The sequence below is a fragment of the Pseudophryne corroboree genome, chromosome 11 (assembly GCF_028390025.1).
Source record: "Pseudophryne corroboree isolate aPseCor3 chromosome 11, aPseCor3.hap2, whole genome shotgun sequence".
NCBI lineage: Eukaryota > Metazoa > Chordata > Amphibia > Anura > Myobatrachidae > Pseudophryne > Pseudophryne corroboree.
The window spans coordinates 173,586,459-173,874,816 of record NC_086454.1 but is presented as its reverse complement, the minus strand read 5'-3'; the positions used below and the strand labels follow the sequence as shown (position 1 = coordinate 173,874,816).

The following is a 288,358-nucleotide window of genomic DNA, read 5'->3' as shown; positions in this document are numbered from 1 at the left end:
TACGGAGTCCCCAGCATCCACTACGGACTACGAGAAATAGATTTATCGGTGAGTAAAATCTTATTTTTTTTCATGGTCTGTACCGATTTTTGGCTCTCCAGCTTTCATTGAATTTGTACCGATTCTTCCCCCACACCTCCTCCGAAAAAACACTTGTCCCTCCACCCAGTGGCGGAACTAGCGAGCTGTGGGCCCAGGTGCGGCAAAATGCTTTGGGCCCCTCCCCCATCCAAGTCCACCCCCTCACCCCTGGAGAGGATCTGGTGAGGGGGACCTGCTCAGGGCCAGAGAAATGGATACCTAGCAACAGTGCCGTAACTAGACATTTTAGCACTGTGTGCAAGAAACGGCATTGGAGCCCCACCCCTGCATGCAAAACAGGAGAAAAGTGCGCGCCGTAGGCGCGCGCAAAAATACACAGTGGCGTGGCTTCGTGGGGAAGGGGTGTGGCCACAAAATAATACCAATTCATAAAACGGTGCACAGTAGTCTCCATTATTCAAATTACGCGCACAGTAGCACCACTACAACAGGTAGAGACCCTTTTACACCTTACAGCGGACAGATTCCTCTTTGTACACATTATGGCAGACAGCGTCCCCTTTTTACACATTACGGCAGACAGCGTCCCCCTTTTTACACATTACGGCAGACAGCGTGCCTTTGTTACACATAGTGGCAGACAGCGTACACTTTTTACACAACGGCATACAGCGTGCCCTTGTTAAACATAGCGGCAGACTGCGTCCCCTTTTTACACATTACGGCAGACAGCGTCCCCTTTTTACACATTACGGCAGACGGCGTCCCCTTGTTACACATTACGGCAGACAGCGTCCCCTTTTTACACATTACGGCAGACAGCGTCCCTTGTTACACATTACGGCAGACAGCGTCCCCTTGTTACACATTACGGCAGACAGCGTCCCCTTGTTACACATTACGGCAGACAGCGTCCCCCTTGTTACACATAACGGCAGACAGCGTCCCCCTTGTTACACATAACGGCAGACAGCGTCCCCCTTGGTACACATAACGGCAGACAGCGTCCCCCTTGGTACACATAACGGCAGACAGCGTCCCCCCTTGGTACACATAACGGCAGACAGCGTCCCCCTTGGTACACATAACGGCAGACAGCGTCCCCCTTGTTACACATAACGGCAGACAGCGTCCCCCTTGTTACACATAACGGCAGACAGCGTCCCCCTTGTTACACATAGCGGCAGACAGCGTCCCCCTTGTTACACATAGCGGCAGACAGCGTCCCCGCTTGTTACACATAACGGCAGACAGCGTCCCCCTTGTTACACATAACGGCAGACAGCGTCCCCCTTGTTACACATAACGGCAGACAGCGTCCCCTTGTTACACATAACGGCAGACAGCGTCCCCCTTGTTACACATAACGGCAGACAGCGTCCCCCTTGTTACACATAACGGCAGACAGCGTCCCCCTTGTTACACATAACGGCAGACAGCGTCCCCCTTGTTACACATAACGGCAGACAGCGTCCCCCTTGTTACACATAACGGCAGACAGCGTCCCCCTTGTTACACATAACGGCAGACAGCGTCCCCCTTGTTACACATAACGGCAGACAGCGTCCCCCTTGTTACACATAACGCAGACAGCGTCCCCCTTGTTACACATAACGGCAGACAGCGTCCCCCTTGTTACACATAACGGCAGACAGCGTCCCCCTTGTTACACATAACGGCAGACAGCGTCCCCCTTGTTACACATAACGGCAGACAGCGTCCCCCTTGTTACACATAACGGCAGACAGCGTCCCCCCTTGTTACACATAACGGCAGACAGCGTCCCCTTGTTACACATAACGGCAGACAGCGTCCCCCTTGTTACACATAACGGCAGACAGCGTCCCCCTTGTTACACATAGCGGCAGGCAGCGTCCCCCTTGTTACACATAGCGGCAGGCAGCGTCCCCCTTGTTACACATAGCGGCAGGGACAGCGTCCCCCTTGTTACACATAGCGGCAGGCAGCGTCCCCCTTGTTACACATAGCGGCAGGCAGCGTCCCCCCTTGTTACACATAGCGGCAGGCAGCGTCCCCCTTGTTACACATAGCGGCAGGCAGCGTCCCCCTTGTTACACATAGCGGCAGGCAGCGTCCCCCTTGTTACACATAGCGGCAGGCAGCGTCCCCCTTGTTACACATAGCGGCAGGCAGCGTCCCCCCTTGTTACACATAGCGGCAGGCAGCGTCCCCCTTGTTACACATAGCGGCAGCAGCGTCCCCTTGTTACACATAGCGGCAGCAGCGTCCCCCTTGTTACACATAGCGGCAGGCAGCGTCCCCCTTGTTACACATAGCGGCAGGCAGCGTCCCCCTTGTTACACATAGCGGCAGGCAGCGTCCCCCTTGTTACACATAGCGGCAGGCAGCGTCCCCCTTGTTACACATAGCGGCAGGCAGCGGTCCCCCTTGTTACACATAGCGGCAGGCAGCGTCCCCCTTGTTACACATAGCGGCAGGCAGCGTCCCCCTTGTTACACATAGCGGCAGGCAGCGTCCCCCTTGTTACACATAGCGGCAGGCAGCGTCCCCCTTGTTACACATAGCGGCAGGCAGCGTCCCCCCTTGTTACACATAGCGGCAGGCAGCGTCCCCCTTGTTACACATAGCGGCAGGCAGCGTCCCCCTTGTTACACATAGCGGCAGGCAGCGTCCCCTTGTTACACATAGCGGCAGGCAGCGTCCCCCTTGTTACACATAGCGGCAGGCAGCGTCCCCCTTGTTACACATAGCGGCAGGCAGCGTCCCCCTTGTTACACATAGCGGCAGGCAGCGTCCCCCTTGTTACACATAGCGGCAGGCAGCGTCCCCCTTGTTACACATAGCGGCAGGCAGCGTCCCCCTTGTTACACATAGCGGCAGGCAGCGTCCCCCTTGTTACACATAGCGGCAGGCAGCGTCCCCCTTGTTACACATAGCGGCAGGCAGCGTCCCCCTTGTTACACATAGCGGCAGGCAGCGTCCCCCCTTGTTACACATAGCGGCAGGCAGCGTCCCCCTTGTTACACATAGCGGCAGGCAGCGTCCCCCTTGTTACACATAGCGGCAGGCAGCGTCCCCCCTTGTTACACATAGCGGCAGGCAGCGTCCCCCTTGTTACACATAGCGGCAGGCAGCGGTCCCCCTTGTTACACATAGCGGCAGGCAGCGTCCCCCTTGTTACACATAGCGGCAGGCAGCGTCCCCCTTGTTACACATAGCGGCAGGCAGCGTCCCCCTTGTTACACATAGCGGCAGGCAGCGTCCCCCTTGTTACACATAGCGGCAGGCAGCGTCCCCCTTGTTACACATAGCGGCAGGCAGCGTCCCCCTTGTTACACATAGCGGCAGGCAGCGTCCCCCTTGTTACACATAGCGGCAGGCAGCGTCCCCCTTGTTACACATAGCGGCAGGCAGCGTCCCCCTTGTTACACATAGCGGCAGGCAGCGTCCCCCTTGTTACACATAGCGGCAGGCAGCGTCCCCCTTGTTACACATAGCGGCAGGCAGCGTCCCCCTTGTTACACATAGCGGCAGGCAGCGTCCCCCCTTGTTACACATAGCGGCAGGCAGCGTCCCCCTTGTTACACATAGCGGCAGGCAGCGTCCCCCTTGTTACACATAGCGGCAGGCAGCGTCCCCCTTGTTACACATAGCGGCAGGCAGCGTCCCCCTTGTTACACATAGCGGCAGGCAGCGTCCCCCTTGTTACACATAGCGGCAGGCAGCGTCCCCCCTTGTTACACATAGCGGCAGGCAGCGTCCCCCTTGTTACACATAGGCGGCAGGCAGCGTCCCCCTTGTTACACATAGCGGCAGGCAGCGTCCCCCTTGTTACACATAGCGGCAGCAGCGTCCCCCTTGTTACACATAGCGGCAGGCAGCGTCCCCCTTGTTACACATAGCGGCAGGCAGCGTCCCCCTTGTTACACATAGCGGCAGGCAGCGTCCCCCTTGTTACACATAGCGGCAGGCAGCGTCCCCCTTGTTACACATAGCGGCAGGCAGCGTCCCCCTTGTTACACATAGCGGCAGGCAGCGTCCCCCTTGTTACACATAGCGGCAGGCAGCGTCCCCCTTGTTACACATAGCGGCAGGCAGCGTCCCCCTTGTTACACATAGCGGCAGGCAGCGTCCCCCTTGTTACACATAGCGGCAGGCAGCGTCCCCCTTGTTACACATAGCGGCAGGCAGCGTCCCCCTTGTTACACATAGCGGCAGGCAGCGTCCCCCTTGTTACACATAGCGGCAGGCAGCGTCCACCCTTGTTACACATAGCGGCAGGCAGCGTCCCCCTTGTTACACATAGCGGCAGGCAGCGTCCCCCTTGTTACACATAGCGGCAGGCAGCGTCCCCCTTGTTACACATAGCGGCAGGCAGCGTCCCCCTTGTTTACACATAGCGGCAGGCAGCGTCCCCCCTTGTTACACATAGCGGCAGGCAGCGTCCCCCCTTGTTACACATAGCGGCAGGCAGCGTCCCCCTTGTTACACATAGCGGCAGGCAGCGTCCCCCCTTGTTACACATAGCGGCAGGCAGCGTCCCCCTTGTTACACATAGCGGCAGGCAGCGTCCCCCTTGTTACACATAGCGGCAGGGCAGCGTCCCCCTTGTTACACATAGCGGCAGGCAGCGTCCCCCTTGTTACACATAGCGGCAGGCAGCGTCCCCCTTGTTACACATAGCGGCAGGCAGCGTCCCCCCTTGTTACACATAGCGGCAGGCAGCGTCCCCCTTGTTACACATAGCGGCAGGCAGCGTCCCCCTTGTTACACATAGCGGCAGGCAGCGTCCCCCTTGTTACACATAGCGGCAGGCAGCGTCCCCCTTGTTACACATAGCGGCAGGCAGCGTCCCCCTTGTTACACATAGCGGCAGGCAGCGTCCCCCTTGTTACACATAGCGGCAGGCAGCGTCCCCCTTGTTACACATAGCGGCAGGCAGCGTCCCCCTTGTTACACATAGCGGCAGGCAGCGTCCCCCTTGTTACACATAGCGGCAGGCAGCGTCCCCCTTGTTACACATAGCGGCAGGCAGCGTCCCCCTTGTTACACATAGCGGCAGGCAGCGTCCCCCTTGTTACACATAGCGGCAGGCAGCGTCCCCCTTGTTACACATAGCGGCAGGCAGCGTCCCCCTTGTTACACATAGCGGCAGGCAGCGTCCCCCTTGTTACACATAGCGGCAGGCAGCGTCCCCCTTGTTACACATAGCGGCAGGCAGCGTCCCCCTTGTTACACATAGCGGCAGGCAGCGTCCCCCTTGTTACACATAGCGGCAGGCAGCGTCCCCCTTGTTACACATAGCGGCAGGCAGCGTCCCCCCTTGTTACACATAGCGGCAGGCAGCGTCCCCCTTGTTACACATAGCGGCAGGCAGCGTCCCCCTTGTTACACATAGCGGCAGGCAGCGTCCCCCTTGTTACACATAGCGGCAGGCAGCGTCCCCCTTGTTACACATAGCGGCAGGCAGCGTCCCCCTTGTTACACATAGCGGCAGGCAAGCGTCCCCCTTGTTACACATAGCGGCAGGCAGCGTCCCCCTTGTTACACATAGCGGCAGGCAGCGTCCCCCTTGTTACACATAGGCGGCAAGGCAGCGTCCCCCTTGTTACACATAGCGGCAGGCAGCGTCCCCCTTGTTACACATAGCGGCAGGCAGCGTCCCCCTTGTTACACATAGCGGCAGGCAGCGTCCCCTTGTTACACATAGCGGCAGGCAGCGTCCCCCCTTGTTACACATAGCGGCAGGCAGCGTCCCCTTGTTACACATAGCGGCAGGCAGCGTCCCCCTTGTTACACATAGCGGCAGGCAGCGTCCCCCTTGTTACACATAGCGGCAGGCAGCGTCCCCCTTGTTACACATAGCGGCAGGCAGCGTCCCCCTTGTTACACATAGCGGCAGGCAGCGTCCCCCTTGTTACACATAGCGGCAGGCAGCGTCCCCCTTGTTACACATAGCGGCAGGCAGCGTCCCCCTTGTTACACATAGCGGCAGGCAGCGTCCCCCTTGTTACACATAGCGGCAGGCAGCGTCCCCCTTGTTACACATAGCGGCAGGCAGCGTCCCCCTTGTTACACATAGCGGCAGGCAGCGTCCCCCTTGTTACACATAGCGGCAGGCAGCGTCCCCCCTTGTTACACATAGCGGCAGGCAGCGTCCCCCTTGTTACACATAGCGGCAGGCAGCGTCCCCCTTGTTACACATAGCGGCAGGCAGCGTCCCCCTTGTTACACATAGCGGCAGGCAGCGTCCCCCTTGTTACACATAGCGGCAGGCAGCGTCCCCCTTGTTACACATAGCGGCAGGCAGCGTCCCCCTTGTTACACATAGCGGCAGGCAGCGTCCCCCTTGTTACACATAGCGGCAGGCAGCGTCCCCCTTGTTACACATAGCGGCAGGCAGCGTCCCCCTTGTTACACATAGCGGCAGGCAGCGTCCCCCTTGTTACACATAGCGGCAGGCAGCGTCCCCCTTGTTACACATAGCGGCAGGCAGCGTCCCCCTTGTTACACATAGCGGCAGGCAGCGTCCCCCTTGTTACACATAGCGGCAGGCAGCGTCCCCCTTGTTACACATAGCGGCAGGCAGCGTCCCCCTTGTTACACATAGCGGCAGGCAGCGTCCCCCTTGTTACACATAGCGGCAGGCAGCGTCCCCCTTGTTACACATAGCGGCAGGCAGCGTCCCCCTTGTTACACATAGCGGCAGGCAGCGTCCCCCTTGTTACACATAGCGGCAGGCAGCGTCCCCCTTGTTACACATAGCGGCAGGCAGCGTCCCCCTTGTTACACATAGCGGCAGGCAGCGTCCCCCTTGTTACACATAGCGGCAGGCAGCGTCCCCCTTGTTACACATAGCGGCAGGCAGCGTCCCCCTTGTTACACATAGCGGCAGGCAGCGTCCCCCTTGTTACACATAGCGGCAGGCAGCGTCCCCCTTGTTACACATAGCGGCAGGCAGCGTCCCCCTTGTTACACATAGCGGCAGGCAGCGTCCCCCTTGTTACACATAGCGGCAGGCAGCGTCCCCCTTGTTACACATAGCGGCAGGCAGCGTCCCCCTTGTTACACATAGCGGCAGGCAGCGTCCCCCTTGTTACACATAGCGGCAGGCAGCGTCCCCCTTGTTACACATAGCGGCAGGCAGCGTCCCCCTTGTTACACATAGCGGCAGGCAGCGTCCCCCTTGTTACACATAGCGGCAGGCAGCGTCCCCCTTGTTACACATAGCGGCAGGCAGCGTCCCCCTTGTTACACATAGCGGCAGGCAGCGTCCCCCTTGTTACACATAGCGGCAGGCAGCGTCCCCCTTGTTACACATAGCGGCAGGCAGCGTCCCCCTTGTTACACATAGCGGCAGGCAGCGTCCCCCTTGTTACACATAGCGGCAGGCAGCGTCCCCCTTGTTACACATAGCGGCAGGCAGCGTCCCCCTTGTTACACATAGCGGCAGGCAGCGTCCCCCTTGTTACACATAGCGGCAGGCAGCGTCCCCCTTGTTACACATAGCGGCAGGCAGCGTCCCCCTTGTTACACATAGCGGCAGGCAGCGTCCCCCTTGTTACACATAGCGGCAGGCAGCGTCCCCCTTGTTACACATAGCGGCAGGCAGCGTCCCCCTTGTTACACATAGCGGCAGGCAGCGTCCCCCTTGTTACACATAGCGGCAGGCAGCGTCCCCCTTGTTACACATAGCGGCAGGCAGCGTCCCCCTTGTTACACATAGCGGCAGGCAGCGTCCCCCTTGTTACACATAGCGGCAGGCAGCGTCCCCCTTGTTACACATAGCGGCAGGCAGCGTCCCCCTTGTTACACATAGCGGCAGGCAGCGTCCCCCTTGTTACACATAGCGGCAGGCAGCGTCCCCCTTGTTACACATAGCGGCAGGCAGCGTCCCCCTTGTTACACATAGCGGCAGGCAGCGTCCCCCTTGTTACACATAGCGGCAGGCAGCGTCCCCCTTGTTACACATAGCGGCAGGCAGCGTCCCCCTTGTTACACATAGCGGCAGGCAGCGTCCCCCTTGTTACACATAGCGGCAGGCAGCGTCCCCCTTGTTACACATAGCGGCAGGCAGCGTCCCCCTTGTTACACATAGCGGCAGGCAGCGTCCCCCTTGTTACACATAGCGGCAGGCAGCGTCCCCCTTGTTACACATAGCGGCAGGCAGCGTCCCCCTTGTTACACATAGCGGCAGGCAGCGTCCCCCTTGTTACACATAGCGGCAGGCAGCGTCCCCCTTGTTACACATAGCGGCAGGCAGCGTCCCCCTTGTTACACATAGCGGCAGGCAGCGTCCCCCTTGTTACACATAGCGGCAGGCAGCGTCCCCCTTGTTACACATAGCGGCAGGCAGCGTCCCCCTTGTTACACATAGCGGCAGGCAGCGTCCCCCTTGTTACACATAGCGGCAGGCAGCGTCCCCCTTGTTACACATAGCGGCAGGCAGCGTCCCCCTTGTTACACATAGCGGCAGGCAGCGTCCCCCTTGTTACACATAGCGGCAGGCAGCGTCCCCCTTGTTACACATAGCGGCAGGCAGCGTCCCCCTTGTTACACATAGCGGCAGGCAGCGTCCCCCTTGTTACACATAGCGGCAGGCAGCGTCCCCCTTGTTACACATAGCGGCAGGCAGCGTCCCCCTTGTTACACATAGCGGCAGGCAGCGTCCCCCTTGTTACACATAGCGGCAGGCAGCGTCCCCCTTGTTACACATAGCGGCAGGCAGCGTCCCCCTTGTTACACATAGCGGCAGGCAGCGTCCCCCTTGTTACACATAGCGGCAGGCAGCGTCCCCCTTGTTACACATTGCGTCAGGCAGATTCCCCCTTTTCTCTAACGTCCTAGTGGATGCTGGGGACTCCGTCAGGACCATGGGGATTAGCGGCTCCGCAGGAGACAGGGCACAAAAATAAAGCTTTAGGATCAGGTGGTGTGCACTGGCTCCTCCCCCTATGACCCTCCTCCAAGCCTCAGTTAGGTTTTTGTGCCCGTCCGAGCAGTGTGCAATCTAGGTGGCTCTCCTAAAGAGCTGCTTAGAAAAAGTTTTTAGGTTTTTTATTTTCAGTGAGTCCTGCTGGCAACAGGCTCACTGCATCGAGGGACTTAGGGGAGAGAAGTCAACTCACCTGCGTGCAGGATGGATTGGCTTCTTAGGCTACTGGACACCATTAGCTCCAGAGGGATCGAACACAGGCCCAGCCATGGAGTCCGGTCCCGGAGCCGCGCCGCCGACCCCCCTTGCAGATGCCGAAGATGGAAGAGGTCCAGAAGCAGGCGGCAGAAGACTTTTCAGTCTTCCTGAGGTAGCGCACAGCACTGCAGCTGTGCGCCATTGTTGTCAGCACACTTCACACAGCGGTCACGTAGGGTGCAGGGCGCTGGGGGGGCGCCCTGGGCAGCAATGTATAATACCTTTTTATGGCTAAAAAATACATCACATATAGCCCTTGAGGCTATATGGATGTATTTAACCCCTGCCAGATCTCACAAACTCCGGAGAAGAGCCCGCCGAAATAGGGGGCGGGGCTTATTCTCCTCAGCACACAGCGCCATTTTCCTGCTCAGCTCCGCTGTGAGGAAGGCTCCCAGGACTCTCCCCCTGCACTTGCACTACAGAAACAGGGTAAAACAGAGAGGGGGGGGCACTTTTTTTGGCGATATTACTATATTTAAGCTGCTATAAGGATACAACACTTATATAGGGTTGTTCCCATATATATTATAGCGCTTGGGTGTGTGCTGGCAAACTCTCCCTCTGTCTCCCCAAAGGGCTAGTGGGGTCCTGTCTTCAATAGAGCATTCCCTGTGTGTCTGCTGTGTGTCGGTACGTGTGCGTCGACATGTATGAGGATGATGTTGGATGTGGAGGCAGAGCAATTGCCGGTAATGGTGATGTCACCCCCCAGGGAGTCGACACCGGAATGGATGGCTTTGTTTATGGAATTACGTGATAATGTCAGCACATTACAAAAAATCAGTTGACGACATGAGACGGCCGGAAAAACCAGTTAGTACCTGCCCAGGCGTCTCAGACACCGTCAGGGGCTGTAAAACGCCCTTTACCTCAGTCGGTCGACACAGACCCAGACACGGACACTGAATCTAGTGTCGACGGTGAAGAAACAAACGTATTTTCCAGTAGGGCCACACGTTATATGATCACGGCAATGAAGGAGGCTTTGCATATGTCTGATACTACAAGTACCACAAAAAGGGGTATTATGTGGGGGGTGAAAAAACTACCTGTAGTTTTTCCTGAATCAGAGGAATTGAATGATGTATGTGATGAAGCGTGGGTTAACCCAGATAGACTAATTTCAAAAAAGTTATTGGCATTATACCCTTTCCCGCCAGAGGTTAGGGCGCGCTGGGAAACACCCCCTAAGGTGGATAAGGCGCTCACACGCTTATCAAAACAAGTGGCGTTACCGTCTCCTGATACGGCCGCCCTCAAGGATCCAGCTGATAGGAGGCTGGAAACTACCCTAAAAAGTATATACACACATACTGGTGTTATACTGCGACCAGCCATCGCCTCAGCCTGGATGTGCAGTGCTGGGGTGGTCTGGTCGGATTCCCTGACTGAAAATATTGATACCCTGGATAGGGACAGTATTTTACAGACTTTAGAGCAATTAAAGGATGCTTTTCTTTATATGCGAGATGCTCAGAGGGATATTTGCACTCTGGCATCGAGAGTAAGTGCGATGTCCATATCTGCCAGAAGAAGTTTATGGACACGACAGTGGTCAGGTGATGCGGATTCCAAACGGCATATGGAAGTATTGCCGTATAAAGGGGAGGAATTATTTGGCGTCGGTCTATCGGATTTGGTGGCCACGGCAACTGCCGGGAAATCCACCTTTTTACCTCAGACCCCCTCCCAACAGAAAAAGACACCGTCTTTTCAGCCACAGTCCTTTCGGTCCTATAAGAAGCGGGCAAAAGGACAGTCATATCTGCCCCGAGGCAGAGGAAAGGGTAAGAGAGGGCAGCAAGCAGCTCCTTCCCAGGAACAGAAGCCCTCCGCGGGTTCTGCAAAGCCCTCAGCATGACGCTGGGGCTTTACAAGCGGACTCAGGAACGGTGGGGGGTCGACTCAAGAATTTCAGCGCGCAGTGGGCTTGCTCACAGGTGGACCCCTGGATCCTGCAGGTAGTATCTCAGGGTTACAGGTTGGAATTCGAGAAGTCTCCCCCTCGCCGGTTCCTAAAGTCTGCTTTGCCAACGTCTCCCTCAGACAGGGCGACGGTATTGGAAGCCATTCACAAGCTGTTTTCTCAGCAGGTGATAGTCAAGGTACCCCTCCTACAACAGGAAAAGGGGTATTACTCCACGCTATTTGTGGTACCGAAGCCGGACGGCTCGGTAAGACCTATTTTAAATCTGAAATCTTTGAACCTGTACATACAAAAATTCAAGTTCAAGATGGAATCACTCAGAGCAGTGATAGCGAATCTGGAAGAAGGGGACTTTATGGTGTCCCTGGACATAAAAGATGCTTACCTGCATGTCCCAATTTGCCCTTCACATCAAGGGTACCTCAGGTTCGTGGTGCAAAACTGTCATTATCAGTTTCAGACGCTGCCGTTTGGATTGTCCACGGCACCTCGGGTCTTTACCAAGGTAATGGCCGAAATGATGATTCTTCTGCGAAGAAGAGGCGTATTAATTATCCCTTACTTGGACGATCTCCTGATAAGGGCAAGGTCCAGAGAACAGCTGGAGGACGGAGTAGCACTAACCCAAGTAGTGCTGCAACAACACGGGTGGATTCTGAATTTTCCAAAATCTCAGTTGACCCCGACAACACGTCTGCTGTTCCTGGGAATGATTCTGGACACGGTTCAGAAAAAGGTGTTTCTTCCGGAGGAGAAAGCCAAGGAGTTATCCGAACTTGTCAGGAACCTCCTAAAACCAGGAAAAGTGTCTGTGCATCAATGCACAAGAGTCCTGGGAAAGATGGTGGCTTCTTACGAAGCAATCCCATTCGGCAGATTCCACGCACGAACTTTTCAGTGGGATCTGCTGGACAAATGGTCCGGATCGCATCTGCAGATGCATCAGCGGATAACCTTATCGCCACGGACAAGGGTGTCTCTTCTGTGGTGGTTGCAGAGTGCTCATCTGTTAGAAGGCCGCAGATTCGGCATACAGGACTGGGTCCTGGTGACCACGGATGCCAGTCTGAGAGGCTGGGGAGCGGTCACACAGGGAAGAAACTTCCAGGGAGTATGGTCAAGCCTGGAGATGTCTCTTCACATAAATATACTGGAGCTAAGAGCGATTTACAATGCTCTAAGCCTGGCAAAACCCCTGCTTCAGGGTCAGCCGGTGTTGATCCAGTCGGACAACATCACGGCAGTCGCCCACGTAAACAGACAGGGCGGCACAAGAAGCAGGAGAGCAATGGCAGAAGCTGCAAGGATTCTTCGCTGGGCGGAAGATCATGTGATAGCACTGTCAGCAGTGTTCATTCCGGGAGTGGACAACTGGGAAGCAGACTTCCTCAGCAGACACGATCTACACCCGGGAGAGTGGGGACTTCATCCAGAAGTCTTCCACATGATTGTGAACCGTTGGGAAAAACCAAAGGTGGATATGATGGCGTCTCGCCTCAACAAAAAACGGGACAGGTATTGCGCCAGGTCAAGAGACCCTCAGGCAATAGCTGTGGACGCTCTGGTAACACCGTGGGTGTTCCAGTCAGTGTATGTGTTTCCTCCTCTGCCTCTCATACCCAAAGTACTGAGAATTATACGGCAAAGGGGAGTAAGAACGATACTCGTGGCTCCGGATTGGCCAAGAAGAACTTGGTACCCGGAACTTCAGAAGATGCTCACGGAAAATCCGTGGCCTCTACCTCTAAGACGGGACCTGATTCAGCAGGGACGTGTCTATTCCAAGACTTACCGCGGCTGCGTTTGACGGCGTGGCGGTTGAACGCCGAATTCTAAGGGAAAAAGGCATTCCAGAAGAGGTCATTCCTACACTGGTTAAAGCCAGGAAGGAGGTGACTGCACAACATTATCACCGCATTTGGAGAAAATATGTTGCGTGGTGTGAGGCCAGGAAGGCCCCCACGGAGTAATTTCAATTGGGTCGATTCCTACATTTCCTGCAAACAGGATTGTCTATGGGCCTCAAGTTGGGGTCCATTAAGGTTCAAATTTCGGCCCTGTCGATTTTCTTCCAGAAAGAATTGGCTTCAGTTCCTGAAGTCCAGACTTTTGTAAAAGGAGTACTACATATACAGCCCCCGGTTGTGCCCCCAGTGGCTCCGTGGGACCTTAATGTAGTTTTGGATTTTCTCAAATCCCATTGGTTTGAGCCACTCAAATCGGCGGATTTGAAATATCTTACATGGAAAGTAACCATGCTACTGGCCCTGGCTTCAGCCAGGAGAGTGTCAGAATTGGCGGCTTTATCGTATAAAAGCCCATATCTGATTTTCCATTCGGACAGGGCAGAACTGCGGACGCGTCCTCATTTTCTGCCTAAGGTGGTGTCAGCGTTTCACCTGAACCAGCCTATTGTGGTGCCTGCGGCTACTAGCGATATGGAGGATTCCAAGTTGCTGGACGTTGTCAGGGCATTGAAAATATATATTTCAAGGACGTCTGGAGTCAGAAAATCTGACTCGCTGTTTATACTGTATGCACCCAACAAGCTGGGTGCTCCTGCTTCTAAGCAGACGATTGCTCGTTGGATTTGTAGCACAATTCAACTTGCACATTCTGTGGCAGGACTGCCACAGCCTAAATCTGTCAAGGCCCATTCCACAAGGAAGGTGGGCTCATCCTGGGCGGCTGCCCGAGGGGTCTCGGCATTACAACTCTGCCGAGCAGCTACGTGGTCGGGGGAGAACACGTTTGTAAAATTCTACAAATTTGATACCCTGGCTAAAGAGGACCTGGAGTTCTCTCATTCGGTGCTGCAGAGTCATCCGCACTCTCCCGCCCGTTTGGGAGCTTTGGTCCTGACGGAGTCCCCAGCATCCACTAGGACGTTAGAGAAAATAAGATTTTACTTACCGATAATTCTATTTCTCGTAGTCCGTAGTGGATGCTGGGCGCCCATCCCAAGTGCGGATTGTCTGCAATACTTGTACATAGTTATTGTTACAAAAAAATCGGGTTGTTCTTGTTGTGAGCCGTCTGTTCAGAGGCTCCTACGTTGTCATACTGTTAACTGGGTTCAGATCACAAGTTGTACGGTGTGATTGGTGTGGCTGGTATGAGTCTTACCCGGGATTCAAAATCCTTCCTTATTGTGCACGCTCGTCCGGGCACAGTATCCTAACTGAGGCTTGGAGGAGGGTCATAGGGGGAGGAGCCAGTGCACACCACCTGATTCTAAAGCTTTATTTTTGTGCCCTGTCTCCTGCGGAGCCTCTAATCCCCATGGTCCTGACGGAGTCCCCAGCATCCACTACGGACTACGAGAAATAGATTTATCGGTAAGTAAAATCTTATTTTTTACACATTGCGTCAGGCAGATTCCCCCTTTTTACACATTGCGTCAGGCAGATTCCCCCTTTTTACACATTGCGTCAGGCAGATTCCCCCTTTTTACACATAGGGGTCGATTCTATTCGGCAACTAATGAATAGCGCCGGGAATTAGCTCCCGACGCTATTCAATTCAGCAACTAATTACCTGCAATTGTCGGGAATTCTTCTCTCATCCCCGGGGGATGAGAAGAGAAACCCGACAAAAGTGCTGCCTCGCGGCCGGCGCGAGGCTGATTCTGTCGGGAATCAGCCTCGCGCCGGGGAGTGAAGTCGGAGAATGCCCGTTCTCCCGACAATTCAACCTGTTTTGTCGGCGAGAACGGGCCATCGCCGACGTAACTAGTTGCTGAATTGAATAGCGTCGGGAGCTAATTCCCGGCGCTATTCATTAGTTGCCGAATAGAATCGACCCCATAGCGGCAGGCAGATTCCCCCTTTTTACACATAGCGGCAGGCAGATTCCCCCTTTTTACACATAGCGGCAGGCAGATTCCCCCTTTTTACACATAGCGGCAGGCAGATTCCCCCTTTTTACACATAGCGGCAGGCAGATTCCCCCTTTTTACACATAGCGGCAGGCAGATTCCCCCTTTTTACACATAGCGGCAGGCAGATTCCCCCTTTTTACACATTGCGGCAGGCAGATTCCCCCTTTTTACACATTGCGGCAGGCAGATTCCCCCTTTTTACACATTGCGGCAGGCAGATTCCCCCTTTTTACACATTGCGGCAGGCAGATTCCCCCTTTTTACACATTGCGGCAGGCAGATTCCCCCTTTTTACACATTGCGGCAGGCAGATTCCCCCTTTTTACACATAGCGGCAGGCAGTCCCAACAAAGACAGAAAGAAAGACAGAAAGAAAGACAGAAAGAAAGAAGAATTATACTTACCCTCTCCGCTGGCTCAGGCTCCTTGGTGCAGCTTGACGATTCCCGGGCAGTAGAGGAGGAGGAGGAGGGAGGTGGACGAGGGAGCCGCAGCAGCGCTGTGTTATTGGTGGAGGCGCTGCTGCTGCTGCTGCCGCCCCTCTACTTCACTATAGGCTGCTCTCAGAAGACAGCCTATAGTGAAGCAGAAGGGCAGCAGCAGCAGCGCCTCCACCAGTAACAAAGCGCTGCTGCGGCTCCCTCCTCCACCTCCCTCCTCCTCCTTCCCGCGTACCGCTGTTCCTCTCCTCTCCGGGCGGCTGTGCGCTGCGGGCAGCGGTTGCCCGCAGCGCACAGCGGCATGTAATGAGTCAGTTTGACTCATTACATGCTTTGGGCCCCTGGACAGAGGTGGGCCCCAGTGCAACGCACTGGTTGCACTGGCGGTAGTACCGCCTCTGCCTCCACCGTCACAGCTCAGTAATAATGGCAGCAGTGCCGTAACTAGACATTTCTCTGACGTCCTAGTGGATGCTGGGGACTCCGAAAGGACCATGGGGAATAGCGGCTCCGCAGGAGACTGGGCACAAAAGTAAAAGCTTTAAGACTACCTGGTGTGCACTGGCTCCTCCCCCTATGACCCTCCTCCAAGCCTCAGTTAGATTTTTGTGCCCGAACGAGATAAAAGTTTAAAGTAGGTTTTTTATTTTCAGTGAGACCTGCTGGCAACAGGCTCACTGCACCGAGGGACTAAGGGGAGAAGAAGCGAACTCACCTGCGTGCAGAGTGGATTGGGCTTCTTAGGCTACTGGACATTAGCTCCAGAGGGACGATCACAGGCCCAGCCATGGATGGGTCCCAGAGCCGCGCCGCCGGCCCCCTTACAGAGCCAGAAGACTGAAGAGGTCCGGAAAATCGGCGGCAGAAGACGTCCTGTCTTCAATAAGGTAGCGCACAGCACCGCAGCTGTGCGCCATTGCTCTCAGCACACTTCACACTCCGGTCACTGAGGGTGCAGGGCGCTGGGGGGGGCGCCCTGAGACGCAATAAAAACACCTTATATGGCAAAAAATACATCACATATAGCTCCTGGGCTATATGGATGCATTTAACCCCTGCCAATTTTTCCTTAAAAAAGCGGGAGAAAGGCCGCCGAGAAGGGGGCGGAGCCTATCTCCTCAGCACACTGGCGCCATTTTTTCCTCACAGCTCCGTTGGAGGGAAGCTCCCTGACTCTCCCCTGCAGTCCTGCACTACAGAAACAGGGTAAAACAAGAGAGGGGGGGCACTAATTTGGCAGATAAATCTATACAGCAGCTATATAAGGGAAAAACACTTATATAAGGTTATCCCTGTATATATATAGCGCTCTGGTGTGTGCTGGCAAACTCTCCCTCTGTCTCCCCAAAGGGCTAGTGGGGTCCTGTCCTCTATCAGAGCATTCCCTGTGTGTGTGCTGTGTGTCGGTACGTTGTGTCGACATGTATGAGGAGGAAAATGGTATGGAGGCGGAGCAATTGCCTGTATTAGTGATGTCACCCCCTAGGGAGTCGACACCTGACTGGATGGTCTTATGGAAGGAATTACGTGATAGTGTCAGCACTTTACAAAAGACTGTTGACGACATGAGACAGCCGGCAAATCAGTTAATACCTGTACAGGCGTCTCAAACACCGTCAGGGGCTCTAAAGCGCCCGTTACCTCAGGTGGTCGACACAGACCCAGACACGGACACTGACTCCAGTGTCGACGGTGAGGAAACAAACGTATTTTCCAGTAGGGCCACACGTTACATGATCACGGCAATGAAGGAGGTTTTGAACATTTCTGATACTACAAGTACCACAAAAAAGGGTATTATGTGGGGTGTGAAAAAACTACCCGTAGTTTTTCCTGAATCAGATGAATTAAATGAGGTGTGTGATGAAGCGTGGGTTTCCCCCGATAAAAAACTGCTAATTTCTAAAAAATTATTGGCATTATACCCTTTCCCGCCAGAGGTTAGGGCGCGTTGGGAAACACCCCCTAGGGTAGATAAGGCGCTCACACGCTTATCAAAACAAGTGGCGTTACCGTCTCCTGATACGGCAGCCCTCAAGGAACCAGCTGATAGGAAGCTGGAAAATATCCTAAAAAGTATATACACACATACTGGTATTATACTGCGACCAGCAATCGCCTCAGCCTGGATGTGCAGTGCTGGGGTGGCTTGGTCGGATTCCCTGACTGAAAATATTGATACCCTGGACAGGGACAATATATTATTGACTATAGAGCATTTAAAGGATGCATTTCTATATATGAGAGATGCACAGAGGGATATTTGCACTCTGGCATCAAGAGTAAGTGCGCTGTCCATTTCTGCCAGAAGAGGGTTATGGACGCGACAGTGGTCAGGAGATGCGGATTCCAAACGGCATATGGAAGTATTGCCGTATAAAGGGGAGGGGTTATTTGGGGTCGGTCTATCGGACCTGGTGGCCACGGCAACGGCTGGGAAATTCACCTTTTTACCCCAGGTCACCTCTCAGCAGAAAAAGACACCGTCTTTTCAGGCTCAGTCCTTTCGTCCCCATGCCCCGGGGCAGAGGAAGGGGAAAAAGACTGCAGCAGACAGCCTCTTCCCAGGAACAGAAGCCCTCCCCCGCTTCTGCCAAGTCCTCAGCATGACGCTGGGGCCTTACAAGCGTACTCAGGCACGGTGGGGGCCCGTGTCAAGAATTTCAGCGCGCAGTGGGCTCACTCGCAAGTGGACCCCTGGATCCTGCAGGTAGTATCTCAGGGGTACAAATTGGAATTCGAGACGTCTCCCCCTCGCCGGTTCCTGAAGTCTGCCTTACCAACGTCTCCCCCCGACAGGGAGGCGGTATTGGAAGCCATTCACAAGCTGTATTCCCAGCAGGTGATAATCAAGGTACCCCTCCTACAACAGGGAAAGGGGTATTATTCCACGCTGTTTGTGGTACCGAAGCCGGACGGCTCGGTGAGACCTATTTTAAATCTGAAATCCTTGAACACTTACATACAAAGGTTCAAATTCAAGATTGAATCACTCAGAGCAGTGATAGCGAACCTGGAAGAAGGGGACTATATGGTGTCTCTGGACATCAAGGATGCTTACCTCCATGTCCAAATTTGCCCTTCTCACCAAGGGTACCTCAGGTTTGTGGTACAGAACTGTCACTATCAGTTTCAGACGCTGCCGTTTGGATTGTCCACGGCACCCCGGGTCTTTACCAAGGTAATGGCCGAAATGATGATTCTTCTTCGAAGAAAAGGCGTCTTAATTATCCCTTACTTGGACGATCTCCTGATAAGGGCAAGGTCCATAGAACAGTTAGAGGTCGGAGTAGCACTATCTCAAGTAGTACTACGACAGCACGGATGGATTCTAAATATTCCAAAATCGCAGCTGATTCCGACGACACGTCTGCTGTTCCTAGGGATGATTCTGGACACAGTACAGAAAAAGGTGTTTCTCCCGGAGGAGAAAGCCAGGGAGTTATCCGACCTAGTCAGGAACCTCCTAAAACCAGGCCAAGTGTCAGTGCATCAATGCACAAGGGTCCTGGGAAAAATGGTGGCTTCTTACGAAGCGATTCCATTCGGCAGATTCCACGCAAGAACTTTTCAGTGGGATCTGCTGGACAAATGGTCCGGATCGCATCTTCAAATGCATCAGCGGATAACCCTGTCTCCAAGGACAAGGGTGTCTCTCCTGTGGTGGTTGCAGAGTGCTCATCTTCTAGAGGGCCGCAGATTCGGCATTCAGGACTGGGTCCTGGTGACCACGGATGCCAGCCTGAGAGGCTGGGGAGCAGTCACACAGGGAAGAAATTTCCAGGGCTTGTGGTCAAGCATGGAAACGTCACTTCACATAAATATCCTGGAACTAAGGGCCATTTACAATGCCCTAAGTCAGGCAAGGCCTCTGCTTCAGGGTCAGCCGGTGCTGATCCAGTCGGACAACATCACGGCAGTCGCCCACGTAAACAGACAGGGCGGCACAAGAAGCAGGAGGGCAATGACGGAAGTTGCAAGGATTCTTCGCTGGGCGGAAAATCATGTGATAGCACTGTCAGCAGTGTTCATTCCGGGAGTGGACAACTGGGAAACAGACTTCCTCAGCAGACACGATCTCCACCCGGGGGAGTGGGGACTTCACCCAGAAGTCTTCCACATGATTGTGAACCGTTGGGAAAAACCAAAGGTGGACATGATGGCGTCCCGCCTCAACAAAAAACTGGACAGATATTGCGCCAGGTCAAGGGACCCTCAGGCAATAGCTGTGGACGCTCTGGTAACACCGTGGGTGTACCAGTCAGTGTATGTGTTCCCTCCTCTGCCTCTCATACCCAAGGTACTGAGAATCATAAGAAGGAGAGGAGTAAGGACTATACTCGTGGCTCCGGATTGGCCAAGAAGGACTTGGTACCCGGAACTTCAAGAGATGCTCACGGAAGACCCGTGGCCTCTACCTCTAAGAAAGGACCTGCTCCAGCAGGGACCATGTCTGTTCCAAGACTTACCGCGGCTGCGTTTGACGGCATGGCGGTTGAACGCCGGATCCTGAAGGAAAAAGGCATTCCGGATGAAGTCATCCCTACCCTGATCAAAGCCAGGAAGGATGTAACTGTGCAACATTATCACCGTATTTGGCGTAAATATGTTGCGTGGTGTGAGGCCAGGAAGGCCCCTACAGAGGAATTTCAACTGGGTCGTTTCCTGCATTTCCTGCAAACAGGACTGTCTATGGGCCTAAAATTAGGGTCCATTAAGGTTCAAATTTCGGCCCTGTCAATATTCTTCCAAAAAGAACTAGCTTCAGTTCCTGAAGTTCAGACGTTTGTCAAGGGGGTACTGCATACACAGCCTCCTTTTGTGCCTCCAGTGGCACCTTGGGATCTCAATGTAGTTTTGGGTTCCTAAAATCACATTAGTTTGAACCACTCACCACTGTGGACTTAAAATATCTCACATGGAAAGTGGTAATGCGGTTAGCCCTGGCCTCAGCCAGGCGTGTCTCAGAATTGGCGGCTTTATCCTATAAAAGCCCTTACCTAATTTTTCATACGGACAGGGCAGAATTGAGGACTCGTCCTCAATTTCTCCCTAAGGTGGTTTCAGCATTTCACTTAAACCAGCCTATTGTGGTGCCTGCGGCTACTAGGGACTTGGAGGATTCCAAGTTGCTGGACGTAGTCAGGGCCCTGAAAATATAGGTTTCCAGGACGGCTGGAGTCAGAAAATCTGACTCGCTGTTTATCCTGTATGCACCCAACAAGCTGGGTGCTCCTGCTTCTAAGCAGACTATTGCTCGTTGGATTTGTAGTACAATTCAGCTTGCACATTCTGTGGCAGGCCTGCCACAGCCAAAATCTATAAAAGCCCATTCCACACGGAAAGTGGGCTCATCTTGGGCGGCTGCCCGAGGGGTCTCGGCTTTACAACTTTGCCGAGCAGCTACTTGGTCAGGGGCAAACACGTTTGCTAAATTCTACAAATTTGATACCCTGGCTGAGGAGGACCTGGAGTTCTCTCATTCGGTGCTGCAGAGTCATCCGCACTCTCCCGCCCGTTTGGGAGCTTTGGTATAATCCCCATGGTCCTTTCGGAGTCCCCAGCATCCACTAGGACGTCAGAGAAAATAAGAATTTACTTACCGATAATTCTATTTCTCATAGTCCGTAGTGGATGCTGGGCGCCCATCCCAAGTGCGGATTGTCTGCAATACTTGTACATAGTTATTGTTACAAAAAATCGGGTTATTGTTGTGAGCCATCTTTTCAGAGGCTCCTCTGTTATGCTGTTAACTGGGTTCAGATCACAAGTTGTACGGTGTGATTGGTGTGGCTGGTATGAGTCTTACCCGGGATTCAAAATCCTTCCTTATTGTGTACGCTCGTCCGGGCACAGTATCCTAACTGAGGCTTGGAGGAGGGTCATAGGGGGAGGAGCCAGTGCACACCAGGTAGTCTTAAAGCTTTTACTTTTGTGCCCAGTCTCCTGCGGAGCCGCTATTCCCCATGGTCCTTTCGGAGTCCCCAGCATCCACTACGGACTATGAGAAATAGAATTATCGGTAAGTAAATTCTTATTTTTAGCGCTGTGTCCAAGAAACAGCATCTGTTGCTCTCCCCCCAATATACAAATCGGGACCAGTGTGCAAAAATATAGGGGTGTGGCTTAGGGCTGATGCTGGGAATGCCTGTCATAGACCACTCACATCTATTAGTATTGCACTTAATTTCTGTTAGTTTCCATTATGACCTAGGAAAAGAAGTTTCCTTCAGAGGTAGAACACTTAGAGGACAGGAAGTCTCTGTTCCTGACGGATATATGGGGGTCGTTTTGAGGGAAGATAATAAACCCTGCTCTGAGGAAGAGGTAATCGCATATTCACTTATGGTTTCTAGTGTAAACTGTTGTATTGGGATTCATTTTTCTTTTCTTTTTCTCTAAAATGTCTTAACATTTTGGCATAATTTATATTTTGATATACCGTAGCTGTAAGTTCTTTCATATACATTTCTCTATCGTCCTAGTGGATGCTGGGGTTCCTGAAAGGACCATGGGGGGATAGCGGCTCCGCAGGAGACAGGGCACAAAAAGTAAAGCTTTAGGATCAGGTGGTGTGCACTGGCTCCTCCCCCTATGACCCTCCTCCAAGCCTCAGTTAGGTTTTTGTGCCCGGCCGAGAAGGGTGCAATCTAGGTGGCTCTCCTAAAGAGCTGCTTAGAAAAGTTTAGCTTAGGTTTTTTATTTTACAGTGAGTCCTGCTGGCAACAGGATCACTGCATCGAGGGACTTAGGGGAGAAGAAGTGAACTCACCTGCGTGCAGGATGGATTGGCTTCTTTGGCTACTGGACATTAGCTCCAGAGGGACGATCACAGGTACAGCCTGGATGGTCACCGGAGCCTCGCCGCCGGCCCCCTTGCAGATGCTGAAAAGAGAAGAAGGTCCAGAATCGGCGGCAGAAGACTCCTCAGTCTTCTTAAGGTAGCGCACAGCACTGCAGCTGTGCGCCATTGCTCTCAGCACACTTCACACGGCAGTCACTGAGGGTGCAGGGCGCTGGGGGGGGGCGCCCTGGGAAGCAATGTAAACCTATTTTTTGGCATAAAATACCTCACATATAGCCTCCGGGGGCTATATGGAGATATTTAACCCCTGCCAGAATCCGTTAAAGAGCGGGAGACGAGCCCGCCGAAAAAGGGGCGGGGCCTATCTCCTCAGCACACAGCGCCATTTCCTCACACAGTTCCGCTGGTCAGGAAGGCTCCCAGGCTCTCCCCTGCACTGCACTACAGAAACAGGGTTAAATCAAGAGAGGGGGGGGCAAAATTTGGCGAAATTGTGATTTTATAAAAGCAGCTATAAGGGAGCACTTATTATAAGGCTATCCCTGTAAAATATAGCGCTTTGGTGTGTGCTGGCAAACTCTCCCTCTGTCTCCCCAAGGGGCTAGTGGGGTCCTGTCCTCTATCAGAGCATTCCCTGTGTGTGTGTGCTATATGTCGGTACGTGTGTGTCGACATGTATGAGGACGATGTTGGTGAGGAGGCGGAGCAAATTGCCTGTAATGGTGATGTCACTCTCTAGGGAGTCGACACCGGAATGGATGGCTTATTTATGGAATTACGTGATAATGTCAACACGCTGCAAGGTCGGTTGGCGACATGAGACGGCTGGCAAACAAATTAGTACCTGTCCAGGCGTCTCAAACACCGTCAGGGGCGTTAAAACGTCCTTTTACCTCAGTCGGTCGACAGACACAGACACGGACACTGATTTCAGTGTCGACGGTGAAGAAACAAACGTATTTCCCTTTAGGGCCACACGTTACATGTTAAGGGCAATGAAGGAGGTGTTACATATTTCTGATACTACAAGTACCACAAAAGAGGGTATTATGTAGGATGTGAAAAAACTACCTGTAGTTTTTCCTGAATCAGATAAATTAAAGGAAGTGTGTGATGATGCGTGGGTTCCCCCCGATAGAAAATTATTGGCGGTATACCCTTTCCCGCCAGAAGTTAGGGCGCGTTGGGAAACACCCCTTAGGGTGGATAAGGCGCTCACACGCTTATCAAAACAAGTGGCGGTACCGTCTATAGATAGGGCCGTCCTCAAGGAGCCAGCTGACAGGAGGCTGGAAAATATCATAAAAAGTATATACACACATACTGGTGTTATACTGCGACCAGCGATCGCCTCAGCCTGGATGTGCAGAGCTGGGGTGGCTTGGTCGGATTCCCTGACTAAAAATATTGATACCCTTGACAGGGACAGTATTTTATTGACTATAGAGCATTTAAAGGATGCATTTCTATATATACGAGATGCACAGAGGGATATTTGCACTCTGGCATCAAGAGTAAGTGCGATGTCCATATCTGCCACAAGATGTTTATGGACACGACAGTGGTCAGGTGATGCAGATTCCAAACGGCACAAAGGTGTATTGCCGTATAAAGGAAGAGGAGTTATTTGGGGTCGGTCCATCGGACCTGGTGGCCACGGCAACTGCTGGAAAATCCACCGTTTTTACCCTAAGTCACATCTCTGCAGAAAAAGACACCGTCTTTTCAGCCTCAGTCCTTTCGTCCCTATAAGAGTCATATCTGCCCAGGGATAGAGGAAAGGGAAGAAGACTGCAGCAGGCAGCCCATTCCCAGGAACAGAAGCCTTCCACCGCTTCTGCCAAGCTCTCAGCATGACGCTGGGACCGTACAGGACCCCTGGATCCTACAAGTAGTATCCCAGGGGTACAGATTGGAATGTCGAGACGTTTCCCCCTCGCAGGCTCCTGAAGTCTGCTTTACCAAGGTCTCCCTCCGACAAGGAGGCAGTATGGGAAACAATTCACAAGCTGTATTCCCAGCAGGTGATAATCAAATTACCCCTCCTACAACAAGGAAAGGGGTATTATTCCACACTATATTGTGGTACTGAAGCCAGAAGGCTAGGTGAGACCTATTCTAAATCTAAAAAATTTGAACACTTACAAAGGTTCAAATCAAGATGGAGTCACTCAGAGCAGTGATAACGAACCAGGAAGAAGGGGACTATATAGTGTCCCGGGACATCAGGGATGCTTACCTCCATGTCCCAAATTTGCCCTTCTCACTAAGGGTACTTCAGGTTCGTGGTACAGAACTGTCACTATCAGTTTCAGACGCTGCCGTTTGGATTGTCCACGGCACCCCGGGTCTTTACCAAGGTAATGGCCGAAATGATGATTCTTCTTCAAAGAAAAGGCGTCTTAATTATCCCTTACTTGGACGATCTCCTGATAAGGGCAAAGTCCAGGGAACAGTTGGAGGTCGGAGTAGCACTATCTCGGATACTGCTACAACAGCACGGGTGGATTCTAAATATTCCAAAATCGCAGCTGTTCCCGACGACACGTCTGCTGTGCCTAGGGATGATTCTGGACACAGTCCAGAAAAAGGTGTTTCTCCCGGAAGAGAAAGCCAGGGAGTTATCCGAGCTAGTCAGGAACCTCCTAAAACCAGGAAAAGAGGCTTCCTACGAAGCAATTCCATTCGGCAGATTTCACGCAAGAACTTTTCAGTGGGATCTGCTGGACAAATGGTCCGGATCGCATCTTCAGATGCATCAGCGGATAACCCTATATCCAAGGACAAGGGTGTCTCTCCTGTGGTGGTTACAGAGTGCTCATCTTCTAGAGGGCCGCAGATTTGGCATTCAGGATTGGATGCTGGTGACCACGGAGGCCAGCCCGAGAGGCTGGGGAGCAGTCACACAAGGAAAAAATTTCCAGGGAGTGTGATCAATTCTGGAGATTTTTCTCCACATAAATATACTGGAGCTAAGGGTAATTTTATAATGCTCTAAGCTTAGCAAGACCTCTGCTTCAAGGTCAGCCGGTATTTATCCAGTGGGAAAAACATCACGGCAGTCGCCCACGTAAACAGACAGGGCGGCACAAGAAGCAGGAGGGCAATGGCAAAAACTGCAAGGACTTTTCGCTGGGCGGAAAATCATGTGATAGCACTGTCAGCAGTGTTTCATTCCGGGAATGGAAACTGGGAAGCAGACTTCCTCAGCAGGCACGACCTCCACCCGGGAGAGTGGAAACTTCATCGGGAAGTTTTTCCACATGATTGTGAACCGTTGGGAAATACCAAAGGTGGACATGATGGCGTCCCGTCTGAACAAAAAACGGGACAGGTATTGCGCCAGGTCAAGAGACCCTCAGGCAATAGCTGTGGACGTTCTGGTAACACCGTGGGTGTACCAGTCGGTGTATGTGTTCCCTCCTCTGCTTCTCATACCTAAGGTACTGAGAATTATAAGACGTAGAGGAGTAAGAACTATACTCATGGCTCCGGATTGGCCAAGAAGGACTTGGTACCCGGAACTTCAAGAGATGCTCACAGAGGACTTATGGCCTCTGCCGCTAAGAAGGGACTTGCTTCAGCAAGTACCATGTCTGTTCCAAGATTTACCGCAGCTGCGTTTGACGGCATGGCGGTGGAACGCCGGATCCTAAGGGAAAAAGGCATTCCGGAAGAGGTCATTCCTACCCTGGTCAAAGCCAGGAAGGAGGTGACCGCACAGCATTATCGCCACATGGGGCGAAAATATGTTGCGTGGTGTGAGGCCAGGAAGGCCCCACGAGGAAATTTCAACTCGGTCGATTCCTGCATTTCCTGCAAACAGGAGTGTCTATGGGCCTCAAATTGGGGTCCATTAAGGTTCAAATTTCGGCCCTGTCGATTTTCTTCCAGAAAGAATTGGCTTCAGTTCCTGAAGTCCAGAAGTTTGTCAAGGGAGTATTGCATATACAACCCCCTTTTGTGCCTCCAGTGGCACTGTGGGATCTCAACGTAGTTCTGGGATTCCTCAGATCACATTGGTTTACAACCAGTCAAATCTGTGGATTTGAAGCATCTCACATGAAAAGTGACCATGCTCTTGGCCCTGGCCTGGGCCAGGCGAGTGTCAAATTGGTGGTTTTTCTCTCAAAAAAGCCCATATCTGTTTGTCCATTCGGACAGGGCAGAGCTGCGGACTCGTCCCCAGTTCTCTCCCTAAGGTGGTGTCAGTGTTTCACCTGAACCAGCTTATTGTGGTGCCTTGCGCCTACTAAGGACTTGGAGGACTCCAAGTTGCTAGATGTTGTCAGGGCCCTGAAAATATAGGTTCCAGGACGGCTGGAGTCAGGAAAACTGACTTGCTGTTATCCTGTATGCACCCAACAAACTGGGTGCTCTTGCTTCTAAGCAGACTATTGCTAGTTGGATGTGTAATACAATTCAGCTTGCACATTCTGTGGCAGGCCTGCCACAGCCAAAATATGTAAATGCCCATTCCACAAGGAAGGTGGGCTCATCTTGGGCGGCTGCCCGAGGGGTCTCGGCTTTACAACTTTGCCGAGCGGCTACTTAGTCAGGGGCAAACACGTTTGTAAAATCCTACAAATTTGATACCCTGGCTAAGGAGGACCTGGAGTTCTCTCATTCGGTGCTGCAGAGTCATCCGCACTCTCCCGCCCGTTTGGGAGCTTTGGTATAATCCCCATGGTCCTTTCAGGAACCCCAGCATCCACTAGGACGATAGAGAAAATAAGAATTTACTTACCGATAATTCTATTTCTCGGAGTCCGTAGTGGATGCTGGGCGCCCATCCCAAGTGCGGATTATCTGCATTACTTGTACATAGTTACAAAAATCGGGTTATTATTGTTGTGAGCCATCTTTTCAGAGGCTCCGCTGTTATCATACTGTTAACTGGGTTCAGATCACAGGTTGTACAGTGTGATTGGTGTGGCTGGTATGAGTCTTACCCGGGATTCAAAATCCTTCCTTATTGTGTACGCTCGTCCGGGCACAGTATCCTAACTGAGGCTTGGAGGAGGGTCATAGGGGGAGGAGCCAGTGCACACCACCTGATCCTAAAGCTTTACTTTTTGTGCCCCGTCTCCTGCGGAGCCGCTATCCCCCCATGGTCCTTTCAGGAACCCCAGCATCCACTACGGACTCCGAGAAATAGAATTATCGGTAAGTAAATTCTTATTTTAATTGTAAAATGCTGATGTTTGTCGCACTGCCATTTACACATTTCTACTGTTCATTCTCCTGGTTTCAGGATCGTACTCTGACTGTCAGATCCACTTTTCAATCATTTACACAGTGGAACCTGGAGACCATACCATCCGCAGATGATGTTTTGGTAATGTCACTGGCATGGCCGAAAATAGCATCTATGGTAAGAACCTCTAAACCTAGAACCAGCTTCTATTTAATCCTCGTGTGTTTCCACAAATATATGTACTCTAGGAATGCACTGCCCAAATCCTGCTTAAAACATTGACAATTGCCGCAAACCAGCTATGTCTTTCCTCTAATTACATCACATAATTGCTAGGCCTAATTTGGGATCCCAGCATTCAGAACAAGATGGTTATACAGGTGAAACTCAGAAAATTAGAATTTGTGCAGTCGGGTACACTGGTATTCCACAGGGAATAACATCGGGGTGTAGACTTGGATGTTGATCCGAGGCACCAACAGGCTAAAGCTTTGACTGTTCCCAGGATGCCTTGCACCGCCTCCTCTATATCCCCGCCTCCAGGCACTGGAGCTCAGTTTGTAAGTTGGTGCCTGCAGTGCAGGCAGCTAACAGGGAGAGCTTTTCTGAAGAAAAAAAGACTTCAAGGGCCGCAGCACATGCACTTAAAAGTGCTATATGTCAGTCTGACATATTGTGCTGCGGCTCCCTCACCTCCCCCAGCGGCGCTGTATACTCCCGCGCCCTGGTTGCCGGTTACTTACAGCGGAGGTGCTCCGGTTCCTTCAAGCACACATACCGCCGCCGCTCTCCTGGATCGTGTGGCTGCATCATCGGGAGGAGGTAAGAGGGTCCCCCAAGTGGGACCCGCCGAAATCGCTATCCGGCGCAGTCTCCGGAGACGGACCGCACCATTGGCAGGGACCCCACTATATCCACCAGGGCAAGGGACACAGGTCGGATTTACTAAAATCCGTTTAGTATAGGCCCTGCAGTTCCTGGTGGGGAAGTCCAGCAGAGTGGATAAGGCTCTGACCTGTAGCCCCTCCCCCAGGCGCCATCTACAGCAGACGTACCCACCCTGGAGCTGCATCTCTCTCACCCCCTCACTCCCTGTCAGCGTTTTGGCGCCATTACACAGAGCTGCGCTGATTCTGGGACTGCTGGGTACTGTCTCTTCTGTAAAGCCGCCTGCCTCATCAGTGCTATGCATTTACAGGATACTCAAGTATTATACATGTTGTTTAGGCAGTGTTAGTTAAGAACAAGTGCATAACTGCAGGGACATTTAGTACAAGTATCCGGTGATATACATCCAGTATTTCTCCGGCAGGGTCCACAGGTTATCCACAGGATAACAATGGGATATGATGAAGCGACAGCGGATTGGTACCAAACGATCAAAAGCTTTCTGGCCTCCCAGGATGCAATGGGCCCGTCCATATAACCCGCCCACTAGCTCAGGCAAATCAGTTTTCTCTGACGTCCTAATGGATGCTGGGAACTCCGTAAGGACCATGGGGAATAGCGGCTCCGCAGGAGACTGGGCACAACTAAAGAAAGCTTTAGGACTACCTGGTGTGCACTGGCTCCTCCCACCATGACCCTCCTCCAGACCCCAGTTAGAATCCTGTGCCCGGCTGAGCTGGATGCACACTAGGGGCTCTCCTGAGCTCCTAGAAAGAAAGTATATTTAGGTTTTTTATTTTACAGTGAGATCTGCTGGCAACAGACTCACTGCAGCGAGGGACTAAGGGGAGAAGAAGCGAACCTACCTAACTGGTGGTAGCTTGGGCTTCGAAGGCTACTGGACACCATTAGCTCCAGAGGGATCGACCTCAGGAACCGGCCTTGATGTTCGGTCCCGGAGCCGCGCCGCCGGCCCCCTTACAGAGCCAGAAGCAATAAGTGTTCCGGAAAATCGGCGGCAGAAGACTTCAGTCTTCACCAAGGTAGCGCACAGCACTGCAGCTGTGCGCCATTGCTCCTCATGCACACCTCACACTCCGGTCACTGATGGGTGCAGGGCGCTGGGGGAAGGGGGCGCACTGAGCAGCAATATTAAGACCTTGGCTGGCAAAATAATCACAATATATAGTCCCAGAGGCTATATATGTGATAAATACCCCTGCCAGAATCCATAAAAAAGCGGGAGAAAAGTCCGCCGAAAAAGGGGCGGGGCTATCTCCCTCAGCACACTGGCGCCATTTTCTCTTCACAGTGCAGCTGGAAGACAGCTCCCCAGGCTCTCCCCTGTAGTTTTCAGGCTCAAAGGGTTAAAAAGAGAGGGGGGGCACTAAATTTAGGCGCAATATTGTTTATACAAGCAGCTATTGGGGAAAATTCACTCAGTTATAGTGTTAATCCCTACATTATATAGCGCTCTGTTGTGTGCTGGCATACTCTCTCTCTGTCTCCCCAAAGGGCTTTGTGGGGTCCTGTCCTCAGTAAGAGCATTCCCTGTGTGTGTGCGGTGTGTTGGTACGGCTGTGTCGACATGTTTGATGAGGAGGCTTATGTGGAGGTGGAGCAGATGCCGATAAATGTGATGTCGCCCCTGTGGGGCCGACACCAGAGTGGATGGATAGGTGGAAGGTATTAACAGACAGTGTTAACTCCTTACATAAAAGGCTGGATGACGTAACAGCTGTGGGACAGCCGGCTTCTCAGCCCGCGCCTGCCCAGGCGTCTCAAAGGCCATCAGGGGCTCAAAAAAACGCCCGTTACCTCAGATGGCAGACACAGATGTCGACACGGAGTCTGACTCCAGTATCGACGAGGTTGAGACATATACACAATCCACTAGGAACATCCGTTGCATGATCCCGGCAATAAAAAATTTTACACATTTCTGACATTAACCCAAGTACCACTATAAGAGGGTTTTATGTTTGGGGAGGAAAAGCAGGCAGTGTTTTGTTCCCCCATCAGATGAGTGAATGAAGTGTGTGAAAAAGCGTGGGTTCCCCCGATAAGAAACTGGTAATTTCTAAAAAGTTACTGATGGCGTACCCTTTCCCGCCAGAGGATAGGTTACGCTGGGAGATATCCCCTAGGGTGGATAAGGCGCTCACACGTTGTCAAAAAAGGTGGCACTGCCGTCTTAGGATACGGCCACTTTGAAGGTACCTGTTGATAAAAAGCAGGAGGCTATCCTGAAGTCTGTATTTACACACTCAGGTACTAGACTGAGACCTGCAATTGCCTCAGCATGGATAGTGCTGCTGCAGCGTAGTCTGTGACCCTGTCAGACAGGGATACTATTTTACTAACATAAGAGCATATTAAAGACGTCGTCTTATATATGAGGGATGCACAGAGGGATATTTTGCCGGCTGGCATCCTAAAATTAATGCAATGTCCATTCTGCCAGGAAGGTATTAGAGACTTGGCAATGGACAGGTGATGCTGACTTTAAAAGGCACATAGAGATTCTGCCTTATAAGAGTGAGGAATTGTTTGGGGATGGTCTCTGGGACCTCATATCCACAGCAACAGCTGGGAAGAAAAACTTTTTTACCTCAGGTTTTCCTCACAGCCTAAGAAAGCACTATATTATCAGGTACAGTCCTTTCAGCTTCAGAAAAGCAAGCGGGTCAAAGGCGCTTCCTTTCTGCACAGAGACAAGGGAAGAGGGAAAAAGCTGCACCAATCAGCCAGTTCCCAGGATCAAAATTCTTCCCCCGCTTCCTCTGAGTCCACCGCATGACGCGGGGGCTCCACAGGTGTAGCCAGGTGCGGTGGGGGGCGCGTCTCGAGAACTTCAGCGTCCAGTGGGCTCGCTCACAGGTGGATCCCTGGGTTCTGCATGTAGTATCACAGTGATACAAGCTGGAGTTCGAGGCGACTCCCTCTCGCCGTTACCTCAAATCAGCAAGCTGTACTTCCAGCAGGTGAAAATCAAGGTACCCCTCCGTCAACAAGGCCGGGGTTACTATTCCACAATGTTGTGGTACCGAAACCAGACGGTTCGGTGAAACCCATTCTAAAATTGAAATCCTTGAACACTTATATACGAAGGTTCAAGTTAAAAATGAAATCGCTCAGGGCGGTTATTGCAAGCCTGGACGAGGGAGATTACATGGTATCTCTGGACATCAAGGATGCTTACCTGTATGTCCCCATTTACCATCCTCACCAGGAGTACCTCAGTTTTGTGGTACAGGTTTGTCGTTACCAATTCCAGACGTTGCCGTTCGGTCTGTCCACGGCACCGAGAGTATTTACCAAGGTAATGGCCGAAATGATGATACTCCTTCAAAATAAGGGAGTTTTTAATTATCCCGTACTTGGACGATCTCCTGATAAAGGCGAGGTCCAAGGAGCAGTTATTGGTCGGGGTAGCACTATCTCGGGAAGTGCTACAACAGCACAGCTGGTTCCTACGACACGTCTACTGTTCCTGGGGATGGTTCTGGACACAGACCAGAAAAAAGGGTTTCTCCCGGAGGAGAATGCCGAGGAGCTGTCATCTCTAGTCAGAGGCCTCCTGAAACCAAAACAGGTGTCGGTGCATCACTGCACGCGAGTCCTGGGAAAAATGGTAGCTTTCTACGAAGCAATGCCATTCGGCAGGTTCCATGCAAGAGCTTTTCAGTGGGACCCTGTTGGACAAGTGGTCCGGATCGCATCTTCAGATGCATCGGCTGATAACCCTGTCCAAGGACCAGGGTATCTCTGCCGTGGTGACTGCAGGGTGCTCATCTTCGAGAGGGCCGCAATTCGGCATACAGGACTGGGTTCTGATGACCACGGATGCCAGCCTTCGAGGCTGGGGGGCAGTCACACAGGGAAAAAACTTCCAGGGACTATGGTCGAATCAGGAGATTTCCCTACACATAAACATTCTGGAACTGAGGGCCATTTACAATGCCCTAAGTCAAGCAAGACCCCTGCTTCAAAACCAGCCGGTACTGATTCAGTCAGACAACATCACGGCGGTCGCCCATGTAAACCAACAGGGCGGCACAAGAAGCAGGATGGCGATGGCAGAAGCCACAAGTATTCTCCGATGGGCGGAAAATCATGTGTTAGCACTGTCAGCAGTGTTCATTCCCGGAGTGGACAACTGGGAAGCAGATTTTCTCAGCAGACACGACCTCCACCCGGTAGAGTGGGGACTTCATCCGGAAGTCTTCCAAATGATTGTACACCATTGGGAAAGGCCACAGGTGGACATGATGGCGTCCCGCCTCAACAAAAAGCTAAAAAGAGATTGCGCCAGGTCAAGGGACCCACAGGCGATAGCTGGGGACGCTCTGGTGACACCGTGGGTGTACCAGTCGGTGTATGTGTTCCGTCCTCTGCCTCTCATACCTAAGGTACTGAGAATAATAAGGAGAGGAGTAAGAACTATACTCGTGGTTCCGGATTGGCCAAGAAGAGCTTGGTACCCAGAACTTCAAGAAATGATCTCAGAGGACCCATGGTCTCTGCCGTTCAGACAGGACCTGCTGCATCAGGGGCCTTGTCTGTTCCAAGACTTACCGCGGCTGCGTTTGGCGGCATGGCGGTTGAACACCGGATCCTAAAGGAAAAAGGCATTCCGGAGGAAGTCATTCCTACGCTGATTGGGGCTAGGAAAGATGTGACCGCACAACATTATTACCGCATATGGTGAAAATATGTTGCTTGGTGTGAGGCCAGGAAGGCCCCAACAGAAGAATTTCAACTGGGTCGATTTCTGCACTTCCTACAGTCAGGAGTGACTATGGGCCTAAAATTGGCTTCCATTAAGGTCCAGATTTCGTCTCTGTACATTTTCTTCCAAAAAGAACTGGCTTCACTTTTGTTAAGGGAGTGCTGCATACTCAGCCTCTTTTTGTGTCTCCGGTGGCACCTTGGGATCTCACCGTGGTGTTGAGTTTCCTAAAGTCACATTGGTTTGAGCCACTGAAAACCGTGGATTTAAAATATCTCACGTGGAAAGTGGTCATGTTGTTGACCTTGGCTTCGGCCAGGCGTGTATCAGAATTGGCGGCTTTGTCATGTAAAAGCCCTTATCTGATTTTCCATATGGATAGGGCAGTATTGAGGACTCGTCCCCAGTTTCTCCCTAGGTTGGTTCAAGTGAAACGCTGATACCACCTTATCGTAGTGCCTGCGGCTACTAGGGACTTGGAGGATTCCAAGTTACTGGACGTAGTCAGGGCCTTGAAAATTTAAGGTTTCCAGGACGGCTGGAGTCAGGAAAACTGACTCGCTATTTATCCTGTATGCACCCAACAAGCTGGGTGCTCCTGCTTCGAAGCAGACGATTGCTCGCTGGATTTGTAGCACAATTCAGCTTGCGCATTCTGCGGCTGGACTGCCGCATCCTAAATCAGTGAAAGCCCATTCCACGAGGAAGGTGGGCTCTTCTTGGGCGGCTGCCCGAGGGGTCTCGGCTTTACAACTTTGCCGAGCTGCTACTTGGTCAGGGTCAAACACGTTTGCAAAATTCTACAAATTTGATACCCTGGCTGAGGAGGACCTGGAGTTCTCTCATTCGGTGCTGCAGAGTCATCCGCACTCTCCCGCCCGTTTGGGAGCTTTGGTATAATCCCCATTTTCTTACGGAGTTCCCAGCATCCACTAGGACGTCAGAGAAAATAAGATTTTACTCACCGGTAAATCTATTTCTCGTAGTCCGTAGTGGATGCTGGGCGCCTGTCCCAAGTGCGGACTGTCTGCAATACTTGTATATAGTTATTGCCTATCTAAAGGGTTATTGTTATGAGCCATCTGTTAGTGAGGCTCAGTTATATTTCATACTGTTAACTGGGTATAATATCACGAGTTATACGGTGTGATTGGTGTGGCTGGTATGAGTCTTACCCGGGATTCAAAATCCTTCCTTATTGTGTCAGCTCTTCCGGGCACAGTATCCTAACTGAGGTCTGGAGGAGGGTCATGGTGGGAGGAGCCAGTGCACACCAGGTAGTCCTAAAGCTTTCTTTAGTTGTGCCCAGTCTCCTGCGGAGCCGCTATTCCCCATGGTCCTTACGGAGTTCCCAGCATCCACTACGGACTACGAGAAATAGATTTACCGGTGAGTAAAATCTTATTTTTTGTTTGGTGCGGCAGGAGCCGGACCATGGTCAGAGGGCTGCTGTTTCCTTAGCTGCCCCAAGCTTTCTTATTTTATTTTTATAGTCTTACTATTTTTTGAGTGATCTTTCTAAACAGCGTATTATACGCATATTGGAAAGAGACGCTCCAACAACTCTCTGCCGGGTCGCAACAACGCTTACCCACGGGTACAGTGCTGTTTCGGCGGGCGTCTGTGTCGGATATAATAGGTCCATCAGACGTTACCAGGCTGTGGCCGGAGCACGGAGAGAAGGTAAGGCATCGGTTCCGCTTAGTAGATGGAATACGGACACAGCCACACTGTTTTGGGAGGGGACTACCAAACAGTAGCCGACGCGCCGCCACCACGGGTGCTCCAGCGCTAGGCCTTAGGGATTATAGGCGCCAGGAATAGCATGAAGCTGCGATACCTAGGGTTGATGTCAGCGATGGGGAGTCAGACGCTCTCCTGATCGCCCCTCCCCCCCGGTTCATGACCAGTTTTTGCCGAGTCTCCCGCCATGAACTGATTCCTCGCTTCCGTTTCAGATGCTACCAGAGGGGACTCTGTCGCAGCATAGTCCGCTGCGTCTGTGTTCACTAAGCGCTACCACGAGAGATCCGGTCGCAGCATAGGCAGCTGTGTGACCACTGCGTCTGTGTTCACTGAACATTACCATGAGACCGGTGCGTCTGTGTTCACTGAGCATCTGTGCCCGCTATAGGTTCCTGGAGTGGCAGTGTACACTAGTAGCGTCTGGATCCACTCAGAGTTCGCTAACGTATTGATCGATCACTGGAAGCGAGGTGAGTCTCCCTGTATCCCACTCTACTGAGTACAGGCTATACAGCACTACATTTCTATCTACTTTGTCAAGTGCGAATAGTTAAGTGCCTATTGCATATGAGTCTCTGTACATTTACTGTGGTTTTCTTCGCATTGTGTATGAATACGTTAGATCTGTTTATACAGGATTCAGTAAATGTTCGCCTACATACTTTAAAAAGTGTTTGTAATTGATGATGTGCTCATATGACTAATATATAATATGTGACTGACTGCTAGTGTGATTGCTGACTTTAATGTTTGTCAGTTGTTTCTTCTGATCCTCAATGCTGGTGCATGGGTAGGGTCAGATTGATATCACTTTAAGAAGGTAAAGTGATTACAGTCACAAATTGTGTAGTACACTGTGAAACTGCTGATTATTTATCATGTCTAAGAGCGGCAAAGGTGACGAAGATGCACTTACAACAACACTCATAGCATGTTTGTTTTGCAAAACTGTATTATCCTCTCACAATCTGGTTCAGGATGGCTTATGTGTAAATTGTTTTGCTTTTCAGCAGAACACAAGGCAGATCCTTGTACAACATCAGGTACAGATGGATCCACCTTGGGCTATGCTTGCACAGACTTTGTCCAGTATAGCTGAACGGATAATTCCTACAGCTTTGTTACCATGTATAGGGTACCCATACATGCAGCTCCCAACCTGCGGTATATCAATTCCCCCAGCAGCTTCTCAAATGAAACAAGCTGATAAACCGATGTTAAGTAAATCTTCACCTTCATAGGCTACACATGACGATTCATCGGAAGATGAAAGCTCAGTTTACTCTACCTTAACCTATAAAGAGGAGGAAGAAGGTCTCAGATCAGTAGATATAGCTGTATTAATGAAGGCCATTCTGTCCTTAGAAGATTCAGCAGAGCCTGTGTTAAAAACCAAGGCACCTGTGTTTAAACGTCCCAAAACAGTTAAGACTGAGTTTCCAGGGTCAGACCAGCTGACGGAAATCATGGAAGAGGCTTGGGTAACACCCAGCAAAAAAAGTATAGAATTCCCCAAAAATGGGATTCAAATTATCCTTTTCCAGCTGGGGACTGTTCAAAAAGGGAGGTGGCTCCTAAAGTAGATACGCATGTGATTCGATTAGTGCGAAAATCTATATTGCCTTTGCCGTCAACATCTTTAAATGATGTTAAGGATAGGAGAGTGGATGGTTTTCTAAAAACCATATTTTCCCTGTCTGGAGCAGTCATAAGGCCGGCCATGGCGTCAGTTTGGATAGCAAAGGCAGTGGCTGCCTGGGCTGATACATTGGAAGGTGATTTGTCATCAGCTTCTAGAGAGCAAAAATCCTATATAGCCCATATTAAACGGGCTGCAGTATTCTTGGAAGAAGGGGCATTAGATATGGGTACTATTGCTTCTAGGGCATCAGCCTCAACAATAGCTGCTCGCAGAGCAGTTTGGTTGCGTACGTGGAAAGCCGATTCAGTATCTAAGAAGGTTTTGAAATCTTTACCTTTTTCTGGAAATATTTTGTTTGGTTAGGAATTGACAGATTCTGGAGGTAGAAGCAGACTCCAAAAAGGTCAAGTTTCCTTCCACATATAACACCAAATCTAGGGGTCCAGTTTTCCGGCCCTTTCAGTCTCAAGGAAAACCAAAGGGAAAAATTGATCGTAAACAGCCCCAATACAATAAGTTTGGTAAGTCAAAAAAGCATTGGGTTGCCAGAGGACCAGCTTCCAAACCAGAAGATAAGCCATCAGCCTGATGGTGCGGGCCTCCTCCTGGGGGACCCCAGGGTAGGGGGCCGACTTCACTTTGCACAGATCTGGCGGCAGTCTACAACAGATGCCTGGGTGCAAGAAGCGGTATTTCTAGGTTATGTGTTTCCCTTCAAGAAGCATCCTCCTCGAAGGTTCTTCTGCACCAGTCCGTCTCAGGTAGCGACGAAGGCCAGGGCTTTGCAAGAAGCAGTACAGAAATTGCTTCAGTCAGGAGTAATCATTCCAGTACCCCCTGCACAGTGGGGACGGGGTTTTTACTCCAACCTATTTTTGGTTCAGAAGCCAAATGGGTCATTTCGGCCCATTCTCAATCTCAAAATGTGAAACAAATATATTTGGGTACCAAGGTTCCACATGGAGACGTTACGCTCCATAGCTTTGGCCATGGAGCCAGGGGATTATATGGTATCCCTGGATATTCGGGATGCTTACCTACATGTTCCTATAGCACTGTCCCATCAGTGTTATCTCAGATTCGCTATCCTCCAGCATTTCCAGTTTCAGGCCCAACCTTTTGGGTAAGCCACAGCCCCCAGAGTATTTACCAAGATTATGGTGGTTATGGCAGCTTATCTCCGCAAGCAGGGGATAAGAATTTTTCCATACCTCGACGACCTTTTAATCCTGGCACAATCACAGGAATTGCTCCTGTGACATCTACAACAGACAATAACGTGTCTGCAGAGGCACAGGTGGCTCATAAATTGGGCAAAATCATCTCTGGTGCCGTCACAACGGATGACTCACTTGGGGGCTGTACTGGATTCAGGTCTGCAGAGAGTATTCTTACCTCTGAACAAGATATCCAAGGTACAGTCAAAGATTCAGGACTTGTTACACAGTCAGAGGATATCCATTCACGCAGCTATGCGAGTGATGGGGTTGATGGTGTAAACATTCGACATAGTGGAGTATGCACAATTCCACTCGAGGCCTCTGCAGCGTCTGATTCTAGCCAGATGGAATGGAGTACATCAGACCATAAAGAAACAGACGATGGTACTTCCAGTAAAGGTAAGGAAGTCATTAGCCTGGTGGCTACAGACATCCCATCTAGACAAAGGGAGTCCCTTTTGGATATCAGATTGGGAAATCCTGACAATAGATGCCAGTCTTCAGGGCTGGGGAGCAGTGTCCGGAAAATTATGGTTCCAGGGACAATGGACCAGAGAAGAAAGTTGTCTGCCGATAAACCTGTTACAACTTCGGGCCATATACATGGCACTGATTCAGGCAAAAAGGACATTCTTCAAGAAAAAACAGTCCAGAGCCGCTTAAACAATGCGACGGCAGTAGCGTACCTCAACCATCAGGGAGGAACTCGCAGCCAAAAAGCAATGAAGGATGTAAGTCACATACTAAAGTGGGCATAACTCCATCTTCCAGCCTTGTCCGCAGTGTTCGTTCCGGGAGTCCTAAATTGGGAAGCGGACTTTCTCAGTCGACACACCATTCAAGCAAGAGAATGGGCCCTACACCCAGAGGTCTTTCAGACTCTAGTAGACAAATGGGGGTTGCCAGAGATAGATCTCATGGCATCCTGTCTGAACAACAAAGTGCCCGTATACGGGTCAAGAACAAAGGATCCCGGAGCGATCTTTGTGGACGCCTTCTCGGTGAAATAAGACTTTTAGCTGGCTTATCTGTTTGCTCCGATCACCCCGTTACACAGGGTGGTGAGAAAAATAAAGCAAGCAAAGGGGGCCGTGATTCTAATAGCTCCAGCTTGGCCCAGAAGGCATTGGTACACAGATCTGCAGAGAATGTCGACGGACGCTCGACTTCTGCTTCCTCAACGTCCAGATCTACTGATGCAGGGTCCTGTTATCACAGACAACTGGATCGACTGTCTTTGACGGCGTGGCTCTTGAAACCTCTATCCTAAAGTCAAGCGGATTCTCTAAACAAGTAATTCAAACAATGCTCAGAGCAAGGAAACCCTCCTCAGCTCGTATTTATCACTGAATATGGCAGGCCTATATTCATTGGTGCAGTGAAGGAGGTATGGACCCGAAATCGTTTAGAGTTTCCAGGGTCCTCGCATTCCTTCAGGCAGGAATGGATAAGGATTTGAAGGTGGCTTGCTTGAGTGCAGGTATCGGCATTGACTGTATGGTTCCAAAAGAAATTTGCCAATATACAGCATGTGTGTACTTTTTTTTTCCAGGGAATGCTACGCATTCAACCTCCCTTTGTTCCACCTACAGTACCGTGGGACTTATGTTTAGTCCTGAAAGCCCTTCAAGTTGCCCCATTTGAACCACTTAACAAGGTGGATCTTAAATGGTTGACAGCAAAAGTACTCTTTCTACTGACTATGGCATCAGCTGGAAGAGTATCAGATTTAGGAGCGCTGTCATGTTGTTCCCCATTTCTGATTTTTTTTTTATCCAGATAAAGCAGTTCTCAGAACTAGGTCTGGGTATCTTCCAAAGGTGGTGTCTAAATTCCACCTTAATGAAGAAATTGTAGTCCCGGCTTTTCAGGTATCGTGACTTTTTGCGGGCGATGCGTCGCTGGACGTAGTCCGGGCATTAAGGATCTATGTGGATCGTATCAGTGACATCAGAAAGACAGATTCTCTCCGTTCTCTACGGATTTCACAAGAGGATGGCCTGCTACTAAACAGACGCTGGCAAGATGGCTTCGAATTACTATTTCAGAAGCATATTCTCGAGCTGATCTCCCTGTTTCGGCTAATGTCTCTGCTCCCTCTACTCGTAAGGTAGGTCCTTCTTGGGTAGCAAAACATGGTGCTTCAGCAGAACAGATATGTAAGGCAGCCACATGGTCTTCCATTAACACATTCATTAGACATTGGATACTTTTGCCTCTCATGACGCTGAATTCGGGCGTAAGGTTCTCCTGTCCAATCAGGAGCGTCCCCACCACTAAATTGCTTTGGGAAATCCCATTGTTATCCTGTGGACCCTGCCGGAGAAATATACATTATGGTAAGAATTTACCGTTGTTAAAGGTATTTCTTTTTCATCCACTAGGGGTCACTGGAGTACTCTTGGGATATGGACGGCTTCCACAGGAACAAGGCACTGAATAATTACATTTAAAACTCTCCTCCCCTCCATATCCCAGAGTACCTCAGTGTTTTTTTTCTGTGCTCCTAGTAGCAACAAGGATTTGTGTGGAGCTATCCACACTACTTTTGAATATTTTTATTTTTTATTTTGGATTTTTTCTTTTTACAAACATTTTCCACATCCCTTCCCCCCTTCCAATAGGCGTGGGTCCGGGATAGTGGAAGCTGCTACAAGCAGCTGTGGCGTGTCGGTCCTCTCTAAAAGAGCTCCCTCACAGCCACGTGCAGGGCTACCTGCAGGAAAGGCTGGACGGAGCTTACAGATGAAGCCCCGTTATAGCCCCTCACCACAGGCGTCCAGGTATGTGGGGATGGGGCGGTCAGCTCACGCTGCCGCCCCGCTGTGTGGGGACACGGTACTGTGAAGCGCCACCCGCCGCTATGTGAGCCGCCCGCCACTGCTTCCAGGACACTGCCGCTCACCGCCGCTATGTGCTGTCTCCCGCCGCCCACAGAGCCGCGCCGGCCGCATTCACCGTGCATAGCCGCCGCTCCACGGCTCCATGCAGCGCGCTCCCGCTGCCGCTCCCCGGCTCCCTCTACCTCAAGCAAGCCTCGGCTCCGTGTAATAGACAGCGGTACACGGAGCACGGGGGGGGGGGGGGGGGGGGAAGCACACACAAGGGGGGGAGAAGTGTGTCTGTGTCTAAACTTACAAAGAAATTAACCATACCAGTACCAACTGCTACTACGCTTAAAGACCCTTCGGACCGTAAAATAGAAGCTATGCTAAAGTCCATGTATATAGCAGCAGGCGTGTTGCTTAGACCTGGGTTGGTTGGCATTTGGGTAACTAAGGCGCTAATGGTATGGATATCAGAACTCAAGTCTGCCCTACGTGACGATCACCTTATACTTCTCGCTGATCAAATCTGGGAAGCTGCTGATTATCTATGTACAGCTTCTACTGACGTCTGTCAGCACACTTCTCGCCTTTCATCGTCGCTAGTTACAGCACGACGAGCACACTGGCTGCGTTCTTGGCAAGCGGAAGCGAAGGTCAAAAGAGGTATAGAAGCGTTACCTTATGGTGGAGAGAAGTTGTTTGGTCCTGAATTGGACAAATGGATTTTTGAAGCCACGGGAGGAAAATCTGTTTTCTTACCATTGCCTCCAACAGTACCTAGACGGGGATACTCTGGACCTGCGTTCAAATCCTTTAGACCTCAGTCCTTTCGCGGGCGTGGCAGAGGAACAGCCACGCCTGGTAGACGAGGTCGAGGACGTGGTTTCCAACAAACCAACACCAGTCGTCGGGACGCTAAGGTCACCGACAAGCCAGTGGCATGACGGGCTCCCAGCCCATCTTGGATCTCCAATTGTGGTAGCACGCCTTCAGACGTTCCAGTTGGCGTGGCTCCAGACGTCCACAGATGGGTGGATCTGCAATTTAGTGTTAAAAGGTTACAAAATAAAGTTTGACTGTCTCCCGCCAATGCGGTTTTTCAAGACAGGACTGCCTGTGTCGGACGACAAGAAGGCGGTTCTGCAAATTGCCATTCAGTCTCTGCTGGATGCAGCAGTTTTGATTCCGGTCCCTGTACACCAACAAGGTCAGGGTTATTATTCCAGTCTGTTTGTGGTACCAAAGCCGGATGGCTCGGTCAGGCCAATATTGAACTTAAAGGGTCTCAATCAGTACGTCACTTACTACAGATTCAAGATGGAATCTCTGCTGTCAGTAATTGCAGGTTTAGAGCCACAGGAATTCATGATTGCACTGGATCTCAAGGATACGTACTTACACATTCCGATTTGGCCACCTCATTAGAGGTTCTTGCGGTTTGCAATACGGCAGAACCATTACCAGTTTCAGGCTCTACCGTTTGGCCTCTCGTCAGCACCTCGGGTATTCACCAAGGTGATGTCTGTGATGATAGCTCATCTCAGATCCCTGGGAGTGATAATGGTTCCGTACTTGGACGATTTGCTCATCAAAGCTCCGTCTCAACAGATGCTCCTCCAACATGCGTTGCTAACGTACAATGTACTGGTTCAGCACGGTTGGATTGTCAACTTCAAGAAATCACATCTGATTCCGTCTCAAAGACTTCAATTCCTAGGTATGATTCTCGATACGGTAAATCAAAGAATTTACCTACCAGAACAGAAAGTACAGGTCATTCGTCATCTGGTACAATTAGTGCTCAAGCCACGCACAGTCTTGGTACATTTGTGCATTCGCCTCTTAGGCACAATGGTGGCGGCTTTCGAAGCGCTTCAGTTCGGGAGATTTCACTCACGTCCTTTTCAACTGGATGTGCTCGCACATCTGCATATTCACCACAGGGTGAGGTTGTCGCCACGGGCCAGAGTGTCTCTACTCTGGTGGCTCAAAGTACACAATCTAACCGCAGGGAAACGGTTCGGCGCCTGGAATTGGTTAATTCTAACGACGGACGCGAGTCTCAGAGGTTGGGGAGCTGTAGTTCAAAATTGTCAGCTCCAGGGTCTCTGGGCAGATCACGAAAGATTGCTGTCTATAAATGTCCTGGAACTCCGGGCAATTTACAATGCGCTACGACAAGCAGTGCACATGCTTCGGTCTCCGACTGTTCAGGTGCAGTCAGACAATGCGACGGCGGTCGCATACATCAACAAACAAGGAGGAACGAGAAGTCGCATGGCAATGCGGGAAGTAGCTCGAATCCTCAATTGGGCCGAGCATCACCAAGTGATATTGTCGGCAGTGTTCATTCCGGGAGTGGACAACTGGGAGGCGGATTATCTCAGCCGTCGGGATTTTCATCCAGGAGAATGGGCATTAAATCCAGAAGTGTTTCACATGTTGGTCCAGAGGTGGGGGTATCCTCAGGTGGACCTGATGGCATCTCGCCACAATCACCAAACGCCCCAGTATGTGTTCAGAACGCGAGATCCAAAGGCAGGGGCGGTGGATGCTCTCACCATCGCGTGGCTGTTCAGCCTCGTGTATCTGTTTCCACCGTTTCCGCTGCTCCCTCTATTGCTAAAACGGATCAAAAGAGAGTCCGTCACAGTCATACTAGTGGCGCCTCATTGGCCTCGGAGAGCTTGGTTCTCGGATCTCCGCGGACTACTCGCAGACGATCCTTGGCCGCTCCCACTACGTACGGACCTGTTACAACAGGGTCCGTTCCTTTACCCCGATTTAGCGCGGCTGCGTTTGATGGGGTGGCTGTTGAGACCGCCCTCTTAAGAAGAGAGGGCATTCCAGAATCTGTTATACCAACCATGTTAGGAGCTAGGAAGCCGGCTACAGCAGCTCATTATTACAGAATTTGGCGTGCCTATATAGCTTGGTGTGAAGATCGGAAGTTTCCGACATCATCTTTCAAGTTATCCCGTCTTTTGTTATTTCTACAGACGGGGTTAGAAGGAGGAATGCGTTTATCTACACTAAAGGTGCAGGTATCTGCGTTGTCAATTTACTTTCAAAGACGATTGGCTCTATTGCCGTCGGTACACACTTTTCTGCAAGGTGTCCTCAGAGTACAGCATCCATTCATTCCACCTACAGCGCCATGGGACTTGAATCTGGTTTTAGATTTCTTACAGTCTTCATATTTTGAACCCTTACAACAAGTGGATATTAAGTTTCTCACTTGGAAAACAATTTTTCTACAAGCCTTAGCTTCGGCAAGGCGTGTTTCAGATTTGGGTGCCTTGTCATGCAAGCCACCGTATTTGGTGTTTCATGATGACAGAGCGGAACTTCGGACGAATCCCGCTTTCTTACCAAAGGTAGTGTCATCTTTTCACATCAATCAACCAATAGTAGTTCCCGTGTTGACAGGAAAGGCTGGAACCTTGGATGTGGTACGCGCATTACGCGTTTATGTATCCCGAACGTCTACAGTTCGTAAGACGGATACGTTATTTGTTCTCCATGGTGCTGCCAAGATGGGTTGGCCAGCTTCTAAGCAGACCTTATCCAGATGGATTAAAATGACCATATGTCAGGCTTACCTTCATGCTAGGTTACAGCCGCCTACATCAGTAACAGCTCATTCCACACGTTCTGTGTGAACTTCATGGGCAGCTGGTCGTGGGGCTTCTACGACGCAGCTTTGCAGTGCGGCTACATGGTCATCAGTGCACACGTTTGTGCGCTTTTACAAGTTTGATACGTTTGCGGCATCAGCATCTAGCTTTGGCCGCCTAGTGTTACAGGTGCCAAACAGCTCTCCCGCCCACGGGGGAAGCTTTGGTACGTCCCAAGAGTACTCCAGGGACCCCTAGTGGATGAAAAAGAAAATAGGATTTTGGTACTTACCAGGTAAATCCTTTTCTTTGAATCCATAGGGGGCACTGGACGCCCACCCAGAGCAGTTTTACCTGGTTTGTGGTAAGTTCAGGGGATCTTATGGTAACACATTTTCTCTGACGTCCTAGTGGATGCTGGGGACTCCGTCAGGACCATGGGGATTAGCGGCTCCGCAGGAGACAGGGCACAAAAATAAAGCTTTAGGATCAGGTGGTGTGCACTGGCTCCTCCCCCTATGACCCTCCTCCAAGCCTCAGTTAGGTTTTTGTGCCCGTCCGAGCAGGGTGCAATCTAGGTGGCTCTCCTAAAGAGCTGCTTAGAAAAAGTTTTTAGGTTTTTTATTTTACAGTGAGTCCTGCTGGCAACAGGCTCACTGCAACGAGGGACTTAGGGGAGAAGAAGTGAACTCACCTGCGTGCAGGATGGATTGGCTTCTTAGGCTACTGGACACCATTAGCTCCAGAGGGATCGAACACAGGCCCAGCCATGGAGTCCAGTCCCGGAGCCGCGCTGCCGACCCCCTTGCAGATGCCGAAAAGTGAAGAGGTCCAGAAACCGGCGGCAGAAGACTTTTCAGTCTTCATGAGGTAGCGCACAGCACTGCAGCTGTGCGCCATTGTTGTGTCACACTTCACACCAACGGTCACGGAGGGTGCAGGGCGCTGCAGGGGGCGCCCTGGGCAGCAATGAGAATACCTTGTTCTGGCTAAAAAATACATCACATATAGCCCCTGGGGCTATATGGATGTATTTAACCCCTGCCAGGTCTCACAAACTCCGGAGAAGAGCCCGCCGAAATAGGGGGCGGGGCCTATCTCCTCAGCACACAGCGCCATTTTCCTGCTCAGCTCCGCTGCGAGGAAGGCTCCCAGGACTCTCCCCTGCACTGCACTACAGAAACAGGGTAAAACAGAGAGGGGGGGGCACTTTTTTGGCGTTTTTTGATATATATTAAGCTGCTATAAGGGAGACAACACTTCTATAGGGTTGTTGCTATATATTTATAGCGCTTGGGTGTGTGCTGGCAAACTCTCCCTTTGTCTCCCCAAAGGGCTAGTGGGGTCCTGTCTTCGATAAGAGCATTCCCTGTGTGTCTGCTGTGTGTCGGTACGTGTGTGTCGACATGTATGAGGACGATGTTGGTGTGGAGGCGGAGCAATTGCCGGTAATGGTGATGTCACCCCCTAGGGAGTCGACACCGGAATGGATGGCTTTGTTTATGGAATTACGTGATAATGTCAGCACATTACAAAAATCAGTTGACGACATGAGACGGCCGGCAAACCAGTTAGTACCTGTACAGGCGTCTCAGACACCGTCAGGGGCTGTAAAACGCCCTTTACCTCAGTCGGTCGACACAGACCCAGACACGGACACCGAATCTAGTGTCGACGGTGAAGAAACAAACGTATTTTCCAGTAGGGCCACACGTTATATGATCACGGCAATGAAGGAGGCTTTGCATATCTCTGATACTGCATGTACCACAAAAAGGGGTATTATGTGGGGTCTGAAAAAACTACCTGTAGTTTTTCCTGAATCAGACGAATTGAATGAAGTGTGTGATGGAGCGTGGGTTAACCCCGATAGAAAACTGCTAATTTCAAAGAAGTTATTGGCATTATATCCTTTCCCGCCAGAGGTTAGGGCGCGCTGGGAAACACCCCCTAGGGTGGATAAGGCGCTCACACGCTTATCTAAACAAGTGGCGTTACCGTCTCCTGAAACGGCCGCCCTCAAGGATCCAGCGGATAGGAGGCTGGAAACTACCCTGAAAAGTATATACACTCATACTGGTGTTATACTGCGACCAGCCATCGCCTCTGCATGGATGTGCAGTGCTGGGGTGGTTTGGTCGGATTCCCTGACTGAAAATATTGATACCCTAGATAGGGACAGTATTTTATTGACTTTAGAGCAATTAAAGGATGCTTTTCTTTATATGCGAGATGCTCAGAGGGATATTTGCACTCTGGCATCGAGAGTAAGTGCGATGTCCATATCTGCCAGAAGAAGTTTATGGACGCGACAATGGTCAGGTGATGCGGATTCCAAACGGCATATGGAATCCCCTCCCAACAGAAAAAGACAGTCTTTTCAGCCGCAGTCCTTTCGTTCCTATAGGAACAAGCGGGCGAAAGGACAGTCATATTTGCCCCGAGGCAAAGGAAAGGGTAAGAGAGTGCACCAAGCAGCTTCTTCCCAGGAGCAGAAGCCCCCCCCGGCTTCTGCAAAGCCCTCAGCATGACGTTGGGGCTTTACAAGCGGACTCAGGGGCGGTGGGGGGTCGACTCAAGAATTTCAGTGCACAGTGGGCTCACTCACAGGTGGACCCCTGGATCCTGCAGATAGTATCTCAGGGTTACAGGTTAGAATTCGAGAAGTCTCCCCCTCGCCGGTTCCTAAAGTCTGCTCTGCCAACGTCTCCCTCAGACAGGGCGACGGTATTGGAAGCCATTCACAAGCTGTATTCTCAGCAGGTGATAGTCAAGGTACCCCTCCTACAACAGGGAAAGGGGTATTATTCCACACTAATTGTGGTACCAAAGCCGGACGGCTCGGTAAGACCTATTCTAAATCTGAAATCTTTGAACCTGTACATACAAAAATTCAAGTTCAAGATGGAGTCACTCAGAGCAGTGATAGCGAATCTGGAAGAAGGGGACTTTATGGTGTCCCTGGACATCAAGGATGCTTACCTGCATGTCCCAATTTGCCCTTCACATCAAGGGTACCTCAGGTTCGTGGTGCAAAACTGTCATTATCAGTTTCAGACGCTGCCGTTTGGATTGTCCACGGCACCTCGGGTCTTTACCAAGGTAATGGCCGAAATGATGTTTCTTCTGCGAAGAAAAGGCGTATTAATTATCCCTTACTTGGACGATCTCCTGATAAGGGCAAGGTCCAGGGAACAGCTGGGGGACGTAGTAGCACTAACCCAAGTAGTGCTGCAACAGCACGGGTGGATTCTGAATTTTCCAAAATCTCAATTGACCCCGACGACACGTCTGCTGTTCCTGGGAATGATTCTGGACACGGTTCAGAAAAAGGTGTTTCTTCCGGAGGAGAAAGCCAGGGAGTTATCCGAACTTGTCAGGAACCTCCTAAAACCAGGAAAAGTGTCTGTGCATCAATGCACAAGAGTCCTGGGAAAGATGGTGGCTTCTTACGAAGCGATTCCATTCGGCAGATTCCACGCAAGAACTTTTCAGTGGGATCTGCTGGACAAATGGTCCGGATCACATCTGCAGATGCATCAGCGGATAACCTTATCGCCACGGACAAGAGTGTCTCTTCTGTGGTGGTTGCAAAGTGCTCATCTGTTAGAGGGCCGCAGATTCGGCATACAGGACTGGGTCCTGGTGACCACGGATGCCAGTCTGAGAGGCTGGGGAGCGGTCACACAGGGAAGAAACTTCCAGGGAGTATGGTCAAGCCTGGAGATGTCTCTTCACATAAATATATTGGAGCTAAGAGCGATTTACAATGCTCTAAGCCTGGCAAAACCCCTGCTTCAGGGTCAGCCGGTGTTGATCCAGTCGGACAACATCACGGCAGTCGCCCACGTAAACAGACAGGGCGGCACAAGAAGCAGGAGAGCAATGGCAGAAGCTGCAAGGATTCTTCGCTGGGCGGAAGATCATGTGATAGCACTGTCAGCAGTGTTCATTCCGGGAGTGGACAACTGGGAAGCAGACTTCCTCAGCAGACACGATCTACACCCGGGAGAGTGGGGACTTCATCCAGAAGTTTTCCACATGATTGTGAACCGTTGGGAAAAACCAAAGGTGGACATGATGGCGTCTCGCCTCAACAAAAAACTGGACAGGTATTGCGCCAGGTCAAGAGACCCTCAGGCAATAGCTGTGGACGCTCTGGTAACACCGTGGGTGTTCCAGTCAGTGTATGTGTTTCCTCCTCTGCCTCTCATACCAAAAGTACTGAGAATTATACGGCAAAGGGGAGTAAGAACGATACTCGTGGCTCCGGATTGGCCAAGAAGAACTTGGTACCCGGAACTTCAGGAGATGCTCACGGAAGATCCGTGGCCTCTACCTCTAAGACGGGACCTGCTTCAGCAGGGACCGTGTCTATTCCAAGACTTACCACGGCTGCGTTTGACGGCATGGCGGTTGAACGCCGAATTCTAAAGGAAAAAGGCATTCCGGAAGAGGTCATTCCTACACTGGTAAAAGCCAGGAAGGAGGTGACTGCACAACATTATCACCGCATTTGGAGAAAATATGTTGCGTGGTGTGAGGCCAGGAAGGCCCCCATGGAGGAATTTCAATTGGGTCGATTCCTACATTTCCTGCAAACAGGATTGTCTATGGGCCTCAAATTGGGGTCCATTAAGGTTCAAATTTCGGCCCTGTCAATTTTCTTCCAGAAAGAATTGGTTTCAGTTCCTGAAGTCCAGACTTTTGTAAAAGGAGTACTACATATACAGCCCCCGGTTGTGCCCCCAGTGGCTCTGTGGGACCTTAATGTAGTTTTGGATTTTCTCAAATCCCATTGGTTTGAGCCACTCAAATCGGTGGATTTGAAATATCTTACATGGAAAGTAACCATGCTACTGGCCCTGGCTTCAGCCAGGAGAGTGTCAGAATTGGCGGCTTTATCGTATAAAAGCCCATATCTGATTTTCCATTCGGACAGGGCAGAACTGCGGACGCGTCCTCATTTTCTGCCTAAGGTGGTGTCAGCGTTTCACCTGAACCAGCCTATTGTGGTGCCTGCGGCTACTAGCGATTTGGAGGATTCCAAGTTGCTGGACGTTGTCAGGGCATTGAAAATATATATTTCAAGGACGGCTGGAGTCAGAAAATCTGACTCGCTGTTTATACTGTATGCACCCAACAAGCTGGGTGCTCCTGCTTCTAAGCAGACGATTGCTCGTTGGATTTGTAGCACAATTCAACTTGCACATTCTGTGGCAGGCCTGCCACAGCCTAAATCTATCAAGGCCCATTCCACAAGGAAGGTGGGCTCATCCTGGGCGGCTACCCGAGGGGTCTCGGCATTACAACTCTGCCGAGCAGCTACGTGGTCGGGGGAGAACACGTTTGTAAAATTCTACAAATTTGATACCCTGACTAAAGAGGACCTGGAGTTCTCTCATTCGGTGCTGCAGAGTCATCCGCACTCTCCCGCCCGTTTGGGAGCTTTGGTATAATCCCCATGGTCCTGACGGAGTCCCCAGCATCCACTAGGACGTCAGAGAAAATAAGATTTTACTTACCGATAAATCTATTTCTCGTAGTCCGTAGTGGATGCTGGGCGCCCATCCCAAGTGCGGATTGTCTGCAATACTTGTACATAGTTATTGTTACAAAAAAATCGGGTTGTTATTGTTGTGAGCCGTCTGTTCAGAGGCTCCTACGTTTGTCATACTGTTAACTGGGTTCAGATCACAAGTTGTACGGTGTGATTGGTGTGGCTGGTTTGAGTCTTACCCGGGATTCAAAATCCTTCCTTATTGTGTACGCTCGTCCGGGCACAGTATCCTAACTGAGGCTTGGAGGAGGGTCATAGGGGGAGGAGCCAGTGCACACCACCTGATCCTAAAGCTTTATTTTTGTGCCCTGTCTCCTGCGGAGCCGCTAATTCCCATGGTCCTGACGGAGTCCCCAGCATCCACTACGGACTACGAGAAATAGATTTATCGGTAAGTAAAATCTTATTTTCACCGACTGGTTCAAAGTTTCAAGTTCTAGCGGTTATAGTGCCAACTGTTTAGTTGTCAGTCACGTTATGTGTCAACTTTATTGTTGTCCGTTATGTTATATGTAATTCTCCATTGTCAACCTCTCTATCGCTCCTGTTCGGCTCAGTAAAAAACACTGAGGTACTCTGGGATATGGAGGGGAGGAGAGTTCTAAATTTAATTATTCAGTGCCTTGTTCCTGTGGAAGCCGTCCATATCTCAAGAGTACTCCAGTGCCCCCTATGGATTCAAAGAAAAGGATTTACCTGGTAAGTACCAAAATCCTATTTTCTCCTAAGTCCAGAGGTTCCACAGGGATCCCACCCTGACGCACCTGATTTGAGGATCTTTCTACTCGCTAACCTCTTCCTTCTTGTATGCTCTACATGATGCTTCTGCCTAGTGCTTTGGAATACAACTGATTTGCCTAAGCCAGTGGGTGGGATATATGGATGGGCCTGTTGCATCATGGGAGGCCAGAAAGCTTTTGATCGTTTGGTGCCAATCCGCTGTCGCTCCATCATATCCCATTGTTATCCTGTGGAACCTGTGGACTTACGAGAAATACCGTTATCAACGGTAAGTTCTTAACATAACGTATATTTACTGTGCATTGTTATATCTGTATACACACATAGCTTTACTTAGTATTGCTAGTCCAGTGCAGTTTTATTGTTTGTAATAATTTCTGCATTGTACATGTGACCGTGTCGGCCAATAGCTGCTGTGTGGTTCCTATTCCGTGTGTCTCACACATACTGCTATCCCTATATTCTTTACCCTGACGGGGGCATATCTGGGAGATATATATTATATTATATATATTATATTATATATATTATATATAGTATCCACAGGCAGCCGGCACTCAAATAATTTAACAAACTGGGCTCAGGTGCTCCATCCAGAAAATAATAAACAGTTCCCAGAAAGCAGACGGCACTCAGAGGCTTGAAGAAATAAGTATAACAGGCTGTATTTGAGATCAACGTTTCGGGGTGCAATCCCCTTTCTCAAGATTCCATCACAGCATAACAGACATAACAATGTTATGTCTGTTATGCTGTGATGGAATCTTGAGAAAGGGGATTGCACCCCGAAATGTCGATCTCAAATACAGCCTGTTATACTTATTTCTTCAAGCCTCTGAGTGCCGTCTGCTTTCTGGGAAAAAAAAATATATATATATTTCCCAAAATGTCGGTTTTGGATTTGATGTGAAATATACTATTATTTATCTACAAATCCCATGAGTGCCACTGCTGTTTGAATTTAGACGACTACACCATTTGTTCCAGAGGGCACCGGGGTATAGTTGTTACATGAGGGGCAGAGTGCCGGTCCACCCAGCATATATATATATATATATATATATATATCTATATTTCTCTAACGTCCTTGAGGATGCTGGGACTCCGTAAGGACCATGGGGAATAGACGGGCTCCGCAGGAGATAGGGCACTTTAAGAAAGCTTTGGATTCTGGGTGTGCACTGGCTCCTCCCTCTATGCCCCTCCTCCAGACCTCGGTTTTACACTGTGCCCAGAGCAAGATGGGTGCACTGCAGAGAGCTCTCCAGAGTTCTCTGCCTGAAAGCATTTTTGTTTGGATTTTTCTTTCTACTTTTTACTACTTTTTCACAGGGAGCACTGCTGGCAACAGGCTCCCTGCATCGAGGGACTGAGGAGAGAGGAGCAGACCTTCTTGTCAAAAATAGGCTCTGCTTCCTCGGCTACTGGACACCATTAGCTCCAGAGGGGGTGAACACAGGTTCTTACTGGGCGTCCACCCCCGGAGCCGCGCCGCCGTTCTCCTCACAGAGCCAGAAGTACAGAAGTCAGAAGACGTCTCAGGCGGCAGTAGCCATCAGCTTCACTGAGGTAACGCACAGCACTGCAGCTGTGCGTCATTGCTCCCATATACCTCACACACTCCGGTCACTGTAAGGGTGCAGGGCGCAGGGTGGGGCGCCCTGGGCAGCAATATAAACTTCTGCATGGCAAAAAGACTATATACATGTACAGGTGGGCTCTGTACATGTATATAAAAGAGCCCCCGCCATATTTTACTAAGTTTGAGCGGGACAGAAGCCCGCCGCCGAGGGGGCGGGGCTTCTCCCTCAGCACTCACCAGCGCCATTTTCTCTCCACAGCACTGCTGAGAGGAAGCTCCCCGGACTCTCCCCTGCTTACACACGGTGAAAGGGTGCTTAAAAGAGAGGGGGGCACAATTGGCGGTTTACATATTACACAGCGCTGCTGGGGGAAAAACATTTTGTGTTGGTCTCCAGGGTTATTGCGCTGGGGTGTGTGCTGGCATTCTCTCTCTGTCTCTCCAAAGGGCCTTGACAGGGATACTGTCTTCAGAAAAGGGGTTCCCTGTGTGTGTGAAGTGTCGGTACGCGTGTGTCGACATGTTTGACGAGGAAGGCTCGCTTACTGTGGAGGGGGAGTGTTTGAATGTCAGGTCGCCGTCGGCAACGCCGACACCGGAATGGATGGATATGCTGAATGTCTTGAATGCAAATGTCAATCTATTGCATAAAAGGTTAGACAAGGCAGAAGCTAGGGATCAGTCAGGTACCCAATCCATGCCTGTCCCTGTGGCGCCAGGCCCGTCGGGGTCTCAGAAGCGCACCATATCCCAGATCGATGACACAGATACCGACACAGATTCTGACTCTAGTGTCGACTATGAAGATGCAAAATTACAGCCGAAGGTGGCAAAAGGTATTCGGTACATGATTATGGCCATTAAAGAGGTTTTGCATATTACTGAGGAACCCCCTGTCCCTGAAACGAGGGTAGACATGTATAAAGAGAAAAAGCCTGAAGTCACTTTTCCATCCTCATTTGAATTAAGTGAATTGTGCGAAAAGGCTTGGGACTCTCCAGATAGGAGACCACAAGTTCCCAAAAGGATTCTTTTTTTTTTTTTTAAATTCAATACTTTTTTTTATTGATTTTCAGATTTTCACTAAAACACAAATACAAGAAAAACAAAAAGCAAACATAAACAAAACCCCGACCCAGGGAATACGCAGATTCCCAGTTCAATTAGGGTTCAGTTAACACAGTAAAACAAGTGCAGGCTGAAATTCCGAGACATAGATTATAAATTAGAATTAATATCGCACGATAGCATGGATCTTACAGAGCAATGTATATTGTACATAGTCGTCTATGGCAACACCAACATAATCAATAAGCAGATCACACAGCAGCAACACTGGCAAAGGAATGGCCGACCGCGGGCGCCAGGGGACTACATAGACAAAGAGAGGCAGCTCACCAGATGTAGATCTAGAACCACACACCCAGTCTAACCCCCCCGTTGCATGTCTCATTTCCCACTCAGCCAGACACGGAGCCCTCAGTAGCGGGTGCTCAGACACTCTGGATCCCAGAGCGCGGAGACTCAAGCCATCTACCCCACAGGTCCTGATATTTTCCCCCCGCTTTTCTAGCTAAGTATACATATTTCTCATGAGAGGCCATATCATTTACAAGTGAGACCCAGGATCGCATTGTGGGCGCATCTTTGGCTAGCCAAAGCCTGGCAATACACACCTTGGCCAGGCCGCACAGATTGATTACATATCTTTTGGCAGGGGGGTCCAGGGCATCCTCCTCCACAGCAGATAACACACATGTCGTCGGGGAGCATATCGACGAGGGAATACCCGTTGACACCAGGGCGTCAATAACACCCGACCAGAATACGGCTACCTTGGGGCATAGCCAGATAATGTGCCAAAAGTCTGCATCCAGGCTATCGCACTTAGGACATCTGGAGGAGTGGGTACCCCCCATATGTCGCAAGCGCACTGGTGTCATGTAAACTCTGTGTATGATAAACAGTTGGATTTGTTGATATCTAGTGGTGGTAGTGGATAATCGTGGAGAACATAAAGCACCCTCCCAGATCTCATCAGAGATGGCACCCAAGTCAGATTCCCACTTGTTCCTGAGAAGGGACAACGGGTCAGAATAGTGAGATCGAAGCATGCTTGTATAAATGTTGGACACCAGATGTCCACTTCCCAGGGACTGCAGGAGAAACTTGACCGCGGAGTCAGCAATCATTGGAGGAGTTTCGGGAAATTGTGCATTAAGTGCATGTCTCAGCTGCAGGTATCGGTAAAAATGAGAAGAGGGTACACTATACTCCTGTTGCAGCAGCAAGAAGGATTTAAGTATACCATCGTTATACAGGTGGCCCAGGGATGTCACCCCCCCCACCTCCCCCACACCGCCCCAACCTGCAGCAAAGCCAATTCTGGGAAGCCAAAGGCATTGTCCAGAGGAGTATCCGGGTCAATACCTCGGCCTAATAGGATAACATGTACCTGTTTCCATATAAGGACAGCCTGTTTTATTATAGGGATCTTGGACAAGTTAGGGTTCCCACAGAGAAGCAACTGTAATGGAGTGCCGTCAGGGTAGACCTGTAAAAGCATTTGGGAGTGTATAGTGAGACCATCTGGGGCATTCACCCACTCCCATATATGTGCCAACTGCGCGGCATAATAGTAAAATCGAAATATAGGGAGAGCTAAGCCTCCCAACACTTTTGGCCTGGACAGAACGTCAAGTCTCAACCGCGCTCTCCTGCTGGCCCATATTAAAGAAGAGAGCAAACCGTCAATCTGTCTAAATGTCTTCAAGTTAATATATATAGGGGATTGCTGGAGGACATATAGGAGTTTAGGTAAGTATACCATTTTGACCAAATTGACCCTACCAGTAACAGTCAGGGGCAGAGTCCCCCAAATCTTGACCTTCGAACGAAGATACACCATCTGCGGCAAGACATTAAGGGAAACATAGGTACAAGGGTCATTTGATACCCATATACCCAGGTACTTAAAATAATCTACCCATTTAAGGGGGGTGTGAATCACTGGGGCCACCTGAGGCTGGGCCTCTAAGGGGAGTAATGGTGGATTTATCCCAGTTAATTTTGAGCCAGGAGAAGCGACCGTAGTCGGTTATTAAGTCAAGGAGTTTAGGTAAGGAGGAAATGTAATCATCCACAAAGAGCAATAGGTCATCAGCGTATAGCGCTATCCTGTCCTCTCTTGCGCCCACCCTAATACCCACAATATCTTGAGTTGCTCTAATCAAACATGCCAGTGGCTCAATAGCAATGGCAAACAAAGTCGGGGACAGAGGGCAGCCCTGCCTCGTTCCCCTGGATAGGGGGAAGGAGTCCGAAACAAACCCATTCACTGAGACTCTGGCCATGGGCAGAAAATACAATAATTTAACATAACTGATAAAGTTGGGGCCCACGCCAAACCTACCCATAGCCTCCCAGAGGAAGGCCCACTCCACCGAATCAAAGGCCTTTGCGGCATCTAAGGAGGCTATAACGGCAGAGCAGTCCTCCCCCCGAGAAACCTGGAAATGAGTAAACGGGCGCCTCAAATTCACAGCAGTGGATTTGCCAGGCATGAAGCCCGTTTGGTCAGGGTGAATAATTTGGGAAATAACCCGGCTAAGTCTGGAAGACAGAACCTTGGCTAAAATTTTAATATCCGTGGGCAACAGGGAAATAGGACGGTAGGATTCAACCCTCCTGGGGTCTTTATCTGGCTTGGGAATCACTATAATCAAAGCCTCCGCCATAGACGGGGGAAGCGCACCCTGGGCAAAAATTTCATTGAATAACTTAAGCAATTGAGGGGCAAAAAATTTTGTGTGCTGCTTATACAGTTCTGGTGGGATGCCATCAAGGCCAGGGGCCTTACCATCGGGGAGGCAGAGATCTCAATCTCCTCCAACGACAAAGGAGCATCGAGGAGAGCACTGGCATCACTGGAGATACGGGGCAAGTCGACTCTATCCAAGTAGTCACACAGTTCTAGTGAGGAACAGGTCAATTTGGAACTATAGAGTGCCTGATAGAATGAGACAAATTCCGCCACGATCTCAGGGGTACGGTCCAATACAGACCCAGCCGAGTCCAAAATCTCCTCCACAGTATGAGAGGAGCGGTCACCCCTTGCAAGAGTGGCCAAATAAGAACCTGGTCTATCCCCAGTAGCATATTGGACATGCGAGGAGAAGAGAAGTCTGTGCTGGGTTTTCCCCCACAGGTATTCCCTCCATTCACCCTGTGCATGGAGCCACACCAACCTAGAGACGTCCAAGCCATCGCGCACATACGTCGCCTCTGAAGCAGCCACCCGGGCCTCCAATTCAGATTCACGTTTTCTAAAGGAGGATTTAAGACTCCCTACCCGTTTAATCAATGTTCCTCTCAGAAAAGCCTTGAAAGTGTCCCACAGCAGAGACACATCCGAGGTTTCATCATGCATAACAAAGAATTCTAACCAGCTTGCCTCCAAGTCTGATCCCTCACCCATATGCGTCAGCCAAAAGGGATTAAATTTCCACACTGCTTGGCCTCGCTGACAGTTCAAATCAATATGTAACGATATAGGGGAGTGATCCGAAATACCTCTAGTCTCATATCTGACATTTTGAACCTTGGGCAAAAGCTCCCGGGACAAAAGAGCCAAATCTATCCTAGAGAAGGAAGAGTGAGAGCTTGAAAAACAGGAGTACTGCCTCAAATCGGGATACTTCAATCTCCAGGGGTCAACCAGACCCAACTCCGAAACAGTGTCTGCAAATGGGGAACGCTTGGGCTGTGGGTTGGAGGATGCCGTAGACAACCTATCCAACTCGTGGTTCAAAACGTTGTTGAAGTCCCCCATACAGATAACCGCTACCCCAGGGGATACAGCCATAAAGGCAGATGCCTTTTTAAGGACTTCATGCGAGTATGGAGGAGGCACATACATAGCCAGCAATAGTAGGGGGACGGAGTTAATTTTGCACTTGAGAAATACATATCTACCCCATTTATCCGTTGGCACAGAATCAAGCGCAAAGGGAACAGACTTCCTAATGAGGATCGACACTCCCCGGGACGCTGCAGTATGCATGGAATGGTAAGCCCAGCCCACCCATGGTTTTTTGAGGGACATAATCTTAGTACCCAGTAAGTGGGTTTCCATCAGGCAAATAATATCCAAGGCATAAAGCTTGATCTGTCGAAGCACTAAGGAGCGCTTAATTTTGTCATTGATTCCTCGCACATTCCATGACAGAAACTTAACCAAAGCCATGGCAAAGCATTACTGTAATATTGCAGAGTACCCGCGGCCAGCCACCCCCAGTGAATACCAAAAAAGATACGCCCGCAGTTAGTTGCGACATAGACATAGCGGAAATAAGCACATTGCACAGCAAAAAGTAAAGACACAGCAATAGTAACAGTCTAAAACAACCCCCACCCCGTATACCACCTAAATCTAGCAGCATACCCGGTTCCCTAACAACAAAATACCCTAAATACTAACAGTAACAGCTAAGGCAGAGAACACCTTAACATACCCCGCCAGTACCAAATAAGGCCAAATTCCTATATCCAATAGGGGGGCCAAGAATATAATGACCTTGAGACAGGAGAATCTCCCAGCTAAACTCAAATCAAATCCCCCCCCTAAACCACTACACCCACCCCAATTAAATAACCGTTTACCCCTTAAAGACTTTATGGCAAAACGAACACTGAGAGTATAAGGCCTAAGAACAGTGTATAATTAACGTCTAACAGTCTCCCGTCTCCACAGAGCTACCCATTCCCAGTGAAGGCCTATAAGAGCCACAGAGAGCCCCTACGTGAGCACATAGCAAATAACTATACAACCCTTCCGAGACAGTACAACAATAACATAACAGGCATAAAAGAAACCGTATACTTGCAAGTATAGAAATCAAATGTATAAGTTCAATCAGCGACTAACGCCCGCCGTGCCGGAAAGCGTCTGTCCAACCACACTGATGCTTCACGAGGAGTCATAAAGAATTTCGTTTCTCCATCTGAAACTACCCGCAGTTTAGACTGAAAGAGCATGGCATAGGGGATATTCAGTTCACACAGCCTGCGTTTCACAGGGACAAACTGAGCTCTTTCCTTTTGGACGTCGACTGCAAAATCCGGAAAAACTGAAACTGGGGAACCGTTCCACTTAAGAGGACCCTTAGTGCGGGCCAGTTTTAGAATCCCATCTCTATCCCGATAATGAAGGAGTTTGGCAATAAACGTACGGGGAGGTGCCCCTGGAGGTAATGGACGTATCGGGACCCTATGGGCGCGCTCCACTGCAAAGTGTGAGGTGAACTCCTCCACTCAGAATGCAGCCAACGTTCAAGAAATTTTTCAGGGGAAGCACCCTCCTCTTTCTCCGGAAGTCCGACGAAACGGACATTATTTTGTCGCAATCTCCCCTCCATATCCGTCATCTTTTTATGTACCTCCGTCATCTGAGACTCCAGAGCAGAAGTGCGTCTGTCGAGAGGCGTAACCGTATCTTCCAGCGACCCTCTCCCGCACCCACTGGAGGTCGTGGTGTATAATGGATAAGTCCGCCTGGACCTGACCGATCCTGTCGGCCAAGCGGGCTTCACTGGCCGTGACCGCATCCAGCACCTTTTGCAAAGCAGTATCGGTGGCCTCCACAGATGAGGAGCTTGCCGACGGAGAAGGCGGTGCCGAGGTCGACTGTACCTCACCCCCCTGTTGGGACCGTGTTGGAGGATTTCTGGCTAACTTCGCCGCAGCAGACTGATGCGGTTTGACTATTATAGCCGAGCGGACGGCAGATGGCAAGAAAGTATAGTAAAAAGTATATCACAAACTGTCCAGGGGCGGCCAAAGAATAATGTAGTGCAGTATATCAGAATTGCCCAGTCGCTGCCTGCGGGTAAGTGTAGTATATCAAAACTGTCCAGTGAGCATATAGCGTATCAGAATAATCAGCCTCTGCTAGCCCAGAATGATAAATCACAACAGGATATTCCTCAGCATGAGGGACACATGCAGTGTGGATTTTGGCCAGATATGCCTTGTGGGATGCTGAGACAAAGCAACAAGTAGGCCCTCCAGGGGTTAATACTGCACCTCTCCCAATCCCTATGCGGAGCAGAGCAGGGCAGGGCAGCACTTATATTTCTCTGACGTCCTAGTGGATGCTGGGTACTCCGTAAGGACCATGGGGAATAGATGGGCTCCGCAGGAGACTGGGCACTCTAAAAGAAAGATTAGGTACTATCTGGTGTGCACTGGCTCCTCCCTCTATGCCCCTCCTCCAGACCTCAGTTAGAATCTGTGCCCGGCCCGAGCTGGTTGCACACTAGGGGCTCTCCTGAGCTTCTAGAATAGAAAGTATTTGTTAGGTTTTTTATTTTCAGTGAGATCTGCTGGCAACAGACTCACTGCTACGTGGGACTTAGGGGAGAGAAGCAAACCTACCTGCTTGCAGCTAGCTTGTGCTTCTAGGCTACTGGACACCATTAGCTCCAGAGGGATTGAACACAGGGCCCGACCTCGATCGTCCGTTCCTGGAGCCGCGCCGCCGTCCCCCTTGCAGAGCCAGAAGACGGAAGAAACCGGAGGAAATCGGCGGCTGAAGACTTCGGTCTTCATTAAGGTAGCGCACAGCACTGCAGCTGTGCGCCATTGCTCCCTATGCACACCACACACTCCGGTCACTGATGGGTGCAGGGCGCTGGGGGGGGGAGCGCCCTGGGCAGCAATTAGAGTACCTTACATGGCAAAAAGCACATAATACAGTCTAATAAACTGTATATGTGCATAATCCCCCGCCATAAAAGTATATAAAAAAAGTGGGAGAAGTCCGCCGAGAAGGGGGCGGGGCTATCTCCCTCAGCACACCGGCGCCATTTTCTCTATACAGCTCCGCTGGAAGACAGCTCCCCAGGCTCTCCCCTGCAGTTTCCAGGCTCAAAGGGTAAAAAAGAGAGGGGGGGGCACTAAATTTAGGCGCAAACGGAGTATATTAAGCAGCTATAGGGAAAATTCACTTTTGTTAGTGTAAATCCCTGTTTATATAGCGCTGTGGTATGTGCTGGCATACTCTCTCTCTGTCTCCCCAAAGGACTTTGTGGGGTCCTGTCCTCAGTCAGAGCATTCCCTGTGTGTGTGTGCGGTGTGTCGGTACGGCTGTGTCGACATGTTTGATGAGGACGCTTACGTGGAGGCGGAGCAGGTGCCGATAAGTGTGATGTCGCCCCCTGCGGGGCTGACACCTGAGTGGATGGATATGTGGAAGGTATTAGCCGACAGTGTCAACTCCTTACATAAAAGGTTCGATGACGCAGCTTTGGGACAGCCGGCATCTCAGCCCGCGCCTGCCCAGGCATCTCAGAGGCCGTCAGGGGCTCAAAAACGCCCGCCTTTTCAGATGGCAGACACAGATGTCGACACGGAGTCTGACTCCAGTGTCGACGAGGATGTGACAAATATACAATCCACTAGGGCCATCCGATGCATGATTACGGCAATGAAAAATGTGTTGCACATTTCTGACATTAACCCGGTTACCAAAAAAAAGGGTATTATGTTTGGGGAGAAAAAGCAGCCAGTGACTTTTCCCCCATCTGATGAGTTAAACGAATTGTGTGAAGAAGCGTGGGGTTCACCAGATAAGAAACTAGTAATTTCTAAACGGTTACTACTGGCGTACCCTTTCCCACCAACGGATAGGTTACGCTGGGAGACATCCCCTAAGGTGGACAAGGCGCTCACACGCTTATCAAAAAAGGTGGCACTGCCGTCTCAGGATACGGCCGCCTTAAAGGAGCCTGCAGATAGAAAGCAGGAGGCTATCCTGAAGTCTGTGTATACACACTCAGGTACTATACTGAGACCTGCTATTGCTTCAGCATGGATGTGCAGCAGCGTGGTCTGATTCCCTGTCTGATAACATTGATTCCCTTGACAGGGACACTATATTGCTAACCATAGAGCATATTAAAGACGTAGTCTTATATATGAGAGATGCACAGAGGGACATTTGCCGGCTGGCATCTAGAATTAATGCGATGTCCATTTCTGCCAGGAGAGTATTATGGACTCGGCAGTGGACGGGTGATGCTGATTCTAAAAGGCACATGGAAATTTTGCCTTACAAGGGTGAGGAATTGTTTGGGGACGGTCTTTCGGACCTCGTATCCACAGCAACAGCTGGGAAGTCGACTTTTTTGCCTCAGGTACCCTCACAGCCTAAGAAAGCACCGTATTATCAAGTACAGTCCTTTCGGCCTCAGAAAGGCAAGCGGGTTAGAGGCGCGTCCTTTCTGCCCAGAAGCAGGGGTAGAGGAAAGAAGCTGCACCATACAGCCAGTTCCCAAGAACAAAAATCCTCCCCTGCTTCCACTAAGTCCACCGCATGACGCTGGGGCTCCACATGTGGAGCCAGGTGCGGTGGGGGCCCGTCTCCGGAACTTCAGCGACCAGTGGGTTCGCTCACAGGTGGATCTCTGGGTTCTACAAGTAGTATCTCAGGGATACAAGCTGGAGTTCGAGACGTCTCGCCGTTACCTCGAATCAGCCTTGCCAGCTACTCCCCAGGACAGGGAGGTAGTACTGGCGGCAATTCACAAGCTGTACCTCCAGCAAGTGATAATAAAAGTTCCCCTCCTTCAACAGGGACGGGGTTACTATTCCACAATGTTTGTGGTACCGAAACCAGACGGTTCGGTGAGACCCATTCTAAATTTGAAATCCTTGAACGCTTATATAAGGAAGTTCAAGTTCAAAATGGAATCGCTCAGGGCGATTATTGCAAGCCTGGAAGAAGGGGATTACATGGTATCACTGGACCTCAAGGATGCTTACCTACATGTCCCCATTTACCTACCTCACCAGGAGTACCTCAAGGTTGTGGTACAGAACTGCCATTACCAATTCCAGACGTTGCCGTTTGGTCTGTCCACGGCACCGAGGGTGTGTTCCAAGGTAATGGCCAAAATGATGATACTCCTTCGAAAGAAGGGAGTTATAATTATCCCGTACTTGGACGATCTCCTTATAAAGGTGAGGTTCAAGGAGCAGTCGTTGATCGGAGTAGCACTATCTCAGGAAGTGCTACAACAGCACGGCTGGATTCTGAATATCCCAAAGTCGCAGCTGGTTCCTACGACGCGTCTGCTGATGTTGGGCATGTTCTGGACACAGAACAGAAGAAGGTGTTTCTCCCGGAGGAGAAGGCCAAGGAGTTGTCATCTCTGGTCAGAGACCTCCTGAAACCAATACAGGTGTCGGTGCATCATTGCACGCGAGTCCTGGAAAAGATGGTAACTTCTTACGAAGCAATTCCCTTCGCCAGGTTCCATGCAAGGAATTTTCAGTTGGACCTGTTAGACAAGTGAGGATCGCATCTTCAGATGCATCGGCTGATCACCCTGTCCCCGAGGGCCAGGGTGTCTCTGCTGTGGTGGCTGCAGAGTGCTCATCTTCTCAAGGGCCGCAGATTCGGCATTCAGGACTGGGTCCTGGTGACCACGGATGCAAGCCTCCGAGGTTGGGGAGCAGTCACTCAGGGAAGATACTTCCAAGGACAATGGTCGGGTCAGGAGACTTCCCTACACATAAATATTCTGGGCCTAAGGGCCATTTACAATGCCCTAAGGCAAGCAGAACCCCTGCTTCAAAACCAGCCGGTGCTGATTCAGTCAGACAACATCACGGCTGTCGCCCATGTAAACCGACAAGGCGGCACAAGAAGCAGGATGGCGTTGGCAGAAGCCACAAGGATTCTCCGATGGGCGGAGTATCACGTGCTAACACTGTCAGCAGTGTTCATTCCAGGTGTGGAAAACTAGGAAGCAGACTTCCTCAGCAGGCACGACCTCCACCCGGGAGAGTGGGGACTTCATCCAGAAGTCTTCACGCAGATTGTGAACCGTTGGGAGCAGCCACAGGTGGACATGATGGCGTCCCGCCTCAACAAAAAGCTAAAAAAGTATTGCGCCAGGTCAAGAGACCCTCAGGCGATAGCTGTGGACGCACTAGTGACACCGTGGGTGTACCAGTTTGTTTATGTGTTCCCTCCTCTTCCTCTCATACCCAAGGTACTGAGGATAGTAAGTAAGAGAGGAGTAAGAACTATACTCGTAGTTCCGGATTGGCCAAGAAGAACTTGGTACCCAGAACTACAAGAAATGATCTCGGAGGACCCATGGCCTCTGTCTCTCAGACAGGACCTGTTACTGCAGGGGCCCTGTCTGTTCCAAGACTTACCGCGGCTGCGTTTGATGGCTTGGGGGTTGAACGCCGGATCCTAACGGAAAAGGGCGTTCCAGATGAAGTGATTCCTACGCTGTTAAAGGCTAGGAAAGACGCTACCTGAAGTTCAGACGTTGTTAAGGGAGTGCTGCATATTCAGCCCCTTTTTGTGCCTCCAGTGGCACCTTGGGATCTCAACGTAGTGTTGGATTTCCTAAAATCACATTGTTTTGAGCCACTTCAGAACGTGGAGTTGAAGTATCTCACGTGGAAAGTGGTCATATATATTTGGCCTTGGCTTCGGCTAGGCGTGTGTCAGAATTGGCGGCTTTGTCATGTAAAAGCCCTTATCTGATCTTCCATAGGGACAGGGCAGAATTGAGGATTCGTCCCCAATTTCTCCCTAAGGTGGTATCAGCGTTTCATTTGAACCAACCTATTGTGGTGCCTGCGGCTACTCGGGACTTGGAGGCCTCCAAGTTGCTGGATGTAGTCCGGGCCCTGAAAATCTATGTTTCCAGGACGGCTTGAGTCAGAAATACTGACTCGCTGTTTATCCTGCATGCACCCAACAAGCTGGGTGCTCCTGCTTCTAAGCAGACTATTGCTCGCTGGATCTGTAGCACGATTCAACTTGCACATTCTGTGGCTGGACGGACGCATCCTAAATCAGTAAAAGCCCATTCCACGAGGAAGGGGGCTCTTCTTGGGCGGCTGCCCAAGGGGTCTCGGCATTACAATTTTGCCGAGCTGCTACCTGGTCGGGGTCAAACACGTTTGAAAAATTCTACAAGTTTGATACCATGGCTGAGGAGGACCTTGAGTTTGCTCATGCGGTGCTGCAGAGTCATCCGCACTCTCCCGCCCGTTTGGGAGCTTTGGTATAATCCCCATGGTCCTTACGGAGTACCCAGCATCCACTAGGACGTCAGAGAAAATAAAAATTTACTCACCGGTAATTCTATTTCTCGTAGTCCGTAGTGGATGCTGGGAGCCCGTCCCAAGTGCGGATTTTCTGCAATACTTGTATATAGTTATTGCTTAACTAAAGGGTTATTGTTATGAGCCATCTGTTCAGTGAGGCTCAGTTGTTATTCATACTGTTAACTGGGTATAGTTATCACGAGTTGTACGGTGTGATTGGTGTGGCTGGTATGAGTCTTACCCTGGATTCCAAATCCTTTCCTTGCTCTTCCGGGCACAGTTTCCCTAACTGAGGTCTGGAGGAGGGGCATAGAGGGAGGAGCCAGTGCACACCAGATAGTACCTAATCTTTCTTTTAGAGTGCCCAGTCTCCAGCGGAGCCCGTCTATTCCCCATGGTCCTTACGGAGTACCCAGCATCCACTACGGACTACGAGAAATAGAATTACCGGTGAGTAAATTCTTATTTGTTCCCTGTCCCTATATAAAACAGAACAGGGTAGGGCAGGGCAGGACAGCTACTATATTGTGGGGAGGGCACAGGCACTTATAACACACAGCTGTCCCGTGTACCTCTTCCTCCAGCAGCAGAGTTCAGGAGGCAGTGCGGGAGAGCTCAGGCTGGCTGGGGCTGCCGGAGCGAGCGGGGAGAGCGGCAGCGGGTCACGTGGCAGCGCCGCGGCCGGGACCGCTCGGAGACGCTCCCAGCACAGGCAAGAGCAAGGAAGGAGAAGCGATCTCCCCGGCAACGGCAGAGGGGAAGCCGCGGACCTCGGCGCAGGCAGCGCTCAGATGGGAGCCGGGTGCAGGAGCTCAGCGCGGGGAAGGCGGTGCCTCACGTGGTCCAGCAGGCCCCGGACCCCCGCACACTGGAGTCGCTCTGCCACAGCGGATGGAGTACAGACGGGTCCCAGAGCAGCACAGGGGCACCTCCACACTGTCCTGCAGGTATTGGGGCGGTTTGCAGGCCCAGGGGGGGACACAGGATGGGATACCAGGATATTGTAGCTGGAGAGACACACAGCCTGTGTGCTACTCCATGTCCACCAAAGCCACGCCACGCCCCCCCCCCCCCCCCTCCAAAAAGGATTCTTATGGCGTATCCTTTTCCACAAACTGATAGGATACGCTGGGAATCTTCACCAAAAGTGGACAAGGCGCTGACACGCTTGTCCAAAAAGGTGGCACTGCCTTCTCAGGATACGGCTTTCCTCAAGGCTGATCGCAGGCAGGAAATTACCTTGAAGCACATTTACACTCACTCCGGTACTATTGCTAGACCGGCTATGGCGTCGGCCTGGGTTTGTAGTGCGGTTGTGGCATGGGCAGATTCCTTATCTGCGGAGATTGACACCTTAGATAGGGATGCCATTCAAATGACCATAGAGCATATCAGAGATGCTGCCTTGTATATGAGAGATGCTCAGAGAGACATTTGTTTATTAAGCTCCAGAATAAATGCTATGTCTATTTCTGCTAGGCGACTCCTGTGGACCCGGCAGTGGACGGGAGATGCCGATTCTAAGCGGCACATGGAGTCCTTGCCGTACAAGGGAGAGGAGTTGTTTGGAGACGGCCTCTCGGACCTTGTCTCTACGGCTACGGCTGGTAAGTCGAATTTCTTACCTTATGTCCCCCCGCAGCATACTAAGAAGGCACCTCATTATCAAATGCAGTCCTTTCGTTCCAATAAAAACAAGAAGGTGCGGGGATCGTCCTTTGATACCAGAGGAAAAGGCAGGGGAAAGAAGCTGCACACAGCTAGTTCCCAAGAGCAGAAGTCCTCCCCTGTGTCTGCAAAGTCCACCGCATGACGCTGGGGCTTCCCGGGGGGAGGCAGATCTGGTGGGGGCTCGTCTTCGGTTTTTCAGCCACGTCTGGGTCAATCGCAGGTGGATCCCTGGGCAGTAGAGATTGTTGCTCAGGGATACAGGCTAGAATTCGAAGACTTGCCTCCTCGCCGGTTTTTCAAATCGGCTCTGCCGACTTCCCCGTCAGAGAGGGAGTCAGTGTTGACAGCAATCCAAAAATTGTATGTTCAACAGGTGATTGTCACAGTTCCTCATCTCCAGCAGGGAGAGGGATATTGGTGGTCATTCCGAGTTGTTCGCTCGTTTATTTTTTTTCCGCAATGGAGCGATTAGTCGCTATTGCGCATGTGCAATGTTCGCAGTGCGACTGCGCCAAGTAAATTTGCTATTAAGTTAGGTATTTTACTCACGGCATTACGAGGTTTTTTCTTCGTTCTGGTGATCGTAATGTGATTGACAGGAAGTGGGTGTTTCTGGGCGGAAACTGGCCGTTTTATGGGTGTGTGCGAAAAAACGCTGCCGTTTCTGGGAAAAACGCGGGAGTGTCTGAAGAAACGGGGGAGTGTCTGGGTGAACGCTGGGTGTGTTTGTGACGTCAAACCAGGAACGAACTGACTGAACTGATCGCAGTGGCAGAGTAAGTCTCGAGCTACTCAGAAACTGCTAAGAACTGTCTATTCGCAATTTTGAGAATCTTTCGTTTGCTATTTTGCTAAGCTAAGATTCACTCCCAGTAGGCGGCGGCTTAGCGTGTGCAATGCTGCTAAAAGCAGCTTGCGAGCGAACAACTCGGAATGAGGGCCATTATTCAACCCTGTTTGTGGTCCCGAAACCGGACTGTTCGGTCAGGCCCATTTTAAACCTGAAATCTCTGAACTTGTACTTGAAAAGGTTCAAGTTCAAAATGGAATCACTCCGGGCGGTCATCGCCAGCCTGGAGGGGGGGGATTGGATGGTGTCCCTGGACATAAAGGATGCATACCTTCATGTTCCAATATTCCCCTCCCCCCCCCCCCTCCCCCCCATCAGGCGTTTCTGAGATTTGCAGTGCAGGGCTGTCACTACCAATTTCAGACGTTGCCGTTTGAGCTTTCCACGGCCTGAGGGTTTTCACCAAGGTAATGGCGGAAATGATGGTGCTCCTGCGCAGGCAGGAGGTCACAATTATCCCATACTTGGACGATCTCCTAATAAAGGCGAGATCTCAGGAGAAGTTGCTGGACAGCGTGTCTCTGTCCATGAAGACGTTGTAGCTACACGGCTGGATTCTCAATATACCGAAGTCCCAGCTAGTTCCTACAACGCGTCTGACCTTTCTGGGCCTGATCCTAGACACAGACCAGAAAAAGGTTTTTCTTCCGATCGAAAAGGTTCAGGAACTCATGACCATGGTCAGGAACCTATTGAAACCAAAGAAGGTTTCAGTGCATCAGTGCACGCGGGTCCTGGGGAAGATGGTGGCTACATACGAGGCCATTCCTTTCGGCAGATTCCATGCGAGGACTTTTCAATGGGACCTCTTGGACAAGTGGTCCGGGTCCCATTTACAAATGCATCAAAGGATCACCCTGTCTCCCAGGACCAGGGTATCTCTCCTGTGGTGGCTGAACAGTGCTCACCTTCTAGAGGGTCGAAGGTTCGGCATTCAGGACTGGGTCCTGGTGACCACGGACGCAAGCCTCCGAGGCTGGGGAGCAGTGGCACTGGGAAGAAATTTCCAAGGTCTCTGGTCAAGCCTGGAGACTTGTCTACACATCAACGCCCTGGAGTTGAGGGCCATATACAACGCCCTGCGTCAAGCGGAGAACTTACTTCGGAGAAGACAGGTTCTGATTGTCAGACAATGTCACGGCAGTGGCTCATATAAACCGCCAAGGCGGAACAAGGAGCAGAGTGGCCATGGCAGAAGCGACCAGGATTCTACGCTGGGCGGAAGGCCATGTAAGCGCGCTGTCAGCGGTGTTCATCCCGGGGGTGGACAACTGGGAGGTGGCACGACCTGCATCCGGGGGAGTTGGGACTTCATCAAGAAGTCTTTGCACAGATCGCGGATCGTTGGGGCCTGCCTCAAATAGACATGATGGCGTCCCGTCTCAACAAAAAGCTAAAACGGTATTGCGCCAGGTCAAGGGACCCTCAGGCGGTAGCGGTAGACGCTCTGGTGACACCTTGGGTGTTCAGATCGGTCTATGTGTTTCCTCCTCTTCCTCTCATACCCAAGGTGTTGAGAATTGTAAGAATAAGCAATCGTCATTGTTCCAGATTGGCCACGGAGGACTTGGTATCCGGAACTGCAAGAGTTGCTCACAGAAGATCCGTGGCCTCTTCCTCTAAGGCAGGACCTGCTGCAGCAGGGGCCCTGTCTGTTCCAAGACTTACCGCGGCTGCGTTTGACGGCATGGCGGTTGAACGCCGGATCCTAGCGGAAAAAGGAATTCCGGAGGAAGTCATTCCTACCCTGATCAAAGCTAGGAAAGACGTGACGTTGAAACATTATCACCGTATATGGCGGAAATATGTTTCTTGGTGTGAGGCCAGAGCTGCTCCTACGGAGGAGTTCCATTTGGGCCGTCTACTTCACTTCCTTCAAACAGGAGTGACCTTGGGCCTAAAACTAGGGTCCATAAAGGTCCAGATTTCGGCCTTATCTATTTTCTTTCAAAGAGAATTAGCCTCTCTTCCTGAGGTACAGACTTTTGTGAAGGGGGTGCTGCATATTCAGCCTCCCTTTGTGCCTCCGGTGGCGCCTTGGGATCTTAACGTGGTGTTACGTTTCCTCAAGTCACCTTGGTTTGAACCACTTAAAACTTTGGAGTTGAAATACCTCACGTGGAAAGTGGTCATGTTGTTGGCGTTAGCTTCGGCGAGACGTGTTTCAGAATTGGCGGCTTATCGCATAAAAGCCCATACTTGGTTTTTCACTTGTATAGGGCAGAGTTGAGGACTCGTCCTCACTTTCTGCCAAAAGTGGTCTCATCTTTTCATGTGAACCAACCTATTGTCGTGCCTGTGGCTACAAGGGACTTGGAGTATTCCGAGTCCCTGGATGTAGTCAGGGCTTTGAAGATTTATGTGACCAGAACGGCTCGGATCAGGAAGACTGAAGCTTTGTTTGTTCTGTATGCGGCCAACAAGGTTGGCGCCCCTGCTTCAAAGCAGACTATTGCTCGCTGGATCTGTAACACGATTCAGCAGGCGCATTCTACGGCAGGATTGCCGTTACCGAAATCGGTTAATGCCCACTCCACTAGGAAAGTGGGCTCTTCTTGGGCGGCTGCCCGAGGGGTCTCGGCATTACAGTTGTGCCGAGCAGCTACTTGGTTGGGGACAAACACCGTTGCAAAGTTCTATAGGTTTGATACCCTGGCTGAGGAGGACCTCCTGTTTGCTCAATCGATGCTGCAGAGTCATCCGCACTCTCCCGCCCGTTTGGGAGCTTTGGTATAATCCCCATGGTCCTTACGGAGTCCCAGCATCCTCAAGGACGTTAGAGAAAATAAGATTTTACTTACTGGTAAATCTATTTCTCGTAGTCCGTAGAGGATGCTGGGCGCCCGTCCCAAGTGCGGACTTCTTCTGCATGACTTGTATATAGTTATTGCTTACATAAGGGTTATGTTATAGTTTTTAGTGATACCGTGGCTATGTTGTTGTTGTTCATACTGTTAACTGGGTAAGTTTATCTTAAGTTATACGGTGTGATTGGTGTGGCTGGTATGAATCTCGCACTTAGATTTACAAAAATCCTTCCTCGTACTGTCCATCTCCTCTGGGCACAGTTTCCCTAACTGAGGTCTGGAGGAGGGGCATACAGGGAGGAGCCAGTGCACACCCAGAATCCAAAGCTTTCTTTAAGTGCCCTATCTCCTGCGGAGCCCGTCTATTCCCCATGGTCCTTACGGAGTCCCAGCATCCTCTACGGACTACGAGAAATAGATTTACCGGTAAGTAAAATCTTATTATCAGGATATACTGTCTGGTATTTTTCTGTGTATTTCAGTCACCATATGCCAGTTAAATCCTCTGTTTGTGATCTACATTGCAATCACACTCCATAGGGGTTTTTGTCTGGTACTGTGTCTGGCTATATTGTACTGTTATGCCCTAGAGCTACATTCTCCTATAATGTCTGCGTCACAGGGTGGGAGATCCATGGCTGATCCTGTATCATGCAGTGCTGACGCCGCGGATTTATCTGAGGAAAATATTCCAGCTGAGGGTCCTGGTATTGGGGGTTCTGTACCCCTCAGTCAGCCGGTGGCACACCAAGACCCACCTTGGGCTGCTTTTTCTAGTTTACTGACTACGCTAGTAACGAGGCTTGCACTCCCTGTGGGACCTCCTGTGCCTGTACAATCGCATATTGTCCCTGTTGTAAATACACCATGGGTGGATTCTTTATCGACCCAGTTACAGCAGTTAAATCAGTCTTTGGTTAAACAAAAGCCTGACCCTTGTCCCCCTAGGACCAAAGGGTCATCTGGGAGGGCCATTTCTTCCTCGCAATCCACGCATGTTTCGGATACTTCATCCGACGAAGATGGTGTATATACTGACCCCTCAGACAATGATGCAGATGCTTCTGATAGGGATTCTATTACACAGGTGAATGTTCCTGACCTCCTTGGAGGCTATCAAACTGATTCTTCAGATCTATGATGAAACCGAACCTCCAGAAACCTGATGAGTTCAAACGTCAGAATGTCACTAAATTAGTTTTGCCCCATTCTGACCATTTAGTTGACATAAGTCAAGAATCCTGGGAGTCTCCAAGAAAAAAATTCTCCCTGTCTAAAAAGTTGCTAGCTCGTTATCCCCTCACTGCAGAGTTAAGTAAGAATTGAGAAACATTACCTCCGGTGGACTCGCATGTCGTGCGTCTGGTGGTGTCATCTACTCTGCCTGTCACTACCGTCACCTCTATGAAGGAACCGACAGATAAGCGTGTGGAGGGTTGCTTGAAGTCTATTTACGCTCTTGCGGGTGCTGTGCATAGACCAACTATAGTGGCTTCTTGGGCTGCAAAAGCTATTGAAGCCTGGGTTCAAGAAGTTGAAGCAGAGCTACCTTCTACTTTTTCTGATAATGCCAGACAGTGTCTTTCATGTATTACCACAGCCTACATTACATTTAGGAGGTGGCCTCTGATGCTGGTGTCCTGGCGGCCAAAGCCTCTATGTTCATTCTGGATCGCTGGATTCTGTGGTTGCGGTCCTGGTCTGTGGATCTGGACTCTAAAAAGACCTTGGAGGTGATCCCTTTTAAGGGAAACATCCTTTTTGGGGAAGATCTGAACAAGATTATTGCTGACTTAAAAACTGTATGTCTGCCGAGTACTAATCCTTTAGCTCCAAAGGCTAAAAGTTCCACCTTTCGTTCCTTTCGAGCTCCAAGTAAAGCAAAGGGTCAGGCGTACCCGAAATAGGTTCGCACTTCCAATACCTCTAAGCTTAAACCTAAATGTTCCTGGGCTACCTGTCAGTCTGCTTCCAAACCAGACAAGCCTGCTGCATGACAAGGTGGGCCTCCCCCTGGGGGACCCCAGGGTAGGAGGCCAACTTCTACGGTTCGCCCAGATGTGGTTACAGACCACTTCAGACGCCTGGGTGAGGGAAGTCGTCACTCACGGATACGCCATCTCTTTCAAGAAACGTCCTCCTCGACAAATATCCCTTCGGATCAGTTAAAAGCAAAACCTCTCCATATGGTGGTCCAATCCCTCCTGGACACAGGAGTGATGGTGCCGGTGCCTCTGTCTCAGAGAGGCAGGGTGTACTATTAAACGTTGTTCCTAGTTCCGAAACCAAATGGTTCCTCCCGGCCCATTCTCAACCTCAAGTCTTTGAACAAATTTGTGAAGGTATCCAAGTTCCGTATGGAAACTCTTCGCTCTATTGTTCTGGCCTTTGAGCCCAAGGACTATATGGTATCCCTGGACATACATGATGCTTACCTACATATACCTTTTGCCATGTCGCTTCAGCAATATCTGCGGTTTGCTATTGGCAACCTACATTACCAATTCCAGGCCTTGCCTTTTGGACTGACCACGGCTCCGCAAATCTTCACCAAGGTCATGGCGGCCCTGTTCCGCCGTCAGGGTATCAGGATCCTGCCGTATCTGGACGGCTTGTTAATCCTGGCAAACTCCCCAGAGGTTCTCCTCCGTCATCTGGAACTGACAGTCCAATTCCTGCAAGCCCACGGGTGGCTCATCAACTGGAAGAAACCCTTTCTGGTCCCTGCTCAGAGAATGGTGCACCTGGGAGCGCTATTGGACACCCACAACTAACAGTGTTCTTGTCTCCGGAGAGGGTCCTGAAACTTCAGAAAAAGATAAGATGCTTTCTATCTCGCCCACGTGTGTCGATACACTCGGCGATGCAAGTACTAGGCCTCATGGTGTCTGCTTTCGACATGATAGAGTACGGTCAATTTCATTCCCGCCCTCTGCAGAGGTTAATCCTTTCCAAGTGGGACGGCCTGCCTCACCGGTTCAGGTCTCGCATGATCTCCTTGACTGTGGAGGTTCACCTGTCACTTATCTGGTGGCTACAGGACCGATTGAGCAGGGGTTGTCCCTTCTGGATCTCCTGATGACGGATGCCAGTCTGCGGGGTTGGGGAGCGGTGTTGGAGCAACACTTTCTTCAGGGTCTGTGGACCAGGGAGGAATCTCTCCTTCCGATAAACATTCTGGAGTTGCGGGCAGTGTTCAGTGCTCTGAAAGTGGCTCTGCCTCTAGTATAGAACAGGCTTGTTCAAGTACGGTCAGACAACGCCACCACGGTGGCATACATCAACCATCAAGGCGTCACTCGAAGCCACATGGCAATGTTGGAAGTGTCAAAAATCCTTCAATGGACAGAACGCCATCTGCCAGCAATATAGGCAGTGTTCATTCCGGGGGTTCTAGACTGGGAAGCGGACTTCCTCAGTCACCAGGACGTACGCGCTGGAGAGTGGAGTCTTCATCCGGAAGTCTTTCATCTCCTAGTGTACACGTGGGGCCTACCAGATGTAGACCTGATGGTGTCTCGACACAATCATAAGTTCCAATCTTCGGATCAAGGATCCTCAAGCAGCTTTCGTGGCGCACTAGCCACTCCATGGAACTTTCGGCTGCCTTACGTCTTCCCTCCAGTGTCACTCCTGCCCAGGGTTCTGCGGAAGTTCAAGCAAGAAGGAGGAATACTACTTCTAGTCACTCCGGCGTGGCCCAGACTGCATTGGTTCTCAGACCTGCATGGTCTATTGACGGAGAGTCCTCTTCTACTTCAACGACCAGACCTCCTCATAGAGGGCCCTTGTCTCTATCCAGACTTGGCCAGACTGGCTTTGACGGCGTGGCTCTTGAAGCATCACTCCTGAGAGCCAAAGGATTCTCTGAGACGGTCATTCAAACTATGTAGAAAGCCCGTAAGCGGACGTCTGCTTGGATCTATTATAGAGTCTGGAATTCTTACTTCACCTGGTGTGCTGATAACTATGTTGCGTACAGATTCAAAACATCCAGAATCCTGGCTTTCCTGCAACAAGGCCTGGACTTAGGCCTTCGTCTGGCCTCCCTCAAGGTTCACATATCTGCCTTATCGGTGTGGTTTCAGAGAAATTTTTTGTCTATACCTGACATTCATACATGCACTCAGGGTGTGTTACGGATTCAGCCTCCCGATGTCCCTCCTGTGGCTCCATGGGATTTGTCTGTTGTCCTGAATGCCCTGCAAGAGTGTCCATTTGAACCTCTTGAGTCAGTGGACCTTAAATGGCTCACAGCCAAAGTCCTGTTTCTGCTGGCTATTGCCTCAGCTAGAAGGGTGTCGGACTTAGGCGCTTTGTCCTGTCGTCCACCCTTTCTGATACTCCATCGTGACCGGGCAGTTCTGAGAACTCGCCCAGGTTACTTACCTAAAGTGGTGTCACAAGAGATTGTGGTTCCGGCCTTTATCTCTTCAGACTTGACCCCCAAAGAGCAGTCTTTGGATGTGGTAAGGGCTCTCCTTAAATATGTGAAGAGAACTGCCTCTATCAGTAGGTCAGATACCCTGTTTGTACTTTTGGGTTTCCACAAACGTGGCTGGCCTGCGAATAAGCAAACCTTGGCCAGATGGATAGAATGGTGATTGCACAAGCTTATGCGCAGGCTGGACTTCCAGCTCTTGCTGCTATTAAAGCCCATTCTACTCGGTCTGTTGGACCTTCTTGGGCGGGCCGCCGTGGCGCGTCCACAGAACAGTTGTGCAAGGTGGCTACCTGGTGCTCTGTGAACATGTTCATCCGGTTCTGTGCCTTTGATACTTCCGCCTCCCAGGATGCTTCCTTTGGATGCCGGGTTCTTATACCTGCTAAGGCGCGTCCCCTTTCTTGAGGAACTGCTTTAGGACATCACCTGATGTTTCCCCTGTGGAACACAGTGTACCCTGCTGCAGAAAAGGAGAGTTATGGTAGACTTACCATTGTTAACTCTTTCTGCGATGTACTCTGGGTTCCACCCTGACATACCTAGCTTCTATGGGTTTGTATGGCATTAGCCGCTGGTCCCTTCTCCTGTCGTGAGAATGTGGTTCTCTGTGACGAACATCTACCTTCTCTCTTTACCTGCTCCTACATTGGAATGGTTAACGAAACTGAGCTTGCAGTGCCTGGAGGCGGGGTTATAGAGGATGCCCCACAATGCTTCCTGGGACAGCCTAAAGCTTTAGCCTGTTGGTGCCTCTCTGGATCAAGATCCACTCTATACCCGATGTTTTCCTGTGGAACCCAGTGTACCTCGCAGAAAGAGAGTTAACAATGGTAAGTCTACCATAACTATCCTTATTTCAGCAATTCAACTTAAAAGGTGAAACTAATGTATTATATAGATTCATAACATGCGAAGTGAGATATTTCAAGCCTTTATTTGTTATAATTTTGAAGATTGTTGCTTACAGCTTAAGCAAACTCCAAATCCAAAATCTCAGAAAATTAGAATTTCTCTAACGTCCTAGTGGATGCTGGGGACTCCGTAAGGACCATGGGGAATAGACGGGCTCCGCAGTAGACATGGGCACTTTAAGAAAGAATTTAGATTCTGGTGTGCTCTGGCTCCTCCCTCTATGTCCCTCCTCCAGACCTCAGTTTGAATCTGTGCCCGGACGAGCTGGGTGCTGTTTAGTGAGCTCTCCTGAGCTTGCTATAAGAAAGTATTTTGTTAGGTTTTTTTATTTTCAGGGAGCTCTGCTGGCAACAGACTCCCTGCATCGTGGGACTGAGGGGAGAGAAGCAGCCCTACTCTCTGCAGATAGGTCCTGCTTCTTAGGCTACTGGACACCATAAGCTCCAGAGGGATCGTACACAGGATCTCACCCTTTGTCGTCCGATCCCGGAGCCGTGCCGCCGTCCCCCTCGCAAAGCCGGAAGACAGAAGCCGGGTGAAAGAAGCAAGAAGACTTCGAAATCGGCGGCAGAAGACTCCAGTCTTCACTGAGGTAGCGCACAGCACTGCAGCTGTGCGCCATTGCTCCCACACTACACCCACATACTCCGGTCACTGTAAGGGTGCAGGGGGGGGGGGGGGGGGCGCGCCCTGGGCAGCAATTAGAGACTTCTTTGGCAAAAGTTTGCGTATATACAGTTGGGCACTGTATATATGTATGAGCCCCTGCCAAATATTGTACATGAAGGCGGGACAGAAGCCCGCCGTCGAGGGGGCGGGGCTTCTTCCTCAGCACTCACCAGCGCCATGTTTTCTCTAACGTCCTAGTGGATGCTGGGGACTACGTAAGGACCATGGGGAATAGACGGGCTCCGCAGGAGACTGGGCACTCTAAAGAAAGATTAGGTACTATCTGGTGTGCACTGGCTCCTCCCTCTATGCCCCTCCTCCAGACCTCAGTTAGAATCTGTGCCCGGCCAGAGCTGGGTGCTCCTAGTGGGCTCTCCTGAGCTTGCTAGAAAAGAAAGTATTTTGTCAGGTTTTTTATTTTCAGAGAGCTTCTGCTGGCAACAGACTCTCTGCTACGTGGGACTGAGGGGAGAGAAGCAAACCTACTCACTGCAGCTAAGTTGCGCTTCTTAGGCTACTGGACACCATTAGCTCCAGAGGGATCGAACACAGGTAACTAACCTTGATCGTCCGTTCCCGGAGCCGCGCCGCCGTCCCCCTCGCAGAGCCAGAAGTACAGAAGCAGCAGAAGCAAGAAGACATCGAAATCGGCGGCAGAAGACTCCTGTCTTCACTTAAGGTAGCGCACAGCACTGCAGCTGTGCGCCATTACTCCTGCAGCACACCCACACACTCCGGTCACTGTAGGGTGCAGGGCGCAGGGGGGGCGCCCTGGGCAGCAATTAAGATACCTGATGGCAAAAGTATACATATATACAGTCAGGCACTGTCTGTGCGAGCCCCCGCCATTTTTACACATGAGAAGCGGGACAGAAGCCCGCCGCTGAGGGGGCGGGGCCTTCTTCCTCAGCACACCAGCGCCATTTTCTCTTCACAGCTCTGCTGGAAGGACGCTCCCCAGGTTCTCCCCTGCAGTATACAGGTGCAATAGAGGGTAAAAAGAGAGGGGGGGCACATAAATTCAGGCGCAGATATATATATATATATATATATATATATATATATATATATATATATATCCAATAAATACGGCACTCAGAGAAAATATGATGAAAAACTGGATATATTCATTAACGTTTCGTGTTCATTCTGAGGACGGGGCTTGCTGCCCCGAAACGTTAATGAATATATCCAGTTTTTCATCATATTTTCTCTGAGTGCCGTATTTATTGGATGCATATCTTTTTACTTGTTCTGGCACCGGAGACAGCTGCTTTTTGATTTAGAGTGCCGGCTGATTTTGGAAGTGTGTGTGTATGTATATATATATATATATATATATATATATATATATATATATATATATATATATATATATATATATATATATATATATATATATATATATATATATATATCCATATGACCGGCACTCGGCTATAGCAAAGACATCCACCCCGGTGCCATCCGTGGTTGTGAACCGCAAATATGTAGGTTGATCGGCGGCACTCCTGGGGAATTTTCGTAAGGATAAATAATGACAGAGACTGCGCCCTGAATCACCAGTGATTCAGGGCGCAGTCTCTGTCATTATTTATCCTTACGAAAATTCCCCAGGAGTGCCGCCGATCAACCTACATATATATATATATATATATATATATATATATATATATATATATATATATATATATACAGCAGCTACTGGGTAAACACTAAGGTACAGTGTAATCCCTGGGTTATATAGCGCTGGGGTGTGTGCTGGCATACTCTCTCTCTGTCTCCCCAAAAGCCTTTGTGGGGTCCTGTCCTCAGTCAGAGCGTTCCCTGTATGTGTGCGGTGTGTCTGTACGCCTGTGTCGACATGTTTGATGAGGAAGGATACGTGGAGGCAGAACAAGTGCAAACAGATGTGGTGTCGCCCCCGACGGTGCCGACACCTGATTGGATGGATATGTGGAAGGTGTTAAATGATAATGTAAGCTCCTTACATAACAGATTGGATAAAGCTGTAGCCTTGGGACAGTCGGGGTCTCAACCCATGCCTGCTCCCACAGCGCAGAGGCCGTCAGGGTCTCAAAAACGCCCAATATCCCAGTTAGTTGACACAGACGTCGACACGGAATCTGATTCCAGTGTCGATGACGATGATGCAAAGTTGCAGCCTAAAATGACTAAAGCCATCCGCTACATGATTGTGGCAATGAAGGATATATTGCACATATCAGAGGAAAACCCTGTCCCTGACAAGAGGATTTATATGTATGGGGAGAAAAAGCAAGAAGTGGCTTTTCCCCCGTCACATGAATTGAATGAATTATGTGAAAAAGCATGGGATTACCCTGATAGGAAGGTAGTAATTTCCAAGAGATTGCTGATGGCGTATCCTTTCCCGCCAACGGACAGGTTACGCTGGGAATCCTCCCCCAGGGTAGACAAGGCGTTGACACTCTTATCTAAGAAGGTGGCCCTGCCGTCTCAGGATACGGCCGCCCTAAAGGATCCTGCGGATAGAAAGCAGGAAGCTATCCTGAAGTCTGTTTACACACATTCTGGTACGCTGCTGAGGCCAGCAATTGCTTCGGCCTGGATGTGTAGTGCGGTAGCAGCATGGACGGATACTCTGTCTGAGGAGTTAGATACCCTGGACAGGGACTCTGTTCTAATGACCCTGGCACATATCAAGGACGCGGTCCTATATATGCGGGATGCCCAGAGGGACATTTGCCTGCTGGGCTCTAGAGTAAACGCAATGTCCATTTCTGCCAGAAGGGTCTTATGGACTCGGCAATGGACAGGGGATACCGACTCTAAAAAACACATGGAGGTTTTACCCTATAAGGGTGAGGAATTGTTTGGGGACGGTCTCTCAGACCTAGTTTCCACAGCTACGGCTGGGAAGTCAAATTTCTTGCCTTATGTCCCTCCACAGCCTAAGAAAGCACCGTATTACCAAATGCAGTCCTTTCGTTCGCAAAAGAGCAAGAAAGTCAGAGGTGCATCCTTTCTTGCCAGAGGCAGGGGTAGAGGAAAGAGGCTGCACCACGCAGCTAGTTCCCAGGAACAAAAGTCCTCCCGGCTTCCACTAAATCCACCGCATGACGCTGGGGCTCCACAGGCGGAGCCAGGAGCCGTGGGGGGCGCGTCTCCGACAATTCAGCCACCAGTGGGTTCGCTCACGGGTGGATCCTTGGGCTATACAAGTTGTGTCTCAGGGATACAAACTGGAATTCGAGGTGACGCCCCCTCACCGTTACCTAAAATCGGCCTTGCCAGCTTCCCCCATGGAAAGGGAGGTAGTGCTGGCAGCAATTCACAAGTTATACCTCCAGCAGGTGGTTGTAAAGGTTCCTCTCCTTCAACAGGGAAGGGGTTACTATTCCACTATGTTTGTAGTACCGAAACCGGACGGTTCGGTCAGACCCATCTTGAATTTAAAATCCCTGAACATTTATCTGAAGAAATTCAAGTTCAAAATGGAATCGCTCAGAGCGGTCATTGCAAGCCTGGAAGAGGGGGATTTTATGGTGTCTCTGGACATCAAGGATGATTACTTGCATGTCCCCATTTATACACCTCATCAGGAGTACCTCAGATTTGTGGTACAGGACTGTCATTACCAATTCCAGACGTTGCCTTTTGGGCTCTCCACGGCACCGAGAATATTTACGGAGTAATGGCGGAAATGATGGTGCTCCTGAGAAAGCAAGGAGTCACAATTATCCCATACTTGGACGATCTCCTCATAAAGGCGAGGTCCAGAGAGCAGTTGCTGATCAGCGTAGCACACTCTAAGGAAGTGTCGCAACAGCACGGCTGGATTCTGAATATCCCAAAATCGCAGCCGATTCCTACGACGAGTCTGCCCTTTCTGGGCATGATTCTGGACACAGACCAGAAGAAGGTGTTTCTCCCAGCGGAGAAGGCTCAGGAGCTCGTGACTCTAGTCAGAGACCTCTTAAAACCGAAACAGGTGTCGGTGCATCACTGCACGCGAGTCCTGGGAAAGATGGTGGCATCATACGAAGCCATTCCCTTCGGCAGGTTCCATGCGAGGATCTTTCAGTGGGATCTGTTGGACAAGTGGTCCGGATCGCATCTTCAGATGCATCGGCTGATCACCCAGGGCCAGGGTGTCTCTTCTGTGGTGGCTGCAGAGTGCTCACCTTCTCGAGGGCCGCAGGTTCGGCATACAGGACTGGGTCCTGGTGACCACGGATGCGAGCCTCCGAGGATGGGGGGCAGTCACTCAGGGAAGAAACTTCCAAGGGTTGTGGTCAAGTCAGGAGGCTTGTCTGCACATAAATATCCTGGAACTAAGGGCCATATACAACGCCCTGAGTCAAGCGGAGCCTCTGCTTCGCAACCAACCGGTGCTGATTCAGTCAGACAACATCACCGCAGTGGCTCATGTAAACCGCCAGGGCGGCACAAGAAGCAGAGTGGCGATGGCGGAAGCCACCAGGATTCTTCGTTGGGCGGAGAATCACGTGCAAGCACTGTCAGAAGTGTTCATTCCGGGAGTGGACAACTGGGAAGCAGACTTCCTCAGCAGGCACGACCTCCACCCGGGAGAGTGGGGACTTCATCAAGAAGTCTTCACGCAGATTGCAAGTCGGTGGGAACTGCCACAGGTGGACATGATGGCGTCCCGCCTCAACAAAAAGCTAAAAAGGTATTGCGCCAGGTCAAGGGGCCCTCAGGCGATAGCTGTGGACGCACTGGTAACACCTTGGGTGTTCAGATCGGTCTATGTGTTTCCTCCTCTTCCTCTCATACCCAAGGTACTGAGAATCGTAAGGAAAAGAAGAGTGAAAACAATACTCATTGTTCCGGACTGGCCAAGAAGGACTTAGTACCCGGAACTGCAAGAAATGCTCACAGAGGAACCATGGCCTCTGCCTCTCAGACAGGACCTGTTGCAACAGGGGCCCTGTCTGTTCCAAGACTTACCGCGGCTGCGTTTGATGGCATGGCGGTTGAACGCCGAATCCTAGCAGAAAAGGGCATTCCGGATGAAGTTATTCCTACGCTGATAAAGGCTAGGAAGGACGTGACGGCAAAGCATTATCACCGTATATGGCGAAAATATGTTGCTTGGTGTGAGGCCAGGAAGGCCCCTACAGAGGAATTCCAGCCTGGTCGATTCCTGCACTTCCTACAGTCAGGTGTGACTATGGGCCTAAAATTAGGGTCCATAAAGGTCCAGATTTCGGCCCTATCCATCTTCTTTCAAAAAGAACTGGCTTCACTGCCTGAGGTTCAGACGTTTAAGGGAGTGCTGCATATTGAGCCCCCTTTTTTGCCACCAGTGGCACCTTGGGATCTTAACGTGGTGTTGGATTCCCTGAAATCCCACTGGTTTGAGCCACTTAAGACCGTGGAACTAAAGTATCTCACGTGGAAAGTGGTCATGCTGTTGGCTTTGGCTTCAGCTAGGCGTGTGTCAGAATTGGCGGCTTTGTCATGTAAAAGCCCCTATCTGGTTTTCCATATGGACAGGGCAAAATTGCGGACTCGTCCGCAGTTTCTGCCAAAGGTGGTGTCATCTTTTCATTTGAACCAACCTATTGTGGTGCCTGCGGCTACTCGTGACTTGGAGGACTCGAAGTTGCTGGACGTAGTCCGGGCTTTGAAGATTTATGTAACCAGAACGGCTGGAGTCAGGAAGACTGACTCGCTGTTTATCCTGTATGCATCCAACAAGCTGGGTGCTCCTGCTTCAAAGCAAACTATTGCTCGCTGGATCTGTAACACGATTCAGCAGGCTCATTCTGCGGCGGGATTGCCGCAGCCGAAATCAGTGAAAGCCCATTCCACAAGGAAAGTGGGCTCTTCTTGGGCGGCTGCCCGAGGGGTCTCGGCATTACAGCTTTGCCGAGCTGCTACTTGGTCGGGTTCAAACACTTTTGCAAAATTCTACAGGTTTGATACCCTGGTTGAGGAGGACCTTGTGTTTGCCCATTCGGTGCTGCAGAGTCATCCGCACTCTCCCGCCCGTTTGGGAGCTTTGGTATAATCCCCATGGTCCTTACGGAGTCCCCAGCATCCACTAGGACGTTAGAGAAAATAAGAATTTACTCACCGGTAATTCTATTTCTCGTAGTCCCTAGTGGATGCTGGGCGCCCGTCTCAAGTGCGGACTTTCTGCAATACGTGTATATAGTTATTGCTTAACAAAAGGTTATGGTTATGTAGCATCGGTTGAGTGATGCTCAGATGTTGTTCATACTGTTAACTGGGTAAGTTTATCACAAGTTGTACAGTGTGATTGGTGTGGCTGGTATGAGTCTTACCCTGGATTCCAAAATCCTTTCCTTGTAATGTCAGCTCTCCCGGGCACAGTTTCCTTAACTGAGGTCTGGAGGAGGGGCATAGAGGGAGGAGCCAGTGCACACCAGATAGTACTGAATCTTTTTTTAGAGTGCCCAGTCTCCTGCGGAGCCCGTCTATTCCCCATGGTCCTTACGGAGTCCCCAGCATCCACTACGGACTACGAGAAATAGAATTACCGGTGAGTAAATTCTTATTTTTTCTCCACAGCACCGCTGAGAGGAAGCTCCCCAGACTCTCCCCTGCAGTTACACGGTAGAAGAGGGTAAAAAGAGAGGGGGGGCACGTAATTAGGCGCAAAAATCAATATGAACAGCAGCTACTGGGTTAACATTAAGTTACTGTGTTATTCCTGGGTTAATAGCGCTGGGGTGTGTGCTGGCATACTCTCTCTCTGTCTCTCCAAAGGGCCTTATGGGGGAATTGTCTTCAGATGAGCATTCCCTGAGTGTGTGGTGTGTCGGTACGTGTGTGTCGACATGTCTGAGGTAAAAGGCTCCCCTAAGGAGGAGATGGAGCAAATATGTGTGTGAGAGGGTGTCTCCGTCGACAACGCCGACACCTGTTTGGATATGTGTCATTAAGTGCTAAGGTGAATTTAATGCACAAAAGATTAGAGAACAGACAGGAAATCTATCCATGTCTGTCCCTATGTCGCAGAGACCTTCAGAGTCTCTCAATGCTCACTATCCAAAATAATAGACACTGATATCGACACGGAGTCTGACTCCAGTGTCGACTACGATAATGCAAAGTTACAGCCAAAATGGCAGAAAAGTATTCAATATATGATTATTGTAATAAAAGATGATTTGCATATCACTGATGACTCATCTGTCCCTGATACAAGGGTACACATGTTTAAGGGGAAGAAAGCTGAGGTAAATTTCCCTCCTCTCATGATGAAAAAGGGCGGGAATCTCCAGACAAGTGACTGCAGTTTCCCACAAAGAATTCTCAGGGAATATCCTTTCCCCACTAGGGCCAAGGATACGATGGGAATCTTCTCCTAGGGTGTCACGTTTGCCCAAAAGGTAGCCCTGACGTAACAGCTATTCTCAGGGATCCTGCAGATAGCGTGCACATTCTGGTACACTACTCAGACCGGTGATTGTGTCGGCATGGGTTTATAGCGCTGTGGCAGCGTGGACAGGTACCTTATCAGTAGAGATTGAGACCCTAGTATGTGTGTGTGTGTGTGTGTGTGTGTGTGTGTATATGTATATATATATATATATATATATATATATATATGTGTGTGTATGTGTATATATATATATATATATATATATATATATATATATATATATATATATATATATATATATATATATATATATATATATATATATATATATATATAACATGCCCAAAGAGACATGAGTCTACTGGGTCCTAGAGTCAAAGCTATGTCGATTTCTGCTTGACGTGTCCTGTAGAATATGCAATGGACAGATTATGCCAATTTAAGTGGTATATGGAAGGCTGAGGATTGTGTGGAGAAGGGTTCTCGGACCTGGTCTCCACAGGTATAGCTGGTAATTCTGATATTTTGCCTTATATTCCTGCACAGCCTAGGAAAGCACGACCTTATCAAATGCAGCCTTTCGAACAAAGAAACAAGAAAGTCCGAGGTGCGTCCTTTCTTGCCAGAGGAGGGGGCAGAGGAAAGAAGCTGCACAACACAGCTAGTTCCCAGGAACAGAAGTCCTCCGCGGCCTCTACAAAATCCACCGCATGTCGCTGGGGCTCCACAGGCGGAGCTAGGCCTGGTGGGGGCACGCCTTCGTAAGTTCAGCCACAAGTGGGTTCACTCCCTGTTGGATCCCTGGGCAATAGATATTGTGTCTCAGGGATACAAGCTGGACTTTGAGGAGATGCCCCCTCACCGACGGCCCTGCCGGCTTCCCCCCACGAGAGGGAAACAGTGTTAACTGCAATTCACAAATTGTATCTTCAACAGGTGGTGGTCAAGGTTCCCCTCCTTCAACAAGGAGGGGGTTATTATTCGACCATGTTGTAGTCCCGAAACCGGACGGTTCGGTCAGACCCATATTGAATTTAAAATCCCTGAACATATACCTAAAAAGGTTCAAGTTCAAGATGGAATCGCTGAGAGCGGTCATCGCAAGCCTGAAAGGGGGAGATTTTATGGTGACTCTGGACATAAAGGATGCATACCTTCATGTCCCCATTTATCCACCTCATCAGGCGTACCTCAGAATTGCGGTACGGGATTGTCATTACCAATTTCAGACGTTTCCGTTTGGGCTCTCCACGGCCCCGAGAATATTCCCCAAGGTAATGGCGGAAATTATGGTGCTCCTGCGGAAGCAAGGTGTCACTATTATCACGTACTTGGACGATCTCCTCTTAAAAGCGAGATCAAGAGAGCAGTTGCTGAACAGCGTATCACTTTCTCTGGAAGTGTAACGGCAACACGGCTGGATTCTATATATTCCAAAGTCGCAGTTGGTTCCTACAGCTCATCTGCCTCTCCTAGGCATGATCCTAGACACAGACCAGAAAAGGGTTTATCTCCCGATAGAGAGAGCTCAGGAGCTCATTACACTGGTCAGGAATCTATTAAAACCAAAACAGGTGTCAGTGCATCACTGCACTCGAGTCCTGGGAAGGACGGTGGCTTCATACGAGGCCATTCCCTTCGGCAGGTTCCATGCGAGGACCTTCCAATGGGACTTACTGGACAAGTGGTCCGGATCACATCTTCAGGTGCATCGGTTAATCACCCTATCCCCCAGGGCCAGGGTGTCTCTCCTGTGGTGGCTGCAGAGTGCTCACCTTCTCGAAGGTCGCAGATTCAGCATTCAGGACTGGGTCCTGGTGACCACGGATGCAAGCCTCCGAGGGTGGGGGGCAGTCACACAGGGAAGAAATTTCCAACAACATCCTGGAACTAAGGGCCATATATAACGCCCTACGTCAAGCGGAGTCCCTGCTTCGCGACCAACCGGTTCTGGTTCAGTCAGACAACATCACCGCAGTGGCTCATGTAAACCGCCAAGGCGGCACAAGGTGCAGGGTGGCGATGGTAGAAGCCACCAGAATTCTTCGCTGGGCGGAGAATCACGTAAGCGCACTGTCAGCAGTGTTCATTCCGGGAGTGGACAACTGGGAAGCAGACTTCCTCAGCAGGCACGACCTCCACCCGGGAGAGTGGGGACTTCATCAAGAAGTCTTCACGCAGATTGCAAGTCGGTGGGAACTGCCACAGGTGGACATGATGGCGTCCCGCCTCAACAAAAAGCTAAAAAGGTATTGCGCCAGGTCAAGGGGCCCTCAGGCGATAGCTGTGGACGCACTGGTAACACCTTGGGTGTTCAGATCGGTCTATGTGTTTCCTCCTCTTCCTCTCATACCCAAGGTGCTGAGAATCCTAAGAAAAAGAGGAGTGAGAACAATACTCATTGTTCCGGATTGGCCAAGAAGGACTTGGTATCCAGATCTCCAAGAAATGCTCACAGAGGACCCGTGGCCTCTGCCTCTAAGACAGGACTTGTGCAACAGGGGCCCTGTCTGTTCCAAGACTTACCGCGGCTGCGTTTGACGGCATGGCGGTTGAACGCCGGATCCTAGCAGAAAAGGGCATTCCGGATGAGGTCATTCCTACGCTGATAGAGGCTAGGAAGGATGTGACGGCTCGACATTATCACTGTATATGGCGAAAATATGTGGCTTGGTGTGATGCTGGGAATGCCCCTACGGAGGAATTCCAGCTGGGCCGTTTCCTTCACTTCCTACAGTCCGGAGTGACTTTGGGCCTTAAATTGGGTTCCATTAAGGTTGAGATTTCGGCCTTATCCATTTTCTTTCAAAAAGAAATGGCTTCTCTGCCTGAAGTTCAGACGTTTGTAAAGGGAGTGCTGCAGATTCAGCTACCTTTTGTGCCTCCAGTGGCACCTTGGGATCTTAACATGGTGTTGAGTTTCCTGAAATCACACTGGTTTGAACCACTCAAAACGGTGGAAGTGAAATATCTCACGTGGAAGGTGGTCATGCTATTAGCCTTGGCTTCGGCTAGGCGTGTGTCAGAATTGGCGGCTTTGCACATAAAAGCCCTTATCTGGTTTTCCATGCGGATAGAGCAGAATTGCGGACCCGCCCACAATTTCTGCGGAAAGTGGTTTCATCCTTTCATATAAACCAACCTCTTGTGGTGCCTGTGGCTACTACTGACTTGGAGGATTCCGAGTCACTGGATGTGGTCGGGGCTTTGAAGGTTTATGTAGCCAGAACGGCCAAGGTCAGGAAAACAGAATCTTTGTTTATCCTGTATGCTTCCAACAAGCTTGGGGCGCCTGCTTCAAAGCAAACTATTGCTCGCTGGATCTGTAACACGATTCAGCAGGCTCATTCTGCGGCTGGGTTGCCGCTGCCTAAATCAGTTAAGGCCCATTCCACAAGGAAGGTGGGCTCTTCTTGGGCGGCTGCCCGAGGGGTCTCGGCATTACAGCTTTGCCAAGCAGCTACTTGGTCAGGTTCAAACACCTTTGCAAAGTTCTACAAGTTTGATACCCTGGCTGAGGAGGACCTTGTGTTTGCTCATTCGGTGCTGCAGAGTCATCCGCGCACTCCCGCCCGTTTGGGAGCTTTGGTATAATCCCCATGGTCCTTACGGAGTCCCCAGCATCCACTAGGACGTTAGAGAAAATAAGATTTTACTTACCGGTAAATCTATTTCTCGTAGTCCGTAGTGGATGCTGGGCGCTCGTCCCAAGTGCGGACTTCTTCTGCAATACGTGTATATAGTTATTGCCTAAATAAGGGTTATGTTCTAGTTGCATCAGGGTTTATCTGATGCTCTGTGATTGTTCATACTGTTAACTGGGTAAAGTTATCACAAGTTATACGGTGTGATTGGTGTGACTGGTATGAGTCTTACCCTGGATTCCAAAATCCTTTCCTTGTACTGTCAGCTCTTCCAGGCACAGTTTCTCTAACTGAGGTCTGGAGGAGGGACATAGAGGGAGGAGCCAGAGCACACCAGAATCTAAATTCTTTCTTAAAGTGCCCATGTCTCCTGCAGAGCCCGTCTATTCCCCATGGTCCTTACGGAGTCCCCAGCATCCACTACGGACTATGAGAAATAGATTTACCGGTAAGTAAAATCTTATTACATAAACTCAATAAAAAAAGGATTTTAAATACAGAAATGTCAGCCCTCTGAAAAGTATAATCATGCATATGTACTCAGTACTTGGTTTGGGCCCTTTTTGCATGAATTACTGCCTCAATACTGTGTGGCATGGATTCTATCAGCCTGTGGCACTGCTGAGGTGTTATGGAAGACCTGGATGCTTCAATAGCGGCCTTCAGCTCTTCTGCATTGTTCAGTCTCATGTCTCTCATCTTTCTCTTATAAGTAAATGAACTTTTGCATGATGATCTAATTTTCTGAGTTTCACCTGTATAACTAGTGGTTTGGAGGTGCTTTCAAAAGTAGCAGTCATAGGCTGAGTTGGGCTATTTAGTCAATTAGCTAATGACCGCACCCAGTCTGACAAACTACTGTCTAATCTCTCGCCTCTGTAAACTCACTCTTATCCGACATTCACCCCCTCTACTCTGCAGAAGCCACCTTGACTGTTGTCACCAATGACCTCCTTTCTGCTATATTCAAGAGTCACTTCTCTTCTTGTTGACCATCCGGCACTTCTCCACTCATTCTGTTTTAAGCTGGGTACACACAGGACGATATATATCGTCAGTCTATCGAACAGACAATATATTGTTTGTGGATCGGTGTGTTTGTGTGTGTGTGTACAAACAATGTCTGTCAACAACGTCATTCAGACATCACGTCGGCCCTAAAGCACAGACAATGAAGGACATATGTGCAGCTATATCTGTGTATCTCGCTCTATTTATGGCCGACCTCCTAACTGCCTATACACTTGCTGCAGGGACCACCAGTGACTGACATCTCAACTGGGTGGGCAAATTCAAATGATCTCTCAATTGTGATGTCAGCAAAGACACATTGCGGGGTATTCAGTTGTTTAAAAAAAGTCAGTTGGGTGTCTTTTTTCATATCTAATGGACAGGAAAAAAAAGACACCTAAGTGACTTTTCAAACAATTGAATTCCACCCATTGAGTGGCTGATCGGTAAGTGTGTATGCTTACCAGAATCGTCCACTCGATCAGTGCGATGGCGAGTTGCTAGTTATATCTGCTGGTGTGTACCCAGCCAAAGTGACATGGCCCTCTTCTGCCTTAAAACTCGCTTATTCACCCAAGCCAACTGACTGATCCGTTCTTCTCTTTCATCCTTAACCCCTTGTATCTCCCAGTTCCCTCACTCCTAGCCCTTTCCCTTATAGAATGCACAGTTTTGTATCTTTGGTCTTTCTGCACTACGGAAATCTGTAATGCCTCATAAATAAATACCAATAATAAATTATAATAAAAGAAACATGGATGCAGGTATAATTCTTTACCGCTAAGTGGTACAGATGTTTCTGGTATTCAGATCAGCCTCATCTGTTGAATACAGCCAACTTTGTTGTCCTTATATTTGTAAGGGTCTGGCAAAATTGGCTTCAATGGTATAGCTCTTATTCTTAAGTATACAGTCCTTACCATTCCCATTAGTAGGATTATGCCACAGGCACGTGTGATAATATGTAAATATACTGGTATGCTATTTACTGTGCCTTATTTCTTGCTGAAAATGTATTTTGTACTTTGGTTACACGTGGTTAGTGTAGCTGTCTCTAGAGGGGGAATCCAGAGTGTGCTATAGTTTGTGGTGAAGTAACTGGGGCATTAACTATGATTTGGCCTCGTACAGTCTCCATTTACACATTATGAAGTAACCAACAGTTTGGTTGCTAAAAACTGGAACAAACTTTTTTTTTTTTCTTCCCTTTGATTGTATTACTTATATAAGCACAGTAACATAGCAACAGCCACAAAACTTATGAACTGTTGTATATTTAGTTACGCTTATTAACAAACTACATTTTGTTTCTAACATGCAAATACTCTGTGACACAAAGGGTTGTAGATCAACTATCACCATCACTTACTTCAATACTGCTTCAGTAACAGGCTATTGATGGTTCTTAATTTGGAAAGAGCAACTTATCTTAAGTCTCCTGAAGAGATCCAGATTTACACAGGTTCCAATAAGAAGCAACATCTTGCTCAGTCCTCAGCTGCTGGTGGGAGTCCTATTGCTGTCTCCTCTCCATGCACTATTCCTCTTGGTAATCCTCCTCTCTTCAGCTGCCTCCTGTCAGCATTTGGTTTCTCCTTTTCTTTCCCTTCAGGTAACTATGAAGCATCTGTTCTCATTCTGCTACCTCACAATCACTGTTTCCCTCTGTTCTGACCAGTTACCATAGCAACTCATACAGCCAGCGGCTCCAGCCATTGCAGCTGCATCTAAACAATTCTCCACTTCAACATCTCCTATATATTAGCCCAGATCTGTGACTCTGTGCCTGTTAACGCTGGGTGGAGTCAACTGCATCAGCAGGGAGACACACCATGCCCTGTCCCAGCGGCAGAGTCAGGTACAAGATGCCCAGTGACACTACCTACAGTATAGGGAGGTGGGCATGGGCCAACAGCAGCAGGGAGGGGATCACGGGCTATACGGGGGGTACATGGAAGCAGCAGGTGGACGCCCGCCGCACCTCTCCCTGTTAGACACCATTATTGGCACCTTACGCCCACACCCCACACTGGGGACCCCTCCCTCATGCACCCCCATATCACCACCTGCTGCATACAGCCAGTGGGGGGTCATGCTGGGTGGTAGGCGGCGAAGAACATGTTCAGCGGGACAGCGCACGGACCACACACTCACCAATCCCCATTGCTGCTCTGACAAAGCTCCCTCTGACTGCAATCTTGGGTTGCACCATGTTCCTCTCCGGTGAACATGTTCTTCGCCGCCTGGCGGCTGACAGCCAGACTGCAGGGCTGTGGACACGAGTGCCTGATCTGGATTCAAATCACCTGACGCAGGCACACAGTGTGGAGGCATGCCGCCCTTCACAAGGGGCAGACCCAAGTGCAGTGGAACGGGGACAGGACAGGACAATGCTCCCGGCACATTGCTGCAGAGCCGTAGCTCCCTCCCTCTGCAGCCGACTCATTATCTCACGGTATCAGGCAGGGAGTTAACGTACACCAGTACACGCATACAGTATGCTACAGTCACAAAGACGTGAAGCGCACCTCCCACATCAACCACACCTGAGACTCCACCACCCCACCCTCTTCTCCTTCACACACAGGAACACTCCACCCACCCCTCCACCAACATGCACGCACCCTCCCCCGCCCTTTGCACACACACAAGCCCTTCCTCATCCGTGCAAACCCCCCAACCACCCCCAACGCCTCATGAACCCCTAACTCTCACACCACAGCAACAAACACAACCCTCGCACATCCACAATTCCACCGGACAACGCACCCCACTCGCCACGACAACGCACCCTCCTGTGCAACACCCACTGCACCCCAATAGGCCATCCCCCAACCAAGATATCCCCGTAACTGACACCCACCTTCCACAAATACACCACCCCCTGCACCTCAACACAACCTTCCCCATCCGCCTACCCACTCCCCCCAATACACTCTCCCACCCATGGCACCTTCGGACACCCTCCCCCTGGTCCCTCCACCAAGCGCAACACCTCCTGTCCCTCACCCCTAGGCCGCAGTATATACAGTCACCGGCCCCCAACCACCACGGTCTTGCCCGCGTCCAGGGGGGGCGTTGCCCCTTACGACGGTGTGAAGAGCGCAATGAATCACCTAGTACAAAATATCTACCAACTATTATTACATCAATTAACCATTTTTACATTTTTTATTTGAATACCATTGAACGCCAAAACTTTTTTTTTTAGCCCCTTACATTAACACCTAGTTGAAAGGTGCATATATGACTGACAAGGGTTTAATGGGGGATCGTATATTGATTATTGTACAAGATTTAATACAAGTAATGAGTGATCAACTGATACTAAGCAGCCATGAAAGACACTAAAACAATACATTGGGTCCCCATTTATACACAAGTATTTGCCAACACAGGTTCCTAAATAGCTACTCCAACTGAAGTGCTGGTGAGACGCTTGGGGCAGACTGAATTGGATATGAGCTGCCTGCGACAGCTTGTGTTGTGCTCCTGAATGCAGTTTTGGAAGCCTGATTCCTGCTTGCCCCTGCCATAGGCTGCACAGTGAAACCATCTAAGAGAGACATTCTGTAAAGCTGTTGCAGCAGTAGACCTCTGGTAATTGAAGCGGTCTCTTAATCGATTTTACGAACACTAATTTATGCAGTGACACCATATTCTGCTGCATTTTATTTATATATATATAATCAGCCAGTAAATGTGATGCACTGGTGGTACCATATAGGCCTGAAAATTAACTTAAAATAGGATGGCTTAATTGTAAGTTTTAGTGCTAGGTTTAAAATTTCCCAAACTACATCCTATTTCTTATACACTACCAGTACAATATTTCATAAAAGTGCCGTGCAATCTGTCAGTTCTAAAGGCTACATGATTTTTTTGAATTCCATGTGGAATGGGATTGATGATAGGTGAAGGTTAGTTGTTGACTCTAAGGGTAGGATTCAAATTCTTCCCGCCCCCTTCCACACCCTTTGTTGATGGGCGTGGTATCATGAGTTCATGATTTCAGCTCGCTACCACTGCCTAACCCTTTGTGCAGCTACACCTGATTACTATATGCATAATAATGTGGCTCATTTTAGAAAGGAGAAGTGGGCGTGATATATCATTTGAATTTTGCCCTCTGGCTAAGTGAAGGGTATTCTCTGAGGGCACGGCTCTATTGCCCAGTTTTATTTTCTAATCTGATTCTGTCTTGTCTTTCAGGTTCATGCGCCGGTTGACTAGAATTTGACACTTCTGATTGTTACTTGGACCAGTTAGGTTTTTACAGTATATTTTTGGTATTGTCTGTATCACATATTTGCTATAAAACTTCTCCATATCACATTGCTTATATACTACATGATAGATTATATGTGTACAGTAGTTCTGCTTCTCTTTCCAATACAATTTTAATAAACTGAAATAAGATGTAATAATAGAATGGTCTTACTATTATTTCTGCCATGTCTAGGGGAGGCAGTAGTTCCAGTATTCACATATATTTGCCCATTACAATAATTGTGGTAGTGCCATGGAATGAGCACATTCAGTAAATACATGAACAATATGGCCTTTCGACTTTATTTATGCAGTTTTTAGCCACTTTGCTGCTAAGGGACTTTAAACGGGTGTGGAAACTTAGGGTGTGTACACACGGTGAGATATTTTCTTTCGATTTTGACTATATAGTCAAAATCGCAAGAAAAGTTAGTGCAGATCGCAAGGTGAAAGTCACCTTGCGATCCCGATGCGCGGTCCCGCCAGGTCGGCATCGCAAGAAAAGATAGACTGTGCAGGCAAGTCAATCCTTGCTAGATCGGTGTACTATCTAGTTCATCTCGCATAAGCCAAAATCGTAAGCACACATAGTCCATATCTCAAGAAAAGTTAGTCAAAATCTGTGCTATCTAGGCTCCAGGGAGTTTAAGGGAAATCGCAAGTGAAAATCGGGCATAGCAAGGATCTCACCGTGTGTACACACCCTTACATAAAAGGAGATTTCTGCGAGGTACACTGGATTCCACAGGGAATAATATCGGGGTGTAGCATTGGATCTTGATCCAAGGCACCAACAGGCTAAAGCTTTGACTGTTCCCAGGATGCCTTGCACCACCACCTCTATATCCCTGCCTCCAGGCACTGGAGCTCGGCGCTCAGTTTTGTTAACCAGTCCAATGTAGTAGCAGGTAAAAGAGACAACAATAGTTAGTAGCCACAGACAATCACATTCTCACGACAGCGGCTAATGCCATACAAACCCAAAGAAGTGATGTTTTTCAGGGTGGGCGCCCTGTGGAATCCAGTGTACCTCGCCGAAGGAGATTTAACAACGGTAAGTTCTTAACATAAATCTCCTTTTCTGCAGTGCGGTACACTGGTATTCCACAGGGAATAACATCGGGATGTCCTAAAGCAGTTCATCATGGGAGGTGACACACTGTAGCGGGCACAAGAACCCAGCGTCAAAAGGAAGCATCCTGGGAGGCGGAAGTATCAGAGGCATAGAACCTGATGAACGTGTTCACTGAGGACCATGTAGCCCGCTTGCACAATTGTTCTAGGGACGCGCCACAGCGGGCTGCCCAAGACGGTCCAAGAGAGTAGAATGGGCCTTGATAGTAGCAGGAGCTGGAAGTTCAGCCTGTACATAAGCTTGTGCAATCACCATTGTAATCCATCTGGCCAAGGTCTGCTTATTTGCTGGCCTGCCACGTTTGTGAAAACCTAAAAGAACAAAGAATCAGATCTCCTAAAAGAGGTGGTTCTCTTCATATACATATATTTCTCTGACGTCCTAGTGGATGCTGGGAACTCCGTAAGGACCATGGGGAATAGCGGCTCCGCAGGAGACTGGGCACAAAAGTAAAGCTTTAGGACTACCTGGTGTGCACTGGCTCCTCCCCCTATGACCCTCCTCCAAGCCTCAGTTAGATTTTTGTGCCCGGCCGAGAAGGGTGCACACTAGGGGCTCTCCTGAGCTTCTTAGTGAAAGTTTAGTTTTAGGTTTTTTATTTTCAGTGAGACCTGCTGGCAACAGGCTCACTGCATCGAGGGACTAATGGGAGAAGAAGCAAACTCACCTGCGTGCAGAGTGGATTGGGCTTCTTAGGCTACTGGACACCATTAGCTCCAGAGGGACCGAACACAGGCCCAGCCTCGGAGCTCGGTCCCAGAGCCGCGCCGCCGGCCCCCTTACAGAGCCAGAAGCAAGAAGAGGTCCGGAAAAATCGGCGGCAGAAGACATCAGTCTTCAACAAGGTAGCGCACAGCACTGCAGCTGTGCGCCATTGTTACTCAGGCACACTTCGGTCACTGAGGGTGCAGGGCGATAGGGGGGGGCGCCCTGAGCAGCAATGTAAACACCTTGGCTGGCATAAATACACCACATATAACCCCCAGGGCTATATGGATGTATTTTAACCCCTGCCAGAACTCGCCAAAAAGCGGGAGAAAAGGCCGCCGAGAAGGGTGCGGAGCCTATCTCCTCAGCACACGGGCGCCATTTTCCATCACAGCTCCGCTGGAAGGACGTCTCCCTGACTCTCCCCTGCAGTCCTGCACTACAGAAAAGGGTAAAAAAGAGAGGGGGGCACTAATTTGGCGCAGTTTTGATACTAACAGCAGCTATAAAGGGAAAAGCACATTTCTCTAACGTCCTAGTGGATGCTGGGAACTCCGTAAGGACCATGGGGAATAGCGGGCTCCGAAGGAGGCTGGGCACTCTAGAAAGATTCATGACTACCTGGTGTGCACTGGCTCCTCCCACCATGACCCTCCTCCAAGCCTCAGTTAGATTTCGTGCCCGGCCGAGGTTGGATGCACACTAGGGGCTCTCCTGAGCCCTTAGAAAGAAAGTATAGTTTAGGTTTTTTATTTTCAGTGAGACCTGCTGGCAACAGGCTCACTGCAGCGAGGGACTAAGGGGAGAAGAAGCGAACTCGCCTGCTTGCAGCCGGATTGGGCTTCTTAGGCTACTGGACACCATTAGCTCCAGAGGGATCGACCGCAGGCCCAGTCCTTGGTGTTCGGTCCCGGAGCCGCGCCGCCGTCCCCCTTACAGAGCCAGAAGCAAGAAGAGGTCCGGAAAAACGGCGGCAGAAGACATCAGTCTTCACCAAGGTAGCGCACAGCACTGCAGCTGTGCGCCATTGCTCCTCATACACACTTCATACTCCGGTCACTGAGGGTGCAGGGCGCTGGGGGGGGGGGCGCCCTGAGAAGCAATAACACCTTGGCTGGCAAAAATTCCACAATATATAGTCCCAGAGGCTATATATGTGGAAAATACCCCTGCCAGAAGCCAGAAAAAAGCGGGAGAATAGGCAGCGGAAAAGGGGCGGAGCTATCTCCCTCAGAGACACTGGCGCCATTTCTCCTTCACAGATCCGCTGGAAGGAAGCTCCCCTGCAGTCTACAACAGAACAGGGTAAAAACAGAGAGGGGGGGCACTAAATTTAGGCGCTATATATATATATATATATATATATATATATATATATATATATATATATATATATATTATAAAGAGCAGCTATAGGGGACATAACTCAGTTAGTCCCTGCATTATATAGCGCTCTGGTGTGTGCTGGCATACTCTCACTCTGTCCCCCCAAAGGGCTTTTGTGGGTCCTGTCCTCATTCGGAGCATTCCTTTTGTGTGTGCGGTGTGTCGGTACGGCTGTGTTGACATGTTTGATGAGGATAATGATGTGGAGGCTGAGCAGATGCCTTTAGAAGGGATGTCACCCCCTGCGGGGCAGACACCTGAGTGGATGGGCTTATGGAAAGTAATGAGTGCACGTATAGACTCCTTATATAAAAAAATCGACGACATGCCAAATGTGGGACAGCCGACTTCTCAGCTCGTGCCTGCCCAGGCGTCGCATGGGTCGTCAGGGGCTCTAAAACGCCCGCTACCTCAAGCAGACCCAGATGTCGACACTGATACTGACACCAGTGTCGACGACGATGAGTCTAACCTGATGCCCACTAAGGCCATTCACTGCATGATTGAGGCAATGAAAGAGGTGTTACACATTTCTGATATAAATACAGGTACCACTAAAAAGGGTATTATGTTTGGGGAGAAAAAACTACCCGTAGTTTTTCCCCCATCAGATGAATTAAATGAAGTGTGTGAAGAAGCGTGGGCTTTCCCTGATAAAAAATTGGTAATTCCTAAGAAGGTACTAATGGCGTTCCCTTTCCCGCCAGAGGATAGGTCACGTTGGGAAACACCTCCTAGGGTGGATAAAGCGCTCACACGTTTGTCTAAAAAGGTGGCACTACCGTCTCCGGATACGGCCGCCCTCAAGGAACCTGCTGATAGAAAGCAGGAGGCGATCCTGAAGTCTGTATATACACACACAGGCATTATACTTAGGCCAGCTATTGCGTCAGCTTGGATGTGCAGTGCTGCCGCTGCGTGGTCAGATAAACGGTCAGAAAATATTGACACATTAGACAGAGACACGATCCTGCTAACCATAGACCATATCAAAGACTCAGTCTTATATATGAGAGATGCACAGAGGGAAATCTGCCGACTGGCATCTAAAGTAAGTGCATTGTCCATTTCTGCTAGGAGAGGCTTATGGACTCGCCAGTGGACAGGAGATGCAGATTCAAAAAAGCACATGGAAGTGTTACCATATAAGGGTGAGGAATTATTTGGGGATGGTCTCTCGGACCTAGTTTCCACAGCAACGTCTGGGAAGTCAGCATTTTTACCCCATGTCCCCTCACAGCCTAAGAAGGCGCCGTTTTATCAGGTTCAGTCCTTTCGGACCCAGAAAAACAGGCGTGGAAAAGGCGGGTCCTTTCTGTCCAGAGGCAGAGGTAGGGGAAAAAGGCTGCAACAAACAGCAGGTTCCCAGAAGCAAAAGTCCTCCCCCGCTTCTTCTTCCAAGTCCGCCGCATGACGGTGGGGCTCCACAGGCGGAGCCAGGTACGGTGGGGGGTCGCCTCAAAAATTTCAACGATCAGTGGGTTCGCTCACAGGTGGATCCCTGGATCCTGCAAATAGTATCTCAGGGGTACAAGCTGGAATTCAAGGCGTCCACCCCACCGGTTCCTAAAATCTGCCTTGCCGATTGCTCCCTCAGACAGGGAGGCGGTGCTAGCGGCAATTCACAAGCTGTATTCCCAGCAGGTGATAATCAAGGTACCCCTACTTCAACAAGGCCGGGGTTACTATTCCACACTATTTGTGGTACCGAAACCGGACGGTTCGGTGAGACCCATTCTAAATTTGAAATCCTTGAACACGTACATAAAGAAATTCAAGTTCAAGATGGAATCGCTCAGGGCGGTTATTGCAAGCCTGGACGAGGGGATTACATGGTATCCCTGGACATCAAGGATGCTTACTTGCATGTCCCCATTTACCATCCTCACCAGGAGTACCTCAGATTTGTGGTACAGGATTGCCATTACCAATTCCAGACGCTGCCGTTTGGACTGTCCACGGCACCGAGGGTATTTACCAAGGTTATGGCGGAAATGATGATACTCCTTCGAAGAAAGGGAGTTTTAATTATCCCGTACTTGGACGATCTCCTAATAAAAGCGAGGTCCAAGGAACAGTTGTTGGTGGGAGTAGCACTATCTCAGGAGGTGCTGCACCAGCACGGCTGGATTCTGAATATCCCAAAGTCACAGCTGGTTCCGACGACACGGCTACTGTTCCTGGGTATGATTCTGGATACAATCCAGAAGAAAGTGTTTCTCCCGGAGGAGAAAGCCAGGGAGTTGTCATCTCTAGTCAGAGACCTCCTGAAACCAAAACAGGTATCGGTGCATCGCTGCACACGGGTCCTGGGAAAGATGGTAGCTTCTTACGAAGCAATTCCCTTCGGCAGGTTCCATGCCAGAATCTTTCAGTGGGACCTGTTGGACCAGTGGTCCGGATCGCATCTTCAGATGCATCGCTTAATAACCCTGTCTCCAAGAACCAGGGTGTCTCTACTGTGGTGGCTGCAGAGTGCCCATCTTCTAGAGGGCCGCAGGTTCGGAATACAGGACTGGGTCCTGGTGACCACGGATGCCAGCCTTCGAGGCTGGGGGGCAGTCATACAGGGAAGAAACTTCCAAGGACTATGGTCGAATCAGGAGACTTCCCTTCACATAAATATTCTGGAACTAAGGGCTCCTACACCAGCCGGTGCTGATCCAGTCAGACAACATCACGGCAGTCGCCCATGTAAATCGACAGGGCGTCACAAGAAGCAGGATGGCGATGGCAGAAGCCACAAAAATTCTCCGATGGGCGGAGAATCATGTACTAGCACTGTCAGCAGTGTTCATTCCGGGAGTGGACAACTGGGAAGCAGACTTCCTCAGCAGACACGACCTCCACCCGGGGGAGTGGGGACTTCACCCAGAAGTCTTCCAGATGCTGGTAAACCGTTGGGAAAAACCACAGGTGGACATGATGGCGTCCCGTCTCAACAAAAAGTTAAAAAGATATTGCGCCAGGTCAAGGGACCCTCAGGCGATAGCTGTGGATGCTCTAGTGACACCGTCGGTTTATGTGTTCCCTCCTCTGCCTCTCATTCCAAAGGTATTGAGAATAATAAGAAAGCGAGGAGTAAACACAATTCTCGTGGTTCCGGATTGGCCAAGACGAGCGTGGTACCCGGAACTTCAAGAGATGCTCTCAGAGGACCCGTGGCCTCTACCGCTCAGACTGGACCTGATACAGCAGGGGCCCTGTCTGTTCCAAGACTTACCGCGGCTGCGTTTGACGGCATGGCGGTTGAACACCGGATCCTAAAGGAAAACGGTATTCCGGAAGAAGTCATTCCTACGCTTATTAAGGCCAGGAAAGATGTTACGGCAACGCATTATCACCGCATATGGCGAAAATATGTTGCATGGTGCGAGGCCAATAAGGCCCCAACAGAGGAATTTCAACTAGGTCGATTTCTGCATTTCCTGCAAGCAGGAGTGGATATGGGCTTAAAACTAGGCTCCATTAAAGTACAGATCTCGGCTCTGTCGATTTTCTTTCAAAAAGAACTAGCTTCAGTACCTGAAGTTCAGACTTTTGTAAAAGGAGTGCTGCATATTCAGCCCCCGTTTGTGCCTCCGGTGGCACCTTGGGATCTCAACGTGATGTTGAGTTTCTTAAAATCACATTGGTTTGAGCCACTAAAAACCGTGGATCTGAAATATCTCACGTGGAAAGTGGTCATGTTATTAGCCTTGGCTTCAGCCAGGCGAGTGTCAGAATTGGCGGCTTTATCATGTAAAAGCCCTTATCTGATTTTCCATATGGATAGGGCAGAGTTGAGGACTCGTCCCCAATTTCTCCCTAAGGTGGTGTCAGCGTTTCACCTGAACCAGCCTATTGTGGTGCCGGCGGCTACTAGTGAATTGGAGGACTCCAAGTTGCTAGACGTTGCCAGGGCCCTGAAAATATATGTTTCCAGGACGGCTGGAGTCAGAAAATCTGACTCGCTGTTTATCCTGTATGCACCCAACAAGCTGGGTGCTCCTGCTTCTAAGCAGTCTATTGCTCGCTGGATTTGTAGTACAATTCAGCTTGCACATTCTGTGGCAGGCATACCACAGCCAAAATCTGTAAATGCCCATTCCACAAGGAAGGTGGGCTCATCTTGGGCGGCTGCCCGAGGGGTCTCGGCTTTACAACTTTGCCGAGCAGCTACTTGGTCAGGGGCAAACACATTTGCAAAATTCTACAAATTTGATACCCTGGCTGAGGAGGACCTGGAGTTCTCTCATTCGGTGCTACAGAGTCATCCGCACTCTCCCGCCCGTTTGGGAGCTTTGGTATAATCCCCATGGTCCTTACGGAGTTCCCAGCATCCACTAGGACGTTAGAGAAAATAAGAATTTACTCACCGGTAATTCTATTTCTCGTAGTCCGTAGTGTATGCTGGGCGCCCATCCCAAGTGCGGATTGTCTGCAATACTTGTAAATAGTTATTGTTAACTAAAGGGTTATTGTTGAGCCATCTGTTGAGAGGCTCAGTTGTTTTCATACTGTCAAACTGGATATAGTATCACGAGTTGTACGGTATGATTGGTGTGGCTGGTAAGAGTCTTACCCGGGATTCTAAATCCTTCCTTATTATGTCTGCTCGTCCGGGCACGGTGTCCTAACTGAGGCTTGGAGGAGGGTCATGGTGGGAGGAGCCAGTGCACACCAGGTAGTCATGAATCTTTCTAGAGTGCCCAGCCTCCTTCGGAGCCCGCTATTCCCCATGGTCCTTACGGAGTTCCCAGCATCCACTACGGACTACGAGAAATAGAATTACCGGTGAGTAAATTCTTATTTTTATAGTGGTATTCCTGTCTATGTATAGCGCTCTGGTGTGTGCTGGCATACTCTCCCTCTGTCTCCCCAAAGGGCTAGTGGGGTCCTGTCCTCTATCAGAGCATTCCCTGTGTGGGTGTCGGTACGATTGTGTCGACATGTTTGAGGAGGAAAATGAGATGGAGGCGGAGCAATTGCCTATTATAGAGTTGTCACCCCCTAGGGAGTCGACACCTGAGTGGATGAGCTTATGGAAGGAATTGCGTAACAGTGTCAGCTCTTTACGACAGACAGTTGACGACATGAGACAGCCGGCTACTCGGCTTGTGCCTGTCCAGGGGTCTCAAACGCCATCAGGGGCTTTAAAACGCCCGTTACCTCAAATGGCAGACACAGACACGGATACTAACTCCAGTGTCGATGATGAGGAGACAAACGTGACTTCCACTAGGGCCACACGTTACATGATTGAAGCAATAAAAAAATGTATTGCATATCTCTGATAATACAAGTACCACTAAAAAGGGTATTATGTTTGGTGAGAAAAAAACTGCCTGTAGTTTTTCCTGTATCCGAGGAATTAAATGAAGTGTGTGATGAGGCGTGGGTTTCCCCCGATAAAAAACTGATAATTCCTAAAAGGTTATTGGCATCGTACCCTTTCCCGCCAGAGGATAGGGCACGTTGGGAAACACCCCCTAGGGTGGATAAAGCGCTCACACGCTTGTCTAAACAGGTAGCACTACCCTCTCCTGATACGGCCGCCCTAAAGGAACCTGCCGATAGGAAGCTGGAGAATATCCTAAAATGTATATACACTCACACGGGTGTTATACTGCGACCAGCAATCGCCTCAGCCTGGATGTGCAGTGCGGGCCTGGCGTGGTCGGATTCCCTGACTGAAAATATTGATACCCTAGATAGGGACAGTATATTACTGACTATAGAGCATTTGAAGGATGCATTTCTATATATGCGTGATGCACAGAGGGATATGTGCAGACTGGCATCAAGAGTTAGCGCGCTGTCCATTTCTGCAAGAAGAGGTTTATGGATGCGGCAGTGGTCAGGTGATGCGGATTCTAAAAGGCACATGGAAGTATTGCCTTATAAGGGGGAGGAGTTATTTGGGGTAGGTCTATCAGACCTGGTAGCCACGGCAACTGCTGGAAAATCCACATTTTTACCCCAGGTAGCTTCTCAACCTAAGAAGACGCCGTATTATCAGGCGCAGTCCTTTCGGCCCCAAAAGGGCAAGCGGGCAAAAGGCGCCTCATTTCTGCCCCGTGGCAGAGGGAGAGGAAAAAGGCTGCAACAAACAGCCAGTTCACAGGAACAAAAGCCCTCTCCCGCTTCCGCAAAGTCCTCAGCATGACGCTGGGGCTTTACAAGCGGACTCAGGCACGGTGGGGGCCCGTCTCAAGAAGTTCAGTGCGCAGTGGGCCCACTCGCAAGTGGACCCCTGGATCCTTCAGGTGGTATCTCAGGGGTACAAATTGGAATTCGAGACGTCTCCCCCTCGCCGTTTTCTAAAGTCTGCTTTACCGACGTCTCCCTCAGACAGGGAGGCAGTATTGGAAGCCATTCACAAGCTATATTCCCAGCAGGTGATAATCAAGGTACCCCTCCTACAACAGGGAAAGGGGTACTATTCCACACTATTTGTGGTACCGAAGCCGGACGGCTCGGTGAGACCAATTTTAAACCTAAAATCCTTGAACACTTACATACAAAGGTTCAAATTCAAGATGGAGTCACTCAGAGCAGTGATTGCAAACCTGGAAGAAGGGGACTATATGGTGTCTCTGGACATCAAAGATGCTTACCTACATGTCCCAATTTACCCTTCTCACCAAGGGTACCTCAGGTTTGTGGTACAGAACTGTCACTATCAGTTTCAGACGCTGCCGTTTGGATTGTCCACGGCACCCCGGGTCTTTACCAAGGTAATGGCCGAAATGATGATACTCCTTCGAAGGAAGGGAGTTTTAGTTATCCCTTACTTGGACGATCTCCTGATAAGGGCAAGATCCAGGGAACAGTTGGAAGTCGGAGTAGCACTATCTCAGATAGTGCTGCGCCAGCACGGTTGGATTCTCAATATTCCAAAATCGCAGCTGATCCCGACGACACGACTTCTATTCCTAGGGATGATCCTGGACACAGTCCAGAAAAAGGTGTTTCTCCCGGAGGAGAAAGCCAGGGAGTTATCCGAACTAGTCAGAAATCTCCTAAAACCAGGCCAAGTCTCAGTGCATCAATGCACAAGGGTCCTGGGAAAGATGGTGGCTTCTTACGAAGCAATCCCATTCGTCAGATTCCACGCAAGAACCTTCCAGTGGGATCTGCTAGACAAATGGTCCGGGTCGCATCTTCAGATGCATCAGCGGATAATCTTGTCACCAAGGACAAGGGTGTCTCTCCTGTGGTGGTTGCAGAGTGCTCATCTTCTAGAGGGCCGCAGATTCGGCATTCAGGACTGGGTCCTGGTGACCACGGATGCCAGCCTGAGAGGCTGGGGAGCAGTCACACAGGGAAGAAATTTCCAGGGCTTGTGGTCAAGCCTGGAGACATCACTTCACATAAATATCCTGGAGCTAAGGGCCATCTACAATGCTCCTAAGCCTAGCAAGACCTCTGATTCAAGGTCAGCCGGTGCTGATCCAGTCAGACAACATCACGGCAGTCGCCCACGTAAACAGACAGGGCGGCACAAGAAGCAGGAGGGCAATGGCAGAAGTTGCAAGGATTCTTCGCTGGGCGGAAAATCATGTGATAGCACTGTCAGCAGTGTTCATTCCGGGAGTGGACAACTGGGAAGCAGACTTCCTCAGCAGACACGACCTCCACCCGGGAGAGTGGGGACTTCACCCAGAAGTCTTCCACATGATTGTGAACCGTTGGGAAAAACCAAAGGTGGACATGATGGCGTCCCGCCTCAACAAAAAACTAGACAGGTATTGCGCCAGGTCAAGGGACCCTCAGGCAATAGCTGTGGACGCTCTGGTAACACTGTGGGTGTACCAGTCAGTGTATGTGTTCCCTCCTCTGCCTCTCATACCGAAGGTTCTGAGAATCATAAGAAGGAGAGGAGTAAGGACTATACTCGTGGCTCCGGATTGGCCAAGAAGGACTTGGTACCCGGAACTTCAAGAGATGCTCACAGAGGACCCGTGGCCTCTACCTCTAAGAAAGGACCTGCTCCAGCAGGGACCCTGTCTGTTCAAAGACTTACCGCGGCTGCGTTTGACGGCATGGCGGTTGAACGCCGGATCCTGAAGGAAAAAGGCATTCCGGATGAAGTCATCCCTACCCTGATCAAAGCCAGGAAGGATGTAACCGTACAGCATTATCACCGTATTTGGCGTAAATATGTTGCGTGGTGCGAGGCCAGGAAGGCCCCTACAGAGGAATTTCAACTGGGTCGTTTCCTGCATTTCCTGCAAACAGGACTGTCTGTGGGCCTAAAATTAGGGTCCATTAAGGTTCAAATTTCGGCCCTGTCGATTTTCTTCCAGAAAGAACTGGCTTCAGTTCCTGAAGTTCAGACGTTTGTCAAGGGGGTACTGCATATACAGCCTCCTTTTGTGCCTCCAGTGGCACCTTGGGATCTCAATGTAGTTTTGGGGTTCCTAAAATCACATTGGTTTGAACCACTCACCACTGTGGACTTAAAATATCTCACATGGAAAGTGGTAATGCTGTTGGCCCTGGCTTCAGCCAGGCGTGTCTCAGAATTGGCGGCTTTATCCTATAAAAGCCCTTACCTAATTTTTCATACGGACAGGGCAGAATTGAGGACTCGTCCTCAATTTCTCCCTAAGGTGGTTTCAGCGTTTCACTTGAACCAGCCTATTGTGGTACCTGCGACTACTAGGGACTTGGAGGACTCCAAGTTGCTGGACGTAGTCAGGGCCCTGAAAATATGTTTCCAGGACGGCTGGAGTCAGAAAATCTGACTCGCTGTTTATCCTGTATGCACCCAACAAGCTGGGTGCTCCTGCTTCTAAGCAGACTATTGCTCGTTGGATTTGTAGTACAATTCAGCTTGCACATTCTGTGGCAGGCCTGCCACAGCCAAAATCTGTAAAAGCCCATTCCACAAGGAAGGTGGGCTCATCTTGGGCGGCTGCCCGAGGGGTCTCGGCTGTACAACTTTGCCGAGCAGCTACTTGGTCAGGGGCAAACACGTTTGCTAAATTCTACAAATTTGATACCCTGGCTGAGGAGGACCTGGAGTTCTCTCATTCGGTGCTGCAGAGTCATCCGCACTCTCCCGCTCGTTTGGGAGGTTTGGTATAATCCCCATGGTCCTTACGGAGTTCCCAGCATCCACTAGGACGTCAGAGAAAATAAGAATTTACTTACCGATAATTCTATTTCTCGTAGTCCGTAGTGGATGCTGGGCGCCCATCCCAAGTGCGGATTGTCTGCAATACTTGTACATAGTTATTGTTACAAAAATCGGGTTATTATTGTTGTGAGCCATCTTTTCAGAGGCTCCTCTGTTATCATGCTGTTAACTGGGTTCAGATCACAGGTTGTACGGTGTGATTGGTGTGGCTGGTATGAGTCTTACCCGGGATTCAAAATCCTTCCTTATTGTGTACGCTCGTCCGGGCACAGTATCCTAACTGAGGCTTGGAGGAGGGTCATAGGGGGAGGAGCCAGTGCACACCAGGTAGTCCTAAAGCTTTACTTTTGTGCCCAGTCTCCTGCGGAGCCGCTATTCCCCATGGTCCTTACGGAGTTCCCAGCATCCACTACGGACTACGAGAAATAGAATTATCGGTAAGTAAATTCTTATTTTCTCTGACGTCCTAGTGGATGCTGGGAACTCCGTAAGTACCATGGGGAATAGACGGGCTCCGCAGGAGACTGGGCACTCTAAAAGAAAGATTAGGTACTATCTGGTGTGCACTGGCTCCTCCCTCTATGCCCCTCCTCCAGACCTCAGTTAGATTTCTGTGCCCGGCCGAGCTGGATGCACACTAGGGGCTCTCCTGAGCTCCTAGAAAGAAAGTATATTTTAGGTTTTTTATTTTACAGTGAGACCTGCTGGCAACAGGCTCACTGCAACGAGGGACTAAGGGGAGAAGAAGCGAACCTACCTGCTTGCAGCTAGCTTGGGCTTCTTAGGCTACTGGACACCATTAGCTCCAGAGGGATCGACCGCATGGAACTGGCCTTGGTGTTAGGTCCCGGAGCCGCGCCGCCGTCCCCCTTACAGAGCCAGAAGCAAGAAGAAGTCCGGAAAATCGGCGGCATGAAGACTTCTGTCTTCACCAAGGTAGCGCACAGCACTGCAGCTGTGCGCCATTGCTCCTCATACACACTTCACACTCCGGTCACTGAGGGTGCAGGGCGCTGGGGGGGGGGGCGCCCTGAGCAGCAATAAAAACACCTTGGCTGGCAAAACAATCACAATATATAGCCCCAGAGGCTATATATGTGATAATTACCCCTGCCAGAATCCTTAAAAAAGCGGGAGAATAGTCTGCGAAAAAGGGGCGGAGCTATCTCCCTCGGCACACTGGCGCAATTTTTCCCTCACAGTTCCGCTGGAAGGAAGCTCCCTGGCTCTCCCCTGCAGTCTACACTACAGAAAAGGGTAAAAAAGAGAGGGGGGGCACTAAATTTAGGCGCAGTAAATATTATAGCAGCTATAGGGGACATAATTCAGTTAGTCCCTGCATTATATAGCGCTCTGGTGTGTGCTGGCATACTCTCTCTCTGTCTCGCCAAAGGGCTTCTGTGGGGTCCTTTCCTCTGTTAGAGCATTCCCGGTGTGTGTGCGGTGTGTCGGTACGGCTGTGTCGACATGTTTGAGGAGGAAAATTATGTGGAGGCGGAGCAGATGCCTATAGAAGTGATGTCACCCCCTGCGGGGCAGACACCTGAGTGGATGGTTTTATGGAAGGAATTACGTGCAAGTGTCGACTCCTTACACAAAAAATTTGACGACATGCCAAATGCGGGACAGCCAGCTTCTCAGCTCGTGCCTGCCCAGGTGTCTCAAAGGCCATCAGGGGCTCTAAAACGGCCGCTACCTCAGATGGCAGATGTCGACACGGATACTGATACCAGTGTCGACGACGATGAGTCTAGTCTAATGTCCACTAAGGCCATTTGTTGCATGATTGAGGCAATGAAAGAGGTGTTACACATTTCAGATATAAACCCAGGTACCACTAAAAAGGGTATTATGTTTGGGGAGAAAAAACTACCCGTAGTTTTTCCCCCATCTGAAGAATTAAATGAAGTGTGTGAAGAAGCGTGGGCTTTCCCTGATAAAAGATTGATAATCTCAAAAAAATTACTAATGGCGTTCCCTTTCCCGCCAGAGGATAGGGCACGTTGGGAAACACCTCCTAGGGTGGATAAAGCGCTCACACGTTTGTCTAAAAAGGTGGCACTTCCGTCTCCGGATACGGCCGCCCTGAAGGAGCCTGCGGATAGTAAGCAGGAGGCGATCCTGAAGTCTATATATATATATATATATATATATATACACACACACACACACACACACAGGCATTATATTTAGACCAGCTATTGCGTCAGCATGGATGTGCAGTGCTGCCGCTGCATGGTCAGATTACCTGTCAGAAAATATTGACACCCTAGACAGGGACACTATTCTGCTAACCATAGAGCATATAAAAGACTCAGTCTTATACATGAGAGATGCACAGAGGGAGATCTGCCGGCTGGCATCTAAAATAAGTGCATTGTCCATTTCTGCTAGGAGAGGCTTATGGACTCGGCAGTGGACAGGGGATGCAGATTCGAAAAGGTACATGGAAGTTTTGCCTTATAAGGGTGAGGAGTTATTCGGGGATGGTCTCTCAGACCTAGTTTCCACAGCAACAGCTGGGAAGTCAGCATTTTTGCCCCATGTCCCCTCACAGCCTAAGAAAGCGCCGTATTATCAGGTACAGTCCTTTCGACCCCAGAAAAACAGGCGGGGAAAAGGTGGGTCCTTTCTGTCTAGAGGCAGAGGTAGGGGAAAAAAGCTGCAACAAACAGCAGGTTCCCAGGAACAAAAGTCCTTCCCCGCTTCTTCCAAGTCCGCCGCATGACGGTGGGGCTCCACAGGCGGAGCCAGGTACGGTGGGGGGCCGCCTCAAAAATTTAAGCGATCAGTGGGCTCGCTCACAGGTGGATCCCTGGATCCTTCAAGTAGTATCTCAGGGGTACAAGCTGGAATTCGAGGCGTCTCCCCCCCGCCGTTTCCTCAAATCTGCCTTGCCGACAACTCCCTCGGGCAGGGAGGCTGTGCTAGAGGCAATTCACAAGCTGTATTCCCAGCAGGTGATAGTCAAGGTGCCCCTACTTCAACATGGACGGGGTTACTATTCCACACTGTTTGTGGTACCGAAACCGGACGGTTCGGTGAGACCCATTTTAAATTTGAAATCCTTGAACACATACATAAAAAAATTCAAGTTCAAGATGGAATCGCTCAGGGCGGTTATTGCAAGCCTGGACGAGGGGGATTACATGGTATCCCTGGACATCAAGGATGCTTACCTGCATGTCCCCATTTACCATCCTCACCAGGAGTACCTCAGATTTGTGGTACAGGATTGCCATTACCAATTCCAGACACTGCCGTTTGGACTGTCCACGGCACCGAGGGTGTTTACCAAGGTAATGGCGGAAATGATGATACTCCTTCGAAAAAAGGGAGTTTTAATTATCCCGTACTTGGACGATCTCCTTATAAAGGCGAGGTCCAAGGAGCAGTTGTTGGTCGGAGTAGCACTATCTCGGGAAGTGCTACAACAGCACGGCTGGATTCTAAACATTCCAAAGTCACAGCTGGTTCCTTCCACACGCCTACTGTTCCTGGGGATGGTTCTGGACACAGAACAGAAAAAAGTGTTTCTCCCGCAGGAGAAAGCCAAGGAGCTGTCATCCCTAGCCAGAGACCTCCTGAAACCAAAACAGGTATCGGTGCATCACTGCACACGAGTCCTGGGAAAAATGGTGGCTTCATACGAAGCAATTCCATTCGGCAGGTTCCATGCAAGAACCTTCCAGTGGGACCTCTTGGACAAGTGGTCGGGATCGCATCTTCAGATGCATCGGCTGATAACCCTGTCTCCAAGGATCAGGGTGTCTCTGCTGTGGTGGCTGCAGAGTGCTCATCTTCTAGAGGGCCGCAGATTCGGCATACAGGACTGGGTCCTGGTGACCACGGATGCCAGCCTTCGAGGCTGGGGGGCAGTCACACAGGGAAGAAATTTCCAAGGACTTTGGTCAAGTCAGGAGTCGTCCCTACACATAAATATTCTAGAACTGAGGGCCATTTACAATGCCCTAAGTCAGGCAAGGCCCCTGCTTCAAAACCAGCCGGTACTGATCCAATCAGACAACATCACGGCAGTCGCCCATGTAAACCGACAGGGCGGCACAAGAAGCAGGATGGCGATGGCAGAAGCCACAAGGATTCTCCGATGGGCGGAAAATCACGTCGTAGCACTGTCAGCAGTGTTCATTCCGGGAGTGGACAACTGGGAAGCAGACTTCCTCAGCAGACACGACCTACACCCGGGAGAGTGGGGACTTCATCCAGAAGTCTTCAAACTGTTGGTAAACCGTTGGGAAAGGCCACAGGTGGACATGATGGCGTCCCGCCTCAACAAAAAGCTAAAGAGATATTGCGCCAGGTCAAGGGACCCTCAGGCGATAGCGGTGGACGCTCTAGGGACACCGTGGGTGTACCAGTCGGTTTATGTGTTCCCTCTTCTGCCTCTCATACCAAAGGTACTGAGAATAATAAGAAGGCGAGGAGTAAGAACGATACTCGTGGTTCCGGATTGGCCAAGAAGAGCTTGGTACCCAGAACTTCAAGAAATGATATCAGAGGACCCATGGCCTCTACCGCTCAGACAGGATCTGCTACAGCAGGGGCCCTGTCTGTTCCAAGACTTACCGCGGCTGCGTTTGACGGCATGGCGGTTAAATTCCGGATCCTAAAGGAAAAGGGCATTCCGGAGAAAGTCATTCCTACGCTGATAAAAGCCTGGAAAGAAGTAACCGCAAACCATTATCACCGTATTTGGCAAAAATATGTTGCGTGGTGTGAAGCCAGGAAGGCCCCTACAGAGGAATTTCAGCTGGGTCGTTTTCTGCACTTCCTACAGTCGGGAGTGACTATGGGCCTAAAATTGGGTTCCATTAAGGTCCAGATTTCGGCTCTGTCGATTTTCTTCCAGAAAGAACTGGCTTCAATGCCTGAAGTTCAGACATTTGTAAAGGGAGTGCTACATATTCAGCCCCCTTTTGTGCCTCCTGTGGCACCTTGGGATCTCAACGTGGTGTTGTTTCCTGAAATCACATTGGTTTGAGCCACTTAAAACTGTGGATCTGAAATATCTCACGTGGAAAGTGGTCATGTTATTGGCCTTGGCTTCGGCCAGGCGTGTGTCAGAATTGGCGGCTTTGTCATGTAAAAGCCCTTATCTGATTTTCCATATGGATTGGGCAGAATTGAGGACTCGTCCCCAGTTTCTCCCTAAGGTGGTATCAGCTTTTCACTTGAACCAACCTATTGTAGTGCCTGCGGCTACTAGGGACTTGGAAGATTCCAAGTTACTGGACGTAGTCAGGGCCTTGAAAATTTATGTTTCCAGGACGGCTGGAGTCAGGAAAACTGACTCGCTTTTTATCCTGTATGCACCCAACAAACTAGGTGCTCCTGCTTCTAAGCAGACTATTGCTCGCTGGATTTGTAGCACAATTCAGCTGGCGCATTCTGCGGCTGGATTGCCGCATCCTAAATCAGTAAAAGCCCATTCCACGAGGAAAGTGGGCTCTTCTTGGGCGGCTGCCCGAGGGGTCTCGGCTTTACAACTTTGCCGAGCTGCAACTTGGTCAGGGGCAAACACGTTTGCTAAATTCTACAAATTTGGTACCCTGGCTGAGGAGGACCTTGAGTTCTCTCATTCGGTGCTGCAGAGTCATCCGCACTCTCCCGCCCGTTTGGGAGCTTTGGTATAATCCCCATGGTCCTTACGGAGTTCCCAGCATCCACTAGGACGTCAGAGAAAATAAGATTTTACTCACCGGTAAATCTATTTCTCGTAGTCCGTAGTGGATGCTGGGCGCCCATCCCAAGTGCGGATTGTCTGCAAAACTTGTATATAGTTTTTGCCTAACTAAAGGGTTATTGTTGAGCCATCTGTTGAGAGGCTCAGTTATATTTCATACTGTTAACTGGGTATAGTATCACGAGTTATACGGTGTGATTGGTGTGGCTGGTATGAGTCTTACCCGGGATTCAAAATCCTTCCTTATTGTGTCAGCTCTTCCGGGCACAGTATCCTAACTGAGGTCTGGAGGAGAGGCATAGAGGGAGGAGCCAGTGCACACCAGATAGTACCTAATCTTTCTTTTAGAGTGCCCAGTCTCCTGCGGAGCCCGTCTATTTCCCATGGTCCTTACGGAGTTCCCAGCATCCACTACGGACTACGAGAAATAGATTTACCGGTGAGTAAAATCTTATTATTATGAATGCCAAATTGATTTCTCACAAATATTTAAAATGCCCGCTCTAATATATATTGTAAATGCCTGCACCACTTACTACCATATACGATAAAAGTGCGCTGTACATCGCAAAACACTGTATCCCATAAGAGAAAACAATACACTCACACATTATCTGAGTTCCAACGCTCATTGATGTATATATTTGTTGTTAAAAGGATATGGATTCAATATATATTACAAAGTACAGTATACCTATAGTTTCATGAATACAACTCACACAGTAAACAGTTAGAACATAGTTAAAAGACAGTTACATATAGTTACAGTTAAATGCCAGCGATACAATTACCAGGTCTTTCTCATATAAGTTTGTCCCTCCATATGACTCTCTTCCTCTCTTTCCTCTGTAAAATCATGCAAGACCTCCATCTCTGTCTGTGTCCAAAAAGCAAGTGGGCTCCAGTGTAATCAATATGTTATCTAGTTTCTGGGGGAGGGGACTCATGAGTCACCAGTTTCTTTGCATATGCTGATCAGGCTCAGCTCTGTTCACTGTATCATTCATTGTTCTAACAAAGTGATTTTAGCTTTTATACATTCAATCATAACTATCCGCTGCAATGTCCTACAACTTAATAACAAGTATCAAATTAATCTACACACCAATCTGCTTGTTTTAAAAGTAAACCTGACAGGTGTATCTGGTTCCGTTCAAATAATACACATTCATGACATTAATTCATTAGGTGATTTTAAATCACCATGATGTCTGGCGCTTGATATTATTATAATTATGTACTGTATGAAATAAGTGTCGAATCTATTTCTGTGGCATGTCCGTGTAAATGCGTGTGTTACCATATATTGCTGTGCTCGCTGCGCATATTTGCAAGTATAGCTACTTAAATGTGTGTGGTTTGTATGTTCTCTTTATGTAATATTTTTTTGACTTTGACAGTCCACCCTTTGGCAGTAAACAATAACTGCCATCAATTATTAACATAAGGAAAAAAAAATTTCATACCATTATCGGTGACCTAGACACAAGTATGTATGCATTTCGCAAATCAGACACTTGACTATATTTGGGGAAGACAGGGAGGAGGACGAGACATCCTCTATATGCACTCGGTGGTCACGGGACCACTGGTTGGGTGTGGGACAACATTCAACCTATAGAGTATGCTGGGACAGTGCTTTGGCCTATAATTTCTGATTTGCGGCGAACATTTCACACATACATGTACCTACATCTTTGTACACTGATGTTTGGATTCTATTGAGGTTCTGCTGGGTAGGTGAAAGACACAAACAAATCGTGACAGTGACATATAAAATTTTCGTGATCTACTTATTCCTATCATTTTCTGAACACTGTTTCCATTTCTGGAACGTCTGCTAGGTCTGTTTAATCATTGAACAAGGGTTATAAGTAGTGCCCTTCTTAAATAACAAACCTTCGGAGTTCAGGGAGAGCCACTCATAAACCTTTCTTCCACATATGTTAGTGAGCTCTTTATCTGCAGTGTGTGAATAGCCATTGTCTGACTGTTCCTGATTACCTCTGAACTCCATAACTACTAGACCTATGTTTTTTTTTCTCTACTGTAAAAAACTGATCGGCTAATCCTGGGATCCTATAAGGAGATCACTCCTTCCTACAGAACCAGTTCCAGTCCCACACTCGACTCCTCATAAAAAACCTAGCAAAAATAGAATATCCTGAAAGAAAATGTTTGTTAGCGGGAAAGAGAGAAAAGAGAAATAGAACAAAACAACTCTTGTTCATAACAAATCAATTACAATTACTGGTCTTTCTGCAGTCCTTTTAGTACGCTCAGGTAGTGTCCAACAGTGCCGTCTCTCAGTCTTCACGGAACAGAGTCTCTGGTGATACGAGGTTCTCTTTGCCTTGCTCTTTGAATACACAGTTCACTTCAAACACACAGTTCACAAACTCGATGAATGTGAGCAATAAACTACTTTGTCACGAGTTCTCTCCGGGTCAGCGACCTTCTTGCAGTGGGACGAGTGGACCCAAGTCTTTCTTTCGGCGACCTTTAGTGCTGTCAACAAATCTTGGTATGGTCCTTCCCACCGGTCTATTAGGCAACCTGAGCGTAAGGGCAATCACACAGTCTCTTGGTTCATAATCAATACAGTTAGCATTTGGCATACCAGCAATCAACAGTTTCAAGTTCTTTTGTCAAGTTCTCAAATACTGGCTCATCTCAACAAGGTACTGTACTGTCACCTCATTGGTGTATTTCTGATCATTGTGCGGATCAATCATGACATGAGGTTGTCTTCCAAAAACAACCCAACAAGACACAAATACCAAAACAAAAACAAATTTCGAAGAGGGTGATTCGTTGAATGAAGATCTGGGAGTGGTTCAGAAGCTACATAATAGTAGTGGCAGTATCTATGATCACAATAGTACAATTTCAAGCTTTGCTCCTATTTCCAGGGGTATCCTTATCTACACATCAAATTTCTGCGCAATTTTTCTTTGCGGTAAACACAGCAGCATCTGTGGCGGCAGGAAATGCCTCTACCCAGTTTGAGAAAACATCAGTGCACACCAATACATAACAATAATTCCTAAAGGGTGTTAACTGTACGAAGTTGATTTGTATTTCCTGAAAAGATCCGTCTGCAGGAGGGATATGGGATGGCTCTGTTGGTATTGCTTTACCAATATTCTTCCTCAAGCAAGTAAGACAGGTCATTGCTCTCTTACCTGCATGAGAATAGAATCCTGGCGCACACCAGTAGGCTCTCATCAGCCTGTACCTACCCTCTTTGCCTAGATGAGTCAGACCATGTGCCACCACAGCTAGACTTGGAAGGTATGCTCTGAGGGCTACTGGCGTACTGTGTCCACCTGCCCACAGTCCTGAGGACTCCTGGCCATACCCCTTTGTCCTCCAGACTACCTCTTCCTGCAGGGAACACAAATTTCTCTAACGTCCTAAGTGGATGCTGGGGACTCCGTAAGGACCATGGGGATTAGCGGCTCCGCAGGAGACTGGGCACAACTACAAAGAAAGCTTTTAGACTACTGGTGTGCACTGGCTCCTCCCACTAAGATCCTCCTCCAGACCTCAGTTAGATTCTTGTGCCCGGCCGAGCTGGATGCACACTAGGGGCTCTCCTGAGCACCTAGAAAGAAAGTATATTTAGATTTTTTATTTTACAGTGAGATCTGCTGGCAACAGACTCATTGCAGCGAGGGACTAAGGGGAGAAGAAGCGAACCTACCTAACAGGTGGTAGTTTGGGCTTCTTAGGCTACTGGACACCATTAGCTCCAGAGGGATCGACCGCAGGACCCGACCTTGGTGTTCGTTCCCGGAGCCGCGCCGCCGTCCCCCTTACAGAGCCAGACGCACGAAGAAGATCCGGAAAATCGGCGGCAGAAGACTTCAGTCTTCACCAAGGTAGCGCACAGCACTGCAGCTGTGCGCCATTGCTCCTCATGTACACCTCATACTTCGGTCACTGATGGGTGCAGGGCGCTGGTGGGGGGGCGCCCTGAGGGCAATAGATAACACCTTGGCTGGCAAAATATACATCATATATAGTCCCAGAGGCTATATAGATGTAAAATTACCCCTGCCAGTATCACAGAAAAAGCGGGAGAAAGTCCGCCGAAAAGGGGGCGGGGCTTCTCCCTCAGCACACTGGCGCCATTTTCTCCTCACAGTTCCGCTGGAAGGAAGCTCCCTGGCTCTCCCCTGCAGTCTGAGAAACTAGAGAAGGGTAAAAAAGAGAGGGGGGGCACTAAATTTAGGCGCAGTATAGATATATATATATATGTAATATATATAAAAAAGCAGCTATAGGGAAAACACTCATTGATAGTGGGATCCCAGTGTTATATAGCGCTCTGGTGTGTGCTGGCATACTCTCTCTCTGTCTCCCCAAAGGGCTTTGTGGGGTCCTGTCCTCTGTCAGAGCATTCCCTGTGTGTTTGCGGTGTGTCGGTACGGCTGTGTCGACATGTTTGATGAGGAGGCTTATGTGGAGGCGGAGCAGATGCCTGTAAATGTGATGTCACCCCCTGCGGGGTCGACACCTGAGTGGATGGTGCTGTGGAAGGAATTACGTGATAGTGTCGACTCCTTACATAAAAGGTTTGACGACATACCTAATGTGGGACAGCCGGCTTCTCAGCCTGTGCCTGCCCAGGCGTCTCAAAAACCATCAGGGGCTCTAAAACGCCCGCTACCTCAGATGGTTGACACAGATGTCGACACGGATACTGACTCCAGTGTCGACGACGAAGAGACTAATGTAACTTCCAGTAGGGCCACACGTTACATGATTGAGGCAATGAAAAATGTGTTGCACATTTCTGATGTTACCCCCGGTACCACAAAAAAGGGTATAATGTTTGGAGAGAAAAAAATACCAGTAGCTTTTCCTCCATCTGAAGAGTTAAATGAAGTGTGTGAAGAAGCGTGGGCTTCCCCTGATAAAAAGATGGTAATTTCTAAGAGCTTACTAATGGCGTACCCTTTCCCGCCAGAGGATAGGCCACGCTGGGAAACATTCCCTAGGGTGGATAAAGCGCTCACACGCTTGTCGAAGAAGGTGGCACTACCGTCTCCGGATACGGCCGCCCTGAAGGAATCTGCTGATAGAAAGCAGGAGGCTATCCTGAAATCTATATATATACACACACAGGTGTGATACTGAGACCGGCTATAGCTTCAGCCTGGATGTGCAGCGCTGCTGCTGCGTGGTCCGATTCCCTGTCAGAAAATATAGATACCCTAGACAGGGACACTATTTTGCTGAACGTAGAGCATATAAAGACGCACTTTTATACATGAGGGATGCACAGAGGGATATTTGCCGGCTGGCATCCAAAATTAGTGCAATGTCCATTTCTGCCAGGAGAGGGTTATGGACTCGGCAGTGGACAGGTGATGCAGATTCCAAGCGACACATGGAAGTTCTGCCTTATAAGGGTGAGGAATTGTTCGGGGATGGTCTCTCGGACCTCGTTTCCACAGCAACAGCTGGGAAGTCTACATTTTTGCCCCATGTTCCCTCACAACCTAAGAAAGCACCGTATTATCAGGTACAGTCCCTTCGGCCCAATAGGGGCAAGCGGGTTAAAGGCGCGTCCTTTCTGCCCAGAGGCAGAGGTAGAGGGAAAAAGCTGCAGCATACAGCCAGTTCCCAGGAGCAAAAGTCCTCCCCCGCTTCTAAGTCCACAGCATGACGCTGGGGCTCCACAGGCAGAGCCAGGTACGGTGGGGGCCGTCTCAAGCATTTCAGCAAGCAGTGGGCTCGCTCACGGGTGGATCCCTGGATCCTTCAAATAGTATCTCAGGGGTACAAACTGGAATTTGAGACGTCTCCCCCCCGCCATTTCCTCAAATCTGCCTTGCCAACCACTGCCAGGGAGGCAGTGTTACAGGCAATTCAAAAGCTGTATTCACAACAAGTGATAGTAAAGGTGCCCCTACTTCAACAAGGAAGGGGTTACTATTCCACAATGTTTGTGGTACCGAAACCGGACGGTTCGGTGAGACCCATTTTAAATTTGAAATCCTTGAACACATATATCAAAAAAATTCAAGTTTAAGATGGAATCGCTCAGGGCGGTTATTGCGAGCCTGGACGAGGGAGATTACATGGTATCGCTGGACATCAAGGATGCTTACCTACATGTCCCCATTTACCATCCTCACCAGGAGTACCTCAGGTTTGTGGTACAAGATTGTCATTACCAATTCCAGACGTTGCCGTTCGGTCTCTCCACGGCTCCGAGGGTCTTTACCAAGGTAATGGCGGAAATGATGACACTCCTTCGAAGGAAGGGAGTTTTAATTATCCCGTACTTGGACGATCTCCTGATAAAGGCGAGGTCCAGAGAGCAGTTGTTGGTAGGGGTAGCACTATCTCGGGAAGTGCTACAACAGCACGGCTGGATTCTAAACATTCCAAAGTCACAGCTGGTCCCTACGACACGCCTGCTGTTCCTAGGGATGGTTCTGGACACAGAACAGAGAAAAGTGTTTCTCCCGGAGGAGAAGGCCAAGGAGCTGTCATCTCTAGTCAGAGGCCTCCTTAAACCAAAACAGGTGTCGGTGCATCACTGCACGCGGATCCTGGGAAAAATGGTAGCTTCCTACGAAGCGATTCCATTCGGCAGGTTTCATGCAAGAACCTTTCAGTGGGACCTGTTGGACAAGTGGTCCGGATCGCATCTTCAGATGCATCGTCTGATAACCCTGTCTCCGAGGACAAGGGTGTCTCTGCTGTGGTGGCTGCAGAGTGCTCATCTTCAAGAGGGCCGCAGATTCGGCATACAGGACTGGGTCCTGGTGACCACGGATGCCAGCCTTCGAGGCTGGGGAGCGGTCACACAGGGAAGAAACTTCCAAGGACTATGGTCAAGTCAGGAGACTTCCCTGCACATAAATATTCTGGAACTAAGGGCCATTTACAATGCCCTAAGTCAGGCAAAACCCCTGCTTCAAAACCAGCCGGTACTGATCCAGTCAGACAACATCACGGCGGTCGCCCATGTAAATCGACAGGGCGGCACGAGAAGCAGGACGGCAATGGCAGAAGCCACAAGGATTCTCCGATGGGCGGAAAATCACGTGTTAGCACTGTCAGCAGTGTTCATTCCGGGAGTGGACAACTGGGAAGCAGACTTCCTCAGCAGGCACGACCTCCACCCGGGAGAGTGGGGACTTCATCCAGAAGTCTTTCAAATGATTGTAAACCAGTGGGAAAAACCACAGGTGGACATGATGGCGTCCCGCCTAAACAAAAAGCTAGAAAAATATTGCGCCAGGTCAAGAGACCCGCAGGCGATAGCTGTGGACGCTCTGGTAACACCGTGGGTGTACCGATCGGTTTATGTGTTCCCTCCTCTTCCTCTCATACCAAAGGTACTGAGGATAATAAGGAGAAGAGGAGTAAGAACTATACTCATTGTTCCGGATTGGCCAAGAAGAGCGTGGTATCCGGAACTTCAAGAAATTATGTCAGAGGACCCATGGCCTCTACCGCTCAGACAGGACCTGCTGCAGCAGGGGCCCTGTCTGTTCCAAGACTTACCGCGGCTGCGTTTGACGGCATGGCGGTTGAACACCGGATCCTGAAGGAAAAGGGCATTCCGGAGGAAGTCATTCCTACACTGATAAAAGCTAGGAAAGAAGTAACCGCGAACCATTATCACCGCATATGGCGAAAATATGTTGCGTGGTGTGAGGCCAGGAAGGCCCCAACGGAAGAATTTCAGCTGGGCCGGTTCCTGCACTTCCTACAGTCAGGGGTGACTATGGGCCTTAAATTGGGTTCCATTAAGGTCCAGATTTCGGCTCTGTCTATTTTCTTCCAGAGAGAATTGGCTTCACTACCTGAAGTTCAGACTTTTGTTAAGGGAGTGCTGCATATTCAGCCCCCTTTTGTGCCTCCAGTGGCACCTTGGGATCTCAACGTGGTGTTGGATTTCCTAAAGTCACATTGGTTTGAGCCACTGAAGACCGTGGATTTAAAATATCTCACGTGGAAAGTGGTCATGTTGTTGGCCTTGGCTTCGGCCAGGCGGGTTTCAGAATTGGCGGCTTTGTCATGTAAAAGCCCTTATCTGATTTTCCATATGGATTGGGCAGAATTGAGGACTCGTCCCCAGTTTCTTCCCAAAGTGGTATCAGCTTTTCATCTGAACCAACCTATCGTGGTGCCTGCGGCTACAAATGACTTGGAGGCTTCCAAGTTGTTGGATGTAGTCAGGGCCCTAAAAATGTATGTTTCCAGGACAGCTGGAGTCAGGAAAACTGACTCGCTTTTTATCCTGTATGCGCCCAACAAGTTGGGTGCACCTGCTTCTAAGCAGACTATTGCTCGCTGGATCTGTAGTACGATTCAGCTTGCACATTCTGCGGCTGGACTGCCGCATCCTAAATCAGTAAAAGCCCATTCCACAAGGAAAGTGGGCTCTTCTTGGGCGGCTGCCCGAGGGGTCTCGGCTCTTCAACTTTGCTGAGCTGCTACTTGGTCAGGGGCAAACACGTTTGCTAAATTCTACAAATTTGATACCCTGGCTGAGGAGGACCTTGAGTTCTCTCATTCGGTGCTGCAGAGTCATCCGCACTCTCCCGCCCGTTTGGGAGCTTTGGTATAATCCCCATGGTCCTTACGGAGTCCCCAGCATCCACTTAGGACGTTAGAGAAAATAATAAGAATTTACTCACCGGTAATTCTATTTCTCATAGTCCGTAGTGGATGCTGGGCGCCCATCCCAAGTGCGGATTGTCTGCAATACTTGTATATAGTTATTGCTTAACTAAAGGGTTATTGTTGAGAGGCTCAGTTGTTATCATGCTGTTAACTGGGTATTGTATCACGAGTTATACGGTGTGATTGGTGTGGCTGGTATGAGTCTTACCCGGGATTCAAAATCCTTCCTAATTGTGTCAGCTCTTCCGGGCACAGTATCCTAACTGAGGTCTGGAGGAGGGTCTTAGTGGGAGGAGCCAGTGCACACCAGTAGTCTAAAAGCTTTCTTTGTAGTTGTGCCCAGTCTCCTGCGGAGCCGCTAATCCCCATGGTCCTTACGGAGTCCCCAGCATCCACTACGGACTATGAGAAATAGAATTACCGGTGAGTAAATTCTTATTTTTTGTATCTTAATTTAACTATCGTGTGTTTGCAATGTAGAGTACCATGAGCATAACTCAAAAAGAAGAAAAAAGAAACATCTCTAGAGGAGAGAAGGAAGAAGAAAATGGAAACAGAAAATGTCAGGTTTGCCATTCACCAACAGGCATATCAGTGTCTATACAAAATTTCCCTTCACCAGTATTCCCATTCTCTACCCTTTGTGCATGACAAGGCACACTGCAGTAATACTGGTGTTATCGTGCTGTTGAAATATACTGGGTTTGGGCAGAACTCTGAAGGACCTAGGCATGTGGAGTTTGAACTGTACTTGGGTCCATGTATTGTACCACCCTGTGTGAACGCAAAAGATGAAGAGGAAACTGTAGAGAAACAGAATAGAGGTTGGTGACAGATGAGTTTTGTAGAGGTGAAGAAGATTTTATAAAAATTTGACAACTGGATTGGGCACTACGGGGAAGTGATTCTCTACTTGGTCTACTCCCCTTAAAAAAAAAACATTTCTGTGTGTCTTATCTCTACTGGGACTATCCCAGCCATCAATCCAGTGTCCTGTCCATCCTAAGTTCATAGGGAACCCGGTATCTGTGAGTTAATTTCCTCTACCTGTGATGGACATGCATCTAGAACAGCGAAATGTAACATTAGTAAGTTGCATTTATTCTGTTCTTCCCATTAACCGAATCTGTGTTTTCTATATGGCTCGTGATTCTTTACTATATGTCCCTTGGTCCCGTCTATGTGTTTAATAATGTGGCTTGTGTTTTCTGTCTAGGGGGTCTTTATTGACTATGTGTCCTACTACTCCTACAATCTCTGGCAAAATGCCCTTCCTTCCTACAAGTGTAACATATTATTGACCATTTGGGATCTGGGGTTTGGACTGATGGGTCTTTCCTGTATGTGCCAGTATACTTACCGTCCTCAACCTCTCCACCTGTTGTTCTCTGCGCCTAACACTATTCTTGTGATGTTCAATAGCACACTATCTAAGATTAGCTACTGTGACCTTTCCAATTTTGCAAAGAAGTCTGCACCCTGACACTCAATGCCTTATTGAGCCCGTCCATTTGCACAGAGACAGCCACCTCCCATTTGCCGAATTAGTGTTTACCAGTCGTCTTATCCAGATGGAGAGTTTTCTATTACTGCAAGAGACAAAAACAAAAAAAAGTTGAACAAGCTTCTAGGTCATGCGAAGTATTCATTCAATCCTTCTCATCCCGTATTAAGGGTCTGTACATGGTCCATCAAACATTTCCGAGCTCATCTTTACTAGGGGCATTACTAGGAACGAATTCTTCTTATATGGTAACTGAAAGAAATACCCTGGGGTTACCTTGTCTCTGCCCGCTTTCCTGCTGGCAAATACTAATGTGCGGACAGGTTTTTCTCCATTTCTGATGTTACTTTCTTGATTTTTTTGTTTTGTTTAATTTTTGGATTTTACTATATATGTACACGAATGATACCATACTTACCTGTTCCACTGGTCTCAGCCACTTCCCACACAGGCTACTGCTCTTCTTTTACTGGTTGGATACTCCTCTGGGTGCATGAGAAATGGCTGAAAACGATCAGGTCACCTTCTCCTCCTAAATAAAACTTCAACATTCATTAGTATATATATAGGTTAGTCATATTTTTCATATTTTTTTATTATTTTCTATAGTTTGTACGCTGGCCGTAACTGCTTCCACATCTACATAAGGCAGTGTACTTGCATTCTCTTTTTCTCTGACGTCCTAGTGGATGCTGGGAACTCCGTAAGGACCATGGGGAATAGCGGCTCCGCAGGAGACTGGGCACAAAAGTAAAGCTTTAGGACTACCTGGTGTGCACTGGCTCCTCCCCCTATGACCCTCCTCCTAGTTAGATTTTTGTGCCCGGCCGAGAAGGGTGCACACTAGGGGCTCTCCTGAGCTTCTTAGTGAAAGTTTAGTTTTAGGTTTTTTATTTTCAGTGAGACCTGCTGGCAACAGGCTCACTGCATCGAGGGACTAAGGGGAGAAGAAGCGAACCTGCCTGCTTGCAGCCAGCTTGGGCTTCTTAGGCTACTGGACACCATTAGCTCCAGAGGGACCGAACACAGGCCCAGCCTCGGAGTCCGGTCCCAGAGCCGCGCCGCCGGCCCCCTTACAGAGCCAGAAGCAAGAAGAGGTCCGGAAAAATCGGCGGCAGAAGACATCAGTCTTCAACAAGGTAGCGCACAGCACTGCAGCTGTGCGCCATTGCTCCTCAGGCACACTTCACACTCCGGTGACTGAGGGTGCAGGGCGCTAGGGGGGGGGGCGCCCTGAGCAGCAATGTAAAACACCTTGGCTGGCGAAAATACACCACATATAACCCCCGGGGCTATATGGAAGTATTTTAACCCCTGCCAGAATTCACCAAAAAGCGGGAGAAAAGGCCGCCGAGAAGGGTGCGGAGCCTATCTCCTCAGCACACGGGCGCCATTTTCCATCACAGCTCCGCTGGAAGGACGTCTCCCTGACTCTCCCCTGCAGTCCTGCACTACAGAAAAGGGTAAAAAAGAGAGGGGGGGCACTAATTTGGCGCAGTTTTGATAACAGCAGCTATAAAGGGAAAAGCACGTTATATAGTGGTATTCCTGTCTATATATAGCGCTCTGGTGTGTGCTGGCATACTCTCCCTCTGTCTCCCCAAAGGGCTAGTGGGGTCCTGTCCTCTATCAGAGCATTCCCTGTGTGTGTGCGGTGTGTCGGTACGATTGTGTCAACATGTTTGAGGAGGAAAATGAGATGGAGGCGGAGAAATTGCCTATAATAGAGTTGTCACCCCCTAGGGAGTCGACACCTGAGTGGATGAGCTTATGGAAGGAATTGCGTGACAATGTCAGCTCTTTACGAAAGACAGTTGACGATATGAGACAGCCGGCTACTCAGCTTGTGCCTGTCCAGGGGTCTCAAACGCCATCAGGGGCTCTAAAACGCCCGTTACCTCAGATGGCAGACACAGACACGGATACTGACTCCAGTGTCGACGATGATGAGACAAATGTGACTTCCAGTAGGGCCACACGTTACATGATTGAGGCAATGAAAAATGTTTTGCATATTTCTGATAATACAAGTACCACTAAAAAGGGTATTATGTTTGGTGAGAAAAAACTGCCTGTAGTTTTTCCTGTATCGATGAGGCGTGGGTTTCCCCCGATAAAAAACTGATAATTCCTAAAAGGTTATTGGCATCATACCCTTTCCCGCCAGAGCATAGGGCACGTTGGGAAACACCCCCTAGGGTGGATAAAGCGCTCACACGCTTGTCTAAACAGGTGGCACTACCCTCTCCTGATACGGCCGCCCTAAAGGAACCTGCCGACAGAAAGCAGGAGAATATCCTAAAATGTATATACACTCACATGGGTGTTATACTGCGACCGGCAATCGCCTCAGCCTGGATGTGCAGTGCTGGGGTGGCGTGGTCGGATTCCCTGACTGAAAATATTGATACCCTAGATAGGGACAGTATATTACTGACTATAGAGCATTTAAAAGATGCATTTTTATATATGCGTGATGCGCAGAGGGATATTTGCCGACTGGCATGAAGAGTTAGCGCGCTGTCCATTTCTGCAAGAAGAGGGTTATGGACGCAGCAGTGGTCAGGTGATGCGGATTCCAAAAGGCACATGGAAGTGTTGCCTTATAAGGGGGAGGAGTTATTTGGGGTAGGTCTATCAGACCTGGTAGCCACGGTAACTGCTGGAAAATCCACATTTTTACCCCAGGTAGCCTCTCAACATAAGAAGACGTCGTATTATCAGGCGCAGTCCTTTCGGCCCCATAAGGGCAAGCGGGCAAAAGGTTCCTCATTTCTGCCCCGTGGCAGAGGAAGAGGAAAAAGGCTGCAGCACACAGCCAGTTCCCAGGAACAGAAGCCCTCTCCCGCCTCCGCAAAGTCCTCAGCATGACGCTGGGGCTTTACAAGCGGACTCAGGCACGGTGGGGGCCCGTCTCAAGAAGTTCAGCGCGCAGTGGGCCCACTCGCAAGTGGACCCCTGGATCCTTCAGGTGGTATCTCGGGTACAAATTGGAATTCGAGACGTCTCCCCCTCGCCGTTTCCTAAAGTCTGCTTTACCGACGTCTCCCTCAGACAGGGAGGCAGTATTGCAAGCCATTCACAAGCTGTATTCCCAGCAGGTGATAATCAAGGTACCCCTCCTGCAACAGGGAAAGGGGTATTATTCCACACTGTTTGTGGTACCGAAGCCGGACGGCTCGGTGAGACCAATTTACCCTTCTCACCAAGGGTACCTCAGGTTTGTGGTACAGAATGGTCACTATCAGTTTCAGACGCTGCCGTTTGGCTTGTCCACGGCACCCCGGGTCTTTACCAAGGTAATGGCCGAAATGATGATACTCCTTCGAAGGGAGTTTTAGTTTTCCCTTACTTGGACGATCTCCTAATAAGGGCAAGATCCAGGGAACAGTTGGAAGTCGGGGTAGCACTATCTCAGATAGTGTTGCGGCAGCACGGTTGGATTCTCAATATTCCAAAATCGCAGCTGATCCCGACGACACGCCTTCTATTCCTAGGGATGATCCTGGACACAGTCCAGAAAAAGGTTTTTCTCCCGGAGGAGAAAGCCAGGGAGTTATCCGAGCTAGTCAGAAATCTCCTAAAACCAGGCCAAGTCTCAGTGCATCAATGCACAAGGGTCCTGGGAAAAATGGTGGCTTCCTACGAAGCAGTCCCATTCGGCAGATTCCACGCAAGAACCTTCCAGTGGGATCTGCTAGACAAATGGTCCGGGTCGCATCTTCAGATGCATCAGCGGATAATCTTGTCACCTAAGACAAGGGTGTCTCTCCTGTGGTGGTTGCAGAGTGCTCATCTTCTAGAGGGCCGCAGATTCGGCATTCAGGACTGGGTCCTGGTGACCACGGATGCCAGCCTGAGAGGCTGGGGAGCAGTCACACAGGGAAGAAATTTCCAGGGCTTGTGGTCAAGCCTGGAGACATCACTTCACATAAATATCCTGGAGCTAAGGGCCATCTACAATGCTCTAAGCCTAGCAAGACCTCTGCTTCAAGGTCAGCCGGTGCTGATCCAGTCAGACAACATCACGGCAGTCGCCCACGTAAACAGACAGGGCGGCACAAGAAGCAGGAGGACAATGGCAGAAGCTGCAAGGATTCTTCGCTGGGCGGAAAATCATGTGATAGCACTGTCAGCAGTGTTCATTCCGGGGGTGGACAACTGGGAAGCAGACTTCCTCAGCAGGCACGACCTCCACCCGGGAGAGTGGGGACTTCATCCAGAAGTCTTCCACATGATTGTGAACCGTTGGGAAAAACCAAAAGGTGGACATGATGGCGTCCCGCCTCAACAAAAAACTAGACAGGTATTGAGCCAGGTCAAGGGACCCTCAGGCAATAGCTGTGGACGCTCTGGTAACACCATGGGTGTACCAGTCAGTGTATATGTTCCCTCCTCTGCCTCTCATACCCAAGGTACTGAGAATTATAAGAAGAGGAGTAAGAACTATAGTCGTGGCTCCGGATTGGCCAAGAAGGACTTGGTACCCGGAACTTCAAGAGATGCTCACAGAGGACCCGTGGCCTCTACCTCTAAGAAGGGACCTGCTCCAGCAGGGACCCTGTCTGTTCCAAGACTTACCGCGGCTGCGTTTGACGGCATGGCGGTTGAACGCCGGATCCTGAAGGAAAAAGGCATTCCGGATGAAGTCATCCCTACCCTGATCAAAGCCAGGAAGGATGTAACCGCACAACATTATCACCGTATTTGGCGTAAATATGTTGCGTGGTGCGAGGCCAGGAAGGCCCCTACAGAGGAATTTCAACTGGGTCGTTTCCTGCAAACAGGACTGTCTGTGGGCCTAAAATTAGGGTCCATTAAGGTTCAAATTTCGGCCCTGTCGATTTTCTTCCAGAAAGAACTGGCTTCAGTTCCTGAAGTTCAGACGTTTGTCAAGGGGTACTGCATATACAGCCTCCTTTTGTGCCTCCGGTGGCACCTTGGGATCTCAATGTAGTTTTGGGATTCCTAAAATCACATTGGTTTGAACCACTCACCACTGTGGACTTAAAATATCTCACATGGAAAGTGGTAATGCTGTTGGCCCTGGCTTCGGCCAGGCGTGTGTCAGAATTGGCGGCTTTATCCTATAAAAGCCCTTACCTAATTTTTCATACGGACAGGGCAGAATTGAGGATTCGTCCTCAATTTCTCCCTAAGGTTGTTTCAGCGTTTCACCTGAACCAGCCTATTGTGGTACCTGCGGCTACTAGGGACTTGGAGGACTCCAAGTTGCTGGATGTAGTCAGGGCCCTGAAAATATATGTTTCCAGGACGGCTGGAGTCAGAAAATCTGACTCGCTGTTTATCCTGTATGCACCCAACAAGCTGGGTGCTCCTGCTTCTAAGCAGACTATTGCTCGTTGGATTTGTAGTACAATCCAGCTTGCACATTCTGTGGCAGGCCTGCCACAGCCTAAATCTGTAAAAGCCCATTCCACAAGGAAGGTGGGCTCATCTTGGGCGGCTGCCCGAGGGTCTCGGCTTTACAACTTTGCTGAGCAGCTACTTGGTCAGGGGCAAACACATTTGCTAAATTCTACAAATTTGATACCCTGGCTGAGGAGGACCTGGAGTTCTCTCATTCGGTGCTGCAGAGTCATCCGCACTCCCCCGCCCGTTTGGGAGCTTTGGTATAATCCCCATGGTCCTTACGGAGTTCCCAGCATCCACTAGGACGTCAGAGAAAATAAGAATTTACTTACCGATAATTCTATTTCTCGTAGTCCGTAGTGGATGCTGGGCGCCCATCCCAAGTGCGGATTGTCTGCAATACTTGTACATTGTTGCTGTTACAAAAATCGGGTTTTTGTTGTTGTGAGCCATCTTTTCAGAGGCTCCGCTGTTATCATGCTGTTAACTGGGTTCAGATCACAGGTTGTACGGTGTGATTGGTGTGGCTGGTATGAGTCTTACCCGGGATTCAAAATCCTTCCTTATTGTGTACGCTCGTCCGGGCACAGTGTCCTAACTGAGGCTTGGAGGAGGGTCCTAGGGGGAGGAGCCAGTGCACACCAGGTAGTCCTAAAGCTTTACTTTTGTGCCCAGTCTCCTGCGGAGCCGCTATTCCCCATGGTCCTTACGGAGTTCCCAGCATCCACTACGGACTACGAGAAATAGAATTATCGGTAAGTAAATTCTTATTTTTTCCTCTTCCTACTTATTTATTGTTGCTACAAGTTCAAACAGTTCTTATATTTCCATTCTTGTCTTATATGACTTTGGTTAAACATACCACCTGCAATACCTTTGGATCAAACTCACCAAACCCTCTTGCTGTCACAGGTTTAAACAATTTGTATGTCTGACCCTTTGTTTTCGGGATTTTATTAGACATATTCTTATCCTTAAATTCTGCAATACCTCTGGTTCAAAACTGCCTACCTTAGGGAATGGTTCCCTATCTCCCGCAGTCATACGTTCCCATTCATTGCATAAAACTTCTGTGTGTGGTCCATGCTTCTCACACATTATGAACCTCGCTGACCCCCTGGGCCGCGGTATGTCAACCTGAACCCTGGTTGAACGTCCCTTACTTGAGCAACTGGCCCCCATATTTTGCAGGTATTGCTCTTTCGGCTAATCCCACAAAAAAACAAAATACTCAATATAAGGCAACGGTGAAAGTTCTCCGAGCGCTCTTCACCCGCTCACCGCCCACGTTGGCCAGTACTACCATACACTGTCGATAGCGAAGGCAATGTACCCAACTTAGGGCCCCTATGTAACCTTCTTAAATATTATGAGAAACGCATTGTCCCTTAAATTTCATATCAGCGTCTTACCAATAACACAACACAATACACACGGATATGATTTTTTCATCAGCTTCTCAATGCGTCCATTGGAGCCGGTCAATTTCAGCCGCGTTTGTAATGTACAGTGCATTATTAAAAACGTGATATCGCTGACCAGAGCCCCCATCTATGAATGCCAAATTGATTTCTCACAAATATTTAAAATGCCCGCTCTAATATATATTGTAAATGCCTGCACCACTTACTACCATATACGATAAAAGTGCGCTGTACATCGCAAAACACTGTATCCCATAAGAGAAAACAATACACTCACACATTATCTGAGTTCCAAAGCTCATTGATGTATATATTTGTTGTTAAAAGGATATGGATTCAATATATATTACAAAGTACAGTATACCTATAGTTTCATGAATACAACTCACACAGTAAACAGTTAGAACATAGTTAAAAGACAGTTTACATATAGTTACAGTTAAATGCCAGTGATACAATTACCAGGTCTTTCTCATATAAGTTTGTCCCTCCATATGACTCTCTTCCTCTCTTTCCTCTGTAAAATCATGCAAGACCTCCATCTCTGTCTGAGTCCAAAAAGCAAGTGGGCTCCAGTGTAATCAATATGTTATTAGTTTCTGGGGGAGGGGACTCATGAGTCACCAGTTTCTTTGCATATGCTGATCAGGTTCAGCTCTGTTCACTGTATCATTCATTGTTCTAACAAAGTGATTTTAGCTTTTATACATTCAATCATAACTATCCGCTGCAATGTCCTACAACTTAATAACAAGTATCAAATTAATCTACACACCAATCTGCTTGTTTTAAAAGTAAACATGACAGGTGTATCTGGTTCCGTTCAGATAATACACATTCATGACATTAATTCATTAGGTGATTTTAAATCACCATGATGTCTGGCGCTTGATATTATTATAATTATGTACTGTATGAAATAAGTGTCGAATCCATTTCTGTGGCATGTCCGTGTAAATGCGTGTGTTACCATATATTGCTGTGCTCGCTGCGCATATTTGCAAGTATAGCGACTTAAATGTGTGTGGTTTGTATGTTCTCTTTATGTAGTATTTTTTTGACTTTGACAATATACATATATATATATATATACGGAGAGCCCGTACCACAGCCAAAGACCGTTCTTTGGAGGACAAACCAGTATAGATGAAGGCCGGAACCATAATCTGTTGGTTAAAGGTGGAAAGACGACACCACCTTAGGCAGATAACCAGGGCGAGTTCTAAGAACCGCATGGTCATGGTGAAAAATCAGAAAGGGTGACTGACAGAATAAGGCACCCAAGTCTGAAACCCTTCTAGCAGAGGCAATAGCCAGCAAAAATAATAAGATTTTAAATCTACCGGTATATCTTTTTCTCCTAGTCCGTAGAGGATGCTGCGGACTCCGTAAGGACCATGGGGTATAGACGGGCTCCGCAGGAGACATGGGCACTATAAAGAACTTTAGATGGGTGTGCACTGGCTCCTCCCTCTATGCCCCTCCTCCAGACCTCAGTTAGAGAACTGTGCCCAGAGGAGACGGACAGTACGAGGAAAGGATTTTTGTTAATCTAAGGCCAAGATTCATACCAGCCCACCCCGTATAACCTGGAATATACGCAACCAGTCAATAGTATGAACAAAAACAGCATCAGCCAAAGACTAATCTCAATTGTAACATAACCCTTATGTAAGCAATAACTATATACAAGCCTTGCAGAAATATGTCCGCACTGGGACGGGCGCCCTGCATCCTCTACGGACTAGGAGAAAAAGATTTACCGGTAGGTTTAAAATCTTATTTTCTCCTACGTCCTAGAGGATGCTGGGGACTCCGTAAGGACCATGGGGATTATACCAAAGCTCCAGACCGGGTGGGAGAGTGCGGATGACTCTGCAGCACCGATTGAGCAAACATGAGGTCCTCATCAGCCAGGGTATCAAACTTGTAGAATTTTGCAAAAGTGTTTGAACCCGACCAAGTCGCCGCTCGGCCAAGCTGTAATGCCGAGACGCCTCGGGCAGCCACCCAAGAAGAGCCCACCTTCCTAGTGGAATGGGCCTTTACCGAATTTGGTAACGGCAATCCAGCCGTAGAATGAGCCTGCTGTATCGTGTTACAGATCCAGCGAGCAATAGTCTGCTTAGAAGCAGGAGCACCAACCTTGTTGGCTGCATACAGGTAAACAGTGCCTCTGTTTTCCTAACCCGAGCCATCCTGGCTACATAAATTTTTAAGGCCCTGACTACATCAAGGGACTTGGAATCCTCCAAGTCATCCGTAGCCACAGGTACCACAATAGGTTGGTTCATATGAAACGATGAAACCACTTTAGGCAAAAATTGAGGACGGGTCCCTAATTCCGCTCTATCCACATGGAAAATCAGATAGGGGCTTTTGTGAGACAAAGCCGCCAATTCAGACACCCGCCTTGCAGATGCCAAGGCCAACAACATGACCACCTTCCAAGTGAGAGATTTTAATTCAACCGTTTGAAGAGGTTCAAACCAGTGAGATTGTAGGAACTGTAACACCACGTTAAGGTCCCATGGTGCCACTGGAGGCACAAAAGGAGGCTGTATGTGCAGCACTCCCTTTACAAAAGTCTGGACTTCTGGGAGAGAAGCCAATTCCTTCTGAAAGAAAATTGATAGGGCCGAAATCTGTACCTTAAATGGAGCCTAATTTTAGGCCCATATCCACTCCTGTCTGTAGAAAGTGGAGAAAACGGCCCAGATGGAATTCCTCAGTAGGAGTATTCTTGGCTTCACATCAAGATACATACTTTCTCCAGAGACGGTGATAATGTTTCGCCGTCACCTCCTTCCTAGCCTTTATCAGAGTAGGGATGACTTCTTCCGGAATGCCTTTCCCAGCTAGGATTCGGTGTTCAACCGCCATGCCGTCAAACGTAACCGCGGTAAGTCTTGGAACACGCAGGGCCCCTGTTGCAACAGGTCCTCTCTGAGAGGAAGAGGACACGGATCTTCTGTGAGCATTTCCTGAAGATCTGAATACCAGGCCCTTCGAGGCCAATCTGGAACAATGAGTATTGTCCGCACGCTTTTTCGTCTTATGATTCTCAATATCTTTGAGATGAGTGGAAGAGGAGGGAACACATAGACCGACTGAAACACCCACGGTGTCACCAGGGCGTCTACTGCTACTGCCTGAGGGTCCCTTGACCTGACACAATACCTCCGAAGCTTCTTGTTGAGGCGTGACGCCATCATGTCTATTTGAGGAAGTCCCCAATGACTTGTTATCTCTGCAAAAACTTCTTGATGAAGTCCCCACTCTCCTGGATGGAGATCGTGTCTGCTGAGGAAGTCTGCTTCCCAGTTGTCCACTCCCGGAATGAAGACTGCTGCCAAAGCGCTTATGTGATTTTCCGCCCAGCGAAGAATCCTGGTGGCTTCCGCCATTGCCGCTCTGCTCCTTGTCCCGCCTTGGCGGTTTACATGAGCCACGGCTGTGACGTTGTCTGATTGAATCAGAACCGGTAGGTCGCGAAGAAGATTCTCCGCTTGACATAGGCCGTTGTATATGGCCCTCAATTCCAGTACGTTGATGTGTAGACAAGCCTCCTGGCTTGACCATAGTCCCTGAAAGTTTTTTCCTTGTGTGACTGCTCCCCATCCTCGGAGGCTCGCGTCCGTGGTCACCAGAACCCAGTCCTGAATGCCGTACCTGCGACTCTCTAGAAGGTGAGCACTCCGTAGCCACCACAGGAGAGACACCCTGGCCCTGGGGGACAGGCTTATTTTCTGATGAATTTGAAGATGGGACCCGGACCACTTGTCCAGAAGGTCCCACTGAAATGTCCTCGCATGAAACCTGCCGAAGGGGATGGCCTCGTAGGTCGCCACCATTTTCCCCAGTACTCGAGTGCATTGATGGACTGACACTCTTTTCGGTTTTAATAGGTCTCTGACCATGTTCTGGAGTTCCTGGGCTTTTTCCATTGGGAGAAAAACCCTCTTTTGTCCCGTGTCCAGAATCATGCCTAAGAAAGATAGCCGAGTTGTTGGAACCAACTGTGACTTTGGTAGATTCAGAATCCAGCCATGTTGCTGCAGCACTCTCAGGGAGAGCGCCACGCTTTTCAGCAACTAATCTCTCGATCTCGCTTTTATCAGGAGATCGTCCAAGTACGGGATAATTGTGACTCCCTGCCGGCGCAGGAGCACCATCATTTCCGCCATTACCTTGGTGAAAATCCTCGGGGCCGTGGAAAGCCCAAACGGCAACGTCTGAAACTGGTAATGACAGTCCTGTACAGCGAATCTCAGGTACGCCTGATGAGGGGGATATATGGGGACATGAAGGTATGCGTCCTTTATGTCCAGTGACACCATAAAATCCCCACCTTCCAGGCTGGAGATAACTGCCCGGAGCGATTCCATCTTGAATTTGAACTTTTTCAAGTACAGGTTTAGGGATTTTAAATGTAGAATGGGTCTGACTGAGCCATCCGGTTTCGGGACCATAAATAGGGTTGAATAGTACATCCCCTGTTGAACTAGGGGGACCTCGACAACCACTTGTTGTTGACACAGTTTTAGCTGCAATTCAAAAACTATCTCCCTTTCTGGGGAAGAAGCTGGTAAAGCCGATTTGAAAAACCGGCGAGGAGGCACATCTTCGAATTCCAGCTTGTAACTTTGGGATACAATTTCCATTGCCCAAGGATCCACGTCTGACTGAACCCAGACGTGGCTGAAGAGTCGAAGACGTGCCCCCACCGGCGCGGACTCCCTCAGTGGAGCCCCCAGCGTCATGCGGTGGACTTAGTAGAAGCCGGGGAGGACTTCTGCTCCTGGGAACTAGCTGTAGCAGGCAGTCTTTTCCCTCTACCCTTACCTCTGGCGAGGAAGGAAGAGCCCCGACCTCTTCTGGACTTATGCGCCCGAAAGGACTGCATCTGATATTGCGGCGTTTTCTTTTGCTGTGGGGAAACATAAGGTAAAATAGTAGATTTACCCGCGGTAGCTGTGGAAACCAGGTCCGCGAGACAGTCCCCAAATAAATCCTCACCTTTGTAAGGCAAAACTTCCATATGCCTCTTTGAGTCGGCATCACCCGTCCATTGGCGGGTCCACAGGGCTCGCCTAGCAGAAATCGCCATGGCATTGGCTCTCGAACCTTGCAGACCAACGTCTCTCTGAGCGTCTCTCATATATAAGACTGCGTCTTTAATGTGACCTAAGGTCAATAAAATGGTATCCCTATCCAGGGTATCAATGTCAGCTGACAAAGTATCCGTCCAAGCTGCAACAGCGCTACAAACCCAAGCCGACGCTATTGCCGGTCTGAGCAAGGCACCCGTATGTCTATAAATTGATTTTAAGGTAGTTTCCTGTCTGCGATCAGTAGGATCCTTAAGGGCTGCCGTGTCTGGAGACTGTAGCGCCACCTTTTTGGACAAGCGCATTAACGCAGTGTCCACCCTGGGTGAGGATTCCCACCGTAACCTGTCCTGCGCAGGGAAAGGATACGCCATAAGAATTCTCTTGGGAATCTGCAGTTTCTTGTCTGGAGTTTCCCAAGCCTTTTCAAATAACGCGTTCAGCTCATGAGATGGGGGAAAGGTTACCTCAGGTTTCTTTTCCTTAAACATGTGTACCCTCTTGTCAGGGACAGAGGGGTCATCTGTGATATGTAAAACATCCTTTATTGCAATAATCATATAATGAATACTTTTGGCCACCCTTGGGTGTAACCTCGCATCATCGTAGTCGACACGAGTCAGAATCCGTGTCGGTATCAGTGTCTGCTACTTGGGACAGGGGACGTTTCTGAGACCCTGAAGGGCCCTGAGACACAGTCAAAGCCATGGATTGACTCCCTGTTCTATCCCTGGACTCTGCTTTGTCCAATCTCTGATGTAATAAAGACACATTTGCATTTAAAACATTCAACATATCCAACCAATCAGGTGTCGGCGTTGCCGACGGAGACACCACAATCATCTGCTCCACCTCCTCCTTAGATGAGCCTTCCGCTTCAGACATGCCGAAACACGCGTACCGACACCCCCACACACTCAGGGATATATTTATATGGAGACAGTTCCCCAATAAGGCCCTTTGGAGAGACAGAGAGAGAGTATGCCAGCACACACCCAGCGCCACCTGACACTGGAAACAAAATTCCCAGTTAAAACAGCGCTTTTATATAAATATATATAAACAAATATAGAAAACCACAGCACTTGCCACCCCAGAAGCGGGGTGCAGTGTCTGCACTCACCACTCATAGGGTGGGGTGCATGCAGCCCATGGCCACCTACCCAAATACATACAAATAGAGAATTCAGCACTCACCATAGCAAGCTCACTTGTCCTCACAACATCAATAAATAAATGATGGGGGTTTAGTTAGTGAATTGGCCAATGCACGGAAGCCTGCATACCACTCCACGGTACCCCACCTACATGCAGGTCCTACACTTTCACAAAGCCTTAAGAATTAAAACCTGGCAATGGGGTTAATCTTTGGTTAACTCTTATTAACCATGGTCACAGGCCTTTTCATGCACCCCTGTGTAATCTCAATTGTTCTAAACCTGTGTCAGCTGCTCCTTAGTAATTTACCGGCTGTGTCAGGTGACTAGTATGCCTTTAAAAGCCACTAGATATGTGGCAGGCATACATTAAACTTAGTGGGCATATTTGCAGTTATATTACAGGTATGTGATACAGTTGCCAGGTTTTAATTCTTAAGGCTTTGTGATAGTGTAGGACCTGCATGTAGGTGGGGTACCGTGGAGCGGTATGCAGGCTTCCGTGCATTGGCCAATTCACTAACTAAACCCCCATCATTTATTTATTGATGTTGTGAGGACAAGTGAGCTTGCTATGGTGAGTGCTGAATTCTCTATTTGTATATATATATATATATATATACACTTTATACACTCACTGTGCCAATTAAAAGTGCCCCCCCCCCCTCTTTTTTGACCTCTGTCACCGTGTTCAGCAGGGGAGAGTCCGGGAAGCCAGCTTCTCTGCAGTGTGCTGTGGAAAAAATGGCGCTGGTTAGTGCTGGAGGATCAAGCTCCGCCCCCTCAGCGGCGGGCTTTGGCCCCGCTCAAATTTCCAATACTGGCGGGGGATTATTTAATAAACTGCCTCCGCAGCATATATATATATATATATGTTAGCCAGTCCCTAGAGGTTTATTATTGCTGCCCAGGGCGCCCCCCACTGCGCCCTGCACCCTTCAGTGCCCGCTGTGTGTGCGTGTGGGAGCAATGGCGCGCAGCATTACCTCGGAGAAGATCTGAAGTCGTCTGCCGCCTTTGAAGTCTTCTTTCTTCTTATACTCACCCGGCTTCTATCTTCCGGCTTTGTGAGGAGGACGGCGGCGCGGCTCCGGGACGAACGGCGAGGGTGAGACCTGCGTTCCGACCCTCTGGAGCTAATGGTGTCCAGTAGCCTAAGAAGCAGAGCCTATAATTTAAGCAGGTCTGCTTCTCTCCCCTCAGTCCCACGATGCAGGAAGCCTGTTGCCAGCAGTGCTCCCTGAAAATAAAAAACCTAATAAAAGTCTTTTTCAGAGAAACTCAGGAGAGCTCCCCTGTAGTGCACCCAGTTTCCTCTGGGCACAGGATCTAACTGAGGTCTGGAGGAGGGGCATAGAGGGAGGAGCCAGTGCACACCCATCTAAAGTTCTTTATAGTGCCCATGTCTCCTGCGGAGCCCGTCTATACCCCATGGTCCTTACAGAGTCCCCAGCATCCTCTAGGACGTAAGAGAAAAGACCTTAAGCATAAGCCATGTGAGGTCCACAGACATCAAGAGGTTCAAACGGAGACTCTTGTAGGGCGTCCAGAACAACCGACAAATCCCAAGGAGCCAGGAGGAACATAGGGAGGTTGAATCCATAAAACACCCTCAGTGAAAGTATGAACGTCAGGCAGAGACACAATTTTTCTCTGAAACCATACCGACCAAGCTGAAATATGAACCTTGAGGGAGGCCTAAGTCCAGGCCCTGTTGCAGAAAAGCCAAAAATTTGGTAGTACTGAACTTGTATGCATCATAATTCTTAGCCGCATACCAGGTAAAATAAGAATCCCAGACGCTATAATAAATCCGAGCAGAAGCCGGTTTACGGGCTTTCAACATAGTTTGAATGACCCCCTCAAAACTGAAGCTTCAAGAGCCACGCCGTCAAAGCCAGTCGGGACAGATCCTGGTAGACACAATGGCCCTGAACGAGGAGGTCTGGACGATGCGGAAGTAGAAGAGGGCACCCTATCGAGAGACCCTGCAGGTCTGAGAACCAATGCCGTCTGGGCAACGCTGGCGCGATTAGAAGTAGTAATCCTCCTCCTTGCTTGAACTTCCTTATTACCCTGGGCAGGAGTGACACAGGAGGGAACAAATACGGCAGCAGAAAGTTCCATGGAATTTACAGCAGAATTGCCAGTGCGTCCGCAAAACGCTGCTTGAGGATCCCTTGTTCCTGCCCCGAAGACCGGAACCTTGTGATTGTGTCAAGACGCCATCAGGTCCACATCAGGTAGGCCCCACTTGTCCACTAGAAATTTAAAGGCTTCTGGATGAAGGCTCCACTTTCCGGCGTGTACCGACGACTGAGGAAGTCCGCTTCCCAGTTGATGGCCGGAATGAACCGTGCCGATATGGCTGGCAGATGGCATTCCGCCCATAGAAGAATCTTTGACACTTCCATTATTGCCATGTGACTTCAAATGCCGCCTTGATGAATTTATGTATGCCACCGTGGTGGCATTGTCCGATTGTACTTGACCAGGCCTGTTCTGTACTAGAGGCAGAGCCAGTTTCAGAGCACTTAACACTGCCCGCAACTCCAGAATGCTTATCGGAAGGAGATATTCCTCCCTGGTCCACCGACCCTGAAAAGAGTGTTGCTCCAACACCGCACTCCAACCCCTCAGACTGGCATCCGTCATTAGGCGGACCCAGTTGGAGATCCAGAAGGGACGGCCCCTGCTCAGTTGTTGGTCCTGTAGCCACTAGGTCAGTAACAGGCGAACCTCCGGAGTCAAGGGGATCATGCGAGTCCTGATCCGGTGAGGCAGGCCGTCCCACTTGGAAAGTATTAACCTCGCAGAGGGCGGGAACGAAATTGAGCGTACTCTACCATGTCGAAAGCAGACACCATGAGGCCTAGTACTTGCATCGCTGAGTGTATCGACACACGTGGGCGAGATAGGAAGCATCTTTTTTTCTGAAGTTTCAGGACCTTCTCCGGAGACCAGAACAACCGTTGGTTGGTTGTTTGTGTCCAGTAATGCCCCCAAGGTGCACCATGCTCTGAGCAGTGACCAGGGAGGACTTCTTCCAGTTGATGAGCTACCCGTGGGCTTGCAGGAATTGAACAGTCAGTTCCAGATGACGGAGGAGAACCTCTGGGAAGTTTGCGAGGGGAATGTTTCTTGAAAGAGATCGTGTATCCGTGAGTGACGACTTCCCTCACCCAGGCGTCTGAAGTGGTCTGTAACCACACCTGGGCGAACCGTAGAAGTCGGCCTCCTACCCTGGGGTCCCCCAGGGGGAGGCTCGCCCCGTCATGCAGCAGGCTGACGGGCAGCCCAGGAACGTTTAGGTTTGGCCTTAGAGGTTTTGGAAGTGCGAGCCTGTTTTGGGTATGCCTGACCCTTTGCTTTACTTGGAGGTGGAAAGGAACGAAAGGTGGTACTCTTAATTCGGAGCTGAAGGATTAGTACTCGGCAGACATGCAGTTTCAGCAGACGCTAAGTCAGCAACAATCTTGTTCAGATCTTCCCCAGATAGGATGTTTCCCTTAAAAGGGATCATCTCCAAGGTCTTTTTAGAGTCCAGATCCACAGAATCCGGCGGGACAGAATGGACGTAGTAGATGCTTTGGCCGCCAGGACACCAGCATCAGAGGCCGCCTCCTGAATGTAATGAGAGGCTGTGGTAATATATGAAAGACACTGTCTGGTATTATCAGAAAAAGTAGACGGTAGCTCCGCTTCAACTTCTTGAACCCAGGCTTCAATAGCTTTTGCAGCCCAAGAAGCCGCTATAGTAGGTCTATGCACAGCACCCGCAAGAGTGTAAATAGACTTCAAGCAACCCTCTCCACACGCTTATCTGTCGGTTCCTTCAGAGAGGTGACGGTAGTGACAGGCAGAGTAGATGACACCACCAGACGCGCGACATGTGAGTCCACCGGAGGTGGTGTTTCCCAATTCTTACTTAACTCTGCAGTTAGGGGATAACGAGCTAGCAACTTTTTAGACAGGAAGAATTTCTTTCCTGGAGACTCCCAGGATTCCTGAAGTATGTCAACTAAATGGTCAGAATGGGGCAAAACTAATTTCTCTTACGTCCTAGAGGATGCTGGGGTCCACATTAGTACCATGGGGTACAGACGGGTCCACTAGGAGCCACTGGCACTTTAAGAGTTTGAGTGTGTGTGCTGGCTCCTTCCTCTATGCCCCTCCAACCAGACTCAGTTTAGAAAATATGCCCGGAGGAGCCGGTCACAGCTAGGGGAGCTCTCCAGAGTTTCTCTAGTAAAAGTTTTTTTTAGAGTTTTCATTATTTTACAGGGAGGCTGCTGGCAACAGCATCCCTGCTTCGGGGGAGTAGTGTCCGCCCTGAGGTGTCTGAGCCACTATCTCCGCTGACAGGACACTGAGCTCCTGAGGGAATCGAACGTTTGCCGCCACAGGGGATTGCTGTGTCTGACATTTCCCTGTGTATGGGTGTGGGTGTTTACTATGTCACATAGCCGGGTCTAGGGACTCTGTCACATATGCTGCAGAAGATGTTCCCTCTTAGGAGGGATCCATTCCATGTACACAGGATTGTAATGCTTTGTCTCAGATCCCTATTGTTGAAGCTAATACTGAGACTGAAACTCAGGTGTTGAAGTCTATGGCAGTTTGATCAGGCTCTGTCCCTATTCCTGCAAAATTCCCTAGCATGTTCCCACAGAAACGTGCACTTGCCTAAATTATGCAAGATGACACAGATACCCATTCTGATACTTCAGACGGTGATGTGCTGAGGGGGGCGGCATTCCTTGCAAAGGGGCGCAGCTCATGATTGAGGCCATTACAGATGTGTTAAACATTAATGACACTACACCTGAGCAGGTTGAGGAGGCTTACTTCACTGATAATAAGAAAGCTCTGCTAACCTTTCCCGCGTCTAAAGAATTAAACGCTATATTTGAAAAATCCTGGGAAAACCCGGAGAAAATATTCCAGATCCCAAAAAGAGTTCTGGTTGCTTTTCCCTTCCCTGAGGAAGATAGGAAAAAATGGGAAAACCCAGCAATTGTTGACGCATCTGTCTCCAGACTGTCTAAAAAGGTGGTTTTACCTGTCCCTGGTTCTACCGCGTTGAAAGAACCGGCTGATTGTAAGATTGACACTACGCTCAAATCCATATACACTGCTTCAGGAGTGGCCTTAAGGCCCACTATTGCCTGTGCATGGATTTCTAAAGCCACAGTAAAGTGGTCAAGCACATTACTAGAGGATTTGGATACAATGGATAGAAGCGACATTGAATTGTTTTTACGTAACATACAGGATTCTGCAGGGTTCATGGTGGAATCCATGAAAGACCTGGGTATGCTGATTGCACGGATAGCCTCCATGTCAGTATCAGCTCGCAGGGGACTCTGGCTACGCCAATGGTCTGCAGACGTGGAATCCAGATGTGTGGAGAACCTACCCTACACAGGTCAGGCTCTATTTGGGGGAAGCGTTGGATGCGTGGATTTCCACGGCAACCGTGGGTAAGTCACCTTTCCCTCCCTCTGCTACTCCTTCAACGAAGAAACAGTTTCTTCAGCTATGCAGCAGTCCTTTTGGACCGCTAACACAAAAAAAGCCCTAGCCTTCTACCGCTTTCTTTAGAGGTGGTCGGGCAAAATCCAAAAAGCCTGCACCCGCAGGCTCCCAGGTCCAGAGACCTGCTTCTGTTTCAGACCTTTTTGAAAGGGGTTCTGCACATCCAGCCTCCCTTTGTGCCGCCTACGGCACCATGGGATCTTAACGTGGTGCTGCAGTTTCTCCAATCGGATTGGTTCGAGCCTCTACAGGAGGTTGAGATCAAGTTTCTCACATGGAAGACTGTCACTTTGTTGGCCTTAGCTTCTGCTAGACGTGTGTCGGAGCTGGGGGCTTTGTCTTGTAAGAGCCCTATTTTATCTTCTATGAAGATAGAGTTGAGCTCCGGCCACGTCAACAGTTCCTTCCGAAGGATGTGTCGGCATTTCATATCAACCAACCTATTGTGGTGCCAGTTGCTACTGACGCCTCAATTTCATCAAAGTCCTTGGATGTTGTAAGAGCTCTGAAAATCTACGTGAGGAGGTCTTCTCGTCACAGAAAATTGGACTCTGTTTGTCCTGTATGATCCCAAGAAACTTGGGTGTCCTGCTTCTAAGCAGACGATCTCTCGCTGGATCAGGTTCACTATCCAGCATGCGTATTCTACGGCAGGATTGCCGTGTTCTACGTCTGTTTAGGCCCACTCTACATAGGGACTTAGGAAAGAAACTTAAGGCAAGGACATCTAAGGTAATATTCTCCGAAATATTACCCGTGCCACGCGCTAGTCCAGGGAGGCAGAGGGAGATTAGGGAGGTATATGTGTGGCTTAGGGATTGGTGCAGGAAAGAGGGGTTTGTGTTCCTGGAACACTGGGCAGACCTCTCATTCAGGCGCCATCTCTTTTGTCGTGACGGATTGCTCCTGATTGAGGAGGGGGCAGTTGTGCTGGGGGGGAAGGATGGTTAGAAGGTTGGAGGAGAAACTACGGGTCATGCAGTGAGAATAGTGGGGATGGCGGTAGTAAACGAAATGGGGGAGAAGTTGGGGGGAGGGTAAGAGTAGACGGTATGGTTACTAACATGGGTACTAAAAGAGATTTTACCAAAGCACTAACCAATGACGATTACAGGTCATCATTGCTACATAAGGTGAAAGATGTCCCTAACGCAAGGGAAAATACTTATCTAAAGGCCCATACACATTAGACGATGTCGCTCTGTGAGCGACATCGTCTAATGTTTCCCCCTCCCGGCCCGGCCGGCGGCCGACTATACACACTGAGCGATATGACTGCTCATATCGCTCAGTGACGTCACGCCCCTGCCCGACAGTCCACATCCTTCATGTATGCCCTACCGACAGCGACGATCGTTGCCGACCCGCGGGGCCACGCAACGGTCATCGCTGGCGGCATACACACTTGACGATAAAATGAGCGACGTTGCTCAAGGAGGGGGAAAATGAGCGACGTCGCTCATTTTATCGTTAAGTGTGTACGGACCTTTAGTTGTATGTATGTAAACGCTAGAAGCATTACTGGTAAAAAGGGCGAACTAGAAATACTTGCAGCAAGCAAACAGTATGATATTATAGGCATTACTGAAACTTGGTGGGACGAATCTCATGATTGGACAGTCAATTTAGAGGGCTATACACTGTTTAGGAGAGACAGACTAAATAAAAAGGGTGGAGGGGTGTGTCTTTACGTAAAGCCGTTTTTAAAACCTGATATACGGGAAGATATTCAGGAGGGGACTGTAGACGAGTGTAGTACTGGTCCGCCGGTCAGCTTACCGACGCCGGGATCCCGGCGGGGAGGGGCGAGTGCAGCAAGCCCCTTGCGGGCTCGCCACGCTGCGGGCTCGGTGGCGACCTGCGGTCGCCACGGGTTCTATTCCCACTCTATGGGTGTCGTGGACACCCACGAGTGGAAATAGTCCCTGTTGGTCGGCATGCCGACCATCGGGATAGAGCAGTCGGGCTCGTGGAGGAGGTCATGTGACTGTCGGTCACATGAATACCACCCTTGTAGACACTGTCGAGACATGGGTAGAAATTGCATCCGGGGAAAAAGGAATAAAAAAGCCGCCTGGTATCAACGTATCTGATGAGGAATTGTTACTAAAGCAAATTGAAAGAGCAGCAGGAGTAGGAGACATAGTAGTGATGGGAGATTTTAACTATCCAGAGATAAACTGGAAAAACGATTCATGTGATACTGCTAGGGGCAATATGTTTTTAAACACACTTAATGATAACTACTTAGTTCAACTAATTGAGGAACCAACTAGGTACAATGCAATCTTAGACCTGGTATTAACAAACAATGGGGATTTGGTATCAGGTATTATAGTAGTGGAACCCATAGGAAACAGCTACCACAATATGGTCACATTCAATATCAGTTTTCATAAACAGCCCTATCAGTGGCGGTTCTTGCCACGGGCAAGCAGGACTTTTGCCCGGGGCGCCGCCTTCCGGAGGGCGCTGGCGCCATCCGGAGGGCGCCGCACCGTGGCAAGATCCGCCACTGCTGCCCGCTGTGTCCCCCGTCCGCCTCCGCTGCCCGCTGCCGTCCCCGTCCTCGGCGCCTCCTGTGAAGGGAACTAGACGCTATGCGTCTAGTTTCCCTTCGTGGAGAGTAACTGCTGAGCGGTGCGCGATGACGTCATCGCGCACCGCACAGCAAAGGTCCTCTCCACGAAGGGAACTAGACGCATAGCGTCTAGTTTCTCTTCGTGGAGAGGACCTTTTGCTGTGCGGTGCGCGATGACGTCATCGCGCACCGCTCAGCATTCAAGCGGCGCTTTCAATGTACAGGGGGCGTGACTCACCACGCCCCCTGTATTAGGCCACGCCCCTTTCCTGCCCGGGGCGCTCTGCGCCCTTGAACCGGCCCCGAGCCCTATACTGGCTCAACTAGGACTCTAAACTTTAGCAAAGCGAATTTTGAAAAGATGAGGGTATTTTTCAGGGATATTGAATGGGAAGGTTTGTTTTTAGGAAAAAATACTACGGAGAAATGGGAGGTACTAAAATTCCTGCTAGCTAAAAATACACTCAAATTGATTCCTACGAGCAGCAAAAAAAAGGAATAAAAATCATAAACCGAAGTGGCTTAACAAAAAAATAAAGGAACTTATGGGCAAGAAAAGGAGAGCATTTAAAAAATACAAATATGACGGGGAGGCAGAGTCATTTCAGCACTATAAGGAATGTAACAAAATATGCAAAAAGGAAATAAGAGCGGCTAAAGTAGAAACTGAAAAACTAGTAGCAAAGGAAAGCAAAGCGAATCCCCAAAAATTCTTTAAATACATTAATAGCAAGAGATTACAGAAAGAGTATAGGCCCTTTAAAAGACAAGTTGGGAGTCTTAAGCAAAAATGATAATGACATAGCAGACACACTAAATGAGTTTCTCTTACGTCCTAGAGGATGCTGGGGACTCCGTAAGGACCATGGGGATAGACTGGCTCCGCAGGAGACATGGGCACTTTAAGAAAGACTTTAGATCTGGTGTGCACTGGCTCCTCCCTAAATGCCCCTCCTCCAGACCTCAGTTTGATACTGTGCCCAGTGGAGACTGGGTGCTTTTCAGAGAGCTCTCCTGAGCTTTCTGACAGAAAGTATATTTGTTAGGTTTTTTTATTTTCAGGGAGCCTGCTGGCAACAGACTCCCTGCATCGAGGGACTGAGGGGAGAGAAGCAGACCTACTTCTGTGAGTTTCAAGGCTCTGCTTCTTAGGCTACTGGACACCATTAGCTCCAGAGGGAGTCAGAACACAGTTCTCACCCTGGAGTTCGTCCCGGAGCCGCGCCGCCGTCCTCCTCACAGAGCCGGAAGATAGAAGCCGGGTGAGTATGAGAGGAAAAGAAGACTTCAGAGGCGGCAGAAGACTTCATGATCTTCACTGAGGTAACGCACAGCAGTGCAGCTGTGCGCCATTGCTCCCACACACCTCACACACGGCAGTCACTGTAAGGGTGCAGGGGGGGCGCCCTGGGCAGCAATATAAACCTCATTTCTGGCAAAAGAGATATAGATACAGCTAGGCACTGTATATATAAAGAGCCCCCACCAGTTTTTATTATATTTATGCGGGGCGGGGCTTCTCCCTCAGCACTCACCAGCGCCATTTTCTCCACAGCACAGCTGAGAGGAAGCTCCCCGGACTCTCCCCTGCTTATCCACGGTGAAAGGAGGTTTCAGAGAAGAGGGGGGGGGGGCACATAATTGGCAGCAAATAATAGTATTACAGCGCTACTGGGTAAACACGTGTGTTTTTTCCTGGGGTATTAGCGCTGGGTGTGTGCTGGCATACTCTCTCTCTGTCTCTCCAAAGGGCCTTGTGGGGGAACTGTCTTCAGATAAGAGGATTCCCTGAGTGTGTGGTGTGTCAGTACGTGTGTGTCGACATGTCTGAGGTAAAAGGCTCTTCTAAGGAGGAGATGGAGCAAATGTGTGTGTTTGGTGTCTCGTCAACAACGCCGACACCTGACTGGATATGTGGAATTAAGTGCTGAGGTAAATTTATTGCACAAAAGATTAGAGAACAGACAGGGAATCTACCCATGTCTGTCCCTATGTCGCAGGGACCTTCAGAGTCTCAAAACACCCACTATCCAAAATAATAGACACTGATACCAACACAGAGTCTGACTCCAGTGTCGACTACGATAATGCAAAGTTACAGCCAAAACTGGCAGAAAAGTATTCAATATATGATTATTGTAATAAAAGATGTTTTGCATATCACTGATGACCCATCTGTCCCTGACAGGAGGGTACACATGTTTAAGGGGAAGAAAGCTGAGATAACATTTCCCTCCTCTCATGAACCAAATGAATTGTGTGAAAAAGAGCGGGAATCTCCAGGCAAGAAACTGCAGTTTCCCAAAACAATTTCTCATGGCGTATCCTTTCCCTGCTAGGACCAGGATACGATGGGAATCCTCCCCTAGGGTGGAGAAGGCGTTGACACATTTACCCAAAAGGTAGCGCTGACATACCAAGATACAGCTACCCTCAGGGATCCTGCAGATAGCATGCAGAAAAGTACTTTGAAATCCATTTACACACATTCTGGTACACTACTCAGACCGCCGATTGTGTCGGCAGGGGTTTATAGCGCTGTAGCAGCGTGGACAGATACCTTATCAGCGGAGATTGAAACCCTAGATAAGGATACCATGTTATTGACCCTAGGATATATAAAAGATGCTGTCTTATATATAAGACATGCTCAAAGAGACATTGGTCTACTGGGTTCTAGAGTCAACGTTATGTCGATTTCTGCTAGACGTGTCCTGTGGAACATGCAATGGACAGGTGATGCTGACTAAAAGAGGCATATGGAGGTTTTACCTTACAAGGGTGAGGAATTGTGTGGAGAAGGGCTCTCGGACCTGGTCTCCACAGCTATAGCTGGTAAATCTGATCTTTTGCCTTATATTCCCTCACAGCCTAAGAAAGCACGACATTATCAAATGCAGTCCTTTCGGTTGCAGAAAAACAAGAAAGTACGAGGAGCGTCCTTTCTTACCAGAGGTAAGGGGCACAGCTAGTTCCCAGGAACAGAAGTCCTCCCCGGCCTCTACTAAATCCACTGCATGACGCTGGGGCTCCGCTAAGGGAGTCCGCCCCAGTGGGAGCACGTCTTCGACTCCTCAGCCACATCTGAGTTCACTCACAGGTGGATCCCTGGGCAATAGAAATTGTTTCTCAGGGTTACAAGCTGGAATTCGAAGAGGTGCCTCCTCGCCGGTTTTTCCTTATCGGCCCTACCGGCTTCTCCCCCAGAAAGGGAGATAATATTAAATACAATTCACACATTGTATCTCCAACAGGTGGTGCTCAAGGTTCCCCTCCTTCAACAAGGTAGGGGATATTACTCAACTTTGGCTGTAGTCCCGAAACCGGACGGTTCGGTCAGACCTATTTTAAAATTAAAATCTCTGAACCTATACTTGAAAAGGTTCAAATTCAAGGTGGAATCGCTCAGAGCGATCATCGCCAGCCTGGAAGGGGGGGATTTTATGGTGTATCTAGACATAAAGGCTGCATACCTTCATGTTCCCATTTATCCACCCCATCAGGCGTACCTGAGAATTACGGTACAGTATTGTCATAACCAATTTCAGGGTAATTGGCGGAAATGATGGTGCTCCTACGCAAGCAAGGAGTCACAATTATCCCATACTTGGACGATCTCCTAATAAGGGCGAGATCAAAAGAGCAGTTGTTGAACAGCGTGTCACTTTCGCTGAAGGTGTCACAGTTGGTTCCTATGATTCGTCTGCCCTTCTTAGGTATGATTCTGAATACGGACCAGAAATGGGTTTATCTTCCGATAGAGAAGGTCCAGGAACTAATGACTCTGGTAAAAAACCTATTAAAGCCAAAACAGGTGTCAGTGCATCACTGCACTCGGGTCCTGGGAAAGATGGTGGCATCTTACGGGGCCATTCCCTTTGGCAGGTTCCATGCGAGGACTTTCCAATGGGATCTACGGAACAAGTGGTCCGGATCACATCTACAGATGCATCAGTTAATCACCCTGTCCCCTAGGGCCAGGGTGTCTCTCCTATGGTGGCTGCAGAGTGCTCACCTTCTGCAGGGTCGCAGGTTCGCCATCCAGGACTGGATTCTGGTAGCCACGGACACGAGCCTCCGAGGTGGGGGAGCAGTCACACAGGGAAGAAACTTCCAAGGTCTTTGGGTCAAGTCAAAAAACTTGTATTCAAATCAACATCCTGGAGCTGAGGGCCATATACAACGCCCTTCGGCAAGCGGAAACATTGCTTCGCGACCTACCGGTTCTGATCCAGTCAGACAACATCACCGCAGTGGCTCATGTAAACCGCCAAGGCGGCACAAAGAGCAGAGTGGAAATGGCAGAAGCCACCGGGATTCTCCGCTGGGTGGAAAATCATGTAAGCGCATTTTCAGCAGTTCATTCCGGGAGTGGACAACTGAGAAGCAGACTTCTTCAGCAAACACGACCTGCATCCAAGAGAGGACTTCTTTAGGAAGCCTTCGCACAGATTGCAAGTCAGTGGGAACTGCCACAGATAGACATGATGGCGTCCCGCCTCAACGAGAAGCTACAGAGGTATTGCACCAGGTCAAGAGACCCTCAGGCAGTAGCTGTAGATGCCCTAGTGACACCCGTGGGTGTTCCAGTCGGTCTATGTATTTCCCCCTTTTCCTCTCATACCCAAGGTGTTGAGAATGGGAGGAGGGAGAGGAATGAGAACAATCCTCATTGTATCAGATTGGCCACGAAGGACCTGGTATCCGGATCTGCAGGAAATGCTCACAGAAGATCCGTGGCCTCTTCCTCTAAGACAGGACCGGTTGCAACGGGGGCCATGTCTATTCCAAGACTTACCGCGGCTGCGTTGGACGGCATGGTGGTTGAACGCCGGATCCAAGCGGATAAGGGTATTCCGGACGAGGTCATTCCTACGCTAATAAAGGCTAGGAAGGACGTGACATTGAAACTTTATCACCGCATATGGCGAAAATATGTTTCTTGGTGTGAGGCCAGGACTGCTCCTACGGAGGAGTTCCATTTGGGCCGTTTCCTTCACTTCCTGCAAACTGGAGTGAATTTCGGCCTAAAATTAGGATCTATTAAGGTTCAGATTTCGGCCTTATCCATTTTCTTTCAAAAGGAATTGGCCTCTCTCCCTGAAGTACAAACTTTTGTGAAGGGAGTACTGCATATTCAGCCTCCTTTTGTACCTCCGGTGACACCTTGGGACCTTAACGTGGTGTTAAGTTTCATTAAGTCACACTGGTTTGAACCACTTAAAATGGTGGAGTTGAAAAATCTCACTTGGAAGGTGGTCATGTTATTAGCCTTGGCTTCGGCTAGGCGAGTGTCGGAATTAGCGGCTTTATCACATAAAAGCCCCTATCTGGTTTTCCATATGGATAGAGCGGAATTGCGGACCCGTCCTCAATTCCTGCCAAAAGTGGTTTCATCCTTTCATATGAACTATTGTGGTGCCTGTGGCTACGCGTGACTTGGAGGATCCAGAGTCCCTTGATGTGGTCAGGGCTTTGAAAATTTACGTGGCCAGATCGGCTACAGTCAGAAAAACAGAAGCACTGTTTGTCATGTATGCAACCAACAAGATTGGTGCCCCTGCTTCAAAGTAGACTATTGCTCCCTGGATCTGTAACACGATTCAGCAGGCGCATTCTACGGCTGGATTGCCGTTACCTAAATCGGTCAAGGCCCATTCCACTAGGAAGGTGGGCTCTTCTTGGGCGGCTGCCGGAGGGGTCTCGGCGCTACAGCTGTGCCGAGGTACTACTTGGTCGGGTTCAAACTCCTTTGCAAAGTTCTATAAGTTTGATACCCTGGCTGAGGAGGACCTCCTGTTTGCTCAATCGGTGCTGCAGAGTCATCCGCACTCTCCCGCCCGTTTGGGAGCTTTGGTATAATCCCCGTGGTCCTTACGGAGTCCGCAGCATCCTCAAGGACGTAAGAGAAAATAAGATTTTAAACCTACCGGTAAATCTTTTTCTCCTAGTCCGTAGAGGATGCTGGGCGCCCGTCCCAAGTGCGGACTACTTCTGCAAGACTTGTATATAGTTATTGCTTAAATAAGGGTTATGTTATAGTCTCATCGGTCTTGGACTGATGCTATGTCGTTTTCATACTGTTAACTGGATAGTATATCACAATTTATATGGTGTGATTGGTGTGGCTGGTATGAATCTTGCCCTTGGATTAACAAAAATCCTTTCCTCGTACTGTCCGTCTCCTCTGGGCACAGTTTCTCTAACTGAGGTCTGGAGGAGGGGCATAGAGGGAGGAGCCAGTGCACACCAGATCTAAAGTCTTTCTTAAAGTGCCCATGTCTCCTGCGGAGCCCCTCTATCCCCATGGTCCTTACGGAGTCCCCAGCATCCTCTACGGACTAGGAAAAAAAGATTTACCGGTAGGTTTAAAATCTTATTTTTTTTCAACAGTATTTACTAGAGAGGACCCAATTCAGGGACTAACACATAATCTCAATAATGAGAATATCCCACTGATAAGTACTTATTTATGCGAGGAAGTCTGTGACCGATTAAAACATTTAAAGATTAATAAGTCACCAGGTCCCGATGGTATTCACCCAAGGGTTCTAATGGAGCTTCACTCTGAACTTGCAAAACCGCTATTTTTGATCTTTAAGGATTCAGTAATATCAGGTATGGTTCCCAAAGACTGGCGTATAGCGGGAGTAGTGCCTATATTCAAAAAGGGAAGTAAAGCTGAACCAGGTAATTATAGACCAGTTAGTCTTACATCTATAGTGGAGAAAGTATTGGAAGGTATTCTAAGAGATAGTATTCAGAAGTTCCTTGAAGCCAATAAGGTCATTAAAAGGAATCAACATGGATTTGTGAAGGACAGATCCTGTCAAACCAACTTACTTGGCTTTTATGAAACAGTAAGCGCAAACCTAGATCAGGGTAAAGAGGTGGATGTAATCTTTTTAGATTTTGCCAAAGCATTCGACACTGTACCACACATTAGACTTATCTACAAGCTACAAGAATCAGGGCTAGGAAGCACAATATGCACTTGGGTTAAAAACTGGTTAGATAATAGGGAGCAGCGCGTTGTGGTTAATGGATCTTTTATGTCCTAGAGCAGGGGTGTCAAAGACAAGGCCCGCGGGCCAAATCCGGCCCGCCAGACCTCGTCTGATGGCCCGCGGTGCCGCCGCCATGAAACCCCCTTCTCCCGAGTGCCCAGCTCGGGGGGGGCGGGGGGGTTTCGCGGAATGACGCGATTGCGTCGTGACGTCACGGCGCAAACGCGTCATTCAACGAAACCCCGTCGGAGGAGGGAGAAGGGAGCCGCGCAGACGAGGAGGGAGAGGCGGCTGAAGAGCGGCGAGAACCGCTTCAAATGTAAGTCAGCCCCTCTCCCTTCTCTCTTTCTCTCTCTCTCCCTCCTTCCACCACCTGCCGCAATGTGTAAAATGGGGACCTGTACCTGCCGCTATGTGTAAAATGGGGACCTGTGCCTGCCACAATGTGTAAAATGGGGACCTGTGCCTGCCACAATGTGTAAAATGGGGACCTGTGCCTGCCACAATGTGTAAAATGGGGACCTGTACCTGCCACAATGTGTAAAATGGGGACCTGTACCTGCCACAATGTGTAAAATGGGGACCTGTACCTGCCACAATGTGTAAAATGGGGACCTGTGCCTGCCGCTATGTGTAAAATGGGGACCTGTGCCTGCCACAATGTGTAAAATGGGGACCTGTACCTGCCGCTATGTGTAAAATGGGGACCTGTGCCTGCCACAATGTGTAAAATGGGGACCTGTGCCTGCCACAATGTGTAAAATGGGGACCTGTACCTGCCGCTATGTGTAAAATGGGGACCTGTGCCTGCCACAATGTGTAAAATGGGGACCTGTACCTGCCGCTATGTGTAAAATGGGGACCTGTGCCTGCCACAATGTGTAAAATGGGGACCTGTGCCTGCCACAATGTGTAAAATGGGGACCTGTGCCTGCCACAATGTGTAAAATGGGGACCTGTGCCTGCCACAATGTGTAAAATGGGGACCTGTGCCTGCCACAATGTGTAAAATGGGGACCTGTGCACTATAAAAGGGGGCACATGGCTGGGCACTATAAAAGGGGGCACATGGCTGGGCACTATAAAAGGGGGCACATGGCTGGGCACTTTAAAAGGGGGCAGATGGCTGGGCACATATAAGGCAGGTGGAGCGGAAAATTTTGGATAGACCTACAGATACAACCGGCCCTTTGATGGGGACCAAACTGCTGATGCGGCCCCCGATGAATTTGAGTTTGACACCCCTGTCCTAGAGGATGCTGGGGACTCCAAAAGGACCATGGGGTATAGACAGGATCCGCAGGAGCCTGGGCACACTGAAAAGACAAACTGGGTGTGAACTGGCTCCTCCCTCTATGCCCCTCCTCCAGACCTCAGACTTTGTGCCCAGGACTGACTGGACACTCACTAGGGGAGCTCTCCTGAGTTTCTCTTGAAAAGACTTTTGTTAGGTTTTTTATTTTCAGGGAGACCTGCTGGCTACAGGCTCCCTGCAGCGTGGGAGTGAGGGGAGAGAAGCAGGACCTACTTCTTAGTTTAAGGGCTCTGCTTCTCGGCTACTGGACACCATTAGCTCCAGAGGGTTCGATCACTTGGTGCGCCTAGCTGCTTGTTCCCGGAGCCACGCCGTCACCCCCCTCACTGAAGGCAGAAGAAAGAAGTCGGGTGAGTATGAGAAGAACAGAAGACTTCAGAACGGCAGAAGACTTCAGTAACCAGGTACCGCTGCGCTCCATGCTCCCACACACTGTCACTAACGGCACTCACAGGGTGCAGGGCGCTGGGGGGGGGGCGCGTCCTGGGCAGCATGTTACTGGGGTCTGGGAGCCGGCAGAAGCCTTTTCGGTGCCTCTGCACCGTTTCGCAGACCCCCGCCGGCACTTTTACAATTTTCAAATCTGGCGGGCTGAAGCGTGCCGGGAAGGGGCGGAGCTTAGCCGCGCGGCTCACAGCGCCATTTTCTCCTCCAACATGCGGCTGAAGGAGACGCTGGCCCGGGACCTCCACAGCTCCTCTCAAATAACGGGGAGCTAATCGAAGGGGGGGAGGGGGGGGGGCGCAGTTGTGGTGCATTTTTATTATAATAAGCAGCGCTGGTCACATATATCCCTTGAGGGGATATTGGGGCGCTGGGGTGTGAGCTGGCATACTCCCTCTGTGTCCTCTGTCTGGGCTTCATTGTGGGCCTGGCCCCTAGCTGAGACATTGTGTGTGTCCCCGTGTGTCGATAATACGTGTCGGCATGTCTGAGGCTGAATGTTATTCACCGGAGGAGGTTGTTGGGGGAGCGGATGCTGGTCTAGATTTGGGCCTGTCGGCACAGCCGCCACCTGATTTACTCACATTGCTAAGTACAATCAATACCAATGTAGCTTCTTTATCAAATAGATTGGATAAGTCTGAGTCACAGACACAGGTGTGGAAAAAGTCCATAGAGGAGGCTTTGTCTCAGGTGCAGACCCCGTCGGGGTCGCAAAAGCGGCCATTTACTCAAGTGGTAGATACTGATACCGACACGGACTCTGATTCCGAGGTCGATTTCACTGAGGCTGCTTTGCATCCACGTTTAGTGAAGAGTATTTTACGCATTTCTGATGAACCTGCGGTACAGGAAACAAGGATTTGCTTGTTTAAGGGAAAAAAAAACCTGAGGTGAAGTTTCCTCCTTCTCATGAAATGAATACTCTTTGTGAAAAGGCTTGGGAGTCGCCGGACAAGAGGTGGCAGATTCCCAAGAGGATTTACATGGCGTATCCTTTTCCCTCTGATGACAGGGAAAAATGGGAGTCGTCTCCAAATGTTCACAAAGCTCTATCTCGTTTGAAAGTGGCGCTTCCGTCTCCTGACACGGCAGCTCTCAAGGATCCAGGCGGATCGCAAGCTGGAGACGTCTCTGAAGTCCATTTTCGCTAATTCGGGTGCATTGCTCAGACCTGCGGTGGCGTCGGTATGGGTGAGTAGTGCTATCGCTAAATGGGCTGAGAATTTAGCTAATGATATGGATATCCTTGATAAAGATAATGTTCTTTTGACTCTTGGTTATATCAAGGACGCTGCAGATTATCTGAAGGATGCGGCGAGGGATGTTTGTCTCTTGGGATCAAGAGCCAATGCCATGTCGATATCGGCCAGGAGGGCGTTGTGGATCCATCAATGGAATGCTGATGCCGACTCCAAGAGAGCTATGGATGCTTTACCCTTCAACGGTAATGTCTTGTTTGGGGACGGCTTGGCGGACCTAGTCTCTACCGCGACGGCGGGTAAGTCCTCTTTTCTTCCCTATGTTCCCACACAACACAAAAAGGCACCACATCAGCAGATGCAGTCCTTTCGTCCCAATAAATACAGGCGTGGAAAAGGTTCGTCCTTCCTCCCTTCTAAGGGTAGAGGAAGGGGAAGGAAGTCGCCTGCTGTGACCAGCGCCCAGGACCAAAAGTCCTCCCCTGCCTCTACCAAGTCCACCGCATGACGCTGAGGCTTCCCTGGGGGAGTTCGGACCGGTGGGGGGCCGTCTGCGAGTCTTCAGTCAGGTCTGGATTCAATCAGACCTGGATCCTTGGGTCCTAGAGATTGTATCTCAGGGATACAAGCTGGAGTTTCGGGAGGTGCCCTCTCACCGGTTTTTCATTACGGCCTTACCAGGGTCTCCTCCGGACAGGGAGGTGGTGCTGGCAGCGATACAAAAATTGTGTCTACAGAGGGTCATTGTTCCAGTTCCCCCGTCACAACGGGGGGAGGGGTTCTACTCGAACCTATTTGTTGTGCCGAAACCGGACGGTTCGGTCAGACCGATTCTGAATATAAAATCCCTCAATCCACACTTGAAAGTTTTCAAGTTCAAGATGGAATCTCTTCGAGCGGTGATTTCCAGCCTAGAAGGGGGGGATTTTATGGCGTCAGTCGACATAAAGGAGGCCTTCCTCAGGTTTGCGATACAGGATTCTCATTACCAATTTCAGACGTTGCCGTTTGGGCTTTCCACGGCCCCGAGGATTTTCACCAAGGTCATGGCAGAAATGATGGTTCTCCTTCGCAAGCGAGGGGTTACAATTATCCCGTACTTGGACGAACTCCTGATAAAGGCAAGGTCCAAGGAACGGTTGCTGAGGAGTGTAAATTTGGTGCTGTCGGTACTGCGACAGCACGGTTGGGTGCTCAATTTGCCGAAATCTCAGTTGATTCCGACCACTCGACTGTCCTTTCTGGGCACGATTCTGGACACGGAGTTACGGAGAGTATTTCTTCCAGAAGAAAAAGCTCTTGCACTGCAGTCGATGGTCAGGGAACTTCTGAGGCCGACGAGTGTGTCAATCCATCACTGAACTCGGGTTCTGGGGAAAATGGTTGCGGCGTACAAAGCCATTCCGTTTGGCAGGTTTCATGCCCGGGTGTTTCAGAGGGACTTACTGAGCAAATGGTCCAGGTCTCACCTGCACATGCACCGGAAGATAAGTCGATCTCCCAGAGCCAGAATTTCTCTCCTGTGGTGGCTGCAAAGTTCTCACCTCCTAGAAGGTCGCCGGTTCGGTATCCTGGACTGGGTACTTCTGACAACAGATGCAAGTCTCCGAGGCTGGGGTGCAGTCACCCAAGGAAGAAACTTCCAGGGGAGATGGTCGCTCCAGGAAGCGTGTCTCCACATAAATGTTCTCGAGTTAAGAGCCATTTACAACGGCCTGCTACAAGCAAGAAGCCTTCTTCAGGGTCGACCTGTCCTGGTACAGTCAGACAACATCACAGCGGTGGCACATATAAACCGTCAAGGCGGAACAAGGAGCAGAGCGGCAATGGTGGAGGCCACAAGAATCCTTCACTGGGCGGAAAAACATGTGAGCGCCCTGTCAGCAGTCTTCCTACCGGGAGTGGACAACTGGGAAGCAGATTTCCTCAGCAGACACGATCTCCATCCGGGAGAGCGGGCTCTTCATCAAGAGGTATTTGAAGAGGTGACAAAGCGTTGGGGAATTCCATTAATCGACATGATGGCGTCTCGTCTCAACAAGAAGCTCCCGAGGTATTGTTCCAGGTCAAGGGACCCCCAAGCCAGTGCAGTGGACTCCCTGGTGTCTCCGTGGGTGTTCCGGTCGGTGTATGTGTTCCCTCCACTTCCTCTCATTCCAAAGGTACTGGGGATCATTCGACGAGCAAGGGTTCAGGCGATTCTCGTTGTTCCAGATTGGCCAAGAAGGGCCTGGTACCCGGATCTTCAGGACTTACTGGTGGAAGATCCTTGCCCGCTTCCTCTAAGAGAGGACCTGTTGTTGCAGGGTCCATGCGTGTTTCCAGACTTACCGCGGCTGCGTTTGACGGCATGGAAGTTGAGCGCCAGATCTTAGCTCGTAAGGGTATTCTCGGGGAGGTCATTCCCACTCTCATTAAGGCTAGGAAGGAGGTTACGGCGAAACATTATCACCGTATTTGGAGAAAGTATGTTTCCTGGTGTGAGACTAAAATGGCTCCTGCGGAAGATTTTCACTTGGGTCGTTTTCTCCACTTTTTGCAGGCAGGTGTAGATGCAGGCCTGAAATAAGGCTCCATCAAAGTGCAGATTTCGGCTTTGTCTATTTTCTTTCAAAAGGAATTAGCTGTCCTCCCAGAGGTTCAGACTTTTGTGAAAGGAGTAATGCATATCAATCCTCCGTTTGTGGCTCCATGGGATCTTGAGGTGGTCTTACAGTTTCTCATGTCTTACTGGTTTGAACCTTTGCATAAGGTTGAGTTGAAGTTTCTCACTTGGAAGGTAGTCATGCTGTTGGTGCTGGCGTCTGCCAGGCGAGTGTCAGAGTTGGCAGCCTTATATCTTATAAGAGCCCGTACTTGATTTTTCATTCGGATAGGGCGGAATTGAGGACTCAACAATTTCTGCCGAAGGTGGTTTCTTTGTTTCACATTAACCAACCTATTGTGGTGCCGGTGGCTACGGATGCTGTGGCGGTTCCAAAGTCTCTGGATGTTGTGAGAGCTTTGAAGATCTATGTCGCCAGAACGGCTGTTGCCAGGAAAACTGAGGCGCTGTTTGTCCTGTATGCTTCCAACAAGATTGGTCATCCGGCTTCAAAACAGACTATTGCACGCTGGATTTGTAGTACGATTCAGCAGCCTCATTCTTCGGCCGGGCTACCAGTGCCGAAGTCCGTAAAAGCCCATTCTACAAGGAAAGTGGGCTCATCTTGGGCGGCTGCCCGAGGCGTCTCGGCTTTACAGCTTTGCCGAGCGGCTACCTGGTCGGGTTCAAACACTTTTGCTAAGTTCTATAAGTTTGATACCCTGGCTGATGAGGACTTTGCGTTTGCTTAGTCGGTGCTGCAGAGTCGTCCGCACTCTCCCGCCCGGTCTGGAGCTTTGGTATAAACCCCATGGTCCTTTTGGAGTCCCCAGCATCCTCTAGGACGTAAGAGAAAATAGGATTTTAGTACCTACCGGTAAATCCTTTTCTCCTAGTCCGTAGAGGATGCCGGGCGCCCATCCCAGTGCGGACTGTTACTTGCAGTGTATTCTTGCTGGCTAAATTAGTTTATACACGGGTTGTGTATTTATTGTTTTCAGCTTGTTGCTGCTGTTAATTCATACTGTTATCTGGTTTACTGTTACTCCGGTTGTACGGTATGTTTGTGGTGTGGGCTGGTATGGTTGTAGCCCTTAGTTTAAACAAAAATCCTTTCCTCGAAATGTCCGTCTCTCCTGGGCACAGTTCCTATAACTGAAGTCTGGAGGAGGGGCTTAGAGGGAGGACCCAGTTCACACCCAGTTTGTCTTTTCAGTGTGCCCAGGCTCCTGCGGATCCCGTTTATACCCCATGGTCCTTTTGGAGTCCCCAGCATCCTCTGTGGACTAGGAGAAAATGATTTCGCAGTAGGTACTAAAATCCTATTTTTTCAACTTGGACTGAAGTGCTAAGTGGTGTGCCGCAAGGCTCAGTATTAGGACCGCTATTGTTCAAATATTTTCATTAACGACCCAACAGAAGGTCTAGAGAGCATGGTGTCAATTTTTGCAGATGATACCAAATTGTGTAAAGTTATAAATGCGGAGGGGGATGCGGAGTCGCTTCAGAATGACTTAGTTAAATTAGAAGCTTGGGCAGCGAAATGGAGAATGTGCTTCAATACAGACAAGTGTAAGGTAATGCACTGTGGTAACAAGAACAAAAATAACACCTACCTACTAAATGGGGTAAAATTAGGGGATTCTGTACTGGAAAAGGACTTAGGTGTTCTCATAGATAGCAAACTAAGCAGTAGTACCCAAAGTAGGACTGCAGCAAAGAAGGCTAATAAGATATTAGCATGCATAAAACGGGGAATTGATGCTAGGGACGAGAGTATTATACTCCCGTTATATAAATCACTTGTGAGGCCACACCTTGAATACTGTGTACAATTCTGGGCACCTTGCTACAAAAAGGATATCCTGGAGCTAGACAAGGTTCAAAGGCGGGCGACCAAACTAATTAAGGGTATGGAGACGCTGGAATACGAGGAAAGGCTTGCAAGACTAGGAATATTTACACTGGAAAAGAGGAGATTAAGAGGGGACATGATCAACATTTACAAATATAGAAGGGGACATTATACAGATTTTGCGCAGGACCTGTTTTTGGTTACATCAACACAGAGAACTCGTGGACACTCGCTCAGGTTAGAGGAGAGGAGATTCCGCACAACACGGCGTAAAGGCTTTTTTTACGGTAAGGCCGATACGTGTTTGGAATTCCCTGCCTGAGGGAGTTGTAATGGCAGACTCAGTCAACACCTTTAAGAATGGGTTACATAAATTCCTAATGGATAAGGATATCCAGGGTTACGGGGCATAGTCACGCACTATGGTTATTATAAAAAAGAGGGGTAAAACGTAACGGCAGTAATCTACTTCAGTCAAAATTTTCTACAAAATAATCGTGCATAGGAGACCACAAATAGATTGAACTCGATGGACAATTGTCTTTTTTCAACCTTAGATACTATGTTACTCGTAAGGTGGGTTCTTTCTGGGCGGCTGCCTGGGGTGTCTCGGCTTTACAGCTTTGCCAAGCGTCTACTTGGTCTGGGTCGAACACATTTGCAAAGTTCTACAAGTTTGATACTTTGGCCGCTGAGGACCTGAAGTTTGGTCAATCAGTTCTGCAGGAGCCTCCGCGCTCTCCCTCCCGTTCTGGGAGCTTTGGTACATCCCCATGGTACTAATGTGGACCCCAGCATCCTCTAGAACATTGAAAATAGGATTTTAATTACCTACTGATAAATCCTTTTCTCGTAGTCCGAAGAGGATGCTAGGCGCCCGCCCAGAGCTTCGTGTTCCTGCAGTAGTTACTTTGTTCAGTACTGCCTTGTTACTTGGTTAAGTACTGTTGTTCAGCTAGGTTAGCCTGGTTTGCCTTATGTGTGAGCTGGTGTGAATCTCACCACTATCTGTGTATTTCCTTCTCTCGAAGTATGTCCATCTCCTCGAGCAGTTTCTAGACTGAGTCTGGTAGGAGGTGCATAGAGCCAGCCCTTACTATTAAACTCTTAAATTGCCCATGGCTCCCAAGGGACCTGTCTATACCCCATGGTACTAATGTGGACCCCAGCATGCTCTACGAGAAAAGGATTTACTGGTAAGTAATTAAAATCCTATTTAAATTGACATTATGTAACCTTATAGCTGAATTCTTTCTTCTTCTTCCCACATGCTTCCAGCAATGACATTCTGTGCATTTAGAAGGTTTGCCCTGCCTTAGGCATATCCATTACTTTACACAGACTATGTAGTATTATAGGAAAAAAAGTTGGTGATGGGGTCTACTTAAGAGTAAAAGTGACCATTTAAAGCCCTTTGCACGGAAAAACACTTCCACTTTGTTGTGTCTTAAAGGTGCGTACACACTGGCTGCCATATCGGCAATCTATTGAACGTCCGATATACCACTGGTCCGTCGGCCAGTGTGTACCAATGATATGGCTGAATGCCGTCGTTCACACATATTGCGTCGGCCCTGCAGCACACACGATAACCAATATATCTATTGGTGCACAAGCTGGCGGTGATTGACAGTGCAACTGGGCAGTCCATGTAACTGACCGGCCAATTCATGACGTCAGTCACAACGATCTGGCAGTCTAGTCCGTCTATACAGATGTGTCCTCTTACATCCTTGCTGCAGTCACGCTAAACAGCCCTTGAAGTTGCGCCATGGTGGGACTTAGTAGCACTGAGCGTCTTAGAAGCAATGGAATGCAATAGAACACACAAGCAGTTTCTGCTGATCAAAATAAGCCACATACCTATATTCTGTGTGTAATAGCAACTCTCTCTGCATCCAAAATGCCATGTTAGTATTTCCAGAAAAACACAGTAGCATATCATTTTGTATACAACTATAGTCGCTGCCACACAGAATATAAGCATGCCGCATATCATTTTAATCAGCAGAAGCTGCTTGTGCGTCCCAATGCATTACATTGCGTCTAAGACTCATTTTCCCTGCAAAAGAAAAAAAACGCTCAGTTGATCTGCAGATATATCTAATAGTGTGTACCCAGCATTACTGAGTGCGCGAAATCAATTCTATTATCACAACACAATCTAATGCACAATCTTAAAGATGGGAATACACTTTACAATTATCTGACAGATCTGACTGGTTGGAATGAAAATCTGGTGATGGATGAGAGCAAATAACAATCTACCAATTGCTCTCAAACGCTGGAAAATAGACAAAAACTGTAATTCAGACAAATCTTTTAAATCACAGAGTTATTAACCAATTTGTGTGAATGCCAGTTTTTGTCTATTTTCAAGTGTTTGAGAGCAAATGGTTGTTTGTCATTTGTTCTCATCCATTACCAGATTTTCATTCCAACCAGTCAGATCTGGCAGATGTTCTGCCAGATAATTGTATAGTGTATGCCCAGCTTTAGCTAGACAATTATGGTTATACATCTGATTTTTGGTCATAGCACTAAAGGAGTCTACAAAATAAAAAGCTAGGTACACATCGGAATGATGTACCGATCCAGCAATGTAATGATACATGGCATTACTGCATACATAACACAATGCAGTATATTTTTACATGCTTAATGGAGAAAAAAATAAGAATTTACTTACCGATAATTCTATTTCTCATAGTCCGTAGTGGATGCTGGGGACTCCGAAAGGACCATGGGGAATAGCGGCTCCGCAGGAGACTGGGCACAAAAGTAAAAAGCTTTAGGACTACCTGGTGTGCACTGGCTCCTCCCCCTATGACCCTCCTCCAAGCCTCAGTTAGGATACTGTGCCCGGACGAGCGTACACAATAAGGAAGGATTTTGAATCCCGGGTAAGACTCATACCAGCCACACCAATCACACCGTACAACTTGTGATCTGAACCCAGTTAACAGCATGATAACAGAAGGAGCCTCTGAAAAGATGGCTCACAATAACAATAACCCGATTTTGTAACAATAACTATGTACAAGTAATGCAGACAATCCGCACTTGGGATGGGCGCCCAGCATCCACTACGGACTATGAGAAATAGAATTATCGGTAAGTAAATTCTTATTTTCTCTAACGTCCTAGTGGATGCTGGGGACTCCGAAAGGACCATGGGGATTATACCAAAGCTCCCAAACGGGCGGGAGAGTGCGGATGACTCTGCAGCACCGAATGAGAGAACTCCAGGTCCTCCTCAGCCAGGGTATCAAATTTGTAGAATTTAGCAAACGTGTTTGCCCCTGACCAAGTAGCTGCTCGGCAAAGTTGTAAAGCCGAGACCCCTCGGGCAGCCGCCCCAGATGAGCCCACTTTCCGTGTGGAATGGGCTTTTACAGATTTTGGCTGTGGCAGGCCTGCCACAGAATGTGCAAGCTGAATTGTACTACAAATCCAACGAGCAATCGTCTGCTTAGAAGCAGGAGCACCCAGCTTGTTGGGTGCATACAGGATAAACAGCGAATCAGATTTTCTGACTCCAGCCGTCTCGGAAACATATTTTCAGGGCCCTGACTACGTCCAGCAACTTGGAATCCTCCAAGTCCCTAGTAGCCGCAGGCACCACAATAGGCTGGTTTAAGTGAAAAGCTGAAACCACCTTAGGGAGAAATTGAGGACGAGTCCTCAATTCTGCCCTGTCCGTATGAAAAATTAGGTAAGGGCTTTTATAGGATAAAGCCGCCAATTCTGAGACACGCCTGGCTGAAGCCAGGGCTAACAGCATTACCACTTTCCATGTGAGATATTTTAAGTCCACAGTGGTGAGTGGTTCAAACCAATGTGATTTTAGGAATCCCAAAACTACATTGAGATCCCAAGGTGCCACTGGAGGCACAAAAGGAGGCTGTATATGCAGTACTCCCTTGACAAACGTCTGAACTTCAGGAACAGAAGCCAGTTCTTTTTGGAAGAATATTGACAGGGCCGAAATTTGAACCTTAATGGACCCTAATTTGAGGCCCATAGACAGTCCTGTTTGCAGGAAATGCAGGAAACGACCCAGTTGAAATGCCTCTGTAGGGGCCTTCCTGGCCTCGCACCACGCAACATATTTACGCCAAATACGGTGATAATGTTGTACGGTTACATCCTTCCTGGCTTTGATCAGGGTAGGGATGACTTCATCCGGAATGCCTTTTTCCTTCAGGATCCGGCGTTCAACCGCCATGCCGTCAAACGCAGCCGCGGTAAGTCTTGGAACAGACATGGTCCCTGCTGGAGCAGGTCCTTTCTTAGAGGTAGAGGCCACGGGTCTTCCGTGAGCATCTCTTGAATTTCCGGGTACCAAGTCCTTCTTGGCCAATCCGGAGCCACGAGTATAGTCTTTACTCCTTCTTATGATTCTCAGTACTTTTGGTATGAGAGGAAGAGGAGGGAACACATACACTGACTGGTACACCCACGGTGTTACCAGAGCGTCCACAGCTATTGCCTGAGGGTCCCTTGACCTGGCGCAATATCTGTCCAGTTTTTTGTTGAGGCGGGACGCCATCATGTCCACCTTTGGTTTTTCCCAACGGTTCACAATCATGTGGAAGACTTCTGGGTGAAGTCCCCACTCCCCCGGGTGAAGATCGTGTCTGCTGAGGAAGTCTGCTTCCCAGTTGTCCACTCCCGGAATGAACACTGCTGACAGTGCTATCACATGATTCTCCGCCCAGCGAAGAATCCTTGCCACTTCCATCATTGCCCTCCTGCTTCTTGTGCCGCCCTGTCTGTTTACGTGGGCGACTGCCGTGATGTTGTCCGACTGGATCAACACCGGCTGACCCTGAAGCAGAGGTCTTGCCTGACTTAGGGCATTGTAAATGGCCCTTAGTTCCAGGATATTTATGTGAAGTGACGTTTCCATGCTTGACCACAAGCCCTGGAAATTTCTTCCCTGTGTGACTGCTCCCCAGCCTCTCAGGCTGGCATCCGTGGTCACCAGGACCCAATCCTGAATGCCGAATCTGCGGCCCTCTAGGAGATGAGCACTCTGTAACCACCACAGGAGAGACACCCTTGTCCTTGGAGACAGGGTTATCCGCTGATGCATTTGAAGATGCGATCCGGACCATTTGTCCAGCAGATCCCACTGAAAAGTTCTTGCGTGGAATCTGCCGAATGGAATCGCTTCGTAAGAAGCCACCATCTTTCCCAGGACCCTTGTGCATTGATGTACTGACACTTGGCCTGGTCTTAGGAGGTTCCTGACTAGGTCGGATAACTCCTTGGCCTTCTCCTCCGGGAGAAACACCTTTTTCTGTACTGTGTCCAGAATCATCCCTAGGAACAGCAGACGTGTCGTCGGAATCAGCTGCGATTTTGGAATATTTAGAATCCATCCGTGCTGTCGTAGTACTACTTGAGATAGTGCTACTCCGACCTCTAACTGTTCTCTGGACCTTGCCCTTATCAGGAGATCGTCCAAGTAAGGGATAATTAAGACGCCTTTTCTTCGAAGAAGAATCATCATTTCGGCCATTACCTTGGTAAAGACCCGGGGTGCCGTGGACAATCCAAACGGCAGCGTCTGAAACGGATAGTGACAGTTCTGTACCACAAACCTGAGGTACCCTTGGTGAGAAGGGCAAATTGGGACATGGAGGTAAGCATCCTTGATGTCCAGAGACACCATATAGTCCCCTTCTTCCAGGTTCGCTATCACTGCTCTGAGTGACTCCATCTTGAACTTGAACCTTTTTATGTAAGTGTTCAAGGATTTCAGATTTAAAATGGGTCTCACCGAGCCGTCCGGCTTCGGTACCACAAACAGCGTGGAATAATACCCCTTTCCCTGTTGTAGGAGGGGTACCTTGATTATCACCTGCTGGGAATACAGCTTGTGAATGGCTTCCAATACCGCCTCCCTGTCGGGGGGAGACGTTGGTAAAGCAGACTTCAGGAACCGGCGAGGGGGAGACGTCTCTTATTCCAATTTGTACCCCTGAGATACTACCTGCAGGATCCAGGGGTCCACTTGCGAGTGAGCCCACTGCGCGCTGAAATTCTTGAGACGGGCCCCCACCGTGCCTGAGTCCGCTTGTAAGGCCCCAGCGTCATGCTGAGGACTTGGCAGAAGCGGGGGAGGGCTTCTGTTCATGGGAAGAGGCTGTCTGCTGCAGTCTTTTTCCCCTTCCTCTGCCCCGGGGCAGATATGAGTGGCCTTTTGCCCGCTTGCCCTTATGGGGACGAAAGGACTGAGCCTGAAAAGACGGTATCTTTTTCTGCTGCGAGGTGACTTGGGGTAAAAAGGTGGATTTTCCAGCCGTTGCCGTGGCCACCAGGTCCGATAGACCGACCCCAAATAACTCCTCCCCTTTATACGGCAATACTTCCATATGCCATTTGGAATCCGCATCCCCTGACCACTGTCGCGTCCATAATCCTCTTCTGGCAGAAATGGACATCGCACTTACTCTTGATGCCAGAGTGCAAATATCCCTCTGTGCATCTCGCATATATAGAAATGCATCCTTTAAATGCTCTATAGTCAATAATATATTGTCCCTGTCCAGGGTATCAATATTTTCAGTCAGGGAATCCGACCAAGCCACCCCAGCACTGCACATCCAGGCTGAGGCGATTGCTGGTCGCAGTATAATACCAGTATGTGTGTATATACTTTTAAGGATATTTTCCAGCTTCCTATCAGCTGGTTCCTTGAGGGCGGCCGTAGTTCCTTGAGGGCGGCCGTATCAGGGGACGGTAACGCCACTTGTTTTGATAAGCGTGTGAGCGCCTTATCTACGCTAGGGGGTGTTTCCCAACGCGTCCTAACCTCTGGCGGGAAAGGGTATAATGCCAATAACTTTTTAGAAATTAGCAGTTTTTTATCGGGGGAAACCCACGCTTCATCACACACCTCATTTAATTCATCTGATTCGGGAAAAACTACGGGTAGTTTTTTCACACCCCACATAATACCCTTTTTTGTGGTACTTGTAGTATCAGAAATGTTCTAAACCTCCTTCATTGCCGTGATCATGTAACGTGTGGCCCTACTGGAAAATACGTTTGTTTCCTCACCGTCGACACTGGAGTCAGTGTCCGTGTCTGTATCGACCTGAGGTAACGGGCGCTTTAGAGCCCCTGACGGTGTTTGAGACGCCTGTACAGGTATTAACTGATTTGCCGGCTGTCTCATGTCGTCAACAGTCTTTTGTAAAGTGCTGACACTATCACGTAATTCTTTCCATAAGACCATCCAGTCAGGTGTCGACTCCCTAGGGGGTGACATCACTAACACAGGCAATTGCTCCGCCTCCACACCATTTTCCTCCTCATATATGTCGACACAACGTACCGACACACAGCACACACACAGGGAATGCTCTGATAGAGGACAGGACCCCACTAGCCCTTTGGGGAGACAGAGGGAGAGTTTGCCAGCACACACCAGAGCGCTATATATATACAGGGATAACCTTATATAAGTGTTTTTCCCTAATATAGCTGCTGTATATATTTATATGCCAATTTAGTGCCCCCCCTCTCTTGTTTTACCCTGTTTCTGTAGTGCAGGACTGCAGGGGAGAGTCAGGGAGCCTTCCTCCAACGGAGCTGTGAGGAAAAAATGGCGCCAATGTGCTGTGGAGATAGGCTCCGCCCCTTTTTCGGCGGCCTTTCTCCCGCTTTTTTATGTAAAAATAGGCAGGGGTTAAATACATCCATATAGCCCAGGAGCTATATGTGATGTATTTTTTGCCAAAAAAGGTGTTTTTATTGCGTCTCAGGGCGCCCCCCCCCAGCGCCCTGCACCCTCAGTGACCGGAGTGTGAAGTGTGCTGAGAGCAATGGCGGTGCTGTGCGCTACCTTAGTGAAGACAGGACGTCTTCTGCCGCCGATTTTCCGGACCTCTTCAGTCTTCTGGCTCTGTAAGGGGGACGGCGGCGCGGCTCCGGGACCCATCCATGGCTGGGCCTGTGATCGTCCCTCTGGAGCTAATGTCCAGTAGCCTAAGAAGCCCAATCCACTCTGCACGCAGGTGAGTTCGCTTCTTCTCCCCTTAGTCCCTCGATGCAGTGAGCCTGTTGCCAGCAGGTGTCACTGAAAATAAAAAAACCTATTTAAACTTTTACTCTAAGCAGCTCAGGAGAGCCACCTAGATTGCACCCTTCTCGTTCGGGCACAAAATCTTAACTGAGGCTTGGAGGAGGGTCATAGGGGGAGGAGCCAGTGCACACCAGGTAGTCCTAAAGCTTTTTACTTTTGTGCCCAGTCTCCTGCGGAGCCGCTATTCCCCATGGTCCTTTCGGAGTCCCCAGCATCCACTAGGACGTTAGAGAAACAGTTGTTAGCATAGTCACATGGGATGACTATGACCCAGTGGCACCTGCACCTACTATACTCCATGGCAGTAAGAAAGAGGAAAAGACGTGGGTGAGGTCCTCACTTCTGGAGAATGGCCCCAAATTAAGCAGGCACTATCGAAATGCTCGATTTCAGTACGTATAAAAGAAAATGCTCATAAGCTTTATGTTAAATGGCATCTGGTTCCTACCCGCCTCCGTACTATTTATCCCAACAGGTCAGATCTTTACTGGCGTCAATGTGGCCAAAGAGGGACCTTGTTACACATATGGTGGTCATGTCACTGTATAAGTGAATATTGGATGGAAATACATACGTTAATTCAAAATATTACTGATTTTGATATGCGCCCTTCACCTTTGTACTCACTTTCAGCTAGACCAATAGCCCACCTCCCGCAACCCACACATAAATTGATCACTCATATACTTAATACAGCTACATGTCAAATTGCAGCAAATTGGAAATCTGTCACCCCTTACCTGCTACTATCAACGCTATATGGTCAACCTACAGACTGGAACGAATCTCCTCAGTCATACACGATACTCTGACTCAATTTGTTCGTGTCTGGTCACCATGGACTACCTACTATGAGGCCAAACCTCCCCTAGCAACCATTTAACTTCACCTTACAGATCATTATGTCGCACTGATAATACGTAAACACCTCGACTGGCTATTCCTTTGATCCTCTATTCCTATACTCCATCTTCCCACCCCCCCAGCCCCCTTCCTCATCCGTCTCTTGTTCTCTCTTTTCTTCTATTCCTTTAATTGTATATCTATAAAGGTTTACTTTTTCATTTTTCCTCTCTATCTCTATTATACACCTTTCTTATCAATCTGACTATTCTTCCCCATTTAGAAAAATAGTTATGCTCTGTTTCTGTATTTCGATTTGTTACGCCTTTATTGATATTTTATTAATACCTACAAGGCCTTGACCCCAAATACTTGTTGTCAACATTGTTATATATGATGTTCTGTTCCCAATGATGTCAAGTCTACTTGGTGTAACTTTTTCCTACCCTGCTCAATAAAATTTTTGTTTAAAAAAAAGAAAAAAAGAACCTGGGACCTTGTCCTGAAGGACAACCTACACCTAAACTATATGAATGCTGCATGTGAGGCTTTATTCATAGAGGCTATCACTCTGCATGATGTTACATTTGTTTTATATGAATTATATGAACAGTCTGAGAAAGTGGGCAGGATAGTCACACACTATTCCCAACATACAAGGTAGAAAATGTGAAACCAAATAAACTAGAAACAGTTCATTGTACGTGGGTCACAATTAGATTGTAACAGCAGATATATAGCCTAGTTGCAAGTTTTATCAATTATAAATACATTACAATAACATACTTAATAACCAAAACAACATGTATGGAGTGGAAATAATCTATTAATAAAATGCTTTGTACATATGGTATGAAACATTATTTACAACATATTACACAGAGTTCGTGTAGTCAACCCTCACACTAAGCAGCAGTAATAGAGTTAGGCCTCAGCTGTGCTCTGTTAATGATCCTGGACAGTTTCCTCAATTCAACCCATTCAATCATTGTAGTTGGTGGTATTTTCCCAATTCCTATACATAGGGACCATTTAAATACAACTGAAGGTAACCAATATTTCACTGATGGTGGAAACTGCACCTGCTAAGGGTAATTCAACTATCCACTTACAAAATAGTTGTTTAAATCCTTTTCACCCTTCATAATAGTTGTTCTGGAATGCCATCTCCAGGAGGCAGCTCATACGGGATCTAGTCATGTTACCGGGGGGTAGTGTCCCAGCTCAAGGTTGACACACTGCAGCAATCACTGACCATTCTTAAAACTGGGATTCTTGGCTCCATTAAATACATTACCACTTTAGCAAAAAAAAAAAAAAAAAAAAAGACAATCTTTGCCCATACATCCAACAAGAGGAATCAGATTTGTTCTTCATCCACAATGACAAATATGCATCATCATTGTTCTGACAGATGTCCTTAAAAGACCATATGAAATGATCACAAGAGTCCAATAATACTATCTGTTAAATTCCTCAATTTTAATATTTTGCCGTCCTCCTTGATATTTGCGACGTATGCATCCTACCACTTCCCTCTTTTACTCCAGTCCTTGGGTGTAAAGTGCAGACACTTGGAGTCTATTCTAAGAATCCTTTTCAGCATTGCCCTTTCGTGACCTTCCACAATGTCTTCTGAGAGCGTGAGAATGTACTGCCCCTATAAGGGAAGCACCAAATATGATTAATGCGGCATGGTAATCTAGACGTTCTACTACTACTACTGTGGGTATAAGGGGGACACAACAGTGACAGCTGGTTAGTTTCTATCTGTAAGATGAGTACCTTGTAGTAGTTGATGAGGTTTAGGTACTGCAATGTAGAGATGACATCTTCCTTCTTAATGCTGGTGATCTCACTAATTTCACTAGGGATATAAAAGTCAGGATCAGCACATCTGCATACACTGCACGCGTGTTCACAACAAACAGTTAATGCCTGAAATCAAACTGTAAAGCGCAATGGAATTTGCTGCGCTATATAAGAAACTGTTAATGAATAAATCTCATTTCAGCCATGACTGTTTCTTGTATGTCTATTTACCATCTAATCCCTCTGCATCTTACTTAATGGTGATCTGTGGTCTCTCTCCAGTTTCGGTCTTCAGTTCCATTAGGATCTCCAAGATTGTCTGAGACCAGTAACTTCGGTAGGAGAGAAGACCTAGATCTGAAAGAGGCTTCTCCGGTGTACCAGTCTTCCCCTCCACCTTAGACAGCTCATAACCTTATAGGAAACAGCAGTTGATGGGAACGTCAGGGACATGAAAGGGAATAGGGTGGAAGCACACATACTGTATATGAGCTGCAAGAGCCTAGCAATGGACTTACTGAATTCAATAAGAAGTTTGCCATATCCTCTTCTTTGATAAGGCGGCAGGGTCAGGATACAAGCAACGTTATAATCCTCGGTTGACTCCTTCTCCTGTGCATGCCAAAAGATGGCCAGAACAGAGCTTCAGAATATTAATCTAATTTTACCATGTTTTAGGAGCTCGCTAGTATTGTACATGAATTTAATGGTTATATTATTTATATAGAACACATTTACGGTGGTCATATAATAGGATTTTAATACCTACCGGTAAATCCTTTTCTCTTAGTCCGTAGAGGATGCTGGGGACTCCAAAAGGACCATGGGGTATAGACGGGATCCGCAGGAGACATGGGCACTTTAAGACTTTGAATGGGTGTGAACTGGCTCCTCCCTCTGCCCCTCCTCCAGACTCCACTTATAGAACTGTGCCCAGGGAGACGGACATTGCGAGGAAAGAATTTATTGTTTAAACACGGTGAGCGTCATACCAGCTCACACCTCAAACATGCCGCAGAACGTGGCATTCAATAGAACACCAGCCGACTGCATGAAAAATATACAGCAATATGCTGACCGAAAATGTAACACAACCTGTGTGTAAACACAACCAATAATAGCATACCGCATGCCATGGCATGAATAACGTCAGCAACAGACTGACTGAAAAGAAACACAACATGAGTGTATCCATAACCAATAACTGCAGATACAGTACGCACTGGGACGGGCGCCCAGCATCCTCTACGGACTAAGAGAAAAGGATTTACCGGTAGGTATTAAAATCCTATTTTCTCATACGTATGTTGGGGACTCCAAAAGGACCATGGGGTCTATACCAAAGCTCTAGAATGGGCGGGAGAGTGCGCATGACTCTGCAGCACCGATTGCCCAAACAAGATGTCCTCATCAGCCAGGGTATCAAACTTGTAGAATATTTGCAGAATTGTTTGAACCCGACTAAGTAGCTGCTCTGCAAGGCTACAAAATCGAGACCCCTCGGGCAGCCGCCCGGGATGAGACCACCTTCCTGGTAGAATGGGCCTTCACCGATTTCGGTAACGACAATCCAGCCGTAAAACGAGCAAGCTTAATCATATTACAGATCCAGCGTGCAATAGTCTGCTTGGAAGCAGGAACCCCAATCTTGTTGGGAGCATATAGGATAAACAGATCCTCCGTTTTCCTGATCTGAGCCAATCTGGCAACACAAAATTTCAAAATTCAGACCACATCGAGATACTTCGATGTCGCCCAGGCTTCAGTAGCCACCGGCACCACAACAGGTTGGTTCAAGTGAAACCGATGAAACCACATTTGGCAGAAACTGCTGCAGAGTTCTCAACTCCGCTCTATCTTCATGGAAGAATTAACAGGGCTCTTGTGAGACCAAGCCGCAAACTCAGACACCCGCCTTGCGGATGCCAAGGTCAACCGCATGACCACTTTCCAAGTGCGGAATTTCAACTCAACCCTACTGAAAAGTTCAACCAAAGAAATTGCAGGAACTGCAACACCACGTAAAGATCCCATGGTGCCACAGAGGCACAAAGGGAGGATTGATGTGTAAGACTCCTTTAACAAAAGTTTGAAACTCTGGAAAGGAGGCCAATTGTTTTTGGAAGAAAACCAATAAGGCTGAAATCTGAACCTTAATCGAGCCCAACCTAAGATCGCATCCACACAATCTTGTAACAAAAGAATTGAGAAAACGATCCAACTGGAATTCTTCCGTAGGAACCTTCTTGGATTCACACCAAGACACATAATTTCCTCCAAATATGGTGGTAATGTTTTGACGTTACTTCTTTTCTGCCTGAAGAAGAGTAGGGATGACTTCACTGGGAATACCCTTTCAGGCTGGGATCCGATGTTCAATATCCAAGTCGTCAATGGAAACCGCGGTAAGTCTTGGAACACACACGGCCCCTGCTATAACAGATCCTCTCACAGAGGAAGAGGTCAGGGATCTCCTATGAGTAATTGCTGAAGATCCGGACACCAGCCCTCCTTGACCAGTCTGGAACAATGAGGTTCACCTGAACCTATGTTCTTCTTATAATCTTTAACATCATTGGAAAGAGTTGAAGTGGAGGGAACACATAGACCGACCGAAACACCCACGGTGTCACTAGGGCGTCCACCGCTATCGCTTGAGGGACCCTTGACCTGGAACAATATTTCTGACGTTTCTTGTCGAGGCGAGACGCCATCCTGTCTATTTGTGGAATTCTCCAAAGACTTGTCACTTCTGTGAAAACCGCTTGACGAAGGCTCAACCCTCCTGGACGGAGAACGTGTCCATCGAGGAAGTCTGCTTCCCAGTTGTCCACTCTTGGAACGAACATCGCTGATAGAGCGCGTAAATGTTTTCGTCGCCCAGTGGGAAATCTTTCTAGCTTGTGCCATTTCTTCGGTTTTTGTCTGTGGAAAACCGTTATAACGGCCCTTAACTTTAGACCGTTAAAGAGGCGACAAGTATCCTAACATGACACTTGTCCTCGGTGAGAATTGCGCCGCTACCACAGGAGCGAGAGACTGGTCTTGAAACCATGATTATCCCAGGTGGGAACCGGACCACTTGTCTAACAGGTCCCGCTAAACACTCAGGCCTGCAACCTGCTCACTGAATGGTCTCGTAGGCCGCAACCATCTTTTTCAGCAACTGAATGTATTGACGGATTGACACCGTTGCAGGTCTGCCAGACTCTGAATTCTCAGAGCTTCCCTTTTTTTTTTTGGAAGCAAATAAACTCTCAGTACTGCATCTAATAATATTGCCCAAGCCGATCACCACGTCGTTGGGACCAACAGGGATTCTGGCAAGTCCTGTTGTTGAAGAACTGTCAAGGAGAAAACAACGTTTTGTACCATTTGGCTTCTTGATCTCTCCGTAATTCGGTGAGCGATCCAGTACAGAATAATTATGACTCCTTACTATCGAAAGAAAAACATCATAACCCAATCACCCTGGTGAAATGGTAACAACAATCCTCAGGGAAGCCTAATGCGGAAGAAACCGTAATTAGACCTCCTTCATCCTCTTTCAGAGTGGAGAACCCTGCAATGAGAGATTTCCTCATGGAGTTTAAGCAGGAATATTGGGATTTGTCTGACCGAGCCGTCCAGCCTCGGGAGCACGAAAAAGCTTGAATAAGAGCTTCTTCTCTTTTTTTTTGTGTGACCGGAACAGCAGGACAATGACCTGATCCTGACACAACTCTTGTATTGCGTCACATACTACCTCCCTGTCATGAGGAGGATCGGTAAGGTCGATTTGAAAAAATCGGTGAGGGGAACGCCTGGAAACTCCCGTATGTCCCCCTAGGGATTCTATCCTTAACTCACTGGTCCATGTCCTTTCGAGGACTGACTGAAGAGTTTTAGACGTGTTCCCAACGGTGTGGGCCCCCGCAAGATAGACCCAGCGTCATGCGGTGGATGTGGCAGAAAACAACGGATGATTTCTGCTCCTGTGAACCTGAAAAGGCAGCTGACCTCTTACCTTTTTTACCTTCCTTTACCTGCAAAGAAAGGAGAATCTTTATCTACTCGGTCGAAATGACTGCATCCTACAACAATGCGTCACCAACCGTTGTGAGGGAACATAGGGCAAGAAGGTAGACTTACCCGTGGCACCTGCCGAGAGCATATTAACAAGGCCATCACCAAACCAGGCTTCACCTTCATGGGGAAGAGACTCCACTTCTTTTCGGAGTCAGCATTTGTATCCCTTTGGTGAATCCACAACGTCCTCCTAGCCGAGACCGCCATGGAAGTGGCCCGCGCACCCAAGAGTCCCATCCCTTGTAGTCGCACGGCAGTATGCTGCAATGTACTACATATGACCCAACTTAAGGAGTATCACATCTCTCCCCAGGGTAATTATATCTGATAACAAAGTAACCGACCATTTCTGAATACAAGCACTCCCCCCTGCACATGCAATGCAAGTATAATCAAAGCATATAATTAAAATATCACTTCGCTTCCTGTAAACGATCCTTTGTGACAGGGCCCCCGTGCAGAACAGGGGTTGACTCTCACTTTATTCTTTCCACGGCGGGAAAAGAATAAACACTCGGACTTCTCGTGATGATTTGAAACCATCTTGTCACGGCTGACCTAGAGTTATTCAACCGAGCGACCAGCACATGAGAAGGAAAAGTTTACTTCAGCATTCATTATAATTTTTTTTTTGTATAAATATACACATTTAAATACACATATACACACATATATCTATATATACATATCTCATATATATATATATATTTTTTTTTTTTTGTCAGGAACAGCAGGGTCCCTAGTGATATTAATACGTTCTTAATGTTTATGAAACATGTACTGAATGCCGATGTTGTGGATCTAATCAGGAAACATTATGGTCGACATAAGACATAGTATTCGTGTCGACAACAGGGAGTAGTAACTGGGCAAAATAAAATTTTTGCGACCCCAAGGGGTCTGAGGGAAATATATATATTATTACTATTACGCCCCCACAAATATTACGTCTGTGCTCGAGCCACAGATCAATGCAACCGTACCATACATTATATATATATATATATATATATATATATATATACACACAGGTATAGCTTTTTGAAATGCATCACATTATCATGTTAATTTATACCCAGTCAGATTAGTTGGTGCTGACAGGGTCACCCACACACGCCTGTGTCTCCCATATAGTTTTTTCTTTTGGAAAAGCATACAACTACTGACATGTTGACACTTAATTTCATGAATCAAGTACCATCAGGAGTCGGCAGTGCCGACAGAGGGATTCCCATAGCCGTTTGTGGCAGAGCACTCAGACATGTCGACACACGGGTACTAAACACCCACCGACATTACACTGACTATAAGGGGTAGATCCCAGTATCTGACAGGGAAAACACAGAAAACGTTTACAAGCTCATTTACCACACGCTCATTATATATAGTGCTTTATTTTTTTTACCTATATTGCACTAAACAACTGTGCCCCCCCCCCCCCTCCCCCCCGTTTTACACTGTGAGCTGTTCATCAGTGTTTTGGCAGGGCCAGCATCTCTGTGAGGAGAAAATGGCGCTGGATAGAGCAGTGAGGGCTAAGCCACTCCCCCTTATCGGCGCTCTTCAGTCCCGCTACTTTTTCAAATTTTTATACTGGCGGGGGTCTGTATACAGTGCCTATGCACTGTATACCTCTTTGCCAGGCTTATACATGAGGTATATTGCTGCCCAGGGCGCCCCCCCCCCCCCCCCCCCCTGCGCTCTGCACTTTTGTAGTGCCGCTTGTGTGTGGGAGCAATGGCGCGCTGCGCGGTACCTCAGAGACACTGAAGTCTTCTGCCGTCTGTAGTAAAGTCTTCTGTACTTCGGTTACTCACCCGGTTTCTTCTGGCTCTGTGAGGGGGACGACGGCGCGGCTCCGGGAACGAGCAGTTAGGCTATACCAAGTGATGAGACCCTCTGGAGCTAATGGTGTCCAGTAACCTAAGAAGCAGAGCCTTTAACTCACAGAAGTAGGTCTGCTTCTCTCCCCTCAGTCCCACGAAGAAGGGAGCCTGTTGCCAGCAGTGCTCCCTGAAAATAATAAACCTAAATAAAGTCTTTTTCAGAGAAACTCAGGACACTCCACTGGTGTGTGTCCAGTCTCTCTGGGCACAGAATCTAACTGGTGTCTGGAGGAGGGGCATAGAGGGAGGAGCCAGTTCACACCCATTCAAAGTCTAAAAGTGCCCATGTCTCCTGCGGATCCCGTCTATACCCCATGGTACTTTTTGAGTCCCCAGCATCCTCTAGGACGTATGAGAAAAATGATTTACATTTAAATTTGATAAGCAGGGGGGAAAAAACACTGAAAAATTGCATTGTGCTAATGAATGCAGTCTAGACAAAGATGTGCTATGAAATAACTTTACAGCCAGCCCCTCCCATACTGACAACAGCACACAGCTATTGTTAAGCTGGGTATACACACACTATACAACATACTGGCCAATCTTCGTATAGCATGTACCCCCAAATTCGTCACATCTTCCCATCTGGTGTGCTGCACATCAGACGGGACGATGCGACAGATGACGCAATGCAGCTATATTAAGCATATAACAATATATTGCGTTATTGCATGGTAGATCGTGCAGTGTGCATGAGGATGTGATGTATAGAAGTATCACGGGATCACTGAGGTGTGTAACCAGCTTTAGTCTCACAGACCAGGACACACAACATTAACAAACATTAGAACATTTAGTTTATTAACCACTTCACAACTGGATGTTTTTCCACTTTAGAAAATATGCCAATTTCACCTTCATACTACGAGACTGCTTCAGAGATCTTCAAAATGAATAATAGAAAACAATGGAGAGAAGGCACCTTCCTCTAGTGAAGTAATGAACAATACACATCCAGTGTAACAAGTGTCCTAACAAAGTGCTAACATACCTGAATATCCCTTTAAAAGAGGACACATGAATTACATAGGTCCGCTGGCTGATTAAAATCAGGTGAAATGCAGATTAATACCCTTTCACATCTCCAATGCCGGATCCCACCTGGGAATTGGAAATGGGTCCTTCCCACGTGGGATCCGGCATTGGAGACTACCTTCTGGCTTCCGAACCCGGCAAATTGCTGAGTCGGTTGCCATATCGGTGGGGAGCGGGGGTTGCACTGAGAGATGAGCTCATCTCCGTGCCGCCTCTCCCTATACTGTGAATGGGTACCCCGACCCAGCAACCCATTCACACTGCGCCTGACCCAGTATTCAACCCAGGAATAACCCTTCTTATTACCTGGGTTGAATTACCGGGGCAGGCGACTCGGGAATTCGGACATGGCCCTTTCACACCGCACACTAACCCGTGTCGACCTGGTAATATGCCTGGTTATTTGTGCGATGTGAAAGGGGTGTATGTCACCCAGCCACATGATCGGCATGATTCCCTCTGAAGGTATATTCTGGTAACTAGACCACACCAGAGATTAAATTCACTGGAGTTTATAAATTCAGCTAATGCTTTAATCAGGTTCCAATCCATAATTCCACTTGAATTGAATCCCTGCTATGTGTGCACTTTGTTGGAACCCGTTTAAAATGGATATGTACTATTATTACACTAGAGGGCGCCTTCTCTCCATTGTTTATAAAGCACTACACAATTAAAGAAACAGCAGCCATCTAACAGCAGGGGAGTGTTTTGGGGGCCCTTAAACACTGCAGTTTAATAAGGAATTACTTTAACCAAAGTGTTCACTGCTATTCATTATTCTATCTACTTTATAGCCATGATGTTTGTTATTTAGTCTGCTTGCATCCTAGATACTTTTTACAGAATTAGAAAATATTAACTTCAAAATATAAATCAGCTAGGTTTTTTTTGGAGGGGAAGGGCAAACATATGATTGAAAAAAAGGAGATTTATGGTAAGACTTAAGGTCCATACACACGGAGCGATATTGCTGAGCGATTTTGACTACATAGTCAAAATCGCTCAGAAAGTTAGTGCATATCGCTGTGTGTGTACACAGCCAGCGATGCGCGTCCCCGCCAGGTCGCTATCGCTGCTAAAAATAGACTGTGCAGGCAAGACAATTTTGGCTAGATCGCTGGAAAAGAAAAAGCATCCCCTTGCTTAAATGAGTTAGCCAAAATCGCCCATAGCCAAAATCGCTGGTAAAGTTAGTCAAAATCGCTGAAAAAGTTAGTCAAAATCTCCAACTGCCAGTTCAAGGGAAAACGCTCAGTCAAAATCTCTCATAGTTAAAATCTCTCCGTGTGTATGCGGCTTTACCATTGTTTAATCTTTCTGCGAGGTACACTGGTTTCCACAGGGAATAACATCGGGTTGTAGAGTTGGATCTTGATCCGAGGCACCAACAGGCTAAAGCTTTAACTGTTCCCAGGATGCACTGCACTGCCTCCTCTATAGCCCCGCCTCCAGGCACTGGAGCTCAGTTTTGTTAACCAGTCCAATGCATTAGCAGGTAAGAGAGACGGTAGATGTTAGTCACATAGACCCACATACTCACGACAGGAGAAGGGACTAGCGGCTAATGCCATACAAACCTAAAGAAGCTAAGTGCGTCAGGGTGGGCGCCCTGTGGAAACCAGTGTACCTCGCAGAAAGAGATTTAACAATGGTAAGTCTTGCCATAAATCTCCTTTTCTGCAGCGGGGTACACTGGTATTCCACAGGGATAACATCGGGGATGTCCTAAAGCAGTTCCTCATGGGAGGGGACGCACTAACGGGCACAAGAACCCGGCGTTCAAAGGAAGCATCCTGGGAGGCGGAAGTATCAAAGGCATAGAACCTGATGAACGTGTTCACTGAGGACCACGTAGCCACCTTGCACAATTGTTCTTGGGCGGCCCGCCATGGCGCGTCCGCTGAAGGTCCAACAGACCGAGTAGAATGGGCCTTGATAGCAGCAGGAGCTGGGAGTCCAGCCTGCGCATAAGCTTGTGCAATCACAATTCTAATCCATCTGGCCAAGGTCTGCTTATTCGCAGGCCAGCCACGGTTGTGATAACCAACAAAAAGAGAATCCGATCTCCTGATAGAGGCAGTCCTTTCTATATATATACGGAGAGCCCATACCACATCCAAAGACCGCTCTTTGGAGGACAAACCAGGAGAGATAAAGGCCGGAAGCACAATCTTTTGGTTAAGGTGGAAAGAGGACACCACCTTAGGTAGATAACCAGGGCAAGTTCTGAGAACTGCCCGGTCACGGTGAAAAATCAGAAAGGGTGGACGACAGGACAAAGCGCCTAAGTCTGACACCCTCCTAGCAGAGGCAATAGCAGACAGAAAAAATAAGAATTTACTTACCGATAATTCTATTTCTCATAGTCCGTAGTGGATGCTGGGACTCCGTCAGGACCATGGGGAATAGCGGGCTCCGCAGGAGACAGGGCACATCTAAAAAAGCTTTTAGGTCACATGGTGCGTACTGGCTCCTCCCCCTATGACCCTCCTCCAAGCCTCAGTTAGGTACTGTGCCCGGACGAGCGTACACAATAAGGAAGGATCTTGAATCCCGGGTAAGACTCATACCAGCCACACCAATCACACCGTACAACTTGTGATCTGAACCCAGTTAACAGTATGATAACACAAACGAAGTAGCCTCTGAACAGATGGCTCACAACAACAGTAATAACCCGATTTTTGTAACAATAACTATGTACAAGCATTGCAGACAATCCGCACTTGGGATGGGCGCCCAGCATCCACTACGGACTATGAGAAATAGAATTATCGGTAAGTAAATTCTTATTTTCTCTAACGTCCTAGTGGATGCTGGGACTCCGTCAGGACCATGGGGATTATACCAAAGCTCCCAAACGGGCGGGAGAGTGCGGATGACTCTGCAGCACCGAATGAGAGAACTCCAGGTCCTCTTTAGCCAGAGTATCAAATTTGTAAAATTTTACAAACGTGTTCTCCCCTGACCACGTAGCTGCTCGGCAAAGTTGTAATGCCGAGACTCCTCGGGCAGCCGCCCAGGATGAGCCCACTTTCCTTGTGGAATGGGCCTTTACAGATTTAGGCTGTGGCAGGCCTGCCACAGAATGTGCAAGTTGGATTGTACTACATATCCAACGTGCAATCGTCTGTTTAGACGCAGGAGCACCCAACTTGTTGGGTGCATACAATGTAAACAACGAGTCAGATTTTCTGACTCCAGCTGTCCTTGAAATATATATTTTTAATGCTCTGACAACGTCCAGTAACTTGGAGTCCTCCAAGTCGCTAGTAGCCGCAGGCACCACAATAGGCTGGTTCAAGTGAAATGCCGAAACCACCTTAGGGAGAAATTGAGGACGTGTCCTCAATTCTGCCCTGTCCGAATGGAATATCAGATATGGGCTTTTGTATGACAAAGCTGCCAACTCCGAAACTCTCCTGGCTGAAGCCAGGGCCAACAGCATGGTTACCTTCCATGTAAGGTATTTTAAATCTACCGATTTTAAAGGCTCAAACCAATGAGATTTGAGAAAATTTAGAACCACGTTCAAATCCCACGGTGCCACTGGAGGCACTATTGGGGGTTGTATATGTAGTACACCTTTGACAAAAGTTTGTACTTCAGGCACTGACGCCAATTCCTTCTGGAAGAAAATTGATAAGGCCGAAATTTGAACTTTAATGGACCCCAATTTGAGGCCCATAGACAATCCTGCTTGCAGGAAATGTAAGAATCGACCCAATTGAAATTCTTCCGTTGGAGCCTTCTTGGCCTCACACCACGCAACATATTTTCTCCAAATGCGGTGATAATGTTGTGCGGTCACTTCTTTCCTGGCTTTAATTAAAGTAGGAATAACTTCCTCAGGAATGCCCTTCTCTTTTAGAATCCGGCGTTCAACCGCCATGCCGTCAAACGCAGCCGCGGTAAGACTTGGAACATACAAGGTCCCTGCTGAAGCAGATCCCTTCTTAGAGGTAGAGGCCACGGATCCTCCGTGAGCATCTCTTGAAGTTCCGGATACCAAGTTCTTCTTGGCCAGTCCGGAGCTACCAGTATTGTTCTTACTCCTCTTTTCCGTATAATTCTCAGTACCTTTGGTATGAGAGGCAGAGGAGGGAACACATACACTGACTGGTACACCCACGGTGTTACCAGAGCGTCCACAGCTATTGCCTGAGGGTCTCTTGACCTGGCGCAATACCTGTCCAATTTTTTGTTGAGGCGAGACGCCATCATGTCCACCTTTGGTTTTTCCCAACGGTTCACAATCATGTGGAAAACTTCTGGATGAAGTCCCCACTCTCCCGGGTGAAGGTCGTGTCTGCTGAGGAAATCTGCTTCCCAGTTGTCCACTCCCGGGATGAACACTGCTGACAGTGCTACGACATGATTCTCCGCCCAGCGCAGAATCCTTGCAGCTTCTGCCATTGCACTCCTGCTTCTCGTGCCGCCTTGTCGGCCCACGTGGGCGACTGCCGTGATGTTGTCGGACTGGATCAACACCGGCTGACCCTGAAGCAGCGATTTTGCCAGGCTTAGAGCATTGTAGATCGCTCTTAGCTCCAGTATATTTATGTGAAGAGACGTCTCCAGGTTTGACCACACGCCCTGGAAGTTTCTTCCCTTTGTGACTGCTCCCCAACCTCGTAGGCTGGCATCCGTAGTCACCAGGACCCAGTCCTGTATGCCGAATCTGCGGCCCACTAACAGATGGGCAGTCTGCAACCACCACAGGAGAGACAACCTTGTTCTCGGTGACAGTGTTATCCGCTGATGCATGTGCAGATGCGATCCGGACCATTTGTCCAGCAGATCCCACTGAAATGTTCGTGCATGGAATCTGCCGAATGGAATCGCTTCGTACGAAGCCACCATCTTTCCCAGGACTCTTGTGCATTGATGTACTGACACAGTTCCTGGTTTTAGGAGGTTCTTGACAAGTTCGGATAACTCCCTTGCTTTCTCTTCCGGGAGAAATACCTTTTTCTGAACCGTGTCCAGAATCATGCCCAGGAACAGCAGATGTGTTGTCGGGGTCAATTGAGATTTTGGAAGATTTAGAATCCACCCGTGTTGCTGAAGCACTACTTGTGTTAGCGCTACACCGACTTCCAGCTGTTCTCTGGACTTTGCCCTTATCAGGAGATCGTCCAAGTAAGGGATAATTAATACGCCTTTTCTTCGTAGAAGAACCATCATTTCGGTCATTACCTTGGTAAAGACCCGAGGGGCCGTGGACAACCCAAACGGCAGCGTTTGAAACTGATAATGACAGTCTTGTATCACGAACCTGAGATACCCTTGGTGTGAGGGGTAAATCGGGACATGTAGATAAGCATCTTTTATGTCCAAGGACACCATGAAGTCTCCTTCTTCCAGATTCGCTATCACTGCTCTGAGTGACTCCATCTTGAACTTGAATTTCTTTATGTACAGGTTCAAGGATTTCAGATTTAGAATAGGCCTTACCGAACCGTCCGGTTTCGGTACCACAAATAGTGTGGAATAATACCCCTTTCCCTGTTGTAGGAGGGGTACCTTGACTATCACCTGCTGAGAATACAGCTTGTGAATGGCTTCCAAAACCGACGTCCTTTCTGAGGGAGACGTTGGTAAAGCAGACTTTAGGAACCGGCGAGGGGGAGACCTTTCGAACTCCAGCATGTAACCCTGAGATACTATCTGCAGGACCCACGGGTCCACTTGTGAGTGAACCCATTGATTGCTGAAAATCTTGAGTCGACCCCCCACCGTTCCTGAGTCCGCTTGTAAAGCCCCAGCGTCATGCTGATGGCTTTGTAGAAGCCGGGGCGGGCTTCTGTTCCTGGGCAGGGGCTGCTTGCTGCCCTTTCTTACCCTTTCCTCTGCCTCGCGGCAGATAAGACTGTCCTTTTGGTCGCTTTTTATAGGAGCGAAAGGACTGCGGCTGAAAAGACGGTGTCTTTTTCTGTTGGGAGGGGGTCTGAGGTAAAAAAGTGGATTTGCCGGCAGTTGCCGTGGCCACCAGGTCCGAAAGACCGACCCCAAACAATTCCTCTCCTTTATATGGCAATACTTCCATATGCCTCTTGGAATCCGCATCACCTGACCACTGTCGCGTCCATAAACTTCTTCTGGCAGATATGGACATCGCGCTTACTCTTGATGCTAGAGTACAAACATCCCTCTGAGCATCTCGCATATAAAGGAAAGCATCCTTTAATTGCTCTAGAGTCAATAAAATACTGTCCCTATCCAGGGTATCAATATTTTCAGTCAGAGAATCCAACCACACTACCCCAGCACTGCACATCCAGGCTGAGGCTATTGCCGGTCGCAGTATAACACCAGTATGTGTGTATATACTCTTCAGTGTAGTTTCCAGCCTCCTATCTGCTGGATCCTTGAGGGCGGCCGTATCAGGAGACGGCAACGCCACTTGCTTTGATAAACGTGTGAGCGCCTTATCCACCCTAGGGGGTGTTTCCCAGCGCGCCCTAACCTCTGGTGGGAAAGGGTATAATGCCAATAACTTCTTGGAAATTAGCAGTTTTCTATCGGGGTTAACCCACGCTTCATCACACACGTCATTCAATTCCTCTGATTCTGGAAAAAATACAGGTAGTTTTTTCACCCCCCACATAATACCCCTTTTTGAGGTACCAGCAGTATCAGAGATCTGCAAAGCCTCCTTCATTGCCGTGATCATATAACGTGTGGCCCTATTGGAAAATACGTTTGTTTCTTCACCGTCGACACTAGATTCATCTGTGTCGGTACCCGTGTCGACTGACTGAGGTAAAGGACGTTTTACAGCCCCTGACGGTGTCTGAGACGCCTGAACCGGTACTAACTGGTTTGCCGGGCGTCTTATTTCGTCAACTGACTTTTGTAATGTGCTGACATTATCACGTAATTCCATAACTAAAGCCATCCATTCCGGTGTCGACTCCCTAGGGGGTGACATTACCATCATCGGCAATTGCTCTGCCTCCACACCAACATCGTCCTCATACATGTCGACACACACGTACCGACAAACAGCAGCCACACAGGGAATGCTCTAATCGAAAACAGGACCCCCTAGCCCTTTGGGGAGACAGAGGGAGAGTTTGCCAGCACACACCAAAAGCGCTATAAATGTATATAAACAACCCTAGAAGGTGTTGTTTACTATATATGCGCTCTTAATATATAAATATCGCCAATTTATGCCCCCCTTCTCTTTGTTACCCTGTTTCTGTAGTGCAGTGCAGGGGAGAGACCTGGGAGCCTTCCTCACCAGCGGAGCTGAGCAGGAAAATGGCGCTGAGTGCTGAGGAGAATAAGCTCCGCCCCTTTTTCGGCGGGCTTTTCCCCGGTTTTTAAGAAACTGGCCTGGGTTAAAATACATACATATAGCCTTAATGGCTATATGTGATGTATTTATTTTGCCACTAAAGGTAATTATATTACTGCCCAGGGCGCCCCCAGCAGCGCCCTGCACCCTCCGTGACTGAGTCAGTGAGCCGTGTGACAACAATGGCGCACAGCTGCCGTGCTGTGCGCTACCTTCAAGAAGACTGAGGAGTCTTCTGCCGCCTGCTTTCCGGACCTCCGTTCTGCCGTCTCTTCAGCGTCTGTAAGGGGGATCGGCGGCGCGGCTCCGGGACGAACCCCAGGCTGACCTGTGTTCCGACTCCCTCTGGAGCTAAGTGTCCAGTAGCCTAAGACTCCAATCCATCCTGCACGCAGGTGAGTTGGAAATCTCTCCCCTAAGTCCCTCGATGCAGTGATCCTGTTGCCAGCAGGAATCACTGAGATTGAAACCTAAAAAAAAACTTTTCTAAACAGCTCTTTAGGAGAGCCACCTAGATTGCACCCTCTCGGACGGGCACAAAAACCTAACTGAGGCTTGGAGGAGGGTCATAGGGGGAGGAGCCAGTACGCACCATGTGACCTAAAAGCTTTTTTAGATGTGCCCTGTCTCCTGCGGAGTCCGCTATTCCCCATGGTCCTGACGGAGTCCCAGCATCCACTAGGACGTTAGAGAAATGACCTTAAGCGTAAGGCATTTAAGGTCCACAGACACAAGAGGTTCAAACGGAGACTCTTGAAGGGCACTAAGAACAGACAGACAGATCCCATGGAGCCACAGGAGGGACATAGGGAGGCTGAATCCTTAGTATGCCCTGAGTGAATGTATGAACGTCAGGAATAGATACAATTTTTGGCTGAAACCACACCGACAAGGCAGAAATGTGAACCTTGAGGGAGGCCAGGCGAAGTCCTAAATCCAGGCCTTGTTGCAAAAAAGCCAGAAGTCTGGAAGAACTAAACTTTCTTAGCAGAACACCAGGTGAAGTAAGAATTCCAGGCCCTATAATAAATCCGTGCAGAATAACCAGCTCAGAAAAACCTTTGGCCCTCAGGAGTGAAGCTTCAAGAGCCACGCCGTCAAAGCCAGTCCTGCCAGGTCCTGGTAAACAAAAGGCCCTGAACGAGGTGGTCTGGGCGTTGAGGAAGTAGAAGAGGACGCTCAATCGAGAGACCCTGCAGGTCTGAGAACCAATGCCGTCTGGGCCACGCTGGAGCGACCAGAAGCAGAATTCCTTCTTGCTTGAATTTCCGTAGTACCCTCAGCAGGAGTGACATTGGAGGGAACACGTATGGCAGCCGAATGTTCCATGGAATTGCTAGTGCGTCCACGAATGCTGCTTGAGGATCCCTTGTCCTTGCTCCGGAGACCGGAACCTTGTGATTGTGTCGAGGTGCCATCAGGTCTACATCTGGTAGACCCCACTTGTCCACAATGCGTTGGAAGACCTCCGGATGAAGACTCCACTCCCCGGCGTGTACGTCCTGACAATTGAGGAAGTCCGCTTCCCAGTTGAGGACCCCCGGAATGAACACTGCCAATATTGCTGGCAGATGGCGGTCCGCCCATCAAACAATTTTTTACACTTCCATAATTGCCATGCGGCTTCGAGTGCCGCCTCGAAGATTTATGTATGCCACCGTGGTGGCGTTGTCCGATTGTACTTGAACAGGCCTGTTCTGTACGGAAGGCAGGACCAGTGTCAACGAATTGAACACTGCCCGCAATTCCGGGATGTTTATTGGGAGGAGAGATTCCTCCCTGGTCCACCGACCCTGGAGAGAGTGTTGCTCCAACACCGCGCCCCAACCCCGCAGACTGGCATCCGTCGTTAGGATGACCCAGTTGGAGATCCAGAAGGGACGACACCTGCTCAGTTGTTGGTCCTGTAGCCACCAACTCAGTGACAGACAAACCTCCGGAGTCAAGGAGATCATTTGAGACCTGATCCGGTGAGGCAGGGCGTCCCACTTGGAAAGGATTAACCTCTGCAGAGGGCGGGAATGAAAATGAGCGTACTCTACCATGTCGAAAGCCAACACCATGAGGCCTAGTACTTGCATTGCCGAGTGTATTGACACTCTTTGGCGAGAGAGGAAGCATCTGATTCTGTACTGAAGTTTCAGGACCTTCTCTGGACACAAGAACAAATGTTGGTTGTGTGTGTCCAGTAATGCCCCAAGGTGCACCATGCTCTGAGCAGGGACCAGTGAGGATTTCTTCCAGTTGATGAGCCACCCGTTGGCTTGTAGAAAGTTTACAATCAGTTGCAGATGACTGAGGAGGACATTGTGGGAGTTTGCCAGGATCAGCAAGTCGTCCAGATACGGCAGGATCCTGATACCCTGACGGCGGAGAAGGGCCGTCATGACCTTGGTGAAGATCCGAGGAGCCGTGGTCAGTCCGAAAGGCAAGGCTTGGAACTGATAATGAAGGTTGCCAATAGTAAACCGTAGATATTGCTGATGCGACATGGCAATAGGTATGTGTAGGTAAGAATCCTGTATATCCAGGGATACCATATAGTCCTTGGGTTCCATAGCCAGTACAATAGAGCGCAGAGTTTCCATATGGAATTTGGACACCCATACAAATTTGTTCAAAGATTTGAGGTTGAGTATAGGCCGAGAGGATCCATTCAGCTTCGGAACTAGAAACAGCGTCGAATAGTATCCCCTGCCTCTCTGAGACAGAGGCACCGGCACTATCACTCCTGTATCCAGGAGGGATTGGACAACCAAATGTAGAGTTTGTGCTTTTAACAGAGCCAAAGGGATAACCGTTGAGCAAAACTGGCGAGGGGGACGTCTCTTGAAAGAGATCGCTTACCGCGTGAGAGACCACTTCCTGCACCCAGGCATCCAAAGTAGTCTTTAACCATACCTGGGCGAACTGCAGAAGCCGGCCTCCCACCCTGGGATCCCCCAGGGGGAGGCCCGCCCCGACATGCAGCAGCCTTATCCGGTTTGGAAGCAGGCTGACGGGCGGCCCAAGAACGTTTAGGTTTGGGCTTAGAGGACTTGGAAGTGCGAGTCTGTCTCGGGTACGCCTAACCCTTTGCTTTACCTGGAGGTCGAAAGGAACAAAAAGTAGTACTCTTAGCCTTCGAACCGAAGGATTAGTACTTGGGAGAAACCCAGTCTTGGCAGACGCCAAGTCGGTAACAAACTTGTATAGATCATCTCCAAATAGTATATCTCCCTTAAAAGGGAGTACCTCCAAGGTCTTCTTAGAGTCCAGGTCCACCGACCAGGACCGTAACCACATAATACGGCGAGCCAGGATAGACGTAGTAGATGCCTTAGCCGCAACGCCTGCATCAGAGGCCGCCTTCTGGCTGTGGTAATATAGGACAGATATTGTCCGGCAGTGTCAGAAAAATTCAGAGGTAGCTCTTCCTCAATTGCTTGAACCCATGCTTCAATGCCTTTTGCAGCCCAAGAGGCTGCCATAGTGCACAGCACCTGTAAGAGTGTAAATAGACTTCAAGTAACCCTCCACACGCTTATCCGTCGGTTCCTTCAAAGAGGTGACGGTGGTGACAGCAGAGTAGATCACACCACAAGATAGGCTACATGCGAGTCCACTGGTGGCGGTGTTTCCCAATTGTTACTCAACTCTGCAGAGATAGGATAACAAGCTAGCATCTTTTTAGACAGGAAAAATGTATTTCCTGGAGAAGACCAGGATTCCTGACGTATGTCAATTAAATTGTCAGAATGTGCTAAGACTAATTTAGTAAACGTCTGAGGTTTGAACTCATCAGGTGGATCAATCTCATCATCAATCTGAAGAATCAGCTTGATAGCCTCCACTAGGTCAGGAACATCAACCTGTGTTGTAGAATCTTCATCAGAAGCAGCAGTATCAGCATCTGATGGATCAGTATAGTCCCCCATGCGAATCGGAATAAACATCTGAAATATTAGTGGATTGTGAGGAAGAAATGGCCTGCTCAGATGACCCTTTGGTCCCAGTAGGGCGAGGGTTAGGTTCTTGTTTAACCAAGGACTGATTTAATTGCTGTAACTGGGTTGACAGAGTATCCGCCCATGGTGGATTAACTACAGGGACAATATGTGGCTGTAATGGCACAGGAGGTCCCACAGGGGGCGCAAGTCTTGTTACAAGCGTAGTCCGCATATTTGAAAATGCAGCCCAAGGTGGATCTGCCACAGGTGCTGCGGGCTGATTAGGGGGTGCAGAACACCCAGTACGTGAACCCTCAGCAGAAATCATTTCCTCAGGTAAATCCGTGGCGCCAGCACTGCATGACCGCAATTGCAGAGCACAAACAGAGGATTTAAATGGTATGAGGTGACTGAAACACACAGTGAAAAGTACAAAACAGTATATCCTGTGGAACACTATATGGTATATGAGACCCTGACGCACTTAGACCCCCAGGGCACAGAATATGGTGATAGCAATCTGTGTGATACACAGAATAGAATCCACACAGCAGCTATAGGCACACACAGTCACAGATACAATGCAGAAATTATTACATATAAAAAATAAAACTGCACTGGACTAGTAATACTACATATAGAAATGTATGTATACAGATATAACAATGCACAGTAAACACTGGATGTATATCACAGAATACTTGTACTAAATATTCATATAGCAGTACACTTGTTCTTAACTAACGCTGTCTAAACAACATGTAGAATACTTAAGTGTCCTGTAAATGCACAGCGCTGATGAGACAGGCGGTTTTATAAAGAAGACAGTGCCCAGCAGTCCCAGGATCAGCGCAGCTCTGTGAAATGGCGCCCAAACAGGGAGTGAGGGAGAGGGAGAGAGAGAGAGAGAGAGAGAGATGCAGCTCCAGGGCGGGAACACCTGCTGCAGATGGCGCCTGGGGGAGGGGCTACAGGCCAGCGCCTTATCCCCTCTGCTGGACTTCACTACCGGGTACTGTGGAGCCTATAATAAACGGATTTTAGTAAATCCGACCTGTGCTCCCTGCCCTGGTGGATATAGTGGAGTCCCTTCACGGCCACAGTGTCCACGCCAGCGGCGCGGTCCGTCTCCTGGGACCGCGACCGGATCGCGATTTCGGCGGATCCCACCTGGGGGAGCCTCTTACCTGATGTGCGGCCATGCGATCCAGGAGAGCAGCAGCGGTGATGTGTGCCTGATGACCGGAGCGCCTCCACTGCAAGTACCTGGCAACCAGGGCGCGGGAGTATGCAGCGCCGCTGGGGGAGGTGATGGAGCCGCAGCACAGAATGTCAGCATGACATACACAGCATCTAGTGCCTGTGCTGCGGCCCTTGAAGTTTTCTTTCTTCTTAAAAAGCTCTTATTAGGGCTGCCTAGCGCAGCATCCCATTAGTGACCTGCACTACAAACACCAACTTACAAACTGAGCTCCAGTGCCTGGAGGCAGGGCTATAGAGAAGGCAGTGCAGTGCATCCTGGGAATAGTCAAAGCTTTAGCCTGTTGGTGCCTCGGATCAAGATCCAACTCTACACCCTGATGTTATTACCTGTGGACTACCAGTGTACCCCGCTGCTGAAATCCCGAAATTAGCAAACAAATAGCTGTAAAAATCAGAGCATTATATAAAGAATCATCAAAGTTGCACAGGAGAAGAAAAAACCCACCTTGGAAAAATAGCCAACAATGTGGAAGCCCTTAGAGTCATACTCCGTCATGATATAAAATAGGAAAGGATCTGTGTCATAGTATAACGTCTTGTGATCCAAAAAGCATTTGGCCAAGAGACATAAATTCTGAGAGTAACTCTGAAAAGAAATATTTATTACACAAATTGACTATATAAATACATAAAAATATAATACATTTTTGTTTAATCCATGTCTCTGAATCCACTTGTGGACACTGGAACAATGGGGTATAGAGACTCATTCTGGAGTTTGGGCACATACATTTTAGCTGAAGACTGAACTACGCTTCTATACCCCCACATCCTGCTGGTGAGCCGGTTCTTTAATTTGAACTAAACCTCAAACAGAACAAGGAGGAATCGAACGAGAGATATCCAGGTTCTCCAACATCAAACAACTTTGAAAACTAGTAAAATTTAAAAAGGATAAAACTATTCTAAAGGGTGGGAGCCCATTTGGTACTTACCGATAAATCGATTTCTCTGAATCCACTCGGGGACACTGGAGATTAGACAGATGAGGGGTGTGAAGAATGGAGACCGGAGGTGGCACAATATATGCAAAACAACTGAAGTGCACAGCTGACTCCTCCCTTTCACGCCCCTCTCCCTCCAGTTTGGAAAATTGTAAGGAGAGAAGAGGGAACATGAAAAAACTTCAGGAAGGAACCATACACGCCATGTCGTAAACCATTAACACCTGAAAACGAACAATTCTTAACCGTAACAAGTAGAGAACCAGATTTAAACAAATTAACAAGAACACACAGGCAGGCAGCACCGAGGTGGGCATCCAGTGTCCCCGAGTGGATTCAGAGAAATCGATTTATCGGAAAGTACCAAAATTTTCTTTTCTCTGTCATCCTTTAGGGGACACTGGATATTAGACAGATGGGGACATCCCAAAGATACTCCCACGGGCGGGAGTGCTGTCCGAAGCCTGGAGAACCAATCAGCCAAAAGTAGAATCTTTAGCCGCAAAAGTGTAAAACTTATAAAAGCGAGTAAACGTTACAGCTCTACAAAGTTGACTCGTAGAGGCTCCCCTGGCAGCCGCCCAGGAAGTTCCTACCGACCTGGTGGTGTGAACACCCACCCGAAATGGGACCTTCTTACCACTAGCCACATAAGCCTGTCAAATAGCGAGTCTTATCCATCTTGACAAGGTTTGCTTTGTCGCCGGCCATCCTTGTTTTGGCCCACTTTACAAGACAAATAACACATCTGACAGTATAAGGGACCTAGTTCCTCTTACATACACTCTCAGAGCCCTGACTACATAGAGCGAATTGTCGCCATCCGACATCTGAAAAGACGGAACCACAATAGGTTGGTTGATGTGAAAACTCGAAACCACCTTGGGTAGGAACTTTACCTTAGTACGAAGTTCTGCTCTATCCTCATGGAAGACCAAAAAGGGACTCTTGCAGGATAGAGCCGCTAGTTCTGAAACCCTCCTTGCCGAAGCCAATGCAAGCAACAGGACAGTCTTCCAGGACACATATTTAAGGTCAGCTCTCTCCAAAGGTTCAAAAGGGTCAGATCTTAAAAATTCTAGAACCAGGTTCAAATCCCACGGAGCCGTGGGGGGGTCGAAAGGGTGGCTGAAGCCTCAACACTCCCTGCAAAATGTCTGTACCTCCTGTAGAGAAGCCAGACGTTGCTGAAAGAATACAGAAAGGGCAGAGACCTGTACTTTTAAAGATCCCAACCTCAAACCACCGTCTAAACAATCCTGAAGAAAACGTAACAATCTGTTAAGACGGAACGGTCTGTGGTCCGAACCCTTAGGTTGGCACCAATCCATACACCTCTTCCAAATTCTATGACAGTGAGCCGCCGTAACCGGCTTCCTTGCTGCAATCATTGTAGGGATTGCTGAACTGGGAATACCCTTTTCTCTTAGAATTTTGGCCTCAAGAGCCACGCCGCTAAACGAAGACGATTCAGATCTGGATGCAGAAATGGACCCTGTAACAACAGATCCTCCCTCTGCGGTAACCTCCAAGGCTCCTCCTCTAGGAGACTCCCTAGATCTGAGTACCAACTTCTGCGAGGCCAGTCCGGAGCTATCAGGATTCCCCACGCTCTTTCCCATTTTACCTTCTTTAATACTCATGGTTGGAGAGGAAATGGTGGGAATATGTACACCAGATCGTAAGGCCAGGGAATTGATAACGCATCCAGTGCTACTGCTGCTGGGTCCCGAGTCCTGGTCACATAGCTCGGAAGTTGAAAATTGTGTCGGGAGGCAATTAGATCCACTTGTGGTAACCCCCACCTTCTTATGATCGCTTTAAAGACCTGGGGGTGTAGACTCCACTCTCCTGGATGCATGTCTTGATGGCTGAGGTAATACGCTTCCGATTTGTCCACTCCGGTAATAAAGACTGCAGAGAGAATTATGTTGCGATCTTCTGCCCAGGACAGAATTCTTGTTGCTTCCTTTAGGGCCATTCGACTCCTTGTTCCTCCCTGATGGTTTATATAAGCCGCCGCTGTGACATTGTCGGATTGAATTCTCACATGTTGATGTCTTACTAGGCTCTCTGCTTGAATAAGCGCATTGTAGATAGCTCGAAGTTCCAGCACATTTATGGGGAGACTGCTCTCGTACTGGGACCATCTCCCTTGGAACTGGTGTTTGTCCAGTACTGCGCCCTAACCTCTGAGACTTGCATCCGTCGTCAAGATGATCCAGTCCCAGATTTCGAACCGTTTCCCCATTGCCAAATTCCTGTGAATTGACCACCACGTCAATGAAACTCTGGTTTGAGATGACATGCGGATCATCTTGTGAAGAAAAAGATGCCTGCCTGCCCCCTATGAGATTAAGTCCATCTGGAATGTTCTTGAAAGAAGTCTGCCAAACTGAATTGCTTCGCAAGATGCCACCATCTTCCCCAGAAGCCGTATGCAAAGGTGTAGAGACACCCTCTGATTCTGCAATACTTGTTGAACCATATGCCTGATGTCTAGAATTTTGTCCTCTGGTAGAAAGACCTTGAGATCTAGTAGGAAGAAGCATGATGCCTCTGATGAAGGACTAAGGTCCGAAAAGCTTCAGGCGTGGTGACTGATACTACTGAGGACGATTCTTGGCCGATGCAACTTCCTGTTACTGCGGTTCAGCGTGTCCGGAGCTCTGACCTGCTTCTTCCTACTAGATCTGGGAGGGTAACTGCGTGGATGTGTGGCCCTATGTCCTAAACCCACATGAGTGGTTTACATGCCTTTTTATCTCTGTTGTTTGTGAGTGTTTTATCATTAAATCAATTTTTTGCCAAACTGCCTGGCTATACTTGCACTATGTCCTTTTGTCTCTGGGATATTTAAAAGGTTTCCATCCACCGTGGTTGTGAGGAAATACGTTGGAAACACAAGCCTAAATATCGACTGGTGGTTTGGCACTCCTACTATTCCTGGGATTATATTGGAACAGATGAACTCCGTCCATTTTTTCTTTTGTGTAAGAATTTGACCTTTTATGTGAACATTTTGTAATTAGCGCCACTTGGTGTACCTTATTGCTTCTTGTTTAAGTAACAGTTAAAATAAGTCTCTTATGTAAAAAAAAAAGCACTCTGTACCAGCATTTGGTTTACAAACCCCACACCGCTGCTGTAATTGCAGGATGATTCAGGCTCGACTGTCCCTTGCTCCTTTTCCGATGCTTCTCTTGTAGGACCTGTCAGTCCTTTGAGAGATAGTATAATATACAAAGACGTGAGAATCAGTGAGCTGCTTCCTCCTCCTGCTGATCCCGCCCCCTGCTAAGTGTGTCTAAATGAAGATCTAAAATGGCTGCTGCTTCAATATTTAAGACACTTCAGTGTATTATATAATATATATATCTAGGGGAAGCGCCCTTCTACAGAAGTAGGTTCCTCCGGTACAATCCACTACCCCAGAATCGCTATCTATCTCTGCCGATTGGCGCTCTCCCCTCCGCAGCATGCACAGAACTCTGTTCTCCTCTTACCGCCTGGCGGGACCTGAGCCGCTGTCGCCTGGATCTCCGCGTCTCTGGCGGTATCACCTGACCAGAGACGCTGCACTACCCGACTGCTGCCCTGCTGAGCGCGCCTCTCTAAGAGCAGCTATAGTACACGCAGGCTCAACGCCCTTGTCGCTGCAGGGGAAGGAGGAGGAAGGGTACTCACTCTTCTCTGTGATCAGCGGATCCCTTCTCACAGGATCTTGGTCACTGTTGCTCCTAAGAGTAACTTGAATAACCGTGGTCTCACCCTTAGCTAGGTGAGAATAGGTTACTGCACTAGTATCTGCTGTACAGGAGCCTGAGATCCCTGATGTACTTCTTCCTCCATAGCACAATTTTCCAAACTGGAGGGAGAGGGGCGTGAAGGGGAGGAGCCAGCTGTGCACTTCAATTGTTTTGCATATATTGTGCCATCTCCGGTCTCCATTCTTCACAACCCCCATCTGTTTAATCTCCAGTGTTCCCTAGTGGATGACAGAGAAAACAAAATATTTTTCCATCATTCTCTTGAGAGACACTTGAACAGATCACTGCAGTGTGCAGAACCTTTCATCCAAAACTGGCATCGCTGAATCTGTAAAACTGTGAATGAGTGGACCAAAGAACAGATGGCTGCCCCGCATCATTTTCAGCCAAGACCCAATGCCGCACCAGCCCGTGGCACTTGCTAATATTTTATGTAAAAATTACCAAATAACCCACCTAGCAATGAAGTGCTTGGACACCAGCAAATATCTCTTTTAGGGATCATAGAAGACCAAAAGATCACCCGCCCTATGCACATCAATAGGTCCTATTAACATAGGTCCTCAAGACAAAATCCAGGGAGAGAGTAAAAATATCTACCGAAGTCTAGCACATTTTAGGGATCTTTCTTTGATGACATATGTGAGGTGCCCCAGTGTGCATCCACTCATGTAAGCTCTTTCTGGACTCTGTAACAATTCTAAATTATTTAAGTATTACCAAGTAGCCTGAACACAAAAAAAAAAAAAATCACCAAGGATCGAATTACAGTAATAAGACTGAATAGTATGGATGAACCAATATGTAGTTTACTGAACTTGAACCAAGTACAAGGCACATTAATTGGAACTGAGCAAGTTTACCACAAGAAAAAAACACTATACGGACACTAGTGCAATAGTGATACCTAATTAGAGAATTATATTTACAGAGAAAACCCTATTTTTTTGCATTCCCTTAATGTGTGCCTGCACTTACCTTATTTTTGCGTCCATCTATTTCAAAGAAAGAGATGGTTCCTTTCCTGTAAATTTCATTTCCTGGGGGATGCCGCAAGTTACATTTAGTCTGGGAAGAAAATCAAAGAATATCACCAATCTATTATAAATTAAGCACATCATTCATTTGAAACTTTCTGCAGTGCAAATCACACGTACCAGGTGCCTCTGTAGACATTTAAGACTCTTAAGATACTTGAGACAGAATTCACATAAGTATAGGACAGGTAACACAGTCAGCTCCTGCGGGTAGGGAGAGAAGTACCAAGGCTTGAGGCGGTGACGGCCCAGCTCTATGCATTCTATGTTTTTCATTCGGGTAATGATATCGTCGTGGCTGCGGTCAGACACCAAGCTGCCCGTCATTCGAGGAGCAGAAGGGATTCCATCTGAACTGTCCTGAGAATCCTGAAAGTGTAGGTGATGGAAGACATTCAGAAAACTTTGTTAACACTACTAATAGGTGCAAGAGCTGTCATCGGTCTTGTGCAAGTCACATAAAGGGAAAATGTTTGATACATACGCATGGACATCGCCTGCTTTCAGGTTCCAAAAAAATAAGATTTTAAACCTACCGGTAAATCTTTTTCTCCTAGTCCGTAGAAGATGCTGGGGACTCCGTAAGGACCATGGGGTATAAACGGGCTCCACAGGAGACATGGGCACTTTAAGACCTTTTAATGGGCGTGAACTGGCTCCTCCCTCTATGCCCCTCCTCCAGACCTCAGTTATAGGAACTGTGCCCAGAGGAGACGGACATTTCGAGAAAAGGATTTTGTTAATTAAGGGTGAGTTACATACCAGCTCACACCACAACATATCGTACAACCTGGGATATAACTAAACCAGTTAACAGTATGAACAAATAAGATCAGCAACAGGTTGATCTGAACTGCAACACAACCCTTGTGTAGACTTATCAATAACTATATACAAGTACTGCAGATTAATTACGCACTGGGACGGGCGCCCAGCATCCTCTACGGACTAGGAGAAAAAGATTTACCGGTAGGTTTAAAATCTTATTTTCGCTTACGTCCTAGAGGATACTGGGGACTCCGTAAGGACCATGGGGTGTATACCAAAGCTCCAGACCGGGCGGGAGAGTGCGAATGACTCTGCAGCACCAATTGAGCAAAAGAGAGGTCCTCATCAGCCAGGGTATCAAACTTATAGAATTTTGCAAAAGTGTTTGAACCCGACCAAGTAGCTGTTCGGCAAAGCTGTAACGCCGAGACACCTCGTGCAGCCGCCCAAGAAGAGCCCACCTTCCTAGTGGAATGGGCCTTTACCGATTTTGGTAACGGCAATCCAGCCGTAGAATAAGCCTTCTGAATCGTTACAGATCCAGCGTGCGATAGTCTGCTTGGAAGCAGGAGCGCCAACCTTGTTGGCTGCATATAGGATAAACAGAGCCTCCGTTTTCCTAATACGAGCCGTTCTGGCTACATAGATTTTTAAGCCCTGACTACATCAAGGTACTTGGAATCCTCCAAGACCTCCGTAGCCACCGGCACTACAATAGGTTGGTTCATGTGAAACGACGAAACCACCTTAGGTAGAAATTGTGGACGAGTTCTCAATTCCGCTCTATCCATATGGAAAATCAGATAGGGGCTCTTGTAAGACAAGGCCGCCAATTCTGATACCCTCCTTGCAGATACCAAGGCCAATAACATGACCACTTTCCAAGTGAGAAATTTTAACTCAACAGTTTGAAGTGGTTCAAACCAATGTGATTTAAGGAACTGTAACACCACGTTAAGGTCCCACGGTGCCACTGGGGGCACAAAAGGAGGTTGGATGTGCAGTACTCCCTTAACAAAAGTCTGCACTTCTGGAAGAGAGGCCAATTCCTTCTGAAAAAATATTGATAAGGCCGAAATCTGCACCTTAATGGAGCCTAACTTTAGGCCCCTATCCAGCACCGCCTGTAGAAAATGGAGAAAACGACCCAGCTGAAAAACCTCCGTAGGAGCATTCTTGGATTCACATCAAGACACATACTTCATCCAGATACGGTGATAATGCTTTACCTCCTTCCTAGCTTTAAGCAGAGTAGGGATGACCTCCCCTGGAATACCTTTCCTAGCTAGGATTTGGTGTTCAACCGCCATGCCGTCAAACGTAACCGCGGTAAGTCTTGGAACACACACGGCCCCTGTTGTAACAGGTCCTCTCTTAGTGGAAGAGGCCAAGGATCTTCTGTGAGCATTTCCTGAAGATCTGGATACCAGGCCCTTCGAGGCCAGTCCGGAACAATGAGTATCGTTTGAACTCTTGTTCTTCTTATGATCCGCAATATCTTTGGGATGAGTGGAAGTGGAGGGAACACATAGACCGACTGATACACCCACGGTGTCACTAGTGCGTCTACTGCTATTGCTTGAGGGTCCCTCGACCTGGAACAATACGTCCGAAGCTTTTTGTTGAGGCGTGACGCCATCATGTCCATTTGAGGGAGTCCCCAACCATTTGTCACTTCTGCAAAGACCTCTTGATGAAGCCCCCACTCCCCTGGATGGAGATCGTGTCTGCTGAGGAAGTCTGCTTCCCAGTTGTCCACTCTCGGGATGAAAACAGCTGACAGAGCGCTTACATGATTTTCCGCCCAGCGAAGAATCCTGGTGGCCTCCGCCATCGCTGCTCTGCTTCTTGTTCCGCCCTGGCGGTTCACATGTGCAACGGCTGTGATGTTGTCTGACTGGATCAGTACAGGTAGGTTGCGAAGAAGATGCTCCGCCTGTCTCAGGCTGTTGTATATGGCCCTCAATTCCAGCACATTTATGTGCAGACAAGCCTCCTGGCTTGACCATATTCCCTGAAAATGTTTTCCTTGTGTGACCGCTCCCCAGCCTCGGAGGCTCGCGTCCGTGGTTACCAGATCCCAATCCTGGATTCCGAACCTGTGACCCTCTAGGAGGTGAGCACTGTGGAGCCACCACAGGAGAGATATCCTGGCCCTGGGGGACAGGCTTATCATCGGATGCATTTGGAGATGGGACCCTGACCATTTGTCCAGTAGGTCCCACTGAAAAGTTCCTGCATGGAACCTGCCAAACGGAATGGCCTCGTAGGCCGCCACCATCTTTCCCAACACACGAGTGCATTGCTGAATCGACACTCTTCTTGGTTTCAGCAGATCCCTGACCATGTTCTGGAGTTCGAGAGCTTTTTCCAATGGGAGAAAAACCCTCTGCCTTTCAGTGTCCAGAATCATGCCCAAAAACGACAGTCGAGTTGTCGGCATCAAATGCGACTTTGGCAAATTTAATAGCCAGCCGTGTTGTTGTAGTACCCTCAGAGAGAGTGCCACGCTTTTCAGTAACTGGTCTCTTGATCTCGCCTTTATCAGGAGATCGTCCAAGTACGGGATAATTGTGACACCTTGCTTGCGCAGGAGCACCAACATTTCCGCCATTACCTTGGTGAAAATCCTCTGGGCCGTGGAAAGCCCAAACGGCAACGTCTGAAATTGGTAATGACAATCCTGCACAGCGAATCTCAGGAACGCCTGATGAGAAGGATATATGGGGACATGAAGGTATGCATCCTTTATGTCTAGTGACACCATAAAATCCCCCCCGTCCAGACTGGAAATCACTGCCCGGAGAGATTCCATCTTGAATTTGAATCTTTTCAAATACAGGTTTAGGGATTTTAGGTTCAGAATTGATCTGACCGAGCCGTCTGGCTTCGGGACCACAAATAGAGTTGAATAAAACCCCTTTCCCTGTTGCAACAGGGGAACCATGATAATCACTTGCTGTTGACACAGCTTTTGTATCGCAGCTGAAACTATTTCTCTCTCTGGGAGAGAAGCTGGTAAGGTGTGGAGGCACGTCTTCGAACTCCAGTCTGTATCCTTGGGTTACAATTTCTAGCACCCAAGGATCCAAGTTCGAATGAATCCAGACCTGGCTGAAGAGCTGATGACGTGCCCCCACCGGTGCGGACTCCCGCAGCGGAGCCCCAGCATCATGCGGTGGATTTGGTAGAGGCCGGAGAGGACTTCTGCTCCTGGGAACTAGCCGCAGCTGGTGTTCTTTTCCCTCTACCCTTGCCTCTGGCGAGGAAGGATGATCCACGTCCCTTTCTGAGTTTATGAGACCGAAAGGACTGCATCTGGTATGGAGGCGTTTTCTTTTGCTGTGGGGGAACAAAAGGCAAAAAAGAAGACTTACCCGCGGTAGCTGTGGAAACCAGGTCCGCGAGGCCGTCCCCAAACAAAAGTTAACCCTTGTAAGGCAAAGCCTCCATAAGTCTCTTGGAGTCAGCATCACCAGTCCATTGACGGGTCCACAACGCCCTCCTAGCTGAAACTGCCATGGCATTGGCCCGCGATCCCAAGAGGCCAATATCTCTCGCAGCCTCCCTTAGGTATAACGCTGCGTCCTTGATGTGACCCAATGTCAACAATACACTCTCCCTGTCGAGGGTGTCCATGTCAGATGACAAGTTATCTGCCCATCCTGCAATCGCGGTACTCACCCATGCCGAAACTACCGCCGGTCTGAGCATGATTCCCGTAGTCGCAGAAATCGATTTCAAGGTAGTTTCCTGCCTGCGATCCGCAGGATCCTTTAGTGTCGCCGTGTCCAGAGACGGTAGGGCCACCTTTTTGGATAAACACGTCAAAGCCTTATCTACCGTGGGTGATGATTCCCACCGTAACCTGTCCTGAGAGGGGAAAGGATACGCCATAACAATTCTCTTAGGAATCTGCAGTCTTTTGTCTGGAGTTTCCCAAGCTTTTTCAAATAGAGCGTTCAGCTCATGGGATGGGGGAAATGTTACCTCAGGTTCCTTCCCCTTAAACATACAGACCCGTGTGTCAGGGACAGAAGGGTCCTCTGTGATATGTAATACATCTTTTATTGCAATAATCATGTACTGAATACTCTTGGCCACCCTTGGGTGTAACCGAGCGTCATCATAGTCGACACTGGAGTCGGAATCCGTGTCGGTATCAGTGTCTGCTATCTGGGTAAAGGGACGTTTCTGGGACCCTGATGGGTTCTGTGACACATTAATATCCATGGATTGTCTCCATGCTTGGTTCTGGGACTCAGATTTGTCCAACCTTTTATGTAATAAAGCCACACTTGCATTCAAATCATTCCACATGTCTACCCAATCAGCAGTCGGCAGTGCCGACGGAGTCACTATCACATTCTGCTCCGCATCCTCTCTGGAAGAGCCTTCCGCCTCAGACATGTCGACACACCCGTACTGACACCCCCACACACACTGGGATATAGGGGACAGACCCACAATAAGGTCCTTCAGAGAGACAGAGAGGGAGTTTGCCAGCTCACACCCAGCGCCACTGCGGTCTGAAATATTAATAATGTCCCAGACCTGTAAGCGCTTTCTGTATCACACTAGCACCAAATTAATGTGCCCCCCCCTGTTTTGCACCCTGTTACTTGTATAAAGCGGTGAAGGGAGTCCGGGAGCAGCGTCTCTACAGCAAGCTGTGGAGAAAATGGCGCTGGTTAGAGCTGAGGGACTAAGCTCCGCCCCCTCGATGGCACGCTTCGGTCCCGCAAATTTTTATACTGGCGGGGGTCTGTATATACTGCCCATGCAGTATCTATGCGTGCCAGTGAACTTTTATGAGGTAATTATTGCTGCCCAGGGCGCCCCCCCTGCGCCCTGCACGCTTGTTGTGCCTCGTGTGTGTGTGGGAGCAATGGCGCACAGCGCGACCGCTGCGCGGTACCTCACGAAGATCTGAAGTCTTCTGCCGCCTTTGAAGTCTTCTTGCTTCTCATACTCACCCGTCTTCTACCTTCCGGCTCTGTGAGGAGGACGGCGGCGCGGCTCTGAGACGAACAGCTAGGCGTACCAAGTGTTCCGACCCTCTGGAGCTAATGGTGTCCAGTAGCCTAAGAAGCAGAGCCTATCAGTAAAGTAGGTCTGCTTCTCTCTCCTCAGTCCCACGAAGCAGCGAGCCTGTTGCCAGCAGTGCTCCCTGAAAATAAAAAGCCTAACAAAGTCTTTTTCCAGAGAAGCTCAGTAGAGCTCCCCTAGTGTGCGACCAGTCTCCTCTGGGCACAGAATCTAACTGAGGTCTGGAGGAGGGGCATAGAGGAGGAGCCAGTTCACGCCCATTAAAAGGTCTTAAAGTGCCCATGTCTCCTGCGGAGCCCGTCTATACCCCATGGTCCTTACGGAGTCCCCAGCATCCTCTAGGACGTAAGAGAAATAGGATTTTAATTACCTACCGGTAAATCCTTTTCTCGTAGTCCGTAGAGGACACTGGGGTTCCATTTAGTACCATGGGATATAGACGGGTACACTAAGAGCCATGGGCACTTTAAGAATTTGATAGTGAGGGCTGGCTCCTCCCTCTATGCCCCTCCTAGCAGACTCAGTCTAGGAAACTGTACCTGAGGAGACGGACATACTTTGAGAGAAGGGTAGATAAGGATGGTGATGAGATTCTAAACCAGGACACACAAACAAGAGGAAAGCCATTCTAACCAAACTTGACACAGGAACAGCAACAGCTGAACCAAGCAACAATACTTAACCAAGTAACAGTGCAGGAAGAACGAAGTACCGGGCGGGTGCCCAGTATTCTCTACTGACTATGAGAAAAGGATTTACCGGTAGGTAATTAAAATCCTATTTTCTCTAGAGGATGCTGGGGTTCCATTCGGTACCATGGGGAAGTACCAAAGCTCCCAAACCGAGTGGGAGAGTGCTGAGGCTCCTGCAGAACGGATTGACCAAACTGAAGGCCATCAGAAGCCAAAGTATCACTCCCTGTAGGGGTGACTATAACGAATACTATGGGGAAGACTTCTCAGGCTGCGGCCAAGCTTGAAAAATACGCTAGAAATCCTCCCGCGCAAAATAAGAGAACGGGGGAGTCGCAGGATGGATCCTCTCCCCCCTCCCCGGCTACAAGTGCGGGCTCCGGCCCTCCAGAGACCTCAGAGGATGCTATCCAAAGGGTACTGGACGCAGTTAATGCCAGCGAAGGCAGGCTGGCCGAAAAGATTACACAGGTGCAATCAGATCTCTCCTTAATTCATCAGGATCTACAACGAGTTAGAGAGAGAGTGGGGGAGGCGGAAACCCGCATTTCTACTGTCGAGGACACTGTGGCTCCGCTCGGCCGACGCACCACTGCCCTTGAATCCCAGATGTCGGAGGTGCAGAAAAAATTGACCGATATGGAGGGGCGTCTGAGACGGAATAACATTCGGTTTGTGGGCTTACCGGAAAGGGAGGAGGGTGATGCACCTGAGCAGTTTTTGGAGAAGTGGCTTACAGATTTCTTTGGGACGGACGCCTTTACATCACACTACGCGGTGGAACGAGCACATAGAATCCCTATGCGACCATTGCCGCCGGGGGCTCCTCCCCGTACATTTATAGCTAAATTCCTCCACTTCAAGGATCGGGACAAGGTGCTCACCCTGGCACGCACCAAAGGCCCACTTAAGTGGAATGGCACCCGGATCTCTGTATTTCCTGATTTTGCGGTTGACGTCCAGAAGGAGAGAGCCCAGTTCCTTCCGATCAAGAGACGTCTCCGGGAGCTCAATCTCCCCTATGCTATGCTTTTTCCTTCAAGGTTGCGGGTGGTCGCAGGAGGAGAGACTAAATTTTTCTCAACCCCGCGGGAGGCGGCGACGTGGCTTGACCGGCAGTTCCCGGCAGGACGCCCTCTGGCAAATGACTGAATGTTGCAGCTCCCCGTTGGCTGGGCTGCGATTTATGTCATTAAGTATTGGAGTACACAGCTATTGTATTAATGCTTGTTGACTTTTTCCTACTAGGTCATCGATACAGCCTTTGTTGGTAATATACTAAATGCTGCACTTGATATCGGGTCCTTGCATGCTCGGGGGTCGGGTGCTTGATTGGCCCTGGGGGGGGTTAGGGTATGGCGGGGGAGCAATGCCTGCTTGCGACCGCTGTATTTTTTGTCCTCTATACTAGTTGTTTAGTTGTTGGGAGGGGGGGGGGGGGTTTTGGGATTAGGTATGCCACAGTTCGGGCCGGTATACAGGGTGGGGGGTTGTATGGTGGGGAAGGGAGGATTTAATGGGTGGTTGTTTTATAAGCATTGCTGTGGCGACATGTTTAGAGAAATTTTTCGCAGGCGGTTACTTTTCTGGTTTTCTAGGATACTTTCAATGGTGTGGGCACATCTAGCACTTGGTGCTATTATGTATTATGGCATCACTTAGTCTAAAAATTTTATCCTGGAATGTGCGGGGCCTTAATGACAAAATTAAAAGGACCCTGGTACTTCGGCAGATTAGGCAGTACTCCGCAGATGTTGTTTGTCTTATGGAGACGCACCTGGAGGGAGCCAAAGTTCTATCTCTCAAAAAGCCATGGATTGGGTGGCTATATCATTCCACTCATACCTCCCATTCCAGGGGCGTCTCCATTCTGATCCGTAAATCTGTCCCGTTTGTTTTGGACCAGGTCCAGGTAGATCAGTGGGGACGGTATATTTTTATTAAATGTCAAATAAACTCCATGTCCTTATTATTATTAGCTATTTACATACCCCCACCGTACTCCCCGGAGGTTTTACGCAAGGCTGCTGATTTCATGTCCCTTTACCCCAATATTCCCACTGTCTGCACTGGGGACTTTAATAATGTTATGGATCTTAGAGTGGATAGATTCAACACCAACACTACTGTGCCTCGCCCACGTCCGGGTAACTTTGCTATGTTAGTGGAGGGCATGGGTTTGGTGGACGTCTGGAGGGTGCGGCATCCGGCTGCTCGACAGTTCTCCTGCTTCTCCCCTACTTACTCCTCCTTTTCTAGGATCGACATGGCCCTGGTCTCCCCCTGTTTAGTTCCCAAGATTGTTGATATCCAGTACGCAACTAGAGGTATCTCTGACCACTCACCAGTACTGTTGAATCTGGATACTGGGGGGACCCGGGGACAGTTGTTCTGGAAATTTAACTCATTCTGGCTTTCACAGATGGGCACTGGAGCGGAGCTTGAGCTTGCCTGGCGGGAGTTCTTGGAGCTGAATGGGGGCACTACTGGACCAGCAATCCTCTGGGACGCATTTAAAGCATTTATACGTGGTTCTCTAATTAGACGGGTTGCTACCTTAAAAAATGGCTATAAACGCCAGGAGGTGGAGCTTGAGGCTTCCTGTAGGTCCCTAGAAATCCAATATTTGCAGGATGGATTGGCTGCCTCCAGGGACGCATGGCTGCTTGCGCAGTCCAAATGGAGGAGCTGTCTATCTGATAAAGCCAAATACCGTTTGCTGTATGCCCAACACTCATACTATGCTACAGGCGACAGACCTGGTACTTATCTAGCACATTTAGCGGCGGCAGATAAATTCTCTAATACTGTCCTTGCGATAGGCGGAGATGATGGTGTAACTTATGTAAAAACCCCGGAAATAGCAGACCAATTTGTTGCTTATTATAAAAATCTGTATAGTACGAGACTATCGGCTGATTCAACGGAAATAAATGATTATCTTGTTGGTTTACCATTGCCCTCGCTCTCTAATGTGGCGGTTGAATTCCTGGACTCCCCTTTGTCATTGACGGAGATTGAAACAGCCATCAGGTCATTTCCTGGAGGCAAGGCACCAGGGCTAGATGGAATTCCTATCGAGCTATATAAGAAACATATTGACTTTTATGGCCCTAGATTACTTGCTCTGTTCAATGACTTGTTGGAGTTGGGGTCGCTGCCGGATTCCATGACTGAGGCTTTGATAATAGTGCTATTGAAACCGGATAAGAACCCAGAGCGGGTAGAGTCATATAGACCTATCTCGCTACTTACAACTGATATCAAGGTGTTAGCAAAGATCCTGGCACTTAGACTTAACTCCGTTGTTACCCAAATTATACACACAGATCAGACTGGTTTCGTGCCGGGGCGGTCCACTCTAACTAACCTTAGGCGCTTGTTCACGCACTTGCAGGGTCCCCGCGAGGACGCCGACACTTCTGTGGTAGTGTCTCTCGACGCTGCTAAAGCTTTTGATTCAGTGGAGTGGGCGTTCTTGTGGGGATCTATGGCCCGCTTCGGTATAGGACCACGCTTTATACGGTGGGTCAAGTTACTATACTCCGCACCATCAGCCAGAGTCTCGATAAATGGATTCATTTCCTCTGCATTCCCTCTGGCTAGGGGAACAAGGCAGGGCTGCCCGCTATCCCCTATCCTTTTTGCTCTAGCAGTGGAGCCCTTGGCGTGCTTGCTGCGTTCTGACTTGCGGGTGGGGGGGTTCCGGGTGGGCCCCACCACGGACAAGATTGCTCTATACGCGGATGATATTCTGCTGTTTGTATCAGACTACTGCAATACCATGCCGCACGTGTTGCGTATTATAGACACCTATGGCGGGTACTCTGGCTTGTCCATAAATTGGGATAAGTCCTGCATATTGCCCTTTCGGGGTACTTGTCCTGGGGCTCCGCTCGTGGCCCTACCTCTTCGCTGGGTGGACTCATTCAAGTATTTAGGAATATGGGTCACAAATAATCCTTCTCAATACTTTTCCCTAAACATAAAACCTCACATGGATTATTTGCACTCCCGTATTGCGGTGTGGGGGACTCTGCCTCTAACTATAACGGGTAGAATTAATTTAGTGAAAATGGTGGCCCTGCCCAAGTTACTATATGCGTTACAGCACTCCCCTGTATATCTCCCATTAAAAACCTTTAGGAGAATAGATAGTCTTCTATCCTCTATCGTATGGTCTAAACGCCGGGTTAGAATAAAATTAGATACCCTCACGCGCCCACGTGACTCTGGGGGCCTGAGCCTCCCTAAATTTAGATTATATTACCTAGCGGCACAAATGGTACATATTAGTAAGTGGTTACATGATCCTGGTAGAGATGAATTGATCTCCCGAATTCTCTATATAACCGATAGGAACTGCACCCCAGTACAACTACTGTTGAGTGACAATGTATCGCTACTTAACCTTCCAGTTGTCAAGCAAGCAATTATGGTATGGAAACAGACGCATAGATTGCTCCATGGAGAGGGTTGGGATCCGGAAACGCCTCTAGCCTATACACATTCTCTGAGCGAGCTTGCATCACTGCAGATGAGGGAGGTATGGAGCAGCCGGGGAGTGCAGTCTCTTGGGCAATTGTATCATATGGGTGTATTTAAGTCTTTCCAACAATTGCAGGAGGATTATAATATTCCTACCGTCTATTTTTATCGATATCTACAACTCCGTCATGCTTGTCAAGCTCAATTTGCAAATGCTCCCCTGATGCTCCGGGACACACCAGTAAGGGAACTATTTGCTAAGCTTCAAAATTGCACTATTTCCATATTTTATTCGGCTCTACTACGTGCCTATCATTGTGAGACTCTTCTTTCTCTTAAATCCAAATGGGAAGGGGATTTGGGGCCCATATCTAATGATACCTGGGAGGATGCACTGGGTGCCTCTAGAATGGCGACCACAGCGGTCCGTTACCAACAGGTGCATCTGTTCGTTTTACATAGAGTCTATATTACTCCTGAGAGGTTAATGAGATTCGGAGGAAGAATGGATTCTAAATGCCCCAAGTGTACTCTAGATGGAGGCACCTTCTGGCACATGATTTGGTCCTGTAGGATAGTTAATACCTTCTGGCAGGATGTACTCAGGATTATGGTTTCCACTGGTATACCTGCGGATGTGCTGACCCCCCCCCTGTGTGTGTGCTGGCGGTGGTGGATGAGGAGTTGTTGGATGCCCCCTCCAGGCGTTACGTTATCAACCTGTGTGCTCTTGCACAGGTTTCTATAGCCCGATCATGGATGGCACCTGATGGCCCAGATATTGACTCATGGATTGCTTTAGTGAATACTACAGTGGCTCATGAAAGATTTGTCTATGTGTCCAGGAAAGCCATTACTAAATATTATGCGATATGGGATAGATGGTTGTCATCACCGTATACTGGGGGTGCCTGCATTACAATATCTGCGGATGCGAGTTTAGCCTCAACATAATCACCCCGAAGTTACCTGACAAGACTAGGAAATTGTACTGCTTGCACAATATTGGTATTTACTATGAGGCTCACCCGAGACACCGCTTCCTCTATTTCTATATGGTTGTATTCGGTGGCTCTGGAGAGCTATACTTCTATAATTTTTATATTTTTTTTATGTGTGTGTATATGTATGGATATATATATGGGTAAAGGGATGTCCCCGCCGGATCTAATATCAAATGCCAATTGACTATGACTATAACTATATGATTGAGTATGATACCATATATGTTGCTTGATTCTACTGTCAACAGCAATGCTTTAGGTTTAAGTTGTATTTGTGGTTTGTAATTTGTACAAAAGGAAAAAATTTCAATAAAAATTGTTGAATTTAAAAAAAAAAAAAAAGAAGCCAAAGTATCGACCTTGTAAAACTTAGCAAACGTGTTCAAACATGACCAAGTAGCTGCTCGGCAGAGCTGTAAAGCTGAGACACCTCGGGCAGCCGCCCAAGAAGAACTCGCCGACCTAGTCGAGTGGGCCTGAACAGATTTCAGAACCGGCAAGCTTGCCGTTGAATAAGCATGCTGGATAGTGAGCCTGATCCAGCGTGCAATGGACTGCTTTGAAGCAAGACACCCAATCTTATTGGGATCATAGAGAACGAACAGCGAGTCAGATTTCCTGTGACGAGCTGTCCTCTTTACATACACCTTCAAAGCCCTCACAACATCCAAAGACTTTGGAGTAGCAGAGGTGTCCGTAACAGCCGGAACCACAATAGGTTGGTTGATGTGAAACTCGGACCCCACCTTAGGAAGGAATTGCTGACGAGTTCTGAGTTCAGCTCTGTCCTCAGGGAAAATTAAGTAGGGGCTCTTGCGAGACAACGCCCCTAGTTCCAACACACGTCTCGCTGAAGCCAAGGCCAACAGTGTGACTGTCTTCCATGTAAGATATTTTACATCTACCTCCTGTAACGGATCAAACCAATCCGATTGGAGGAACTGCAGCACCAAATTGAGATCCCAAGGTGCCATAGGAGGCACAAAGGGAGGCTGGATGTGCAGAACACCTTTCAATAACGCCTGGACCTCAGGAAGAGAAGCCAATTGTTTCTGAAAGAAAATGGACAAGGCCGAAATCTGGACTTTTATCGAGTCCAGACGTAGGCCCAAATCCACACCCGACTGCAGAAAAAGCAGGAAACGTCCCAGATGAAATTCTACCGCAGAATATTTTCTGCTCTCACACCAAGTGACGTATTTCTGCCAAATACGGTGGTAATGTTTAGACGTTACCCCCTTCCTGGCTTGGATCATAGTCGGGATGACTTTGTCAGGGATGTCTCTCCTTGCAAGAATCAGCCATTCAACTTCCATGTCGTCAAACGTATCCATGGTAAGTCTTGATAGACGAACGAGGCCCTGTTGCAGAAGAGCCTCGTGAAGAGGTAGAGGCCACGGATCTTTGAGGAGAATCTCCAGGAGGTCAGCGCACCAGGCCTTTCTTGGCCAGTCCGGAGCAGTGAGAATTGCGTGAACCTTTTCCCTTTCTATTCTTTTCAGAATTCTTGGGATCAGTGGAAGTGGAGGAAACACGTACACCATCTGATACACCGATGGAGTCGTCAGAGCGACCACTGCCACTGCCTGTGGGTCTCTCGACCTCAAACAATACCGCTTGAGCTTCTTGTTGAGACGAGAGGCCATCATGTTGATCTGTGGATATCCCCATCGACGTGTCAAGCACTTGAACACCTCCAGGTGAAGGCCCCACTCCCCCGGGTGCAGGTTGTGTCTGCAGAGGAAGTCTGCTTCCCAGTTGTCTACTCCCGGAATGAAGACCGCCGACAACGCCGCAGCGTGTTTTCATGCCGAGAGGAGAATTCTTGACACCTCTGACATTGCTGCTCTGCTTTTCATTCCGCCCTGTCAGTTTATGTACGTTACAGCCGTCACATTGTCCGACTGGACTTGAATGGCCCGATCTTGAAGAAAATATGAGGCCTGCAGAAGGGCGTTGTATATAGCCCTGAGTTCCAGAATGTTGGAAGGATGACTTCCTGACTTGACCATCTTCCTTGAAACTGCACCCCCTGGGTGACTGCTCCCCAACCTCAGAGGCTTTCGTCCGTGGTTAGCAGAATCCAATTATGAATCCCGAACAGTCGGCCCTCGATCAGGTGAGAAGTCTGTAGCCAACACAGAAGGGAGATCCTGGCCTTGGGCGACAGACGGATCCTCTGGTGCATGTGAAGATGTGATCCCGACCATTTGTCCAACAAATCGAGCTGGAAGAGTCATGCATGAAACCTTCCGTACTGAAGAGGCTCGTAAGAGGCCACCATTTTTCCCAGAAGGCGAATGCATAGGTGCACAGATATCCGGGTTTGCTTCAGGACATCCCGAACAACCGACTGGATTACCAATGCCTTTTCCAACAGAAGAAAAACTTTCTGCGACTTTGTGTTCAGTATCATTCCCAGAAATGGGAGCCTCCGTGTTGGTTTTAAGTGAGATTTCGAAGATTCAGTCGTGATCCAGGAGTAGTTTTGTTGTGAGGCCAATGCTGTTCAACAACCTCTCCCTGGACGGAGCCTTTATCAGAAGATCGTCCAGGTATGGTATTACATTCACTCCCTGCTTGCGAAGACGAAACATCATCTCTACCATCACCTTGGTGAACACCCTCGGTGTCGTGGAGAGACCAAAGGGTAGGGCCTGGAACTGGTAGTGAAAGTCCTGCAGTGCAAACCGTAGATAAACCTGGTGAGGCGGCCAGATCGGAAAGTGAAGGTACGCATCCTTGATATCCAGAGACACTAAGAATTTCCCCTCTTCCAGACCAGAGATCACCGCTCTCAGAGACTCCATCTTGAACACTCGTAAGTACGGGTTCAATGATTTTAGATTCAGAATCGGCCTTACCGAACCGTCCGGTTTCGGTACTACAAACAAGTTGGAATAATACCCCTTGTTTTGGAGATGAGGTGGAACTGGAACAATGACCTGCATTTGTACCAGTTTTTGAATGGCATCCTATAAGGTTATACTTGGCTCCTGTGAAACTGGTAAGCCTGATTTGAAGAATCTGTGAGGTGGGAGTTCCTGAAACTCCAGTCTGTAACCTTGGGAAATAAGAGGGATCCTGGCATGATGTTGTCCAGATGTGACTGAAATTTTTTCAGTCGGGCTCCCACCTGCCAGTCTTCCAGGCATAGCGGTCCACCTTCATGCTGAAGGCTTTGCTCTGTTCCTGGGAACCGGCAGTTGCTGGTTTGCGTGGTTTACTTTAGCGCCTCTGTTGGCTGTAGTAGAGCCTTTGGCTTTGCCCTTAAACTTGGCAATCCGAAAGGACTGTAGAGTAGGTCCTGAATAGGTCTTCCTAGTTGGGGGAGCTGCAGAAGGAAGATATGTAGACTTACCCGCACTAGCTTTGGAGATCCATTTGTCTAGTTCGTCTTCAAATAAGGCCTCTCCTGTGAAGGCTAGGCATGCCACACCTTTCCTGGAGTCCTCGTCCGCAGTCCACTGGCGTAATCATAAGCGTGCTGACTCTGCCATAGCCGTGGTGCTTGCATTAAGCAAACCCACTTCTTTTATGGCTTCCACCATATAGTTCGCAGAGTCCTGTATATGTTGCAGGAATAAAACAATCTCCCCCCTAGATAAGGAATCCAACCCCTCAATTAGGGTACCTGACCATCTAGCAATGGCTTTAGTAATCCACGCACATGCTATAGTGGGTCTCTGGGCCACCCCAGCAGCCGTGTACAAGGATTTGAGTGTAGTCTCAATCTTGTGATCAGCCGTGTCTTTCAGGGAGGCTGCACCAGGGACAGATAACACTATTTTCCGTGACAGCCTGGATACAGATGCATCCACTATCGGTGGATTTTCCCATATTTTCCTATCCTCAGGAGGAAAAGGAAAATATGAGATTAACCTTTTAGGGATCTGAAATTTCTCATCAGGATTAACCCACAGTTCTTCAAACAGGGTATTCAATTCCTTTGACACAGGAAAAGTGACTGAGGATTTCTTTTTTACATTAAAATAAGATTCCTCACACTCTGCCACCTTATCAGGAATTTGTAGAACGTTTCTTGAAGCTTCTATAAGAGCCTCTATTCCCTGTGACAGAGCAGCGTCACCCCCTTCTGAAGCCACCTCCCCTCTCCTCTATGTCTGACCCCTCAGCGTCAGAGTCAGACTGCAGGATATGGGCCAGAGATCGCTTTTGTGGACAAATGGCAGGGGACTGAGACGCTTGTTTGGGGACTGAGTCTCTATTCATGATCTCATCCACAGACTGTCTTAAGTATTGCGTCTCTTTCTCATGGCGGGACAATTTATTAGATTTATTGAAAATCATTCCTTTAATGGAATCCAGCCACACTGGTTCAGCCCCGCTAGCCTGAGAAGGTGCACTACACAGAGTACATAGTAGTGAGCTCCCTGGGGAAGAGGAACACTCTGCCGTACATGAAACACACTCTTTGCCTGACATATTGTAAATGTGACAGCACACACACACACACACACACACACACACACACACACACACACACACGAAAGGTTAAAGGCACAATTAACCCACAAAGAGCCCTTCCAGGGAGGCACGGAGATATTTTGGAGCCAAGATTCAGTCCAGATTGGGGACTTAGCACACTAATAATCGCTCTCCCCCCTGCTATGACCCCCTGGTACCGCTGAGGTAATCGAGTCGCACCGGAGGAGCTGCGCATCCCTGTCAATCAGCGTCTGTGTCCACTGCAGAGGGAAAATGGCGCTGGTGAGCTGCTGGATCCTCTCATAGTGAAGCCCCGCCCCTTCAATGACGTGCGGTCTTCCCGCTTTTTTTTAATACTGGCTGAGGTCATTTTGTGGTTAAAATGGAGCCAGATGCGTTTTAAGGATTTGTTTTTCAGTGTGGGTACTGTGTACAGTGTACTGAGACACAGTTGTGTACTGAGGGGCAGATTTATTAAGCTCGGTGAAGTGACAAAGTGGAAGGTGATAATGCACCAGCGTTTATGGCGGCACACCACAGGCACCAAGCGTGGTGGGGGATCACAGGAGCCGCAATCAGACAAATAAAAGTTTTCTGAATGGCTTCCCTGTGGAGCCGGCATGAGGACCCTCCGTCATGTCGAGAGGCGCGTGGCACGATCTCCAGCTTCCCCGACCACTGCCAGCACAAGGGGACACGCCGCAGCTTCGTGCTCCGGCGGCATGGCTTGTGGGAGAGTGACAGCTTCCCCTGCTGGCATGGATAAGGCTGCAGCAGTAGCTACACACAGCACCATAGGTCCCCAGGCTCCCGTTTACCCATAGTGGAGTGAGGGCTCTACTGTCTCCATTATTTACGCTCAGCGCGTCAAGGAATGGGGGAGGGACATACAGCCACTTTTCACTTGCCTCTAAGCCTCAGGAATGCAGCCAGCAATGGGAGCGATGGCAGGAGCTTCTCTGACAAGCCCTGACATCCGTCTCCTGCAACTGCAGGATACTTGAGACCCGGACCCCACTTCTCTTATAAGTGGCAAAGGGCGCTATACTGGAGACCTGAACCCCACTTCTCTTATAAGTGGTGAAGGGCTCTCCTGAGGCAGTTATATTATGGGATCTGGTCCCAAGAATAAAGTAAGAAAATAAAAATAAAAGTATTAAGGCTCACAGTGGGATCAAATATCTCAAAAGGACTTTAATACAAAACATTTTCTTTCATTGTACATAGGAATGGATACATTTAGGAGTCATGTGCCATTGGTCCGCCAGCAACAGCGTCCTTCATTGCCGCTAAATATCGCACTTTAGTTTGCAGACCAATAAGAGTTCATATAAAATATACACAATTTAAGTTTTACACTAAACTGATGACAGACTGCGTGGGATTGTGTCTGGTAGCACTTTGGAGGCTGACATATTATCAGTCCTTTCCTGATCTTGTCAGATCTCTAGTTCCAACTTATCACAAAAAGACCACAACCCCAAACATTGGGGGTAATTCCAAGTTGATCGCAGCAGGAATTCTGTTAGCAATTGGGCAAAACCATGTGCACTGCAGGGGAGGCAGATATAACATACAGAGAGAGTTAGATTTGGGTGTGGTGTGTTCTATCTGCAATCTAATTTGCAGTGTAAAAATAAAGCAGCCAGTATTTACCCTGCACAGAAACAAAATAACCCAACCAAATCTAACTCTCTCTGCAAATATATCTGCCACACCTGCAGTGCATATGGTTTTGCCCAACTGCTAAAAAATTTCCTGCTGCGATCAACTTGGAATTACCCCCATTGTACTGTGAGTGTAAAATCACACCTTAAGTGACAGAAGAATTCAGTGAGCAGAGGATTATTGTAAAGTGAAGGCAATGAAGGGCATCTATACCACATGGGCTCTGCAAGAAGACTTACTAGCCTTATTACAGGACCTAGATAAAGTACTAACAAGAATATTTTGTACATTTAGCCCTGAATAGTTAAATACGGGTTGGGTACAATATGCCGGCTGCTGGGATCCTGGTGGTCAGCATACCGACAACGGGATCCCGGCAGCAGAATCAAGGCTAGAGGGGCTAATGCAAAAAAAAGCCCCTTGCGGGCTCGGTGGTTCGCCACAGGTTCTATTCTCACTCTATGGGTGTCGTGGGCAGCCACGAGTGGGAATAGACCCTGTGGGTAGGCATTCTGACTGCCCGCTTTTTTAGCGTTCGGGATCCTGGCGTCGGCATGCTGGCCGCCGGGATTCCGAGCACCGGTAACATAACTGCCTCCCGTTAAATACAATGGAGTATAAATAGGATGCCATTCATTGCCTTTAAACCTTTTTCAGCATATGGATAAATACACATAGATCTAACGTGACAATGTTTTTACACATTGCTCAAGCTATAGTCTTGGTTTAGCTGCACCGAAAAGTGGGTAAGAAAAAAATAAAATAAAACAAAAGCATATCAGCCATGTATCTGAGATCGGATGGATTAAAGTGTCAGGCTCCCCCTGGATAAATACCTTCCAATAACAGCATGTCATTTGGTTGGCGGGATTACTCCTATTTAGGAACTAAGTGACTTGATCACAATGGCATGGTATTATGTCTGGCTGGCGGGATTAATCCTATGGAGGAACTAAGTGACCCGATGACAACGGCATGGTGTTATGTACTATTGGCAGTGCTGAAAGGCTAATTCTGATCAGGTAAATAGCTAGTAAACCTCCTTTGTCCTCACCTCATCTGCACTCAGGCAGTTAGATTTCCGTTTCCGTCCAGGAGGAACAGCAGGTGCGCTTGGCCTGCGGGCCGCTCCATTCTACAGAGAAACACCCACAATAAATTAGCCACCACTTTCAATCATGCCTGGTTTTTATAACCATAAACGGTTTTGTTAAAACAAACTTCACATATTTCATAACCTAAATACAATGAAAAAGCAAGAGAAACCTAAAGCTGCAATATCATTATGCAGAAACTTGTTCCCATCCTACCGCGAGGACTGCTCTATGGGGCTCTGTGGTTCATCTCGCAGCCTTGGCCAAAATCTACTTATTTCTCCCACTCACACACCTCTCCACTGACATTTTAAAGTGGAAACCCAAAATATTCTCCACGTTAGGTGGTAATGCAGCTATAACTCTGTAACAAGCAGCTTATATGTTGTTGTTTTTTAAACTTTTTTCCATGCTTTAATGTAAATACTATATCAGTGCGTAAAAGGGGCACCTGCATTTCTATTTTACGTCATGGATAGTGCTGTAACCTACAAGTGCCAGGCTGCAGGGAGGCTGGAGTAGACTACAGTCTACACACCATAACAAGTCAAGTGACTACTGTGACACAGAGGGAATGTCCGGAAGTCAGACTGGAATCTTCTTCACAGATACACAGCTCTCGCTGTACATGAGAGATAATAAGAATTTACTTACCGATAATTCTATTTCTCGGAGTCCGTAGTGGATGCTGGGGTTCCTGAAAGGACCATGGGGAATAGCGGCTCCGCAGGAGACAGGGCACAAAAGTAAAGCTTTCCGATCAGGTGGTGTGCACTGGCTCCTCCCCCTATGACCCTCCTCCAAGCCAGTTAGGTACTGTGCCCGGACGAGCGTACACAATAAGGGAGGAATTTTGAATCCCGGGTAAGACTCATACCAGCCACACCAATCACACCGTACAACTTGTGATCTAAACCCAGTTAACAGTATGATAACAGCGGAGCCTCTGAAAAGATGGCTCACAACAATAATAACCCGATTTTTGTAACTATGTACAAGTATTGCAGATAATCCGCACTTGGGATGGGCGCCCAGCATCCACTACGGACTCCGAGAAATAGAATTATCGGTAAGTAGTCCTAGTGGATGCTGGGGTTCCTGAAAGGACCATGGGGATTATACCAAAGCTCCCAAACGGGCGGGAGAGTGCGGATGACTCTGCAGCACCGAATGAGAGAACTCCAGGTCCTCTTTTGCCAGGATATCAAATTTGTAGAATTTTACAAACGTGTTCTCCCCTGACCACGTAGCTGCTCGGCAGAGTTGTAATGCCGAGACCTCTCGGGCAGCCGCCCAAGATGAGCCCACCTTCCTTGTGGAATGGGCCTTAACCGATTTAGACTGTGGCAGGCCTGCCTCAGAATGTGCAAGTTGAATTGTGTTACAAATCCAACGAGCAATCGACTGCTTAGAAGCAGGCGCACCCAACTTGTTGGGTGCATACAGTATAAACAGCGAGTCAGATTTTCTGACTCCAGCTGTCCTGGAATATATTTTCAGGGCCCTGACAACTTCTAGCAACTTGGAGTCCTCCAAGTCCCTAGTAGGTGCAAGGCACCACAATAAGCTGGTTCAGGTGAAACACTGACACCACCTTAGGGAGAGAACTGGGGACGAGTCCGCAGCTCTGCCCTGTCCGAATGGACAAACAGATATGGGCTTTTTTGAGAAAAAACCACCAATTTGACACTCGCCTGGTCCAGGCCAGGGCCAAGAGCATGGTCACTTTTCATGTGAGATGCTTCAAATCCACAGATTTGACTGGTTTTAAACCAATGTGATTTGAGGAATCCCAGAACTACGTTGAGATCCCACAGTGCCACTGGAGGCACAAAAGGGGGTTGTATATGCAATACTCCCTTGACAAACTTCTGGACTTCAGGAACTGAAGCCAATTCTTTCTGGAAGAAAATCGACAGGGCCGAAATTTGAACCTTAATGGACCCCAATTTGAGGCCCATAGACACTCCTGTTTGCAGGAAATGCAGGAAACGACCGAGTTGAAATTTCTTTGTGGGGCCTTCCTGGCCTCACACCACGCAACATATTTTCGCCACATGTGGTGATAATGTTGTGCGGTCACCTCCTTTCTGGCTTTGACCAGGGTAGGAATGACCTCTTCCGGAATGCCTTTTTCCCTTAGGATCCGGCTTTCCACCGCCATGCCGACAAACGCAGCTGCGGTAAGTCTTGGAACAGACATGGTACTTGCTGAAGCAAGTCCCTTCTTAGCGGCAGAGGCCACAAGACCTCTGTAAGCATCTCTTGAAGTTCCGGGTACCAAGTCCTTCTTGGCCAATCCGGAGCCATGAGTATAGTTCTTACTCCTCTACGTCTTATAATTCTCAGCACCTTAGGTATGAGAAGCAGAGGAGGGAACACATACACCGACTCGTACACCCACGGTGTTACCAGAACGTCCACAGCTATTGCCTGAGGGTCTCTTGACCTGGCGCAATACCTGTCCCGTTTTTTGTTCAGACGGGACGCCATCATGTCCACCTTTGGTATTTCCCAACGGTTTACAATCATGTGGAAAAAACTTCCCGATGAAGTTTCCACTCTCCCGGGTGGAGGTCGTGCCTGCTGAGGAAGTCTGCTTCCCAGTTTCCATTCCCGGGATGAAACACTGCTGACAGTGCTATCACATGATTTTCCGCCCAGCGAAAAGTCCTTGCAGTTTTTGCCATTGCCCTCCTGCTTCTTGTGTCGCCCTGTCTGTTTACGTGGGCGACTGCCGTGATGTTTTTCCCACTGGATCAATACCGGCTGACCTTGAAGCAGAGGTCTTGCTAAGCTTAGAGCATTATAAATTTACCCTTAGCTCCAGTATATTTATGTGGAGAAAAGTCTCCAGACTTGATCACACTCCCTGGAAATTTTTTCCTTGTGTGACTGCTCCCCAGCCTCTCGGGCTGGGCTCCGTGGTCACCAGCATCCAATCCTGAATGCCGAATCTGCGGCCCTCTAGAAGATGAGCACTCTATAACCACCACAGGAGAGACACCCTTGTCCTTGGATATAGGGTTATCCGCTGATGCATCTGAAGATGCGATCCGGACCATTTGTCCAGCAGATCCCACTGAAAAGTTCTTGCGTGAAATCTGCCGAATGGAATTGCTTCGTAGGAAGCCACCATTTTTACCAGGACCCTTGTGCAATGATGCACTGTTTTTAGGAGGTTCCTGACTAGCTCGGATAACTCCCTGGCTTTCTCTTCCGGGAGAAACACCTTTTTCTGGACTGTGTCCAGAATCATCCCTAGGCACAGCAGACGTGTCGTCGGGATCAGCTGCGATTTTGGAATATTTAGAATCCACCCGTGCTGTTGTAGCAGTATCCGAGATAGTGCTACTCCGACCTCCAACTGTTCCCTGGACTATGCCCTTATCAGGAGATCGTCCAAGTAAGGGATAATTAAGACGCCTTTTCTTCGAAGAAGAATCATCATTTCGGCCATTACCTTGGTAAAGACCCGGGGTGCCGTGGACAATCCAAACGGCAGCGTCTGAAACTGATAGTGACAGTTCTGCACCACGAACCTGAGGTACCCTTAGTGAGAAGGGCAAATTTGGGACATAGAGGTAAGCATCCCTGATGTCCCGGGACACTATATAGTCCCCTTCTTCCTGGTTCGTTATCACTGCTCTGAGTGACTCCATCTTGATTTGAACCTTTGTAAGTGTTCAAAAAATTTTTTAGAATAAGTCTCACCTAGCCTTCTGGCTTCAGTACCACAATATAGTGTGGAATAATACCCCTTTTCTTGTAGTAGGAGGGGTAATTTAATTATCACCTGCTGGGAATACAGCTTGTGAATTTTTTCCCATACTGCCTCCTTGTCGGAGGGAGACCTTGGTAAAGCAGACTTCAGGAGCCTGCGAAGGGGAAACGTCTCGACATTCCAATCTGTACCCCTGGGATACTACTTGTAGGATCCAGGGGTCCTGTACGGTCTCAGCGCCATGCTGAGAACTTGTCAGAAGCGGTGGAACGCTTCTGTTCCTGGGAATGGGCTGCCTGCTGCAGTCTTCTTCCCTTTCCTCTATCCCTGGGCAGATATGATCTTATAGGGACGAAAGGACTGAGGCTGAAAAGACGGTGTCTTTTTCTGCAGAGATGTGACTTAGGGTAAAAACGGCGGATTTTCCAGCAGTTGCCGTGGCCACCAGGTCCAATGGACCGACCCCAAATAACTCCTCTTCCTTTATACGGCAATACACCTTTGTGCCGTTTGGAATCTGCATCACCTGACCACTGTCGTGTCCATAACATCTTCTGGCAGATATGGACATCGCATTTACTCTTGATGCCAGAGTGCAAATATCCCTCTGTGCATCTCGCATATATAGAAATGCATCCTTTAAATGCTCTATAGTCAATAAAATACTGTCCCTGTCAAGGGTATCAATATTTTTAGTCAGGGAATCCGACCAAGTCACCCCAGCTCTGCACATCCAGGCTGAGGCGATCGCTGGTCGCAGTATAACACCAGTATGTGTGTATATACTTTTTATGATATTTTCCAGCCTCCTGTCAGCTGGTCCTTGAGGACGGCCCTATCTATAGACGGTACCGCCACTTGTTTTGATAAGCGTGTGAGCGCCTTATCCACCCTAAGGGGTGTTTCCCAACGCGCCCTAACTTCTGGCGGGAAAGGGTATACCGCCCATAATTTTCTATCGGGGGGAACCCACGCATCATCACACACTTTATTTAATTTATCTGATTCAGGAAAAACTACGGTAGTTTTTTCACATCCCACATAATACCCTCTTTTGTGGTACTTGTAGTATCAGAAATATGTAACACCTCCTTCATTGCCTTTAACGTGTGGCCCTAATAAGGAATACGTTTGTTTATTCACCGTCGACACTGGATTCAGTGTCCCTGTCTGTGTCTGTGTCGACCGACTAAAGTAAACGGGCGTTTTAAAACCCCTGACGGTGTTTTTGAGACGTCTGGACCGGTACTAATTGTTTGTCGGCCGTCTCATGTCGTCAACCGACCTTGCAGCGTGTTGACATTATCACGTAATTCCCTAAATAAGCCATCCATTCCGGTGTCGACTCCCTAGAGAGTGACATCACCATTACAGGCAATTGCTCCGCCTCCTCACCAACATCGTCCTCATACATGTCGACACACACGTACCGACACACAGCACACACACAGGGAATGCTCTGATAGAGGACAGGACCCACTAGCCCTTTGGAGAGACAGAGGGAGAGTTTACCAGCACACACCAAAAACGCTATAATTATATAGGGACAACCTTATATAAGTGTTTTCCCTTATAGCATCTTTTTTATATATTTCTAACGCCAAATTAGTGCCCCCCCTCTCTGTTTTAACCCTGTTTCTGTAGTGCAGTGCAGGGGAGAGCCTGGGAGCCTTCCCTCCAGCCTTTCTGTGAGGGAAAATGGCGCTGTGTGCTGAGGAGATAGGCCCCGCCCCTTTTTCGGCGGCCTCGTCTCCCGCTCTTAACGGATTCTGGCAGGGGTTAAATATCTCCATATAGCCTCCGGAGGCTATATGTGAGGTATTTTTAGCCAAAATAGGTATTCATTTGCCTCCCAGGGCGCCCCCCTCCCAGCGCCCTGCACCCTCAGTGACTGCCGTGTGAAGTGTGCGGAGAGGAAAATGGCGCACAGCTGCAGTGCTGTGCGCTACCTTTAGAAGACTGAGGAGTCTTCTGCCGCCGATTCTGGACCTCTTCTTACTTCAGCATCTGCAAGGGGGCCGGCGGCAAGGCTCCGGTGACCATCCAGGCTGTACCTGTGATCGTCCCTCTGGAGCTGATGTCCAGTAGCCAAGAAGCCAATCCATCCTGCACGCAGGTGAGTTCACTTCTTCTCCCCTAAGTCCCTCGTTGCAGTGATCCTGTTGCCAGCAGGACTCACTGTAAAATAAAAAACCTAAGCTAAACTTTTCTAAGCAGCTCTTTAGGAGAGCCACCTAGATTGCACCCTTCTCGGCCGGGCACAAAAATCTAACTGGCTTGGAGGAGGGTCATAGGGGGAGGAGCCAGTGCACACCACCTGATCGGAAGGCTTTACTTTTGTGCCCTGTCTCCTGCGGAGCCGCTATTCCCCATGGTCCTTTCAGGAACCCCAGCATCCACTAGGACGATAGAGAAATATTTTATTAAATATATTATATATTCAAAAGTCACAGTACACCCAACTGTGCATAAAATGGGAAAACTGACTTAAATTCAAGATGGCGCCCATGTTCGGCACATACCCTAAAAGATAGCGCACCTCACCAATCCCTTACTAGGGGTGTAGTATGTCTGACCGGCAGTCAGGAGGCCGCCGATCAGCATACAGACGCCAGGATCCCGGCAGTATACTGACGCCGGGATCCCGGCGGGGAGGGGCGAGTGCAGCAAGTGCCTTGCGGGCTCGGTGGCGACCGCACAGGTTCTATTCCCACTCTATGGGTGTCGTGGACACCCACGAGTGGAAATAGTCCCTGTTGGTCGGCATGCCGACCATCGGGATAGTGAGGGGGCGGGATGTCTGTGGAGGTCTTGTGACCGTCAATCTCCAGACCGCCGGTCACATGAATACCACCCCTTACTGGAGTATTCAGTTTTCCCATTTCCTGCACAGTCTTTTAAACAAAAGGGTGTACTGTGACTTTTGGGGACAAAAAAATTATGTATATATGTATATATATGACCGAAAGTGACCTCACCGCTGACCTGAAAGTTCCCACCATTGGTTACAATGGAGCGCATAAGCGCTACATTGTAACACTGCCGTGTGCCGCCTGTCATACAGTACAGGAGCACACAGCCGATCAGGAGGGAGCCACAACGTGGCGCTCCCTGATTGGCTGAAGAAACCCACTTCGACATCAGTCAGAGTGGGTTTCTGGCATTCGGGGAAAGGGGTCCCATGTGAAAACATGGGTCCCCTTTCAGTTCGTGGTCGGGTGTCCGTTTTTTTATTTTTTCAAGTACGTGGATTACAAAAGGATTACAAGCAGAGGAGCCTTCAACCATGGATTATGTGAGTATAATTTTTTCTACAGGTACACCATGGATTCTACTGGAGAAGAGGACCGACCTGCGTGGGAACATAAGGTAAGTATGTGTATATGGAGGTGTGGATGGATGTATTAAAGTTATACTTTCAAGGTGTGTGTGTGTTGTCTTTATTGGGGTATTTTTTTAGTAGTAGTACTACAGGTACCAGCGGGCCCATTTTTCCGCCGCATGCTGGTACTTGTGGTTCTCCAAGTACCAGCTTGCGGGGGAGGCTTGCTGGGCCTTGTAGTACTGCTACTAAAAACAATATCAATCACTTTGAACAAAGGCTATCAGCCCCCCATCCGCAGCCCATTGGATGGGGGGGGACAGCCTCGGGCTTCACCCCTGGCCCTTGGGTGGCTGGGAGGGGGGGGACCCCTTGATTGAAGGGGTCCCCACTCCCCCAGGGTACCCCGGCCAGGGGTGACTAGTTGGATATTTGATGCCACGGCCGCAAGGCACTGTATAAAAGTGACCCCCGGCTGTGGCATTATCTGTCCAGCTAGTGGAGCCCGGTGCTGGTTTCAAAAATACGGGGGACCCCTACTCTTTTTGTTCCCCGTATTTTTGGAACCAGGAGCAGAGCCCGGTGCTGGTTGCTTAAATATGGGGGAACCCCTGTCAATTTTTTCCCCATATTTTTGCAACCAGGGCCGGCTCAAAGAGCCCGAGGCTGGTTTGGTTTAGGAGGGGGGACCCCACGCATATTTTTTTTTGAAAATTTATAACATTTCCCCCCCTTCCCACTAAAAAACATGCACGGATCTCATGGATCCGTGCATGCCTATACAAACACGGGATAAAAAAGCAGGTCTGTTTTTTTTTTAGCACTTTTTCACGATTTGTATTTTAGCACGGCAGTGTTTGGCTATTGTCGGCAGTGTTTGTGTTTTGCACTTTTTAGTAAATTCCCGATTTCTACCAAATTGCAGGCGTATTTGACCGATGGTGTATTGATTCGTGATTTTTTCCTAGGACTTCCAAAATATTACGAATGCCCTCATCACTGCCGTGATTTTTGCTTAGTAAATTACCGAGATGACACTTTGAAGAAAAAACGGCATCTCGGTCAAAATCGGGACCTTAGTAAATATACCCCATGGAATTATGTTGTAAACAAGAAAAAGTGTTAAACAGATCAAAATGTTTTTTCTCTGACGTCCTAAGTGGATGCTGGGCCTCCGTAAGGACCATGGGTATTAGCGGCTCCGCAGGAGACTGGGCACAACTAAAGAAAGCTTTAGGACTACCTGGTGTGCACTGGCTCCTCCCACTAAGACCCTCCTCCAGACCTCAGTTAGATTTCTGTGCCCGGCTGAGCTGGATGCACACTAGGGGCTATCCTGAGCACCTAGGAAGAAAGTATATTTAGGTTTTTTATTTTCAGTGAGATCTGCTGGCAACAGACTCACTGCAGCGAGGGACTAAGGGGAGAAGAAGCGAACCTACCTAACAGGTGGTAGTTTGGGCTTCTTAGGCTACTGGACACCTTTCGCTCTAGAGGGATCGACCGCAGGACCCGACCTTGGTGTTCGTTCCAGGAGCCGCGCCGCCGTCCCCCTTACAGAGCCAGAAGCATGAAGAGTCCGGAAAATCGGCGGCAGAAGACTTCGGTCTTCACCAAGGTAGCGCACAGCACTGCAGCTGTGCGCCATTGCTCCTCATGTACACCTCACACTCCGGTCACTGATGGGTGCAGGGCGATGGGGGGGGGGCGCCCTGAGGGCAATATATGACACCTTGGCTGGCAAATCTACATCATATATAGTCCTAGAGGCTATATAGATGTAAAATTACCCCTGCCAGTATTCCAGAAAAAGCGGGAGAAAGTCAGTTGAAAAAGGGACGGGGCTTCTCCCTCAGCACACTGGCGCCATTTTCTCTTCACAGTGCAGCTGGAAGACAGCTCCCCAGGCTCTCCCCTGTAGTTTTCAGGCTCAAAGGGTTAAAAAGAGAGGGGGAGCACTAAATTTAGGCGCAATATATGTATACAAGCAGCTATTTGGGGAAAAATCACTCAGTTATAATGTTAATCCCTGCATTATATAGCGCTCTGGTGTGTGCTGGCATACTCTCTATCGGTCTCCCCAAAGGACTTTGTGGGGTCCTGTCCTCAGTCAGAGCATTCCCTGTGTGTGTGCGGTGTGTCGGTACGGCTGTGTCGACATGTTGGATGAGGAAGGTTACGTGGAGGCGGAGCAGAGGCCGATAAATGGGATGTCGCCCCCTGTGGGGCCGACAACAGAGTGGATGGATAGGTGGAAGGTATTAACCGACAGTGTCAACTCCTTACATAAAAGGCTGGATGACGTAACAGCTGTGGGACAGCCGGCTTCTCAGCCCGCGCCTGCCCAGGCGTCTCAAAGGCCATCAGGGGCTCAAAAAACGCCCGTTACCTCAGATGGCAGACACAGACGTCGACACGGAGTCTGACTCCAGTGGCGACGAGGTTGAGACATATACACAATCCACTAGGAACATCCGTTACATGATCTCGGCAATGAAAAATGTGTTACGCATTTTCTGACATGAACCCAAGTACCACATAAAAGGGGTTTTATTTTTGGGGAGAAAAAGCAGCCAGTGTTTTGTTCCCCCATCAGATGAATGAATGAAGTGTGTAAAGAAGCGTGGTTTCCCCTGATAAGAAACTGGTAATTTCTAAAAAGTTACTGATGGCGTACCCTTTCCCGCCAGAGGATAGGTCACGTTGGGAGATATCCCTTAGGGTGGATAAGGCGCTCACACGTTTGTCAAAAGGTGGCACTGCCGTCTTAGGATACGGCCACCTTGAAGGAACCTGCTGATAAAAAGCAGGAGGCGATCCTGAAGTCTGTATTTACACACTCAGGTTATATACTGAGACCTGCAATTGCCTCAGCATAAATAGGGCTGCTGCAGCGTGGTCTGATACCCTGTCAGATAATATTAATACGCTAAGACAGGGATAATATTTTGCTAACATTGAGCATATTTAAGACGTTGTCTTATATATAAAGGATGCACAGAGGGATATTTGCCGGCTGGCATCCAGAATTAATGCAATGTCCATTCTGCCAGGAGGGTATTAGAAACCCGGCAGTGGACAGGTGATGCTGCCTGTAAAAGGCACATGGAGATTCTGCCTTATAAGGGTGAGGAATTGTTTGAGGGATGGTCTCTGGGACCTCGTATCCACAGCAACAGCTGGGAAGAAAATTTTTTACCTCAGGTTTCCTCACAGCCTAAGAAAGCACCGTATTTTCAGGTACAGTCTTTTCGGCTTCAGAAAAGCAAGCGGGTCAAAGGCGCTTCCTTTCTGCACAGAGACAAGGGAAGAAGGAAAAAAGCTGCACCAGCAGCCAGTTCCCAGGATCAAAAATCTTCCCCCGCTTCCTCTGAGTACACCGCATGACGCTGGGGCTCCACAGGTGGAGACAGGTGCGGTAGGGGCGCGTCTCGGGAACTTCAGGGACCAGTGGGCTTGCCCACAGGTGGATCTCTAGGTTCTGCAAATAGTATCACAGGGATGCAGGCTGGAGTTCAAGGCGACTCCCCCTCGCCGTTACCTCACATCAGCCTTGCCGGCTGCCCTCAGAGAAAGGTAGTACTGGCGGCAATTCACAAGCTGTACTTCCAGCAGGTGAAAGCAAGGTACCCCTCCTTCAACAAGGCCGGGGTTACTATTCCAAAATGTTGTGTTACCGAAACCAGACGGTTCGGTGAGACCCATTCTAAAATTGAAAGCCTTGAACACTTATATACGAAGGTTCAAGTTCAAAATGGAATCGCTCAGGGCGATTATTGCAAGCCTGGAGAATTTCATGGTATCACTGGACATCAAGGATGATTACCTGCATGTCCCTATTTACCCTCTTCACCAGGAGTACCTCAATATTGTGGTACAGGATTGTCATTACCAATTCCAGACGTTGCCGTTGGTCTGTCCCCGGCACCGAGGTATTTACCAAGGTAATGGCCGAAATAATTATCCCGTACTTGGACGATCTCCTTATAAAGGCGAGGTCCAGGGAGCAGTTGTTCGTAGGAGTAGCACTATCGCGGGAAGTGCTACAACAGCACGGCTGGATTCTGAATATTCCAATGTCGCAGCTGGTTCCTACGACGCGTCTACTGTTCCTGGGTATGGTTCTGGACACAGAACAGGATAAAATAAGATTTTACTCACCGGTAAATCTATTTCTCGTAGTCCGTAGTGGATGCTGGGACTCCGTAAGGACCATGGGGATTAGTGGCTCCGCAGGAGACTGGGCACAACTAAAGAAAGCTTTAGGACTACCTGGTGTGCACTGGCTCCTCCCACTAAGACCCTCCTCCAGACCTCAGTTAGGATACTGTGCCCGGAAGAGCTGACACATTAAGGAAGGATTTTGAATCCCGGGTAAGACTCATACCAGCCACACCAATCACACCGTATAACTCGTGATACTATACCCAGTTAACAGTATGAAATATAACTGAGCCTCTCAACAGATGGCTCAACAATAACCCTTTAGTTAGGCAATAACTATAAACAAGTATTGCAGACAATCCGCACTTGGGATGGGCGCCCAGCATCCACTACGGACTACGAGAAATAGATTTACCGGTGAGTAAAATCTTATTTTCTCTGACGTCCTAAGTGGATGTTGGGACTCCGTAAGGACCATGGGGATTATACCAAAGCTCCCAAACGGGCGGGAGAGTGCGGATGACTCTGCAGCACCGAATGAGAGAACTCAAGGTCCTCCTCAGCCAGGGTATCAAATTTATAGAATTTGTAGACTCTTGCAAGAGTGTTTTAACCCGACCAAGTAACAGCTCGGCAAATTTGTAAAGCCGAGACCCCTCGGGCAGCCGCCCAAGAAGAGCCCACTTTCCTCGTGGAATGGGCTTTCACAGATTTAGGGTGCGGCATTCCAGCCGCAGAATGTGCAAGTTGAATCGTGCTACAGATCCAGCGAGCAATAGTCTGCTTAGAAGCAGGAGCACCCAGCTTGTTGGGTGCATACAGGATAAATAGCGAGTCAGTTTCCTGACTCCAGCCGTCCTGGAAACATATACTTTTCAGGGCCCTGACTACGTCCAGAAAACTTGGAATCCTCCAAGTCCCAAGTAGCCGCAGGCACCACAATAGGTTGGTTCACATGAAAAACTGATACCACCTTAGGAAGGAATTGGGAACGAGTCCTCAATTCCGCCTTATCCATATAGAATACAGATAAGGGCATTTGTATGACAAAGCCGCCAATTCTGATACACGCCTGGCCGACGCCACGGCCCACAACATGACCACTTTCCACGTGAGGTATTGTAACTCCACGGATTTAAGTGGCTCAAATCAATGCGACTTCAGGAAATCCAACACTACGTTGAGATCCCACGGTGCCACTGGAGGCACAAACGGGGGTTGACTATGCAGCACTCCCTTAACAAAAGTCTGAACTTCAGGCAGTGAAGCCAGTTCTATTTTGGAAGAAAATCGATAGAGCCGAAATCTGGACCTTAATGGAACCCAATTTTAGGCCCATAGTCACCTCTGACTTGTAGGAAGTGCAAAAAACGACCTAGCTGAAATTCCTCCTTTGGGGCCTTACTGGCCTCACAGCACGCAACATATTTCCGCCATATGCGGTGATAATGGATTGCGTTCACTTCTATCCTAGCTTTAAACAGCGTAGGGATAACTTCCTCCGGAATGCCCTTTTCCTTCAGGATCCGGCGTTCAACCGCCATGCCGTCACACGCAGCCGCGGTACGTCTTGGAACAGACAGGTCCCCTGCTGCAGCAGGTCCTGTCTGAGCGGCAGAGGCCATGGGTCCTCTGAGATCATTTCTTGGAGTTCTGGGTACCAAACTCTTCTTGGCCACCCGGAACAATGAGTATAGTTCTTACTCCTCTCCTCCTTATTATTCTCATTACCCTGGGTATGAGAGGCAGAGAAGGGAACACATACACCGACTGGTACACCCCCGGTGTTACCAGAGCGTCCACAGCTATCGCCTGAGGGTCCCTTGACCTGGCGCAATATCTTTGTAGCTTTTTGTTGAGGCGGGACGCCATCCTGTCTACCTGTGGCCTTTCCCCACGGTGTACAATCATTTGGAAGACTTCTGGATGAAGTCCCCACTCTCTCGGGTGGAGGTCGTGTCTGCTGAGAAAGTCTGCTTCTCAGTTGTCCACTCCGGGAATGAACACTGCTGACAGTGCTAACACATGATTTTCCGCCCATCGGAGAATCCTTGTGGCTTCTGCCATCGCCATCCTGCTTCTTGTGCCGCCCTGTCGGTTTCCATGAGCGACCGCCGTGATGTTGTCTGACTGGATCAGCACCGGCCGGTGTTGAAGCAGGGGTCTAGCCTGACTTAGGGCATTGTAAATGGCCCAAAGTTCCAGAACATTTATGTGTAGGGAAGTCTCCTGACTTTTCCATAGGCCTTGGAAGTTTCTTCCCTGTGTGACTGCCCCCCAGCCTTGAAGGCTGGCATCCGTGGCCACCAGGAACCAGTCCTGTATGCCGAATCTGCGGCCCCCTAGAAGATGTGCAGTCACCACCACAGCGACACCCTGGCCCTTGGAGACAGGGTTATCCGCCGATGCATCTGAGAATGCGACCCGGACCACTTGTCCAACAGATCCCACTGGAAGATCCTTGCATGGGACTTGGCAAATGGAAATTCTTCGTAAGAAGCTACCATCTTTCCCAAGGCTCGCGTGCATAGATGCACCGATACCTGTATTTGTATTAGGAGGTCTCCGTCTAGAGACGCCAACTCCTTGGACTTCTCCTCCGGGAGAAACCCTTTTTATCCTGTTCTGTGTCCAGAACCATACCCAGGAACAGTAAACGCGTCGTAGGAACCAGCTGTGACTTTGGAATATTCAGAATCCAGCCGTGCTGTTGTAGCACTTCCCGAGATAGTGCTACTCCGACGAACAACTGCTCCCTGGACCTCGCCTTTATAAGGAGATCGTCCAAGTACGGGATAAGTACTTCGGCCATTACCTTGGTAAATACCCTCGGTGCCGGGGACAGACCAACGGCAACGTCTGGAATTGGTAATGACAATCCTGTACCACAATTTTGAGGTACACCTGGTGACGAGGGTAAATAGGGACATGCAGGTAAGTATCCTTGATGTCCAGTGATACCATGAAATTTTCCAGGCTTGCAATAATCGCCCTGAGCGATTCCATTTTGAACTTGAACCTTCGTATATAAGTGTTCAAGGATTTCAATTTTAGAATGGGTCTCACCGAACCGTCTGGTTTCGGTACCACAACATTTTGGAATAGTAACCCCGGCCTTGCTGAAAGAGGGGTACCTTGATTTCACCTGCTGGAAGTACAGCTTGTGAATTGCCGCCAGTACTACCTTTCTCCGAGGGCAGCAGGCAAGGCTGATGTGAGGCAACGGCGAGGGGGAGTCGTCTCGAACTCCAGCCTGTATCCCTGTGATACTACTTGCAGAACCTAAGGATCCACCTGTGGGCAAGCCCACTGATCCCTGCAGTTCCCGAGACGCGCCCCCACCGCACCTGTCTCCACCTGTGGAGCCCCAGCGTCATGCGGTGGACTCAGAGGAAGCGAGGGAAGACATTTGATCCTGGAACTGGCTGACTGGTGCAGCTTTTTCCTGCTTCCCTTGTCTCTGTGCAGAAAGGAAGCGCCTTTGACCCGCTTGCTTTTCTGAAGCCGAAAGGACTGTACCTGAAAATACGGTGCTTTCTTTAGGCTTTTGTGAGGAAACCTGAGGTAAAAAACTTTTCTTCCCAGCTGTTGCTGTGGATACGAGGTCCCAGAGACCATCCCCAAACAATTTCTCACCCTTATAAGGCAGAATCTCCATGTGCCTTTTAAATGCAGCATCACCTGTCCACTGCCGGGTTTCTACTACCCTCCTGGCAGAATGGACATTGCATTAATTCTGGATGCCAGCCGGCAAATATCCCTCTGTGCATCCTTTATATATAAGACAACGTCTTAAATATGCTCAATGTTAGCAAATATTATTATCCCTGTCTTAGCGTATTAATATTATCTGACAGGGTGTCAGACCACGCTGCAGCAGCACTATTTATGCTGAGGCAATTGCAGGTTTCAGTATATAACCTGAGTGTGTAAATACAGACTTCAGGATCGCCTCCTGCTTTTTATCAGCAGGTTCCTTCAAGGTGGCCGTATCCTAAGACGGCAGTGCCACCTTTTGACAAACATGTGAGCGCCTTATCCACCCTAAGGGATATCTCCCAACGTGACCTATCCTCTGGCGGGAAAGGGTACGCCATCAGTAACTTTTTAGAAATAACCAGTTTCTTATCGGGGGAAACCACGCTTCTTTACACACTTCATTCATTCATCTGATGGGGGAACAAAACAGTGGCTGTTATTTCTCCCCAAAAATAAAACCCCTTTTATGTGGTACTTGGGTTTATGTCAGAAAATGCGTAACACATTTTTCATTGCCGAGATCATGTAACGGATGTTCCTAGTGGATTGTGTATATGTCTCAACCTCGTCGACACTGGAGTCAGACTCCGTGTCGACGTCTGTGTCTGCCATCTGAGGTAACGGGCGTTGTTTTGAGCCCCTGATGGCCTTTGAGACGCCTGGGCAGACGCGGGCTGAGAAGCCGGCTGTCCCACAGCTGTTACGTCATCCAGCCTTTTATGTAAGGAGTTGACACTGTCGGTTAATACCTTCCACCTATCCATCCACTCTGGTGTCGGCCCCACAGGGGGCGACATCCCATTTATCGGCCTCTGCTCCGCCTCCACGTAACCTTCCTCATCCAACATGTCGACACAGCCGTACCGACACACCGCACACACCCAGGGAATGCTCTGACTGAGGACAGGACCCCAAAAAGTCCTTTGGGGAGACCGATAGAGAGTATGCCAGCACACACCAGAGCGCTATATAATGCAGGGATTAACACTATAACTGAGTGATTTTTCCCCAAATAGCTGCTTGTATACATATATTGCGCCTAAATTTAGTGCCCCCCCCTCTCTTTTTAACCCTTTGAGCCTGAAAACTACAGGGGAGAGCCTGGGGAGCTGTCTTCCAGCTGCACTGTGAAGAGAAAATGGCGCCAGTGTGCTGAGGGAGAAGCCCCGCCCCCTTTTCGGCGGACTTTCTCCCGCTTTTTCTGTGATACTGGCAGAGGTAATTTTACATCTATATAGCCTCTGGGACTATATATGATGTATATTTTGCCAGCCAAGGTGTTATTTATTGCCCTCAGGGCCCCCAGCGCCCTGCACCCATCAGTGACCGAAGTGTGAGGTGTACATGAGGAGCAATGGCGCACAGCTGCAGTGCTGTGCGCTACCTTGGTGAAGACCGAAGTCTTCTGCCGCCGATTTTCCGGACCTTCTTCGTGCTTCTGGCTCTGTAAGGGGGACGGCGGCGTGGCTCCGGGAACGAACACCAAGGTCGGGTCCTGCGGTCGATCTCTCTGGAGCTAATGGTGTCCAGTAGCCTAAGAAGCCCAAACTACCACCTGTTAGGTAGGTTCGCTTCTTCTCCCCTTAGTCCCTCGCTGCAGTGAGTCTGTTGCCAGCAGATCTCACTGAAAATAAAAAACCTAAATATACTTTCTTTCTAGGTGCTCAGGAGAGCCCCTAGTGTGCATCCAGCTCAGCCGGGCACAGAAATCTAACTGAGGTCTGGAGGAGGGTCTTAGTGGGAGGAGCCAGTGCACACCAGGTAGTCCTAAAGCTTTCTTTAGTTGTGCCCAGTCTCCTGCGGAGCCGCTAATCCCCATGGTCCTTACGGAGTCCCAGCATCCACTTAGGACGTCAGAGAAAAAGGGTTTCTCCCGGAGGAGAAGTCCAAGGAGTTGTTGTCTCTAGACAGAGACCTCCTAATACGTATACAGGTGTCGGTGCATCAATGCACGCGAGCCCTGGGAAAGATGGTAGCTTCTTACGAAGAAATTCCATTTGCCAGGTCCCATGCAAGGATTTTCCAGTGGGATCTGTTGGACAAGTGGTCCGGGTCGCATCTTCAGATGCATCGGCGGATAACCCTGTCTCCAAGGGTCAGGGTGTCGCTGTTGTGGTGGCTGCAGAGTGCTCATCTTCTAGGGGGCCGCAGATTCGGCATACAGGACTGGGTCCTGGTTACCACGGATGCCAGCCTTCGAGGCTGGGGGGCAGTCACACAGGGAAGGAACTTCCAAGGCTATGGAAAAGTCAGGAGACTTCCCTACACATAAATATTCTGGAACTTTGGGCCATTTACAATGCCCTAAGTCAGGCTAGACCCCTGCTTCAACACCGGCCGGTGCTGATCCAGTCAGACAACATCACGGCGGCCGCTCATGTAAACCGACAGGGCGGCACAAGAAGCAGGATGGCGATGGCAGAAGCCACAAGGATTCTCCGATGGGCGGAAAATCATGTGTTAGCTCTATCAGCAGTGTTCATTCCCGGAGTGGTCAACTAAGAAACCTCCACCCGGGAGAGTGGGGACTTCATCCAGAAGTCTTCCAAATGATTGTACACCGTTGGGAAAGGCCACAGGTGGACATGATGGCGTCCCGCCTCAACTAAAAGTTACAAAGATATTGCGCCAGGTCAAGGACCCTCAGGCGATAGCTGTGGACGCTCTGGTAACACCGTGGGTGTACCAGTCAGTGTATGTGTTCCCTTCTCTGCCTCTCTTACCCAGGGTAATGAGAATAAGAAGAAGGAGAGGAGTAAGAACTATACTCATTGTTCCGGCTTGGCCAAGAAGAGCTTGGTAACCAGAACTCCAAGAAATGATCTCAGAGGACCCATGGCCTCTGCCGCTCAGACAGGACCTGCTGCAGCAGGGGGCCTGTCTGTTCCAAGACGTACCGCGGCTGCGTTGACGGCATGGCGGTTGAACACCGGATACTGAAGGAAAAGGGAATTCCGGAGGAAGTTATCCCTATGCTATTTGAAGCTAGGAAAGAAGTGAACGCAAACCATTATCACCGCATATGGCGGAAATATGTTGCGTACTGTGAGGCCAGGAAGGCCCCAAAGGAGAAATTTCAGCTAGGTCGATTTCTGCACTTCCTACAGTCAGAGGTGACTATGGGCCTAAAATTGGGTTCCATTAAGGTCCAGATTTCGGCTCTATCGATTTTCTTCCAAAATTGAACTGGCTTCACTGCCTGAAGTTCAGACTTTTGTTAAGGGAGTGCTGCATAGTCAGCCCCCGTTTGTGCCTCCAGTGGCACCGTGGGATCTCAACGTGGTGTTGGATTTCCTGAAGTCGCATTGGGTTGAGCCACTTAAATCCGTGGAGCTATATTACCTCACGTGGAAAGTGGTCATTCTGTGGGCCTTGGCGTCGGCCAGGCGTGTATCAGAATTGGCAGCTTTGTCATACAAAAGCCCTTATCTGTATTTTATATGGATAAGGCGGAATTGAGGACTCGTTCCCAATTCCTTCCTAAGGTGGTATAATTTTTTAATGTGAACCAACCTATTGTGGTGCCTGCGGCTACTTGGGACTTGGAGGATTCCAAGTTACTGGATGTAGTCAGGGCCCTGAAAAGTATATGTTTCCAGGACAGCTGGAGTCAGGAAAACTGACTCGCTATTTCTCCTGTATGCACCCAACAAGCTGGGTGCTCCTGCTTCTAAGCAGACGATTGCTCGCTGGATCTGTAGCACGATTCAACTTGCACATTCTGCGGATGGACTGCCGCACCCTAATTCTGTAAAAGCCCATTCCACGAGAAAAGTGGGCTCTTCTTGGGCGGCTGCCCGAGGGGTCTCGGCTTTACAACTTTGCCGAGCTGTTACTTGGTCGGGTTAAAACATTTTTGTAAGAGTCTACAAGTTTGATACCCTGGCTGAGGAGGAGCTGGCTGGGAGCTTTGGTATAATCCCCATGGTCCTTACGGAGTCCCAGCATCCACTTAGGACGTCAGAGAAAATAAGATTTTACTCACCGGTAAATCTATTTCTCGTAGTCCGTAGTGGGTGCTGGGCGCCCATCCCAAGTGCGGATTGTCTGCAATACTTGTTTATAGTTATTGCCTAACTAAAGGGTTATTGTTGAGCCATCTGTTGAGAGGCTCAGTTATATTTCATACTGTTAACTGGGTATAGTATCACGAGTTATACGGTGTGATTGGTGTGGCTGGTATGAGTCTTACCCGGGATTCAAAATCCTTCCTTATTGTGTCAGCTCTTCCGGGCACAGTATCCTAACTGAGGTCTGGAGGAGGGTCTTAGTGGGAGGAGCCAGTGCACACCAGGTAGTCCTAAAGCTTTCTTTAGTTGTGCCCAGTCTCCTGCGGAGCCGCTAATCCCCATGGTCCTTACGGACTACGTGAAATAGATTTACCGGTGAGTAAAATCTTATTATATTTTAGATTCCTCAAAGTAGCCCCCTTTTGCTTTGATGACAGCTTTGCACACTCTTGGCATTCTCTCAATCAGCTTAATGAGGTAGTCTCCTGGAATGGTTTTGAATTAACAGGTGTGCCTTGTCAAGAGTCAATCTGTGGAATTACTTGCCTTCTTAATGTGTTTGAGACCATCAGTTGTGTTGTGCAAAGGTAGGGTTAGTACACAGTGGACACCCCTATTTGACTACTGTTGTAATCCATATTATGGCACGAACCACTCAACAAAGAGAAATCTCCTATAGTTGGTACAGGGTGAAGTGGATAACAAAATTATACCTCTTAAGGGCCCTACACACTGGCCGATCCGCCGCCGAGCTGCCAGACGGCGGATACGGCCAACGAGCGACCCGACGGCGGGGGGGGGGGGGGGGGAGTGAAGTTTCTTCACTCCCCCCGTCATGCGGCTCCATTGAAGTGCAGGCAAATATGGACGAGATCGTCCATATTGGCCTGCTTGCACAGCCGACGGGGGACCAGGGATGAACGAGCGCGGTGCCGCGCATCGTTCATCGCTGGAGCCTCCACACTGAAAGATATGAACGAGTTCTCGTTCATTTATGAACGAGATCGTTCATATCTTTCAAACAAATCGGCCAGTGTGTAGGGCCTATTAAATCAGTGGTTGGGTATATGTCCAATTGTATATTCAATTGTATGTAACAATCATGTGTATCTTATAAATTATGTGAATTTTTTATTATGTACCAAGAATAAATATTCAGGTATGATATTATCTGTTTTATTGCGAGTGACATAGCAATAGGGTTTATAATCCTAAAAGAACTACCCTTTACACTACTTGAGGGATTACCCTGGTAATATATTGAATAGCGGACCTTAGGTAATGTGTGTGTGACTCTATATCTATCTATGTGTAAGAGGATTTTGGTACTTACCGATAAATCCATTTCTCTGAATCTGCTCAGGGTCACTGGAACTCTCAAACAGCTGGGGTGTGAAGTATGCAGACCAGAGGAAGCACAATCTAAATTAAAAAAAAATGTATGCACAGCTGGCACCTCTCCCTTCATGCCCCCCCAATCCCAGTTTGAAAAATTTTACTGAGAGAAGAGGGAACATGAAAATTAAAGTTTTATGGAAGGAACAAACTGTAGCACAAGTCAAACAGCAACCAAGAACCATTATCATAATATCAAAAACCGCTTGAACTAAATTTTACAAGAACACACAGGCTGACAGCACCGAGGCGGGCGTCCAGTGTCCCCGAGTGGATTCAGAGAGATGGATTAATCAGTAAATTCCAAAATTCTCTTTTTTCTTTCATCCACTAAGGGACACTGGAACTCTCAGACAGCTGGGGATGTCAGAAAGATACTCCCATGGGCGGGAGTGCTGTCCGAAGCCTGTAGAACCAAACAGCCAAACGAGGTATCCCTAGATGAAAACGTATCTAACTTGTAGAATCAAGTGAACGTGTGTGCAGATGACCACGTTGCAGCTCTGCAAAGTTGAGTAGTGGAGGCTCCTCTAGCCACAGCCCATGAAGCCCCCACTGATCTGGTGGTATGAGCACCTACCCGAAAAGAAACCCTCTTACCACTAGAGATATAAGCCTGCTTGATGGTAAATCGTATCCTTCTGGCTAGAGTCTGCTTTGAAGCCGGCCAACCCTTATTGGGCCCATCATACAGAACAACGTGTCAGACTTTCTAATAGAGGTTGTAGCCTGTACGGAGATCCTTAAGGCTCTGACCACATCCAAAGACAAGCCCCCCTCCGCAACTCCTTGGAAGGGAACCACAATGGGCTGGTTAACGTGGAATCCTGAAACCACCTTAGGGAGGAAGTCCACTTTTGTACGGAGCTCCACTCTGTCCTCATGAAAAACGAGGTAAGGACTCTTAAGCTCCCAACTCTGAGACCCTTCTTGCTGATGCCAAGGCTAGGAGCAGGATACATTTTAGATCAGCTTTCTCTAAAGGCTCGAAAACTGCCGATTTCAAATATTCGAGCACTAAATTTAGATCCCACAGGGCCGTGGGTGGCCGAAAAGGTGGTTGTTTCCTCAACACACCCTGTAAAAATGTCTGGACTTCCTGTAAGGACGCCAGACATTGTTGGAAAAGAACAGAGAGGGCCGAGACTTGTACTTTCAAGGATCCCAACCTCAAACCTCCATCTAAACCATTATGAAGAAACCTCAAAAGTCTATTGAGGCGGAACTCTCTGGAATTCCAACCCTTAGACTGACCCCAGTCTATGTACCTCTTCCATATTCTATAGTAATGTGCCGCAGTGACTGGCCTCCTTGCAGCCAACATGGTGGGGATAGCAGATTTCGGAATTCCCCTGTCATTTAGAATCCTTGTTTCAAAAACTACGCTGTCAAATGTAGAAGGTTCAGGTCTGGATGAAGGAACGTGCCTTGTGACAAGAGGTCCTCCCTCTGAGGCAGTCTCCAAGGGTCTTGCACCAGGAGCCTCCTCAGGTCCAAGTACCAACTTCTGCAAGGCCAGTCTGGTGCTATTAAAATCACCCATACTCTTTCCTTTTTCACCTTCTTTAACACTCTTGGTACCAGGGGAAACGGCAGGAAGATGTACACCAGATCGTATGACCAGGGAATCGCCAGCGCGTCCACAGCCTCTGCTGCTGGATCCCGTGTCCTGGCTACATACCACAGTAACTGATGGTTGTTTCGAGAAGCCATGAGGTCTATTTGCGGTAGACCCCACTGTCGTACTACAGTCTCGAAAACCTGTGGGTGTAAAAACCTCTCCCCTGGATGCATATCTTGGCGACTGAGATATATTCGTTTTGGTAGACTTACTCTTGATAACTCTATTTCTCCTATGTCCACAGGATAACATTGGGATATGAGGTAGCGACAGCGGATTGGCACCAAACGATCAAAGCTTTCGGTCTCCCAGAATGAAACGGGCCCGTCCCTATATCCCTGCCTCCTGGCTCAGGCAATTCAGTTATTTTCCAAAGCTCAAGGCAGGAGCATCATAGAGAGCCCTAATCAGGCCAGAAGAACACACATGCACACCCTCCGTACAAGAAGGAAGAGGTTAGTAAGTGAAGGATCCTCAAATCAAGTGCATTCGGGTGGGATGCCTGTGGACTTAGGAGAAATAGAGTTATTAACGGTAGGTCTACCACAACGATTATTTCTCAGGTTATCCACAGGATAACATAGGGATGTCCCAAAGCAATTTAGTGGTGGGGACGCTCCTGATTGGACAGGAGAATCCTTCGCCCGAATTCAGCGTCCTGAGAGGCAAAGCTATCAAAGGCATAATGTCTAATGAATGTGTTAATAGAAGACCATGGGGCTGGCTTACATATCTGTTCTGCTGAAGCACCATGTTGTGCTGCCCATGACGGACCTACCTTACGAGTAGAGTGAGCAGAGACATTAGCCAGAACAGGGAGGTCAGCTTGAGAATATGCTTCTGAAATCATAATGCGAAGTCACCTCGCCAGTGTCTGCTTGTCAGCAGGCCATCCTCTCTTGTAAAATCCGTAGAGAATGAAGTGTGTGTCTGTTTTTCTGATGGCACTGGTACGATACACGTAGATCCTTAAAGCACGGACTACGTCCAACGATGCATCTCCTGCAGAACGGTCCGTCCCTTGGAAGGCAGAGACTACAATTTCTTCATTAAGGTGGAATTTAGACACCAGGACACCACCTTAGGAAGATACCCAGATTTGGTTCTGATAACCACTCTATCTGGTTAAAAAAAAAAAATCAGAAAAGGAGGGAGACATATTAATGCCCATAAATCTGAAACTCTTCTAGCTGAAGCAATAGCCAGTAGAAAGAACTTTAGCTTTCAACCATTTAAAATGCACTCGTTTTAGTGGTCCAAATGGGACAAATTGAAGGGCCTTTAGGACTAAACTTACATCCCAAAGCAATGTAGGAGGAACAAAAGGAGGTTGAATGTGCAGCATTTCCTGGAAAAATAAGAATTTACTTACCGATAATTCTATTTCTCATAGTCCGTAGTAGATGCTGGGGACTCCGAAAGGACCATGGGGAATAACGGCTCCGCAGGAGACTGGGCACAAAAGTAAAAGCTTTAGGACTACCTGGTGTGCACTGGCTCCTCCCCCTATGACCCTCCTCCAAGCCTCAGTTAGGATAATGTGCCCGGACGAGCGTACACAATAAGGAAGGATTTTGAATCCCGGGTAAGACTCATACCAGCCACACCAATCACACCGTACAACTTGTGATTTGAACCCAGTTAACAGCATGATAACAGAGGAGCCTCTGAAAAGATGGCTCACAACAATAATAACCCGATTTTTGTAACAATAACTATGTACAAGTATTGCAGACAATCCGCACTTGGGATGGGCGCCCAGCATCCACTACGAACTATGAGAAATAGAATTATCGGTAAGTAAATTCTTATTTTCTCTAACGTCCTAGTGGATGCTGGGGACTCCGAAAGGACCATGGGGATTATACCAAAGCTCCCAAACGGGCGGGAGAGTGCGGATGACTCTGCAGCACCGAATGAGAGAACTCCAGGTCCTCCTCAGCCAGGGTATCAAATTTGTAGAATTTTGCAAACGTATTTGCCCCTGACCAAGTAGCTGCTCGGCAAAGTTGTAAAGCCGAGACCCCTCGGGCAGCCGCCCAAGATGAGCCCACTTTCCGTGTGGAATGGGCTTTTACAGATTTTGGCTGTGGCAGGCCTGCCACAGAATGTGCAAGCTGAATTGTACTACAAATCCAACGAGCAATCGTCTGCTTAGAAGCAGGGGCACCCAGCTTGTTGGGTGCATACAGGATAAACAGCGAGTCAGATTTTCTGACTCCAGCCGTCCTGGAAACATATATTTTCAGGGCCCTGACTACGTCCAGCAACTTGGAATCCTCCAAGTCCCTAGTAGCCGCAGGCACCACAATAGGCTGGTTTAAGTGAAATGCTGAAACCACCTTAGGGAGAAATTGAGGACGAGTCCTCAATTCTGCCCTGTCCGTATGAAAAATTAGGTAAGGGCTTTTATAGGATAAAGCCGCCAATTCTGATACACGCCTGGCTGAAGCCAGGGCTAACAGCATTACCACTTTCCATGTGAGATATTTTAAGTCCACAGTGGTGAGTGGTTCAAACCAATGTGATTTTAGGAATCCCAAAACTACATTGAGATCCCAAGGTGCCACTGGAGGCACAAAAGGAGGCTGTATATGCAGTACCCCCTTGACAAACGTCTGAACTTCAGGAACTGAAGCTAGTTCTTTTTGGAAGAATATTGACAGGGCCGAAATTTGAACCTTAATGGACCCTAATTTGAGGCCCATAGACAGTCCTGTTTGCAGGAAATGCAGGTATCGACCCAGTTGAAATTCCTCTGTAGGGGCCTTCCTGGCCTCACACCACGCAACATATTTACGCCAAATACGGTGATAATGTTGCACAGTTACATCCTTCCTGGCTTTGATCAGGGTAGGGATAACTTCATCCGGAATGCCTTTTTCCTTCAGGATCCGGCGTTCAACCGCCATGCCGTCAAACGCAGCCGCGGTAAGTCTTGGAACAGACATGGTCCCTGCTGGAGCAGGTCCTTTCTTAGAGGTAGAGGCCACGGGTCTTCCGTGAGCATCTCTTGAATTTCCGGGTACCAAGTCCTTCTTGGCCAATCCGGAGCCACGAGTATAGTCTTTACACCTCTCCTTCTTATGATTCTCAGTACCTTGGGTATGAGAGGCAGAGGAGGGAACACATATACTGACTGGTACACCCACGGTGTTACCAGAGCGTCCACAGCTATTGCCTGAGGGTCCCTTGACCTGGCGCAATATCTGTCCAGTTTTTTTTTGAGGCGGGGCGCCATCATGTCCACCTTTGGTTTTTCCCAACGGTTCACAATCATGTGGAAGACTTCTGGGTGAAGTCCCCACTCCCCCAGGTGAAGATCGTGTCTGCTGAGGAAGTCTGCTTCCCAGTTGTCCACTCCCGGAATGAACACTGCTGACAGTGCTATCACATGATTTTCCGCCCAGCGAAGAATCCTTGCAACTTCCGTCATTGCCCTCCTGCTTCTTGTGCCGCCCTGTCTGTTTACGTGGGCGACTGCCGTGATGTTGTCCGACTGGATCAACACCGGCTGACCCTGAAGCAGAGGCCTTGCCTGACTTAGGGCATTGTAAATGGCCCTTAGTTCCAGGATATTTATGTGAAGTGACGTTTCCATGCTTGACCACAAGCCCTGGAAATTTTTTCCCTGTGTGACTGCTCCCCAGCCTCTCAGGCTGGCATCCGTGGTCACCAGGACCCAATCCTGAATGCCGAATCTGCGGCCCTCTAGGAGATGAGCACTCTGTAACCACCACAGGAGAGACACCCTTGTCCTTGGAGACAGGGTTATCCGCTGATGCATTTGAAGATGCGATCCGGACCATTTGTCCAGCAGATCCCACTGAAAAGTTCTTGCGTGGAATCTGCCGAATGGAATCGCTTCGTAAGAAGCCACCATCTTTCCCAGGACCCTTGTGCATTGATGCACTGACACTTGGCCTGGTCTTAGGAGGTTCCTGACTAGGTCGGATAACTCCCTGGCTTTCTCCTCCAGGAGAAACACCTTTTTCTGTACTGTGTCCAGAATCATCCCTAGGAACAGCAGACGTGTCGTCGGAATCAGCTGCGATTTTGGAATATTTAGAATCCATCCGTGCTGTCGTAGTACTACTTGAGATAGTGCTACTCCGACCTCTAACTGTTCTCTGGACCTTGCCCTTATCAGGAGATCGTCCAAGTAAGGGATAATTAAGACGCCTTTTCTTCGAAGAAGAATCATCATTTCGGCCATTACCTTGGTAAAGACCCGGGGTGCCGTGGACAATCCAAACGGCAGCGTCTGAAACTGATAGTGACAGTTCTGTACCACAAACCTGAGGTACCCTTGGTGAGAAGGGCAAATTGGGACATGGAGGTAAGCATCCTTGATGTCCAGAGACACCATATAGTCCCCTTCTTCCAGGTTCGCTATCACTGCTCTGAGTGACTCCATCTTGAACTTGAACCTTTTTATGTAAGTGTTCAAGGATTTCAGATTTAAAATGGGTCTCACCGAGCCGTCCGGCTTCGGTACCACAAACAGCGTGGAATAATACCCCTTTCCCTGTTGTAGGAGGGGTACCTTGATTATCACCTGCTGGGAATACAGCTTGTGAATGGCTTCCAATACCGCCTCCCTGTCGGGGGGAGACGTTGGTAAAGCAGACTTCAGGAACCGGCGAGGGGGAGACGTCTCGAATTCCAATTTGTACCCCTGAGATACTACCTGCAGGATCCAGGGGTCCACTTGCAAGTGAGCCCACTGCGCGCTGAAATTCTTGAGACGGGCCCCCACCGTGCCCGAGTCCGCTTGTAAGGCCCCAGCGTCATGCTGAGGACTTGGCAGAAGCGGGGGAGGGCTTCTGTTCGTGGGAAGAGGCTGTCTGCTGCAGTCTTTTTCCCCTTCCTCTGCCCCGGGGCAGATATGAGTGGCCTTTTGCCCGCTTACCCTTATGGGGACGAAAGGACTGAGCCTGAAAAGACGGTATCTTTTTCTGCTGAGAGGTGACCTGGGGTAAAAAGGTGGATTTCCCAGCCGTTGCCGTGGCCACCAGGTCCGATAGACCGACCCCAAATAACTCCTCCCCTTTATACGGCAATACTTCCATATGCCGTTTGGAATCCGCATCACCTGACCACTGTCGCGTCCATAACCCTCTTCTGGCAGAAATGGACATCGCACTTACTCTTGATGCCAGAGTGCAAATATCCCTCTGTGCATCTCGCATATATAGAAATGCATCCTTTAAATGCTCTATAGTCAATAATATATTGTCCCTGTCCAGGGTATCAATATTTTCAGTCAGGGAATCCGACCAAGCCACCCCAGCACTGCACATCCAGGCTGAGGCGATTGCTGGTCGCAGTATAATACCAGTATGTGTGTATATACTTTTTAGGATATTTTCCAGCTTCCTATCAGCTGGTTCCTTGAGGGCGACCGTATCAGGAGACGGTAACGCCACTTGTTTTGATAAGCGTGTGAGCGCCTTATCTACCCTAGGGGGTGTTTCCCAACGTGCCCTAACCTCTGGCGGGAAAGGGTATAATGCCAATAATTTTTTAGAAATTAGCAGTTTTTTATCGGGGGAAACCCACGCTTCATCACACACCTCATTTAATTCATCTGATTCAGGAAAAACTACGGGTAGTTTTTTCACACCCCACATAATACCCTTTTTTGTGGTACTTGTATATCAGAAATGTTCAAAACCTCCTTCATTGCCGTGATCATGTAACGTGTGGCCCTACTGGAAAATACGTTTGTTTCCTCACCGTCGACACTGGAGTCAGTGTCCGTGTCAGTGTCTGTATCGACCTGAGGTAACGGGCGTTTTAGAGCCCCTGACGGTGTTTGAGACGCCTGTACAGGTATTAACTGATTTGCCGGCTGTCTCATGTCGTCAACAGTCTTTTGTAAAGTGCTGACACTATCACGTAATTCTTTCCATAAGACCATCCAGTCAGGTGTCGACTCCCTAGGGGGTGACATCACTAACACAGGCAATTGCTCCGCCTCCACACCATTTTCCTCCTCATACATGTCGACACAACGTACCGACACACAGCACACACACAGGGAATGCTCTGACAGAGGACAGGACCCCACTAGCCCTTTGGGGAGACAGAGGGAGAGTTTGCCAGCACACACCAGAGCGCTATATATATATATATAGGGATAACCTTATATAAGTGTTTTTCCCTGATATAGCTGCTGTATATATTTATCTGCCAAATTAGTGCCCCCCCTCTCTTGTTTTACCCTGTTTCTGTAGTTCAGGACTGCAGGGGAGAGTCAGGGAGCCTTCCTCCAACGGAGCTGTGAGGAAAAAATGGCGCCAGTGTGCTGAGGAGATAGGCTCCGCCCCCTTCTCGGCGGCCTTTCTCCCGCTTTTTTATGGAAAAATTGGCAGGGGTTAAATGCATCCATATAGCCCAGGAGCTATATGTGATGTATTTTTTGCCAAAAAAGGTGTTTTTATTGCGTCTCAGGGCGCTCCCCCCCAGCGCCCTGCACCCTCAGTGACCGGAGTGTGAAGTGTGCTGAGAGCAATGGCGCACAGCTGCGGTGCTGTGCGCTACCTTATTGAAGACAGGACGTCTTCTGCCGCCGATTTTCCGGACCTCTTCAGTCTTCTGGCTCTGTAAGGGGGCCGGCGGCGCGGCTCTGGGACCCATCCATGGCTGGGCCTGTGATCGTCCCTCTGGAGCTAATGTCCAGTAGCCTAAGAAGCCCAATCCACTCTGCACGCAGGTGAGTTTGCTTCTTTTCCCCTTAGTCCCTCGGTGCAGTGAGCCTGCTGCCAGCAGGTCTCACTGAAAATAAAAAACCTACTTTAAACTTTTACTCTAAGCAGCTCAGGAGAGCCCCTTAGTATGCACCCTTCTCGTTCGGGCACAAAAATCTAACTGAGGCTTGGAGGAGGGTCATAGGGGGAGGAGCCAGTGCACACCAGGTAGTCCTAAAGCTTTTACTTTTGTGCCCAGTCTCCTGCGGAGCCGCTATTCCCCATGGTCCTTTCGGAGTCCCCAGCATCCACTAGGACGTTAGAGAAAAAGTGCGCACATCCTGTAGGTTAGCAATTTTCCTTTGAAACCATACAGTCAATGCTGACACTTGCACTCTCAAAGAAGCCACCCTTAGACCTTTGTCCATTTCTAACTGAAGGAATGCTAGGACTCTGGAAACTCTGAAAGACCTAGGATCAAATTTACGGTCACTGCACCATTGAATATAGACTTGCCATATTCGGTAATCAATGCGTGCTGAGGAAGGTTTCCTTGCTCTGAGCAGTGTTTGAATTACATGTTGTGAGAATCCTCTTGCTTTCAGGTTGGAAGTCTCAAGAGCCACGCCGTCAAAGACAGTCGATCCAGGTGCTTGTGATAGAAAGGACCCTGAGTCAATAGATCTAGATGTTGAGGGAGTAAAATTGGAGCATCCATCAACAACCTGCAGATCTCTGTACCAATGTCTTCTGGGCAAAGCCAGAGCGATTAGTATCATGGCACCCCTTCCTTGTTTTGCTTTTCGCATCACCCTGGGTAACAGGGCGATTGGTGGAAACACCTAGACCAGACAAAAGTCCCATCTCGCTTTGGGATCCTTTGTTCTTGACCCGTATGCGGGATCTTTGTTGTTCTGACGTGACGCCAAGAGATCCATCTCCGGTAACCCCCACTTGTCTACCAGAATTTGGAAGACTGCGGAGTGTAAAGTCCATTCGTTTGCATGAATGGCGCGTCGACTGACAAAATACGCTTCCCAGTTTAAGAATGAACACTGCAGACAAGGCTGGATGATGAAGTTCTGCCCACTTCAACATGTGACTTACCTACTTCATTGCGTTTTGGCTGCGTCCCTCCCTGATGGTTGAGGTACGCTACTGCTGTTGCATTGTCCGAGTGGATTTGGACTGGTTTCCCCTACAGGATGTCCTTTGCCTGAATAAGTGCCATATATATATGGCCCGAAGTTCCAATATATTTATTAGCAGGCAACTCTCTTCCTTGGTCCACTGCCCCTGGAAGCAACTCCTTCCTGACACTGCTCCCCAGCCCTGAAGGCTGGCATCCGTTATCAGAATTACCCAATTTGATATCCAAAAGGGTCTCCCTTTGTCCAGATGGGATATCTGCAGCCACCAGGCTAATGACCTCCTTACTTCCAGAGAAAGGACCATAGTCTATGTTTTTATTGTCTGATGAAAACCATTCCATTTGGAAAGGATCAGACGTTGCTGAGGCCTCGAGTGGAACTAAGCATACTCCACTATGTCGAATGTCGACACCATCAACCCCCATCACATGCACTGCTGCGTGAATGGATACCCTTTGACTGTGTAGCAGCTCCTGAATCCTTGACTGAATTTTGGATATTTTGTTCAGAGGTAAAATTACTCTCTGAAGGCCTGAATCCAACACAGCCCCCAAGTGAGTCATCCGTTGTGACGGAACCAGGGACGACTTTGCCCAATTTATGAGCCGTGTCTCTGCAAACAAGCTATTGTCTGCCGCAGATGATACTGAAGCAATTCCTGAGATTGTGCCAGGATTAATAAATTGTCGAGGTATGGAAAAATTCTTATCTCCTGCTGACGGAGATAAGATACTATTACCACAATGATTTTGGTGAACACTCTGGGAGCTGCGGCCAGTACAAATGGTAGGGCCTGAAACTGAAAATGTTGCTGGAGGATAGCAAACCTGAGATAGCGCTGATGGGACAGTGCTATAGGAACATGAAGGTAAGCATCCTGGATATCCAGTGATACCATAAAATCCTCCGCCTCCATAGCCAAAATAATGGAATGTAAAGTCTCCATATGAAACCAAGGCACCCAAATGTACTTATTCAGCACTTTAAGAGTATGGGCCGGAACGACCCATTTGGCTTCTGGACTAGAAACAGGTTGGAATAAAAACCTTGTCCTTGTTGTGCAGGAGGAACTGGAATAATCACTCCTGATTGAAGCAACTTCTGAACTTCCTCTTGCAAAGCCCTGGCCTTCGTTTCCACTGAAGACGGGTTGGTACAAAAAAACCTTTGAGGAGGGTGTTTCTTGAATGCAAACGCATAACCGTGAGATACCGCTTCTTGCACCCAGGCATCTGTGGTAGACTGCTGCCAGATCTGTGCAAACTGAAGAAGTCAGCCTCCCACCCTGGGGTCCCCCAGGCTCAGGGTCCCCCAGGTGGAAGCCTGCACCATCAGGCTGATGGTTTATCTTCTGATTTGGAAGCCGGCGCTCTGATAGCCCAATGCTTTTTAGTCTTACCAGACTTGTCATATTCAGACTGTTTGCTATAACCATTTCCTTTTGCTTTTCTTTGAGTCCGAAAAGCTGGAAATCTAGGCTTGGATTTATGTGTGGAAGGAAACTTCACTTTCTTGGAGTCTGCTTCTGACTCCAAAATACTGGACCAAAAAGAATATCTCAAGGCAAAGACTCCAGGACCTTCTTAGATTCTGAGTCAGCATTCCATGTACGTAGCCAAAAAGCTCTGCAAGCTGCTACTGCTGAGGATGATTCTTGAGGCAATTGTACCCATATCCATAAAAATAGCTGCCTGTTTGATATGTACAATTTGGGATTTTTGCTCTCTAGATGCCATTGAAAGGTCATCCTCCAATGCATCAGCCAAGGCTGCCACTGCTTTTGCCATCCAAGCCGAAGCCATAGCTGGTCTTAAAATTGCCCCAGACAAGGAGAAAATCGTTTTAAGAAAACCATCTATTTTCCTATCCGTGACATCATTTAATGATGTTGAAGGCAGAGGCAATGTAGATTGTCGCACCAATCGGATAACATGCGTATCTACCTTGGGAGCCACCTCCCTTTTTAAACAGTCCCCAGCCGGAAGAGGATAATGGAAATTCCATTTCCTTGGAATTCTAAACTTCTTACTGGGTGTAACCCAAGCCTCTTGCATAATTTCCGTCAGCTGTTCTGACCCAGGAAACTCAGTCCTATTTTGGGACGTTTAAACACAGGTGACTTAGATCTTAACAAAGTCTCTGCTGCTCCTCTAAGGATAGAATGGCTTTCATAGCACTAATTAGATCAGGAAGGTCCATGGAGCCAAGGCCTTCCTTCTCGTCTCTGTATGCAGACCCGGAGTGCGATGAATCCTCATCCTCCGACGAGTCCTCATCTGAAACACGTAGACTGTGAAGATGTTGTATAATGTCTATGTGATCTACTTACTACCGGCCTTTCAGCCTGTTTCTGTTGAGAGGCTGCTGATTCCTGTACTGGATGTGATAACCCCAAGATGGAATGTTGCATCTAAGAGTTAATAGGGTAACATATCCCTGGTATAGGAGCTGGCATTATCCACTCAGCTATACTGGATAATGTCTGTGCAAAAGCAGCCCATGGGGGTTCAACCTGAACCTGTGCCTGCCTCGGATTATTCAAGAGGCTTTGATGAAAGCTAACACAATTTGCACATAATCCAGCTTTGCAAGACAAACATGAAATGAGCGTGGGTGCTGCTGTGGAGAGTGTATCCTCCTCACCCTTGCCTCTCTTAGACATGATAAATAAATCACACACCTTTACAGTGTTAACTACACAAATTGTGACTGCAATAACGTTAAAATTTGTTAAAGTGACATACAATCCGATCCCTCCCTGCCTTGCACCAGCATTGAGGATCGGAATACACAGAAACTGACAGAAAATAGTAAAGTCAGCAATCACACTAGTAATCAGTCACAGGTTATACATTAGTATAATAAGCAATATGAGCACATAATCAACTACAGACACATTTCAAGTATGTAGGACTGTGTTTTTCAACCAGTGTGCCATGGCACACTAGTGTGCCCTGAGCAGTCTCCAGGTGTGCCGCCATAGAAGCAGAGCCAGGCCCGTCAGTGTTTTGCTGCTACTGAGGCCCTGGAATGATCAGTATTGATGGGTTTAGTGGTTGCAGAGCCAGTTCTAATTTTGGGCCCGGACATTGTTGGGGTCTTCTGGCTTTCTCCGACGTGGCTCAGGCGTTACCTATGGAGAAGCTGCGACATGACATCCTAGGACATGCAACTGCACCATGCATCACTATTATATTTGTGTGTGCCTTGGCAATATTTAATACTTGTTCAGTGTGCCACGAGTTGTAAAAGGTTGAAAATCTCTGATGTAGGAGAAACAAATTACTGCATTACCTTATATAAGACTTTAACATATTCAGTCGCACAGCGGAAGAAAACCACAGCAATAGCATCAGGCACTTATCCAACTATTTGCACCAAAGGTAGATAGAGACTTAGGGGGTCATTCCGAGTTGATCATAGCTGTGCTACGTTTAGCACAGCTACGATCATTCACACTGACATGCGGGCGGACGCCCAGCACAGGGCTAGTCCGCCCCGCATGTCAGTGCCGCCCCCCTCCCCCACAGAAGCGCAAAGGCATCGCACAGCGGCGATGCCTTTGCACTTCAAGAGTAGCTCCCGACCAGCGCAGCTTTAGAGTGCTGGCCGGGAGCTACTCGTCACTCCCCGGTCCGCAGCGGCTGCGTGTGACATCACGCAGCCGCTGCGGCCCGCCCCCCGTTCGGTTCGGACCGCTCCCACGAAGCGGCGGCTAAACGCCGCCGTTCCGCCCCCTCCCACCCAGCGACCGCCTTTGCCTGTCAATCAGGCAGAGGCGATCGCTGTCCTGCTACGGCCTTCTGGCTTGCGCCGGCGTAATACGTCGCCGGCGAATGCGCAGTAGGGACCCATTCGCTCGGCTGCGACAAAAAGCAGTGAGTGAACGGGTCAGAATGACCCCCTTAGTGCTGTATCACCCGGCTCAGGAGAGTGGGATACAGAGAGACTTCACCCCGCTTCCAGGATCGATCAATACGTTAGTGAACACTGAGTGGATCCATACGCTATTAGGGTACACAATCACCCCGTGAAACTACAGTGAACACAGACACAGTAATCGTACAGCTGCCTATGCTGCAACTGGGTCCTTTTAGATACACAGCGTCTCAGGCGGAAGCAGGAACTCAGTTCATGGCGGGACGCTCAGAGGAAACTGGTCATGAACCGGGGGGAGGGGCGACCAAGGGAGCGTCTTACTCCCCACTGCTGACATCAACCCTAGGGATCGTGGCCTCATCCTACACCTGGAGCCTATGATCCCCAAAGCTTAGCGCTGGTGCACCCGAGGTGGGAGCTGCATCAGTGACAGGTCGGTAGTCTCCTCCCAAAACAGTGCGGCTGTATCTCACGTTTCCCCTACTAAGCAGAACTGATGCCTTACCTTCTCCCCGTGCTCCGGCCACAGCCTGGTAACGTCTACTGGACTTGCTAGTACATGCTACACAGACGCCCGCCGAAATAGCACTTTACACGTGGGTAATCATTGTCGCGACCCGGCGGGAGTTGTTGGAGTGACTCTTTCTAAGGTAAGTATAAGACGGTTTTTAGAAAGATCGCTCAAAAATATAGTAAGACTATCAAAATAAAATAAAAAAAACCTTATGGCTGCTAAAAACCAGCCATGGTGACCAGTTGACCATGGTCCGGCTCCTGCCGCACCAAAAAAACAACAACAACTGAATTGCCTGAGCCACAAAGCAGGGATACAGGGACGGACCTGTTGCATTCTGGGAGGTTGAAAGCTTTGATCGTTTGGTGCCAAAGCACTGTTGCTACCTCATATCCCAACTACAGTTTAATGCTAAATAATGCAAAATCTTGCACTTGGGTCTCAAAAACCCAAAGGCAAAATATAGTATCACTATAAGTATGACTTGAAGGTAGGAAAGCAATGCAACAAAGCAATGAGAAAGGCAAGTCAGATGCTTGGTTGCATAGGGAGAGGAATCAGTAGCAGGAAGAAAGAAGTGATAATGCCACTGTATAGGTCATTGGTACGGCCCCATCTGGAATACTGTGTCCAGTTCTGGAGACCATATCTCCAGAAGGATATAAATACATCAGAGAGTGTACAAAGAAGGACAACTAAAATGGTGCATGGCCTACATCACAAAACTTACCTGGAAAGGCTAAAAGATCTTAACATGTATAGTTTGGAGGAGAGAAGGGAAAGGGAGGACATGAAAGAAACTTTCAAATATATCAAGGGTCTTAAAGTTCAGGAGGGAAACATTCTTCAAAGGAAGAGACGTATTAAAACTCGAGGACATACACTGAGACTGGGGGGGGGCGGGGGGGGGGGGGGAGGTTCAGGGGAAATTTAAGGAAAAATTACTTCACAGAAAGGGTAGTGGATAAGTGGAATAGCCTCCCATCATAGGTGGTAGAGGCTAAGACTGTAGAGCAATTTAAACATGCTTGGGATAGACATATGAATATCCTTACAAAGAATTAAGGTTCAAAAAGGGTTGAGTTTGCCTAAAGGATAAAAAAAAAAAAGGGGCAGGCTAGATGGGCCAAGTGGTTCTTATCTGCCGTCAAATTCTATGTTTCTATGTAATGTTATCCTTTGGATAACCTGTGGACCCTGCAGGAGAAAGTCTGCTTCCCAATTTTCTACTCCCGGAATGAAGACTGCTGACAGGATTATGTTGTGCCTTTCTGACCAAGACAGGATCCTTGTGGCCTCTCAAAGACATGCGGCTTTTTGATCCTCCGACGGTTTATGTAAGCCTCTGTCGTCACACTGTTTGACTGTATTCTCACGTGTTGACCCCTCACTAGGTCTTCCACCATAAGAAGTGCATTGTAGATAGCTCTTAGTTCCAGAATATTTATTGGAAGATTGCGCTCTTGCGGTGACCATCCATGAAAATGATGGTTTTCCAGTGCTGCTCCCCAGCCTCTGACACTGGCGTCTGTTGTCAGAATCTTTCAATCCCAGATTCCAAAGCTCTTTCCCGCCGCTAGATTCCTGCAGACCGACCACCAAATTAACGATGTCCTGGCCTGGGGCGACAAGCGTATTCTTCGATGGAGAAGCCCGTGCATGCCTGCCCCCTGAGCAATCAGACTCGTCTGAAAAGGTCTGGAATGAATCCTGCCATACTGGATCGCTTCAAAGGATGCCACCATCTTTCCAAGAAGCTTTACACAAAGGTGCAGAGAGACCGTCTGGTTCTGCAGAACCTGACGAACCATTTCCCTGATGTCTCGAATCTTGTCTTCTGGAAGAAACACCTTCAGATGTATTGTATCTAAAATGAGACCAAGGAATTGAATCCTCTGCATTGGATGTAGGTTGTATTTTTTTAAATTTATGATCCAGCAGTGTCGAATTAGAAATTGACGAGTGGTCTCAGCATCCCGGATCAACTGGTCCGGACATGGAGCCTTGATCAGAAGATCGTCCAGATATGGGATTATCGTTACTCCTAACAATCTCAATTTCGCGACCATGACTGCCATGATCTTTGTGAAGAGTGTTGGGGCTGATGATAGGCCGATTGGTAGGGTTCTGAACTGGTAGTGATTCTCGCCCACTGCAAACCATAAATAGGCTTGGTGTGGGGTCCAAATTGGTACATGAAGGTACGGCATCCTTTATGTCCATGGACACCATGAACTCTTCTTGTTCCAGTCCCGCAATAACAGACTGTATTGACTCCATCTTGAACCTGTAAACTTTCAGGAACGGATTCAAAACTTTTAAATTGAGGATTGGTCTGACAGACCCATCTGGTTTTGGTACTACAAAAAGATTTGAATAAAATCCCCTTCCTCTTTGAGAAGTTGGGACAGATATAATTACTTCCATCTGAAGTAACTTTTGAATAGCCGTATCCAATGCCCTCGCTTTCTGAGGACACAGAGGAAGGCTTGTTGTAAAGAGTGTGAGGGCGGTTTAGAAAATCTATTTTGTATCCCTGGGAGATAATATTGTTAATCCAGACTTCTGGTAAGGTTTCGGCCCAGGAGTCCCAAAACGTTTCCAATCATGTGCCCACCGTAGGAGACCCAAGGTGAGCTGGGAGACCGTCATGACACGGTCTTGTCAGCAGGCTTAGGGTCCTGCTTTCTGTTTGTGGTCTGGGAATGGCCTCTACCTCTGCTTCCACGAGCTTGATCGCCAAATCCTCTTCCTCTAGCTCGAAAGTATTGAGACCTAAAAGAATTGAATAAGGGACCAGAATAATTTCTTCTGACCAGTGGCATGGTTTTAGGATACGTGGAAATCCACTTGTCTAATTCCGGACCGAATAAAGTTTCCCCCACAAAGGGAATCGCCTCCACTGCCTTCTTAGAATCAGAATCTACTTGCCATTCTCTGAGCCACAGAATCCTTCTGGCCGATATAGCTGAAGCCGAGATGCGTGATGCTATTCTGCTAGCATCCTTTGTGGTTTGGCAAATGTATGTAGCCGACTCGTGGATATGCTCCATAGTCTAACGAATTCCTTTTGGCTGTTATCTTCCTCTACAGCCTGAACAATATGACAAGCCCATGCTACAATAGCTTTGGACACCCAAGCACTAACAATTTTAGGCCTGTGCGATGCTCCAGCTGCCACTAAAATAGATTTCATTGCTGTGTCTAACTTACGGTCTGACACATCCTTTAGCGAAGTCACATTTGGTATCGGTAAGATTGTCTTTTTTGACAGTCTAGTCAGGGAGGCGTACACAATTGGTGGAACGCCTCACTTGGATATGATACCCTTGGGTAGTGGATAGTTAGCCGTGTACTTCTTTGGAATTTGGAAGCGTTTATCAGGATGCTTCCATGCTTTTCCCATTTGATCTTGGAGAGTCTGAGGAATTGGAAAAACCGCTGTTTGCGGTTTCTGAGACTCAAATAAATCAAAAGCCTCAGCTTCCTTAACTACTACTTCCTTGAAGTTAAGGACATGTTTTACCTCCTCAATAAGGGATTCTAACCCCTTGACCTCATCATCCTCCTCCTGAGGACTGACATCCATGATTTGCACCACTGACTCTCCCTGCTCCTCGTCCTCTATGAGACCCTCCTCCGACTCTTCCCGCAGGAGAGGGAGTGGTCTCTTCACCGCTTTACGCAAATTCTTTTCTGTTTGGGTGGGCGGTGTAATTCTAATTAGAAATTCCTCCATAGTTTTGGAAAACCCTGCTGCCCATTCTAAATGTTGCTTACGGGTTTCCGCCATTTCCTTAGAAATATCTGCCAGGGCACCTTCCCATGACCACTGCTCCCAGGTTGAGTGTCCATTTCCAAACATGTGTCGCACACCACGGAGCTGCCAACATTAGTGCTTTTTACTACAATTTGAGTATACATAGCAAGTTTTTGTGGTCTTGGTTGGTGCTTTTGACATGTTGAAACACACACAGTCCACTCAGCAGTGCTTTCACCCTATTAGAATAGGAAGAGGAAGACCGTAAGAGAGAAAAAAGAAAAATTCTACCAGCCTGACGTTTACAACCCTCACACCACTAACTCTTAAGACAGCTTGAGTTGATCGGGTTGAGTCTCTGTTGCTCCTCCTCCGCAGGACCTGTCAGCAGTGTCCTTTAGAAGAAAACATGTAATTTACTTTATTCAGAATAATCTCTTAGCAGAGCTCAGTGATCGCGCTGAGTTAAAAAAAAAAGTGGGTCCCAGGGACCCTTCACCTTTAAAAATTGGGGTCCTACTGGTCTTTTTCTGGGTCCCATCGGAATGAAGGTTCTTATTAATCCTAATCTTGTTTGGACACTACAAAAGTGTTGCAAGATGGGGGGGATGGGGTGACAATGCTGCTGGGCTGTGTAGCATGCAGGACACCCTGCACCAGAGCTGAAACTAGACATTTTAGTGCCCTTAGGCAGAAAGTGAATTGGTGTTCCACCACTCAGATCATAAAGTATAGGTAGTGCGCGCCATAGGTGCGACGCAAAATATTAAGGGCGTGGCTTCATAAGGAAGGGGCGTGACCACATAATAGTGTCAATTCACATTACACCACACAGTAGTGCCGCTTATACACATTGCACCAGGTAGAACCTCCTATGCACACTGCGCCAGGTAGAGCACGTCATACACTTTGCTCCAGGTACAGCACGTGATACACTTTGCTCCAGGTACAGCACGTCATACACTTTGCTCCAGGTAGAGGACTTATACAAATTGCACCAGGTAGAGCACGTTATACACATTATGCCAGGTAGAGCACGTTATCATACACACTGCGCCAGGTAAAACACGTTATACACAATGCGCCAGGTAGAACACGTTATACACAATGCGCCCGGTACAGCACGTTATTATACACAATGCGCCCGGTACAGCACGTTATCATACACATTGCGCCAGGTAGAGCACGTTATCATACACATTGCGCCAGGTAGAGCACGTTATCATACACATTGCGCCAGGTAGAGCATGTTATCATACACATTGCGCCAGGTAGAGCATGTTATCATACACATTGCGCCAGGTAGAGCATGTTATCATACACATTGCGCCAGGTAGAACACGTTATTATACACATTGCGCCAGGTAGAGCATGTTATACACATTGCACCAGGTAGAACCTCCTATGCACACTGCGCCAGGTAGAGCACGCCATACACTTTGCTCCAGGTACAGCACGTCATACACTTTGCTCCAGGTAGAGGACTTATACAAATTGCACCAGGTAGAGCACGTTATACACATTATGCCAGGTAGAGCACGTTATCATACACATTGCGCCAGGTAGAGCATGTTATCATACACATTGCGCCAGGTAGAACACGTTATTATACACATTGCGCCAGGTAGAGCACGTTATACACAATGCGCCAGGTAGAACACGTTATACACAATGCGCCCGGTACAGCACGTTATTATACACAATGCGCCCGGTACAGCACGTTATCATACACATTGCGCCAGGTAGAGCACGTTATCATACACATTGCACCCGGTACAGCACGTTATCATACACATTGCGCCAGGTAGAACACGTTATTATACACATTGCGCCAGGTAGAGCACGTTATACACAATGCGCCCGGTACAGCACGTTATTATACACATTGCGCCAGGTAGAGCACGTTATCATACACATTGCGCCAGGTAGAGCACGTTATCATACACAATGCGCCCGGTACAGCACGTTATTATACACATTGCGCCAGGTAGAGCACGTTATACACAATGCGCCTGGTAGAGCACGTTATTATACACATTGCGCCCGGTAGAGCACGTTATCATACACATTGCGCCAGGTAGAACACGTTATACACACTGCGCCAGATAGAGCACGTTATCATACACATTGCGCCAGGAAAGCGGGGCGGGCGGCGGTGGCCAGATCCGCAGCGGTACTAACCGTCACAGAGGAGGGTGCGGTGCCTGGTTTGCGTGGCCAGTCTGTCAGCCCTGCAGCACAGATTCATGTGCTGGCGGCAGAGCCGAGGTCAGCGCGCAGAGGGGAGCAGGATTCAAAGCGGGCGGACTGGCGGGAGACACTGTAGGCTGAGACTACAGGAGGTGATTGGCTGAGGAAACAGCCAGTCACCTCCTGCGTTCCGCTGACTGGCTTACGACATGCAAACCCATATTCAGATGAGCGCGTCCTTTGGGACCCGCTCATCTTCTAAATGTGAATCCCGGGCGGCTGTTTCTGGGTAACATACGCGCCATAGCGCATTTTTGCGATCACTGACCTGAGCTCCTTATAAAACATTTCTAGCCACAGGCAGTGCTATCATAGACAGAATAAGCAATACTGAGTACTCCCATGCCAATCACCTAGTTAGACCTCCCCCTCAGGGAGATCCGCCTGCTCTAACTGCGCGCCTTGGAGAAAATTAAAATGGCTGCCACTGCATTTTTTTTTCATCCCCTCGCAGCCTGGTCTCCCTGATGTGATTGCCTGAGTTATGCCATGTAATCCTGAAGCGGCTCCCTATGTACCTTGTCCGGAGCACCGCTTTGCCGCCCCCCTCCAGCAGCGTGTTACAGCCTCTCCCACCGGCCGTGCTCTGAGCGCTGCTCCGGGTTACTGACCGCCGGCGCCGCCTACGTGACCCTGTACAGCCTAGCCAACTGCCGCTGAAAACTCTGCTGTGGGGAATAAATCTAACGCTTACAAGTCACTAAGCTGCCCTATATGTTCCGCCTGTGCACCTACTCACAGCTCACTGTTCAGATCCTCTGGGTGAGATTCCGATCCCTTCTCAACGGGAACTTTGTCTCACGTAAAACTGTTACCACAGATTTTTTAGGGAGCCTTCACCTTCCTTTCTGCTAGGCAGGGTTGGCTCTGCAAGTTTTATATAAAAAATGTTCACTCAAAGCAAGAGCTCCTATCATGTGCTGCTACCTCCAGCACAATTTTTCAAACTGAGGGATTGGGGGGCGTGAAGTGGGAGGTGCCAGCTGTGCATACATTTTTTATTTAGATTGCGCTACCTCCAGTCTGCATACTTCACACCCCAGCTATCTGAGAGTTCCAGTGTCCCCTAGTGGATGAAAGATAAAACAAATTGTTTGGTGTGTCCCAATGACAGGGGGGGGGGGGGGGGAAGTAGCCCGAATCGTTGCAAATAAAAGTACCATTTTCCACTTGGAGTCCAGGAGTGCCACTTTCCTGGCGTGCCGGATCTGTGAGATACATATTATATATATATATATATATATATATATATATATATATATATATATATAAACGTTATGGTAAGAACTTACCGTTGATAACGTGATCTTCTCTTATGTCCACAGGTATCCACAGGATAACATTGGGATATTGTCGAGCGACAGCGAAAATGGCACCAACACGGTCACAAGCTTTCTGGCCTCCCAGGATGCATTGGGGCCTCCACTATATAGTCCCGCCCACTGACTCAGTCAGATCAGTTCTTTCCACAGTGATTTTAGGCAGGAACATTAGGTAGAGACCTGTATAGGCGATAAGAACACACATGCACACCCTTCCATACAAGAAGGAAGAGGTTTTTAGTGTTTGTCTAGATCCTCAAATCAGATGCGTCAGGGTGGGATCCCTGTGGATACCTGTGGACATAAGAGAAATCACGTTATCAACGGTAAATTCTTACCATAACGTTTATTTCTCTGGCTGGGTCCACAGGATTATCCACAGGATAACATTGGGATTCCCAAAGCCATTTTAGTGGTGGGGACGCTCCTGATTGCACAGGAGGACCTTTCGCCCGAAGTCTGCGTCATGAGAGGCAAAAGTATCCAAGGCATAATGTCTGATGAATGTGTTTATGGAAGACCATGTGGCTGCCCTACATATCTGTTCTGCTGATGCACCCTGTCGTGCTGCCCAAGAAGGACCTACCTTACATGTAGAGTGTGCAGAGACATTAGCCGGAATAGGGAGATCTGCATGAGAATAATCTTCTGATATTACCATTCGGAGCCATCTCGCCAGCGTCCGTTTACTAGCAGGCCAACCTCTCCTATGGAATCCGTAGAGGATGAAGAGAGAATCTGTTTTCCTGATGGCACTAGTACGATCTATGTAGATTTTTAAAGCCCGGACCACGTCCAGTGACGCTTCTCCCACAGATAGTCCCGATACCTGAAAAGCTGGGACTACAATCTCTTCATTCAGGTGAAACTTTGACACCACCTTTGGAAGATAACTAGATCTCGTTCTGAGAACTGCTCTGTCTGGAAAAAAAACTTAGGAAAGGAGACTTACATGATAATGCTCCTAAATCTGACACTCTTCTGGCTGACGCCATTGCCAGTAAAAAAAGAATTTTAACCGTTAACCACTTAAGATCCGCTCTCTCAAGTGGTTCAAACAAAGGACCCTGGAGAAATTTAAGAACTAAATTCAAATCCCAGGGAGCTGCAGGAGGAACAAATGGAGGTTGAATATGTACTACTCCTTGGAAAAATGTACGTACATCCTGTAGGTCAGCAATCTTCTGCTGAAACCATACAGTCAACGCTGAGACTTGCACCCTCAAGGAAGCAACCTTCAACCCTTTATCCAATCCTGCCTGCAGGAAATCCAAAATTCTAGCTACTTTAAAAGATCTCGGATTGTAATTTTTTCCAGAACACCAATGAATATAGGCTTGCCATATTCTATGATATACACGGGCCGAAGAAGGCTTTCTTGCTCTAAGCATGGTTTGGATTACCTGCTTTGAAAATCCTTTAGCCTCTAAGATAGAGGTTTCAACAGCCACGCCGTCAAAGACAGGCGATCCAGATGACTGTGACAACAAGGACCCTGCATTAACAGATCTGGACGTTGAGGGAGCAGTATCGGTGCTTCCACGGACATTCTCAACAGATCTGTGTACCAATGCCTTCTTGGCCAAGCTGGAGCTATTAGAATGATTGCTCCTTTTGCCTGTTTTATCTTTCTCACTACTCTGGGTAACAGAGATATTGGAGGGAACAGATATGCCAGCCGAAACCTCCATTCTACTGACAGTGCGTCTACCAGGATCGCTCCTGGGTCCCTTGTTCTTGATCTGTACCTCGGAACTTTGTTGTTTAGACGAGACGCCATAAGGTCTATCTCCGGTAGACCCCATCTGTTCACCAGTGTCTGAAACACTTCTGGGTGTAGTGCCCATTCGGTTTCCTGAATGGTGTGCCGACTGAGAAAATCCGCTTCCCAATTTAGTACACCCGAGACAAATACCGCTGACAATGCTGGGAGATGTAGTTCCGCCCATTTTAGAATAGGAGTTACTTCCTCCATCAGACTCTTGCTGTGAGTTCCTCCTTGATGATTGAGGTATGCTACTGCCGTCGCATTGTCTGAGCGGATCTGGACTGGTCTTCCTTGTAGATTGCCCTTTGCCTGAACTAGGGCCAAGTAAATGACTCTTATTTCTAACAGATTTATCGGCAGGCGACTTTCCCTTGCGGTCCATTTTCCCTGGAACCATAGGCTTCAGAGTACCGCCCCCCAGCCTTGTAGGCTGGCATCTGTCGTCAGGACTTGCCACTCTTTTATCCAAAAGGGTCTCCCCTTGTTTAAATGGTCTGTCTGTAGCCACCATGCTAGAGACCTTTTTACATTTACTGGAATCTTTATCATCTGCTTCTTTATTGTTTGATGATTTCCGTTCCATTTGGTCAAAATGAGATGCTGCAACGGTCTGGAGTGGAATTGCGCATATTCCACCATGTCGAACGTTGATACCATCAGACCCAACAGTCGCATTGCTGCATGGACTGACATTGTCTGGGCTTGCAACGCTTCCTGAGCCATGACCTGCACCTTGACTATTTTCTTCTCTGGTAAGAGAACTCTCTGTAGGTCTGAACCCAATATGGCTCCCAAATGAACCATCCACTGTGACGGATTCAGGGACGACTACTCCCAATTTATGAGCCACCCGTGTCTCTGTAAACAAACTATCGTCTGTTGGAGATGGCTCAACAGTAAATCTTGCGACTGTGCTAAGATTAATAGGTCGTCTAGGTATGGGAATATTCTTATCCCTTGTTTGCGCAGACAAGCTGCCATAACCACCATGATCTTGGTAAACACCCTGGGTGCTGTAGCTAGCCCGAAGGGCAGAGCTTGGAACTGGAAGTGTTAATTGAGGATGGCAAACCTGAGGTAACACTGATGTGATAGTGCTATAGGCACATGTAGGTAAGCATCCCGTACATCCAGAGATACCATATAGTCTCCCGGTTCCATAGCCAACATTATGGAGCATAACGTCTCCATGTGGAACTTCGGGATCCATATGTAATTGTTCAACATCTTCAGATTTAGAATTGGTCGATATGACCCATTTGGTTTCTGGATTAGAAACAGATTGGAGTAATACCCCTATCCCTTTTGTGATGGAGGTACTGGGACAATCACACCTGACTGCAGTAATTTTTGGACTGCTTCTTGCAGGGCATTGGCGTTCGACTCTATACGAGACGGGCTGGTGCAAAAAAATCTTTGAGGAGGCTGCCTCCTGAATGGGAACCCATACCCCTGAGATACTACCTTCTGCACCCAGGCATCTGTTGTTGACTGTTGCCATGTGTGTGCAAATTGCAGGAGTCGGCCCCCAACCCTGGAATCCTCCAGGCGGAGGCCCGTCTCTTCAGGCTGAGGGTTTCTGTTCAGGTTTGGAAGCTGGCTTTTTGCTAGCTCACTGCTTCCTACCCCTGGATTTAAACTGGGGTTGTTTAGGCTCCTCTTTACCTTTCGCTTTGCTTTGCCAGCGAAATGAGCAAAATTTTAAACCCTTGGACTTAGGGTTATAGGTAGCCGGAAATCTGACCTTCTTCAACTCAGCCTCTGACTCTAGGATATCCGATAAAGGTTTTCCAAATAATATATTACCCTTGAAAGGCAATGCTTCCAATTCCTTCTTGGACTCCGCATCTGCCTTCCAGGTCCATAGCCAGACTGCTCTGCGAGCGACTACTGCCAGGGCTGAAGCTTTAGAAGCAACAGTGCCTACATCAATGGCTGCTTCTTCTAAATACTGGGCAGATTGTCTTAAACGGCAAAGACGATCCTCTTGCTCCCTAGTAGGAGAGGGGATGTCATTCTCTAGTTCCTCTATCCATTCGCCCATTGCCTTTGCTACCCAGGCCGAAGCCATAGCAGGTCTTACCACTGCACCCACAAGAGAAAAAATATTTTTCAATAGGCTCTCTACCCTCCTGTCTGTGACATCATTCAAAGAGGTAGATGACAGTGGCAAAGCAGATTTATGCACGAGTCGCAGAACATGTGCATCTACTTTTGGAGGAACTTCTCTCTTCGAACAATCTCCAGAAGGAAATGGATAATAAGAATCCCATCTCCTAGGAATCTTATACTTTTTACCGGGCGCTGCCCAAGACTCATCCATCATTTCCGTCAACTCCTCCGACGCTGGAAATTCAGCTTTCACTGACTTTGTTCGTTTGAATACAGGTGCTTTTGCTTTTAACGCTGTCTTGGCTGGTTCTTCCAGAGAAAGCACAGCCTTTACTGCATTAATGAGTTCAGCTACATCATCTGAACTAAAGCTCTGCGACTGATCATCATACGGAGTTGAATCTATTGTTTCCGCATCATCATCCGATGTATCCTCTTGTGTAGTCTGCCATACAGACGTATCTGTCTTAGTCTTACCTGCCCCTTGGTTGCTTGTAGAGGCTACTGAAACCAAACCATAGGAAGGGAGCTGCATGTATGTGTTCATAGTGTAACCCAACCCTTGAGGTGGTGCTACTGGAGCTAACCTGTCCGCTATTGAAGACAGAGTCTTTGCGAACATATTCCATGGTGGCTCTACTGGAGGTTGAACTAACTCCTGTTTTTTACTTCGCTGAAAAGCGAAACAGTTTGCACACAAACCCTCATAAGTGACCAATTGATTCATATCAATTACCCCTGACTTACAAGATAAGCATGTTAGGGCTATGGGAGTGCTTGACAAATTCTCCTCATCACTTTTGCCGCTCACAGACATTTTTTCTGATATTGACTACACAATTTTGTGACTGAAAAACACCCTATAATCAGTATATAGAGGTGAAATCAATCTGACAACAGTGCACCTGATTTGAGGGTCAGAACAGGACTGACATTACACAGAAAAGTCAGCACGCATACTAGCAGTCAGTCACATGTTAAAGCATTAGACATTGTCATATGAGAATACAACCTCCATAATAACTTATACATAAGTAGGAAAATTGTACTTCTGTTTAACTGGTTCTTTTTTCAACATAACATGCAGAAAACACAGTAATATACAGGTCTCATATGAAATAGGTACTAAAAATTAACAATGCACACTAAGAAGTTGAAGGAATTTTTAGTACTGTATACCCTGCCTCCAGAGAGCGGGATACAGGGAGACTCACCACACTTCCATATCCAAGCAAAGACGCTCGTAAGACGCTGAGTGGATTCAGACTCTACTGGTGTACACTGCCGCTTTTGGTAACTGATAACGGACACGGACGCTCACCAACGGACACGGACGCTGAGCAACTCCACGTGCATGCAGACGCTAAAGGCCTGCGACTCGGTCTGGGCGGGTTTATATCCAGTGTACACAACCGCAGCGTCTAAGCTGCGACCGAGTACCCTCGTGGTAGCGTCTGACCGGAAGTGAGGTCATTCAGTTCATGAAACGAGAGACACGCGGGAACTGGCCATGAACTCGGAGGAGGGACAGCCAGGAGAGCGTCTGAAACCCCCTGTTGACTTAAACTCCCAGGATCGCGGCCTCACCTAGTCCTGGCGCCTATGATCCCCAGAGCGTAGCGCTGTCACACCGGGATGTTCGGCGCATCAACACACTGTTTGCAGTCTCCACCAAATCAGTGTAGCTGTGTCCTGACCCCTCTAGTAAGAGGAAGTCCATAGACTCACCGTCTCCCCATGCTCCGGCCACAGCCTGGTAACGTCTGCTGGACCTGCTAGAACATCCGACACAGACGCCCGTCGAGACAGCACTGTACCGCGAAGGTAAGCGTTGTTGCGACCCGGTGGGGAGTTGTTGGAGCGACTCTGTCTAATATGCGTTTAAAACGCTGTTAAGAGAAGTCGCTCAAAAACCAAAACAGTAAGTCTATAAAAATAAAGTAATGAAAACTTGAGGCTGCTTTCTCAGCAGCCCTGTGACCATGCGGCTTCCTGCCGCACCAAGCAAAAAACTGATCTGACTGAGTCAGTGGGCGGGACTATATAGTGGAGGCCCCAATGCATCCTAGGAGGCCAGAAAGCTTGTGACCGTGTTGGTGCCATTTTCGCTGTCGCTCGACAATATCCCAATGTTATCCTGTGGATAATCCTGTGGACCCAGCCAGAGAAATATATATATTGCAGTCAGAACTCCATTATAGTGGCCAAAGATTATAAAATGAAACTATGATAATACTTTATACAATTCTACAAGTGATATGTTACAGAGGACAAATGGAACAGTTAAGTGTTAAATCCTGCTCAATCCTATATTTTACCTGTGGGAAGACAGAGGCTTGTGTGGTCTCAGGTGCTGGTGGGACCGGAGTTGCTGGTGATACTACTTCAACTTTTCGCTTCTGCTGAAAGAAGCAAAGTGGCAGGCAGAGACTTTGGTGAGAAAGTAGCAGGGGCAATACACTGCATGAATACTGAAAGCAGGGGGACAGACATGAACGTATATATGGGAGACAGTCTTACTGGAACAGGGAGAGATTTTCCTCCTCCCGCAGGGGCTGCTACTGGAGGTTGAATGAGTTCTGGAATCTTCCTCTGTGAAAGAGGAATGACACAGGCTTATTACCGTTCCCCCATTACAATGGGAGAGTTACTTCACCGCTGTGTGATCTGAAATGTACACTTAGAACTTTCCATATGCCAATACAGAGGTTCACACAGAATCTGCCTGTGTCTTTATACATGACTTACATTGCCAAATCAAGTTTAAAATTTTAAATTTAATATAAACACTATGCAGAAAATGATAGTCCATAATGAGAGGGACTTCTCCACAGTTGCAAGTATTGTTAAAAATACAAAACATCATACATGGTCATAAATTGGTAAATTGGTGGAAGGGGCACATGTGTACTGTACTAATTTATAAGGTTTTCTTATTCAAAAACATTCTTCATATGGAAAAAAACAAAACATGTTTTAACACAGAATAGATTAAAAAGTTACATAAAAAGCTGCATAAATCATAAGGTTGTTTTCACATTTATTATATATACTGACTGGCACATTAAGAAGTCTGAAAACCTATAAGAAGCTAAGATCCCGCTATTACATTTCATACCATAACGAAGTGGTTCTCAAACTTTTTTGAATCACGGTGTCCTAGAGTATCAGAATTATATTAACGGCATCCAAGACCAAAAGTTTCTTACTGATAAATTTACAAAGAAATATTAAATTAAGTTAATTGTGTTTATATGTCATCCTTAGGTTCAGTTATGTGGTGGGGGACAGGATTTGCTTCTGTTTGTCCACTTATTTTATGATTAGCTGCTGCCAGCTCTGGTTTTGCCTATTATATTGACCATAAATAATTTGAATTGGTCCTGGACCACCAATCCAAGACACCCCTGGAAGTGTCCTGAGGCACCCCCAGGGCACCACGGCACACAGTTTGAAAACCACTCCCATAAGGAGATATTCTTATGGTAAACATAAAATAGGTTTACACCAGTTTTATTCAAATTTTAAACAGAGTAACTTTTACATATTAATGCGCTGAGGGTACATTTGGGATCAAGGATTTAAAAGTTTGTGCAGCTATTTATATAGTTGTATGGTTAGCCAGACAGTATTATACACAGCACCCACATTATTCTAGAACTAAGCGAGTTCTATCGACAGTGCATAACAATTATAAGTAGCTGGTGTGTAATATTGTACAGATAATATTTTCTATCACTATACCAAGATATATTTAATTTACATGCATATTACCACCTAGTTGCTCAATTTGACTGTATAAGTAAATCACAGGAATACTTATGAATACTTGTTCGTACTGTAAAATAAACATTTATCTTAAAGGCCCCCTAAACAACAAAATTCTAACTTCCATATATGAATTGCATTTTACAGTGTTGGGCTGGAATTCTACTGCAGCTTTGTTAGGAAAGGAAAGCTTGATTATATGTGCTCCAGTCCATTACAGACACCTGAAGCTACACAGGTCAAAAAGAAGAAACTTCAGTCAGAAACTGCTGTCACATTACAGTTGTTATTAATTATTATTATCCTTTATTTATAGGACGCCACAAGGGTTCCGCAGTGCCTAACAAAATACATAAACATTGGACATGTGACTGAAATAAGCATAAGTGTGTCAGAAACTGAGGATTAGGTGCTGTCGTAGGGGTATAAAGTAGAAGATAGTCTAAGTCAGAGAAGGAAAAGTACATTAGGGGAGGGGATCCTGTTCGTGAAAGCTTGCATTTGACAGACAGGGGTGACAAAAGTGGGGGTAGACAGTGAGCGTGGAAGAGACGGTTAGGATAAGAGATTGCTGGGTTTGATGAAGCAGTGGGCCTTAAGACCCCGTTTGAAGTTTTGTATAGAGGTGGAGAGTCTGATGGGGAGTGGTAGAGAATTCCAGAGATAGGGAGCAGCACGTGCAAAATCTTAAAATCTTGGAGGTAGGACAGTATTCAGCAGAGGTGACATGCATTTATAGAGTGAAGAGGATGGGCAGGAATGTAGATGGCGGTAAGGTCAGAGATGTAAGTGGGAGAGGAATGGGTGAAGGATTTATAAGCGTGTGTGGGAACCTTGGATTGAATTCTGAAAGGGAAGTGGAGCCAGTGTAGGGCGTGTATTTAAGAGAGAGGAGGCGGATATAGTACATTTAGAGAGGAAGATAAGCCGGCCAGCACCACTGAGGACAGACTGAATTGGAGAGAGGCGGATTTCAGGGAGGCCAGATAGAAGATTACAGTAGTGCAATCTGGAGAGGGTCCAGTGTGTGGATGAGGGTCTTAGTAGCATCCTGGGTGAGAAAGGGTCTGATCCTAGAAATATTTTTGAGATGGAAATGGCAGGACTGCGAGAGGTACTGAAAGTGTGGTTTGAAATAGAGGGAGGAGTCATGGATTACTCCAAGACAGCGCACTTGGGGACTAGAAGAGATAGCGCTGCAATCAGTAAATAATGAAATTGTAGGAAGCGAGGTTAGTCAGGAGGGTGGGAAGATGAATCTTAGATATGCTATGTTTTAAGAAAGTGCTGGGACATTCAAGAAGAGATAGCAAAGAAACAGTTGGACACATGAGTGAGGAGAGAGGGTGAGAGGTCAGGGGAGGAAAGATTCTCTGTGATTCTTATTGAACTTGCTAGCTTGTGAGGCCCAACACTACATACTTAAGTGTAAAATATTAATATTTGTGCAGAGAACGTAAAGACTCCAGTAACTTATTTCGTGGTGGCAGAAAAATTGTATATTTATCCTAAGTGACCGAAGTGTGCACTGTCACGACCTAGCTGTCATAGACTGTGGCATCTGAGGGCAGGCTGGTATCACGACATCCTATTTTATAAATCCACCAATAAGCACAGTGCTGCAATTAAGTGGTATATGTAACAATTTGAGAATTATGCAACAATTTTGACAATCTTAGCTGTAAATTTAAAATGGCATTTATTTAAAAGATCCTTTTCAATTATTGGCGCTTCAAATCTACAGCCAAATATTGCCGCTTTACAGAATTTGCCACCTAGTATGTATACCCCAAGTCTGCAAACACAGCAACCCAATACCAAATAGTTAAAGAGTACATCCTGGAAATATTTAGTTAACTACATAGAGCTGACTTGGCAACCCTAGTTAATTTACACCTTTTGCGAAGTGATACACATTCAAATATTGCTTCTAGATTTGCAGATTACTTACCACCTCTCTCTCCGGTGAGCTGGGTATTCTCAGATTACTCACCACCTCTCGCTCTGGAGAGCTGGGTCTGGAACCAGAAAGTCCATTCTTTGTTGGTGTTTTTGCTTCTTTTTTTGGAAACTGAATCTTCTTTAAATCTAAACGATCATGGGTGACCCATTCATCTAATCGTTTATTAACTGAACAAAGGATGATACAGAAAGAAAAAATTATAATATCAGATACCAGCATTTCTTTCTTTTTGTTTTACAACACAGTATTGTAGAGCAGTGTATTCACCATTCGTTTACTTACAATCAATGTAATGAACATAGAAGAGTTTCTTCCCAGTCAGGTCTTTGACACTCAGTATTTCTGCCAGCGCTGAAACGGAATGTCGAGATAATTAAGAGATATCAAACGCTGCACTTACCTCTTCTATTCCATTCAAAGGAGGAAATCTTTCCCTTATTTCTATGTTTTTGTATTCAAGCATTTTAAATAATTTGCCAGGAAACAGTAATAATAGTTTCTCAATTTGGATATTCATCTAACTTAGCATTATTATACTAGCCAAAAATATAGTAATAAACATAACCACTTAATAGAAACTCATGTGCATCAACTTGTAAAGACTCATTTCTGTGATTTAGACCATGAGTTTTCAACCTGCGGTCCTCCAGCTACTGTGGAACTACACATCCCATCATGCCCTGCCAGTTTTGCTATGAACGCATGCTAAAACTAAGGCATGCTGGGATATGTAGATCCACAGCAGCTGGAGGGCCGCAGGTTGAAGACCCATTATTTAGACAAAGGATAGACCATAGACTGCATTCCTTTCTGAATATATAAGATTAGAACACTTACGCCACTCCACTTCGTTGTCTTGGTTCTTGCGAAGGACAGGCAGTCTGCACCCTTCCACAATCTCTGCCTGAAATAAAAATGAAAAGGACTATTATACCCAAAAATTAAATGTACAGATATATATATATATATATATATATATACACACATGGAGATAAAATACATTGCTCAGATTATTACAGAGCTGAGGAGTAATTACTTCCCCACTACGAGGCAGGCGGGGGATGTTTCATACACATCTTTTCTCATACAGATCAAAATATTGGAACTGGAGTTATTTCAGTAAATGTGACATCACTAAGTCCACCACATGCAGCAATTGCTGCAGACATACTTCTTGGCAAACTGTCCACAAGTTACTGGATAACAGCAGGCGGTATGTTTTGCCATTCCGCCTTAAGTGCAGTGACCCAACTGTGACACTAAAGAAGGTCGAGTTAGTCTAGAACAGAGGTTCTCAAACTCGGTCCTCAGGACCCCACACAGTGCATGTCTTGCAGGTCTCCTCACAGAATCACAAGTGACACAATTAACTCCACCTGTGGACCTTTTAAAATGTGTCTGTGAGTAATTAATACACCTGTGCACCTGCTGGGTTATCTGCAAAACATGCACTGTGTGGGGTCCTGAGGACCGAGTTTGAGAACCACTGGTCTAGAATGCACCTGTCGCTCCGATTCGCCCCAGAGGTTCTCAATGGGTTTAAGATCTGGACTCTGAACCGGCTAGTCCATCCGGGTTACTGAATAAGCTGTATGCCAGTCCAGCGTTGCCCTGGAAACATGGCATTGTACAGCATATGATGATCCCTTTTCAAACTCTGTTAGCTCCGTCCGGCAAGCCATTTCCTCTAGCAAATGATCTAATCAGTACCCTTCTACCCGTTTTATACCTTTACTAACATGTGTCTGCTGCAGGAGCACACCATTTTGCTTTTGCGCGGGTGGAAGGTATGTCCAATCACTTTTGTCTACATAGTGTATAAATCTACATAGTGCATTTGTACACTGTGGCTGATTCTGAGTCAGGCAAATCTCAGTGCACGGATGCATATGGCAAATTATTACATAGAGCGCTTTGCAGATGAGAAGTTAGCATTTAGGTGTACTGTATGTCCATCTTTTCTGAGGCGGCCGGAACTCGGAGTGTTAAGCTTTTCAGGAGTGGGAACAAGATGGCGACAATGCAATCACTCGGAACCTTTACGACTAGCAGGAGAGATGGGAGTGTCATTGGCATGTTTTTACGAGCGTATGGAGAAGGGAAGCCTGTTACTAATACTTATGGGGCTTACAGATGCACGGATCCTTGCATAGTATAAGATAATTAATCTGGCTACAGTGGCTATCACAAATACAGCCATCTGTGTGTGACTGGGAATCAGACCCCAAGTATAAAAGCACTGCTGCTTTACACAAACACCTTCCGCCTAACATACTGAATAAAACTGGAGGGAGGAGGTAGTGTTTGATAGACATATGAAGTTCAGCCTAAACGTTTGTTATTTCTAGTACTATTATTCACTTAGTAATGCTCTATACAATATCAATTTGAAATCATGGCTATTTGCAAAATAGATGTTAAAATAAGATTTTACACTTACCGGTAAATCTATTTTTCGTAGTCCGTAGAGGATGCTGGGACTCCGTAAGGACCATGGGGAATAGACGGGCTCCGCAGGAGACATGGGCACTTTAAGAAAGACTTTAGACTCTGGGTGTGCACTGGCTTCTCCCTCTATGCCCCTCCTCCAGACCACAGTTAGAGAAATTGTGCCCAGAGGAGATGGACAGTACGAGGAAAGGGCAAGATTCATACCAGCCACACCAATCACACCGTATAACTTGTGATAAACTACCCAGTTAACAGTATGAACAGACAACATAGTCTCGGTCCAAACCGATGAACTATAATATAACCCTTATGTAAGCAATAACTATATACAAGTCTTGCAGAAGAAGTCCGCACTTGGGACGGGCGCCCAGCATCCTCTACAGACTACGAGAAATAGATTTACCGGTAAGTGTAAAATCTTATTTTCTCTAACGTCCTAGAGGATGCTGGGACTCCGTAAGGACCATGGGGATTATACCAAAGCTCCCAAACGGGCGGGAGAGTGCGGATGACTCTGCAGCACCGATTGACCAAACAGGAGGTCCTCCTCAGCTAGGGTATCAAACTTATAGAACCTTGCAAAGGTGTTTGATCCCGACCAAGTAGCTGCTCGGCACAACTGTAATGCCGAGACCCCTCGGGCAGCCGCCCAAGAAGAGCCCACCTTCCTAGTGGAATGGGCCTTAACCGATTTTGGCAATGGCAATCCTGCCGAAGAATGTGCTTGCTGAATCGTGTTACAGATCCAGCGAGCAATAGTCTGCTTTGAAGCAGGTGCGCCAACCTTATTGGCTGCATACAGGATAAACAGCGCTTCTGTCTTCCTGACCCTAGCTGTTCTGGCCACATAAATCTTCAAAGCCCTGACCACATCAAGTGACTCGGAATCCTCCAAGTCTCGCGTAGCCACAGGCACGACAATAGGTTGGTTCATATGAAAAGATGAGACCACTTTAGGCAGGAAATGAGGACGAGTTCTCAATTCTGCCCTATCCACGTGAAAAACCAGATAGGGACTTTTATATGACAAAGCCGCTAATTCCGAAACACGCCTTGCAGAAGCTAAGGCCAACAACATGACCACCTTCCAAGTGAGATATTTCAACTCCACTGTTTTGAGTGGTTCAAACCAAGGTGACTTGAGGAAACTTAATACCACGTTAAGATCCCAAGGCGCCACCGGAGGTATAAAAGGAGGCTGAATATGCAGCACTCCCTTCACAAATGTCTGTACTTCAGGAAGAGAAGCCAATTCTTTTTGAAAGAAAATGGACAAGGCCGAAATTTGAACCTTTATGGATCCTAAATTTAGGCCCAAATTCACTCCTGTTTGAAGGAAGTGAAGTAATCGGCCCAAATGGAACTCCTCCGTAGGAGCAGTCCTGGCATCACACCAAGAAACATATTTTCGCCATCTGCGGTGATAAAGTTTTCGATGTCACATCCTTCCTAGCCTTAATCAGGGTAGGAATGACCTCCTCCGGAATACCTTTTTCCGCTAGGATCCGGCGTTCAACCGCCATGCCGTCAAACGCAGCTGCGGTAAGTCTGGGAACAGACAGGGCCCCTGTTGCAGTAGGTCCTGCCTTAGAGGAAGAGGCCACGGATCTTCTGTGAGCAATATCGCTTTAGCTTTTTGTTGAGACGGGACGCCATCATGTCTATCTGAGGCAGTCCCCACCGACCCGCGATCTGTGCGAAGACTTCGTGATGAAGTGCCCACTCTCCCGGATGCAGGTCGTGTCTGCTGAGGAAGTCCGCTTCCCAGTTGTCCACCCCCGGGATGAACACTGCCGACAGTGCGCTTATATGATTCTCCGCCCAGCGAAGAATCCTGGTTGCTTCTGCCATGGCCACTCTGCTCCTTGTGCCGCCTTGGCGGTTTACATGAGCCACTGCTGTGACATTCTCCGACTGAATCAGAACCGGTTTGTCCCGAAGTAATGCCTCCGCTTGACGTAGGCCGTTGTATATGGCCCTCAACTCCAGGACGTTGATGTGGAGACAAGTCTCTAGAGTTGACCGGAGACCTTGGAAATTTCTTCCCAGTGTGACTGCTCCCCAACCTCGGAGGCTTGCGTCCGTGGTCACCAGTATCCAGTCCTGAATGCCGAACCTGCGACCTTCCAGGAGGTGAGCACTGTGCAGCCACCACAGGAGAGATATCCTGGCTCTGGGAGACAGGGTGATCCTTTGATGCATTTGTAAATGAGACCCGGACCATTTGTCCAGTAGGTCCCATTGAAAAGTCCTCGCATGGAACCTGCCGAAGGGGATGGCCTCGTACGATGCCACCATCTTCCCCAGGACACGTGTGCAGTGAAGTACTGAAACCTTTTTTGGCTTTAATAGGTTCCTGACCAGAGCTATGAGCTCCTGAGCCTTTTCCATCGGAAGAAAAACCTTTTTCTGTTCTGTGTCCAGAATTATTATTATTATTATTATTATTATTATCCTTTATTTATATGGTGCCACAAGGGTTCCGCAGCGCCCAATTACAGAATACATAAACAAATAATCAAACAGGAAAACAGCAACTTACAGTTGATGACAGTATAGGACAAGTACAGGGTAAATAAACATAGTTACATCAGCAGATGACACTGGAATAAGTATCAGGTGGCAGAAGACTGCTGGATGTGGTGCAGTTGAAGATTATTAAAGTAAAAAAGGATAAGCACATGAGGGAAGAGGGCCCTGCTCGTGAGAGCTTACATTCTAAAGGGGAGGGGTAGACAGACAGGGGTGACACAGATGGGGTACATAGAGAGCGTAGAACAGAGGGTTAGGATGAGATTTGGCTGGGTTTGGTGAAGAAGTGGGTCTTGAGAGATCGTTTGAAGTTTTGTAGAGAGGTGGAGAGTCTGAGGGGGAGAGGTAGGGAATTCCAAAGAAGTGGTGCAGCATGTGAAAAATCTTGGAGGTAGGAGTGGGAGGAAGTAATCCGTAGGCAGGAGAGTCGGCGTGCATTAGCAGAGCGAAGAGGACGGGTGGGAGTGTAAAGGGAGATAAGGTCAGAGATGTAGATGGGAGAGGAGTGGGTGAGGGCTTTGTAAGCGAGTGTGAGAAGCTTGAAATGGATTCTGAAAGGGAAGGGGAGCCAGTGAAGGTCTAGTAAGAGAGGAGAGGTGGACGTAGTGCGTTTGGTGAGGAAGATGAGCCGGGCAGCAGCATTGAGGATAGATTGGAGTGGAGAGAGGTATTTGTCAGGAATGCCAGTCAGGAGCAGATTACAGTAGTCCAGTCTGGAGATGACCAGTGAGTGGATAAGAGTCTTAGTAGCATCCTGGGTCAGAAAGGGTCTGATCCTGGAAATATTTTTTAGATGAAAATGGCAGGTTTGTGAGAGGTGCTGAATGTGTGGTTTGAAGGAGAGGGAGGAGTCAAGGATTACTCCAAGACAGCGCACTTGGAGGCTAGAGGAGATAGTAGTGCCATCAATAGATAATGAGATTGTAGGAGGTGAGGTTATGCGGGAGGGAGGAAAGATGATCAGCTCTGTCTTAGACATGTTAAGTTTAAGAAAGCGCTGGGACATCCAGGAAGGAGGTAGCAGAGAGACAGTTGGAGATACGAGTGAGGAGAGCAGGGGAGAGGTCTGGAGAGGAAAGATAGATTTGGGTGTCATCAGCATAGAGATGATATTGGAAACCAAAAGAACTAATGAGCTTACCTAGTGAGGACCTATAGAGAGAGAAGAGAAGAGGACCAAGGACAGAACCTTGGGGTACCCCTACAATTAGTGGAAGTGAGGGGGAGGTGGAGTCATGAGAGGAGACAGAGAAAGAACGGTCAGAAAGGTAGGAGGACAGCCAAGAGAGGGCAGTGTCATGCAGACCAATGGAGTGAAGAATTTGCAGTAGGAGAGGATGGTTCACAGTGTCAAAAGCAGCAGAGAGATCAAGTAGAATAAGTATAGAGTAGTGTCCCTTAGATTTAGCAGCATGGAGGTCATTGCATACTTTTGTAAGGGCAGTTTCAGTGGAGTGGAGAGGACGGAAGCCAGACTGGAATGGGTCAAGCAGTGAGTGTGAGGAAAGAAAGGAAGTAAGGCGGTTGTAGACAATACGATCAAGGAGTTTGGAGGCAAAAGGGAGGAGAGAGATGGGTCGGTAGTTGGAAAGAGTGTTTGGATCAAGTGTAGGTTTTTTAAGAATAGGAGAGATGAGTGCATGCTTGAAGGCAGAGGGGACAGTGCCTGATGAGAGGGACAGATTGATAAGGTGGGAAAGATGGGAACAAGCAGAAGGATAGAGGTAGCGGAGGCGGCGGGAGGGGATAGGGTCAAGTGGGGAGGTGGTGAGGGGACAGGAACGAATGAGGGCCATGACTTCCTCTCCAGATGCATGGGAGAAAGATGTCAGAGTAGGTGCGAGGGATGGGGAGGGTTGGTAAGGGATGGGAGAAAGCTGGTTACTGATGGTCTGGTGTGATGTGATGTCCTGACGTATGGAGTCAATTTTGGATGTGAAGTAAGTGGCAAAGTCAAGAGCAGAGAGTGAGGAAGGGAGACGAGGTGGAGGTAGGCAGAGGAGTGAGTTGAGAGTGGCAAAGAGGCGCCGGGGGTTGGAAGACTGGGAGGAGATGAGGTTCTTGAAGTTTGACTGTTTAGCAAGAGAAAGGGCAGCACTGAAGGATGAGAGCATAAGTTTGAAATGGAGGAAGTCTGCCTTAGAGCGTGATTTCCTCCAGTGTCGCTCAGCAGTACGTAAGCATTTTTGCAGATATCTGGTGCATCTGGTGTGCCAGGGTTGAGGTGTTAATTTGCGAGGGTGAATAGTGGTTGGTGGAGCAACAGAGTCAAGAGCAGAAGTAAAGGATGCATTGTATGTGGAAGTGGCTTGTTCAGGGCATGAGAGAGAGAGAATAGGAGAGAGAAGTGAATCAAACAGGGAGGAAAGGAATGTGGTGTCAATAGCTTCAATGTTACGCTTAGTGATGGTAGCCTTAGGAGGTAGAGATGGGGAAGTCGAGAGAGATAGGTTAAAGGAGAGCAGGTGGTGGTCAGAGAGGGGAAATGGGGAGTTGGAAAAATCAGAAATATCACAGCGGTGAGTGAAGACCAGATCCAGTGAGCTCCCATTCACATGGGAGAGTGAGGAGGTCCACTGGGAGAGACCAAGTGAAGAGGTGAGGTTAAGGAGTTTAGAGGCAGGGGATTGTGTGGGGATGTCAATAGGGATGTTGAAATCGCCTAGGATAATGGAGGGAATGTCAGAAGAGAGGAAGTGAGGAAGCCAGGAAGCAAAGTTGTCGATGAATTTGGAAGCAGTGCCAGGGGGGCAGTAAATGACAGCTACTCTAAGATGGACTGGTTGGAAGAGGCGTATGGCATGGACCTCAAATGTAGAGAATGTAAGGGATGGTTCTGGTGGTATGAGTTGGTAGGAGTAACTAGAAGGTAAAAGGACCCCAACACCACCCCCATAGCGACCCCCAGGTCGGGGTGTGTGTGTGAATGTGAGGCCCCCAGCAGAGAGAGCAGCAGGAGAAGTAGTGTCAGAGGGCGTAATCCAAGTTTCAGTAATGGCTAGCAGGTTTAGGGAGTTGGAAATGAAAAGGTAATGAGTGGGGACCAGTTTGTTACAAACAGATCTGGCATTCCAGAGGGCACAGGATAGGGGGTATGAGTTTGTGGGAGAGATGTGAATGAGATTATCAGGGTTGCTGTAGCGATGAGGTGAGATTAACTTTGAGGGCAGGGATGATGAGAGAGTAGTGATGGTGCGGGTGCCTGAGCTGGGAGGGGAAACTGCAGGAGGTGGGCAGGGAATGAGGTCAGTGTGATGTGGATGGGGGTATGGGGAGGTGACAGGGAATGGAGAAAGGGAGCAGGGCTGAGTTGCTGGGTAGCAGGACCATGGGGCAGAGGTAAATGAAAGTGGGGTAACAGGAAAGGAGGAGGAAGGAAACAGAGGGATGGAGGGGAGACAGAGGAGGAGGTGTAGGAGACTAGGGTGGAAGGATAAAGATACATTATTAGGTAGACACTGAGTGATGTGGGGAGTATAAGAAAGCCTTGACATAGTGTTAAGTAGGTAAATAGGTTAAGGGAAAGTGGAAGTAGGAGAGGAGACTGTAAGGGAATCAGAGCAGAAGAATTGCAGAAATGCAGGTGAGAAAAGCAGTGTAGGCTCAATGGGTGTAGATTTAGTATGAAATGAGTCAAAAGCGTAGATAAAGTGGGTGCAGAAATGTATTTGGGCTGTAAGAAATGAAAGGATTGTGAGAGGGTTAAGAAGCAATGGTAATTCTGTTAGATTTTTTAAGTGTTTGTAGATGAGGAGATGAACTCACAATTGTCCCAAAGAAGATCTTTGTGATCCTGATTATGGATGGAAACCAGATCTTACATATGTTCTTTTCTGCAAATGGGTTGCATAGTGTTCACAGAGTGAAAGTTGGAGGGTGATAAATTTGCATATGCAGTTGATATTGATAAGTAGTTCATCTGTTGTTGTTTGATGTTTTCTTTCAGTTTTTCGTCCAGTTTAAGTCCAGGCTAAGTCCAGGCTTTGATATTAAAATTATATATCTGCTCCCTTTGAGCCTCCTCCCTTAGAGTCCTACACCCTGGATTAATCAGCCAAGTATACTCTAATATGAACTAACATTAACATGTGTAAGGTATAGGTTCACTGATTAAAACCCCACCCATTGCCCAACACCCACTGGTGGGCAATAAAGCTAAAACAAACAAATAATGATATGGGAGGAGGACATCCCAAATTCCCCAAATATCTAACAATTAAACAGGCTAAATTCTGCACAAAACAATAACTCCAGATTACCTAAGCAAACAGACACTGTAGAGTATAGTATCCTAGATCACTGTGCAACTGCTGAGAGTTGTAGTGATTATCAGGCCCAAAAAGGTCAGACGCGTTGTAGGAACCAGCTGGGACTTCGGAATATTGAGAATCCAGCCGTGCTGTTGCAACGTCCTCACAGACAATGACACGCTGTCCAGTAACTTCTCTCGAGATCTCGCCTTTATGAGGAGATCGTCCAAGTATGGGATAATTGTGACACCCTGCTTGCGCAGGAGCACCATCATTTCCGCCATTACCTTGGTGAAAATTCTCGGGGCCGTGGAAAGCCCAAACGGCAACGTCTGAAATTGGTAATGACAGTCCTGTACCGCAAATCTCAGGAACGCCTGGTGAGGAAGAAAAATCGGAACATGAAGGTAAGCATCCTTTATGTCCAGGGAAACCATCCAATCCCCCCCTCCAGGCTGGCGATGACCGCTCTGAGCGATTCCATCTTGAACTTTTTCAAGTACAGGTTCAGGGATTTCAGATTCAAAATGGGTCTGACCGAACCGTCCGGTTTCGGAACCACAAACAGGGTTGAGTAATACCCCTTTCCTTGCTGGAGAAGAGGAACCTTGACTATCACCTGTTGCAGATACAATTTTTGAATTGCAGTTAACACTAACTCCCTTTCTGACGGAGAAGCTGGCAGAGCCGATTTGAAAAACCGGCGAGGAGGCATCTCTTCGAATTCCAGCCTGTATCCCTGAGAAACAATCTCTATTCCCCAGGGATCCACCTGTGAGTGACACCAGACGTGGCTTAAAAATCGAAGACGTGCCCCCACTTGAGCTGACCCCCCCAGGGAAGCCCCAGCGTCATGCGGTGGATTTTGCAGACGTAGGGGAGGATTTCTGCTCCTGGGAGCTAGCTGTGTGCAGCTTTTTTCCCTTGCCTTTACCTCTGGCAAGAAATGACGATCCCCGTAGCTTTTTGCTTTTATTTGAACGAAAGGACTGCATTTGGTAATGAGGTGCCTTCATAGTATGTTGTGGGGAACATAAGGTAAAAAATTTGATTTACCAGCCGTAGCAGTAGAGACAAGGTCCGAGAGGCCTTCTCCAAAGAACTCCTCCCCCTTGTAAGGCAACGACTCCATATGCCGCTTTGAGTCGGCATCCCCCGTCCACTGTCGGGTCCACAAGAGTCGCCTAGCAGAAATAGACATAGCATTTATTCTGGAGCTTAGTAAACAAATGTCTCTTTGAGCATCCCTCATATATAATGCAGCATCCTTGATATGCTCTAGGGTCATTAGAATGGTATCCTTATCTAGGGTCTCAATCTCCGTAGACAAGGAATCTGTCCATGCTGCGACAGCACTACAAACCCAGGCCGATGCCATAGCCGGCCTAACAATAGTACCAGAATGTGTGTAAATGTACTTCATGGTAACTTCCTGCTTACGATCCGCAGGATCCTTGAGGGTAGCAGTATCCTGGGAAGGCAGTGCCACCTTCTTGGATAAGCGTGTCAACGCCTTGTCTACTTTAGGCGAAGATTCCCATCGTATCCTGTCCTTTTGTGGGAAGGGATACGCCATAAGAATCCTTTTGGGAACTTGTAGTCTCCTGTCTGGAGATTCCCAAGCTTTTTCACATAATTCGTTCAACTCATGTGAGGAGGGAAAAGTCACCTCAGGTTTCTTTCCCTTATACATGTGTACCCTCGTGTCAGGGACAGGGGGTTCCTCAGTAATATGCAAAACCTCTTTAATAGCAATGATCATGTAACGAATACCTTTAGCCACTTTTGGCTGTAATTTTGCATCCTCATAGTCGACACTGGAATCTGAATCCGTGTCGGTATCTGTGTCAGTGATCTGGGATAATGTGCGTTTCTGAGACCCAGAAGGTCCCGGTGCCACTGGGACAGGCATGGTCTGACTATCTGACTGATCCCTAGCCTCAGTCTTGTCTAATCTCTTATGCAATAAATTTACATTAGCATTCAAGACATTCCACATATCCATCCAGTCCGATGTTGGCGTTGCCGACGGCGACCTGACATTCATGCACTCCCCCTCCTCCTTAGGCGAGCCTTCATCGTCAAACATGTCGACACACGCGTACCGACACACTCCACACACACAGGGAAACTCTTTTCTGAAGACAGGTTCCCCTTTAGGCCCTTTGGAGAGACAGAGAGAGAGTATGCCAGCACACACCCCAGCGCTATATGACCCCGGAGAAAAACACAGAATGTTTACCCAGTAGCGCTGCTGTAATGTATAATCGCCAATTATGTGCCCCCCCCCCCCCCTCTACTTTAAAACCCTCTTTCACCGTGTGTCAAGAAGGGGAGAGTCCGGGGAGCTTCCTCTCAGCGGTGCTGTGGAGAGAAAATGGCGCTGGTGAGTGCTGAGGGAGAATCCCCGCCCCCTCGGCGGCGGGCTTCTGTCCCGCTCAAACTTTGTAAAACATGGCGGGGGCTCTTTTATATACATGTACAGTGCCCACCTGTACATGTATATAGGTCATTTTGCCATAGGAGAGGTATTCATTGCTGCCCAGGGCGCCCCCCCTGCGCCCTGCACCCTTACAGTGACCGGAGTGTGTGAGGTGTATGGGAGCAATGGCGCACAGCTGCAGTGCTGCGCGTTCCCTCAGTGAAGCACCCGAAAGGCTTCTGCCGCCTCAGAGTCTTCTTTCTTCTTTTCTTCCGGCTCTGTGAGGAGAACGGCGGCGCAGCTCTGGGATGAACGCCCAGGACGAACTTGTGTTCCACTCCCACTGGAGCTAATGGTGTCCAGTAGCCGAGAAGCACAAGCTAGCTGCAAGCAGGTAGGTTTGCTTCTCTCCCCTAAGTCCCTCGTAGCAGTGAGTCTGTTGCCAGCAGATCTCACTGAAAATAAAAAACCTAACAAATACTTTATTTTCTAGTAAGCTCAGGAGAGCCCACTAGGTGCATCCAGCTCTGGCCGGGCACAGATTCTAACTGAGGTCTGGAGGAGGGGCATAGAGGGAGGAGCCAGTGCACATCAGATGTAGTACCTAATCTTTCTTTTAAGAGTGCCCAGTCTCCTGCGGAGCCCGTCTATTCCCCATGGTCCTTACGGAGTACCCAGCATCCACTAGGACGTCAGAGAAAAGAAAAAACCCAACAAATATGCTTTCTTAGCAGGAAACTCAGGAGAGCTCCCTGCAGTGCACCCATCTCGCTCTGAGCACAGTCTAAAAACTGAGGTCTGGAGGAGGGGCATAGAGGGAGGAGCCAGTGCACACCCAGAGTCTAAAGCAGGGGTCTTCAACCTTTAAGACAGTGTGGGCCACATAAAAAAATGAAACGAAGCCGAGGGCCACTAAGCTATACTGCGGTATTTAGAATCTAAATTTTAATTTATGATTGTAATGAGACCTTTTCTAGACTCATAAGACCATAAAAAAAGACTTCAAAAGATAATTATTGTAATTTAATGAATGAAACATGGTCTACTTTACCTTTGTTATTATAATAAGTTCATATCAGTGAGAAACTTGGCATTGTTTTTGCTTGGCCAGCTTGTCGATGTTGGCATCAATGTTAGAAGTCGCTATGCGCAGAGTATTCTCAAGATGTTGGTCTGTAAGCACTGAACTGGACTCATACGGCAGTATCACTGGACTGGTGGGTATAATGTGGGCATGCTTTCACAATATTGCTGCTGTCTGTCTGTGATGGGGGGAGGGAGGGTATGATAGCGCCTATGTCAAGACATAGGTGCTATCATACCCTCCCTCCTCCCCATCACAGACAGACAGCAGCATTGTCAAAGCATGCTCCCTGCCATCTCTGCTCTTAATACTTAATACACCCCCTGCTGGGTCCCCCGCCACGCCCCCTGCCCTCAATACTAATTTATTCACTGCCATGCTCAGGCTGCCGCACCCCCGTCCCCGCCGCTCCCGCACGCCGGGTTCCTGCACTGCCCCCTGCCCTCAACACTTATACACTTTTATTCTCCTGCCGCAGCCCCCCCACCCCCCCCCCCCCCCCCCCGCGCCGGGTCCCCGCCGCACACAGCCATGCTCAGGCTGCATACATGCTGCCGCACCCCCTCCGCTCCCGCCCGCCGGGTTCCCGCACTGCCCCCTGCTCTCAATGGTAACTTGCCGCACCCCCCCCAGCCGGGTCCCCGCCGCTCTCACCCACCTATTCAACACTGCAGGCGGAGGGAGACACAGTAAGGGTGACCAGACCACTGACCAGCCTAAGAGGAGCTACTCCCCTTCTTCACAGGCAACCAGTGACAGTGCGGGGGAGTCACATGACTCCGGGAAAGGGAAAAAAAAATATTATTTTTTTTGTGTTCATATGTGCGCTGCGGGCGGGCGCGTCGGCGGGCCATGGAAACCATAGCAGCGGGCCACCTGTGGCCCGCGGGCCACGGGTTGAAGACCCCTGGTCTAAAGTCTTTCTTAAAGTGCCCATGTCTCCTGCGGAGCCCGTCTATTCCCCATGGTCCTTACGGAGTCCCAGCATCCTCTAGGACGTTAGAGAAAAACGGATTATCACTACTATATAGGTCCTGCAAATCTCAGATTATGGTCATGTTCTGAAGTTCCAGTAGTGACACACAGCACTGAATGATAACCTGGGCTTTCTTAACATGAAGGAGGCATTTTGGCTATTTAAATGTCCCCTTGACAATATTATTTTGGTTTGCACAGTATTAGTATTTAATGTATATCTCATACGTATAGTGTCACATAAACGTTAGAACGAAAATACTGGGGCAAAGTCACTAGAAGACAATAAAATACTTCCTTGCAACAGTGGGAATACAATTCCTGCTCACGGCTAGCTGTCGCCATGTCACGCCATTGACTGCTCTTTTTAAATGACACTTTGTTTGTACCCCATTCTGGGGGCAGCTGTTACATACAAAATAAGAGTCCTGAAAAGGATTACTGATCCCAATAGAGGCAAATTATTATTATTATCCTTTATTTATATGGCGCCACAAGGGTTCCGCAGCGCCCAATTACAGAATACATAAACAAATAATCAAACAGGAATGTGGGATTTACAACAGCAACAAAATAACGAGGGAAAACAGCATATGCATGATAGTTGCACACTTGTACTCATATGTGTCCATATGAACAGTACACACTTTCCTGCATGGAAATTCTTTTATTCATTAGGTGCCAATAAGGGCACCACAGATACATGCGAGGAAATAATAAAGGATCCCATGCATGCATTTTCCTTGGGAATGTGTAAAGCCAGCACTAATCTGCTCATACAAACCACCCTGCACTAATTATTTTCCAATCTCTTTACTATTATCATGGGCAGAGATGAATGTGACATAATGAGCCAACAGGTAACATGCAATGCATCACTGGAGATGGGTATGAGCTACTAGTATGGGTTATGTATAGTGCTGTAGTAACAATAATGACTAGTAGGGATATACACTACACAGTTACACTGAGCATGTTTGTGCATACTACGCGTGTGCTACCACAAGCTATGGACAGCTTAGATGATATAGAGACTGAAAAGGATAAAAACACAGACATAGGCCATGTTACAAACATCAGCCCTCACCTCCGCCATGATTCTCCTCCCCTCTATCCGCCTCTTCCTAGATACGGCTTACATCTGGCTTGGTCCCCTTCTTCAGTGGTGTCTACAATGCGCCTGAATTGAAAGCAAGAAGACGTCTGTTCACCTTCAGAAAAAAAAAAATATTTTTTTTATTAAGAATCTATCGAAAGAGTGACAGATGGTAATAACCCAACTACTGTTATTTTCGACAAAAAGCGTTTCATATGATCAGTCAGGCACCACAGAGGACGGCCTGAGCGGGAAGGAGGCTGGCTTGGCTTCAACAGTTTGACACGCAACGTGCGTTCCAATAGCAACACGTGATGCATATACTGTGCATGCGTCATTTGTGTTGGTTCTCGTGTCGTAGGCCCCAGTTCATGTACTCAGTGTACGGGAGTGCTCGTTATGTCCCATTGGTTTCCCACTACGATCTGTAAATTATTCCCAAAGCCTATTGATAATTATAAGAGGATTTATATGCTAGACGGATAAGTGACTATTTTTGTTTAAAGCGCAATTGGGTAGTGATTCTTTCTCTGCTCACATATTTAAGACACACACTACGAGGCTGAAGTTAGCTTCTTATTCGGCCAGCTTCTTATTCACTTCTTATTCAAGCTCCAGCTTCTTATTCACTTCTTATTCGAACTCCAGCTTCTTATTCAGATCATTCAGTTTCGCAAGGGTTAATGAGTCTTCTGTCACAAATTTGACACCTGAAATCAACAGAGTAGGGTCCCTTGCATGTGACCCACTTGTATTTTGCCTGGCCCAACACTGTTTTGGGCATGAAATACACTGGCAAAGTGGGCACACACACCATATTTTGCCATTTTGAATAAGTAGCTGTAGTTTTGCAAGGGTTAACTAGTCTTGGGCCACAAATTTGACCCCTGAAATCAACAGAGAGTGGTCACTTGCATGTGACCCACTTGTATTTTGCCTGGCCCAACGCTGTTTTGGGCATGAAATACACTGGCAAAGTGGGCACATACACCATATTTTCCATTTTTAATAAGTAGCTGTAGTTTTGCAAGGGTTAACCAGTCTTGGGCCACAAATTTGACCCCTGAAATCAACAGAGAGTGGTCACTTGCATGTGACCCACTTGTATTTTGCCTGGCCCAACGCTGTTTTGGGCATGAAATACACTGGCATAGTGGGCACACACACCATATTTTCCATTTTGAATAAGTAGCTGTAGTTTTGCAAGGGTTAACTAGTCTTGGGCCACAAATTTGACACCTGAAATCAACAGAGGGTGGTCAGTTACATATGACCCACTTGTATTTTGCTTGGCCCAACGCTGTTTTGGGCATGAAATACACTGGCAAAGTGGGCACACACACCATGATTTGCTATTTTGAATAAGTAGCTGTAGTTTTGCAAGGGTTAACCAGTCTTGGGCCACAAATTTGACACCTGAAATCAACAGAGGGTGGTCAGTTACATATGACCCACTTGTATTTTGCTTGGCCCAACGCTGTTTTGGGCATGAAATACACTGGCAAAGTGGGCACACACACCATGATTTGCTATTTTGAATAAGTAGCTGTAGTTTTGCAAGGGTTAACCAGTCTTGGGCCACAAATTTGACACCTGAAATCAACAGAGGGTGGTCAGTTACATATGACCCACTTGTATTTTGCTTGGCCCAACGCTGTTTTGGGCATGAAATACACTGGCAAAGTGGGCACACACACCATGATTTGCTATTTTGAATAAGTAGCTGTAGTTTTGCAAGGGTTAACCAGTCTTGGGCCACAAATTTGACACCTGAAATCAACAGAGGGTGGTCACTTACATATGACCCACTTGTATTTTGCTTGGCCCAACGCTGTTTTGGGCATGAAATATACTGGCAAAGTGGGCACAGACACCATTTTATAAATTGCCATTTTGAATAAGTAGCTGTAGTTTTGCAAGGGTTAACTAGTCTTGGGCCACAAATTTGACCCCTGAAATCAACAGAGGGTGGTCACTTACATATGACCCACTTGTATTTTGCTTGGCCCAACGCTGTTTTGGGCATGAAATACACTGGCAAAGTGGGCACAAACACCATTTTATAAATTGCCATTTTGAATAAGTAGCTGTAGTTTTGCAAGGGTTAACTAGTCTTGGGCCACAAATTTGACACCTGAAATCAACAGAGGGTGGTCACTTACATATGACCCACTTGTATTTTGCTTGGCCCAACGCTGTTTTGGGCATGAAATACACTGGCAAAATGGGCACAGACACCATATTTTCCATTTTGAATAAGTAGCTGTAGTTTTGCAAGGGTTAACCAGTCTTGGGCCACAAATTTGACCCCTGAAATCAACAGAGAGTGGTCACTTGCATGTGACCCACTTGTATTTTGCCTGGCCCAACGCTGTTTTGGGCATGAAATACACTGGCAAAGTGGGCACACACACCATATTTTCCATTTTGAATAAGTAGCTGTAGTTTTGCAAGGGTTAACCAGTCTTGGGCCACAAATTTGACACCTGAAATCAACAGAGGGTGGTCAGTTACATATGACCCACTTGTATTTTGCTTGGCCTAATGCTGTTTTGGGCATGAAATACACTGGCAAAGTGGGCACACACACCATGTTTTGCTATTTTGAATAAGTAGCTGTAGTTTTGCAAGGGTTAACTAGTCTTGGGCCACAAATTTGACCCCTGAAATCAACAGAGAGTGGTCACTTGCATGTGACCCACTTGTATTTTGCCTGGCCCAACGCTGTTTTGGGCATGAAATACACTGGCATAGTGGGCACACACACCATATTTTCCATTTTGAATAAGTAGCTGTAGTTTTGCAAGGGTTAACCAGACTTGGGCCACAAATTTGGGACACCTGAAATCAACAGAGGGTGGTCACTTACATATCACCCACTTGTATTTTGCTTGGCCCAACACTGTTTTGGGCATGAAATACACTGGCAAAGTGGGCACACACACCATGTTTTGCTATTTTGAATAAGTAGCTGTAGTTTTGCAAGGGTTAACCAGTCTTGGGCCACAAATTTGACCCCTGAAATCAACAGAGAGTGGTCACTTGCATGTGACCCACTTGTATTTTGCCTGGCCCAACGCTGTTTTGGGCATGAAATACACTGGCAAAGTGGGCACACACACCATATTTTCCATTTTGAATAAGTAGCTGTAGTTTTGCAAGGGTTAACCAGTCTTGGGCCACAAATTTGACACCTGAAATCAACAGAGGGTGGTCAGTTACATATGACCCACTTGTATTTTGCTTGGCCCAATGCGGTTTTGGGCATGAAATACACTGGCAAAGTGGGCACAAACACCATTTTATAAATTGCCATTTTGAATAAGTAGCTGTAGTTTTGCAAGGGTTAATTAGTCTTGGGCCACAAATTTGACACCTGAAATCAACAAAGCGTAGTCACTTACATATGACCCACTTGTATTTTGCTTGGCCCAACGCTGTTTTGGGCATGAAATACACTGGCAAAGTGTGCCCACACACCATATTTTACCATTTTGAATAAGTAGCTATAGTTTTGCAAGAGTTAACTAGTCTTGGGACACAATTGTGAGACCTGCAATCAACAGAATGTGGTCACTTACATATCACCCACTTGTATTCTGCTTGGCCCAACATTGATTTGTGAATGAAATACGCTGGGAAAGTAGGCACAACCACCATATTATAATTTACCATTTTGAATATTTAGCTGTATTTTTGCAAGGGTTAACTAGTCTTAGGCGACATATTTGATACCAGAAATCAAGGGTTAGATTAGCTCCTTATCGCACAGGGGAGTCATAGAGAGCCTATGTTGCGTTAAAGTTGTCTGAAGTCAGCTCTTATCCTTGCTTGAAGGAAGCTATACTCAGCAGGATTGGGGTGACGGGTCCCAGCAAAGCCCAAGAATATTATGAGTTGCAGCTGAACCCATCTGAGCCTCCAGTGGTCAAACTGGCATAATTGGCCAAACTGAGTAAAACCTGGTTACAGATAAAAATTCTTCTTAGTGGGCAGTGGAAGTGATGGCTCTAGACCAGGCTATACGGGTATCAGACCGTGGTGTAAAACACTGGGCCTTTGCAGGCTGACCCCAGACAATTGAGGAGCTAGCAGTGGTGATTGAGAGGTACCTGACCCTGGGAAATTTTAATAAAGCCAAGCAAGGGTTACAGCCAATACCCAGATTCCCATTGTTAAATCAAACAGCCCATCTCCAGTCATATGTTTTGAGTGCAGAGAGCCCAGTCATGCACAGCGGTACTTCCTAAAGCAGGGTGAGCTAGTGGATTGCAGCTCAGGGAAAACAGTACAACCTGTATTCAGTATGGCGCCTGGAATTATTTCCCCAGCTGAAACTACCATTTCATCTGATGGTACAGATTGAAGGCTGGGATATCTGGGCCTTGGTTGATACTGGCAATGAATTGTCTATCATCTCTGCTAACCTGGTTCTTCCCGGGTCTGGCCAGGTTGTGCTTCTGGTAAAGATGCTATGTATACTTGGTGACATAGAAGAATGCCCATGAGTGCACCTGCCGGTGGTGATTAAAGTAAGACCAGTAAAAATGGTAGTCACAGTAGCTTCCAAACCTCTTTATCCACTAATCCTGGGCCAGGACTTCCCACTGTTGCAGGAGTTTGTTACCTGGCATGACATTGGCAGACAAAGGTTAAGCTGTCGCAGGGGCCAAGATCTACTGGAAGCCAAGGTTGTATGACTGTAAACCCCTCTCTTGCCAGTGAGATTGAGACACATTAGTCCCCCATTTGCGAAAGAGTGTCTTTGCAGGACTTTAGGCGAGATCAACATAACGATGGCAACTTGTCTAATACTTTTTAAAATGTGGTAGTGGTAAATGGTAAGGTAAACTCTGCTTTACCACCTGAAGGTGTACCTTACTTTATGTGAAAAACAATTTTTTTTACCTTGTAACTTATTTGCAAGGTAAAAGGGTAGACCAGTTGCTGATTCCCCGAAAACACGAGCAGCTGGTACTGAGGGCGGCTCACATGCATTTATGGGGTGGCCATTTAGGGGAGAGGAAAACTCTCCAGCGTATCCAGCTATGTTTCTCCTGGCCAGGCATTCATGCTGCAGTAAAAGAATATTGTCAGGAATGCCCAGTGTACTAAAAGAATGCACCCCAGACAGAATTTAGGGCGACCTTGGTTTTCCTGACTATAATTTCCATGCCTATTGAGCCAATTTTTATAGATCTGATAGGGCCAGTAGAAAAATCGGATCATGGGCATCAGTATATATTGGTGACGGTGGACTACTCCACCGGGTACCCGGAGGCCATACCACTATGTAACATGAAATCTAGCACTATTGTCCAGGAGTTCTTGATGCTGTATACCCGTCTAGGAATACCAATAGAGGTCCTGACCGACTAAGGTACCCCTTTTGTGTCTAAATTAATGAAATACCTGTGTCGCCTGTTAAAGGTGGATAGAATTACCATTTCGGTTTACCACCCGCAGACAGACGGCTTGGTTGAATGCTTTAACAGAACCCTTATGCAGATGATGAAAAGGGCAGTGTCACAGGAGAAGCGAGATTAGGACCTACTCTTACCTTAGCTAATGTTGGCAGTTTGAGAGGTACCCCAAACCTCTTTTATTATTATTATTATTATTATTATTATCCTTTATTTATATAGAGACTTTATATAGAGACTGTATGGGGTTTAGACCCTTCAAACTCCTCTATGGTAGACAACGCAGAGGGATACTAGATCTATTAAAAGATGGGTGGGAGCAGCAATTGTCCCAAGGGGATGCGGTTAAGATCCCGCCGGACGGAATCCCGGCGGTTGAAATACAGACGCCGGAACCCCGACCGGCACAATCCCGACATATTCTGCCTCCGTGGGTGTCCACGACACCCATAGAGGGAGAATATAAAAGTGTGCTGAGCATAGCAAAGCACCGTGCCTGCAGCGTGGCGAGCAAAGCGAGCCCACAATGGGCTGCGCTCTGCTCGCCACCCCTGTCGGGATTGTGTGGTCGAAATTCCGGCGTCAGTATTTCGACCGCCGGGATCCCATCCTGCGGGATTTAGTACTGATCCCGTCCCAAGAGCCTAACATCGTTCAGTTTGTGTCCCAATTATATGGCTGTCTAAGGCAAATTGCGCCACTTCTGACCAAGCATATGGCAAGAGCTCAACAGGATCAAAAACGCAGTCATGGCGTTACTGCTGTCAACCGGACTCTCAATAGGGGCAACAAGGTACTGATACTTGTGTCTAGGTACGGCAGGAAGGTAGAAGGAAAGAGGTAAAAGTCTACCATGTGAATTTGTTGAAGCCTTGGAAAGTGCCAGTCATCCCTCTTTAGTGGCCATGAAAACCCCAGAATGTCAGGTGCCTACTGAAGTAACTTTGAGTCCTAGCCAGAAACAAGAAGTGGTAAACTTAGTAGCACAGTACCAGGTTGTGTTCTCTGCCCTCCTGGGGAAAACTCAAATCATACAGCATGACAATGTTACTCCACCCAGGGGGGTGATAAAACAAAGGCAATATTGTATATCTGAGGCCCAACAGGCAGCAGTAAAACGGGAACTGGAAGTGATGCGGCGCTTGGGGGTCATAGAGTAGTCAAACAGTGAATGGAATAATCCCATTTTTTTTAGAGCCCAAGCTTTTTGGAGCTTTGAGATTCTGTAATGACTTCAGAAAGTTAAATAAAGTTCCTCGGTTTGATTCCTATCCTATGCCCCGTGTTGATGAACTTAGCAATAAGCCAGTATCTAACTACGCTAGATTTACTGAAGGGGTACTGGCAAATTCCTCTGATGGAAGCTGCCAAAGCAACAACAGCCTTCTCTACCACAGTGGGTTTGTTCCAGTCGCACCTTCCAAAGGTGGATGCAGTGTTACAGTCTCTACAGGCACAAGGGTTCACAGCTAACCTGGAGAAGTGTGCCATCATATCTGTGGAGGCAAAGTATCTGGGGTATATTGTATGCCAAGGGTAAGTTAAACCTCAACCTGGCAAGGTGGAAGCAGTCTTCACATGGCCTAAGCTAAAATGTATGTCGCAACTCAGGATATTCTTTGGTCTGGTGGGCTATTATCGTAGGTTCAGGGGTGGAACTTGCAGCGGTGCAACCGGCAGGGCCCCTCCACGATGAAGGGGCCCACAGCCGGAGGCACTACAATGAGTGAGACTGACTCATTACATGCCACCTGCTGGCGCGCTGCAAGCCGCCGCTTCCCCTTAACAGAATGAGGCTGAGCTGGTGTGCAGAGCTGCAGTCTGGCCAGAGGGGGAGGAGGATGCAGTGGAGGAGTCTGGAGAAGGAGAAGGGGCCATCTTCCCCTCTCATTCACGGGCAGCCCAGCTGTTTCTTTTTGCTACCGGAGCCGGAGCATCACGTGACCATGCGGCTAAACTGTAGAGTTAGTGCAGCAGCATTCCTTGTAAAGACAGTAAGGCAGCTGTGTGTTTATTTATTTTTATTTTATTATACATTTTTCTAATTGTACATTTCATCCTGCAAACTCAGAATCGCGGACCTCGAAGAGGCGGAGCCTACATTGAGGGGGCGGAGATTGGGAGGTGGTGTGCGGGGTTGTTACAGTAAGCTGGTCTCTCTGCAAATAGTAATGGTGACTGTGCAGTGACATATAACATACAGCACAGCATAGAGTGACCCCACTAAGGCAGCCAGGCACAGGGTCATGTGTTGTCACCCAGGGTGCATGTGCTGCTGCTGGCTGCATGATGCATAGTGTGGACATCTGTCTCCATGGGCCTTGTGTATCCTTGTACAAAGGAATTGTCCCATCTTTATACAGTGAGAAGACTTCTGAGTTTTTGTGGGAGTTGGATACAATTGGCCGACAGTTATCATATTGATATTCATTATGTCGACATAAAGAACTGTCAACAAACAGTCCCTTGTGATATAGCAGTTTCGTACTTTATACCGGTGACAGCAGTGCCTTTTTCTGGATCACATTGCATTGGCGATGTCTCAGCAGTGTTCTGGTGAGTATTTTCCCCATTATCCCTAATCCCTAAACCTTTCCCTAGTAGCTAACCTTAACCTTTACCCCTCCCCACAGCCTAACCCTAGCCACCACCCCAGTGCCTCACCCCCCCCCCCCAGCAGCCTAACCCTAAAACTTTACCGTAGTGCCTACTATATTGGCGTTACGTGTAAAAGGAGCTCTACTGTGTGGCGTAATGTGTATAAGGAGCTCTACTGTGTGGCTTAACCTGTATAAGGGGTATTACTGTGTGGTGTAACGTCTATAAGAAGCACCACTGTGTGGCGTAACGTGTATAAGGAGCACTATTGTGTGGCGTAAAGTGTATAAGGACCATTACAGTGTGTTGTAACGTGTATAAGGAGCTCTACTGTGTTGCGTAACATGTATAAGGAACAGTACTGGGTGGAGTAACGTGTATCAGGAGCACTACTGTGTGGTATAACGTATATTAAAATACTACTGTGTGGCGTAACATGTATAAGAGGCACTACTGTGTGTTGTAATGTGTATAAGAACTACTGTGTGGCGTAACGTGTAGAAGGAGCTCTACTATGTGGCGTAATGCGTATAAGAAGCAATACTGTGTGGCATAACGTGTTTCAGGAGCAGTACTGTGTAGCGTAATGTATATAAGGAGTACTACTGTTCAGTGTAATGTAATGTAAATCGGTGTAATGTAATAAGGTTGCACTACTGTGTGGCATAATTTGAATTGGTGGTACTATTGTGTGCCCACACCCCTTTTCAATGAGACCATGCCCTATTTTTTGACACACGTTTTGGATCTTGGGCGGGCTGGGGCAACGCATTTTGTTGCACCTCGGCCCACCATGGTCTTGTTCCGCCACTGCGTAGGTGCATGCGCGAATTTGCCACAGGGCAGCATCATTCACTGAATGTCTGAGGAAACAGTCCCCAGACAAGATCTAATCACAGATGTGCTAAATGTAGCACATCTACAATCATGTACTCTGACATGCGGGTGGATGCCCAGCACAGGGCTGGTCCGCCCTGCATGACTGGCCCTAGCCCCCCCCATCCCCCTCGCACAGGTACAAAACCATTGCACGGTGTCGATGATTTTGTACCTGATGAGTAACTCCCTGCAAACGAAGCTCCTGCACGCTGGCAGTCCGCTACTCGCCACATCCTGGGTCGCAGAGTCTGTGTGTAACACCACGCAGCTGCCTCGGGCCACCCCCCAACGGTCCAGACAGGCCTCCGTTGTCCGGACCGTGGTTCTAAAGCCGGTGGCATGCCCCTTCCCACCACATGACCGCCTCTGCCTGTCAATCAGGCAGAGGCGATCGAAGCCCTGAGATGCTGATAGAATCTCACTGGGCTCCCGGATTGCGCACGCGCAGGGCGCACTCCACAAAGTAATTCAGACTGCGATCGCTGCTGCTGCAGTGATGCAGTCTGAATTACCCCCTAGGCCCGCAGAGACTACATTGCAGAATTTAAGAAAAGCTTTATACGCAGAGACTGTATTGATAGGCTCCTGATTCCAGGTGTCAAATTTGTGGCCCAAGACTAGTTAACCCTTGCAAAACTACAGCTACTTATTCAAAATAGCAATTTATAAAATGGTGTGTGTGCCCACTTTGCCAGTGTATTTCATGCCCAAAACAGCATTGGGCCAGGCAAAATACAAGTGGGTCACATGCAAGTGACCACTCTCTGTTGATTTCAGGGGTCAAATTTGTGGCCCAAGACTAGTTAACCCTTGCAAAACTACAGCTACTTATTCAAAATAGCAAAACATGGTGTGTGCGGCCACTTTGCCAGTGTATTTCATGCCCAAAATGCGTTGGGCCAAGCAAAATACAAGTGGGTCATATGTAACTGACCACCCTCTGTTGATTTCAGGGGTCAAATTTGTGGCCCAAGACTAGTTAACCCTTGCAAAACTACAGCTACTTATTCAAAATAGCAAAACATGGTGTGTGTGGCCACTTTGCCAGTGTATTTCATGCCCAAAATGCGTTGGGCCAAGCAAAATACAAGTGGGTCATATGTAACTGACCACCCTCTGTTGATTTCAGGTGTCAAATTTGTGGCCCAAGACTAGTTAACCCTTGCAAAACTACAGCTACTTATTCAAAATGGAAAATATGGTGTGTGTGCCCACTTTGCCAGTGTATTTCATGCCCAAAACAGCATTGGGTCAAGCAAAATACAAGTGGGTGATATGTAAGTGACCACCCTCTGTTGATTTCAGGGGTAAAATGTGTGGCCCAAAACTATTTAACCCTTGCAAAACTACAGCTACTTATTCAAAATAGCAAAATATGGTGTGTGCCCACTTTGCCAGTGTATTTCATGCCCAAAACAGCGTTGGGCCAAACAAAATACAAATGAGTGATATGTAAGTGACCACCCTCTATTGATTTCAGGTGTCAAATTTGTGGCCCAAGACTAGTTAACCCTTGCAAAACTACAGCTACTTATTCAAAATGGCAAAATATGGTGTGTGCGCCCACTTTGCCAGTGTATTTCATGCCCAAAACAGCGTTGGGCCAAACAAAATACAAGTGGGTGATATGTAAGTGACCACCCTCTGCTGATTTCAGGGGTCAAATTTGTGGCCCAAGACTAGTTAACCCTTGCAAAACTACAGCTACTTATTCAAAATGGCAAAATATGGTGTGTGTGCCCACTTTGCCAGTGTATTTCATGCCCAAAACAGCATTGGGCCAGGCAAAATACAAGTGGGTCACATGCAAGTGACCACTCTCTGTTGATTTCAGGGGTAAAATTTGTGGCCCAAGACTAGTTAACCCTTGCAAAACTACAGCTACTTATTCAAAATGGCAAAATATGCTGTGTGTGCCCACTTTGCCAGTGTATTTCATGCCCAAAACAGCATTGGGCCAGGCAAAATACAAGTGGGTCACATGCAAGTGACCACTCTCTGTTGATTTCAGGGGTAAAATTTGTGGCCCAAGACTAGTTAACCCTTGCAAAACTACAGCTACTTATTCAAAATGGCAAAATATGCTGTGTGTGCCCACTTTGCCAGTGTATTTCATGCCCAAAACAGCGTTGGGCCAAACAAAATACAAGTGGGTGATATGTAAGTGACCACCCTCTGCTGATTTCATGTGTCAAATTTGTGGCCCAAGACTAGTTAACCCTTGCAAAACTACAGCTACTTATTCAAAATAGCAATTTATAAAATGGTGTTTATGCCCACTTTGCCAGTATATTTCATGCCCAAAACAGCGTTGGGCCAAACAAAATACAAGTGGGTGATATGTAAGTGACCACCCTCTGCTGATTTCAGGGGTCAAATTTGTGGCCCAAGACTAGTTAACCCTTGCAAAACTACAGCTACTTATTCAAAATGGCAAAATATGGTGTGTGTGCCCACTTTGCCAGTGTATTTCATGCCCAAAACAGCATTGGGCCAGGCAAAATACAAGTGGGTCACATGCAAGTGACCACTCTCTGTTGATTTCAGGGGTAAAATTTGTGGCCCAAGACTAGTTAACCCTTGCAAAACTACAGCTACTTATTTAAAATGGCAAAATATGCTGTGTGTGCCCACTTTGCCAGTGTATTTCATGCCCAA

The 288,358-nt window shown here is 48.5% G+C and overlaps 2 protein-coding genes across 3 annotated transcripts in view; one reads left to right on the top strand and one right to left on the bottom strand.

Moving 5' to 3' along the window:
- Positions 1–91,960, top strand: part of RNASEH2C (ribonuclease H2 subunit C) — a 98,748-nt gene extending 6,788 nt beyond the window's left edge. Inside the window, exons 3-5 of the mRNA XM_063945090.1 lie at positions 21,682–21,794; positions 27,527–27,646; positions 91,741–91,960. Coding sequence (XP_063801160.1) covers positions 21,682–21,794; positions 27,527–27,646; positions 91,741–91,761 — 254 coding nt within the window. The 3' untranslated portion in view covers positions 91,762–91,960. The remainder of the gene's footprint in view (positions 1–21,681; positions 21,795–27,526; positions 27,647–91,740) is intronic.
- Positions 91,961–165,124: 73,164 nt separating this feature from the next.
- Positions 165,125–276,916, bottom strand: KAT5 (lysine acetyltransferase 5). Of its 2 annotated transcripts, none has more exons than XM_063945088.1 (14): positions 276,792–276,916; positions 262,828–262,894; positions 262,273–262,341; positions 261,979–262,157; positions 258,780–258,851; positions 258,578–258,661; positions 210,777–210,857; positions 191,725–191,973; positions 191,546–191,635; positions 186,299–186,439; positions 166,879–166,972; positions 166,615–166,774; positions 166,334–166,415; positions 165,125–166,208 (listed from the first exon to the last, which is right to left on the bottom strand). In XM_063945088.1, exons 1-14 carry the CDS (start codon positions 276,798–276,800, stop codon positions 166,074–166,076), a joined length of 1,512 nt encoding a protein of 503 aa, XP_063801158.1. In that variant the 5' UTR covers positions 276,801–276,916; the 3' UTR covers positions 165,125–166,073. The 2 variants fall into 2 exon arrangements, with proteins under 2 accessions (XP_063801158.1, XP_063801159.1); XM_063945089.1 differs by having other exon boundaries at positions 258,578–258,658; positions 276,792–276,913.
- Between the last annotated feature and the right edge of the window lie 11,442 nt (positions 276,917–288,358).

Coding starts and splice junctions, on each gene's coding strand:
- KAT5 (XM_063945088.1), bottom strand. Junction 258,662..258,779: donor GAAAATCTCTCCCTGTTCCA/GTAAGACTGTCT, acceptor TGCTTCTTTCAG/CAGAAGCGAAAAGTTGAAGT. Junction 166,775..166,878: donor CAAACTTCTTATTGAATTCA/GTAAGTCCATTG, acceptor GTTTCCTATAAG/GTTATGAGCTGTCTAAGGTG.